Source organism: Dermacentor silvarum, chromosome 1, assembly GCF_013339745.2.
Source record: "Dermacentor silvarum isolate Dsil-2018 chromosome 1, BIME_Dsil_1.4, whole genome shotgun sequence".
Classification (NCBI taxonomy): domain Eukaryota; kingdom Metazoa; phylum Arthropoda; class Arachnida; order Ixodida; family Ixodidae; genus Dermacentor; species Dermacentor silvarum.
The window spans coordinates 337,108,668-337,397,025 of NC_051154.1; the positions used below are offsets into that span (position 1 = coordinate 337,108,668).

General features: G+C 46.1%; 4 protein-coding genes and 2 long non-coding RNA genes across 8 annotated transcripts in view; 2 read left to right on the forward strand and 4 right to left on the reverse strand.

Moving 5' to 3' along the window:
• LOC125942310 (uncharacterized) overlaps positions 1 to 1,341 on the forward strand; it is a 6,519-nt gene extending 5,178 nt beyond the window's left edge. The window contains exon 3 of the long non-coding RNA XR_007464990.1: positions 1,083 to 1,341. This is a non-coding gene — a long non-coding RNA (uncharacterized LOC125942310). The remainder of the gene's footprint in view (positions 1 to 1,082) is intronic.
• Positions 1,342 to 24,231: 22,890 nt separating this feature from the next.
• LOC119437365 (uncharacterized) lies at positions 24,232 to 27,961 on the reverse strand. 2 transcript variants are annotated; one of them, XM_049660470.1, is made up of 10 exons: positions 27,523 to 27,961; positions 27,306 to 27,434; positions 27,166 to 27,249; positions 26,749 to 27,076; positions 26,370 to 26,456; positions 25,366 to 25,452; positions 25,041 to 25,127; positions 24,767 to 24,816; positions 24,487 to 24,688; positions 24,232 to 24,408 (listed from the first exon to the last, which is right to left on the reverse strand). In XM_049660470.1, the coding sequence occupies exons 1-10, from the start codon at positions 27,634 to 27,636 to the stop codon at positions 24,284 to 24,286; spliced, it is 1,293 nt and encodes a 430-aa protein (XP_049516427.1). In that variant the 5' UTR covers positions 27,637 to 27,961; the 3' UTR covers positions 24,232 to 24,283. The 2 variants fall into 2 exon arrangements, with proteins under 2 accessions (XP_049516427.1, XP_049516428.1); XM_049660471.1 differs by lacking the exon at positions 25,366 to 25,452.
• Positions 27,962 to 30,003: 2,042 nt separating this feature from the next.
• Positions 30,004 to 32,307, forward strand: LOC119437363 (uncharacterized). The gene is made up of 3 exons (XM_049660472.1): positions 30,004 to 30,802; positions 30,879 to 30,983; positions 31,682 to 32,307. Exons 1-3 carry the CDS (start codon positions 30,083 to 30,085, stop codon positions 31,688 to 31,690), a joined length of 834 nt encoding a protein of 277 aa, XP_049516429.1. The 5' UTR covers positions 30,004 to 30,082; the 3' UTR covers positions 31,691 to 32,307.
• Positions 32,308 to 63,192: 30,885 nt separating this feature from the next.
• Positions 63,193 to 90,344, reverse strand: LOC125942309 (uncharacterized). Its single transcript, XR_007464989.1, has 3 exons — positions 90,199 to 90,344; positions 68,345 to 68,935; positions 63,193 to 63,345 (listed from the first exon to the last, which is right to left on the reverse strand). It is a non-coding gene; the product is annotated as an uncharacterized LOC125942309 (long non-coding RNA).
• A 766-nt stretch (positions 90,345 to 91,110) lies between these two features.
• On the reverse strand, positions 91,111 to 163,922 carry LOC125942305 (uncharacterized). Of its 2 annotated transcripts, XM_049660468.1 has the most exons (10): positions 163,776 to 163,922; positions 158,418 to 158,455; positions 158,321 to 158,355; positions 154,458 to 154,540; positions 148,905 to 149,006; positions 146,454 to 146,524; positions 99,558 to 99,657; positions 95,619 to 95,658; positions 95,486 to 95,560; positions 91,111 to 92,790 (listed from the first exon to the last, which is right to left on the reverse strand). In XM_049660468.1, the coding sequence occupies exons 1-10, from the start codon at positions 163,821 to 163,823 to the stop codon at positions 91,928 to 91,930; spliced, it is 1,455 nt and encodes a 484-aa protein (XP_049516425.1). In that variant the 5' UTR covers positions 163,824 to 163,922; the 3' UTR covers positions 91,111 to 91,927. The 2 variants fall into 2 exon arrangements, with proteins under 2 accessions (XP_049516425.1, XP_049516426.1); XM_049660469.1 differs by lacking the exon at positions 148,905 to 149,006.
• An 87,618-nt stretch (positions 163,923 to 251,540) lies between these two features.
• Positions 251,541 to 263,688, reverse strand: LOC125943301 (uncharacterized). The gene is made up of 6 exons (XM_049662289.1): positions 263,473 to 263,688; positions 263,175 to 263,242; positions 260,427 to 260,501; positions 257,854 to 257,991; positions 255,506 to 255,571; positions 251,541 to 251,603 (listed from the first exon to the last, which is right to left on the reverse strand). Exons 1-6 carry the CDS (start codon positions 263,672 to 263,674, stop codon positions 251,541 to 251,543), a joined length of 612 nt encoding a protein of 203 aa, XP_049518246.1. The 5' UTR covers positions 263,675 to 263,688.
• Between the last annotated feature and the right edge of the window lie 24,670 nt (positions 263,689 to 288,358).

Genomic DNA, 288,358 nt, shown 5'->3' on the forward strand with positions numbered 1-288,358 from the left:
TACCATACATTCATAAGCTGTCTCACAATATCGTGAAAACTGCAAGATCGTTCCAAAGTTAAAGTTGTCTTCTTTGCACCTCAGAAGCTTATAAAGTTGTGTAATCAAAGAAAATGTTTCAGCGCAGCTGACAAGTGTAACAAAAAGCAATTTGTTCGTCACCTATGTTAGCAACATGAATTACTGTACCCCTCTTTCTTGTGGTAAACAGTACATAGGCCAAATAGGACGCTGTATCAATGACCAGCTGAGAGAACACTCTACAATGTCAAGAAAAACGTGCATGACAGTTGGCTTGCATGTTGTTGCAGTTCATGTGCCTGTGAACCATTGTTTGCTCGGTGTACTCTTGTCAGCAGTAGCGGTGATCAACTAACACGTGAAATTATTGAAGCTGAAAAGATTGCACGACTTGGCTCTGTGTGTGTCAGCATCTGTACACTTATCAGACAGAGTTGACCTTCCTAAGGGTGTGAATTGCGCGTGTGCAATGTGATGAGTGACGGCTATAAACATGGGTCGCTGAAAATAAAGCTTTTTGTTGGAAGTCAGCACACGTCTATTGTCTCGTCTTTTCTGTCGTCAATATCTGTGCTGCAATTCACCAATATGTTGTACCAACAAGTCAAATTTATCACTCACTCATTGGAACTTTCATCACGAATGAAATGTGGTTTTGGTACCGTGGTAGAGCATTCACATCTGTTAATTTTTGTTTTCTTCAAAGACTGAACTGGATGTAACAAGCAGCCGTGGCATTGCAAAGAAGCTTTATGTTAAAGGAATATATTGATACTAACGTCTTAACTGCTTAGCGCAATAAAGGAAGTTGTGGGTATTGTTTATTGTGCTTTCCTTGCTCTTGTGTCCAAACTTATAGCTATAATGGTTAGGTTTTACTGAAATTTGCTTTTTGATGTTTTGCATTATTCTCCTGTGTAAAGTCACTATTGTTTGTTTCACAGTTATGCGAAGCTTAAGTTGTTTGTAAGCATTTTTATAGCCTGTTTTCACAGTAAACATGGCTTACTTCAGTGTTTCAGATGGCACTTTATAGTTTGATGTAATTGATGTCTCTGCAGGTTACCGCATTATTGACTTGGAAACCAGTGAGGTCTGGATGCAAGTGAAGCTACCGAGGGAGGCATGTGTGCATCACTTGTGCTGCTGGCCATCCTCTGCAAAAGTGATGGCTGGCTGTCAGTGCTTGGATGACTTTCTGTTACTCTACGCCTTGGGCTGTGTTGACTACTTCACACTTGCTGCCATGTCTGCAAGCTTAGGCAAAAAGACCGGCTGGATGCTTGGCAGGAGATAGTATCCAACCGCAGTGTTACTGTGTTGTGTCGTACATTACAAAGTGAAGGAGGACAGTATTTGTGCTTTTATTAAGAAGTATAAATTGTGTTCTGCCATTGAAATAAGGGAACTTGACAAAAAGCAAAAAATTTCGAAGTCTGACCTACATGTGAAAGCAAAATATATTGTGTTGTAGTTGTAGCTGTTAGTAGAGTCTTAATATGCGATAGAAGACCTTGTTGTTTAATAGAAAATATATTTAAGTGTGTTATCAGTTTTTAAGTTACTGTTATACAAGTGTGATTTGTTTGCCAGGATGATGTAAGCAGACAGTAAATAAATGCATGGTTTGACATTATAACCAGGTTTGTCTATGGCATTCACTATTATTTAAGGTGGACCAATGCATATTCATGGGTGCATATTCAACCACCACATATTCCTCCTGCACAAACAATTCCTACATACTAGCGTTTGTTCTTAGCAGCTGATGTTGGCTATTATGCAATTTCTTGAAAGCACATGCAGCTACCAACAAATGATTTTTAGAGCAGTAAGTCGGAAGCAAAGACTGATTTTTTTCTGTGGTCTAAGCTTAAATGATATGTTTAAGGAAATGAACATTTGTGGAATATATTTACTTTCCTGCTGTGAGAACCTCTGCACATTGGACGTGCATGCTGCTTCTCTTGCTGTTATAGCCAAAATGAAAAATTGTTCTTATGAACCACTTCGCAGCTTTGCATTGTGCACTTTTACTTGCAGTTAGCATTTATATGCTGTGCTATGGACAACAGCAAGACAAGTCAGGCAAACCACCATGTGAAACACTGGCGCGTTGGTACTATATATAGTGCAAGACAGATGAGCTGCCCGTACAGCAGCGCTGTCAGCATTAGACGGCTGACAGCACGCAAACCCTTAAATTTATATTTGTTCGACAGATAATGCATTCTAGTAGTTTTCATGTCGTATATGCATGAAAATGTAAACAAGAACTAGTGAAAACAGCATTATTTTACGTATATAGTGTATCTTACCACAAGGTAAGGTACACAGATATCTTGGTAAGCTACACAAGATATATACGTAATAAACGCTGTTTTTCACTAATTCTTGTTTCACATTTTCATGCATATGCGACATGAAAACTACTAGAGTAAATTATCTGTCAAGCAAATATAAATTTAAGGGTTGGCGGTGCTGTCAGCCGTGTCATGCTGACAGCACTGCTGTTATGCATGTCTACAAATATTCTGCAATGTCAGTTGAGTGTTGCTTGAACGTCACATGCGTACGTTGCCTGAAAGCTCAAGTGACAAAAGGCAACATCCACATTATGTTGCCAGGAAGTTCTGTTAACGTTATGTTAACGTCGTGAATGTGCTGCTCAACGCTGCCACAACGTTACGACCCAACGTTGTCTGGCGATCAAAAAAGAGGACATTAGCAGCATGTAAGCAATGTTATACGCCGACATTTGTGCACATTCAGAGAACGTTACGGCAACATTTTGCGTTACTTGGGCGACGACTTCATTTTCAGATAAAGTGCCCAAATGAATACTTTCTCAACGATGGTGAAACCATCGCATCAGACAGCGAACTGATGTCTTTAATAGGAGAGAGAAAGGCACAAACTTACAAGTCAAAGCAAACCACCTGGCTTAGAAGACAACACAAAAAGTTATGCAAAAGAACGAGAATGGGGTCCATAACAGCGCAAGCAGAGTGAGGCCATTTGGGTAAGAAAAGATGCGTGGTTGTGCTATTTGTAAAACTCCCCAGTCCATGCTGTGCATTTTCCTTATTAATTTTTATTCGTCGTATGCTGCATTTTCCTCTCAATAACACAATCCACGTTGTTCCTATACTTGCTATCGATCCTTTCTCACTTTTGAGATATCGCTGTCTTATTTATTTATTTGTTAATATGTTTATTTATTTGCGTACATGATACTTTTTACTCTATAATCCTTTATTCTGCCTCCGGAAAATAAACGAAACCAGTGGCATAAAGAATGCTTTGACATGTAATGAAACTATGGCGTTATGGAATCACATTATACTTATGCTAATAATTCTAGTCATAAGAAATTGTTATATATCATTTAAAGATTATATATGTTATGTCTTCTCAATAACTGACCTTTTGTCAGGAAATGATTTCTTGATTGTATCTTTTGTATTAAATCTTTTACAAGGCGTTACATCGCTTTTTCATAGACATGTACTTATGCGACTTAATATGCACAAGACACATGTATCTCCCAAACGTGTTTAACTGAATCCGCTTGTCGCATGGCTCAACCAAGAGACGCCCATCTCTTGGCGGTGGTGCAAGGGGACTCAGGCTATAAGACTGAAGTGTCTCCTACTCTGAGGTCTTGCAAATGCTCATATAAGCTCGTCACTTCAGTGAACAATCTTTCGAGGTCACACAAAGTTCCCAGTGTAACTGTTATTAAATGTTATATATATATATATATATATATATATATATATATATGCATACATGGGTGGGGTTCGGAAATCTGGTCAGGCCCCAGCCCCCCCCCCCCCGGAAAAATGAAAACTTTCCGCCTATGTTTAGCACTGCGGGTTTTAAGGGCTGACGCACCGGAAAACGCATTTTCGCGTGTCTGCTTTTGAGAAAGGTTGTCACTTGTACGAGGCAGATCACATTCATGGCATCAGGTAGTATATAAAGCAGAAAACGGGTGCAAATTGCGATGCAAATGCACCACGCGAACGGAGCTCACCGCGGCAAGCTAAGACGTGGAACTCCAGCAGTTATATTCCAGATGTTAATTTACTGCGCGCGTTAACCTTCTCGCATATTAATTCATGTAAATAGGCGAAGAACACAAAAATTACGGACAGAAAAAAAAGAAGACATATGTCTTCCTTATTCTGTTTCCTGAGCTGCTTCGCCGATCGCACGTGTGTCATTAAGTTCCCGTTCTCTGTTCGTTGTAGTTCTTTTATCTTTGCAATGCTTCCCCATTCTTAATTGCTTTTAAACTAGCCCAATCTTCAGTCACCGCCCATTTATATAGGTTAGGGTGACGGGAGCCGTCGGTGGCGGCGAGTGTAAACATGCCACTGCGTTGGCATTCGCAGTCGATACACAGCACAGTCATGTGCCGGATGCAATCAGAGTTGGGAATCGCTAGGAAGGAAAATGTACATTAAATGGAAGACTGTTGCACTGATAAGACGGCAAAATGACTAGAAATCTATGTGTTCGCCTTCAGTGCCCAAGCTCCGGAGCCGTTACACTGCGGAGGCGAAGACAGGCAAGCGGGACACGAAGCTCTTGCGTATGAACGGCTCTTTTATTAACGTTAGAACTAGACCATAGCAAATCAGCGTTGGAAATGCACAGTGCCCAGTGATTGATGCCATGGCAGCGCGCGGCTACCGCCGTTTTTTTTTTCTTTTCGCGCCACATGTGAGTGCCATGGGACAAAATGCAGTCATAATGCGTTACGAAGGTTCTCGCGTTCACTCTACACCACAATGCATCAGTTTGGCGTCCCCAGTGCTTACAGTCAGTGCAAAAAGCATTGGCGACCATGCGATTCGAGTATCGCGTTTCAAGTGCTGAGCACTGTACGCGCTGTTGCCTACAGACCGCACATATACAGACTTTACGCCTGAAAAACGTGATGCCGCAATGAACAACGATTGAATTGAATGTCCTAACCAGCTTCAGTCATGTTTCAGTAACTGTTGGTGCACCCAAAAATGCCACATTCGATCAGACTTGGTTTCATGGCAGCACCTGCTGCACGCGGCCCGGCTGCCACATGCCATTACATTTGCGGCGCCGCCGCATCAAGGCGCCACCGGTCCAAATTCATCCCGCGCCCGTTGCCTATACGTTTTACACAAGAAAATGCATTCTTTGTAGTCATATTATTTTGTATTTCACATTGTTGTGAACTTGCGAGAATGCCCGGTGCATGATAATGGCTGCCGCACCCTGAAGAATTTCGATATTCCTTTTTCGCATAAAGTATGCATTCGGCAAAGAAGGCAAGTTCACTTTCGTGCTACCGAGTGACATGCACACAAAATATAATATATTCAATGGCATCTAAAGTATGAATTTTTGGACCCGCGTTGATCTCGCGTGGAATCACCCAGATATGGAGTCCACACTGGCATGGTTAAATATGAATTACTGTAAAACAGGAATATAGCTCGATCACTGACTTTGAGATGAAGAGAACTGAAAAAGAAGATTCTTCAATGCAGTTAACTACAGAACAGGCTTCATTCTATCAATAAACTCATTCATCCACAGAAACAAATAGTGCACATTAACTGTTAGCATTTTCGTCCAGGGACGGCCGCTAGTCCCATAAGACATCACGTAGCACATCACCGCTGATTCCAAGGCATTGCCTATGCAGGACTAGGCATCGGGCAATGAGTAACACGCACTGTATACCAAAGATCCAAACTAGTCACCTCTGCAGCAGACTACAGGCATCCTAGCATGACTGCCGGCCATTAATTCATTTCGATGGTCTATCTCCTGTCCACAGCAGCTTCTGGTCTTGCGTGCCATGTTCAGAGCCTGCCGTGGCCAACAAGATCTCCGTTTCGCAAAGCTGTATTACCCTGCAGGTGGTCCCCGCATGCCGTATGATGTATGTGCGAGTGAAAGCGTGCGTTCGCGGTGCATACGAAAGGAGTAAAAACTCATGGTTCCTTTGTGGTTATGGTGCTCGGCTGCTAAGCACGAGATCACGGCATTGAATCCCGGCCACAGCGGCCGCATTTCAACGGGGGTGAAACGCAGGAAACACCCATATACTTAGATTTGCGTACACGTTAATAAACCCCAGGTGGGCCAAATTATTCCGGAGTCCCCTACTACGGCGAGCCTCATTATGAGATGGTGGGTTCGGCACGTAAAAACCCGGTGGGCACAGCAGCACTGCTGAAGCAATGTCACCTAAACACCAGCTTCTACTGCTCGAATAGATGCAGCTGATCTGCACATCTTGGCAGGCAAGCGCGTCATATACATTGGATACATGCGTGACTAGTCCAGCTGCTGATGGTGCTGTTATCAGCCTCGGACGGATCGTGGACGGTACTCTCGAGTGCAGCCATCAAAGAACCATCGAGCTACCCGTCGCGGAGGGTATAAAGTACGGGCCGTCGCCAGTGGTCCTCAGTGGGCACGGCCGCACTGCCGAAGCAATGTCACCAAATCCCCGGCTTCTATTGCTCAAACAGGTGCCGCTGATCTGCATATCTTGACACGGAAGCGCGTTGCATACATCGGATACATGCGTGACTAGTCCAGCTGCTCATGGTGCTGTTATCGGCCATGGGTGGATCAAGGACAGCCCTATCGAGTGCAGCCATCGAGGAACCATCGAGCTACCCTTGGTGGAAGGTATAAACTACGGGCTGTGGCCAGCGGTCATCAGTGGGCACGGCAGCACTGCCGAAGCAATGTCACCTAAACCCCAGCTTTTATTGCTCGAACAGGTGCTGCTGATCTGCGTATCTTGGCAAGCAACCAGAAGAAAGACTGGTCAACTTAGAGGAGAGGAGTAGACGAAATAATCTCTTGGTTTTTGGGATTAAAGAAAAACAGGGAGAAACCACAGAAGACTTGGAAAAAGCTGTACTGGACAAAATATTTCTGCAGAAACTTGGCGTTGAATTGAAAACTGTTGAACGCATCCATCGAATAGGCAGAAAATAGAGTAGCTAGCCATGACCCGTAATTATGAAACTCCACGATTCACAAGAGAAATCAAATATTTTCAAAAATTGCAGAAAACTCAAAAGTACCCCCCGTATCGGTGGGCGACGACTTCTGCAAAAAGACTTTAGCCAAGCGGAATTTGCTATGGCAGTCTGGAAAAGAAGAAAGGGAGGTGCGACAACGCATGCATCGTAGCTACGATAAGCTATAGTCGGGTACAACTTTAGAAGACAGGAGGAGGCCCCGCCCAGTTGACCGAAGCGCAGCAGCCAATTCCTCCGCGACTCAAGAAATAGTCCCGCTCAAAAAATTGTGACTGCTTCTAAAACGCGTATTTGTCAGTATAAATAAGATTTTTGTATCTTGACGAGTGGTTTGGTAAAACTATCATGATGGAAATGCTACCGCACATGCCGGATCGCGAGAGAAAAATAACTCCGTGCCTTCTACAACGCTGTGCGTCGTCTGCTACGGAGCAAGATCGACGGCACCGGGCGTAGTAGTCGCTGGCTTAATAGCATAAGATTCATATATACTTTTTGTGTGTTTGCACAAGCTTATTTTCTTAATGTGTTGGGCTTATTTTTAATTAATATTTTTTTCTTTTTTTTGCGGTTACGAACCTGCGATCTCGTGAGTTCACGCATGATCGCGCGCGGCATTCCGCCAGTTTTCAGCCATGGAGCCCAGCGAGGTGACATCGGAATCCGATCCTTTGTTGCCGAACGAGCCTTGTGTCGCCTCGATGACCACACCACCAAGGAGCCTCGGCAAGAACAAGAGCGGCCACATCCTGAACAGCGATTCACGCAACATGATCTTCCACTGCTACACGTTTTGGCGTAACAGGCAGCCTGAACGCAGCGTGGAGGACACGAGCAAGTTTGTCGCCGACATGCTCGGTGTCAGCGAAAGGACTGTGTTCAGGGTGAGGGAGGAAGTTAAAGCTTCGCATTTTTCGGGTGGCAAACTGACGACGCCTTCGCGAAAGCGCCCACGTAATGCGGAGAAGAGAAGATGCAGCGCGAAGTTTGACAGCTTCACATTGTGCGCGCTGAGGTCATGTGTGCACGATTTCTTTCGCCGCAACGAGATACCGACGGTCGAGAAGATAACTACCGAGTTTCCCCATCACTAAGGCGGTGTACTGTGCGTCGCCTGCTTGCCGAGATGGGCTTCAAGCACGAAAAGAGAAGCCGCAACTCGCTGCTTATCGACCGGGATGACATCACCAATTGGCGGAATCGCTACCTTCGTGACGTGGAGCGCTACCGGGCGGAAGGCCGAAAGATCTTCTACCTGGACGAGACATGGGTGACGGCGGGACATACTCGGTCGATCGTGTGGACAGACACCGTGGTGCAGAAGCGCGGACTCCTGTTCGCTCGAGCAAATGGCCTGACGACGGGTCTAAAACAACCTTCTGGGAAAGGTCAGCGCCTGATCGTGACGCACATCGGCAGCGAGGATGGTTTCGTCGACGGCTGCTTGGATGTATTCAGAGGCCAAAAGACAGGCGACTACCACGAAGAAATGGATGGTAATCGGTTTGAGGGCTGGTTCAATGACGTTCTGCAGAAGTTGCCAGCTGGTAGCGTCATTGTTTTAGACAATGCACCTTACCATAGCCAGCGAGATGAGAAATTGCTGACGACGGCCTGGAAGAAGGAAAAGATACAGGAGTGGCTCACAAGCAAGAACATCACCTATGGTGAAAGGATGATAAAGAAGCAGCTGCTTGAGCTGGTGGCATCTGTAAAGTCACGCTTTCTGAGCTACATCGTAGACAACACAGCTATAAGGGCCGGTTGCATTGTACTCAGGCTCCCGCCGTATCACTGTGAGTTTAATCCCATTGAGCTTGTGTGGGCCAAGGTCAAAAATAGCATCGCTGCGGACAACAGAGACTTCAAGCTGTCCACGGTTGACGTCATCTTGAGGGAGAAAATCAAGCAGGTAACGGCGGAAGACTGGAGGAAGAGCGTTCAGCATCTGATGGACTTGGAGGCAATGTTCAGACTTTACACGTCTGGGAGTGAGCACATTCAACCCATCATCATCCAGCTGGTTGAAGATGACACTGAAAAAAAGCGACTCCGACTGCGAGCTGTCTGGCATTGAGCCACTCGACGAAGCATAAAGGCTTCTTAATAACAAAAGAACAGCCCTTATTAGGGCTACCAAAATTTTGCTGGTGGGTTCGCAACAACCTACCATCTATTCCGTGACCTCTCAAATAAATAAAGCAGTTCCATTTATGGCATATTCCTTATAATAGAAGCTCAATTCTGATAAGCAACGTCCTGCACACATTGTGCTCGATTTAAGAAGTGGCATAGAAACACATTTAAATGCTGGCATATCTGAATTGAAACACTTTGTTAACCCTGATTATCGTTGGCGGCCTCAAAATGCTCATTCGGGCAGCCACCGTCGAGTTTGACGCGCCCCATAGTGAAATAGCAGTAGTCAGAGCACGCTTTATGGTTCTGTTAGCAGTCTGCACTGCAAATCACAGTCATGTCATGGCGAGTGGTATTGAAATAGCAGCAGACAGCACGAAACTGACAGCCACTGTCAGCAGCTTGAATACCAAAGCACATTCATGTGGTTGCATTGTTTGTTTTGTTATCTGGCTCACACAAGTAATGCGAATAAGAGAACAAATATAAGACATCATTAGCTAAGTGAGGCCCAAAATGCTCATTCAGGCAGCCACCGTCGAGTTTGACGCGCCCCATAGTGAAATAGCAGCAGTCGGAGCACGCTTTATGGTTCTGTTAGCAGTCTGCACTGGAAATCAGTCATGTTATAGTGAGTGGTGGTGAAATAGCAGCAGACAACACGAAACTGACAGCCACTGTCAGCAGCTTGAATGCCAAAGCACATTCATGTGGTTGCAATGTTTATTTTGTTATCTGGCTCACACAAGTAATGCGAATAAGAGAACAAATATAAGACATCATTAGCTAAGTGAGGCCCAAAATGCTCATTCAGGCAGCCACCCTCGAGTTTGACGCGCCCCATAGTGAAATAGCAGTAGTCGGAGCACGCTTTATGGTTCTGTTAGCAGTCTGCACTGGAAATCAGTCTTGTTATAGTGAGTGGTGGTGAAATAGCAGCATACAACACGAAACTGACAGCCACTGTCAGCAGCTTGAATGCCACATTCATGTGGTTGCACTGTTTATTTTGTTATCTGGCTCACACAAGTAATGCGAATAAGAGAACAAATATAAGACATCATTAGCTAAGTGAGGCCCAAAATGCTCATTCAGGCAGCCACCCTAGAGTTTGACGCGCCCCATAGTGAAATAGCAGAAGTCAGAGCACGCTTTATGGTTCCGTTAGCAGTCTGCACTAGAAGTCAGTCATGTCATAGTGAGTGGTGGTGAAATAGCAGCAGACAAAAGGAAACTGACAGCCACTGTCAGCAGCTTGAATGCCAAAGCACATTCATGTGGTTGCAATGTTTATTTTGTTATCTGGCTCACACAAGTAATGTGAATAAGAGAACAAATATAAGACATCATTAGCTTAGTGAGGCCCAAAATGCTCATTCAGGCAGCCACCGTCGAGTTTGACGCGCCCCATAGTGAAATAGCAAGAGTCGGAGCACGCTTTATGGCTCTGTTAGCAGTCTGCACTGAAAATTGAAGTGTTGTCATAGCCAATTTTCAATTTATTAATCTGACTCGAGCAAGTAATGCGAATGCAAGCACAATTATTGTTGTTAATTTTGCTAGCATTTTTTTGTCATATTCACGTACCGGAAAAATGCTCAGTAAAGTTTAACGTGTTTTATTGAGTCACTTTGTTCATTACAAGCCGTCGGCAAAGTGACGGACAGATTTAGACAGTGGTATTGGGGAAGTAATAAATGGTGAAAGTTGCAAAAGCTCTCACAGCACTGCTTTGCTGGACTCCATCCACTAGAAAACTGCATTTGTAATGATGAAAGCGTCAAGACAGGAAATGATACCCCACTGCACAATGCTATATATGTGTACCACCACATGTGACGGGCAGCAAAACCATCTGTTATTAAGACTGAATGCAACAACATAGCAAGGTGCTGTTTCACAATATGGCACCTTTTCATGTGCACTTCTGGCAAGCTACCGTATGCACTGATGCATAAACACATTAACAAGGGTAAGAGACGAAGTAACTGTGCAAGCCACGTGATGCTTTTAACATTTTGTATCTGGCAATGTTTCTGTTGTCACAGCTGATAGAACTTTGTTTGGTGCAAGTTGGTTAATCACGTTGCGGCAACAGCACAAGAAGCAAGGTCAGAATAGTAGGAGAAAACAAAGCAAGGTGACAGACTGAGGAGGCAAGGTAGACAAGAGAGAATGGCTTTAATGACATCGAAGAGGCCAGCCCTGCTATTCACAGGACTTGGTGCTTTGAATGAGACGAGTTAATGGAATTGTAAAGAAAGTCGTGGCTGCAGCATGCTTACAAGAACAAAAGCAAAGATAAAAGGATAGAAATAGGAATAAATACATACACGCACGGAAGAACTCGCATATTCACACACATGAACACAAACGCGAGCACGAAAACTAAGATCTAAAATACAAAAAAGGGCAAAATAACAAATATACATAAACGCACAAGAAAACACGCACACACATTTAACGCAGACACGAGTAGAACTATTAGGAGTCAGTTCACAAGCAGCTGTGCCTACTTTGTCGTACTTTTTTTAAATGTACATATTGGCTCTGTTGCCTTCACTGTTATAGGAATTTTTTAGTAGAGACATATCACGACAAAGTGCAAAGCTCTGTTGTGGGAAAGCAAGTCGAGCGCTGGCAGCACAGCTTATGCACGATTGTGTCACAGCAGGCTTTCTACAGCTGGCGCGTGCAGTGAGTGAAGAGTTCTAAGCCACACAGCGACGCGAATTCATGCCAAGCTCCCTTGCAACGGCACCAGTGTATCAGTCATAATTTTATATTAGGATTCAGGCTGACATTAAGGAAACAAACACTGCTTCCAAACGCCTGACCGTTAACAATCCAATGACATTCGCTCAAGCAGCGCGTGTTAGTCACTGAATGTTAGCATTGGTGGAAAGCAATCAATCGACGGTGCTACACAACACTCGAACGACGCTGCTAGACGCTCGGCTATCTTATCACGCTGCTGCCAACGATCGGTCGTTTGCACGCTGAGCTGGCAGCAACGAATCTTTGCGTTGGAGGTTGCTTTCACAAATCTTTTCTGTTGAGAAACTCGCAGGTTGGTTTCATCTGCGCACGCTTTTCTCATTTATCCTGATAATGGTTTTGCTCCATCACTTCACCACGTCCGACGAGAAACGCAAGGGCACAGTACACAAACACACCCGCCGCTCACAGTAGGCATCAGACTTTGGCGAACTCTCGTCGTCGTAACTTCACTTAGGAGCAAAAGAAAACACCACGGAACAAACACTGTACGATGTTTTTTTGCAGCGGTATGTCGCCGCGGGATCCTGTTTCCACACGAAGCGCAGCGCAGCGTCACCGATGTTCGCTGCAATCTTTCTTCGCCGGCTCACGGCTCAGAACAAACGCACGCGGCACAAATTGTGCATCGTAAGCTCACAATAATATTTCCGGCATGACAGACCACCACAAACAATTCGAATTCACTCTGACGAAGGGAGACGCACAGAGCCGACGCGACGCGGCCCAGTTCGAGGCGAGGGCGGCCATGTTAGGCATGTTCTCCGTCGGCGGGGACACCGGCCGTCCGGCTCATGACGTCACCTGAAGTGCGCGCCTGTTGGTGCCGGCTCGTATGCATCCGCCTTTGAGGGGCAAATGCTGCTGTCTTCTAAAGTTGTATCCGACTATAGTCATCAACAGACATTTATTTCTGGAACTACAATAAAAACAGCTGAGTTAAGCTCAAGCACGACAGGAAAAGATCACGCCCCGCAATGAAAGATGACTGAAGCCATTCGCGACCGGATTGACCTTCGCCTACTAAATATAAATGCCCGAAGTATTGTAAATAAAATAGGCAACATGGAATATATCTTGGCCAGCTATGACCTGCACATAACTACTGTAACAGAAACATGGCTGTGACCAGAAATACAGGACAGTGAAACTGCACCACCCGGCTACAAAGTATTTAGGAGAGACCGCGATTCGCGAGGAGGAGTGGCGATAATACTCACACAAAATCTGGAAGCTATCGTAAAAGTAGGAATTGCAAATCACGAAACTGTTTGATGAGAAATTAAACTAGCAAGAACGTCTTTTATTGTGGGTACTGTCTAACGACCTCCCAATCCTCCAGGAGGTTGGTAGCTTGCTACCTGAAGCTTGCTACCTTGCTAGCTTGCTAATTGGAGCTTGCTACCTGATACCTAGCAGACTTGCAGCATTACCCTGAAAGCATTTCAACATGTAGTTGCAAACTAATAATTGCAGGTGATTTTATTCTGCCAGGAATTAAGTGGGACATGATACAAAACAAATATAAAAAATTGAATAGACGCCGAAATACCTCTAGACATTGCGTTCAATCATGACTTGGCACAGATAGTCCATCATTGTGCGACGCCAACCTCTGAGCCTTCATTGGCAAAAATGGAGTTCTACACACTTCTTTTGACAGCACGCTTCCTTTGTTCTTTCGAAAGGCCAAGGTGCTGAGTGCGTGCACACATATTTCTTGACTGTGTGTGCTACCGTAATACGCAGCGACAAGAAGGAGACACAAAAATGTGCGCACAACGTTTAGTGAACATTATCGGCTCAGTGCCCGCAGTAACGATGAACTGCCCTTGACAGTAGCACGCTTCCCGACGATGCGGCCAGCGCGCGCCACCGTAGCAGTCGACGCGGTTCAAGGTAACGCGCCTCGACCGTCTGCGCCTGCGCGAGCTGCTTCCGGCACCCGACTCCAGCGCTCACCGCATCACGATGCAATGCGCTCTGAGATTTCCCCTAAGTGTGAAACAGACTGTACAGGAGGATGAAACTTGAATCTGGCCTCTAACTTATGGGAAAAAATATTGGTCAAAAAAAGAAAAAAGTAAACAAAAACTTCTTTTTATTGGCATTCTTGCCAATTTTCTGGACCACTCAGCTGTTTTCGAGCGCGCCACCAGTGTTCAAGTCGCCATTTCATGGCCTCAAGGGTTCTCCAGTCGGGCTGCTCAGTATGTTTGCGAAAGCCCAACACCAGTGCCAACACATCATTTTCTTCTGGCTAGAGCATAGTATTCAAGTGAAGGTATCTGCACTCCCGGACAATGTGGAATACAGCAGTGTAGCAGCAGTGGCAGGTTCTGCTCATATCCACTGTGAATTTGGCTTGCAAATGGCGAATTCGTAGCATACCACCATGTGCTTCGCACAGGAGACCACTTCCCTTAGAAGTGTCGTAAAGGCACTCCTTCTCGATACCCTGTTTGAAAGAGCAGTACACTGGGCCTCTCTGATTATTCATCTCCGACAGACCCAGACTGCCCAAGGTTGTGCATTCAGACAATGAGCTTTGTATATGCAGCCTCTAGGGCAGTCCTGGACACTCCAGGACAACAAATCCAAGAGGTCCAATGACATTGTTGGCTTTGCCTGCACATTGATTTTCTATCTGTCTTGTTCGACAGTCCTGATCTGCTCCCTCCCTTTGTGTCTTTGGTCATCTTCTGAGGGGCGGGTTCGTGAGCCGGACCTTGTCAACACCGTACTGTTTGGTGCAGTGCTTTGTTCAAGTCACCCACTCTTTGTCCACTCGCGATCAGTATACTTGTAGACATGCCAAGCCCGTCTGTCGGTCGTTAGACATTCCGCTTGTTCTCTGTTCATATGACATTTTTGCCATGGCCTCACACACTTCAAAGGAGGACCAACTCCCTCTACTGCGTCATTGGGTGTACCTCTGCGTATGCTCAGAGCAGTGTGGCCAGCTTCCCTTTGCCAGCTTTCCAGGGCCTGCCATGCGGGTAAGACAGGCGTAGCACCGCATATCCGAATGTGAGGCCAGATACAGCTGCTCCTTTCCATAAACCCCTACTGAGTTCCAAACGGTTGAAGGTGTAACATTCGCAGTGCTGATCGCACTCTACATTGGGGCCTGCAGATAAGATTGCCCTGCCTTGCTGCAATATCTTTTCTTTTATTTTTGCCACCCCCTGATTGGCTGCGTAGCGCACAAAAAGCGCGTCGCTGAAAGAATAAAGGTGATTGTCTTCCTGGCACTATGTGGGTCGTCTCTTCCTTGGGCCGGTCGTCCTGCCGACCTCAGCGTCAAGCTGCCGAATATGTAACAGCTGGTGGCAGTGGTGACGGCGGTTGGAGCGCATGTCGGCAGTGGCCTTGGCGTCCAGTTTGGTGAGAGCACGGTTTCATTGGGAGCATTAGTGACATTTACTTGGTATTCGAGGCATTTTTGACTGTGCTAAATATAAGTAGTACGCGTAAGAGTGACTCTTGTTATCAGCAATCATGAACCTCGCATCGTTAACGAAACCCAACCTAGTGTAGCTAGCTGAAGAGTTAGGTATTCCAGTGCAGAAGTCGATGCGCAAGCCTGAAATTATTGAAGCAATATCCAAATGCGGAGCGAATGACGACAAAGTCGAGGAATGTTGGAAGGCAGTTTCCGAACAGCTAAAAGAACGAGAGGTGGAACTGAAGTTAAAAGAGATGCAGCTGCACAGCCTTGAACGAACTGACAGTTTCGACATGCGCAGATACATGCAACCTTTTAAGGCTGGTAGTGACATCACTTTGTACTTCGTCAACTTTGAGCAGGACGTGTACTAGATTAGCACTTGCGGAAGAGACCTGGTCACAACGCCTATTGACTTTACTTCCTAACGAAGCAGCGGACGTAATTGCGAGAATGCCAGATGAAGATGCGCGTGACTACAATAAAGTAAAGCTTCAGCTGAGGCGAAGGTACAGCTTGTCTGCAGATGCCTTAAGGATGAAGTTTCGTAACACGAGCCGTAGTCAAGGGGAGTATGTCATTTTTGGAATTCGCGTATAAATCGATGAGCTTTTCGGAAGAATGGCTTAAAAGTGCCAACGCATACAAGAACAAGCAATGTCTGATTGAAGTGTTTGCACTAGAGCAATTCTATGCATCTATTCCAGAGCAAATGCGCCTGTGGATTCAGGACAAGTCAAACGTGGAGACGTTGCAAACGGAAGCTAGTTTGGCTGACGAGTACTGTTCCCGCAGAATGAAAAGTTCGGAAGAACTACAAAAGAAACCGTCGGGAGCATTCAAGAAATTTCAGAAAGGAGTGAAAGAAACTAACTAAGGGAAACCCGACAACGTTCATGCCCAAGTGCACGCGGTCAACTCGAGCAAACCAAGAAGTTCCAAGTTTGAAGAAAAATGACCGTTAGTCTGTCACAAATGCCAACAACCAGGCCATATCACAGTACGGTGCTGAGAAGCAAGTGTGTCCGTCAATTTGCTAACTGAAGAGAGCGATTTACTCTTGCCTTCCACCTATGACATGACGGTGAACGGCATCAGTTGCAAAGTTCTACGTGACACAGGAGCAACATTTGATATCGTCCACCCATCATTTGTCAAGGCCGAAAATTTTACCGGATCGTGTGTATGGGTGCGTCAGGCACTAGAGCCCGACACAAAGTGCTTGCCAGTAGCCAAAGTTGAAATAATGGGCGACTTCAGCAAATTTCAAACTGAAGCTGCTGTTTCAGACAAGCTGCCTCGAAAAATCCCTTACATTTTTCTAACAGATCAATGAGGGACTTGCAAAACGCAGGAATGGAACTTCATGCTAACCCTGTAATGGTTGTCACGAGGTCCCACACAAGAGCGCCAACTACTAACGCTACTCGTGCCGCCAAAATTCCAGAGCAAAGTGATCCATCACAAGCTGCCACAACGAGCGAAACCGCACCAGTCGTACAAGCCGTTGATAACAGCTCGCCGGTCGCTTCCGCGTCTGGAGACAAAACGATAAGCCCAGCCAGTGAAAATTTTCAACTTCGAAGGTAGACAAAAGCGTTGTCAAAACGGATCAAGCGAACGACAAGTCACTGCAAACGTGCTGGGAAAGATCAAGACGGAAACGAAAGGGACCAGTATCGTTCACTGTCAAAGACGGCCTTTTGTACCGAACATTCAAAAACAAGAAAGGCCGCTCTTTTGAACAGCTTGCAGTTTCCGAAAGAAATCGTGCTGCACTTCTCGATTTGGTTCATAGCAATAGCTGCGCTGGCCATTTAGGGATGAACAAAACTAAGAGCAATCTATTGAAAGACTACTGCTGGCCGATGTGCTTCAAGGACTCTGGGTTGTATGTACGTTCCTGCAACGTTTGCCAAAGGAGCGGACGGCCAAACGAAGAACTCAAGGCACCTTTGGTCTGAGTGCCTTTGATCGTCAACCCTTTGCGCAGATCGGTAGTCGACATTGTTGTTCCATTACCAGTAACAGCAACAGGCAACAAATACCTGCTAACAATCGTTTGCCCTGCCATGAAGTTCCCGGAAGCAGTGGTGTTACCGGAATTAAGCTCCACAGCAGTTGTAAATGCACTACTCGGTGTATTTGCCAGAATCGGATTTCCCAGTGAAATACAATGCGACCAAGGTTCTCTGTTTACAAGTGCGCTTACCACGACATTCTTGCATAAATGTGGCATATCCATTCACCACAGCTCTACCACCCGCAAAGCAAGTCTGCCGAAAAACTTCATTCAGTAATGAAGCGGACTCTGAGCGCATTCTGCTTCGAGAAGGGCACCGATTGGGATGCGGCTGTTCCCGCAATGCTCTTTGCTCTGCACTTCGTCACTCACGAAGCAACTGAATTCACCCCGGTGGAACTCATTTACGGTCGAGCGCTTCGCTCCCCGCTCACCTTGCTAAAAGAAAAGTGGGAAGACAAATTTGTAGACAAATCCACTGTCGAGTACGTGCTGACCTTGTTGAAACACCTACGTGAATCGCAAGAATTGGTTCAGATCAACATGGCGGAAGCACAGCAACGCGCAAGGGTGTACTACGACAGATCTGCACGCACTCGAACCTTCAAAGAAGGCGACAAAGTGCTGATTTTGAAGTCGTCGAAAGCAAATAAACTGGAAGTAGCATGGGATGGGTGGGTCACGGTTAAGCAAAAGCTTTCCGACACCAATTACTTGGTAACGATGCCCGGTAAACGCAACGACGTGACAATCTACCACTGCAATTTGATGAAGCCATTTATCGAACGCACGGAGACATTGAGTATCGTCGTAAACGAACCGGAGGAAATAAATATTCCAGTCCCTCAGTTGCCGACCCCTTGCTCTTCCCCATCAACAGAAGAAATACTCGAATCTGGCGTTAAACAAGCTTCTTTAACAATCAAGCAAAGAAAGGAGTTAAAAGTGCTTGTACGCAACTTCAGCGATTTGTTCAGTCCCTATCCTGGTAGGACAAACCTTGTGGAATACGACATTGAGTTGACATATGACCAAACCTTCCGTACAAGGATGCACAGATTTTCACCCCGTCATGAGAAACTGTTGAACGATTCCGTTCAGAACATGTTGTCACTGGGTCTAATTGTGCCTGGGGAAAGTGAATACGTGTCACCGATGTTTTTCGTAGAAAGTCCTGGCAAGGAACCCCGACCCTGCATTGACTATCGTAAACTGAATGCGATAACAAAAACAAAGACGTTTCTCATTCCTAATGTTGAGTCCTTGATCGAGGAAGTTTCCGCTGCACAGTATATTTGTACGTTAGATATGGTACGCGGCTTCTGGCAAATGCCACTCACGGAAAATGCTAGTAAGCTCGCCACTTTCATGACTCCGACAGGCACATATCGCCCTCTGGTGCTCACTTTTGGCCTCAAGAACGCACCGTTTGTATTTTCAAACCTAATGAATCAAGTGCTCACAGGCACCGTGTCTTTCGTTGTGCCGTATCTCGAGGACATCACTGTTTTCTCGAGCAATTGGCAACAGCATTTGGAACATCTGCAGCAGGTATTCCTTCGAATTCGTGAAGCAGGCTTGACTCTTAAACTGAGCAAATGTTGTCTTGCAAGCACTGAAGTCCACTACTTGGGGCATGTTGTTGGCCAAGGGAAGCGACGTCCCTCCGAACTAAAAGTCGAGGCAATCACTAGCTTTCCGTTGCCAAAAACAAAGATTAACTTGCGTTCCTTTTTGGGTTTAGCTGACTACTACAGAAGCTACATTCCAAACTTCGCACATATCGCTAGTCCTCTTACAGACGCTCTGCGCAAGACCGAGCCTACTATTATGTGTTGGAATACAGCGCATACGGACGCATTTGATGCGATTAAAAAGATTCTTGTCAGCAAACTGGTTCTCGTCGCGCCAGATTACTCTCTCCCTTTCTTAGTTCAGTGTGATGCCAGTGACCGCGGAATGGGCGTTGTTTTAAGTCAGGTGAACGAAAAAGGGGAGGAGCACCCTGTTGTCTATGCGAGTTGAAAGCTAATGTCACGCGAGCGAGCCTACAGCCCTACAGAAAAAGAATGCGCTTGCTTGGTGTGGGCTCTCGAAAAGCTCTCGTGTTATCTGAAAGGCTCTTCCTTTATATTTGAAACTGATCACTCCCCCTTAGTGTGGTTGAATCAAATGTCACACAAAAATGGTGGCTTGATGAGGTGGAGTCTACCACTTCAACAGTTTGATTTCCTAGTGCGGCACAAGAAAGGAAAACGTCATGCAAATGCTGAGTGCCTTAGCCGCATTCCCTAGTGTTGTTGTTATTTTTGCTTGTGCGCCCGCAAGTCGACGCAAGCCTTTTCATTCTCGTATTCGGTTTTCATGTGTTCTGCTCCCAGTGAATTCAACTGCAGGCTTTCCTAAGCTTGGGCACGAGGTTGCTTCTAACGTTGTTACTGCGTTTCTTGCGCTCGTTCACTAAGACTTCAGATCCTGTCATGCCAGCTGACGGGATGCACCCTGCACCAGACGTCTGCGGCCGGCTCCCTGTCCCTACATGCTCGGCAGCCTTTCGACACTCGGCGAGCAGTGCTAGTTATGAGCGTCGCCTCCTCCTTGGCGTCCCAGCCCCTCTCCACGGGCTTGTTGTTCGAGCCTGAACACGTACAGTGCCTTGTTCATCCTTTCTGCGATGTGTACCTCAACTTGCCTGCCTGTGCCACCATGCACCTCGGCGTCTTCACCCATTCCAAGCGCAAGGTCAATGTGATCATGCAAAACGCGTCAGTGCTGTGCTTGGACAATTCTGTTTCCAACGTTGGCTACCTGTTTGCCCCTGCGTCATCCTCTTGAATGCCTTCCGAAATAGGTAGCTTTGGCTGAGCTGTAACATACGGGGTGCTGGTTGCACTCTACGTCGGGGCCTGCAGATAAGATTGCCCCGCTTGCCGCGATATTGTTTCTTTTATTTTTGCCACTCCCTTATTGGCTGCGTAGCACACAAAAAGCGCTTCGCTGAAAGAATAAAGGTGATTTTCTTCCTGGCACTGCATGGGTCATCCAGGGTTCGTACAGGTTTCCAAGGCAAAAATTCAAGGATATTCCAGGACTTTCCAGGACCTGTCACAGGTTTTTCAAGGACTCAAAGCGGCATCTAAAGTAGGGTTTCTTTACTCTAACATTTCCAAAAATGACTAGTTTTATTGCACTTACAATAAATAAATGTATATCACAATTATAATATAAAGTCTAGCCTTGATAACTTCTCAAGATCACAGCACAAAATGAACGCTTACAATAACGGCTGAGATTTTTCCAATATAGAAAATATTCAAAATATTCAGCATAGGCCTATTGCACTACAATAAAAAGAAATAAATGTATATCCCAATGATGTTAATAATGCCAAGCCTTGATCTTCTTGCGAGTTCACAACAATACCAAAAAAAGTTCACAAAACACAATGAATGCTCACAACAGCAACTCTGACTTCTCCAGAATTAACAGGGCAAGTTTAGCGAACATTTCCAAACCATTCAGTGTAGTCTTGCTACACATCCATTATATGATTATATTATAACAAATAGATGCATATTGCAATTGTGTAAAGCATGTCTTGTCTTGATCAGTTCTCAAGTCCGCAATATTAAAAGTTAACACAACGAATACTCACAACAGCTGCTCAGGCTTCTGCAGTATTAGTTGGGTTGGTTCATCAAACATTTCCAAAACATTCAGCATAGCGTATTTTCCTGTATATAAGACGCGTTTTTTTCCTGAAGTTTTCGTCGGTGTGTCTTATAGAACGGTGCGACCTATGTACGTTTTTTTTTCCCGGAAAAACTGCCTTCAAAATTGGATCTAATGTTATGGCCACGCGAAGCGCGCTGGTTGACTTCATTGCTACGGGTTCTGTGCGCGCTATCGAGGTGCTGGGTTGTCGTGATCAAGTTTCCGAGTGCCATGCGAGAAGGATGGAGCCGCAAGGCAAGCAGCGGTAGGCCTACCGCGAGTCGATCGACCCCGAAGTCATCGCATCTGCAGGTCGCTGTCAAGATACGGCGCGCACCACTGTGCAAACTACACAGTTGCTATAGGGTACAGGCAGCCGCCACCCCCCCCCCTCCCTCCCTCCCTCCCGGGCTGCCTTTCTGCTTTCCTCCCTTGTACGCGATTCAGCTCACTGTCACACGCTTTCACTCGCACATACAGCGTAAGGCGCGCAGGGACGATGTTATCGTCTTTGGACTTTATATGGAACATCGCGACAAGCACAACGGCAGAAATGCGCCTGGAGTAGAAATATATGGCACCCATAATGATACGCTTAATTGCGCGTGACGCTTGTTCACGGAGCGAAACATCACTGTAACTTTTTTAAAGCGCTTACAGAAAGAACAGGTGCGTCTTATACACCGGTGTGACTGATATAACGTTCTTTCTTTTTTTTGTTGAAAAACTGACGTTTTGAGGGGGGTGCGTCTTATACAAAGGTGCGGCTTATAGACCGGAAAATACGGTAATGTTATTGCACTTATATTATCATAAATAATATTATAACAAAACCTCCATCCAAAGGTACTGAGCATCAATGGTAAAGTTGCTCCACTATAGCACTCTTTAGCTTCACCTCACGCGCAAGAGTGAAAGTGGGACAAGGCAGACCAATGGGCGAGTATTGAAACGAACAATAGGGTGATGAAAGCAGCGTAAACACTGCCAGCCCCAAGCCAGCACCGAAGCGCGGCACGGGCCTCTCGCTCCGTTCGCGGTTTGACGCGGTGAAGCCTCTTATTTTTTCCGTGCAGTTCTGCAAAACGGAACCATGTGTGCTTGCGCTGGCGTATTGTTTCTGAAATAGGAAGTTTGTCAGATCAACGCCGATTTACCACAGAAAGGAGGTTGCAATGTCGATATCAGAGTGCAGTGCTCACGAAATTCAAGGATTTTCAAGGAAGGGAAAAAATTCCAGCACTTTCAAGGGCCTTGAAAATGCACTTTTCAATTTCAAGGGTTTTCAAGGATTTCAAGGACCTGTACGCACCCTATCATATGTTCCTTGAGCCGGTCGTCCTGCTGCCCTCAGTGTCGGGCCGCCGAATATATAAAGGACCATAGGGCCTTGAAGTAAAAACAAAGTAGCGATGAGTGTTCACATTTATTTGTAGTTTTTACTCATCTCTCTGCATGTGATTTGGGGCCACTGTAACAGTTATTCCTAGGTACTGGTACTCACTGGCCCAAACTATCAAGTTGCCTTGCTTGTAGAGCTCCAAGATCTGGAGACCTGCGGGACCAAAGGGAATTGCCGCAGATTTCTTGACATTGAAGGACAGACCAAACTCTGTGCCTTCTTCACTGCATAAGACAACGAGTTCTTGCAGCTCATCGGGACTCTTTGCCATGAGGACAATGTCATCGGCGGAGAACAGTCATCCTTGTGTTTGTGATGCCTTCCTCCATATAGCTCCTAAGTAGGGGGGGGGATGCCATCCAGCTGTCGAGCATCCTGCCAAACATTTTATAGCACCGTCTAATTCTCCTTTAGTGACATGCTTTTTTTTCCTTGTCCCACAGTCACCATACGACAAGAGAAATTGTTCCACATCGCTATATAAGAAGAGGGAACACTTACCCACAACTTTTTTTAGAGAACTCTGCCCATATTTTGATTTTTATCATATTCATGAATCTGGTTAAAAATTTGAATCAATGCTTGAGATGCATATACCTAGCAGTCTGACCAGGCAAGTAGCGTGGGGCTGGTCTAGCATTGACTGCCTATGGGGGCCCGGTTGCTGCTCAAGCAGCCAAGCCAGCAGGTCAACCGGTGAAGGCCTGCACAGCTGCTCCAGTGCCAAGCGATGTGTCACACAGACTTCTTCTGCAAAAGGATGGGGATCTGTTATACATTAAAAAAAAAGAAAAAAAAAGACAGGCGACCAACTAGCACTGGTACTCTTTTCAATGACTTCCCGCAATCATCTTACACAAAAGCTTCACGCTATGTGCTACGCATTCCACCAAGTACGTTATGATGAACTTGGGCCGTGAACGGTAAAGTGGCTTAATGAAAATCAAGCAAGCAAGCACAGAAGCCTGCGAGTGTAAGGTGACATACATGGGTATTGGTGCATTATCACAGGCAGCCATGAAGCTGCATGTTTTATTATCAATTTTCCCTCGGGCACCACGAACAGCATCAGCCTGGCAGCTTGAGACAGAGCAAAATGAAAGAAAATGATGGACTACAGTGTGAAATGTACAGACTTCTACTGCAGTGACAAAGACAATCAAGCATTTTATCATCATTCTTGTAAACTACTCCCAATCATAGTCTCGGAGCATTTCCCAAGTGGAAAGCATTTCCAGTCCCGGCCGGATTATTAGACAGGAAATCGATTCCAGCCGGAACATATCCAGCTGGAAATGGGAGCCGTTCTGGCTGGAAATGGCAATCGTTCCAGCAGGAAATGGAAGCCAATCCAGCCGGAAATGGAAGCCGTTCCGGCTGGAAATGGAACCATCCGGCCGGAAATGGGGGCCGTTCTGGCTGGAAATGGGAACCGTTCCAGCTGGAAATGGAAGCCAATCCAGCCGGAAACGGAAGCCGTTCCGACTGGAAATGGAACCATCCGGCCGGAAATGGATGCCAATCCACCCGGAAATGGAAACCGTTCCAGCCAGAAATAGAAGCAATTCAGGTGTGATGTCGGGAGCATTTCAAACTAGAAACATGCTGTTCCCAGTCAAAAATGTGTACTTCCTCATGCAATAACGAGGCAAGGTTTCAGAAGAGACTTTATTGCCAGTAAAGGCTACACTCCTCGGAGACTACTCCTTGCCGAGCTTAAGCTTCTTTTTCACATCTTGAATCTTTTCACTTAAGACCCTCAGCACTCCATGGGCAGCCACTGCAATGTCCTGGTTGTTTGTTCTGCCCCAGTAGGCCAGGCATTCTTTAGAAGAAAAATACGAGATTAGAAAAAAATATGCCATGTGCATTAAGAAATGGAACAATTAAACAACAAGCCCACCTTGCACAACTTGAACTTTGGCAGGTGTGAGCTGCTTTGTTGTCTCACTAGGCACTGATCGGCCACTCACTGTTCTTAGGGCCAATGCCTCGAGACCCCAAATTGCTTGGGCTGTATCACATACGACAATCGTGGCCTTCTTGTTTCTTAAAATCTTTGCCGCCTGGTCTGCAGTGATTTTCACCCCCTTGCAGAGATGGAACTAAACAAAGCAATGCAAAATATTTGATGTAAATGTTTGCAAGCAAGCTCTACCCATAAACATTACAATCCTACTTACACGGCCATCGGGAGTGGGGGAAAATTCTGCCAGGTCATGTGCTTCATCATCTATACAGAAAAAGGCAATTAGACCAAATACCCTATGAACTGAGTGCAATTGGGCACTACATGGAGTGAAAGCGTGGCATTACCACAGCCTCTGGTCCAGCAGACACACTTTGTGCAGAATGAATCTCCGCCAGTACTGCAGATATATATGCTTCCTATACCGTGAAGCATAGTGACTTATGAATTATTATCTGGTGATCACTCAACCACATTAAAGTTCATACCTTGTGAAGAAGCACAATTGCTTCCTATTCCAGCTGAATGCAAGCTGGAGGACATTCCAATTTCCACATCATGATTTGGAGCCATGCCTGCGTTAGAGTATATAAAGTAAAATTTATGATATTACTGAACTTTGGACAGATGCTGAACATTTATACAGCTAACAATTTAATGCAAAAGACATCACAAGCAAATATTCCTAAACCAATGTACACACAACATATAGCCACTATGAACTTGAGTAAGTTCACAGATTCATGTGCAGTGGAAACTGCACTGTTGGTTCCCAACAACTGCATTCTGCATTATAAAATGCGACATTCCTACCTTGAACATGCTGGGGCCCACTGCTTGCTGTGCGTCTGGCCATTTCCACTGGCTGCTCCACCAAAAGCCCAGCTACGCCTTTGTCCACTTAAAGCAAAATGCAAGGCATCACTGTACCTCAAACAGCTGGCTAAGATTTACAGTTACCAGTTTAACACACAAGTAGTGACAATCAAATCATCTCTAGCCAAAATATGCTATTAGATCATAAGCCAATGTGAGCCAGGGGGGCTATTCTACAAGTGTTCACAAAGTGGACTGCCCATTTCAGCACTTGCTGACTGGCTAGAGCTCGAGTGACGGTGCTGACGAATGGTGGCTGTCCTCTGACTCCGACTTCTATCCAATCAGTGCACGCTGAAATGGACAGTCCTCCAACACTTGCAGAACAGTCGCATAAGTTCACAGTTGCATAGTACTGCAATAAAAACTTGACATATATAGTTCCTGGCAATTACCTGAAAAGGGTACCGTAAGAATGACATATGATTAAATTAAAATGGTCAATGATACAGTCTTTAAGCAAAAACTTCAGACAGTAACACAGCTTTGAGAAAAATAAAGAACTGCAAAACATTGTGTAGATGCTAATATACAGGGTGCCCTGCTAACTTAAGCCAAGCTGTTCAACGAGAAAAAGAGAAAAAAAATTAAGGAAACTTGGTGCAAGATACACTTGTAAGACCTACAGCGTTCGGTCACCAGAGGTCTGATGACCGAACGCCATAGGACTTAGAATTGTAATTTGCACCTTGTTTCCTTACCCCCACCCACCCCCTTTGAACAGCTTGGCTAGAGTTACCTGCGACACCCTGTATATTACTCATAGCACTTTCTAGAAGTAAAAAAAAAACTGCAAGACATCGTGCAGATGCTATTATATATTACTCGCAGCCATTTCTAGAAGCTAGCCGTCATATGCTAACTAAAAGACTGGCAAAGCAGCCCCATGATATGCTAAAGGGTTCTATCATACATCATGATATAAAATGCGACATTCCTACCTTGAACATGCTGGGGCCCACTGCTTGTTGTGCGGCTGGCCATGTCCACCGGCTGCTCCACCAAAAGCCCAGCTATGCCTTTGTCCACTTAAAGCAAAATGCAAGGCATCACTGTACCTCAAGCAGCTGGCTAAGATTTACAGTTACCAGTTTAACACACAAGTAGTAAATATGTGAAAATATGTGAATATATGTACCAGCTGATACATGAGCCTAGAAGATCTTGTTACACTGTCAACTTAAGCTCAAAACAAAATGCGATTGCATATACCTTTACAACTGATGCCTTGTTTCTAACAGCATCATTGGTCTGTATCAATTTCCACATATTTCCACATCATGATGTGGAAATGGTTTGTTTCAAACATGAAGTGCTCACCTCTGGTCTCCAATATTTCCTCCAGCAAATGCTTAACTGCAGGGTAAAGATAAATGCAAATATTAATGCACAAATCCCTACGAACTAAAAATGAACAGCATGCAGAAAGGAAAAGTAGCAAGAACAAATGTATCTTACATGAACCTAACTGTGCTTTCACCGTCTCTTGTAAAAACGACAGTTGGTTTTTTAGTGACGTATTATGTTCACACTGAAGGCGATACTGCGCCTTCCAAAACCTAGCCTCTTTCCTGGCGGCCCGAACCTCGTTTTCGGGAACCAACCCATCATCCGATTCTGATGTGCATGGCGTGTCAGACCTCTTTCTCTTAAGTGGGAAAAAAAAAGATAAGCACACCAGATGCACATATGTGATAGCATGAGGAGGGTAACAAAAGTATATTACGAAATTATTACCTTCTTAGCAAGCTGGGATGCCACGGGTGAGGAAACCTGGCGTCTCTGTGGCTCACGGCTGCCCTCACCAGCTGATACATGAGCCTAGAAGATTTTGTTACACTGTCAACTTAAGCTCAAAACAAAATGTGATTGCATACCTTTACAATTGATGATTTGTTTCTAACAGCATCATTGATCTGTAGGGCATGTGCTGTATATTTACTCAGTACATCTTCAAACTGCTGCTTTTTTGATGCGGCCCTATTCAGACGCTTCTTCTTTGACTCCTGCAAGAAGTGACATGCATGTGCATACATATAGCACTATTTGGCGACGTTAGACACTACAAGAGTTGTCCATAAAAGGCATAACTACCTGTCTCAAAACCTTTCTTTTCTGTGTCATCTCATCATCATCTGTGCCATTTTCAATATCAGAAAGGCTTATAGGGGGGATGATAGGCCGTTTTAGGAGCATTTTTCGTTGCATATCTTCTTTAGTTTCTGTAACAGAACACAAAATATGGCATATATCAGGACACCTTAGAATAAAACTTTAACAAAATTGTTTGTCAATATGGCTATATTTTTTCCTTGATGCTGATGCTTTAAAGTAAAACTACCTCGGCATGCTCTGCAGTGGCACTGCGGCATATTTCTCGAAAACAGACATATTCAGCTTATTCATACTAAAGGTCACGCTGACATTCGTTGGTGCCGCAGATGACGGACCGACTGCCTGAATAATCGTCACTGCAGCCTCGTAAATTAGTGATACCGCATTTTTTTTCTTTCTCTTTTGTGCCAATCGAACATAATACGTGTGTCACATGGCACACTTTTGATCCCGATTGAATTTCTCAGTCGTAATTGGCTACCTTATTGTGCAAGCGCCGGGACGTAGACAATTTTGGTCAAAAATTACGATCCGGCTTGGGATCAATTGCGTCGATCTAGCTTTTCTGTATGCGCTACAACTGCGCATAACAAGCAAGCATGCCTGTCGGCATAAGGGGAAGCTTTAGCTCGAGCCCAACTTCGACGTCGCCCATTGAAATGCATGTAAAAACATGGAAATGCTTTTATGGGATAACCACTGGTCCGATTTGAATGAAATTTGTTGCATTTGAGTTATAAAGTTGAATTCTGGTGACTGTTAGAAGTAGAATTTCGATTTAGGGCATTGAATGTCTTAAAAAATTGTTCAAACTTGTAAGATTGAAATAGACGCACGAAGTTTACAAAATGCACAACTCGATCAGCATCAAAACAGATGTTGCATATCTGTAAACTGCATCTATTATTAGAGCATCTAAAGCGGACAAACTTCATATATATAGTTACAGCTAGCTTACGTGAATTGGTTACAATGTTTACATGGATGTTGAAAGTCATTACTCAAAGCAATGAAAGGTTTCAGAGGGGAGTGGAGTATATATTTCTTCTGTCCGCCTTAGATGCTTATTACATTCACTTTCTAGCTAGAATTGCGATATATTTTTCATTGCCGCGTTATAGAGTTGTAAATTAGAGTAACGTTTTTCAAAATTTTGTGTTAAGAATTTTTGTAAAAATTTGACGGCCTAAATAGAAAAATCCATTAAAAAATCCGCTTTCAGCAAGCACTACATTTTAACCTTTTCTTTAAAATGCATCAAACCTCATGAAATTAGGTGCACTAGCTGGTTGCTGAGAAAAACTATTTCTGGTGTCCCATGGTAAATCGATAGAGCCCCGGAGCTAAATATTTCTCTTTTCATTCCGCGCAACTAAAAACAAAAGCAAAAATATGGACCGCTATGGCAAATTCATACAAAGGTCAGCACGTGTGGGTACTCAGCAGCAAGTCTTAATATCTGAATTGTGTATGTCCCGTCGTTGATGTCATTGTCGGGATCGTGCCACTTGGCTCGGTACGCAGTCTTATTGCTGAAATCGTTCTCGTCCACCGGATCAAACTCCTCGATGTCATGAACGGGAATGACATATCGGCGCTTGTCCATGTCATCATCGATAAATCGTACAAGCGCAAACATATTGCGCCTACACACAAAAAGCCGAGACTACTACGCGCCGTACTTCAAGCCAAACGCCACGCTACGAAAAAGCACGTGGTGTATACACAACATGGAAGACGGTAAAGCAAAAAAAAAAAGTACAGTCCGCACTGGTCAGCACAACAGCACAAATTGCCGTAAATTTTCTTGCATGCAGATACGTGGCTTAAATATCTTTTAAAATTTTACTACGCATTTTTTAGAATTAAAAAAAAGGAGGGCGATTGTTACAAGGCAAGAAAAAAGCAGCCCGAATGCGGAGCTGCCATCATCATCATCATCTCCTCTAGCCAGCGGCGAAGTAAGACGAGGCATACGAGTTCGCTTGTGTTGTGGTGGAGTTGGAGTTTGCGTTCGTCCCGCTAGATATTGAAGTCGGTGTTCTTGGTAGTCGATCAAATATACTCCTCTGACAACGGCACCTACTCACACGTCTGCATGGCGCCGCATAAAAGGCGGAAAGCCTACCTGGATCCTGGGTCCACTGCCACCATACCGCGGGCCACAAAGTGGCATCTTACAAGATCTGCCGACGGTAGTTCACAAGCAACGCGTCTTCGGACAGCAAATGAAAGCAATCAGAGGCCTGCCAGCGCGCATTCACCGCAACTGCTGTGCAGCAACGCTGACAATGAAAGTTTACGGAAGCATTGCGAAAGAAGTTACGACAACTTGGAGGTCACGGATGATAGTGATCATTATTTCAGCGACTCGAGTGAAGGTAGTGAACGCGTGACATCCCCGTGTGGAACATCGTTGTTCGTCCAGGAAGACGAGGGTTCAAGCGGCAATTATGACCTGCCACGTGATTCTTTTAATGTCGAGGATCTCACACTTCCGTTCATTGAAGGCGGGCGGCTGACTCGCGGTGATGCATATATGATGCTTCTAGATATTGCCGTTAAATTTGGCCTATCATGGACAGCAATTGAGGAAATTCAAAAGTTGGTCAACAACCTCATTGAAAAAAAAGCGTTTCCTGAAAGCAGATACCTTTTCAAAAAGGTTTGTGGTGTAGACATGGACGATGTCGTATTTCATTTTTACTGTTCACACTGCAGGTTGCACCTTGCAGACACGAAAGGTACCCTGGACGAGAGGAAACATCTCCAAATTGTGTGTGATATTTGTCATACGCAATACACGGGTAGTGGCCTTGTGCGTGATGGCAGCTTTTTTATCAGTCTCCCCATTAAGAAGCAACTTACCTCCATCCTATCAAGCAAGACAGTTGGCTCTGCTGTAATGAGCTCACTCACTCGGAAGCACCACAATGAGAGCGCGATGAGCGACATCACCGATGGTATACATTACAAGGAGATGCGTCAAAGAATTGATGGGACTGATTTAACTTTGACCATAAATTCAGACGGAAGCCCCGTCTTCAACTCGTCCAATTACAGCATATGGCCAGTGCAGCTTGCTTTGAATGAGCTGCCGCCGCGATTGCGCTGGAACAACATCATGACACCAGTACTTTGGTATGGCAAAGAGCACCCGGACATGACTCTTGTACTCCAAGCCTTCGTGAGGCAGCTCCAGGAGCTGAACAAAACTGGACTGACATGGACGTTTGCCAACGCCATAGTAAAATCAAAGGTAAACGCCTATTCATTAGATAGCTGAGCGACATATGTGTCAATGCATTTACTGCTACTTCACTTTTATCTTGCAGGTGTTCTGCATCTGTTGTTGTGCGGATACCCCAGCCAGGGCTGCAATGCAGCACAGGGTTCAGTTCAACGGCTACTATGGATGCAGCTGGTGCTACCACCCAGGGGTAAATGTTGATGGTAAGTGTCTTCTAATATAGCAGCAGCGTCTATCAATAAATGCAATGGAAGGAGAAATAATTTTACTTTTATATTTAGTGTTTTATGATGTGCATGAAGCTATTAATTGACACATGTGCCTGCAAATTACACATACACCCACCATATTTATGAAACCCGTGTAGGTTTCCTTTGCAAGTTTTTCGCTACAAACTAGGTGGATGACAATTTTTCCGTTTCATGAACCTTCCTCCACCTCATGGGCTTCTGCTGAAATAATGCTTGGCCTACTAGCTGTGTATACATTTCCCTAAAAAACTCATTAGCCACAGAACATACTGTAGTAAAACTTATAGAAAAGAGCTAATTCTAGGGCTACAGTCACTCTGAGGGCATGTTTGGCATGTAACTGTCGTAATTAACCCTTCACCAGCTATTTGTATTTCTTCAGTGTCAGCAGCAGCAGTAAGCACTTACACGTTGTGTACAATGGATAAAGCGTGTTACAACTATGTTACATAATAACATTGGAACTAGGCTGCATAATATTGCCACACTATGTGGCAATATGAACATCTCTGTTCTTGGCACACACAGCAGCCTCCTGAGCACTTTTCTTTAGGCAAGCCCCTGCTGGCCTAATTTAGCTGTTTAGCTGCACATTTGGAGGGGCCATTTGAATACCTTGTGTTTTTCATTCTTCTAGGTACTGTGAAATACTGTGTCACCACGCCCTTTCCAGACCGAACAGATGAAGAGGCACTTAAAGACATGACAGACGCCTGCAACACTGGAGCCACTGTACATGGGGTTAAGGGGCCATCACCATTAATTAATTTGCCAGGTTTTAGCCCTATTTGGTCCTGGTGCCCAGACTATATGCACAGTGTCTTGCTGGGTGTTGCGCGACAGATAACAGACCTGTGGTTTACAGCAACAGGCACTGACTATTACTGTGGCGAGGCATCGAAAATGGCAATCGTAGATAAGAGAATTCTGTCTTTAAAGTTGCCTGAGTGCATTAACCGGCGGCCAAGAGCACTGCTGGCTCGGAAGTATTGGAAAGCTTCTGAATGGCAGTGTTGGCTCCTGTATCACAGCATGCCGTGCCTAGCAGATGTGCTTGAAGGCAGATATCTACACCATTGGAGCCTCTTGGTTGCAGGAGTCTTTCTCCTACTGAGAAACTCCGTTACAAAAGCAGATGTTGACCAGAGCACTCGTCTGCTCACAGAATTTGTTGTGAATGTGCAATTTCTTTATGGTAAAAGTGCCATGACTTACAATGTTCATCAACTTCTGCACAAACCAAAGTCTGTACTTCTGTTTGGTCCTCTGTGGACACATTCATGCTTTGTTTTTGAGAACAACATCGGCAAGTTGTTAAGGCTCGTCACATCATCAAATGGTGTGGCCATTCAGATTGCCACACGGCTACTCTTGCACAGTAGCCTAATTTGTTTGAAGGCACTTGCAAGCAGCCATGCACTGTCACTCATAGCTCAGAAAGTTTCCGAAGCAGGTGAAGAAAGCATTGTTCCCTTGGGCAAACCAGAAATTATTGATCAATCTTTTCATTCGAAATACCTGCAGGGTAGTGAGACTGCAGTAGAGTACAAAAGACTGAAGGTCCGAGGGGCTGTAATTGCCTCAGAAAAATATACGAGACACACCAAAATTGATTGTACTGCAGTAGCACTTCCAGATGGCACCTACATGAAAACAAAAAGAATAATTTTGTGTAGAGGGCTAGATGGAGAGGAGGAATTTTTCCTCTTGTCACATGTGTATGTTACCAGCAGCACAGTTAAAAGTGCACATATTAAGAGGGCAAGGCGACAAGAGCAGGAGATGCTGCGGAAGATTGATGTACGTGCTCGTCCTTGCATATATTTCTCGTTGGATGGGCAGGAATTTTTTTGTGACCTTGTAAACAGTTATGAGTGGTCATGAAATGCAGGGACATAGATCTTCGTCTGGAATGCTATGACAGAGCATTAAAGAGCTAATGTTTTTGACATGCTAAACAATTGCGAGGTTGATATCTGACTATCTCCGAAATGTCATGCTGAGAAAGATATTTTCTGTGGTTTGCCATGAGTCTGTATGCATTGTTTTTTCAATAGAGCTTATCAGATTGACATCTTACTGCATGGTGTATCATGTGTGATGCACATGCATAGAACAACTTTTAGTGAAAATCCTACAGATTCATCATAAATTTGCATCCTCTCTCTAGCAGTGAAATACTGAGCAACTTTAACACTGGAAATTATTTTTGACAATGTATGGGGCACCAAGCTGATCATGCGTGCAATGTGCAAGAAGTTAATGAAGAGGTCGCTTCCACAATTTATAATGTTTAAATGAGTCCACAAAAAGTATGAAGGTGTTTATTAGCCAACAGATGTTTTGGTCGAAAAGTAATTCAGATGGTTCTGTGAGGCATTAATTGCTGTATCATATGTGATGCAGCATGAAGTTATTGCTTTGTCAAAGAGTGTAGAGATCTTTTTCACAAAATTGCAAATTTGGCGGCAAAATATAATGTTTGTACAAGCTATAGGCTTTCTTAGCACCATTATTGAAGCAGAATACATAGAAAATACAATAACTGCAGTGTTTACGATGACCTGCAGAAGAATTTAAAAGCGGGCGAGTTGAAACCTATCCATTTCTTGGACATAACGACACACGATAAAGGGAACAGGACAACTTTTAAAGACAGAATTGAGAACAAATTCTCTCGCATTTTGTTTTTTATGTGCGCTGCCCAATGGTGTTTACAATGAACATAGTGTGGAGCTTTACACATTCCTAGAGCTCATAATAGCAACATAGCAGAAGATTTTTTTTGCATCAAATTCCCAAAGAGCAACTTAAACCAAGATCTGTCAATGATCCGGCATATAGGTATTGAAGCCTTCAATAAATGATATCAAATTTGAATTGCAGTTTTCTGCAATTAGAATGTTTTTTCATGGTCACAAAATGTGCCTGTAGCTGCACAGTGTATCATATATGTGAGAATTCTGGCTCAAAAGTCTACACTGTAAACAATCCTTTTGAAAGGCGACGTTTGGCTTAGACATCTTGCCTTAACAAAGGTTATTTAAACTTTTTACAAGCGAATTTAAATTCATGCATTAAAGAGTGAGAAAGAGCAAGAAATTCAGAGTCGTGGCAAATTATTACTATTGTTATAAAAATTATTCACTATTTTTCATACAATATTTAAATAAAGGTGTGCATTTAGGGATGCCACCAAAAAGAGTCCACGACCATGTTTGTTTGATGCCTTCACATTGCATCACATTGCCTTGCATTTGGTTAAATTGCCACTTTAGTTTTTTGGTGTATTGTTGCCAGATATGTTTGTATGCATCTTGCAGTTGCCTTTCTGCCTTCTGCAGTACCGTACCTTTTGTATCCCACTTTGCTAAAGTTGCCAACTGTTTTTGCCAGAACTGTAATAAATGTCTCTTCTGTGCAGTCATACTGTACTACAATTCACTGTGTTGCTCTGTGCAAACTGCATATATGTTCTACACATTCACATTCATTGAGCAGGAGTTGTATTTTCAGTGGTCATGCTTTATGCATTTACGTTTTTACACACGGGATAAAAATTATTCTACTGATTTGTGCTTCTATATTTTCAGCATCCCATGCTAAAACCAGCATTCAATGTGACAGGACGTTTCCTAGCTGCTGTATCAGTTCTTGTAAATGGAAACAATTTCTCTAAATTGGCTTCCATATACGTATGTTCCCCATTTAGTTCGGAAGGCTTCCAGTCATACCTGGCATCTTCAGCTTAGAATGTCTGGTCACATAGCTGGAGTATATTCTGTTTGTAGCTGTAAAATGATTTCCGGTCTGTCATGGGGAGACGCAGTAGAAAGTGCTATTACCAGCCAGAAACACAATAGGAAAATCTAGTTTCCAGCAGGAGTAAAGTCAATTTCCAGCTGGAAAATGATTTCCAGCTGTCCATGGAAAGGTTCCGGCTGGGAATGATATATCCAGCTGGAAAGTTGGCTGGAAAACTTGGTTCCCAGCCAGATCTGGTTTTGCTTCCGGCTGGAAAGACCGGTTTCCAGCTGGAAAACACGGTTTCCAGCTGGAAATGCAATTCCCTGCTGGAAATGCGGCTGGAAAACTCTCTTTCCAGCCGGAAATTCCCTCTCGATTTTCATGTGGGTTGACAACAGCAAACACCACCATCATTATCATCATCCTATATATATATGTCCACTGTAGGGCAAAGGCCTCTCCCTGTGATCTCCAATTACCCCCGTCTTGCGCTAGCTGATTCCAACTTGGGCCTGCAAATTTCATAACTTCATTACCCCACCTAGTTTTCTGCCATCCTCGACTGCACTTCCCTTCTCTAGGTATCCATTCTGTAACTCTAATGGTCTACCGGTTATCCATCCTACGCATTACTACATGGCCTGCCCAAGCTCCATTTTTTTTCTGCTTAATGTCAACTAGAATATTGACTATCCCTGTTTGTTTCCTGATTAACACTTCTCTCTTCCTGTCTCTTAACGTTAGGCCTAACGGCAAACACCAACCAGTCATCACGCAGTACTTCAGGGGCGTAGCCCGGGGGGGGGGGGGGGCTAGTACAGCAGCCTACTGCTCTAACCATTAGGCCACACGCACATGCCCCAGCAGGCAGCTTTTTACTCATAGAGCCAATACTAAAAACAATGAATACTAATGGCTATCGAAATTTGAGGCGCTATATCAGATCTTGCTCGATTCCTTGGGCGTGACACATGCGCAACGTCGCAAATTTACAAGAACATGGCGGCCATGAACAACAGGTTGTCACCCGTCGTCTTGCTTTCGTGTGATATTAAAGCTAAGCTTTCTTTGCAGTGTCCAACGAGTTTTGCTGCTAGATTGGTCAGACTGTGTGAAGATCGGTCTGCTCATAGCGTCGTCCTACTTCGGGCAACACTATCAGCCACGGGGTCTGAGTGGATGTGAAAACTTAGAAGACTTCGCTTCATACCGACAATGCAAAGATATCGTCGACACGACATGGGACCGTATTTTGGTCCCCGATTCTCAAATTCAACCAAATAAAAATGTTCTTTTGTTATCAAAATGTTTTTTTCTTTTTCGATTACCCAATAATTCAGCACATTTTACGGCCCCTTCCATGTAAAAAAATGCATCAGCAGGTGCACATAAAAGGGCAAAGTTCAATAAAACAAATTTACCGATTTTACCAGTACCTATTTTACCGGCTTTGTTATGTAAAGGTTTAACTGTATTTATAACACAGGCAATGGCACAAAAGAAACGACATAAAAATGCATACAATGTACACCACAAGCACTTGTGCTTTTAGTGTACCTTATCTCCATTTTGAAGAAGGTACTTATGATGACGTATATGTGTCTTCATGACCTCATTGATTTTGCACCATTGCATCTATTAAATTAATGCGTTTCTGTGTTTATGTCAATAAGTGTTTTTACTCACTTATAGGCTCAAGCTACCATGGACAAAGGAAAGTGTATGCTGCCTGAGGCCATAATCCAAGCCAGTAACATGAAGATGCACCTGTGTGTTACCATAGGCTCAGCTTTCATGCATCAATTATGCGAACCAGTTTCAAGAAGATAACCCCCAAACTTTACTGCCAAGGTGAGATGAAGGGTAGTGAAAGTCTGCAACACCCCTCATTTCCATTCCTTTCTGGTACCAGAAGTATGCAGGAGACCTAGCCATAAACTGCTTCTGCAGTAACAAATCATGCGCTGCGCACAGGGACGTAACCAAGGAAGGAGAAAAAAAATGGGAATGGCATGCGCCACTGATGCTCCGCATGTTCAGCTACCATCACCCAGTGCATAAACCTCGTGCTGTGCTTGACATAATTTCTGGTGCACTGGTAAGAGAGTGCATGTCAGCCGAAGGAACTACGAGCTGATTACTCTCCGTGTGCAAGCCATGTCTCACCTCTGTACCACCGGTGTGGAGGCAAAAGTGGGTCAAGCAGCTCAACAAGCGTCTGCTCATCTCCCACAAATTCCTGCAGGGGACCAAGTTCACACAGCACCTTGTGGGCCTGTGACTTCAATGTGTTGTTGAGAGCATGCGCTGGACTGCGGAGTAGGATGTAGCTGACAGACCTCTGGAATGGCCCTGCAATGCACATATACACAGTCAGTAGAGGCCTCAAACTGAAGCCATCAATCAGCCTACAACTTGCACTTACAAAAATTTCCCAATAAGCTTTTTTTCTGGACTTGGCATCATACCCTAACCCAAGCAAAAAATGAGCTCGGCAGGAAATCGGGTGGCCACCCATGGCCAGGTAAAAAGACGAAGGCCCGATCTCGGCCTTCTGGGTCGGGCCGGGTTCGGTTGTTGCATGTGACTAATCTGTTTGCCGGCAGTCAGCATCGGGCCGACGTCATGGCCGCCGGTTACTTCATTGTGACCGGGCTTGGCCGCCATATGGGCCAACGACTTCCACACCATGGTCACAACGCGGCTTGTCCACGGCCAGCATTCTTTTGCCAGCATGTATATGTAGGCTTTTTTTTTTTACTCATGCACTGAGGGCTATTTTTTTCTTATGCCGATTTTTTAAGGTCCCTGGCGCAGATACCAAATATTCTGCTTCTTCAAAAGAGTTACCTTAACTGCAAACATTACATTCTAAGTTACAAGTGTAGCAGCATTTAACTGAAAGTCGCACTAATTATATCTTTAATTAATCGCTTTAGGGCACACGTCGTAATGGCAGAATTAGAGGCCGTCAGCGCAGAAGACTTATTCAGTCGGAACCTGTTTTGTAACTATCGCACCAATTTTGAGATATACGAAGTCAAAGTCAGCAAAATGAGCTGGTGTCCCGAATACTACCCTCGAGCATTACATATATTTGCAGAGCAGCAAGAAAGTACAGATGACCACCAAGGGATTCTCGGCCCATACTTTGATGTATATATTGAAACAGGTACTAGTTACAAAATTGGTTACCTGAATAGGCCCTGAATGTTGACATGCTCATTTCCACCACAGCTGCATGTGCACTAAAGTTAATAATTGAAAAGATAATTGGCCCGACTTTGTCAATTAGCATCTTATGCACTACTACTCTTTTAGAAAGTAATGTCCACTTGTTAAATGCAACCCAGATGAAGAAATGTATTGCTGGTATCTGCAACAAGAATTTAAAAGAAATGTATATAGTTTGAATATATATATATATATATATATATAAGAAAGGGCACCCTGTATAATTCACTATTTAATTCATGCACACGTTTGTGCCCTTAAGCACGCTATATATATAGAAGGCGAGTGCTTTGTAGACAAATTATCACTACAGCTGATTTTTGTTGACTTTTATTGAACTATTTAGATACAAACACAACAGAAACTGGAATACTTTGTTGCGAAATGCTGTAATAGTTGGTTAGTGGTTGTGACAAACATAAAATGTGAATTAGTCAATGACAGTCTTGCATGGGTACTTGAAAATGTCCTTCCTGGCGCGTAAGCCCGTTTACCAGAGAACTCTGCAGCCAGGTCACTTGACTAATTCTGCTATGGTCACACTCTGGTATCTGAAATACAGACATGTACTACGTAAGTTTCAGAAATGGAACATGTATAACTATTGTTTGGGTGCTAAATATCGGACCAAATGCTTCGTGGCCTCTAAATATCTCTTTAAGCATTTACTTAATTATGAATAGGTCCTGACAAATCCATTTTTCATGACAAAACCTAAATACGCATCGCACATGCAAACGCAGTCTCACATTATTTAGCCTCAAAACAAGCGTCGCAAAAATCTGACGCTAGCTGAGCAAAGTTCACCTTTCTTCAAATTACCTTGTCACCACGACTGCAAAGTACATACATCGTGCGCTTGGCATATACAGGGTGTCCCAACTATCGTGCACCAAGATTTTAAAATATGCAAATGCCACGTAGCTGGGTAGAACCAAGGTAATGTTTGCCATCGCTTGAAGATACTCAGATTATTTTTTGCATTCTGCCTAATTCCATAATTAGTCTTAATTAATTATTAAACTTATGAAATATTATAAAAGTGTCAATGAGAAAATTGTAGAGTAACATGACAAACTACCGATACAGCTTTCTGTTGCTCAATGCGTGTTACATAAAAGCGTTTTTCCAAGCGTGAAAGAAGTCCGCGAATACACGAAAAATTGCCGTGCGACTCGCCGCTCAAGGTACTTTGCGTGTATTCGGGGGCTTCTTTCACACTCAGAAAAATGCTTTTATGTAGCACACATTGAGCAACAGAAACCTGTATCGGGAGTTTTTCATGTTTCTCTACAATTTTCTCATTGACACTTTTATAATATTTCATAAGTTTAATAATTAATTCAGACTAATTATGGAATTAGGCAGAATGCAAAAAATAATCTGAGTATCTTCAAGCGACGGCAAACAAGATTACCTTGGTTCTGTCAAACTATGTGGCATTCGCATATTTTCAAATCTTGGTGCCTGATAGTTGGGACCCCCGGTATAGTACGCTACGGGCACTACATGCACACATCAGTGCTTCATGCATGCCACGACGCACCCACAGTCTCTTAATGCGCTTGCAAGACAAGCTTCGGCATGCGAACTCTTGCACATTGAGTGCAGCTCCAGAAACCACAAGACAAAATTTTGGCTGCGCTATTATAATGTCGCTTTCAACAAGTCGAAAAGCGCAGACGAACTCTCGAAACAAAGAAACGTAGCCTTACGCGCTCTCCTTTCAAATTAATGCTACAAAAGATCTCCTCTAATAGCATAAATAATACGTGCAACTTACGAGTAAGTGTGGACAACCATAGGAGGGAAAAATCCGTAGGCTGGAAATGTCCATTTTTCGCGAACAAGAAGCGCAGCGCCATAGAAACCGTGCGAAGCTGCGCCGACCAAGCAGCCACTGAACGTCTCTTCACGCCAAAAGCTCCCCCGAACAGATACCATCTACACGCCTGCCTCATGCCGGTTCCTTCCCCGCATGCTTCCCCGTGAATACTGCAGGTATGAAGCGACTGCCACAAACGGTTGAGGACACTGTGGTTGAGGTGACCTCCTCCTCTCTATTCTTTCACTCCCCAATCTTCTCGCCCAGGCGGATGTCGGCACCGACTAGGTGGTGACTTCTATTCGGGTGCCGACTAGGCAGCGGGTGGCGGCATCCTATATGATCGGCCAGCAGCGTCAGGCCAGTGCGAAGCCGACATCTCTGGCCAGCGAAAAATTTCGTGCTCGGCATTATGCAGCCCTACGCATGCGGGCCAGCATCCGTGGCCAAGCCAGCGCCGACGGGGCGGCAACATAAGTCGTCCTTTTTACGGTCCAAGCTCTTCAAGCCGACATGATAGGCTCCCAACGATCTGCCGAGCGCTGCCCGATGGTCGGCCCTCGGCCAATTTTGCTTGGGATATACAAGATAAGATGCCAAGTTTAGAAAAAACATTTTTTTGGAGAACAGTAAGAATACATATGATTAGTCAATGTTATGGAGCACCTTTTTTTAAAGGCAAATGGAAGCTTTAGATAATGTGCAAACATTTTTGATAATTTCTATTCTAAAAAAGATTGCGCAGATCCCATGCACTGTGGGAATCCATGTAAGCGAAGCTTTCTATGCCGTTTTCTTTGACGATAATTAACGGTGATGTTGACGGCGAATGTATTAATTTCTTCAGCCTTTATTCCAATACAAGAATGGTGAGTTGATGTTAAACATTACCTTGCATGCACCACTGGTCTGCATAGTACACAGGACGCAAAGGGAAACGTGTTTGCTTGAGGCGTTGTTGTGCGCGATTGTTTATAATCTCTCAGAGGGTTGAGCATTCTCATTGCCTCACATGGCACAAAGCATCACGGCAGAAGTGTTACACTTTTAATTTCATTATGGGGCTGTATGTGCCAGAACCACGATCAGATTATGAGGTAGTGGCCGATTCCAGATTCATACTGACACCCTGGCATTCTTTAATGTGCACCTAAATCTAAGTGCACTAGCGTTCTTGTAGTTTGCTCCCGTCAAAATGAGGCTGCCACAGTCGCGATTGAACCCGCGACCTTGAGAAATGCCACAGCCGTCAAGCTACCGTGGCGGGCCACCACTGCGAGCGCCAAGCTACCGTAGTGTAGCCTAGACCCACGGCTTAATGTCGCCTACCAGTGGAGGGGGGGGGGGCCCTCTTAGGGTGGCAACCAGTATAATGCACGTGCATGCACGCACACTCATATATATATATATATATATATATGTGTGTGTGTGAGGAGTTGAATCACAGGATCCACCAGTGCAACAGGCTCAAAGAATAGAAGCACCCAGAAAAAACAATTTAATGCCCTTTCAGCCGGGAACCGGCCAAAACAACCGAGGCCGGTCCCAGGCTGAAACGTCAGTAACAACCTTGTATATTTTCCTATGTGCTTTTATCCTTTGACATATATATATATATATATATATGGCGGTCGTGCCTTCTTCTGAGTGATTACTCTAATGAAGGCAGGACCACCTGCTAAGACGTTATTAAACAAATAAGTTAAAAGAGCAAACAAAGACAGGACGACAAGAAACACACACAAGTGCTTACTTCCAACTGAGTTTAATGCGGAAAACCAATGATTTTTTATACATGTTACTAGAAAGCCGTTTTACAAGATAAGGGAGAAAACCACCACGTGTGGAAACAAAACCACCAAACGTGCGACGTTAGCACTTAACTAATCAAATCATTGTGAACGCGTATCGCACCAGCTGTCACATTCCAAGACAGTCAGTTACATTTCTGATAAAGACAGAAGGTTAACTGACACATGTGCCCCCCTCTCGTTTCATTTGTGCCGCTTCGACTATGACTCAAGCGAGAACATCATTCTACTTATAAATTACCGAAGTGTGTTCAAAAACTGGGGTACAGCCACAACCATTACAAAGTATTGCCAAAAAACCGTCTTTTTTGTTCCATACATTGTTGACATGTTCCCGAAGGCAGTCCTTCAGGCACTTGCCAGTTTGACTGAGGTAGCAGGCACCTGCAAAGTTTGACTGACAAAGGGATCCTGTAAACCACCTCGCTCTCACAAGCCTCATAGCAGTTATGGTGCTTGATCCTGCACCCTTCTTTCTGTTTTTTGATGGGACTGCTCCTTCTCGCTAGTACAGCCAACTTGTGCAGAGCAGAAAACATCACACAAACACCTGCATGCTGTCCAATCTTTTTAGGTTTGTGAGGCACTTCGTGTATTAACACTGTTCTAAGTTATTAAAGTTATATTTCGTGTGTGCAGCACTAGGGCCTTCCTACTTGACTAAATGTGATTCTACATGACAGTCGGTTTCGTCACAACTCTTGAAACTACAGATGCTGTGTTTGGGATGCTCACATTTTCTTTACTTTATTGGCGCTGTCAAAGTCAACTTCAAGCAGTTCTAGTGAAGCCAACTTTATCTAAAATTAAACAAATTTTTAAATGTGTTGAGCAAATAAATATATTCTGAGTGTGCATCAGGCATTTATTTAATGTGCCGATTCAATAAAGCACTTAAAGAAATGGGCATTTTGGAAATGTTTCTTTCAAAAATAACCCAGGAAGTAAAGGATTAAAGATATTTTAGCTAAAAGCAAACAAGTACAGCTGCAAGACAAAAAACATTAGTTACCTTGCTTCATTGACAACCTGAGGCACTACAACAATATATTTCATGACTTCTACACCTACTTACCTACAAAAGTGGACAAAATGCACGTGTCTTTGGTATGAAAAAATGCATGTGCCCTTCCACGTGATTGCACGCATGTGTTTTCTGATGCGTCTGCCACTGCTAAGCATTTTACACACTCCATTTCATTATGTTTGTATGATAAGATGTTTGTTGTGAAACCGTTTGCCACGCGTCGTTACATATATTCTTCTAGTTTTCTGTCTCTTAATGTTCGTCCACTTAGCGCTAAGAACAGTTTGCATTTTCTTTTTTTTAATGGTTTCACATTGTTAGCACTAAATGATACGTTTTCGCAAATGACACGCTATTCTTAATTTCTTCAATTCAGTGCTATATCATTCTGCTCAAGCTTCGCACCTTCTACTCAATGTATTGTTCCTCATGTCAGTAACCACTCCTGCTTAAGGTTTCTTATCATAGGTTGGCAGTACTCTTGAAATAAATAATAAATAAATAACACAGCACTCATACTGTACAACCAAGTGAACGAAAAATAACTCGTAAATTAAAGAAACCAAGGCGACCTTCACTAATTCACGAGCAGGTAGCTTCACGTTCAGGTGGCTCAAAAAATAGTACAGTGTAATCAGTGGAACAAAGGTGGTGACCGTCATGTGCAGTGCGCCGGGGAAATGCATGCAGCAGTACAACAATAGCTGTTTTCCTGCTTTTGCTCATGCCACATCAACTGAATAATTGCGATTAAATCATAAATTACCGAATTGGAGAGTTAGAATTGGATGGCATAAAGCACTTCTGGTAATAAAATCACCTCCACCGTCTGTCGAATGGATGCCGCAGTGCTACAGTTGACCTGCCAATGGGGGGGAGGGGGGGGGGCGAACCCCTCCTTAAAAATTGTAAGGGGGGCCAGGCCCCCCAGAGCACCCCCCCCCCCGCCCCAACATTAAGCACTGCCTAGACCCTATGGTGCTTTATTGCAGCTGTGCGTCTGCATGCTCACAGTGACAGTTGTGCACTTGACAAATTTGCATGGTGCTTATTTTTCAGAAATAGCTGAAACGTACTGTACCATATCCTCAGTTTGCCCACAACCGCTCTGGTGTCTATAGACCGTTTTTCCATGGGCGCTGCCATTGCATAGGTAGTGGTGCCATCTATGGAGAGTTGGTATGCTGGCTTGGGCAAACGCCCGTGTTGTATGCTATGAGATACGCTCGGTAGCAGTTTCTGATGGGTTTTTTCGCACTCGTGTGGTCTATTTAGCATGACATGGCATCGTCTAGTGGGGAGCGGTCCTGTGAGGCATAGTAAAGGGATTTAGGTCTGAATTAATTAAGCGGCTGGAGTTTCTGCTGGCGTTAGAGCGACGGAGCACCCAGCACAATGTGTGCGTGTTTGAGCTTACAATCAGCCTCGGAGATCAGCTAGGTATTTCTGAAAATTCATTTCACGAATGTTGCCTTACAGCAGCATTCTCAGCCCTGTAATTCTAAGCTCTGGTTTAGCAGCAATGAGTTGTTACGAAACATAAGACAATCCTAACAGCATGGGTACCGTTCTGCTGCATGGTGAATAAGTTGTGTTGACAAGCATTCAAGTTGTTAGCTGTAGTTACATTGGGTGACTGCTTTGTTTGCTTGGCAAGGTTTCCACTCACAAATAAAATAAATAACCGCATATACAGTGTGAATCACAGTTTTCGAATGGTCGAACGGCCAGCTGCATACTGCGCGAGCGTCCGAGGCAGTACTAAATGCTGTGTTATAGATCTGTTTGTTCTATAGAGAGCATGATCCAAGTGGTCCGAGCATGCGGCACGACCATGCGAAGTTTATTGGGCGTTATCCCGTGTTTTGTTAAATTTTTCGTAAAAGGAGGTCACAAGAACTTTTTTTTTCTTTTTTTTTTCAGTGTCCTAAGTCCAGTCCTCTACAGTGCACTCACCCATCTTACGGAAATTGTGTCCTTAGAAATGGCTGTTGGAATATTTTTATGTGATCCCCTTTGTATATTGTGCTTTACACTGCAACAGCCAATGCCGATCGAAGCACAAAGCTTGTGTGTATCATGTTGGTTTACCAACCGCAGTGCTCGCTGTGCTGAGCAAAGCCTTCGCCCTCATACAAGAAGCTAACGTAGACATAGTGTTTTGAAGTCTACTAGACTTAAAATGCGTGAGAACGATGCCGGTGGCTGATGCAAAATGCTTTATAACTGTTGTGTTATCATCGCCGCTGCAGCGATAGCGGCGGCGCAACTATCGCGACTGCTTGTTATATTAACCCAGTCATGTGGCCACCGGGCTGCATTCCACTACGAGCCGTCATGGAATAAACCACGTTTGGTTTTGCTTATGCCTTCCTTCGTCTGCGGTTTCCCCCCCCCCCCCCGAACAAACACGACATTGGCGACGAGGATGGGATCCTGACCAATTCTGCGGCAAGCTGACATGGAAATGGAAGGTCCGGCAGTGGCGGGTGCAGTGACGCAAATCGTGGGTCGACTGGGACACATCGAGCCCTTTGACGAGTTTGCAAGCGACTGGCCGTCGTACGAGGAACGCTTGTCATTGTTTCTTCAGGTCAACCGTATCCCCTAGGATGACAAGGTACACGTTTTTTTTAGTCTCATAGGCCCAAAGACGTACAGTCTTCTTAAGTCGTTGACCACGCCGGAATTGCCGTCAGCTAAAGGTTTCGAGTTTTTAAAGAAACTACTTGGTGACCATTTGTCACCGAAGCCGTCGGTAATTAGCGAACGTGCAAAATTCCACAGAAGAGTGCAACTTGAGACTGACTCAATCTCAGAATATGTTGCGCAGTTGTGGAAATTGGCACAGACATGCGAATTTGAATCCACCCTCGATCAGTCACTGCGGGACCGTTTTGTCTGCAGTCTGTGCCGAGAAGATATACAGCGCGTGTTATTCACGGAGGATAACAATCTAACCTTCCAGAAAGCCGTAGAATGAGTGCTAGCCATGGAACTGGCGAAAAAGAGCGTGGCAGAAGTGCACGCTTCGGAATCAAGCATATTAGATGTTGACAAAGTCGGAGCGGCTGAGGAAACTGATATGACGCAAGGAAATTGCTATCGCTGTGGGTCTGTGAAGCATGCAAGCAGTCTGTGCCCGCACATTATGGCCATTTGTTTCAAATGTAATAAGAAAGGGCACGTTGAAAAAGTGTGCCAAGCTAACAAGCGGAGAACGACGAAGGGAGCGCATCGAAATGCGATGAAGGTGTTGAGTCCTGTTTAAGCTTCTGTTAGTGTGAAGGGAATTGTTTCGCCAGGGTTTGGAGCCGATTAAAATTTCAATGCACATACAAGATGTACCCTTGGAAATGGAGCTGGATACTGGGGCTACTGTGTCCGTAATGTCTTTGGATCAGTTTCGTCAAATGTTTCCCTCAATTAAGGTCATGCCAACGACGCTGACGCTGCGGACGTTCGATGGAGCCATCTTCCAGCCTATCGGAGTTTCTCACGTTGCCGTGCAGTACGGAGAACAGAGGGCCCAGCTGTCTTTTTACATCACGAGAGAAAAGGGTCCCCCTCTTCTAGGTCAACAATGGTTGCAAGCCATTCGACTCGACTGGAGCCGTATGTTCAAGCTCAACTATATTCCCAGGTGGGACGATTCCGCATGTTGCAGACTGTGCGCTCTTCTAGACAGGTACCAGAGTTTGTTTCAAGACGAACTGGGTACAATTACAGAAGAAAGAGCGGAATTGTCCCTGAAAGATGGTAGCGTGCCAAAATTTATGAAGGCAAGAAGTGTGCCCTTTGCCTTGCAACCGGCAGTCGAGGCTGAGCTTAAGAAGTTGAAAGACATGGGAGTCATTTCACCAGTCGCGACAAGTGACTACGCCACGCCGGTTGTGCCAGTAGTAAAGAAGGACGGTGGCATAAGACTATGCGGCGATTATAAGACCACCCTAAACCCTTGTCTTGAAACTGACCAGTATCCACTTCCGAGAATCGACGAGTTGTTCACAGCGCTTGCAGGGGGCCAAGAATTTTCTAAGATTGACCTAAATCGAGCCTATCAGCAGGTAGTAATGTTGGAGTCGTCAAGAAAGTACTTGACACTAAATACCCATAAAGGACTTTTTTCCGTAAACAGGCTGCCATTTGGCGCTTCTTCCGCACCTTCCATTTTCCAAAAAATTATGGACACAATGTTGAAAGACCTGAAAGATGTCAGCTGCTATTTGGATGATGTTCTACCGCCAAGATGTCAGACAAGCATTTTGCGAACCTCGAAGCGGTTCTAAAGCGGTTGAAGAAGTGCGGAGTTCGAGTAAAGAAAGAAAAGTGTTCGTTTTTTCAAACGGAATTACAGTATCTGGGTCATGTTATCAGTGCAGCAGGTGTCAGCACAACGCCAGACAAGATAAAAGCACTGATGAAAGCGGCCACACCCACTGGCAAGCAGCAACTACAATCGTTTCTGGGCATCGTAACTTACTACGGGAAGTTTGTTCCTCTGGCGAGTCCACTTTACAAACTGCTGCGTTGCGACCAGCCATGGCTCTGGGATGAATCGTGTCAAAGGGCGTTCGAGGAAATCAAGAATGCGTTGGCATCATCCTCGATCCTGGCGCACTACGACCCAGATAGACCTTTGCAAGTGGCATGTGACACTTCCCACTACGGTGTGGGCGCAGTACTGACTCATGTAACTGAGGATGGAAGCTCTCGGCCTGTGTTTTATACGTCGCGGACATTAACTGACGCCGAAAAAAAGTACAGTCAGCTAAAAAAAAAGTGTTGGCCATTATCTTTGCCGTCAAAAAGTTTCATTTCTACATCTATGGAAGATGTTTCACGTTGATTGTGGATCACAAGCCATTACAAACAATTCTGGGGCAAAAAGGCATTCCACCAATTGCAGCAGCATGCTTACAGCAATCGGCGGTCACGTTGTCCGCTTACAAGTACTCGCTCGTGTACAAAAAGTCCAGTGACAACGCAGAAGTCGATTTTTTTTCGAGGTTCCCGCTCTAGGGTCCTGAAGACGGCACGTCCGAGGGCAAGGAATCGTTTTATGCCTTGCGTCTGGACTCTATGCCTTTGTCCGGGTGCGCTCAGGGTGCGCTCGCTACAGCACGTCATCCGGTGCTCAGTAAGGTGGTCCCACTTACAAGCATAGGCTGGCCATTGTACTTGCGAGATGCGAGCTTAAAACCATTTTTCGACAGACGTTTGTAGATCAGCGTGCATCAAGGGTGCCTCATATATGGTCTGAGGGTTGTTATTAAGTCCTCTTTTAGGGAATTCATGCTCGACGAACTGCGCCTAGGTCATCCCGGCATTGTCCGGAGCAAGGAGCTGGCTCGCAGCTATGTGTGGTGGCCGTCAATTGATGCAGACTTAGAGACAAAGGTACGAAGTTGCCAAGCCTGCCAGGAACAATGGAATGATCCATTTAAGGCACCTCTGCATCCCTGGGCATGGCCGACCGCACCATGGAGGCGAATTCACTTGGACTTCGCGAGACCTTTCTGAGGAACTATGTTTTTAGTGGTTGTAGATGCACACTCGAAGTGGCTGGAAGTGTTCGTTATGCAAAGCACAATGTCTGAGCACACTGTTGCCTGCTTGCGTGAACTTTTCTGCAGATTCGGAGAGCCGGAGACGGTGGTGTCCGACAATGGACCACAAGTGCTGTCTGAAGAGTTCAAACCGTTTATGCAGGACGTCGGGGCCAGACATGTCGTGAGTGCCCCTTATCACCCAAGCACAAAGGGTCTGGCGGAGCGTTTCGCGCAAACGTTAAATCTGCTCTACGCAAGTCACCTCCCGTTGAGTCTGACGAAGAAACACTTCACAACTTATTGGCGTACCGAAATACGCCTCACCCTACGACTGGAGAAGCTCCAGCTAACCTGTTGATGGGTAGAAGATTGCGCACCAGGCTGGATGCAATGAAGCCTACAGTGGAGGGGAAGGTGATGCACAGTCAGTTCACCCAAATGCAGCAGTGGAGGAGCAACAGAGACTGTTTTTGTGTTAATGACAGTGTTCTAGTTTGCAATTACAGAGGCTCAACAAAGTGGGTTCGTGGAACCGTTCTGAAGAGGACTGGACCAGTCTCTTACAAAGTCATGGTAACCACACCCCGAGGCAAGTTCATCTGGTGTCGACATCTCGACCAGCTGCTGGCTGGCGCAGGCCCTACGATGACACCAAGGGCATCCGACTCAGACTTCACGGAGGGGTTCCTGACCTTCCCTCAAAGCCAGACTGGTGACCAGCCAACGTTAGAAGAGTCGGTGCCCGTGGAGTCTGTCCCTCCAGCGCCCGCTCCTCCATCAGAGAAATAAACCGCCGTGGTTGCTCAGTGGCTATGGTGTTGGGCTGCTGAGCACGAGATCACGGGATCGAATCCTGGCCACGGCGGCCGCATTTCGATGGGGGCAAAATGCGAAAACACCCGTGTACTTAGATTTAGGTGCACGTTAAAGAACCTCAGGTGGTCCAAATTTCCGGAGTCACCCACTACGGTGTGCCACATAATCAGATTGTGGTTTTGGCATGTAACACCCCATAATTTAATTTTTTTCCATCAGAGACATCAGCTCCGCAAAGGCGCTACCCGTCAAGACAACGCCGTCCACCTGAGCGATACGAAGCCCGTTCTTTAACTATTGTATAAGGATACAAGTGCGCACTCTGAAATAAAAGGGAGGAGGGTTGTGTTATCATCACCGCTAGAGCGATAGCGGTGGCGCGACTATCGCGACCGCTTGTTATATTAACCCAGTCATGTGGCCACCGGGCTGCATTCCACTACGAGCCATCATGAAATAAACCACGTTTGGTTTTGCTTACGCCTTATTCCTTAGTCTGCGGTTTCCCTCCGACGAAAACACGACAATAACAATTGCCGCTTAGATGTTTCGGGGTTGAGTTGGCCATACACGAGCACACTTAATGTTTTAGTTCCCACGTCAAGCAATCAGACAGTGAGAATATTTTCCATTTCAAGCTGGCAATTCATAGATGCGGGTTTTCTTCGTAGAGTGGAAACCGATGCATCCAAATAGTTCACAACACATACACGCACAATGGCTGATGATGCGCATTGCATGTTTGCACCGCCTAAAAGAAATTTATGGATACTCTAGCTACTGCTGCACCTAACGGCTACACAGTGGTTGTTCGATGACCTCATAAGAACTGACATCCCGTAAATTGCACTCAGAACTAGCTAAAACAACTCCAAATCATTCTGCGCCGCGCGACTGGCAACACATTTAAGCAGCGCCGCACCGGCTCGCACAAGCCAGAGAGGAGGAAAGGCTCGCCGCTCGCCCTTTCCTCCTCGCCCGATGGAAAGGTCTATAGTAGTAGCGTTTCCTTGCCTTCTCACATATTTTCCTTCTCCCCCTGTATGGGAACTGCAAGAGTGGCAAGACTGTTATTCACTTTCTTCGCGACTGCATCGGTTCAACCCTTTCTCTGACTCCTCTTACCCTTACTCTGTACCATTCTAGCTACTTCCCCCCTGGACTTGCACATTAGTATAAGTCGCAGTTTCGCCCGCAAGGCGAAGCTTGATGCGATAGCAAATTAGTAGAGAGCTATACGAAGCAAGGATAGAACAGTAAAAGTTTGTTCATTTGACACTGGTGGGATCGCGAAAAATTGTCGAATTATCCGATTGTCAAAATATCGAATTAACAACAAAATGTGAAATTTTGCCCAGCATGACGTACCTTTATTTGCCAAAGAAGTTTGTAATCTTTGTCTGTTTTTTCGGGCAAAGTTGAGCGGGGCACAATAGCTCTAATAGCTGTCATGTTCTTTTCACGCCATATTTTTCCATCCCGTCGTGGCGTTAAACACCGATCTTGAGCACTTTCAGTATTTACACTTTCATGGCTAAGTCCTTTACCTGGTACTTTGGCCGCTTTGCTGGTGTCGCCATCGCAGCAGCAGGCGATGCGAGGTGCGCAAGCACTGCGCGCTACGCACTCAAAAGCTGCACAGTAAACACGCCTGGCGAAGAACGCAAGGAACACGCAAAAACGATGATACACGCCAAAACGAGACTTGCTGAAAATAGGGATATCTGCAACAGGACTGCACAAAGGCGACAAAAGCAACAAAGCACATAGGCTTCGACCGCTGCAGCCGCCAACAACTTCGCTTTCCAGATGGATGGTTGGATGGTTAGTGGCTTAACCCTTTGTACGGGCGGCAGTTTGAGCCACCTAGCGTATACATCTACCTGTTTCGGATGATGACGATGACCATGCGGTTGGCCTATGCGGCATTTTTTTTTCGGCTGTACAGTAGCGTTGCTCTTGGCAGTGTTTTTATTTTTTTGCTTGTTTGCTCTCTACGCATCAACTGAGCGAGTTCACAGGCTGCGATGCTAGGTTGAATTAACCGATGCATGCTAACATTTGCCAAGTTAACCAGAGTTTCGCTCCATAGACTCCTGTATATAATTGTAGGCACCATGAGTGCAGGTTGAATTCACCGATTTTCCAAATTAACGGGGGTCGAATTAACGAGCTTTCACTGTAGTTTAATGGGCCATACAAAGTTGTAAACATTCACTTACTAACCAACTAGACAAGCCTGGTCTCACGTGTGCACAGGTAAACATGAACACATCTCCCTCGATGACCGCGGAAACTCGCTATGAAAACACTGCAGTGAGAAAGGGTGCCAGCAGCAGCAGGCAAATTGACCTTTGTGCTGTCTCTCGTCTCGCTTCAACACGAAATAAACATCGAAAGAACAGCACATACGAAGCTACCAGCACTCGGCACATGCACTTCGTGTCCATTGCAGACGACTTTGAAGATGAAGGCTGCGCAGGCACGCACTTCGCCCACATTGCAGATTGCTTTCAAGATACGGCACCCGGGCAGCCGTGCTGTGAGCAGCAGCCAACTAGACTTACTGTATATGCTCCCTACGGAAGCAGAGTTGCATATAGGTCCACCATCTTGCCCGCCGACGCATTTGTGTTAAGCAGAAATGCCACTCCTCTTGAATACAGGATACGGCGTGGCTCAGCTGCTGAGTGTGCTTGCTCCTTCATTCCACGAAGGCCAGGTGGCGCAGCGAGCGGCTGCGCACAGAGGCTCGCAACAACGGTAGCACGGCGGGCAGCAGTGCAGGCCATAGAAACTCTATGGTGCCAGCGCAGCCGTGAAGTTTGCTTACCCTCAAAAGGATGCTTTTCGCGTATGTGACCAGGTTTGTCGAATAGGGACATGAGCGGTGCGTTCAATAAGATGCGCAACTCTGCTCCCTAAGGGGAGCATATACAGCAAACCTACAGCCGACGGAGCAGAATTCCCCCCCCCCTCCCCTCCCTCAACCTCACTTCGCTCCCATGCCTCGTGCGCAAAGGAAGACCGTGCGCTTCGAGCCTGCCTTCCTCCCTCGCGTGCGCTATGATGAGCCGCGACTCTCCGCTTACCCTTGTATGCTTTCACTCGCACACACAGCGTACAGCGTGCGGCGACGATTTTATCACCGTTTTACTCACGGCGACGGCAGAAATGCGCTTGAAGTGCCCATACAATCGCTATCGCAATAAAAGTAAGTGCTGCAGTTTCTGCAATGCTTTTGAGGGGGGTCATTATAAATTACAGCTGCCAAGAGGCTAATGTGGCGACACCCAGGGAGCGCCAGATGGTATTGTGCACATGCAACATGATGGAAAAGTTCGAACGAGTTTCTAGCATCAGCTTTCCTCTCTGCCACGCTCCTTCCATGCATATGCACACGCTGAACCACCCCCCCCCCAACGCAGTGTGCAAGACAGCAGTGACCGCAGCAGCAGCAGCAGCAGTAGAAAAGTCAAAGAATGCTTCGCTTTAAAATTGTTAACAGATATAGGCCTCACGCCAGCACTCAAAACTTAAATTTAGCTCCCCATAACAAAAGAATTTTTGGCAGTCACATAGAAGAGACATTGATCTGTGCATTGAATGAAAACTAATGAGACCTAAAGAATCCTGGGAGTGAAATGGTGGAATGAACAAAAAGACATTGTGGTGAAAGACGACGACGATGGCAGCTACATATGCGACACGACGCGGCTAATAAGAGAGCACGAGGATTGGTGGCAGAGGAAAAAGGAAGAAGACACGAGCGAACGGGCAGCTGCGGCCGCGAGGGCCGATCGAACGAGGGCTGAGGAAGCTTCGTGGAAGCAGTCCCGAGAGGGCTACCCGGGCGTATCGCTGGGCAGCCTCGTGACGGGTCGCAAGCCACCGAATCGAGGTCCTGCCCGTGTCCCGTGCCTGGCCGGTTCCCGAGATCTGGCAGTTCCTGTGCTCTCGGGAGTCTGGTGCGTTCCCAGTTCTGGCGTCAGAATCTTGAGCCACTAACCAAGCGGCTGTCGCCGCGTCACTGCCACTGCCTACCCAAGCCGCCTCCGATGCATTCGGCGTGTCAAGGAAGGATACGACCACACGTGAGCGACCACTGGGGGGCCGTATACCGCGACGCCCGGACTTTGCGCGTTAGTGGGCGAGTGACTGAAACTTTGTATTCTGCCACGTAGGGCTTCATACGCTAGCAGATATGTGTTAGAGAATCTTGCGTCTGTGTAAAATAATAGTGTGAATTATATGTCTGTCTGTGCAACCCGTCCCAATATCGCCTTCGTCTTTCCTCACCGCACCGCACGTCAACAAACGTCATGGTCCACGTTATTCCTTTTGTAGTGAAGAAGAGGAAGAAGTGCCCTTGCGTCTGTCGCTGTGCGCACCATCAGCGTTCGTGGACTGCCTCGATTGCGTGCGACGTCTAATAAATCGTCATATCACATTTGGTGGAAGGTGCTGCAATCCCCGACCTCACCCTGGAACTTCGCAGCCGAACGTTGCCGACTGCTTCAGCCGCTACCATGCTCGAGCCTACCGACAATCCGCCTGCCGCTTCCGCCGCGCCCATCATTTGCGGCGCCGTCCAGCGGCAGCGGGACCCCCCCGTCTTATCCACTATGCTTGTGTGTAACCCGCTTCAATCCCCTGTGACCTTACTGCGTGGAGAATCCCTTGGTCGTGTTCAGCCCCTTGACCCGCTTCACATTCTCGATACTTCCGACGACATGGCCTGTTATGAGCTCGACGCCCTCACTTCTCCATTGCTGTGCGCCTCATCATCATCATCATTGTCGTCGTCGTCATCAGATGTTCTTGAATCAGCCTTGGACGCCGATCTGCCACCTGCGTACCGCCAGCAAGTCCTCGCGCTTCTTCAGAATTTTCGCTCGTCGTTTGATTGCGACCAACCATCCCTGGGACGTACGGCGACCGTCACTCACAGCATCCACACTGGTTCCCATCCACCATTACGCCAGCGACCATACCGCGTGTCGGCAGCCGAGCGACAAATAATTACCGAGCAAGTCGACGATATGCTGCATCGTGGCGTCATTCGGCCTTCCCAGAGTCCTTGGGCGTCTCCTGTAGTATTAGTACGCAAGAAGGACGGCTCAATACGCTTCTGTGTGGATTACCGTCGGCTCAATAAGATAACTCGTAAAGATGTCTATCCGCTGCCTCGGATAGATGACGCCCTCGACTCCCTACAAGGCGCGGAGTACTTCTCATCTTTGGACCTTCGCTCCGGCTATTGGCAAGTGCCGATGGCTGAAGACGACTTCGAGAAGACCGCTTTCGTCACGCCCGACGGCTTGTATGAATTTACCGTAATGCCATTCGGGCTCTGCAACGCGCCCGCTACTTTCGAGCGTATGATGGACACTATCCTTCGTAACTACAAGTGGAAAACATGTCTATGCTATCTTGATGATATTGTCGTGTTTTCGCCCGATTTCCCGACGCACCTCGTTCGCTTGCGTGAGATCCTGACCTGTCTCACCTCTGCCGGCCTCCAATTTAACATCAAAAAGTGCCGTTTTGCTGCCCGCAAGTTAACAATATTGGGACACGTTGTTTCGAAGGATGGTGTACTTCCTGACCCAGCCAAGCTTCGCGCGGTCGCAGAGTTTCCGATGCCCACTACTCTTAAGGCACTCCGCAGCTTTATAGGGCTCTGCTCTTACTTTCGGCGTTTTGTGCGCAATTTTGCCACTATTATCGCACCACTGACCAATTTGCTTACGGCTAGCAGCGGCATCTCCGCGTGGTCAACTTCGTGTGATGACGCCTTCAAGCAACTACATCGTCTACTTACTTCACCGCCGATTCTTCGACACTACGATCCGACAGCGCCCACAGAGCTACACACGGACGCCAGTGGCATCGGACTTGGTGCAGTCCTAGCGCAACGGAAAGACGGCTACGACGAGTACGTCGTCGCATATGCGAGTCGCACTTTAAAGAAGGCAGAAGCCAACTACTCTGTCACAGAGAAAGAGTGCTTGGCCATTATTTGGGCTCTAGTCAAATTTCGTCCATACCTATATGGTCGCCCTTTTGACATTGTTACCGACCACCACGCCCTTTGCTGGCTGTCCTCGTTGAAAGATCCGTCAGGTCGCCTCGGCCGCTGGGCACTTCGCTTACAAGAATATAACATCCGCGTTGTCTACCGATCGGGCAGAAAGCACTCCGACGCTGATGCGCTTTCCCGATCACCGCTACCTTCCGATGTGGCTTCAGTGTCAACACCCTTCGCATACATGTCGATGATCAACGTCGCTGATATGCCGGCCGAGCAGCGTAAGGATCCCCTGCTTTCAACTATGCTGAATTTCCTCCACGATCCATCCGTCACACCCTCTTCTCGAACACTTCGTCGCCAAGCCGCTCACTTTGCTGTCCACGACAACGTCCTTTACCGCAGAAATTATTTGCCTGATGGTCGCAAATGGCTGCTTGTGATACCACGACACATGCGTAGTGACATATGCGCTTATTTCCATGCCGCTCCTCATAATGGTCACGCCGGCGTTTTGAAAACGTACACTCGGCTGAGGCAGCGTTTCTACTGGCAGGGCATGTATCACTTCGTGCGCCAGTACGTACGCGCTTGCACGGCGTGCCAAAGGCGTAAAATTCAACAGCGCCCTCCTGGCGAGTTACAGCCGCTCCCCTGCCCGGCCCGGCCATTTGATCGCGTCGGCATAGACCTATACGGGCCACTTCCCTACAGTTCCTCGGGTAACCGATGGATAATTGTAGGCGTCGACCACCTGACGCGCTACGCCGAGACTGCCGCACTTCCGGCGGCTTCTGCGCGTGACGTTGCCTTCTTCATCTTGCGGAACTTCGTTCTTCGACATGGAGCACCACGCGAACTGCTCAGTGACCGGGGGCGTGTGTTCCTGTCCGAAGTAATACAAGCCCTTCTCGCTGCATGCAGCATCGTTCACCGCAAGTCTACCGCCTACCACCCGCAAACGAACGGCTTGACAGAGAGGTTCAACCGCACACTCGGTGACATGTTGACTATGTACGTTGCCTCGGACCACAGTAACTGGGACACTGTTTTGCCGTTCGTCACGTATGCCTATAATACCGCCACACAAGCTACCACTGGCTTTTCGCCATTCTTTCTGTTATATGGTCGCGAGCTCTCGTGTACAATGGACACCGTGCTCCCATACCGACCCGACGCTTCTGAATGCACGCCAGTGTCTGAAGCCGCCAAATACGCAGAGGACTGTAGGCAGCTCGCCCGTACCCTTACGACCGCCGCCCAAGGTCGCCAAAAGCTGCGGCATGACAGTGACGTGCCTACACCACATTTTCCGCCTGGTTCCCTTGTTTGGTTGTGGATCCCACCTCACAGCCCTGGCCTTTCAACCAAACTTCTTCCACGCTATGATGGTCCCTACCGCGTCATCGACCGTACCTCGGCTGTCAACTACGTTGTCGAGCCTGTGACGCCATCACACGACCTCAGACATCGCGGACATGACACGGTTCATGTCAGCCGACTTAAGCCATACTATGACCCCCTGATCCTACCTACGCCGTAGGTCGCCAGGATGGCTCATCTTCTCTCCCGGGGGCCATTGTAGTGAAGAAGAGGAAGAAGTGCCCTTGCGTCTGTCGCTGTGCGCACCATCAGCGTTCGTGGACTGCCTCGATTGCGTGCGACGTCTAATAAATCGTCATATCACACTTTACATTATCTGGCGTCCGCGGACAGGACTAAACTCTCGTAATACCTTTGAGAGTCTCACTTTGTTCGCGTGCGGTGGTTGAGGATGGATGCCGAAAAACTGATAGGTCTCAGTACAGAGTTGGGACTCACAGGCAAGGCACTCCAGCAGTGGATGGATGAGGAGAGTAGCAGAGAAAGAGAACGCCGTTCACAAGAGCGTGAGGCTGCCAAAGAGGACCATGCACGAGAATTGGAGCGGCAAGCTGGAGAACGCCAGTTGTTCGAACTACGGCTGCACGTGCAAGAATCGCAACAGCCAAGTCAAGCAGTTACAGCCGACTCAAGTGATCGGGAAGCGAGTAATCAAGGCTTCCAAAGCCCCCACAAGTTGATTCCAGCGTTCAATGAAGCTCGGGATGAGCTTGACGCATACATTCAGAGGTTCGAGCGAGTGGCCAGAGACCAAGGGTGGCCCAGCAACAAGTGGACCTTATCTTTGAGTTTGTGTTTAACGGGGGAGGCACTCATTGTCGTCGGGCGCATGTCCGCTGAAGACGTGACGGATTTTGCTAAGCTTAAGGCAACATTGCTCCAGAGGTTTCGATTTCGAGAGGCCAAGCCCGACAATGGCGAAACAGGTCGCCAATTTGCAGGCAGGTTGCTTGGGTATTTTGATCACTGGCAAGAGTTCGCCAAAATTGAAAAGACGTATGACGCCTTGAGAAACAAGGTTGTCTCCGAACAATTCTTGCGACGATGTGATCAGAAGCTTGCCATTTTTCTGAAGGAGCGAGGTTGCAAAGGTCTGGACAGTTTAGCAGAAACAGCGGATCACTATCTCGAAGCGCAAGGCCTCACAAATCTGGCTAGAGGTCGAGAAGAAAAGGTGTATGTGAAGAGTGGGACGCAAGCTAATGAGCCATCAAGCGGTCAAGCGAAGCCCCATTGCTTCATATGCAACAAGCGAGGACACAAGCCGTCAGACTGCTGGTCTAGGACTAGTGGATCTAAAGCTGAGACCGGTTAGAAAGGGAAGAAGCCTGGCCATGGGTCGGAAGGCTTTACCAAAAACCCGAAGGACCGCAACGAGGCTTCGTGTTCTCTTTCTGAACGCGGCCAACCAACCGAAGAAGATGGGCGGCAAGAACAGAGCACACATGCTGTAAACACTGAAGACCGCAGTTCTGAAAAGATTGGTTCAGGTGTGCAAAGCACCGTTGGGCCGAAACTACGAACAGAAGGAATGCCGACAGCAAAAGGGCGTCTAGAAGGACAAACCATAACTGTTTTGAGAGATACCGGTTGTGACACTGTCGTAGTAAAACGCTCTCTTGTGCCAGCAAACAAGTTTACTGGGGAAACGCGCACTGTCTATTTATTAGATAGTTCCGCACAATGCCTTCCCGAAGCTGAAGTCCAAGTTAACTGTCCGTTCTTATAGAGGCACTGTGCGTGCCATATGCATGGAGCGTCCATTGTATGATGTTGTTCTGGGCAATGTTCACGGTGTTTGCATCTCTCTCGAGTTACCTGGAGGCACAGATGCGAAGATGGAGCCTACTGCACTGCATTGCCAAGAAAGTACTGAGGGTGGGCCGCACGACGAGAAAACTTACCCAGTTAAACATACTACTATGGTTGCTGTGTCACATTCCCTTTCAACAAGGCTGCCAGTAGCCCTTGTAAACCCACTAGACATCACTCTCGATGCTTTGGCAAAGTTACAGAAGGAAGATCGGAGTCTCAGTGGTTGCTTTGCGGATGTAGGCAAGACCAAAACCACGCGATCGGCCACTGTTACATTTATACTCCTGAATGATATTCTCTTCCGGCGTTATAAATCTGTGACAAAAAGAGAAATCGAACAACTTGTTCCGAGAGATCTTCGGGGTTCCATCCTGAAGATGGTGCATGAAAAGATCCTCTCTGGTCATCAAGGGACAAAGAGAACGGCCGACAGGGTCTCAGAAGAATTCTACTGGCCTGGCATCCAAGCAGATGTCACCCACTTGCGACAAATCATGGGACATTTGTCAGAGGACCGTCCCAAAACACCTGGTAGGACGTGTACCTCTTGGAAACATGCCGGTAACAAATACTCCTTTCCAGCGAGTCACTATTGATATTATCGGACCACTTTCCCCTACTTCCGCTAATGGTATCCGATTTGTTCTTACCATGGTGGACTTCGTAACACGTTACCCAGACGCAGTTGCTTTACCAAGCATTGCCACGGAAACAATTGCAGAGGCATTGCTTACGATGTTTTCCCGTGTTGGAATCCCACGGGAAATAGTTACCGACCGAGGTACCCAATTCACCTCACAACTTATGAAAGAGCTAAGCCGGCTGCTTTCCTTTCAACGATTACCCACTACTCCATACCATCCAATGGCAAATGGCTTAGTGGAGTGTTTTAACGGAACGTTGAAACAAATGATTCCGCGAATGTGTCAAGAAAGCCTAAAAAGTTGGGATCGATACTTGACCCCACTGCTTTTTGCTTACAGAGAAGTCCCACAGACAAGCTTGGGCTTCTCACCTTTTGATCTCCTTTATGCCCGTTACGTACGAGGACCCATGAACATCCTGAAGGAGCTTTGGTCAAGGAAACATTTGGACGAAGAGACCAAAATGACCTTCGGCTACGTAGTAGAGCTGCAGGAGCGACTCCAGCAGACGTGTCAACTAGCCCACGAGGAGCTTCGAAAAGCGAAAATTACACAAAAACAATATTATGATTGCAAGGCAAAGGCGCGACACATTGCCGTGGGAGACAAAGTATTATTGTTGCTACCATCTGAGAACAACAAATTGATCTTAACGTGGAAGGGTCCATTCACCGTCATTGAAAAGAGAAGCGACCTTGATTACGTCATAGATTTGGGCATGCGAAGACGTGCATTTCATAGAAACTTACTCAAAAAGTATGAGGAAAGATGTTCCTTACCATCGGCTGAACACCAAGCTGCTGTAGCAGTCAACACCCGAGAAGATGAAGGGAACGACCCGCCATTTATTCCACTGAACAGGAGAGAAACTTACCAAGACGTCAAAATTGCCACTGAATTACTTGATGAGCAAGCCGGTGAAGCAAAGGCAACATTGTCTATGTTCCATGACATATTCTCGGACGTAGCTGGAAAAACTCATCTTGTAGAATGCCAGTTAAAAACGACAACGGACACGCCGGTGCACGTCCGGCAATACCCGGTACCTTTTGCAATTGAAAAGGCTGTAGAAGATGAAGTCCAGGAAATGCTAAAGCAAGGAATCATAGAACCGTCAAACTCGGCATACCAATCCCCGGTGGTGGTCGTGAAGAAGACGGCAGCATGTGCTTGTGCATTGATTTTAGACAGCTAAATCGTGTGGTCATCTTGGATAACGAACCAATACCATGAGTAGACATGATGTTCGCCAAGCTGGGCAAGAGTCGGTACTTTCCCAAGTTCGAGTTTATGAAAGGATATTGGCAAGTCCCCATGCATCCCGAGTGCAAGCACATGACAGCCTTCCAATCTTCGTCGGGTCTCTATCAGTTCCGCTTTATGCCTTTTGGAATTAAGACAGCTCCAGATGTTTTCACAAGGCTTATGAGAAAAGTAGTGGACGGTATCCCCAACATCTACCACTACTTCGACGACGTCTTAATTGCCACCGAAACATGGGAACATGTTCACACCCTTCGGCGTTCCTTCCAGCAAGTTAAAAACGCCTGTCTAACTATCAAGCCTTCCAAAAGTGAAGTTGATTTCACCTCCATGAAATTTTTAGGGCATATTGTAGGCCACGGTGCCCTACGCCTGCAGATCGAGACCCTTGAGCAAATTGAAACCACTAAGAAGCCAACCACTAAAAAAGAAGCACGGTCATTTTGGGGCCTTACCGGATAATATCGCGACTTCGTGCCAAATTATTCCAAGGTATCAGCACCCCTCACAGAACTGACCCGCAAGCGTGCGCCCAATAAACTTCTCTGGGGGCAGCGTCACCAGGAAGCTTTCAACGAACTACGACGATTACTTTCTGAGCAGCCCATTCTAGGACCTCCAGATTTAGAACAGCCGTTTGTCCTACATACAGATGCATCATCGACAAGCCTCGGAGCTGTCCTCCTGCAACGCCACGGTGGCGTTCTGCACCCAGTTGTATACGCAAGTAGGAAACTGCTGCCCAGAGAAGCACACTACTCTACCATAGAACGGGAAGACCTCGCCCTTGTCTGGGCAATCCAAAAGTTTCATGTTTATCTCTATGGCAAGCACTTCTTTCTACAAACGGACCATGAACCACTTTCATACATTAACTCCGCCAAGCATGTGAACAACCGAGTATTGCGCTGGAGTTTACTGATTATGGAATATGACTTCACTGTCGAATACATCAAAGGCAGTGACAATATTGGAGCAGACTACCTAAGCAGAGTGTCTTAGTTATCCCAGTTTATATGCATGTACCTTCTGTTACTGTTTAAAAAAAGAAAAACACACACTTGTATATAAACTGTGCAACCTGTGAACTGTCTACTGTGTGCGCTATGTGTCAGTGCAACAAGTCCTCCTGCTGCAAGCCCACTCTGAATGGCAAAGTTGTTTAAAGTGAAATAACTTTCTTGTGTGAGGGTCCTGTCGCGGACGCCAGATAATGTAAAGGAATAACGTGGACCGTCACGCTTGTTGACGTGCGGTGTGGTGAGGAAAGACTCGAAGGTGATATTGGGACGGGTTGCACAGACAGACATATAATTCACACTAATATTTTACACAGACACAAGTAAGATTCTCTAACACAAATTATCTGCTAGCGTATGAAGCCCTATGCGGCAGAATACAGTTTCAGTAACTCGCCCACTAACGCGCAAAGTCCGGGGGTTGCGGTATACGGCCCCCCAGTGGTCGCTCACGTGTGGTTGTAACCTTCCTTGACATGCCGAATGCGTCGGAGGCGGCTTGGGTAGGCAGTGGCGGTGACGCGGTGACAGCCGCTTGGTTGGTGGCTCAAGATTCTTATGCCGGAACTGGGAATGCACCAGACTCCCAAGAGCACAGGAACTGCCAGATCTCAGGAACCGGTCAGGCACGGGACATGGGCAGGACCTCGGTTCGGTGGCTTGCGACCCGTCACAAGGCTGCCCAGCGATACACCCGGGTAGCCCTCTCGGGACTGCTTCCACGAAGCTTCCTCAGCCCTCGTTCGATCAGCCCTCGTGGCCGCAGCTGCCCGTTCGCTCGTATCTTCTTCCTTTTTCCTCTGCCACCAACCCTCGTGCTCTCTTATTTGCCGCGTCGTGTCGCATATGTAGCTGCCATGGTCGTCGTCTTTCACCACAGACATGCTCTTCTGATAGGTATACCTTGCTTTAAAATGAAACCATATGAAAAGTTTTCCTACAATTTTATTTTTGGTGGCTCACTGCAGACCTGTCTATGTAAAAATTAAATGTAGAAAGTTTCATTAAAAATCTTTTTTTAGAAAATGAGTTTGCTTGTTGGCATTTGAAATAAACTGTGAGGAAATGGGTTCTGAGAAAATCAACAAAACAGATTTGAAACCCCTGCAGTGATCATAAACAACAATTAGGAGAGACAAAATTCACCAAATTTGTAGCTGGTCTCCTCCTGATTCTTGTTTATAAGTTTGCCCATGGGCCATCTTATGTTTCTTTTTCTAGCCTTTCACATGAATACTGTAACAGGAGGCATTGAGCAGCCGGTGAATTGTGTGACAAGTTTATATTGTGTAAATGCCAGGTTCTATTCTAACTGGTTTCATCACATTAAGTGTGCCTCTCTTGATATTGATGAAACGACAGAGTGTGTCAGATATAGCGAACTTGAGAGTTAGAAGGCTCACATAGGTGTCCTTGGTTGGCCTTTGCCAATTAATACTATTGAAGTTCATACTATCATACCATACTATAGATGACGTTTAGAAATTTGCAGGCGCAATTTGGAATCAGCTAACGCAAGACAGGAGTAATTGGAGACCGCAGGCAGAGGCCTTCGTTCTGCAGCGGACATAAATATAGGCTGATGATGATGACTATTGAAGCATTCATTCAGGGTAAGACATTTAATAGAATATCAAAATCTATCATTGTTCCCTTCCAGTGCAGAGCTTTATTCCAGAAAACTGCAGCCACCGTCCGCATCAATTAACAACTTTCAATACACTAAAGCACTCCTGTCACTAGGTCCTTTGGGCCCTGTGACTTTGGGCCCTGTGACCTAGCGGCCTAGGTAGAGGAGAGCAGCATACACGAGTCCATCGCGTTTCACGTTGCACACAAAGGAGGCCACCACTCCTGGTCGCACCTCAGGTTACATTGTGAGCCATGACAACTTGGACATTGCTGTGTGCGCTGCCTTTGAGGCGCGCAGTTTGCCAGATGCTATTCTGCTCAAGGCTGTGTGCTCAGCACTGGAAAGAAATGCGGTGTATGCACTTTCCTCTTCTGCCGAAGCTTCGTCCTCTTCTCAGCTGGATGAGAAGAGCTCACGCAGCTGGCACTTGCCGAGCCAGGGCTTCTTGCTCGTGGGTGCGTGATCCTGCCCTTCAACCAGACGCTTCTGGCTGTCTCGTGGCTATCCCATGGAGCATGCATAGCAACACATGATCTAGTTATGCAGCCAAGAGAGCTTGAAAGACAGGCAACTTAAAATATAACTATTGAAATTAACTATTCCTATGTGCAAACAAGATTATGAACAACTGGATAGATAATTTACATAAGGCAACGCTAAATGAGTCTGAATATAAATTATTTTTTTACCCGGACAATGTGATAAGTGTTTTAAGTGGACAATGTGACAAGATCAATTGCACTGACTGTTCAGCTACTTACACTGAAGAAACGAAAAGCCTACACGAATGAATCAAACACAAGAACTATGTCAGGACCTTCTCTCGAGTAGGCAGTGCCATCACAAATATTCAGATGGTGCCAACCACAAGATTGCGTTCTATGAAACTCATATCCTACAGAAAGAGACAAATCCCCTCAAAAAAGGCCATTTCTAGAGTCATGGCATGTACCGAACATGACACACAGTGTAAACCACTGGAAGGGCAACCTCCCCACTGCATGTGTCAATGGCATGCGCATTGCTATGAATAGGAGAAGACACCACAACAGAACACAACAGCCTCCTGTCGCCAGCGCCGACACCACCACAACCTGGTCCACATGCCTCCCTTTGGCCCCCTTCGTCTTCCCCATCAGTCAAGGATGCAAGGAAACATTACCATCCCCAACAAAACTTTGTATCCACCTACCTCTTCCTATTATGAAGGACTTTTAAAAGGTGCACCCTGCCACCATCCATCGTTCACCCTGCGAGGAAGGTGCTGAGTCGGCTCAGAAAGATCTGGTTTAATAAATCAACTTTTTGACTGGAGTTGCTCCTAAATTCTTAAGTGTCCTAGCCAAATGCGTAATTCTGTCGAATGTATAGCTTCAAAATTATGTACACGTACATACAAACATTGGTATGCTTTAAGGTGGTGGTCCCACTCCGGCGGCATGCGCTCAGCATTTAATCATTGTTTGTGGCCACACTGTGCTTCCTGCGCTCATTGGATAAATGTAAACTTTATTGCGTTAGAAAGCTTACTTTCTGCACTTTCCAATGACACCTAGTATTACTGCCTAGCCTGAAGCATTACTTGACAGCACTCAAAACAGTGGGAGCAAGAAACGGCGTTTTTGCTGTACTAGCCTCTATTGTACTGCGCTTCCGGCTAAACTGTTCAACATAACAAAATGAAATTTGCTGTGTCCTTAAATGAAATTTTATCCAATGTTTCTATGAAGAGAAATTGCGTGTAAAGCAATTAGAAATTTATATAGGCGCCGATAAACATGGGCAAAACTACAAAAGTTTATGAATGAATCTTTTTTTCTTTTAAACTCAGGACAACAATATTTAGCGGTTTTCTAGGCTACAGTGTACTTATCATCTATGCGAAGTTGTTTTGTGTCCTGATGAACAGTTCGTGAGTTATTATTACTTCAAATTGGCAATTTATGACTATACTTGGTCACGCATTACCGACGACGGGACAAAACTATTCTAGCTGAAACTGAAATTTTCAATAATCAAGCAGCAAGCCCTTATCTCGGATTCTATGAAGAGAAAAGTGGCGTATATTAATTAGGAAATCTACAGGGGAGTAGTGAATTTAGTTAATTTATCTGCTTGCCAGGTCCATGGAAACCAACATTCTTTTTCATGTACACGCTAATTCACAAAAATTTTTGCACATTACTATAACCATACAGTTGTGCCAAGGAGAATTGCAAATTTCCCTTGCCTCCTCTATTTTGAAGGCTCATACGACGATATCTGGAAACTTGCTTTCTCCACGTCACGAGGTGCGATGTGTGTGGCAGGGTACTGTGTTTGACTATATTGTACGCGACGCCGGTTGAACGACAGGATTAGCAGCAAACAATGAGCGAGCCTTGCAGACTGCAGTGAAAAATGCTGATGGGTGCATGACCTACTGCATTCCAAGCCGCGCGCTACTAGTTAAATCTCACGTGTTCCGACATCCAGTGAAGTTTTGAAACAGATGATTTCCAGTAGGTGTTTTTCTCGTTGAAAGATATATCGTATTTATCCACATAATCATTGCACTCGCATAGTGGTCCCACCCCCACTTTCTTTTTCGAGTTATCATCGTACCCTTGAAAATCACTGCAGTGACTGCAGTTTGCTTGTGGCGGTGCATGGCAGCCGATCGAGCAGTTTTCTGCCATTTCTTTTTGCGAAGCTTTTCCACCATTGCAGGCAAAACAGTGTGCACAACAGAACAGAATACAGTGACACATGCGCTCGAAGGTCTCCGAATTCACCAGTAAAAAGTTGAGAGAGAGAGAGATAAAGGAAAGCATGGACAGCGCGAAAAAGGCAGACAACACGTGCACAATTTACACTATATAGATCGACGACTATTAGAAAAAGTACTTTTAGCAAATAATCTGTTCATGCAGTCCCTGCTTGTGCAGATCATGTGATCGTATTCTGTAGGCTAATGTGAGGACTTGGTATTGGATGCCTGTGTCACGAAAACGGCTGTCGGCGAAACACGGACAACTCCTGGGGGCCATGCGCAAGGCTGTGCGCAAGTGCTTGCGATGGCCATCGTAATCATAACACTGGCGCGATGAGCGCTAGCAGTGGTGAGCGCGTGTGAATTTCATAAAGCAAACGTTCTGTGCAACTGCTTCATAGTTGGGACAGGATCATGGAACTACTCTGTCCTACGGCCCAGGTGCCCCGTCCACGTTCCGATGGCATTCTGGTCTTCGGACTAAGTGCTGTCTCGTGTTTAACGCGAATTACTGACAAAAGTTGGTGCACGTAACAAGGTTTTCAGACGCCTGGCAAAGCGAACGCCTGAAAAAACAAGGTTTTCCGAAGTATACCACATGATATTTTTTTTTATTGAAAAGAACAATAAATATGCACCTCGGTGAGCAACGAGAAAAATGACTGAACGTAACTGGAGCTTCAAATTTCAAAACAATTGCCTGTGGTTGGAAACATTCGTTCTCACTAGAATGGGTCCTGAAGTGACAGGCAGTTTTGTACATGAGGGTAGCGCAACCGCAGACACGGCCGGATTAAAGAACACGAGTGCTGTCAGTACCGTCATGAACTGTTGCAACCAGCTTGTATTTCGGTTACTGGAGATTGACATATAGAATGACATGACATATATACAATGAATACAATGAACAAAAGGTTCGAGGCGTATAAAAAAAACGTGTATGTTTTAGTGATCCTTCCATGGTACTCTCTGATTGTGAGGTGCAATTTCTGGTTGCAAGAATGTGACAGCAGTGTTTTGGATGGCCACTGAGCATGATGAGGTGTTTTTTGTTCATTGCATATATGTCGTCTTTCACCCAATAAAATTCAGTCGTGAGTATGCGCACATCCTGTCCATTTATATTTCTGTTGCCCCTGTTTTTATAGCACAGTATCCCCCTTTCACAAGATGAACATCCACCAACTAGCCCAACTTGCCGCTCTACTGTATCGCAGAAGGTGAAGATTTGAACTCTTCCACGACAGGCGGAGCTATCATCAGTCGGCGTTCCTGCAAGTGGTCTCCATCTGATGTACTAAGCTCAAATGAACACTGCATAGCTTTGGAAATTGCTCCATCTGATATACTAAGCTCAAATCAACGCTGCATAGCTTCGGAAATTGCAGGAACCGGCACTCTGGCACCAAAACATGGCCGATGCCCTAGGAACATGGCCGATGCCTTAGGAACATTTGTTTGCCAGCCCATTCCATTCCCCTATTCATGTTCATGCAGTTTGCAAATGGTGCGAAAAAAAGACACCTGTTTTGGGATACATGAGGCTAATAGTGCTTTAGTTGGCTACACTCCAAAGCCTTTGCATTGCGCATGTATGTAAAAAGCACCCTTTTTGACGCTCTGCAAGGCACGCAATAGGGGCTCTGTGTATTGTTAGCGAGCTTGCTGGGGGGCTTCTGATCAGGAAATGGGAATCAGGTCAAGCTGCACATTCGGTCGAAACAAAACTGGTGTCAGCCGTGCCCACAACTCTAATTTCTATGCACGTGGACAGGGGTAGCTTACAAAAGCACTGCTATTTCTTTGAACAGTAGGGCCTCGACACCCGGCTGTTCCACATGACCTAACAGTGCCGGTGTGCGGGGCCGGTGACAAACTTTCTCGAGGAAATCACTCCACAAGCGGTCTTCTTTTTTTCTTTTTACTTAGTCGCTCTGTTGTAAATATTTCGCTGTTACTCTATACTAACCTTTACCCCTACACTTTTACCGCCACCTCTCCTCCACTGCTGACCGCTGTTCAGGCGTCAGCAGACTGCGCTAGACGGTTACTGCGGTCCGTAGCAATTTCCTTGCCTTTTCTTTATTTATCTTTATAGGAACAAAGCAACAATGACCATTTCAAGCCTAGAACCTTCGTTTAGTTGGCCTGTACTTTGAAAATGCTAAAATAATACACACTAGGCAGAGGCAGCAAACTAGTTGACCATCAACCTGCCTGCTACTATGCTGGCAGGTTAATCCAATGGCCTGCCTGCAGGCCCTTGATCAACCTGATCAATGGCCTGCAGACCAGTGAGCAATGGTCTGCAGGCCATCTGCCAGGACGGCTTTCAAAGTAGCGGCCCGCATTCACATGACAGCCACGTCAAAAGCGGCAGTGACGAACCACTAATAGCCACCATCATCAGCACTGACCATTTTACAAGGTTCGACCGAGCCACTGTTGAAAGTATCAGTGGGGAGAAAGCCACCACATGCAGCAACTAAAGATCAATGGTGCGAGGCACAACTTCTCATGAAAAAAAGGCAAAGGGGGACTTTTCCTCAACTCAGCGGATCACCTGTTGCAGCGTCGTAAGAGGGCCAGACCAGGGCATGCTGCGACAGCAAAGAGCAGATTTTTTTTCGCTTTTTTTCAAACGTAACTGAGCGGCTTCGCCTGGTGGAAGAATCTGAACTACACGCAAGATGGCAACAGTGATACCTTCACCTTAAATCACAAAAGTAAGACATTCTAATGGCCCACCTGTTCCTGCTCATGGCCTGCCTGCTTCAGCTTTGGTGTCATCAATTGCTGGTCCTCGCCATGCAGTGCACACTTTCTGTCAGTTGCTGATGGAGGTGACTGTCTCTTCCTGGCCAACCACTGCTTCCTCTTTGGCAGCCCTTCTACCACAAATACCAGCTCTTGTTGTTCCTGCTGTCTTCTTTGAGATAAACACTGGATTGGTCCAAGCTTCCCTCGTCATGCACTGGCGGTTCTTCCTTGAGAGATAACTGTTGCTCCAGCACAGGGCGAAGTGACAAGCCCACGTCCACAGCCACCTTCTGCATTGCCTCCAAGGGTGGTTCTCCTTCCAGTGCCAACTTCTCATGTCGAACATTGCTCTTATCTGTCAAGGCCTTCATATGTGGTCCGGCTGATTGCTTTCCACTCAGCCGTGTAACAACACTAGCTTCTCCAGTGTTGCATCTCTCCTGCTCCCTACCAGCTTGCCTCTCCTCAATTGTTGCACACACAATTGCTGTTCAAGGCCACTGGATCTTTGCAGGGGCTTATTATTTGTTGTGCCAACAACATGCGAGCTCTTGGAATGATTGGCGAGCCAATTTAAGCCTGAAAGATGAAAGACCACAAAATTACCATACGTATTACCTTACCTAGCATGGTGTAAGAGTGCTATGTTGACAAAGAAAGTAGAAACATTCCAATTGTCTTTCAGATTTCCCAAAAAGCAGTGGCACACAACATCACAAGTGTCCCTAAGAACAGTTTGCAACAGGTTCTTCTCGCACACTCAGCGTAGCAGTTGTTTTCTTCCAGCAGCCACACCACAAGCCCACACAGAGGAACAAGCTACCCATGACACCACATTTTGTCAGCCAGGCCAAGTAGTGCCAAGTTCCTTAAGTGTTTCGGTAATGTGATGGCGCCTGGAAAAATATGTACCTTAAACACAGAGAATACAATACACTTTCACATTCGAAATGTTCATGCTACTGCTGAATAATATAACCTAAAGGCCTACACAGCATAGTGACAGTGCACTTTGTGCAGTTCATGCGATACAAATCGGTGGTCAATTCCCAGTAACACATTCTGCTAATAGCTAATGTAGAAATGAGCAAAGATGAAAACATGACAGTCTTCATGAAGATGTTTTTATGCAATCACCAGCGTGCATGAACCATGCGGGGGAACACACCAAATGTCACATTTACAACACTGTTACTAAATCCCAATCAGTGTGCTTCAATTCTGATAGCTGTTCGATTGATCAAGCCATGTTAAAGATTCAGCTGTCAATGTGTGCTAGCCGAAACTTACATCCATGTTGCGAAGTGCATTGGCATGCGCATAAAATGTTGCCAAGTGTGGGCACTATCAAAATGATGGACAAACAAATGGTACAGTGAGGCATTCTGCATACTTATTTCATGTGGCTATTTCTAATAGAGGCTTCATAAAATAAAATGGCAATGCCTTGTTCATTCATGAGATATAAATTTAAAGAAAGTGTTAAAGGAGGAGGAGGAATGAACGTTTATTGCTAGACACAGCGAGAAAGTGTTCTTTCTTTGCCCTAGGTGGGCGGCTCTCTGGGTCCAGAAAGCCATTGGCTAATGCCGCAGCCCGGGCTCGGTCCACCACACTTCGTTGATCCTCCAGGCTCTGTGCCGTTAACATTGCCTCCTACGTTTCTTCGGTGGCTTGTATGGTTTCTGAGCCATCGTCTTGACTTTTTCTCGCGATGTGGGCACACCAACACCATGTGTTGTAGGGTGTCTGGTACATCACAATATCGGCATAGGTATGAGAATTTAGTGGGATGCATCCAGGGCATGATAATTCCATGGACATATGTATTTATTTGTAGTCTGCGGAGGGTGGTGGCTTCTTGCTTGCTTAATTTTGGATGTGGTAAAGGATATTCTCTTCTTTCGAGTCGGTAATGTTGCTGTATTATGGCGTAGTTGATGGGAATTTCGTCCACCCTCGTCGATTTCCGGATCCCGTGCGGCAGGAAATCCCGGCTGGTATGCTCTCGGGAGACAGCATGTGCTGCTTCATTTCCTGCCAGGTGTTCGTGGCCTGGGGTCTATACGATGCAGGCTTCGGGTAGTTCTTGGCATCTTGATAGCTCTTTTAGAATTTTCACATCTGCGGCAGAGATTCAGCCTTTTTGTAAGTTTCTACATGCCGTTTGCGAGTCACTCAAAATGATTGCGGTGTTAAAAGGAAAAACATTTGTGTCAACCTGAAAAATCCTTACAATGAACTTAAACATAATGAATAACAATAAAACTAAATTCAAGGGAGGCTGTTTGACTACACAGAGATGATTATGTGTAGCCGTGATTCTGTAGTATTAAAGGCCAACTGTAAAGGAATTTCTGTAACTGTAATAACTGTAAATAAATCTTCTCAATTGGGGGAGGTTGGTGGAATTTGCCCGTCGCTTGCACCCTGGAACTTCGCCCATCATGACCGACAACACAGACGCACCGGCGCCTGCGCCCTAGTCCATCATATGCACCGAGGTTCTGCGGCAACATGATCCGAAGGTCATTAGCGGTACAGATGACACCATTGTGGAAGACTGGTTTACGTCGTATGAACGGGTGAGCGCGCATAACAAGTGGGACGACGCCGTGAAGTTCACCAACGTCATATTTTATCTTACTGGCATTGCCAAACTCTGTTTCCGTAACCACGAAGTCGACATCCCGACATGGTCAACTTTCAAGACATCTTTCACTCAAGTGTTTGGTTGACGCGTTGAACAGGGCTTGCGAGCCCGTGCACAGCAGAAGTCGTGGACCTTTGTAAACGTGTCAACACCGCCATGCCCAAAGCTGAAAAACTTCAGCACATCCTCAAAGGCATCGATGACGGCGCATTCCAGATGCTTTTGACCAGGAATCCGCGCACCATTTCTGAAGTGGTCACGCAATGTCAGAGCTTGGTAATTTCAGAGCTTGGTTATGTTAGAGTGCTTGGTAAACTAATTGCCTAACTTTTTAAATATTGGTTTCACCAAGGAAGTGCCAATATGAAAGTTGTAGATCATATTTAAAAATGGCCGACTGGAGTGTTCGCAACTAACATTGATGGGGCTTCTTGTAATTGCCGTTAAAAAAAGCCCACGAAATACAAGAACAACCACGTGATAGCACCACTATTTCAGCGCTCCCAGACGATTGATCAAGAAATGAAATACGTGTATCTGTACAGCAGTTCCGGGACGGGCTTGGCGCTTTAGGTGGTCACAAGGTACACGCCAACTCTCGCTAGTAAGATATGATCGCGAACGAAAAGAAGAACATGACAAATGCATTTTCCTTCCCGATTAAACAGTTCTGCAGTCAACATTTAATCAAGCCCGAGCTTCTTTTCTTTTTATTTTCTTGCCTTGCTTGTTCGGCCTTCACCCACAAGTTGAGTGAATGATATGTTTATGCCAGGTCATGTCGAAGTGCGACACACCATCATCACCACCAATCGCTCTGTGCGCCCGATCACGACAGGGCACGCGAATGAGTCTCGAAAAAAGCATGCAAACAATGTCCTTTACTGATCGGTTGTCTGGGGGCGCTGAAATAGTGGTGCGATCACGTGCTTGTTCTTGTATTTCATGGGCTTCCTTTAAAGGCAATTACAAGAAGCTTCATCAATGATACTTAGTTGCAAACACTTCAGTCGGCAATTTTTAAATGTTATCTACAACTTTCCAATTGGCACTTTCTTGATGAAGCCAATATTTCAAAAGTTAGGCAATTAGTTTATACTAATTAATTGACTTTGCACAACGAAAAAAATATATATACCGTAGACTAGGGCACGCGATCCTCAATACTACTGAGTTGGTTTGAGCCACTCCGTCGTTTTTAAAACATTCGCTACTTGTAACTGGAGCACCCTGTATACCACCGAAGCAATCTTGGCAAAGCTGCAGGGCTGGTTTATGTTTTTTATTAGCAGCCTCTAAACAGTAGCAAAGCCGACAACACGTGCACCTGGTGGTTAGTGGCTATGACGCAAGTCCCAGCACAACCCCTTCAAAATTTTTGCAGCCTGCCACAGGCAGTTGCTGGCGCAGCCTAATCTCGAAGGTCATGCTGAGGAGTCACGCGTTCTAGGTCATGCATAATTTCGGGTGAGCAGTAATGGCAGCATTTTCTTTTTTCAGCTTCGGTATCAAAAACAACACGCAAAGGCACCTCTATATCTAGACTATCTGAAACTAGGCTTTTTATGTGGTCCAAAATTTCCTTGCAGTTGAAAGTGCACTCAGGATGCAGAAAACAGCAGCCACAGTGTTTCCCAGATAACCACAGTGTTGAACAACCGTGGCACTGTATAAGACGCCAGCTCCATATTGGCACATGCCGTCACATACGAGCCATCTGCTGTGGCACGTACACGCTTGGGGGTTCGAAGAAGAGAATGTTTTTCTTTTGGTCTGGTTCCGGTAAAGACGTGTCCCAACATGAAGAAAAGTGTGGAATTGGAATATTTTCTCCTATTCTTGATTGCTTGTTCTCTTTTTGCCTCCCAGACTTTGTACCTATCTTTCTAGCGGAATTTTTAGCTGTCGTTCTAGCCCTCCGTAAACTCAACACATCAACACGTTCCACAGTGGTCCTGACGGATTCTTTATCTCTGTGCTCCTTCCTCACAGCTTCCGATAATTCCCCGGTTTTGCGAGCTTTCAGATCGTTAGTGCCCTCTCACTTAGCTTTGATTAGATTGGTGTGGGTACCAGGGCATAAGGGCCTATTTCTAAATGAAATGGCAGATTTGTTGGCAAAACCGTCCCTGAATGGCCCGGTAATTCAAATCCTACCGGTTTCAGCTTTCATCATAGGGGCTAGATTTCGCAGAAAAATGGCACTGCGTGAATTTCACGCCCCTTCTTTAACAAATTTCTCAGATTTTCAGCATTTGTCGCATTATTGGAATAGCAAACTCTGTCAAACGCGATCACTTGAAGTCGCAATCACTAGACTACGCTGCAGAATTCCATTTTTATATTTTTACCTACACAGAGCTGGTCTGGTTCCCTCACCTAACTGTCCCTCCCTATTGTGGACAACATGAAACATTAGATCATTTTCTCATTGTCTGTCAAAGATATTCTGAATTGCGAAAAAGAACCTTAGAAACACCGTTCCGCCTTCTTGGATTAGAATTAAATGTTGACAATTTACTATCATTGGGGGCCTTTACCCTTGGGCACAGCGACAGGAAGGTTGTCAATGCCATCCAGGATTACATTGCAGGGTCAGAAAGATTTAAATGACAAAATCAGGGCTTAGGGTTCCGAAATATTTTTACAAATTTGATGACTAGCTGTTTATTTCTTATTTTTATTCTTCATTTATTCCTTTATTCTATTCATCTTGTGATATATTCTAATTATTCATTCTCATATGCGTATATATTCCCAAATGTATGTTTGCATTATTTCATAAATTTCCTTTCTCATTGTTAATTCGAACTACCCGGTTCTTGGCCAATCCTCCAGAGTGGGTATGTGCCACTAACTCCAAGGCTCTACATTTACATCTACGTGGACTTCTGGCTCTGTCTGTTGTTTTGCCCACGACATTATTGGTGGAGGTGCTGGGTAAATGCACCTCCGCTCCCAAGTTTCCGCCGTCACTCCTAGCACCTTACAGACAGCCACAGCTCTCACAGCAAAAAGCAGCCGCTGCCTGCAAAGACTACCACCTGAATTTGTTCCCTTGTCATCGAGAGAGGAAATCACAATGTCAACGGCCACTACAAACCAGGCGAGCCAAACCCACAATGCCCAGTATTCTCGCCCGCATGTTTTTCATGCGCCACAGACACCCAGACCGTTCCATGGAGACACTTTTGAAGATGTTCACAACTGGCTGGACCACTTCGATCAGGTTGCCAGCATCAACGAGTGGGATGATGTTCACAAGCTGCGGAGAGTTTACTTCGCGCTAGAAGACTCTGCGAAGTCGTGGTATGAGAACCATAAGGGTTCTTTTGCGACATGGCAAGAGTATAGCGGACAGCTCCGCGATGTATACTGCAATGCCGAAAAAAAGGATAGAGCTGAACAAGCCATCTCTTCTAGGAACCAATGGCCGAACGAGAGAGAGAGAGAGAGAGATAAAACTTTATTTTGTCCATGATGGGGTCTGGGGGCGGCGGGGGTTGGGAGATTAACCCCCAGGCCTCCCCTTCCTCAGACGGCGGCCAGCCCTTGTTTTCTGGCGGCGTCTTCGGCCATCTGGACGGCCCAGAGCTGCTCTTCTGGGTCCAAGCTGAGCAGAAAAGTCTCCCACTGCTCGGCCGTAGTTATGATGTGTGTAGTGTTAGTGCGGTGAGTGTTGGTGGGTGTAGCTTTCGGGCATGCCCAGATAATGTGATCGAGGTCAGCGCGGGCCTCGCAGTCTCAATGTTTGTCGAGGACATGCTTCGTCTTTTCAGACGCGCAGACCCTGTAATGCCCGAGGAAAAGAAGGAGCGACATTTAATGCATGGAGTCAAGGAGCAGCTTTTCGCTGGACTCGTACACGATCCACCAGCAACTGTGGCCCAGTTCGTGAGTGAGGCAACCACGATGGAGCGTACTCTCCAACAGTGGTCGTCACAGTACGAACGCCACGACATCACGGCTACTGCGTGCTCTCTTGGGTCTGACAGCGAGAAGCAGGCCATCGCAGACTTCATACGAAGCGTTGTGCGTGACAAACTGCGGCAACTCCAAGCAGTGGCCCCAGTGGGTCCCCAACCACCTATTACAGCACTTGCAGACATCATCCGGAGTGAAATCAGACAGGCGGTGCAACCACTCGCACCACGAAGACCTGAGGTCCCTGTGCTAAAATATGTGGCGGCATTGAGGGCTCCTGCACCACCATCTACAGATCCCGTCATGCGTACAGTGGACCAGGCTACACCAGTAGCGCACCCAGGATCTCTGCCAGGGGGGGGGGGGTTGACAGTTTGCCAATACCATCTAACCAGCACTAATTTCACTTTCGTGATGGGAAATTGTCAAACAATGCACTTTTTGCGAGTGTGCAGACAATTGCGCGTCTTACATCTTAGTTGCACTACTCAAATGTGCAAGGAAAGAAAAGGGGTTAAACAAAAGGGGGGGGGGGTTACAACCCCCGAAACCCCCCCCCCCTCCCGTTGGTGCGCCACTGGGCTACACATCTGTTCCCGGACACCTCTTTGCATCCGCTACCCGGCTCAAGGTACCCGAGCGCACCTACGTATTGACGACCTGATCACGCAAGACAGAGCGCTACTAAGTGTATGGCGCTCGTCGGACGTCCACTATGCTACCACTGTGGCAAAGCGGGTCACGTGTACCGCGACTGCCAGTACCGCCAGCTAGATCTCCGCGGCTTCCATCCCAGCGCGCAGTGCCCACGTTACGGTGAGCGTCCCCGCGAAATCGAAGTGTATCTGACGGGCCAGCGAATTCCATCGACTGTTCAGCGCCGCCAATCGCGATCACCATCCCCTCGCCGGACCATTTCACCTAGCTTGCCCTTGTCGTCTTACGCTCCCCTAAGGAACCGCTCACCAAGTCGCCACAGAGGAAACTAGGAACTGCGACTTCTGGGGGTGATGTCGCTTTCCAACGAACATTCCAAGAACCTCCCTCGACGCAAGGACCCGATGATGATCGTTCCAGTTTTGCTTTATTTTCCGACAGTACTAAAATTATTTCTGCCGACATCGCCGTAGTTGTTGATAATCATGCTGTCACTGCCCTCGTCGACACCGGTGCCGATTATTCAGTTATGAGCGGCGCACTGGCATCTAAATTGAGGAAAGTCACCAAGCCATGGCAAGGACCCCAGTTACGCAGGGCAGGTGGCCATCTGGTGATGCCAAGTGGTATGTGCACAGCACGTATTCGAATCCGTGTGTCGACGTTCACGGGGTCTTTCCTCGTATTACCTGTGTGCTCTCGCCCAATAATCCTTGGAATGGACTTTCTTTGTGAATACGGCGCAATCATTGACTTACGTGAGTTGCTGGTGTAATTCGAGGACCCTTTTTCTTCTGAAGCTGACATCACCCAATTACCGAAGACCGCGCTACGTGTGTCCGATGAATCCGTGACTCTGCCCCCTCGCAGCAGCCTCTGTGTCGGTGTGAATGTGAGCAGGACATTCCCCACGCTTTAATTGCAGAGGCAAATTTGTCTTTCCTCCTTGCACAACAAATATGCGTTGCCAGAGGAGTTATTCAGCCTCGAAACAGACAGGCTCACCTGCTGGTCACGAACTTCAGTGAGGAATATCGACATCTTACAAGACGCACCGCGATTGCATACTTTGCGGAAATTGCCGACGTCAACGGGCCGCCAGTATTAGCTGCTCTTTCACCGTGTGACCATTCTGCCAAGGCGTTAGTGAGCACCCTCGATGTGAACCAGAGCCTATCATCAGAACAACAAGAAAGGATTCTGGACGTACTTGATTCTTTTCGAGATTGTTTCGCTACAACGATGAAGGTTAACCAGACGAAGGTTGACCACAAGAACTGGGACGATATCCTTCCTTACGTCACTTTTGCGTACAATACCGCAATTCAAGAAAGTACAGGCTTCACACCTTTTCGCTTAGTGCACGGTCGAGAAGTCACCACGATGCTCGACGCCATGCTCCTTCCCGACAACTTGGGAATGTTTAACACGGCCGCGGCCATGTTCGCCCAGCGCGCCGAGGAGGCCCGTCAACTCGCATGATGCCGTATTCAGTGTCGCCAAACCGCAGATGCACGCCGCTACAACCTTCGCCACCGAGAGGTTGCCTACAATCCTGGCGATGAAGTGTGGGTGTGGACCCCCATCCGACAGCTCGGCCGGTCAGAGAAGTTGCTGCATCGCTACTTTGGTCCCTACAAGATTGTAAGGCGACTCAATGACGTTACCTACGAGTTCCTTCCAGAAGGCACCCCAACAAATCCCCGTCGGCTTCCTCAAACTGAAGTGGTTCATGTTTCAAGACTAAAACCATATTTTTCGTGCCGTGACTCGACCGTCGAGTGACTATACTACATAGACGACTTAGCGTCGTTCTTTTTGTTTTTTTTTGTTCATTTCCGTTGTGTCCTGTGTTTTTTTTTACTTTTGTTCCTTCTTTCAAGCAGCATATTGTTATTTCGCGTTACGACACATTTCTTTCATTTATATCGTAACCCTCATTTTTTATATATTTTTTACCCTCATTACAGCATCGAGACAATGCTTCTTTAGGAGAGGGGGTAATGGCACATGTTGTCACATATGAGCTATCTGCTGTGGCAAGTACACGCTTGGGGGTTCTAAGAAGAAGAAAACATTTTTCTTTTGGTCTGGTTCCGGTAAAGACGTGGACTTCTGGCTGTCTGTGTTGTTTCGCCCGCGACAATATTAATTCTTGCTTCTGTATGAGGTAAAGAATTACAACTTTCTGGCACCATAAGAGATCTACTCAGTGTCCGAAATTTTGCTGTGCAAGTGTTTATAACACCAGCTTTCTTGTAGAAAAGCTATCACAGGTTAATCTTTGTTAGGGTTAGCAGTGACGATGTGACCATACACCGAGGTGCTAGTTTTGGCACATTTTAACACTAAAAGCAGAAACAATGAGGAGGCAAGGAAAAAGGCAAGTGACAACACAAGTAGTATTAGTGCTACCATGAAACGAGACCAGTTTGCCAAGTTACCTCTCCTCTCCAGTGTAGCTATGACGCAGTTTGGCACAATTTTACTTATCATTACCAGGACTACAGAGCAGATATTGTTTCGCACATTCTGGTGCAGGAACGCAATCTGTGCAAGATGGCCCCATTCTCGTCTTAGTCCTGGCTGGAAGAGTCACTCTATATAAACCTGTATCCCCTGTTTCCCCAATAGAAGCAGATAGCCACCAATGAAGGCCCTCCCCTTACTTCCCAGCAATGCAACTTGCGGGGATGCTGACATGCTTCATAGCCACTTGCACAGGCATTCGCTTAATCTTTGCCTCCTGCTCCTCTTCCCTACCCATCCGGCCAGCTTGGTTAAATATGCAGTTTATACAGAAACTCTGTTGCTGGAAATTGAGCCTTGCGCTTCTTGTTGAGCACAAAAAATTATGGGGTTTTAAGTGCCAAAACCACGATCTGATTATGAAGCACGCCGCAGTGGAGAACTCCAGAATAATACGGACTATCTGGGGTTCTTTAACGTGCAGTTAAATGTAAGTACACGGGTATTTTTGCATTTCGCCTCCATTGAAATGCGGCTGCCATGGCCGGGATTTGATCCCACGACCTCGTGCTTAGCAGCCCAACACCATAGCCACTAAGCAACTACGGCGGGTTCTTGTTGAGCGCAGCAAAGTTATGGCACTGTATGTGGCACACGAAAGAAGAATGGGAACCGAGTGGCTCGATTTTATTAGTCATAACCACATAAAGCCAACAGACAACAAAGCCAAGGAAAGCATCGGGGAAATTAAGTGTAGTTGAAATTGGAATGTAGAAAATAATGAAGAAAAGGGAAATGAAAGTGGACAAAAAGATAACTTGTCGCCGGCGGGAGCCAAACCCACAACCTCCGCATTACGCGTGCGTTGCACTACCAATTGTGCTACAGCGACGGCCATCAATTCGTCCACTAACTTGGGTATTTATGTTTACTAGATCTAGCCCTAGGAATGTTAGCCAGCGCCACTCAGAACCATGGTGGGCGGATGTGGAACATCCTTTTTAGCCCGATGGCGTCACAGTACACGTGATCTTGGGAGAGCAGGCACGTGGCTAATAAACCCTCGCATGCTACTTAATGACATCAAGGCTGCCAGATTCGAGACCCTCGTAATGAAATACGAAAGAATAATGGGTACCGAGGAACTCGATTTTATTAGTCATAACCACATAAAGCCAACAGACAACGAAGCCAAGGACAGCATCGGGGAAATTAAGTGTAGTTGAAATTGGAATGTAGAAAATAATGAAGTAAAGGGAAATGAAAGTGGACGAAAAGATAACTTGTCGCCGGGGGAGCCGAACCCGCAACCTCCGCAATACGCATGCGTTGCACTACCAATTGTGCAATGCAGTAGTGCAACGCACGCGTAATGCGGAGGTTGCGGGTTCGGCTCCCGCTGGCGACAAGTTATCTTTTCCTCCACTTTCCTTTCCCTTTTCTTCATTATTTTCTACATTCCAATTTCAACTACACTTAATTTCCCCGATGCTTTCCTTGGCTTCGTTGTCTGTTGGCTTTATGTGTGTATGTGGCACAGCAACAGACAGCATTCCTACTGTGACAATGTGCAAGGGCTGCCCATTCTGCATTTGAAGCAAAGGGCCTTGGCATCCCGTGTTGCCTGGAATCAGGTGTCGCCAGAGGGTGAGCACAAATAAACCCATTTTTCAATAAAGAGGCTCTGTAACACGTTTTGAACACGGTAAGAAAATGCTTGCAATCTGTAGAAAACCCTGCCATGAACATGTGAGCCAAATATTACTCTGCTGCCTGCAGCAGGGAGCCCACAATCTTGCATACAAGATCACTCACTCTTCCCTGCGACTTTCAAGGCCTTACTCTATAATTTTCTGCCTATGATATCGCATAACCATGCGACAGCCCATAGACATCAGACATTGGGCGATTTTTCATGATTGCGAGTTACACCCAGAGTATCGAACGGAAACTTTTTTTGTTTCAGTTTTCGTTTCGCCAAAAACAGTTCCGTTCTGTTTAACTCCATATGAAAAATATTGGTTCAAATTGGTTCAAAGCAGTTCAAATTCATCTGCATAGCTGAATAATATATACAGGAAAACAGCACAAATTTATTGTGTACGAAAACTCAACATTGCTTAACTGCAGTGAAAGATTACGCCTGTTGTTTGTTCTTCAGGCTGCCCATAGTTACAAAAGAATAATGCCGATCCAACATCAAAAGTATGGACAGCTGGGCAGGTTGGTACGGCCTATATATTTGGTGTTCCCTTTCAATAAATTCAGTTGCAAGTCTGCACCTGTCCTTCTCAAATTTTTTACGTTGTCCCGTATTTATCTGCGCAGTCTTCAAGAAGATACATCAATGCTGGAATCAATGTAAAGCAAAGCTTTGAGGGAGAGAGAGAGAGATGAGAATATTTTGAGGAAACAGTGTCCTCCTACCTGCTACTCTGCTCACGGGGAAAAAGAACAAAAAATAGGGATCTGAGGAGTAATGATGAGGACAGACAGTAGGATGCAATTATACACACTTTAATGTTTGAAGGGCCCATTTAGAGCTTTGGATCTATGCCTGCATTAACTAGATATTCTAAGAGAGCCTTGATGGCTGCTTCATTGATATGTCGGGTCAATGGCCCAGTAACACTTTTTCACTGAGCGGCCTGTTGTTAACTGGCACTAACAAAGAGCCACAAGTAAAAAGAAAAATTATGGTGTTTTACGTGCCAAAACCACAATCTGTTTATAAGGCACGCTGTAGTGCAGACTCTGGAATAATTTTGACCACCTGTGGTTCTTTAGCGTGCACCTAAATCTAAGTACACAGGTGCTTTCACATTTCACCCTCATCGAAATGCGGCCGCCGTGGCTGGGATTCGATCCCGCAACCATAGCCACTAAGCAACCAGAGCGGGTAAAAAAAACAGACCCATAAGCATATGTGCTCCATTGTCTCAGGTACTTTGCATGCATTCCAGTGTGGAGAGTCTGCACATTGGATGTGATGCAAATATTGCCATGTTAACACAACACCCAGTCTGCCCCCTGATGCAATATGCTGAAAACCATGCAAACAGTCATACTACTTTTCAAATTATGGGAATACGATGTGTATTTACACATGAGGTAGCATGTTTGAGTCACAAGTGCAGACAAATGCTTGGATCGATAGCTCCAGAAAAGGTGGCCAACCTGAACCGAAAGCCGTCAATTTTTCTTTTCAGTTTTTCTCCGAACTGAAAAAAATTGACGTTCCGATTCAGTTTTGCTTCAATACCCTGGTTACTCCCAAGTAAAAACTGCCACACACATGCACACCACTCTAATCTTTAAGGTGGCAGTCCCACTCCAGCGGCACGCGCTCCGCATTTTAGACATTGTTTGTGGACGCACTGTGCTTTCTGTGCGCATTGGATAGATGTGAACCATACCGTATTAGAAAGCTTACGTTCTGCGCTTTCGAATGACCCGTAGCAGTACCACCTAGCGTGAAGCGTTACACGACGGCAATCAAAACAGTAGGTGCAAAAAATTGGGTTTTTGCTGTACTAGCCTTAGTTTTACCGTGTTTACGGTAAAACTATTCAACATAAAATGCAGTTTGTTGTGCCTTTAGATGATATGTCATACAATGTTTCTATGAAGAGATATTGCTTGTAAAGCAAATAAAAATTTATATAGACTCCAATAAAAATGGGCAAAACAATAAATGTTAAAGAATGAATATGTTTTTTCCTTTCCAATGCAGAACAACAATTTTTAGTCATATTCTAGGCTACAGTGTACTTATGCGTGTGAAGTTGTTTTAGGTTCTGACGATTAGTTCATTAGTTACTATTACTTCAAATTGGCAATTTATGGCTACACTTGGTCCCACATTCCCGAAGAAGAGAAAACTATTCGAGCTGAAACTCTGAAGTTTTCAATAATCAAGCAGCAAGCCCTTCTCTAAAATTCTATGAAGGGAAAATTGTCTTATGTCCATTAGGAAACCTACAGAGGAGCAGTGACTTAATTTTAGCTCATTTTCCAGCTGGCCAGGTCCATGCAAACTGACATTCTTTTTCATGTACATGCTAATTCACAATGAGTGTTGCACATTAGTAAAGCCATACAGTGTCCTGTAATTACTAGCACTCACAAGTTTTACTAAGCAGTGCTTGAAATAAAGGATTTCCAATAAATATTACATCTCACAGGTGTTCTTTGGCGGTGGTGCCATGTGCGTAAAAAAATTATGTCAAGCTGTTTCATGTCAGTTCCAGCATTTGTCAAATGTGGTGCCACTGAACATTACAAAGTGGGCAAAACATAATGAATTCTTTCTCCAGATTTGAGTGTTTGGCTCAGTCCAGTCGCTGCATCTACCCGACATTCATTCAAGCACACGTGTCTGCAACCAGGCTTTCAACGTACTCCTACAGGAGCCCACTCAATTGTGGCTGCTGGAAGAAAAAACTATGAGAAAAAGGAAAGAAAGAAAGCACCGTGCACGGTACATCATGAGTGCATGCCATTTAGACAGCCGGTTAGACTATGGTGCCATTGTGCCCAGGAGAACTGCAGATAAAGTAAGATTGTCAAAATTTCCTGGGTGCCCACTTTTGTTCACACGTGACTGTGGAAGCATTCTTGAAGGGCATAAAGAACTTGCCCTGGCCTCCTCCTAGTTCCCAAGCTCGTACACCAACATCTGCTTGGCAGAGTATTGTGTTGCCACCCCTCACCCCAGTGTACTATGCTGTCTATATCATAGGGGTGTGTGAATAGTAACTTTTGACACCGCAATGAATACGAATGAATGTCAAAAGACAAATCGAATCAAATAATGACGGCGAAAAAGGCATAACCAGCATTATTCAGCCATCTGGGCAGCTGCGGCGGAATCCACCACCTCTACCAGCAGCAAAAAAGCAAGAAAAAAATCGTTCTTGTCAGGACTAACCATAATGATGTCTCGGTGGAGCTTTAGCACTGAATGCATTTTTTCATTCCCGTCGTCCTCTGTGTGTTGTTTAAAGGCCGTTTCACATGGCGCGATTTTCACACAGCAACACAGCGAATTCCATTGCTCAGCGACCGCCGCAACGTCGCGGGCTCTCCGTGACAGGATTCTAACATGTTGGTCATTCCGCCGCTGAGTCGTAGCGATCAGCGCGGTGTGGGCAGAGCAATGTGACGTAACGGCAAGCGCTGTCGAAATAGGTGCTTTCCTGTTTTACCGCATGTTGGAAGCTCAGCGGAGCAAAGTATCAACATTTTTAAAGGCTGAAAAATTGTGTACTATTCTATTTAAAAAATATATATATGAAATTGTAATATTTGACTAGTTTCCATGTTGTTTTTATTCAACGATGCAGGCATTGATACTTTGTGAGCCGGGAGCAACCTTGGGCGTCGCTGCGATGGAAATCACACTGTCGAAAGACAGATGTGAAAGCTGCCAGCGAAAATCGCTCTGCAACATACGTGACAGAACGATTTTTATCGCCCCAATAGTGCCACGTGAAACGGCCTTTATGTGTTTAATTATTATTTTACATGGCTACTACATGGACAGCTGAAAGTAATGCGCACAGTATACCAATACATTGGGGAATCTTGTGCAGCCCTGAAGCATTCCAAAAGTTTCATAAGCACGCGTGTAATGTTCTTGTGAAAGTACAAACATGCATCGAGTTCTGCACTATAACTGCGCACTTGGCTTCTGCACATCACGTAGCGCAGCTCTGTCAATAGCAGTCACCCTGTAAGGAAGAAATGTCAAGAAAGTGTAGCACAAGAACAGTCACTTCCATGTGCGTTCTTGGAGAGCCTCTTGCCAAAAGCTGAGCTAACATTCGGAGGTCACCATTCAATACCTGGATTTGTAGCCCTTACATAAGTTTCACGGAGTAAGTGCCCTTACACTTTTTTATTATTCAATTCTCCTCAAGGGACGCAATTCGCGTTGGTCTTACAAATTATTCTCTTCAGTGCATTGCAAAGAGGCTTTGCTTTACTACAACTGAAAAAAAAATGCCTCCCATTGTGTTTCGCTGAAGGTCAGTATTGCCTTCGTGCATGTGTGTCTGCCCTTCAAGTATGCATGTTGCGTTGCATGACATAATCTGCCTCCCCCTCTCGCTCCTCTCGACTGCTTGCAGCCACTCTGGTGTCAGGACTGCAAACATTTTTTTTAAAGACGATAGTCTTTCTTGGGGAACTTAAACGCTGAAAATTTGGTCTGTCTGTCACCCGATTCAGCCACCCGGCCAAAGTTGGACCACTTGCTTACCGCCCACACTACTTAAACTGGTACGGCTGTTCATACTTGTGAACGTTATCGATCACAAAGTAAATATTACGCATATCTGAGGCGCAACATCACTAGGTAAGTATTAGGAGGTATGCTCCTTTATTAGAAAATACATAGATACGTAACTCTAAAGACCCTAGTTTCTTAAGCTGCGCTGAAAATGCCATGCTATGCGCGCCGACGAACGACGTTCCCTGACTGCGCGCCGACGAGCGCCCTCTGCCATGGAGGAAGGAAACCCTCTGCACAAGCTCATGTTTCCCGATGTATTGCCAGATGGAATCCATGTCTCACGCAGCGCCTCCTCAATTTTATCAATGCCAGCCAGATGCGGCCGATTCAACATAAAGGAAGCGCTGTCTGAGGCAGGGCAAAACATAAATGGCCGCTTGATGAAATAATGCGGTAAAATGAAATCTGTTCAAACAAACCTCCTTTGCATTTATCATGCCAGGACGGAAATGGTACTAGAACAGCATCACGGGCGGCCGTGGATCAGACCAGCACTCATGTAGTACGGCCGGCAGAAGACTATTGTCTTTCGACGACATTTGCAGCGAAGCACGCAGATACGGGGCAATTTTTTATTTAATTTTTTCTTTTGTAAAGACCTTAAAGAACAGTTTGAACTTCAATTAGCATATACTGGCCAAAGTCATGGTAAAGTTTTCGTCGGTGTGTGTGTGTGTAAAAACTTTTTATTTACAAAAGTCCTGAGGCTCGACTATTTCAAGTCGAGGCGGGCCGCTCCCACGATGGCACCGTTAGGCCCAGCCCTTCAGCGACATCGTGAGCCCTCTGGACAGCCCGTAGCTGATCTTGAAAAGATGAACTCTCTAGCATCTTCTTCCAATGGAGCCATTCTTCTTCAGGGTTGGTGAGAGTCGCAGGGCATCCCACGAGCATGTGTCTGATCCCAATGATGCCATTACACGCATGACAATCTTTCTTGGCGAGCAGAAAATGCAAATAAAATAAAATAATCTACACCGTAGCAAAATGTCTTTCTAGCGCACTGCACTACTACCTTGAAAGGTATGGGCTTGGGGAGGGTGGAGGAGAGAGAGCACTTCACAGGGGCTGGCGCTTTTCAGATAGTCTCAACTTGTGGCACAACTGAGTTTCCATAAAACAGCGAGAATGGCACGCAATAAAACAAGGGTGCTGCCAGACGGGAGTGCAGAATTGACCCGTTCCCGTCTCCCTTGTGGCCATGATGGCAAGTCAGTAGAGAGAAGAGGAGGGGGGGGGGGCAGGAGGTGACAGTAGAGACAGGATCAGGCAGCCACTGTGTCCTATGCTCTAGGTGCCATGCTTACGTTTTGATGTCAGTCTTCTCTTCAGACCTGGTGCTGCCTCGGGTTTTCCGTGAATTACTGACAAAGGTTACTGTAAATAACAAGATTTACAGACGTCTGGCAAAGCGAATGCCTGAAAAACAAGGCTTTCTGAAATGTTCCAAATGAAATGGGAAAGTCCAATAAATAAGCACCTGAGCGAAGATTGAGAAAATTACTGAACTGGAGCCTGATATTTTGAAACAATTGCCTGTGGTTGGAAACTTTTATTTGTTTCCACTTGTTCATCATCCATGCAAGTGGAAATGAATACTTAGTCGCCGTGTTGTAAATAGTTGTTTTTTACTCTCAAATAACTTCTCCCCTACTCTTTTACCCCTACTCTTTTACCCCTCCCCCCTCTGTGCCGCTAACCGCTGTTCAGGTGTCAGCGGACCGCGCTAGACAGTTACTGCGGTCAGTAGCAATTTCCTTCCTTTTCCAGTATTTATCTATCTATTTATTTATATAGGCACATTGCTATATTTACCATTTCAAGCCTAAAGCCTTCGTTTAGTGGGCCCGTACTTTGCAGCATGCTAAAAAAATAAAGAAAAAGTACACTCTAGGAAGAAGAAACAAAACTAGTTGACAATGTCACTGAAGGTTGCGTCCATTTCAGTTCAATCTGTCTTCATTATTACAGGTGTTGTGTTCCGCCGGGGCAGTGAGCACTGAAGTCTGCAGACCATCTACTGAGATGATTTTCGAAGCAGTGGCCCACACTCGCATGACAGCCAGGTCAAAAGCGGCAATGACGAACCACTTACGACGTGTATAGCCACCATCAGCGGCACTGATCATTTTACATAGAGAAAGGCTCGACCGAGCCATTTTTGAAAGTATCAGTGCTGATAAGGCCACCACCCACAGCAACAAAACCACAATGGTGCCAGGCACCACTGTCAAAAGAAGAGGGGAGGGGGCACTTTTTTCTCGACTACAGCAGATCACCTGATGCAACGTCACAACAGGGACAGACCGGAGCATGCTGCAATGGCAAAAGCAGATTTCTTCCCTTTTCCAAACATGAATGAGTGGCGTTGTCTGGTGGGAGAATCTGAACTACACGGAAGATGCTGGCCATGATACGTTCACCTTAAGCAAACGAGGAAGTGGTGTTTGTCCCAGCCACCTTGTTACTGTGCATTTGTCGCTCTCTGGCACCTGTGTCAGGTTTGCCAACTTTGGTGGATTACCGTGTCTTTTGAAAAGAATATAGAAAGCAGTAATAAGCCGGGAATTGCTATCGGCACCACCACATCAGAGAGGAAACATTGTATTGAGAAGGAATGGGGAAAGTAAACACTGCACTCACTATATCTTTATATTAGGTCCCTTTTAAGTATTTCTGCAGGAATATATGGAATGAAAAGCATTACAATAATTCCGGTGTGTTCTCAGTTTAAACTTGTTGGGCAATGTCTTGTGATTCAAGGCCATTAGCAGGCCACTTAGGTGTTCCAGTATTTGTGCAGTGATGGCACTTGCAACCTTGCCACCTGCAACCTCAGACCCATGGTGGTTGGTACTCTTTTAAGTACTGCAGAGCCACTGCATTCACCATGGAAGTCATGCAGGGGAAGCAATATTTAAGGAGCACTCTTCCCACCCATGCTGCTGGGTGCACCTCGCATGGCTTGTTCTGTGGCAACTGCACAAAGGTGCAATGAAGGAACAGTTGTGCTAGCACATATGCACATAGTTAGTAGACATCTAACAATATTTTGTAAGTGCAACCCATAACTTCTGTGCACCTCAATTTTTGACACTACAAAGGTTGCAACATAAGTGTACATGCTATTGTTCCACCATGTCTGTGAATCCATCATTGGTATTTAGATTAAAGTGTGGCCGATGATGTGGAATGGAAACGCAACTGCATTCTGGACGGTTACCACAATATAGTTATTCTGTGTAGATTACTCTCTTCATTGTCTGTGCAGTAGAAGTCAAGCCTTCAAAGGACCAGAGCTCCGCAGGAACCAACTTTGTCACATGTAACCTGTCACACAAACATGTGCTGGGAATGCTAATCAAACAAGCTTGAGATAGGGTGGTGCCTCTGATCTTCCCCCCATTATGTTGCAACCCCGATGCAAGAGAGACCGATGCAAATGGAGACTCATTTCATCTGAATAATTTTGGTTTAGCAGGACTGCAGTTTTTGCGCAGATGATCAAGTTCCTGAACCAACATGCGGAGGAGGTCACTTATGCATATTAGTTAAGCCATTGAATGAGCATGCCTCATCTTAGGCAGCCTATGAATTCATTGTCTTGATTTAGATACAGCAGTTTATTACTTGACAAATTTCATTTTGTTAAGATTCGTTCAAAATAATGTGCGGTGCTGTAGTATTGCCCTTAGCTCTTTCAACGAGCACTATACATTATTACATGCATCTGAGAAGTACTGTTCTTTTTTTCATTATTTTCATAGTCATGTGCACCAGATGTAATCATACTTTGCTTTGTTTCTCATTTACAAGCCTCACTTGGCCCGGCATCTAGTCATAATGGCATTACATATTGCCACCTGTAGGTAGTGGGTCAAGGGCAAGAGTGGGTCGAGCCCAAGAGAACGAAGAAGACCACGCGCCCCTTCCCTACTTGAGCCAGCCCCAACGGTTGCGTCTTCCAAGAGCCAGCTGCTCTACGGTTATTAAACCTTCAGGACTACTTCTCGAGGCTCGTGACAAACTAGTGGAGGTGCAGGGTAAGCGTCCTCACGGATGTTGCAGACCCCTCCAAAGATCCGCGCTACGAATCCAGTGCCTGTCGACACTCCCGTGCATCGGGCCAGCCGCAGGATCAGGGGACTGTCCCCAGAAGTCGTCGACGCTACAGTTCCCACCACATCAACCGGTATGACCAGCGCTTCCCTGCAAACCGCCCCAAGCACGATGTCGAACCGGTACACACTTGATGATCGCCCACACGACTGCGAGGCACTCTTTCTCCGTAGTCGAATAATTCGCCTCGGCACGGGAAAGGGAGCGGCTGGCATACGCTATAACTCTTTCCACTCCATCTTGGAGCTGGACGAGCACTGCGCCAAGGCCAATGCTACTGGCATCGGTATGCACCTCAGTATCAGCATCATCGTCAAAAATGTGCAAGAACGGGTGCTGACTGCAGGCGCTCTCGTAATTCAGCAAAAGCTGCCTGTTGCTCATTATGCCACACAAATGGCGTACAAACCCAGGAAGCGCCGGACGGCCTTCTTATCGGCAGCAGCTAGAAATGTGGCCACAACGGCAAGCTTGTCTGGATCGGGTCGGACCCCTTTGGCGCTTACTACATGCCCGAGGAACTTGAGCTCCTCATAACCAAAGTGGCACTTTTCGAGCTTAAGTGTGAGGTCTGCCAATCGGATGGCTTCTAGCATACTCCGTAGGCGGTGAAGACGCTGCTCGAACGTTTCAGAGAAGATGACCACATCACCCAGGTACACAAGACAGATGTATCAAATAATGTACACAACCCTTTTGTTGCTTAATAGACTTCACGAAGTTTTCATTTTGCTGTTCTAGAAAATGGGAATATATTCGATAATCGATTCAAAATTCAAAGATCATTTTTCTCGTATATTTGTATTCGATTCGATTAGAAAATTTTGCTATTTGACCACCCCCATTAATTTCTACTGTTTTGCCCATATTCAGCATGGATGACCATAAAAGAAAATGCAGGAAAGACGAGGTGCAGGGATGAACCCGCAAAGCACCGCACCACCTGCCGCAAACTCTTGCAACGCCACTGCCTAATATGGCCGTCTTTGTGTATGCCTGCTGGTGCTGTATTCATTGATATTCATGTAAATACATCTATAGAAGTATCCCAGCTGTCAGGGAGCCCATATTTCTTCCTCCTTCAGACGAAACTTATACATGTGCCTTGTGGACAAGTCGATAGCACTGTGCAGCAAGTCGCTATAGGGCAAGATAAAGTTTACTGCGCTGAATGGGCTCGTAAACAGTTTACAATATTAATTTCTCCATACCGGATCTGAACTGGAGTGCATCAAACCGGAACAGGTATTTTTGTCAGTTCGACAACTTGCTTCATGCAATAATTTGCATTTTAAATATGAGTGGAAGCATCACAAAAAGAAAAAAGAAATAGCCATTTTTGATACCAAAAACTGAAAAAAAGAAGCCAGAAGTGATGTATGACCAAGAACAGGTGGCTCCTCGGCATAACCTTCGAGTTTGGCCGGTGCCCACGGCCACCCACAGCACGCGGAAAAATCTTGGAGGCAACATGCTGGGACTTGCGTCATATCCGCTAACCACAGGGTGCACATGTCATCTACTTAGGTGCTGTTTAGAGACTACCGATAAGAAAATTATGCAATTACCAGCCCTTTGGCTTTGCTAAGATTGCTTCGGTGACATATACAACTCATTATAACCTAATTTAGCAAAAGTAAAATTTCACTGCAGTAGACCTTTAAAATGCTTTCTTGTGGCAGCACCCAAGACCTTGTCTAAGAAAGGACATAGAGGAAAACATACCCAATAATGCTGGCTCTGATGTTAATGTAGGTAGCTTTGGCTCTGGTTCCAACAATGGTGGTGGCAGCACTATTTCTGACTGCTGCATCAGCCTTGCAGGAACTGATGGAGCTGCCGGTTGCACCAGCTCCAACGAAGGTGTCATCACCACTAGTTTTGACAGGGGTGCTGGCGGCGCTAAGTCCAACGAAGATGATGCAGGGGCCAGTACAGGTGAAGGTTCTGGTATCACTGGCCTCAACAAGCATGCTGGTGCTGCCAATTCTGACACAGCAACTACTGCTGTTGTTTCTCGTTCCACTGAAGAAGCAGGTAGTGCTGGTTCTGACAGGGCAATCACTGATGTTGGCTATGGTTTCAATGAAGAGCCAGGTGATGTCAGTTTTGACATGGCAGTTTACAGACTACGAGGTCTGTTAGAAGAGTATCCGACCTTTGGCCGAAGAAAAAAAACTGGCATAACTGGACAGTTGGAAACCTAATCACGCTCAAAGTAGTCTCCTTGGGACTCCACACACTTCTCCCAGCGGTGCTGCCATTGTTGGAAGCATTCCGAGAACGCCTCTTTGGGAATGGAGTTTAGCTTAGCTGTCGTTGCAGCCATAATGTCCTCTCTTGACTAAAATTGTGCTCTTTTCAATGGTCTATTGATTTTGGGAAACAGCCAGAAGTTGCTGGGGGCCATATCAGGAGAGTAAGGAGCCTGTTGAACTACAGGAGTCTGGTTTTTCGCCAAAACAGTCTGAATCAAGTGCGAGGAATGTACAGGAGCATTGTCGTGATGGATGCGCCAATTTCCTGTTGACCACAACTCCAGTCTCTTGCGCCGCACAGCATCACGTAGGCAATAGAGGACATCCCTGTAGTACTCTTTGGTATGCTTGTTTCATATCCATCAGGTGTTTGCAAAAAAAATAAGGTCGGATACTTTTCTAACAGACCTCATATGTACAGTCGAGTGCAAAATTTTAGAGACCATGGGAGCGGCGACTAAACTGCATCGCTTCGCCTTCTGATGGCTGCGTGCCTAAGTTCGAGAGCGCATACTATGCGTGCGTGTCCTTTTTATCTGCCAGCCTGCTCATTCGGTCGCTTCAACCGCGCGCGCACCGGAACGTGGGAGAGAACGCAAGGTGCCACTTCTGCAGTCGCCGTGGAATCGCAGAGCGCATGAGACATTGCTGCTTCGTGACCTCATCACACAATTCGATTTCAGAAAAAGTGACACAAAGCATGTATTCCGGGCCTCGGAATGTCTAGAAGTAATGCGCAGAGGGTGGCGCGCTCCCAGTACAACTGGAGTGTTTTCGTTACGATATGACGATATCATCACTCGGGCGATTCCACGGCGACTGCAGAAGTGGCACCTTGAGCTCTCGCCCGCATTCCGGTACATGCGTGGTTTAAGCGTCCGAAGGAGCAGACTGGCAGGTATAAAAGGATGCGCGTGTGCAGTACGCCCTCTCGAACTTGGGCACACAGCCGTAAGAAGGCGTAGCGACACAGTTTAGTTGCCGCTCCCGTGGTCTCTAAAATTTTGCACTCGACTAGACCAGAGAGCAGTGGGAGACTGCGCTGGTCAGCTCTGCACCAGAAGACTAACTTAAGGAAATCCAGCAGGCCGAAGATGCTGCCAGAGCCCAAGGTCTCGAGGCCGTCATCTAGGTAGAGAGGCTTAGGTCTCACAAACTTGTGTATTTCTCCTCCTCGACTGTACATGTCAGACGAACTATTTAGTGTAATATCTCATCCAAGCCGGCAGCCGGTGCTCTCGGCTCGGCCGAGAGCGCCTTGGGCCTCTCGAGGAACTTGCAGGTGGTGCCGACAGTGACTCCAGTTCCAACGAAGAAGCAGGTGGCGCCAACAATGACTTTGGTTCCAATGAAGAAGCAGGTGATGCTGGTTCTGACAGGACAATCAATGATGTTGGCTCTGATTCCACTGAAACAGGTGGTGCTGACTCCGAATGTTGTGTGAGCCTCACAGGATCTGACATAGGTGCCAATGGTGTTGATGTTGACAGGGTTGCTTGTGGAATCATATCTGATGAACATGTTGGTAGCAATGGCTCCAAGGGAGGTCCTTGCTGCAATTGTTCTAGGTGGGGCAGTAGTGAAACTGAGCCCAACGATTTCATTTGAGCAGTGTTGTGGAGGACTGTCGGCAGCACAGGCTCTGACAGAAGTGCTGCCGGCACAAGTTCTGACTGAGTATTTACATACAAAGGCTCGGCTGGAACAAGCTGTGATGGGCATTCTAATAGCATTTGCTCAGATGATGGTGCTAGTAGCATGTGGTCTGATGGAACTGCTGATGGGCGAAGCTCGGGTGAAGGTGTTGGAGGTTCTGGCTCTGATGAAGCTGATAGTAGCGTGGAGTATGATGACACAAAGGGCACTGGATCTGGCACAAGCATACAATGTGATGGTGGTGATGGAGGCAATGGGGATATTGGATTTGGAATTTGCATTTCTCTTGCTCTTGCAATCAGGTCTTCTGTAGTCAGGTCTTCTGTAGTCAATTCTTGGGTTGAAGTTTCATAATCTCGAAGAAGTGCTTCCAACTGACGTGCATCACGCTGCAAGTCTTCATCTGAAAATAAATAAAGATAAATGCCCTCTAAAAAGCTATAACAGCTGATGGTTGACATCAAAAAAAAAAGAAGTCAGAAAGGAAGGTGCAGAACAGCTATCCACAAATTACTTACAGATAACTTGAGAAAACATAGGAATGAGCAGAAAAGTGAAACAAATTCCGAAGTCTGCCATAGCAGCTGATGATGACGTAGCAAAACAGCAAAAAAACTACTACTTCCTCAATTTACTCCAATTGCACATGCAGAAAAACTTCAAGTTGTCTTGAAGATTGAACAGATCAGAAAGACTGCACTAAACATTAAATAACTTATCAGACTTGTTGGGTTAGGCACATGAAACTTATTTTTTGTATTAGATTTCGGTAACAATGATTTCAGAGATTATGGAAGGTGGCTTATAGGGCGAAATCAACAGCCAGCCGAAAAACATTCTGGGGTTTTACGTGCCAAAACCAGTTCTGATTAGGAGGCACGCCGTCGTGGAAGGCTCCGTATTACTTTGACCACCTGAGGTTATTTATTGTGCACTACAATGCAAGTACATGGGCATTTTTGCATTTCGATGGAGGCGAAACTCGGCCACCGTAGCTGGGATGTGATCCCGTGACCTCGTGCTCAGCAGCACAAGCCTTAGCCACTGAGCCACCGTGGCAGGCTCAACACAACCAGCTGCTCTCTGGCCATAACATATGCAGATAAATTTACTCTTCCTTTTTGCAGCACAAAGATTCCCCACACATTGTATACAAATTTTATTAGGGACATGCAGACATGAAAGCCTACATATGCCTGATAACGGGTATCTCGCAGAGAAATAGGAAGACAATCCCGATGCCCATGCTACTCCACTTGAGTGACCATAATGTCACACCAGCAGGCAAGAAAATGTATGTTCCTTGGTTCTGCACAACAGCTGGCCCTCCAGATGCGTAACTGCTTGCTCAGGTTCCACAGCACTGTGTTTTTATTTTCCCACAATTCACCATACCTTTTTCGGATTTTACTTACACCTGAAAATAATCTTTTTTAATAACTTTTCACTTTGTGCATACTCATCTTTTCTTCGTCACTATTTGTGTGTGCCTGAATATGTGGCTTGTTAATATTCTTAATGCTGAAACATGCTGCATAACTGCAGATCCTGCTCTTCAACACTGCAGTTGTATCCAATAAACAAAATGACAATCCACTGAATGGCAAACTGAACTCTAAGCTATGTTGCCAGACTCAAATAGAACAATGCCTGCTATCACTCATTGCTGCATCGAACCACTGTATCGGCATTTTCTCGAGATAGTGTGTAGCAGCACCAGCAATGCGCAGAACTGTTGTCAACGCCATCGGCGTTTTGCCCGCGTTTGCATCGAATGCGTGCGGCATACTTGACTGTTGCTGGTGCCTCTGGTGGCAACTCGGAGGTTTTCGACCAGATCAGCGTCAGCAGTTCTGCGCGTTGCTGGTGCTGTTACAAGTGTAAATGTCTGTGATGCTGACCAATCTTTAGAACCATGGCATTGGTACAGTGGCATCATTGAGACTTATGCTCCTTTCTACCAGTGGCATTGCTTTGTTAGAGCCCATCCACCCATAATACATCTGACCAAAATAATGTTTTCGATTTATTTCGGTGAGCAAAGTAAATATATAATCTCGAACACATCAACAGTCTGGATGCAGATCTACATTATAGTTACAAAGTATGTTAAGAATGTACAAGTGTACATATTCCTATAATTTTTCACAAATATCTGTTTGACCAATTGCAAAAATTAAAATTTGACTTTTTACAATGCTTGAACTAACTTGTGAATTCTAGCAAAGCTTGTTGTGGGGCAAGTTGGTGCTTACATGCCATAGTATAAAAGGCGCGAATATAATAAGAACGTGAACAAAAACAGATGCAGGCAGCAAATGTAGTATTTGTTCATGTCTGTTTTTGTTTGTGTTCTTATTAGTCGGCCTTGCTATGTTATCGTAGCTTATGAATGTACTCGCAAATATGTCCAATATACCTCAGGATGCACCAACCACTTTGTAACCGGCACAGTACACTCAACACATATTGTAATATTTGCCTTTAGCCTTAACATGACTTTAATCAAGCAATTCTTGAATTGCATTACAATTTGAATTGACGAGAGCACACAGCAATTAAAGACTTTGGTGCTTGCTGTGAACCTCACATTAAAAATATGCACACAAGAACAATTTTTCACTATTGCTTGAAGAACTTAACAAATTATTTTTTAAAACCAGCCCTTACTCCAGATAACTGGATAGAACAGCGTGCTTTGTGCATGTTTATTACAAGGAAGTCACTTGTATGGCTGATGTCACAAGCCAAACCAGCCTAAGTGCATCACAGGCATTGGCTGCATGCCATAACTTTGTTGCCTTGAGCACAATTGGTTGCTTCACACAATTGTAGCTAGTCCATGCCATTCAAAGCAGTAAAATAAATTGGGCCAGGTTGTAAATGACTGTGCCTTCACAATGACAAGAACCTGTTCTTTTGCATGCACTGCATGCAAAAGAAGAGGTTCATTTTAACTACAGCAATGGGGGGCAGCAGCTGTGTTGGCTCTTTGTGTGCCCTATTCTTTTGTGTACCACATGTCCACAAAAGTTTTGTTGTGGGGTCAGTTGGCTCAGCTTGCACTGCTTGAAACAAGGCCCATGTGCCAATCCTACCTGAGCTTTCCTCAGCGTGCACGAGGGTGGCGAGGTGCTCCACTTGCAGCTGCAACTCCTTGCTGGTCCAAGACTCTGCAAATATCAAGCAAGCTGGAGCTGTCACAGCATGGGCAACAGAGGTGTCGCTTACCTGGATGTCTCAGCAGTTTATGAAAGCCTCGAAGCCAGCCCTGCAGTGGAGGAAACTGGTGAGCACCTCTGGCAGGACAAACACACAGTGGCATAGACTGTCTCTTGCGCAGCATAAGCAATTCCTACAGGACTTGCACAAGGTGTTGCATGTACATGACTGGTGCACCTCACCGAGGCATACCAGTAACAACATAGCTGCTTCCCCACCATGGTCTTAGTCCCACGTACCAACTTCTTTCTCCCCAATGTTTCACAGAGGTCAGTTAAGATCGACTACATAGCATTCTAAAGGACTCAACCTCGCAAGTTTCAAGAAGATTTTGCAGCATCGGAGTGGCCAATATCCGAAAATATGCTGAAATGTGTCACATCACACTGATGCACCTGTGCAAAGGTTTTGACATAAAAGTCAAGAAAGGGCCTGTCATTTTCTCCAGTAATAACCAACCATGTTCTGCCAAATGAATGAAAATAAAAATGCCTTACTAGTCTATGCTGGTTTACTGGGGTTCTTCAGTTGTCCCTTTAACACTTATTTCAGTTGTTCTGATGGTTGTTGCTTGCTGCTGCTGTTCTGCCCAAACAACAGTCTAGTTTACTGCTGTCCCAATGCCGTGTACTGCCACACTCCCCTGGTCTTGAGCAAGGACACTGAATTCTGGGTCACTGAGGCCATTTGTTCACATATTCAGGAGCAGCCTAGCAAGCGTAGACTCATAAAACGGATGCTATGTGAACCTCCTCCCGCTGCAAACACAGCAGATCCGCAGCATTTTGAAACTGTCCCACTATATTTGTCAGCTGCAACACAACAAAGACAGCAATCTGGATAAATACAACCTAAATAAATAAACATGCAAAACAAGGCAAATAGGCCTCATGAGGATGGAGGCTTGAATTGATTAACTCTAGGTGGACAAGAAAAGCCTCAGTTTAGAGCCAACATTTCAACAAGGGGACGAGTCTTCTTGCCAAATGTTGGCTTTCGTCTAAGGCTTCCCTTGTTAATCTGCAATCCAGACATTTGTTTTAACTATGGAGTAAAATTAGCTCAGCAAATGTCAAATTTAATTAAAAAATCAAATTATTGAAACAAATATAAAGAAAAATAGGCCGCAAGCTTAAAAGCTTACAAATTTTATCCACGAAGAACAGCTACTGCACGTTTTCTTCAATAGCTTCCTCTCATCTAGTGATGAGGATACTGCAAGCTCTCAATAAATTCGGTACTTATGCAGTTGGAGTGGTGGCTTAGCATTTCATGGTCATCTTGCATATTCCAAGTATATCTCTCATTTCTTATTAGATCTTCACAGCAACTTGGTCGTGCTGGTTACTGCGCTTACTCACACCAATCCAAATGAAATTGGGACAGTGCATGATGTGACATGATGTCACCACAGTTCCATGCTTCAATCAAGTCAACCAAGTCAACTGTACTATTAATTATCAAAGTGAGCTGGAGGGAGGCCCCGTGGCCAATGCATGCCTTGGCTGGTAAGTGTGACATGACTTTAATTTACATATTCCTAAATGCTCCGAGTCACTTAAGTTACTAAAGCAAGTTGAGTAATGATAACAATCACAAACTGTGTGCATGCCAGCAGTTCACAGAGAACGGAGCTCAGAGTGTCAAATTACACTACCATATTTACTTTTTTTTTAATGAATGCACTTTTTTGCCGAAAATCAAGTGCAAAGTTGGGGGTGCATTCATTTTGCGGGGTAAAATTTTGAGAGAGTTTTCTTTCCGTGGCCATCTCTAAAAAAGTCGCAGGTGAACAAACGATTGCGATTGCAAATGCATAGACAGCGATACGAAGTAAGGATAGCAGTTTTATCGGCCGTATAAACTCATAAACATTCTCTAACTAAATCTACAAGCATGGTGTCACACGCGAACAGGCAGACATGAACACATCACACTCGATGACCACCAACACTCGCTGTCAAAACGCTGGCGTGAGGAAGCGCGGCAGCAACAGCAAGTGAAGTGACCTTCATGCTGTGTATCGCTTCCAATGCAAACTGAGCGGCGAGAAGGGAGCACGCATAAGGCGGCGTTGCACCTAGACTCAGCCCCCAATGCAGATCGCTTTCAAGGTAGGGCGTGGGCGGCCGTGCAATGCACAGTTGCTGCGGCTCCCCGCTTTCCTTCCTTGAACATGGGAGATCGAGCCGTGATCGTCGGTGCCGACAGCAAAAATGTGCCTGGAGGGTCCATATAATTGCTATCGCAATAAAAGTAGGAGACACACGGTACGATTCAGCATCCAATACAGCATCCAACACAATCGTACCCGCCGGATGTCATATCAGACGCCGAATCATACCGTGTCTCTCCTACTTCACGGCAGCAAGTTCAGGGTGTGATTATTATGGGAGGAAAAGAAAAAACACACATTTTGATTAGAAAAGTGGGGGGTGCGTTCATTATGTGAGTAAATACGGTATACAGTAGGATTTCATTATTTCGATTCAAGTTAATTATATTTTTCAGTTAATTTGATCCCGGCCAGCACCCAGGCATTTCTATGGCCCCAACCTTTGTTATTTTGATCCTAAAAGTGGCCTTTGCTGAAGAATTCAAGCTTGACCAGTCTTGACCAGTCAGCACACATGTGTTTGACCACTATGGCAACCCCAACAGCGATTCCTTTAATGGCAGCATCTATTTTCAGTGTGCCCGAGGAAGATTTTTAAGCAATAACCGTAGCTCACATTCTGATTACGGTATTTACCCAATTCTAACGTGCCTCTTTTTATTTTTGAAGAAAATTGAGCAGAAAATTGCCCACACAGTGCAATTGGACACGAAATCAAAGTCGCCTTCGCGGCGTCTGTATGCTTTACCGCATAGCATAAATATAGTGCGGCAAAGCAGAAAATAAAAACCATGCGGCGAAGCTGACTTTAGGAAGCTGGCTGTGATTGTGCAACATATATTAGACTCATGCCAAATTCCTTGCTAAAAAATTGGGTGCACATTAGATTTCTACTTTGTTTAGGAGTTTTAATGTCGTTTGTATATTAATCTTCTACTTTGGACACAAATAAAGTGGGTGCAGATTTGATTCAGGGCCATGTTAGAATTAGGCAAAATGAATCAGCAGTGTGTTCTGGCGTTTTTTTCTGTGTCTTGTTTAATTCGATCCGCAGGATAATAAGATCAATTCCATCGGTCCCATCAGGGTCGAATTGATGGAAGTCGACTGTACTCCATTTCATACTTAGCAGGCAACACTGCAGAAGCTACACAAGCATACTGCGGTCACTTAAATCTCACACAGCAGATTTTTGTAGTGCAGTTGTTTTCTAATTGAAATGCGTCCTACAGAACTAATTCATATACCTATAACAAGCTTATGTCACACCATGTATTATTTGTGCATCTTTGTACTTCCTAAATGTGGTGTACTATGCTTTGTCTTGAATGCAAGTGGTGTTCTGTAGCTGCTGGTCACAGATAATGCAATATTAACGGTAATGTAATAATTCCATCCTATTTTGTGACATAAAAGTATGAGACTGCAATGTTACACTGAATTACATAATGTACACCTATATCTCTCATTCATATCCAAAATCTGAGCAATGAGAGAAATCTCTCCAGCCTTCACAGCATTGCCCGCTAAGTATGAAATGGGGTAAAGCTGTGGTGAAAGCACAAGACCTGTCATCATCACAACCATAATCCAATTTAGTACATGCATAATAAACCCAGCTCAAAATTCTGCAGCTTCTCCTTGATCTCCCTAAGCAGCATGTAACAATAGCCGTAGGCAGCAAACAAGCACAACCTATCAATGCCCAAAGTCATAACCAAAATGACATTGCACTTTTTCTTTCTACAGTGAAAATATATCTGGGTCTTCCCTTTCTTTGCACTGACACTATAAACAGACTGCATGGCAGCCAGGTCGGTTGTGGAACATACCATCGCTTTCTTGTGCTGGGAGCGTGCCTGCTTCGCTTGCTGGGTGCACGCCTGAAGCTTCTTTTCCAGCCTGGATACTGCAGTGAAAGCATCATGTGGCCTTTAATGGAATGTTTTAGCGCCACACCAGGGGGCACGATACGGGATGTACATGGGATCATGCACAGCTACTTTCCACTTTATTAAACCACCAAAACCTGCACCGACCTTAATTTAAATGCGAAATATGATGATGTATGGTGTTTTATGGTGCAAGGGCCAGGTATGGCCAAAGAGCACCATGACAAATGGTAATGTTATCGATGAGTTGTGAATGGTGTGGACAATGAATTTCTCATGGCAGATGTGACATGGCTGTAAAAGGGCCTAAAAAACAGTCGCTGTAAATGTCATAAAACATATAGGCACTAAAATAATGACATTAACTGATTAGTAATGTGGGCTATGGCAATTGGATTTCGTTGAAAATGCATGATGTAACAAATATAAGTGACACTAAAACTTTAAGAGAGCCCTTGAATGCAAGGGCTATTAATCATGTGCTAAAAATTACCTGGCCAAATGGTTTTAAGGGTGTCTGTTTCACTTAAGAACTCTAAAATACTGTTTTCAAGCTAAAAAGCAGTTCACTGCTAAGAAAATAAGCTGGGTGAAGAAATATGCGGGTGAAGGGTAAATGCGAAATAATCTTAAGACAAATGCCAGTGGCACCAAATGAGCCAGACATCTAGCTCTCTCAAGGCATTACAGTAGATAGGGAAAATGAAGTGGTCACAACTGGGAACAAGTGACCCAGAATGTGGTGCTCGCAGTTTTGACCGAAGTGGAAAGAGTGTGAAATAGAGAGGAGGTGCAGAGAGAGAGAGAAATAGAGACACTGTAGAGCATGTCAGTGCTACTACATGCGAGCAGACTACATAGTTCTGGGAGAGCACTGGCTACATCTCAGAGCAGAAGGGAGAGCACTAGCTATATGAGCCACAAACGTCCGCTTAAATCCCTCCTGTCCTCCCTAGATCCCTAGGCCAGGGAAACCGGCGGGCACACCTTCCTCCAACCAGAGCCTCAAAAGTCTCCGAAGGTTCGTTCTTGAGGGCGAGGGTAACACATAATCACACCGGCGCCTTTATTCCCAGAACCCACTTGTAAAAGTAGCCTCGGGCGCACACGGCTCACTTTCATAGAGAACAGAGGGGACGCTTGTAGACGGGAGGTGTCACGTTTGACCCAATCTGGCGTGTCTTGGTTCCTAGGATGGCCCAGCAATTAGCTACTTCTTCTGTCGAACAGCTATGGCAGCTAGCAGCGGCCATAACTGTTGTATTCACCGTCGTGCCCTGCCCAACTACGCTATAGGCACTGCAGAACCGCGAAGTGAACCGCACAAGCCCGTAGCTCAAACAACACTGGTTTTTATTAGTCCGTGATGACCATATATACAGGTGCATGCCTCAACTGCTGAATACCACATTCTCCCCCATCAAAAAGACTTCACAAATTAACAACTGGAAACACTATAAGCACTCAATGTTTTTGATAGTCCTTAAACCACGATGGTGGTCTTCTTTGCCTTGGCGAACGCGTCAGTTCCGGAGTGTCCCTGTCATCTGGTGTTCAAACAGATGGCTGTTGAGGTGGGTCATGGTTTTGCTGCTGTGGCTCGCCAAACGGTGCTACTACTTCAGGCAAACAGCTTCTTGCAACTGTAGGTGGTGTGACTGGTCGAGGACAGGGTACCAGCCGATCCCAATTCCAAGCGCGGCCATCATTAAGTTTGTAGGTGTCTTGGCCACATTAGTCAACAATGGCGAATGGGCTTGAGTAGCTCAAAGCGCCCTTAGGCACATGACCTGGCAACCTGACTCCAACCAATGGAGCCATTGTTAACAGCGAATGCTTCGCAGCTCATCACCGATCATGGTAGGACATACTTGCTTGTTGCTTTTGTGCTACACTTCTGCAGATGGCTTTCATTGTTGCGTGTGGGTCTTGGAAAAAGTGTTTACTTGACCCTCCTACAAGATCAAGTTTTGTTGTTGGATGACGGACGTGAAGGACAGAAGGCTTCACTCCTGTGGGGGCATGCGGCGTGAAACGATAGACTCCGAGGTAGTCGGTGATAGCTTCCTTCAAAGGCCGACGTTCTCGTGTGCAGACTTGAACGTACTCTTTGAGTACCCGATTAAACCTTTCTATTTGACCGTTGACTTGCGGATGGTGGACTCCTGAGTACGCATGGGTGATGCCACGTTCCTTAAGAAAACGGTCACTCACAGGCTGTATATTGAGGACCGTGGTCACTCACAATCTCGTCAGGATATTCTTCCCTGCTGAAGGTGCTTCGCAGAAAGGAGATGACTGTTGCGGTACTCACTTTTGCCGAGAGACAAACCTCTGGCCACTTGCTGAAATTTTCATAGGTCATAATGGCAAAACGGCAATCTGCAGGCACATAGAAAAAAGGGCCCACGATATCTATTCCTAGCTTCTGCCATGGTGCCGATGGGAATGCAACAGGCTGCAGAGGTGGTGTCACCGGTTTTGCAGACTTGTGAACTGATTGGCATACTCTGCAAGATGCAATCAATTTTTCTACATGCTTGCACATAGCAGGCCGCCAGTGTTGTTCACGTAGTCGCTGCTTTGTCCTTGTTATCCCCGGATGGGACTCGTGGGCTGCTTCAAGAAGCCATGCTATGAGGGACAAAGGTACGACGAATTTGTCTCCACAAAGCAGGAGGTCTCCAACGATCGAGAGCTCAGTCCACACTCGGTAGAACGGAACTGCCTCGGGAGGCAACATCTTCACTGCAGGCCATCCCAAAGTCGCCCACTTTATGACCTGTTGAAGCAGAGGGTCCTGCATTGTTTGAAAGATAAACTCCACATGAGTAACGCAAGTTGAGACAATGCAAATGCCCCACTCTCTCTTCCTGCTCCACATGACCTCAGAGGCGCATCCTTGAAAGAGCATCAGCAACAGTATCCTTGTCGTCCTTCTGGAATTCAATAATAAAGTTGTATGCTAGAAGCCTGGCCTACCACCTTGCAATCCAGAACAGACGTCGACCTACTCCTTTTGTACTCAGGAGTGTGACCAGAGCCTGGTGGTCGGCGTGCAATGTGAATGGGCGACCCCGAAGGTATACTCTCCAATGTTCACATGCCCACAAACAGCAAGGGCCTCCAGTTCCCCATCAGAATACTTCTGTTCCTGTGGGGCAAGCCTGCGAGAAGCCAAAGCAATCGTTACAAGCTCATCATTTCTTGTCAGCTGCAACACCGCTCCCAAACCAATGGACGAGACATCTGTAGTGACAATAATGCCACTCGCAGGATCAAATTGCTGTAAACATCTTATGGCCAAGGAACTTTTCAGCTGGTCGAAACAAACTTGTCTCATGTCATTCCAAGTGAATGGGGTATTCTTACATAGCAATTCACGAAGAGGCTCGACAAGCACTGCATAATCAGGCCCAAAGTTGGTGTAATAGCCCACCATGGCCAAGAATGAGCGCAAAGTGCCAATATCTGTGGATGCTGGTGCAGTCTTGATGGCATCGATGTTGCTTTGTTAAGGGCGTATCCCCTTGTGACTGATCCTGTGACCAAGAAAGTCTATTTCTTGTACATTGAACGTGCACTTGTCATTCAGCTTCAATCTAGACTTTGCAATCAAGTGCCAGACTTGTTTCACATTCTTGAAGTGTTCCTCACGTGTGCTTCCATACACAATGACATCATTGTTGTAGCACAAAGTGTTTTTGCAGTTCTGCAAAATAGTGACCATAATTTTCTGAAAGGCAGATCGTGCCGATGCAAGGCCAAAGCAGACGCGTTTGAATCTGTATAATCCACTATCGATGATGAAGGTAGTCAATCCTCTGCTTTCAGGACTCAGCAGGACTTGGTGGTAGGCAGTTGCTAAGTCAATCTTGGAAAAATACCTTGCACCTTGAAGTTTGTGCAATGGTTCTTCCGTGGGCGGCAGTGGAAATTTGTCAACAACTTTGTTTGGTTCACGCAGATCGACACAAATTCTTGCCATTTTTTTTTGTAACTACTACAATTGGCGATACCCATTCAGACGCATCAACTTTTTCCATGACATTATCATGCTCAAGGCACTGCAGCTCTTCACTTACCGGATCTCACACCAAAAATGGCATGCGCCGTAACTTAGCAGCGACAGGCGTGATTCCTTCTCTTATCTTGACCTTATCAACAAAATTTGTTGCGAGACCTAACTTTCCATCAAACAAGTGCAAAAACTGACAAAACAGTTCCATATCAAGGCCTTGTGGTGCTTGCCACAAGGCCTTAAGTGCAATGCGTAATGTGAGTGCATTGCAATGACATACCGTTAAAGTGCAGCCGCAGTGCTTCGATGGCTTCGATGCCGAGGATGTCAATGGCATCGTTGACAACGTAGAAAAGTATCTCGGCATGTCGGCCCTGGAAGACGACTGGCACTGTCAAATATCCCCTATGTGCTTATCGTGCACCTAGAACGATTTTTCGTAAAGTGGCGCTGATGCCGGCTGCATGGAAAGGCATTTCAACCTTGAATACGTGATGGTGGACAGAATCAATACAGCAGACCTGTATCTACGAGGAAACGTATGGGTACATCTTGCACGAGGACTTGGATGTGTATTCCTCCTTTGCTCGGTCGCGTGGGAAGCAAGACGTTGAGGTCGCCGGATGTACAGCAGGTATCGACATCTCGGACCGTGAGGGCCCGCTCGTTTGGTATGCCGCTCTTACAGACACGCTGAAAATGTCCTCGTTTGAAGCATTTGCTGCGTATTTTATTCTACACCTTGCGTTTCTTGTAATCTGCAAGATGCTGTGAAGACCCGGAACGAAAACAAGACTTGTGCTGCTGCGGTAGCGGTAATCGGGATTCTGTACGGCATAGAATCATGCAAATGTAGCGACAGCGGCTACACACCGTATTGCATTTTTCCACCTTTTGAATGCTCGCAGCTGATGACTGCAGCTCAAGCGAGTATTTCGTAGGTTCTTCAATACTGTTCGCAATAGCCAGCACACGTTCAAGAGTAAGCGAAGAGCCTTCTAGAAGTAGGCATTCCCGAAGAACATGGTTTCTCGTTTTCGCTACAAGTTAGTCATGAATGAAATCGTCAACTTGCTCGCCGAAGTAGCAACTCAATGCCAACTTGCGCAACGCTGTAACGAATGCTGCTGCAGTCTCCCCAGGCAGTTGGATGCACTGTCCGAACCCATGCCGCTCCACGACGACGTTCGTTTTAGAAGTGAAGTAAGCATCTCGTTTTAGAAGTGAAGTAAGCATCCACCGTAGCCACTGCTGCATCATACTCGTCACTCATGCCGCCTTTATCCTTTTCTGCATGCGGCGTCGACGGTGTCTTCTCCGGCCATGCGTAGTGCAAGAGTTGGCCTTCAGTACCCAAACAGTGCAGTAGCAATTCTTTACGACGTGCAGGTGGGTGGGTGTCGCTCCCCGATGCAAGGAGATAATTCTTGAAAAGGTGGTGCCACTGCATACAAGGAATGGCAGGCTTCCCGGGCGTCGGCAGAAACTCTGGCGGTTGATGTAGGCTCATTGCTTCCACTTTTGGTCCCATCCCACCTTCATCACCAACTGTTGTATCTGCAAGTCTGCCCTGCCCGACTACCCCTTGGGTGCCGGAGAACCGCGAAGTGAACCGCACCAGTCCGTACCTTGAACAACACTGTTTTTATTAGTTCGTGATGACCATATATACAGTTGCATGTGTCAGCTGACGTGATAAGGTGCGTGCCTAGCGCCATCTAGGTTATATAAACAAAACTACTTAATACCACAATAACGAAACGGCATAGAACGCACTTTCCCAAGAGTTTCTCGGTTCCAGCGTCAAGGTCGGCGACACGAAGTGGCATCCAGCAAGCATGTATTCGTTGAAAGATGTCTCGCCATGGTGTCACCGCTGGTCTTTCCCGTGGGACGCATTTTCAATTCGAGGCGATTCTCGCAGGAAAGCAGGAGAGGGTTGAAGGTCGCTGACCCTGCCATTCATAACAGCTCCTCCACAGCCCGGAAAATCTCGACTGTCCAGCGCTGACAACCGCTGGTCAGGATGAGAATGGCTGGTGACCAAGAAGATGGTTTTGCACTCTGCAACAACTGCACAACTCGGAATGCTTCCAACCATCTCACAACAACCGGCACATTAGAGTCGATCCCAGCAACCACACAGCGTGCAAACGCCCGGAATCAGCTGCCAACTCACCAGGCTTCAAACCAAAATGTCAATATGATTGCAAATTACGACCCCAAAATTTTGTGCCACCAAAGCAAGCGCTCCTGTTCCTTTGAGTTTGACAAAACCCAACTGTCGCACTGTGCAAGAGCAAAGGTATACGTAGAGCTAAACCAAAAGCTCTAAAACCAATGCTTCAACATACCTTTTGCAGCCTAACTTCACGAACAGCCTCTTCATACTTTATCACAGTGGACTAGTTATCGCAGGTACTCGTGCCACTGAACAGTCACGTCAACTCTATGGATACGTAATTAAAACTGCACTAGCTGTGTGATCACAACTCAACGTATACTTACGTCTCATGCATGTTTTCTTCCTTTTTGACTTTGCAGGACATGCCAAGAACAACGAAACTAAACTTGCGTAACTTTTTCTGGCGGAAACCGAAAATACGTCAAGGTTGTCGCCCCCAGCACTGTTGGCGGCCAATGCCATCGTCAAGCCACCAAGCCAAGCGACATGAAAAGTCAAAATAGCCGCTCGGGCCGGCGCGGGGTGGCAGTTCGCAACGTATGATGTGGGAACGGTCCCACAGTTGCGACGCAACAGCGGGGTTACCAATGCATTGGGTTCTATGGGAGCTGTGCCGGGACCGGCCGAAAACGAACAGCCGGGAACGTAACAGCGGGGTTCTACTGTAACACTATACGACGCTACAACGCCGTCGTGATGCTCGCTCTTCGTTTTCGATGCCTCGCGCTTGTGCGAAACGACACGCGTCCACGCATCCGGTACCTGGTGTGACATTCCAAGGATGAGTGCTTCGACGAAAACGGAAAACGGGTGCGCGTTACAATTGAGGGCGCGTTAGAATCGAGTAAATATGGTAAGCGTTTCTTTTTCGAATTTTCGTGCCGAACCTGCATATAACGAAATCCTCTTTATAACGAAGTTTTTCGGGAATTTGTCAATTTCGCTATATCCAAGTTTAACTGTAAATCATATCTTTCTTTGCCTCAACTGGCGGACAGCTCAACCAACTCTGGAACAATGCAGCAGTCTTTACTCGAGCTACGCAACTCGCAATCCTACGAACTGCCCACTACGGCGTTGGCCAGCTCAGGCTGTGCATCGACACATAGCTCGTCGGTCTCGATCGCTGTCTCACCACAGTTGGAATGATTCGTACTTAAATCATCCCTCTTTTGGCTACCGAGACTTGCGGACAGCTTCACCGATCCGTGAACCATGCAGCTATTTTCCTTAGAGCTACGCAGTTCGCACTCCTGCGAACTGCCCTCAACTGCATCGTTCAGCTGGCATGGCACTTCGACATGCAGCCCTGACTCGACATGGGTGCTCGTGTCTGTCGGGTCAGCAGTACTCTGTACTTGGTTAACGACCTCGCTAACAATTCCTGCGACGCCCACACTCGGTGACTCTGCCAATTCATTCCCAGCTGGCCTAGCTGCCTCTACGGTGCTCTGTTGGCACAGCACCTTGTCGCTTTCACTTGCGGCATACATGACTGATCTATGCAATCGATCACTGTTGGTCACATGTGAAATGATCACGCAACAAGCCCGTGTCTTCGCTGCGGAAGCAGGGATTCCAAGGAGTCACTTCAAAGCTAGCAGGGCCTGGGCATCTAAATTTATGAAGAGGGCTGGCTTCTCCTTGCGTTGACGCACCAGCGTGTGCCAAAAGTTGCTGGCTGCATACGAGGAGAAAGTCGTTGCCTTCCATAGGCACTTCCTGAAACTTCGCGACTCCCGACGATATTTGCTCGCCCGGATTGGCAATGCCAACCAAACTCCCGTATAATTTGACATGACCAGCAATACAACAGTGAGCGTGAAAGGAGCACGCGATGTGAATCTGCTCACAACAGGCAATGAAAAGCTGTGTTTTACTGTCATGCTAGGTGGACGGCACCCAGCTTCCCCCGTACATCCGTGTTCAAAAGGAAGATAATGCCTAAAGAAACACTTCCTAAAGGCATTGTGGTACGTGCGAATGCAAAGGGCTTTATGACAGATAAAATGGTAGTGGAGTGGTACCATCTGGTGTGGCTCCTGAGGCCGGGGGCATCCCTCAATAGAGAGATCCCCAACCTGCTAATGTTGGACTCATTCCGGGGCCACCTCACCACCAAGGTGAAAGCGGTGCTTCAGAAGGAGCGTACCGACATGCTCGTAATCTCCGGTGGCTTGATGGGGCAGCTTCAGCCTCTTGATTTGGGGGTCAACGAGCCTTTTAAGGATCTCCTGCACCATGAATACGAGTGGATATCCACAGAAAACCGTGAACTTAACCCAAGTGGGCATGTGAGGGCCTCCCGGGCTACTGTGTGCAGGTGGGTCCTCTGCGTGGGCAGCTGTACCGCGCGATGTCTTCGTGCGGTCGTTCGCGAAGTGTGAACTCACACTTGATGACGACGTGCTGTGGGACCGCAGCAGCTATGATGGCAGCAGTACCAGTAAGGTTGACTCCAGTTACAATGAGTAGTCTTAGCAACCCCATCAATAAATTTCCCTTGTGTAAAATGCACTCGCATGGTTTTTCTTCCACACCCCCCCTTTTTTTGAGACACGCAATTTTGGGGGGGTTGACCTACATTCGAGTCGACTTACAATCGCGTAAATACAGTATATAAGTTTGTTTTTTCTGGAAGAACTGCCGCTTTGAGGGGGGTGCGTCTTATACAAAGGTGCGAGTTATAGACCGGAAAATACTGTAAACTTGGGGAAACAGAGAAGTTTGGCATTCGCACTTCACTCGACAACCTGACAAAGCCAAATGAAGCCTAACGCATTCACGGTCATAACGACTGGATTGCTAAAATGCGTGACCCAGCCTGAGACGAGCCAATCCGGCAAATCCAATATGGCAGGGCTCTTCAGTTGCTCGAGTTGGTGTTGGTGCCGGTGGCCGCTACCACGATTTAAGGTGCATGTTGGTGACTAACTACTTCCATGCCGCTTAAATTACTCGCGCGGTTATATAACAGGGCGTAAAAGAAAAAAATGCGTGCTGTGGCGGCTACTTTTGGGGAGATTTTAGGCCGCTTCTGTACAATCGGGAGATATGAGAACGATTCGGGAGGCTCCCAGACAATTCGGGATAGTTGGCAGGTATAGAGTAGGTACGTGGTCAACTAACAGAAAAACCAGCGAAAGAAACCCATACACAAGGTACAAGGAGTACACAGGACATACGCCAATCTAACTGAACTTTATTGCCGACATAACCCCAAAAGTTCTCATCAAGTGCAGGCGCCGGTATAGAGGAACACTACAATTACCACGTCACACACATGTCAGATCTCGAACTTCTCACCGCAATCATGGTTCTAGGTACAATCTTTTTTAGTTAGGGTGAGTGACGGTACACTGGCGCACATGTCATCGTGCTTCTAAATCTGAAAGCTTCCAAGAATTTCTCTGGCAGTTCACATTTTGCCCCTGCCAAGAATTGTTACCATGCTAAATACTGCAACACAATCACATCAACTGTGATGATAGGTTAAATGACCCGATAGTACGTGTTCAATGAAGATGCGCTCGGCGTTTATATGAATGTGCAGAAAGCAGGCAACGGCCAAACAAAGCGAGCGCGAGCACCAACAACAAACGTCTTATTCTTCGTCTTCTGCGGGCCCCCGTATTTCTCACTACAATAACTCCCCGGTGAAAAAGGAGCCATCCTGGCGACCTATGGAACAGGTAGCACTGGTGGGTCATAGTGCGGCTTCAGTCGGTCGGTATGAACAGTTTCGCGTCCGCGATGCCGTTGGTCCGTAGATGGGTGAATAGGCTCAATAACGTAGTTGACCGGGAATGTCGGTCAGAGAACCCGGTAAGAGCCGGCGTACTTTGAGCTGAACTTTGTGGGAAGGCCAGGAGTAGAGGAGGGAACGTGAAGTCATACCAGCATTCCAGGTGAATATGATGGAAAACACAGGCCTTCATCTCGACTATGTTTCTGGGTGGCCTGATCTTGCGCGGTAAGTGAGCGGGTAATCTCAAGACATTCTTTGGCTTAAGTGGCGGCTTCGGATAGAGGAGTAGATTCTGAAGTGTCGGGGCGATACAAAAGAATCGTGTCCCTAAACGAGGAAGGTTCTCGACCATAAAGAAGAAAGAAGGGAGAGAATCCCGTGGTAGGCTGAGTGGCACTATCGTAAGCATACATAACAAAGGGAAGGATGCTGTCCCAGTTAGTGTGGTTAGTGGAAACGTACATGACGAGCATGTCGCCAAGAGTACGATTAAAGCATTCAGTCATACCATTGGTTTGCGGATGATATGTGCTTGTAGTTCTATGGACAATGTTGCATTCCTGGAGGAGGGCTTCTACAGCTTCGGAGAGGAATGAACGACCACGGTCACTCAGTAGCTCGCGAGGCGCACCGTGTCGAAGAACAAGGTTGCGAAGCATGAACAAGCCAATTTCACTTTCTGTGGCCACCGGAAGCGCTGATTTCGGCGTAGCGCGTGAGGTGGTCCGCGGTGACGATAACCCAGCGGTTGCCATCTGGGGTGCACGGTAGAGGGCCGTACAAATCAATGCCGATACGATACGGTCGAAAGGCCAGTAGGGACAAGGCAATGGTTGGAGCCGCCCTGTAATCTTGATAGGTGGGCTCTTGCGGCGTTGGCACTTGGACTGCCGAACGAAGCAATACATTCCGCGCCAGTAGTATCGAAGCCGGAGGCGTGCATACGTCTTTAGTATACCGGCATGGGCGCATTGCGGATCCGCATGAAAACAGGCACAGATGTTGGAACGTAAATGGCAAGGAATCACTAGCAACCATTTACAGCCATCAGAGAGGTAGTTGTGGCGGTACAGAAGCCCATCGCAGATGGCAAAGTGACAAGCAGCGCGCCGAAGCGAGCGGTCGGTGGTGTGTGGTGACGGTTGAGATAAATACTCCAGAAGAGAGGCTATCCAAGGATCCCGGCGTTGCTCAGCTGGCATGTCAGTGTATGTAAGAGACAAAGAATCGTAGCTGGGGACAGACGGAGCACCATACTCATCGGGCAGGGGCGAGCGCAAAAGAGGGTAGGCATCCGAATGCTTACAGCCGGACCGGTAGACAACACGGATGTCATAGTCCTGTAGACGAAGCGCCCAATGAGCTAGGCGACCAGAGGGGTCCTTTAACAACGACAACCAGTACAGGGTGCGGTGATAAGTCACAACATCAAATGGATGGCCATATACGTAAGGTCGAAATTTGGTGATTGCCCAAACGATTGCAAGGCATTCATTTTCGGTGACTGAATAGTTTGTTTCCGCTTTGGTGAGAGTGCGGCTGGCGTAAGAGACGACGTACTCTTAGAAGCCAGACTTGCACTGGGCAAGAATAGCGCCGAGGCCTACTCCACTAGCGTCCGTGTGGATTTCTGTGGGAATGTCCGGGTCAAAGTGGCGTAAAATAGGTGGTGATTTCAAAAGATGGCGTAATGTGGCGAACGCGTCTTCGCAAGCTGTAGACCATGTCGAGATGCCTTGGCTGTCGGCAAGCAGCTGCGTTAAGCGGGCGATTATAGACGCAAAATTATGCACGAATCGGCGACAGTACAAAGGCCGATAAACTACGGAGTTCTTTCAGCGTAGACGGCCTGGGGAACTCGGTGACGGCGCGAAGCTTTGCAGGGTTGGGAAAGACACCGTCCTTGATGACAACATGGCCTAAGATGGTAAGTTGGCGGGCGGCAAAGTGGCACTTCTTCAAATTAGGCTGCAATCCCGCATCTGAAAGGCAAGTCAAGACGCTTGCGAGGCGGTTCAAATAGGAGGCAAAGTCCTTCGAAAAGACTACGGCGTCGTCCAGGTAGCACAGACACGTGCCATTTGAGGCCTCTAAGAATGTTGTCCATGAGACGTTCGAAGGTGGCAGGCGCATCATAAAGGCCGAATGGCATCACGTGAAGCTCATATAAACCATTTGGGGTTACAAACGCAGTCTTGGGACGGTCAGGTTCATTCATAGGGACCTGCCAGTACCCTGTTCGAAGGTCCAAAGAGGTGAAGAACTCTGCTCCTTGCAAGCAATCGAGGGCGTCGTCGATTCTGGGCAGTGGATAAACATCTTTTCGTGTGGTCTTGTTAAGGTGCCTATAATCAATGCAAACTCTAATGCTACCATCCTTTTTCTTCACCAGCAGAACTGGGGAGGCCCAAGGACTGTATTACGCCACAATGAAGCATGTCGTTGACTTGTTCATCAATGACACGGTGCTCAGCATGAGAAACACGGTATGGATGCTGGCGCAGGGGTGCATGGGTGCCAGTGTCAATGCGGCGAACGATGGCGGATGTGCGGCCCAAGGAAGACTGCTTATGATCAAACGACGTCCGAAAGTGGGCGAGCAGCTCCAAGAGTTGGGTATGCTGTGCAGGCGGGAGTGTGGAATCAATTGATGGAAGGAATGCCTCTAAGGAAGACGAATCGGCGGAGGTAGCAGGAGTAATGCTGTCGACGAGAAGACCTATCGTGTCTTGTCAGGCAGTTGAGTAGAGTATGCAGAATCAATATCCTCAAGCCGACCTATACATTCACCACGGAATAACGTGGCTGTAGAAGACAACCGATTCATGACATAAATGGCACTGCAAGAGTTTTCGACCATGAGAACTGCAAAAGGGAGGAGGAAGTTTTTGCGAGAGGTGAAGGCTTCAGAGGGCGCAAACACGGCAGTGGAATTGGAAGCAGAGCCGCAAGAAAGTGGCACAAAAACAGAAGACAAAGAAGAGATGTCAGTGTCCGCGGCGACGACCACACGAGAAGAAGGTGGCTTGTCAGATGTGGCATCACACATTGGCGACAACTCAAGTTCGGCACGTGCACAGTCAACAACGGCATGGTTAGTAGCGAGAAAGTCCCAACCAAAAATAACGTTGCGAGAACATGGCGAAAAAATGACAAATTCGACTACGTACAAAATGTCCTGTATGACAAGACGAGCTGTGCATGCCACTGAAGATTGAATGTGGTGCGCGGTTGCGGTATGCAGAGAGACATCGGAAAGCGGTATCGTTATCTTTTTTAACTTGTGGCACAGTTCTCCACTAAGAACAGACATAGCAGCACCAGTATCGACGAGTGCTTGCACAGAAACACCTTCGATATTCACGGTTATTTGGTTCACAGGTATAAATCGAGGCCTTGAAGTTGTCGACATGAGTGCAGTTCTTGCCTCCGGAACTGCGAGGGCTAGTTTTCCGCTTGGACTGGTGGGGGGCGACGAATCATTGGGGAAAGTGAACGGCAACATGGTGAGGGCGACCGACGTGTGTCGTAGCCACGGCGATTTGGTGAGCAGGTGTCTATCATTGAGTGGGAGGACATCGAGCGCGGTGGGTCAGAACGAAAGTAGTCCAGATTATCTTCGCTCGCACTAGGACGGAAGTTATGACGACGGCAGAAGCGTGCAACATGGCCAGGCAGACAACAGAAGTAGCAAATAGGCCTGTTGTCCGTGGTGCGCCAAGGATAAGTGGACGGCGGCGCGGGACGGAGAAAACGTGGCGAGTTTGGGTGGACAGGCGCACATGCAGCGTAGAAAGCACTTGCTGGTCGACCAGGATCCGGGCTGAGTGGCATTACTGGTGACTGTCTGCATGCGACTTCAGCATAGGTCAGAGGAGCGGAAACACGCAGATGCTGGAAGGTGGTTGGTAGCGTCTCAGAAATTTGCTCCACTATGGACTGTCGTAGCATCGGAGCAAGCCCCTGCGCTGAGGCCGGGACACAGGGAACAAGGGACAATTGCTGTGCCACTTCCTCTCAGATGAACTGCTAGATCTGCTACCATAACATTGTGGTGTCAGTAGAAACGGCGCCTACAGTGAATGCTGACTTGTTGGCTGGGTCAGAGCTCGGGAGTCGTAGAAATGTGCTGTTTCAGCAACTCGTCATAGCTCTGACAGTGCTGGACCACGTCTGTGACAGTTTGGGGATTTTTGGCAATCAGCATTTGGAAAGCGTCGTCCTCAATCCCCTTCATGATGTGTCCGATTTTATTAGCTTCGGACATAGCAGGGTTGATGCGACGGCAGAGGTCCACAATATCCTCAATGTAGGACGTGAAGTTCTCGCCAGATTTCTGGGCGTGACCGTGTAAGTATTGTTCCGCGCAGAGCTTGCGAACAGCGGGATGGCCCAAGACTTCTGTGAAGCTCGTTATAAAGGATGCCCAATTGGCACTATCAACTTCGTGGTTGTGGAACCACAGCTGTGCTACGCCCGCCAGGTAAAAGTTGACGTTGCTGAGCTTGTCACCGTCATCCCACTTATTGTGGGCGCTTACCTGCTCATACGAAGTGAGCCGGTCCTCGACGTCGTGCTCGTCGGTGTCATTGAAAATGACAGGGTCTCGCTGTCGGGGTACGCCGGAGCAGGCGACCACCGGTGGTGCAGGAGCACCTTGCTGGGGCACGTCGTCAGGCATTGACGAGGCTGGGGGTAGAGTCCGGGCACGGAGTTCCAGGATGAAAAGGGAACCAGCACGCACCACCGATTGATAGTACACGTTTAATGGAGATGCACTCGGCGTTTATATGAATAGCAGGCAACAGCCAAACGGAGCGAGTGCGAGCACCAACAACAAACGTCTTATTCTTTGTCTTCTACTGGCGCCCGTATTTCTCACTACAGACCATACTCTCCTAATGCCGTAGGTCGACATACTCACTCACAAATACACTGACTCATACTCGTTCGCCACTTGTATCACAGGCACAAGATAGTGTTAGTGATGAAGGATGCGAGTGGACGTGAGCATTAACGGTAGTTAGTTCCAATGTGTTTAAGTGGACGAGAGCATGAACACGAGAGAATGCTGGTCAACATGGGTATGAATGAGAGTCAGTGACGGTGAGCTTGAGTGGACGTGAGTATTTATGCAAGTGCATGCCAGTGAGCTGGAGTGGATGAAAGTTGAGCGTGAGGGTGAATGGAAGAGACCATGAACATAAGTGAGTACCGACAACAAGTGCGAGTGCATATCAGAATGAGTGAGGATGTAGTCTACAAAACTACTGAAGAGCGAGTGTTCGCTTATTCTGACAAAGTATGCCTGATGCTACGTTGCTTTTGTGTTCTCTCAGCACTTGTGTATGTGCTTCTTCCACTGGTTTTCATCTTAGTTTTTCAAGCTGGCAGTTCAAACATAAACATTTACATCAACTCTTTCTGTAGAGCATCCATTGGGCATCGTTATACCGATACTGATGGTTTGAAACGGTGCTTTTGAGACCTTCCATGCCATTCACGGATACTGCACTATCGGACATGACGGAGGAGAACTATATTTTAGTTTTTTTAAGCAGTTAGCTTTTTTTCCCACGAGGCAGTGATTTATGAATGTGCTCCGAAGTTTTGCAATAGTCAAAGAAAAAAGCAGAAATGGCCGCCCGCTAGCCATGGTTTCAAATGTCACTTTCGAGACCTTCTGCGCCGCTCACCTAACCTAACCTAACCTAACCTAATGGGGCCGTGGTACTGCGCACGCGCAGACCGGACACACTGTGCCACCGGACGTGAAGGACAACTATTTTTAGTTTTCTAAGCAGTTTGCTTTTTTCCTGCCAGGCGGTAATGTTTGAACGTGCTCCGAAGTTTCGCAATCATCAAAGTACAGAAAGCAAAAATGGCCACCTCCGAGAGTGGTGCGCACGCTTCGAAAGATCGCAGATCTCATGATTCCGCTGCATCTGCAGCTGATTTCATCGATGGATCAAGCAGCAGTGAGTCCGCAGATGCTGCTTTTTCGTGAGACTGACTCTGAGAGCGACGACAACGCAAGCCAGCCCGGAACATCGGCAGCTGCAGCCCGGCACGCCCAGCTTGCAGTTCAATTTTTGTAGCTAAATACCTGTTCAATAAAACATTTTGATTTTTTTGAAGATAGTGCCTATTAGACAGCAATAGAGTTTGTATATCTCAATTTTTGTTACATTTTTTTTCTTAGTATATACAAGCTTGTCTTTACAAACTTTGCTCAATTTTATCCAACAATCTTGATTTTGGCAATTTATATCCTTTTCATGACATATATATCGTTAATAAAACTTCTATGTGTAAAGTGTATTCATTCTGCTTTTTGTTTATGTATTGCATAAAATGTTGAGTGTAGTAGTTTCTTCAGAAAAAAAAAACTGGTGGAACCTACAAAAAACCTCTTTTTCCCATGGTAGGGAATGCATTTAATAAGCTATTAGTGTGTGTTGTACTGACAACTTCATTTGCAGTTTATTTGTCTTGCTGCATAAGTATTAAAGTAGTGCCTTTGTGCGCATTCAAGAGCATGTTCCCTATGTGTCAAGCTGAGGTTCCTTGCATGCACACAGCAACAAATGCAAGCGTCTCATAATCAATGCAAAGCCACTTGAAGGTAACATCACCACCATGAGGAGCAAGCATTCTGTAATCAATAAAAACAGATATTTACTCAGGAAAACATATTTCTGTTGCCATGTTATTGTAGCAACAAAGGTGTGAGGCAGAGATGAGAACTGTACTTGACGTCATGTGTCGCCAATTACACATACACTAAATCTGTTTTATCGTGCATGATCATCTATTTATCAGCCACCATCAAGCAGTGGTCAAAGCATTATTACTACAGTGCACTCCACTTATAACGATATCAAGAATGAAAAATGGTATCGTTGTAACCGATCATCGCTATATCTGGACGGCCATAAAAAAAACAAAAAAACGGCCGAATATATTATTGTAGTCCCGAAACCAAACCAAATTTGCCACTTGCGATAAGATATCAATGTTGTAGAAAGTAGGCTGTGAAGAATAAAATGTTTATTTATACCTCTAAATAGTGCCTCAATCATTCGGCGCGCTGAAATAGAAATCTGCACTTGCTTTCGCAGAAGTTTTGGATTCACAACGCCGTGTGCGTCGCGTCGCGTCTAGCTGCTGCACGAACACTGGCATCTATAATTTAGCACGCATTAAATCAATGAGCGACTCGATCGACGAAATTGCCCGTTGGTTGAACATCGGGGTCGGTGTCAAAGACGCGAAGCAGCTGGCGCCATCTTCTGCACGCTTCGCCAACTTGCGATGCTCTGCATGGCTTTCGCAATTGGCGCGCGGGTGGGATGGGCCACGCAGTACTGGCGGCAGATACGAACTTGCATAGGCACACTTTTCACCCTGTATCGGTTAAGAGCAATGCAGGAACGCAAATTTCAGAATTAGTCTGCATGAAAAACGCCGCCCAGAAGCAACATTTTGAAAGTTATATCCAATATGCAGTGAATATCTGATTGTTATAGTATATGGTTTTCTTTCTCATAGCCCTAATGCATAAGTTGATACTGTCAAGTCGTCTCATCGTTATAACTGATATATCATTATATGTGGTATCGTTATAAGTCGACTGCACGATATTATTATTATTATTTGTCATGAGCCAAAAAGAAAGGGAGAAGAAAAAGCAGAAGAGCACAAGAAAGCACGAGGAGTCTGTGGAAGAAATTAAGAAAGAAGAAGTAAGAAAATAATAAAGTGTCTGTACAAAAAGAAATGAATATATAAAAGGAGAAGCGCAAAAATTCCCGCAGAGCTACGTGGCCAACGATGCGAAAGGACACGTAGCAGAAGAGACCAGCACAGCTACACTCTGGGACGACAGGCAGAAGGAGCTGGAGGCCGGACAGGACGGGTGGATCGCGGAGAATGCGGCAACCCAGTGGAAGCTGTTTTTCAGCTGCCGCGGCAACGACTTGCGAGCTGAGTGGACGTCCCACCGGAAGCCGCAGCTACAGGCTGAGGGCGCCACTTCCCGGATTCCCTGTGGCTACGATCCACAGGCTAACGGAGTTGACCGGGCGATGCAGGCACCTCGGTCACCCCACCGTCCTGACCCCCTGACCAGGCCAAACGTGGGCCGAACGTAGGAGACAGCGACGGCGAGTCTACGACACATCGGCGGGCCTAACGATGTGTCGTCGCTGCTCGTCGGAAGCAACGACGACGATGTGATGCAGCCACGTTGGTGAACTCAATGTAAATATTTTGGACTTATCAATTCAAGATATCTGAGGACTTTGGGGAATGTGTAGAATTAGGTCGTATTGTTCATTGTGTGTTTTGTATTGTTTTCTGCGCCTTTTGCTTTTGCAATTATAAATGTTTGTCTTAAACGTGCGACTGGTCCCTGTCTGTCTTTAGTATGCCGAAATTCGTAACAATATTACATAATATTATATTCGGTTTAAAAACACATACACAATGAAATCAACAGTTATGGAGGCTACACTGCACAATGTAGTGTTCTATTATGATGCATTAGAAGTGCTCCTTCATTGGATGAGTCATCTCGTTGAAGGCAAAAAAGAAAAAAAGGCATGCGCCACAGTTTTTGAGATCATCAGATGTGCAGTGGTTAAATACAGCATCACAACAGCACTGTTATTTCGACTCTTCAGTATTCCAGCAATAAAGTAACAACAATGCATATAGGTACACCAGAGTAAAGCTTTCTCATACATTTTAGCATTCTGTTCCATTGGTGCTTAGACAAATCACCCCACGACAAGCTCCATCAAAATCCCAAAGTGCCTGTTACATTTTAAGGCCGTGCTATCACTGCCCAAGGATAATCCGACTTGACATCAGTGTTTATCCACAGTGACCGCGCAATTTTCATGCAGGACAAATGAGCACTAGAGAAGTTCACTATTTTGACAGCTCTGGCCAGAAGCAAATGACTGCAGGCACAGCAGCACAAGGTGGGGGCCCACTTGCCTCTTTTTTCCTGGGTCTTGGGCCTGCATTGTGGAGAGGATCAACAGTAAACAGCTGCTTTCAATGTTTTGAGGTTAATTGGCACATTGGTTATTACGGTTAATATGAACATTGAGCATTTGTTAATACGAACAAAGCATAACACTGATGCATCAAAACATTGTCAGTATGCAGGCAAAATGATTCTTGAAAACCCCTAATCACTACCTGGTATCACCAATCCCTACCACATCCAAGTGATGGCCACTGGGTGCAACAAGATCTCAGTGGTGGGTGCTTGAGCATGGTGCATACGTGTTAAACTCGCCAAGGTGACATGCCAAAGTGCTGTTTTTGCTCATCCCATGCGGCTGGTTTGACGTGTTCATAACCATTACAAAATCAAAGATATCTGGCCTATCATGGAAGATGGCTCTCTCATTTTTACCTAGCAGCCATAGAGTCTAGACTTTCTTGTGCTACCTCAACTTAAATGATAGCATCACACTGCAATATTCATCGTATTTTCTTGGAAAATTTGAGCAACTACCAGCACTCAGGAGGTCCCAATTTAGTCTACAGTTTTGGGACCTCCTTCTGTATTTAACCTGTAGTGACATGCGATGATAATAAAATTTGATTCTTATTCCGATTAGGGAACACGAGCAAACAGTGAACATGGCTGATAACGAGGGGGGAGGGATGTGTCCAAAATACACTTTCATCTTCAAAAGAGAGAGCATGTGAAATTATTGCAAACCATTCTTTTTTTCACGTCAGCGGTGCAACTGCTGGAATACCGTATTGACTCGAATCTAACACACACTTTTTTTCCGATAAAACAGGTTGAAAAATTGCGTGCGCGTTGGAATTGAGTACGACTCTAAATCTGCACTACCATATAGCCGTTGGCATTTCAAAATGGCCGCCTCGCACGCGCTTCGAGCGTAGCTACACTCTAGCCTAGCTGCCGTAGCTTCCTCCATGTGCTGCAGTACGTGTGTTAACACATTAGTCTACCGTCTGTCTTCCCGTTTTCTGTGTCTGCTCTATCAGCACGAAGTGCCGAGTTCATCATGATGCCGAATTTAAAAGGAATGTGGTCATGTGTGCGGAGACGAACAGAAATCGGGCCACATCATGGAATTTTGGAAAATTGCGAACCTTGCATGTGGCACTGGCGCAAAGCAATGCGGAAGGGTTTCAGTCGACTGAAACAGGATGTATTCTGCGACGATCCACTTCGGCGATACGATTGCCTTGGCCCTATCTTCAAAGCGATCTGCGACGGGGAGAGTTTGTCACGCGCTGTGTTTTCGCCGCTTATAGGTCGCGTTGAAGCGAGAGGTGTGCTAGCCTGAAGGTCAATTTGCTCGCTGCGCTTCATCACTCCAGCGTTTTGACAGCTAGTTCCCACGGTCAACAAGCGAGATGTGTGCATGTTTGCATGTGCGCGCATTTATTTAGTATGTGAATATTTGCAAGTTTATACGGCCGATGAAACTACTATCCTTACTTTGTATAGTGCTTTACTAATTTGCTATCGCAATCGATGCTTTGCCTTTTTTTTATTTATCACAACTTCAGTGCATCGGTAGTAAATCTTTGTTTCTCCAAATGAGAGAAAGTTGTATTTCTGTATAAAAGCATGAGGTGCACGGTACTGTAAAAGATTTTTTTTTGGTCACGGAAAATATGTGCGCGTTACAATCGAGGGTGCATTAGAATCGAGTAAATACGGTAGCTTTTGGATCTATTTTGGAGCAAAAAAAATCTTGGTTTTAGAACAGAATATTCTGCGCATGGAGCAGGTTAACTGAGTAAAAAAAAGCATATTTTAAGATCTGCAAACTTAAAATTTGGAGCAGCTTAATTGGAGCAGAAAATCTCCCATTTGTAGATAAACACAATTTTTACACTAGTCCGCCCTTTTTACATTAACCCCGGCAGTGTTTTAAAAAACTGCCTTACAGTTGTCACAGAACAGATATCAGACACTAAAGAAGGCTCATGAAGACTACAAGAAGAAACTGTTCCGCTTCCTAGTGCTTAGCAGATTCAGAGAAAGCCTGATAATTGCAACTCTTACAATTCAATCTAATGGATAATTCCAACTGAATTTTGGGTCTCATCCCACCAGTAGAGAATTAAATTGAGAAAAAGTTTGGCAGTTTCGCCCAAATGGCAAGGCACTGACAGCAATGGCAAGGTTTAGCATTGTAACTGAACTATTCAGACTATACGTGGGTGCAACATGTTGGCACCATGTAGCACAACTGCTGCTGGCATAATGAAGAACAATGCCAGTGGTGCTAAAGGCATAGCACTTTAATGGTGCACACGATAAGAGCGACGGGAAACCGTCGGCACAGGTGAAATATTAGATAAATGTTAGCTTGATGTTTACTGTTCAAACCAGAGCCTACACAAAGCTGTTCAGCAGGAACGCTAGCGTGCCTTTAGAGCTCATGTAGACACCAGCAACGAAAGGCAGGGTGCTGTCCTGACCGCACCACCAAGCCAATTGAGCATTGACAAGGCATACACTTTGTTTCATCATTTTTGCAGCCAAGCGCACTCCACAGCTCTAAAGATGCTCTATGGCTCTGCAACCTTCAGCATGCGAGCTGCACATGCACCGTTAAAAGAGGGACAGCATGACAGCCTCTGTATAATTGCGATCACAATAAAACTCTTGGTATTCAACACACAGAAGTATGAGATGGTTATCGCAAGCAAAACTACCGATTCGACTTACCGCTTATTATGGAACTATGATGCCAGAGCACAAATTGAAATTTTGCCAAGTGCTGCAGAATGCTCTGATGCACTCTTCATACCTGCTTATGCGCTAGCACATTACTAAAAGCACAGACACGAAATGATAACATCAGCGTACCACTTGTGCATCAACCGTCTGTTAGCATTTCATGTTTGTGCATTTAGTAACATGCTGGTGCAAAAGCAAGTATGAAGAGCACCAACTAGCCCCTTTCACAGCACTCTTGAAGTATGATGCACACGACTGTTTTTTCCCCACCCGTACCATGCTCCGACTACTCCGGCGCAGCTACAGTGTATGCAGGGGAGATTTCTGTGGCCCCATTTAGGCGGTACCACCAAGCAAAGCCAAGCATGGCAATGGACCTGAAGCTTTGTTTGCATTTGGTTACATGGTTGCTTTGCATACTGCAGTTATTCATTTATTCTTTTTGCCTAAAAACGCTTTTTAAACAAACACCTTTACAACCATTAGTATGAATTTTGTGAATTTACTAGCAAGCTGGATATGGAGCCATGGATGCAGCTGATGCAGAGCACTTCAACATTGACACCATGAATAACTGAGTGTGCTTGCTGCTGTAGCGAAGAAGCCTCTCATTCACATTGCCGACATGTACATTACTAACAGCCCTAGGTCAGCAGTGTGGGAGAAAACTCACTCACACTCACTCACCAAAATTTTTCTAGGCCCAGCACTCACTCGCGTTCACACTCACCTGCTCTCACTCACTGGGACTCACTCGCACTCACATTCACACACACTGGCCCTCACTCGCACTCACCTCCACTCACACTCAGTGGCACTCACTCGCACTCGCATCCACTCACACTCACTGGTACACACTCGCACTCACCTCCACTCACACTCACTCACTCGCACGTGCACTCACACCTTTGAAATAAATGCGAGTGAGTGTGAGTGCACTCATGAGTAAGTGTGCCGATCTATAGAGTTCACAATTCGTGTATATTCAAAACGAAGCTACCAATTTAGCACCTGTTACATCGGGAGTGCGCCAAGGCTGTGCTTTGGGCCAATTTAGTTAAGATTTGCCTTCCCAATTACATAGAAACATCCGTTTATTCACTGACTATTGTATTTCTTACCGCGAAATTAACCGCAGTGTGATCACCATATAAAAAAATTAGCGTAGCTTGCACTGGAGGCGCAATGCTAAAGAGACAGGGGAGCCTAGCTAATCCTGGCTTTTGGGCTAGGCTAAGCACTAAAGTCATCCCCAGCATTTCCCGGAATTTATTGATTATTGGTCGATTATCGACCAGGTATTGATTGGCTATCGCAAGGTATTAGCCACGTATTTGGGCTATGCTAAGCACTACTAAATCATCCCCAGCATTTTCCAGAATTTATTGATTATTGATCGAGTAGCTATTGATTAGCTATCGATGACTGACAGAGCTTAAGTAGTCCCAACCATGCTTAGCTGACTTTGCCAGGCTGAGCTTGGCTAGTTCACAGGGGTATGCGCCATTGCGCTTGGACCCTTTCTGCACTACCGCCAGGATCGGCCCACATTTTTTGTCCGCAACGGACGGACGAACGGCCGGCTTAAACAGCTCCGATGTTAAAATTCAGCCTTTTCTTGGTGTCAGGAGTGGCAGATGGCCCTAAATTCCTAAATATCTGTAACGCTAACAGTAAGTAAAAAGAAACAGATATCTGATTTTACTTACATTATGAATGAATCACTTCTCACTTGTGTATTTACAGCGTAAATATTTAGGCATCATTTTAACACACGCTGTTCGATTGGAAAGCCATGTTAACAAAAAACCTCAAGTGGAAATTAATGTACATGCTGAGCACTAAAGCGATTCTTCTTTCTGAGAAGATGCCTTCGTCCAGCGCCCCCAGATGCAAATCTGCTAGCCTATAAAATGCTTGTTCGACCAGTGCTTCAGTACGCCAATATTGTTTGGTTTCCGTACACAAAAGAACTCATTGCAAGAATGGAGGGGGTGCAGAGGAAGGCAATAAGGTTCTTTTTTAATAAATACAAGTTCACGGATTCATTGGCTGAATTGTTAAAGAGAGCTGGTTTATTAACACTGCAAAGTAGGCCAAAACTAGCACGACTAAAGTTTTTGTTTCAATTTATTCATGGTGTCATGTAGCACCCTCCTATACGAGTGTGTGTGTGTCTGCATGTGTGCGTGAATATATGTGCATACAAAGTAGTGCAACACTTTTGGGATGGGTCGGGAGTTGGACCCCCTCCCACAGCCAGCCTCCGCTCTTGCTACCCCAATGATCGCTGGCAAAGTACTTGGTCGAGTTCCAGCCGCGTGCACGTCAGCCTGAGTCATCAAGATGGCTAATTGCTTTTGTTCTCACTGGGCCATAGTAATGACGAAGTGAGCAATCGTGGTGCTGCTGCAGCTGGGAGACTTAAATGACAGACGATTACCCGAATCCCACTTTGCCGACATTCAACGCTGGTCACTTCACTGTTTTTAAAAAATACCATTGCAGCACCAACCACTATCTGCCTATCTCTGTCATTGACAATAGACGTGTGCATGCTTGCCGCTCATGCTCACTAAGCTCCCCTTCGGTTGGTGTCAGCCAAGAGAGCTGGAAATAGAGGACGAGATTGACTGTCCGTATGCTTAGTCACCCACTTAATGCTGAAACACATGCACACAAAAGGGAGAACAAAGCGGTATCTATCATTGCATCTTCGCTTTTTCTCATGTATGTGAGCGTGCGTGTCTGTTACTCTGTGCTAACTTAGGTAGTCCCTCTTCCGCTCTGCCTATTTATCGGAGCCTGTACGTGTACGTTTAGGAGGGAGGGAGAAAAAAATGAGGACCCATTCCACAGTCTGAAGGCGGACGACCAGCGAAGCTGTAGCAAATCACACAGATTAGGCATCTTCACTCAATGGAAGTCATGGCAAAATTTGCCTGTCATGACTTTGATAAGTCTGCCATGAGCATTCCCGCCCATCCACATTCTCAGGCGTAAAAAAAAAAGTTTCAGTCACGCTCAAAAGGCGAAGCCTCGATTGCGATAACAATGGAAGTTTTATAGGTCGTATAAATTTCTATGCATTTCTTACTAACTAAATTAATGATCACGGTGCAACGCGTCCAAAGGTAAACATGGACACATCTCACTCGATGACCGCGGAAACTTGCTGTCAGAATGCTGGAGTGAGGAGGCGCGGCAAAGCCGCGAGCGAATTGACCTTTGTACCGCCTCCCACTTCCAACGCGAAATAAGCGTCCAAAACACACCGCATACGAAGTTACTGGCTCTAGTCGAGCTTTGTTCACGTCATAAATCGCTTTGAAGATAAGGCCCGCACGGGCGCGCTCTTTTTCCACGTCGCAGATCGCTTTCAAGATATGTACACGGCGCCGACGCGGCCACCGCCGGAGTAAGACAACACCCCTGTGCATCACACGCGACTGAAGAAGCGCGCCTTCTTCCCACGCGCGCGAGAGATTGAGCAGCAAGCGTCGGTTGACCTTTGCCAGCTTTCACTCACACATAAAGCGTACCACCGGCATGGGGCGACGATGATACCGTCTTTCGACTTTATATGGAACCTCACAGCAACGTCCACGACCACGGAAGTAGTGCGCTTGGAGTGTCCATATAATTGCTATTGCAATATAATGTAACCGCTCACTTCACTATACATTGTCTCAATCGTGCCTGAACCTTGGATTATTACGACCTTATTGAGTGGTTTCTATCTTGGTGTGCACAATCTGCTAGCGCGATAAGTCATCAGCACGAGTGAGCTTGTACACACAAAGTGCTTGCATTTTTCCGCAAGCAAGATAAACCGATATCACTGCTGCTAATCGTTCAAGCATTCACCACGTTCACACTCACTTCTATTCTCAAGCACTCACTCATGTTCACACTCACCTGCACTCACATCCCTCAGGTTCGCACTCACCTGCACTCAAACTCACTCACGTCCACACTCACATCCACTCACTCACAGCACTCATCACGTTCACATTCACAGCACTCACTCACGTTCACACTCACTGGAACTCACCTGCGCTCACTGGAACTCACCAGCACTCACCTCCACTCACACTCACAGGCACTCACTCACACTGGCACTCACTTCCACTCACTCACACTGGCACTCACTTCCACTCACACTCACTGGCACTTACTCCCACTCGCACTCACCTACACTCACACTCACTGGCACTCGCACTCACCTGCACTCACACTCACTGGCACTCACTCGCCTTGCACTCACCTGCACTCACACTCACTGGCACTCACCTCCACTCACTCACCTGCACTCATCACGTTCACATTCACAGAACTCACTCACGTTCACACTCACTGGAACTCACCAGCACTCACCTCCACTCACACTCACAGGCACTCACTCACACTGGCACTCACACTGGCACTCACTTCCACTCACACTCACTGGCACTTACTCCCACTCGCACTCACCTACACTCACACTCACTGGCACTCGCACTCACCTGCACTCACACTCACTGGCACTCACTCGCCATGCACTCACCTGCACTCACACTCACTGGCACTCACCTCCACTCACTCACCTGCACTCACACTCACTGGCACTCATCTCCACTCACACTCACTGGCACTCACGCCTTTGAAATGAGTGCGAGTGAGTGTGAGTGAGTGCGCCGACCTATGCTAACAGCAGTCAGCACGGACATATAGTATGTGGTACGTTATCAAACCAATCAGGCTTCCAGTGCAAGTTCTTTTGTGCGTATCAGTCTTGATCTGCAAAAACATGCACATGCACTTCACTCCTTTCCATTTACATTTCCACACTAAACATTTCTTTTTCATGGCTTAATGACAATGGAGATGTCTCAGGCATTGTGTGGCAAAAAGATTTGTGTGGCAAAGCCTCTACTGGCACATTTCAAGCACTTTTAACGCTTTTGTGATGCAATAACTCGCAGGTTGCAGTATACCTTTGTAGCAAAAGGGCTCCTGTTAACTACCTTGTGGTCCCCTTGGGGATAGTACCTATAATGCCAGGTGAGAAAAAATTTGTAATCGACAAAAGCCGCATACCATACTTGACCCACGGGTGCCTTAAATGACTTTAATCAAATGTCCTTAGACTCAAATATGACTTTGCAGGGGTGGGACTGCCCAAAGTCATTTCAGAGCAATTTATGGAGCAAGTAAAATTGTGTTTTGGAGCAGTTTGGAGCAGACAAATTTTCATTTTGGAGCAGCTTGGAGCAGACTAAATTTCATTTTGGAGCAATTTGGAGGAAATAAAACATCATTCTGAAGCAGTTTGGAGCAGGCCAATCTTAATTTTGGTGGAATAACAGATTGTGGAAGATGGCAGCACTTTCCTGAAAACCCCAAAACATTGGTGACACTACGATCGAACTATATAGTCCCATGCCGATGCTCATGAGGATAGTGGAAAGTGTTCTCAAATTATGCAGTCCAGTCAATGCAGCAATATAATTTCTGGATCACCATACGTCACCGCAAACCCAGAGACCCACAATCAACCCTGGGCTGGTATAACGTAAAGCTATTTCAATTTGATTTTATTGCGATAGCAAATGTAAGGACACTCCAGGCGCATTTCTGCTGTTGCCGCCGCCGTGATGTTCCGTATAAACTCCAGGGTCGATAACATTGTCGTGCACTGTATGCTGTATGTGCGAGTGAAAGCGTGCGAGGGTGAGCCGACGATGGCAGCTCAATCCCATGCGCACAAGGGAGGCGAGTGGGCAGAAAGCAATCCGTCTTTCGTGGCACATATGCCAACCAGGGGAGGGTGTTTTGCACCGGCAGCTGCTGCGTATGCCCATCTTTAAAGCGATCTGCAATCGCGAATGCTGATAGCTCTGTGTGCACTGTTTTCGCCACTTAGTTCGCGTTAAAGCAAAAGGCGGCACGAAGTTCAATTCGCTCGTTGCTCCTGCCGCACTTCCTCACACCAGCGAGTTTCTACAATCATCGAGTGAGATGTGTTCATGTTTGCTCGTGCGTGCGTGACACCATGCTTGTTAATTTACTTAAAAAGCAAATGTTTTGAAGTTTATACGGCCAATAAAACTACTATCCTTATTTCGCACAGCTGTCTACTAAGTTGCTATCGCAATTGATGCTTCGCCTTTCGGACGAAACTGCGACATTTTATTCCAAATCCGCCATTAGCCCTTCATGATAGATCTAAATGGCTTAGACCTCACCCATATGGGCATAAACACAGACTAGAATAGTTTTAGGCTACAGTAAAACCTCGATAATTCAGATTTCACGGGACCGAAAAAAATGTCCGAATTAACAGAATGTCGAATTATCGAGGGTATCCAGAAAACAATAAGCAAATGCTTACTACGTCAACACGGTTTTATTTAGTGAATGAATGAGCAACTCCTGTTGCTATTTTGCACAAAAGCAGAGCGGAAGCTGAAATTATCATCTCGTGACTCATTGGCTCTCGCAGTGGCGGTCGAGGCCTCGCGACTTTCTTTGCAGCATGGCCGCGGCGCGCACCTTCATTTGCGACACGCTTTGTACTATCGCACACGCATCACAATTATGTTTTTGCCAGTGAGCTGGCTAAAACATAATCGCGATGTAGCCGGTGCTCTTCAACCTTGACAAATTCGCACCGAGTCAAAACGAAACAACTGTTTGCCACCACCACTGCGGAGAAAACCGTGGTCGCTATCGACGGGATCATGAACGGCGACTTAGAGGTACTGAATGCACGCGCCCGATGCATGCACCGAGTCTGAACGAAACTACTCTTCGATGCAACAACTGCGGACGAAACTGCTGTCACTATCTATGCTATCATCAATGGCGACTACGCAGTTACTTAGGCACAACACCGACGCGCGTACCGAGTAAAAACGAAACTACTGTTCGCCGCAACCGCTGCAGAGAAAACCGCGGCAGCTATTGACGCGATCATGTATGACGACTGCGCAATAATGAATGCCCGCGGCCAACGCGGTGTTATGCGTGGCAGTAAACACAAGAACAGAGGCTTTAAAGACACAAATAGGCACGAAGTTGCTGCCATTGTTAGCAATGCACGAACTTGCCATGGTTGCTGTCATTCGCGTACGATTTCAGCTGATGACTATGGCGATACAGACTCCGCCGCTTCGTTTCGGTTGGACGCTAGCACTGTTCTTGGTCTTTTGCGTCGCACATTTGCGGCGCTTCTAGCTCACCGAGCTCCCAAAGTTGTCCGAATTAACCGATGTGTGGCCAAATAAGTCCTAATTAACGAGAGTTTGATTACATTGAATAATGCATACGCCGGGCGGGACCAACGGGCAGGGCAGGACCAGAGGACAAGTCCGAATTCACTCATTTTCTGAATTAACGAGGGTCGAATTAACGAGGTTTCACTGTATACCGGTCTTGGTGACAGAAACGTCCGCCCGCTGCGGTGCGTGCCTCCCTAATATCTAGTTTGCTCGCAGCGACCTCAGCATATATACTTTTTGTTGTTTTGCACCACAGGGTTTTGCCATGCCGCTCGGCCCACTCAACCGTATTCTAATGGCGAATTCCATTGGGAGAACAGGAGCACTCAAAAGCACGCTGAAAGTGCTCGTTCCAGAGGCGACGTGTTTCAGTGGTCGAACAGGAGTGGGAGCGCCGTCATCCAATGGTAGAACAAGAGCAGTTTCGCGGCGCCGAGAGCAGCTGGGAGCAGTCCGGACTGCTCTCGCTTGAAAAGCGGAGTACGGAGGAAATCACGTGGCTTAAGCCGTCATATCCTCCTCATTTCTTTTTATTTTGCTTCAGCCGGCGCGCGCGGCGGCAATGGCGGTAGCCTAGCGTGGTTTGTGTTTTGACACCGCTGATTTTGACGTCGGCGATACGAGCGAGCTTTGCAGCGATTTAGCGACAGATCCTGGCATTTCTAGTCCGCCTTGCTTCTCGTCGGATGCGCGGGGGACAGCGGCAGCAAAGCGTCTTCGCCTTGCTGAAGTGCTTGAGACGCTCGACGGTGACAGCAGCGAAAGCTGCTAGAGCTCAACTTGAGATGATCTTCGCAGGCGGAAACGTTGAGGAGTGCGTCGGCGCTGCACAAAAGTATGTAGTACGTGGCCGTAAACGGTGACAGCGTTAAGCCCGACAGATTACAAGATGATCAGGCGTGTTTTGCCGCTCTCCTGCAGAGAATGGTGGGACGTCGATTGCTTTAGTCACATGGTACATTTCTCCTCACAAGTCCCCCTCCCACCTGCTCTCCGAATGCACGCCGTATTCCAGTGGCGGGTCGAGTGTGCCTGCTCTCACTGCGCTGTCACCCGACTCCGCACTGCGCGGCGCCCTGCTCCTCTTCTCCCAATGGAATTCGCCATAATACAGCCACCCTGGCCGTTCCGACAGCAGCGACAGCAGCGACAACAGCCAGGAGTAGTCGCGCGCACAACGGCCGATGTTGTCCCTTGACACGAGCACTGCATCGCTAAGCAACCCACTTTTCCGTGCGAGACAACATTCTATATTGCCGCAACTATATGCCGGACGGTCGGAAATGGCTCCTTGCTATACCTCGTTCGTGTTGTATTTATGGCAAGGGCCGTAAAGTCTTGAGCGTGAAAACTAGGAGAAACTGAGCAGGTGGCGCCGCCACGCGGGGTACGGAATGTGAATGGCTGCATTTTGTTTTCTCTTTTCAGAATACAAATCCGCTTGCTGTTCCTGGCCACTACTGGAGCACGCCGTTCTGGCACAGCGTGGCAGAATTTCGGTGACTTTTCCATGTTTGGTGCAGGCGTCCCACCCCTGCTTGAGCAATGCCAAGATGTTCCTGACAAGCAACGTACAGCCTATTCGAAGATTTCACATTTACATTTGCAGCACCTAAGCATAACAAATGCACATTAGTAAAATAAACACCAACTCTAAGTAGTCACGTGCATTTATCCAATTTGTGATCGTTCCAGTCAGGTGCCATTTTGCGACTTATGCCATGCAGAACTCGGGCAACTGATTCTCAGGCTAACGAACGCATGTTAAGTGATTTATTTCAAAAAATTATTTATTCCTGAGGCTCTCAATGGTACTTAGCACTGCGTGGTAGCGCTTGAAGCACTCTCCTGGGTGGAGGCCAGGATTTGCACTACAGGGTCCTCATTGTCATATTCTTCTAAAATGCTCTCATTCTAGCATGTTTGCTGACCATCTGAAGGTAGGATATATTCATCCATGACACTAAAATCATCTTCTGATTCACTAAAATTACTTGAATTTCGTCCATAATACTGTTAAGTGGAAGCGCAGTGGGGAAACTATTTACAAGGTGTATTTACAAGGCGTAGCAAGCACTGGCCAACATGGAAGCCAGCCGACATCAAGCAAGGCACGTCGTAATCCTCAGATCAGCCAGACTCTGCCTGTGGGTACGTCCTACCACTACACTGAAGTGTCAACATCATCTTCATATAGCAGCACGTAGCCTGACCCCCGGCGGCAGAAGCGCCAGCCCGGCGCCCCTAGGACCCACAGCAGATGAAGGGTGGTAATGCTCGAGTCTCGAAACGTGGACGACGTTGCTGGCCAATGGAACAGAAGATGTAGTCGGATTGGCGGACACAATCTCATACGTGACGTCAGTCACTTGTCGAAGGACCCAGTATGGGCCTGTGTAGTGAGGAAGGAGCTTTCCAGAAAGGCCCACACATCGAGAGGGGGTCCAAAGCCGGAGCAAAATGTTTGTCACGGTGTTGCTGGTCGTAAAGGTGCTTCTGATTGTCTTGGGAAGCAGCAAGCCCACTACGGGCTATCTGCCGCGCATAATCAGCCCGGGCAATGGCGCCGCATGCATATTCGCTAGTCGAAGTTGGGGCAGGAAGAAATGTGTTTAACAGTAAAGTTGGCTCACGCCTAAACAAAAGGTAAAATGGAGAGTATCCTGCAATGTTGTGGCAGGACGAATTATATGCGAGCGTCACGTATGGCAGTGCATGGTCCCAATCACGGTGGTCAGCTGACAGGTACTTGGAAAGCATATCTGTTAAGGTTCGATTCAAGCGCTCGGTGAGCCCGTTTGTCTGGGGATGGCATGACGTGGTGATCCTGTGCAGGAGCACAGGATATCGTCGATCACTTTGGACAGGAAGGTACGGCCTCGGTCAGTCAGCAATTGATGTGGGACACCGTGTACTAAAATTATATCACGGAGGAGAAAGTCCACCACGTTGGTAGCACAGCTGGTCGCCAGCGCTCGTGTCGTTGCGTAGTGTCATTGCATAGCACCTCCACGAACTAAATGTTACGTGGAAGTGCAATGGGGAAACTATTTACAAGGTCTATTAACAAGGGGTAGCAAGCACTGGCCAACATGGTAGCCAGCCAACATCAAAACAAGGCACGTCGTCGTCCTCCTCAGATCAGCCCAGGCCGCCTATGGGTACGTCCCACTACATCAAAGTGTCAACATCACCTTCTTATAACAGCATGTAGCAATAAGCATGCACACAAAATGCTGCCATCCTGTTTCCCGTCTCAAATCACACGAAAATCCGTTCAAGCATGGAGGGAGGAAAATAATTAAGTGCTGCCATCATCTGGAGACATTGCGAAGTGCACTTTATAGTTTAAAAATTCATGAAAGCAGGTGCGACCAACCCATATAACCGGCGAACACGAGCAATCGCTCATGTCGGGTGCTTCCCGGCATCTGATCGGAACGGATATTTTCACATGTTGGTAGGGGCCAGACACACAACCTTCAAGGGTTAAATGAGCTGAATGAATATTAACAGTTGCAGTATTAACAGTATAACAGTATGGAAAGTATTTCAAAGGAACCAAAGCGGCTCCTGTTACCAGTGAGTGAGCCAGCAAAGCTCATTTGGCGTGCCGGCCCCACTAGCAGGAATGGTTGCGCACCTACTCTTATATGCACGTTGGGATCTCATGAGATAGATAGAAAATTTATAAATCCGCTACAAAACATCCACACAGGTTTGCGGGTGCACTAATACGGTCACACATTAACAAACATGAATGCAACTGAGCAGCGCAGGCCACAATGGCATGAGACTCTATGACTATGCTGACTCCCAATATCCTGAACATTGAGTTAACAAAATGCAGGCTACTTGCTACCACTTTCCTCTAAAACTGGCATAAAGCACCTCAGGCACAATTCGAGGCATTTTTTATGGTCTTGGCGCAGCATGTCACAAATGCAGTGTAAGGGGGACGAGAAAGAAGATGACTGTTTTGAGAAATCAAGGAGGAAGAGAGAATAAACAGTAATGGCGACCGTATAACTACCTATGCTTAGTGTCATTACAAAGTTGGCGCAGTCTACATCACGATCCTGTGTTAATCGCCTGATGGACCACTCCAATTTCCCAAGGACAACGTGTATCAACGTAATGGCCACCGATATGAACGGTGTCAAGCTGGTGAGCGGTGCACACTGGGTCTATGGTGCAAAGTCATCCTGTTAGTATGAACTTTGACTGTTTTCCCTGAAACGTGCCTATATGTTTTCGGTGAACTAGCGGCGATGAGTACTCTCAAGATAAATAGCAGCGACCACAAACATGAAGTGGCCATCGTGCATATCAATAGGGAATATCGCGACGCGTAAGCACAGGGAAATGGGTTCACGAAGGCAGCAGGAGTTTTTTTATGAAAGACACAAAGATGTTTCCAAAACAAAAGATATTTTGCAAGATTTGATTCATTTGCAAGAAAAAAATAGCCAACGGAAACAGCAGCTGTTGGAATTCACATTAAGACGGCCCTCCAATGGTCTCTGAGGGCACCAACCAAATTTATAAAACCGGATATCTTCCGACGGGTCATTGCCAGAGTGTGCTCAGGCCTGGCTTGATTTCTATGAATATGCCTGTGACCGTAATTGTTGGCAGGATGATGTTGACAAGGTTATGAACACGTGGTTGTACCTCGGAGGCGTTGCGAGGACTTGGTATGAGATCCGAGTGACAGAACAAGACATTCTTGGGCGGACTGGAGAAAAAAACTTTTTGAACACATTTTGTGTAAATAGGCTCGAAAGTTGGGACAGGGCAATAGCTTGCAAGTATGTTTCCGGCCCTGGTCATGACTATTTTTTTAAAAGTGGAGGCTATCACATGCAGCAGATGCTGCACTGTCAGACTCATCGCTCATGCCCGTCATCATACTAGGACTTCCTAAGCAGAAACAGCATCAAGTTCAACTTGAGGCACCATGAACATTAGAAGACCTATTGCCTATTATGAAACAATTATTTGTTCAGGAGTGGCAACATGCCACAACAGACGGTAATGCCAAGGAAATATCTCTAGTACCAGGGTTCCGAGGCGACAGTTGTTAGAAGGCAGGCGGCAAACCTGGTTCGTTTGTGGAAGACTTTTCTAAACAGAAGAAAAAGAAAATACTTAAAAAGATGCCTGATGCCCTTTCACCATGATGACCGGAAACAATTTACCTCACTGATCGTGTTATATTTGTTCCCGCACAAGTAAATGGAAAGGATGTGAAAGTACTCGTGAACAGCTGAGCGTCAATCACTGTGGTTAACAAGAACGAGATCTCATCCTGTCATCGTATACGGGTACAATGGAAAGAAACAAGTGCACAATGAATGGGCAGATGTGCTCATTACATGTCAAGGCAAGAGCACCTCCATAAAAGCCCTATTTATTAGCGGTGTGAAGTACCAAATGCTTTTGTCCCGTCCGGTAATGCAAGAGCTCCGTTTAAACCTCTACCTCTACTAACGCAAGACGATCGCTGGTTGTGTCCTTTCACAGTCCTGGAGGAAAACCCTCGCAAGCCCACTGCAGCAGAAGACGTCACTCGGATGTACCCAGAGCTACTTTGCGTCGGAGGCTACAAAAGAGCAATGTCAAAGTTTCAAATCACATTCGAGCTATGAGATACGACAGTAGTGAAGCAGAAGGCCTACAGCATATCGAGAGACAAGAAGATTTGGCAGAAAGAAGAGCTGCAGAAATTGCTTGACGCTGGTGTGATATACCCCTCTACATCTTCTTTTGCTTCTCCGATCACGATTGCACCTAAAGAGGATGGAACATGTCGTCTGTGCACCGACTACAGGCCGATGAACAAACAGATCAACCTCTTCCCGTTTCCTATGCCACACATAGACGAAATAATTACCGAGACCAGAGGCTGCAAAGTCTTTCGTTGTCGTGACCTTTGCAAAGGCTTCTGGCAAGTGCCTCTGCGAGAAGAGACGAAGAAGTTCTCAGCATTCATCTTACCGTTTGATGTTTATGAATAAATAGACTTCCATTTGGCTGGAAAAATTCTCCCACCTGGTTTCAGAAGATGATGAACGGTGTTTTGAAGCCACACTCGGGACTCTTCTGCAACGTTTACATTGACAATATCTTGGTGTACTCACGGTCAGAAGAGGAACACTCCGAACACCTGGTGAAAGTTTTGCAAGCACTAAGTGACGCGGATCTCTTTAAGCCAAAGGTAGTTTTCTTTGGAAGAATGTTCGACGGAGCTACCACGGAGCTACCAAGAGTACTAAAGAGCAGTCTGTCCAAAGGATCATGAAGCTTACAAAGCCTCACGAGATTCGCCCCCTCAGGGTCTTCCTGGGACTCGCAGGTCACTTCAGGAGCTTCATTAAAGATTTCACCACGATAACCAAGTGCTTGACGGAGCTCACAAAGAAAGATGTACTTTTTGTCTGGACCAAAGAATGCAAAAAGACTTACCAAGAGATGGTAAAACGTATATCCTTGGACCCTGTTCTTACCCTGCTGGACTATAATTAATCTTTTGAGATGAACACAGATGCACCAAATTACGGTACAGGGGCGGTTCTGTACCAAAGAGATTCTAGATGTTGTCCCACTCAGCAGCTGCGGGTTATAGGATACTACTCTAATACATTCAACCCTACTCAGCTGAATTATTCGACAACTGAGAAAGAGGCACTAGCTGTTTTAATGGCTCTGCGTTACTTCCGTTCTTACATCGATGGAAGGAAGTTCAAGTTGTACACTGATCACCAAGCACTAACCCCTCTTTTAACTCTGTCAGAGCCCAGAGGGAAGTTGGCTCATTGGATCAATGAACTCCAGCAATACGACTTCGAGGTGTTTCACGTGCCGGTAGTCATCTTACAGATGCAGATTCCCTGTCTAGATTGGCAGTTGAGGTCCCATCTGGAATGGTCAACTTGACAAAATTATGGGAAGGGTATGAGCACCTGCACTGGATGGAATGTTCATTGCACCAAAGACGCTGATACCATAAGTACCTTACTTATATCATGACAGCCCTGAATCTGGTGGCCATGACTGCTTCTGGCAAATGTATAATAAACTCGCATGAAAAAATATGAAAAAGGACATCAAAGACTAGGTCAAGACGTGCCACTTGTGTCAAGTTAACAAGGCCAAGTACCGGCCGCGACCCGACGAACTAGTCTTTTCTTATCATTCCGAGAAACCATTTGAAGTTGTGCATGTAGACTTTGTGTCTTGCGAACTCCAGGACTCTTCTTCTTCAGTTCAGCAATCTTTTCTGGTTGCAACAGATCAGTGCACCAGAACGGTAGCAGCGCGACCTGGAGGAGAAGACGCTAACAGTGATATGGCTCTTCTTGATCGAGCAGTGTTTTCACAGCTGAAAGCTGTGGTATCTGACAATGGACCCGTATTCCTAAGCAAACTCAAGCAGTGGGCAGAGAGCCGTGGTGTTATGCTATGATGTTGTGCTCCATATCACCTGCATGCAAATAGAATGGCCAAGAGAGTGATTCAAAGACCTTAAGCAGTTCATCTCCATGTGCCCAACATTTAAAGGAGGGTGGAAATGCTGTCTAGAAGCGGCTGTGGCTCACCACAACAGGACGCATACTATTAGTCTTGGTTGTAGACCTCAATTTGCTGCTTATGACAACGTATGGACACTGCCAGCTGACAAAGAACTTGGAATTGAACTTGGAATTGAAGACAGAATGCGCCTGTCTGAGTGCCGTAAGAGCAACGAGGAGCAAACCAGATATCAAAAAGCAATCAAGTTGCAATTTGACAAGCGGCACCAAGGACACCGGGTCGATATTGCATTGAACGATCTTGTGCTAGTAAGGAAGGGTCTACGCGGCAGCGATACAGGAACACTTGGCCCTTTCAAAGTCATGCAAACATCAGTACAAGGTGTGCTTAAGACTATCGGGTACCTCAATAACGGACAGCTAGAATTTTCTGCCGTAAGCAATGTTCTCCGCTATCACCCTAGGAGGGGTGAACAAGCAAAACGGGGGGAGTGTAAGGGGGACGAGAAAGAAGATGACGCAAGATGACTGTTTTGAAAAATCGAGGAGGAAGAAGAGAGAATAAACAGTAATGGCGACCGTATGACTACCTATGCTTGGGGTCATTACCTGTAGCACTTTGGAGCAATTGGCAAAGTTGTATCGCGCTTGTCCTGCTGACTGCAGTTGAACCAGTGGTATTGCCCCACTTAAGCAGTGACGCGGTTTTCGCATCACGAAGAATGGCCAAAAAATTGAATTTTTGGAAATTACATTCAGTGTCTATAACTCTTTTTCTATCTGATTTCAAAATATCACTAAAAACTATGTGGAAGTGCTCTAAAAATTTGTTTTATATCAGCCAAGGTGTCGAAAAGTTTCATGGAAATCTCGAAAGAACAGCGCTTTCCAAGCCACAATATCTCCGGAACGGCACAACGAAGCGCTGCCAGCTCATCTGAAAGCACATATCTCCATTATCAAATGTGCCGCTTTAGCTATCTCCTCCATACAGAAACAAGCGCACAAAAAACAAATGATTGAAGGTTGTTCCGGAGTCTCCAATTGGCCGCACCCACCTCGCAACTTCAGCACGGTTCGCCACTGATCCGGCGCTCGCTCTGTAGCGTCGTCTGCTCAGCTTTGGACCTCGCGAGCTCTGGACAGTCTCCATAATCTCGATGTGTTAAAATGGGGGCAGCGCGGACATTGCAATAGCATGGCTGATCCCTCCATTTCTGGACGTCTCAGACTCACAGCTAAGCATTCTGAGCATCAGCGACGCGAACTTCGTGACCAAGCTTCATGCGCGCAATCCCTCAGACACACGGCTGAGCCTGTTTCACATGATGCGACTTTCATCGCACCGGAAGTGCGATTTCGGTCACATGCGAAGTAAATCGCAGTCGTAGGTGTCGACACCCCCCTCTGCGGCTGCAACCAACTGGTTGGTCAAATGTCGCACCGTCGCATCTTTTTTTGTCAAAATTGCGCAGAGACCCACGAGAGTTATTTCGCAGTTCATTTTGGGAAATGGCATTGGTCGTTTATCGATACTATTTTATCTATAAACATTGGTTCAACAAGCCTTGAACAGTGCAACTAATTGAGTGGAGCCGTGGATTGCACAAGCGGTACATACCATCAGATAAAAACTCGTAGGTCAGATTCGGTTATGTGATTTCCATACATTTGTTGACACGCTGATAGCAACGCTTTTTTTTGATGTTGGCTTCGGTTGCTGATAGTACATACCTTTGTCTGCTTTCCCATTATTCACATGCACTGCAAGTTGTAAATAGAATGAGGCATAACTCACAAGAAGAAATCGCCTTCAGAAGTCGCAATTTTCAGTTTGTTGCGTACAAGCTACTTACGATATATGAAAACGCCACAGTTGTAGCGCACTATGCTTTTACAGATGGAGCAATTTAAGAAATATGCAGCTACAATCAAATGCTGTGTCGAGGGGATATGACATGACAGCATAGTATCCGAAGTTTCAATGTCCCACTCTACATGTGACCACTTAGTTGCAGTCTGTTGGTTTCAGCTTTCACGCGCATTTTTTCCCAGTGAATTGTATGTCATCTCGAAGTTTTGTTAGTTCCGCTGCAAAACGAACGTGCAAACTACATATCAAAACGAATTCTCTACAATCACATATATATCTTGATTCACGTGGTGAGTTGGGCGTGTTAGTACATTATTAAACAGGAGTCCCTGTGTTTATTGCACTGCAGTTCTGTAATAATCACATATATAATGGTTTGACTATGAATAGAAGCATTGCCATTATGTTTTCAAAGCGTTAATGCACGATAAGCTTCATGTAAAGTTTTATCTCTTTTTTTCTGATGTCTCATTTTTTTTCCTGCCCAGAAACCAAAAAACCTTTAATGTGTTACAGACTTTGTATCCTTACTGCATCAGTATTATTCCTCACTTTAAAAGGTAATTGCATATTGAACTTACTTCAGTACATTAAATTTCTTTTGTTTAGGCTAGTCCTAACATACTGCAGTATTCTAAGAAACTACTTCACAGTAAACATCCCTGCCTTTCCCATCCCTACCTCTTGTAAAACGCATGCAACAACGTGAAAAGCAAGCAAACACCTTGGTTTAATAAATGGCAGATAACACATTAAACAAATGCAAATCAAAATCGTGCAGTGAAGTCAGCTGGTTGCATCCCTTCCTGCAAATGATATCATCTTCTCAACTGCGGATGGTTCCTGCACGCCCACAGCTAATAAAGTGTGCAGACGTATCAAGAAGCATAGGCCGCACCCAACAAGATGCAGGCAAAGTTGCTAATGAGTTTGTATTAATACCATTTTTTAATAATAACATCTTTTACTGTATAAACTCATAACCATATTTCGTCCTTATTGCCTCTATAAAATAAGCATCATGCAACTTGCAAGATATACAAAGACAGCATGACATTTGTGTATCTAAATCATCTTTTTGTTAGATTGTGAAATATAGCTGCTTACTGTTTTATTTCAAAGTGTAATTTAATGGCATGTGTTTGCAGACTCAGCCAAAATTCTCCTCAGCCTAGCTTCCTTGAACTCCTATACACCACAATTCTACTCAGCCAAGATTGCTCTGACTCATAGTCAGCAAAATTCTACTCAGTCGAGCTTGCTCAGACTTATATTCACCAAAATTCTACCCAGCTGAGCTTGCTTTGACTCATACTCATGAAAATTCTGCTCAGCCATGCTTGCTCAGACTCATTCACCAAAACTCTACTCAGCCTAGCTGAGTATAAGAGTATAGTGAAAGGGTGAGGAGGAAAGCAAAGTGCCCACAGCGACCAGGCACGCGAGAAGAGCGGAAACAAAGCACTAGTGTGGGCTTCGAACTCACTACGCATGCGTTACTTCGCCTGCGCCGTTGTCGCCAGAGAATGTGCTCCGCACGAGCCACGCATTCCTATGTTCACTTTCATTCACTGTGTTGCTTTTCAACAGCAAGAAAAGGTATCATTGTCTCTGTTATGAGCAATGGGTTAAAGCAGGCAATTCATGCAGGCATCAAATTTTGCTAATACAATCCCTTAGGGGAATACCAGATTATATTGGACCTGCGCCTGTCCTTCTTCCATGCTGTGTCTGTGGCCATTTCTTTGTGCAGGTAAACAATGTTCGATTATACTGTACCTTGACGCTTTCCTTGGACTTTATTTTGGTCGAATAATCTAGTTTTAAATGGCTCCTATTAGCATGTTCTAACATTAGTCTAATATAGGTTAAGCACATGACTAGCTTAATAGACAGGGATGCTTGCTTTATTTCCAGTAAAGAAACCATAACATCTGCTCCAGTTGCATATGCTTTTTTGCAATTTCGGTATTTCAGCATCAGATAATGTGCTGAAGCATGTAGGAGCACACGCATGTCAACAAGATTGGCCAATATTTACGATGGCTTCCTACTTTACACCCCCCCCCTTGCCACTACGAATACAAAATTCCAGCGTTCCATTTTGTTATTAAACAAACAAACGTACTCCTAACAACGTATTTAATGTCTGCTTAATGTTTGCAGTGGTGATACACTGCCACACTATGCACTGCAGTATACTGATTTAAAATTCTTGAGACAGATTCACAGTATGCTAACAGCGTGAGACACAGGACGAGAAAGTAGATGATGCCCGTGTCTGTTAGAATGCTATGATGTTACGTACGCAAGTGACTGCAGCTCCCCAAAACTGTGGTGTTGGCTTTTAAAACTTCCATACAAAATTACAGCACATGCACCGCGATGAACGAACCACACTAGCGTTAAGATAGAAGTTCACAACACAAATTCTATTGCACATTTAGTAATGACACACCGATAATTTGCAGCTTCTTTCAGAAGCAGACGTGAGCTTTCTGGTTGGTGCTTGCTGCTAAGTTGGAAACAAAATTATTACGAGCAGTATACACACATCATTTCTTCAGAAGCTGACATTAAGCACAGGCAGCGCGAGGGCCTCTCTGCACTGGCATGATGACTTCGCTGCAGCTGAATTCCTAATACTGCATATGCGATGAGGATACCTATATGGGCTCGTTGATAGGTCCTCTTGTAATTTGTTACAACGCAGGTAGGACGACACAGACACAGAAGGCACACGAGACAACACTGAACCACCAGCTGCGAAGACCTGTTTACGTCCACCATGTCTCCTCGCAGTGAACTTAGGAACCGCTGCTGGGCACTCCAAAACAACTTTAAATCGTTTTTAAATTACAAAACATACGTGCGTATCACTTGCTTTTATAAAAGACTAAACAATATTATAATGCATAGGTTTTTTCCTTACATTTGTAAGATTATGCAGCGTATACCACAAAATCTGGCAGCAAGCAAGCCTGGGTGTCACACCAGCCGCATTGTTGAAATCTTCATCGTGAAATGAGCCCTCTAAAAATCGCAATGCGACTACACCAATCCTTTTCGCTCCAGTCGCAACGTGTGAAACAGCCTTAAAGGCTCAATCACATTGACGACTTCACGTAGTTGCGCAACCATTTGAGACTGGCGACAAAAAGCGACTGAAGGCGACCGATGATCACACCGGCAAGCCCGGCTGAGCGCAACCTGCAAGTCGCAATCCCGGAGATTATCATTCTCAGCAAGAACTCTAGGAATCTATGCATTTTGCACACACTTCACTGCCACTATTTTTGCTGGTGGGTACGAGTGTGCCTCCATTCGTAAGCAGTGGCCAGCCACACAAGCCACATCTTGCCTGAACTTCGCACGCATGACAAGGAATATTATCGACAGTAAGTTCTAATTTCTAGTTCGTGTTGCGTAGGAATCAGTGCATAATTTTAAAGCGAAGCTTTTAGCCTCTAGTTGGTCGGGATTTTTTCTGGCATGCTCACCCAAAGAATGACAGCTGGAAAAAGGGGTTTGTGTTTCTTGTGCTGTCCTTTGTTGCTGTTTAGCTTACAGCGAATGCCAAAGCGTACATTTGACACTTTGCTGGAACTACTGCATCCCAGCATCACAAGGCAAGACACCAATTACAGGCTTGTAGTCTGCCACAGTGGCGTGGACTTTGCATTTGGTGCGACACAGGAGAACGCCGGATGAAAACACAGAACATCACCTTCGGCGTGGCGCTGACTGGTTTAGCAGTTTTGCGAGCACGCTCGCACGACTGAAAAATCGAGCAGCAAGCAACTGGCTTAACATAGTCACTTTCGAGAAAAGCGACTATTTCCGACTATTTGTCAGTAGTCACTTTGCGACCAACTTGGTCGCGCGACCGCTGTCAGTCACCGGTATGAATGAGGCTGAAGCCTTTCAGCATCGGTATTTCGGAATGCACGACCAAGCACATCACGCACGCAATCCTCGCACATGCGGGCAGGCATTTCGCGCATAGGCGTCTCCAACTCGGCGACCAAGCACCCCTGCTTAAGCATTTCGTGCATCGGAGCCTCGATCCGTCTGCGCAACTAAGCACATCGAGCGTCAACTCCTTGAACCCGCAGCTAGGCATTTCGTGCATCAGCACCTCGGACTACCCACCGCGGTGGTTTGGCTGTTGTGGTGTCGCACTACTAAGCACGAAGTCGTGGGATCAAATCCCGGCCACAGCGTTCACATTTCAATGGGAGCGAAATGCAAAAACGCCCATTTACTGTGCATTAATACCACAATAAAGATCCCCTGGTTGTCAAAATTAATCCAGAATCTCACACTACCTCGTGTCTCATAATCAAGTCGTGGTTTTGGCACAAAGAACTCCAGAATTCAAGCACCTGGACTGCGCGACTAAGCACATCGAGCGTCGACTCCTCGAGCCCGTGGCTAGCCATTTCACACATCGGCACTTTGCTCGTCGACTCCTCGGACCCCCAGCTAGATATTTCGCTCATCAGCACCTTGGACTGCGCTAAGCACATCAAGCGTCGATTCCTTGGACTCACGGCTAGGCATTTCCTGCATAAGCGCCTCAAACTGCATGACAAGCACATCGAGCGTCGACTCCTCAAGCCCGTGGCTAGGAATTTTGCTCATCGGCACCTCAGACTGCGCAACTATAGCACATCGAGCATCGACTCCTCGAGCCCGCGGCTAGGCATTTCACACATCGGCACCTCGGACTGTGCGACTAAGCACATCGCGCGCCGACTCTTTTGGAGCACTGCTCTTGGGTGCCCGTTCCTGCGTTGAGCGTCGGCATGCTTCGGCGTAACCGAGCGAACAAGCACAACGAAGGGTCAAAGAGCGAATGCAGAGCACAGTGGAGAATGAAAGACAGTGACAGCGAAGAGAGCGCGAGGAGGAAAGCGGCCGAGGGGAGTAAGGCAAAAAGGTGAGCAGGAAAGCGGAGTGCCTGCTGCAACCAGGCATGCAGTGAGGGCATCCAAACGAAGCGCTGGCGTGGGCTTCGGATCCACTGCCAATGCACTACTTTGCCTGCACCGCTAGAGAATGCGCGCTGCACCAGCCACGCGTTCCCATGTTTACGCTTTCTTTCTGGACACTGAGCAATGCAACCGATGGAATTGCTTCGTCTGCCGCTGCTGCTAAATGAGCTGCCCGAGCAGAGGCTCAGCGCGGCCGCCGAGAGAACCCTGTCGTTCAAAATCACATTCTTTGCCACATTATATCGCGAATTCAAGACACCTAAATAACTGTGCTCAAAATTCGCATAAGAAGTATCATAATCGGTGAATTTTTATCATATTGTCACAATACCTATCATAACCCCCCTTCATATAAAGCCCCTCCATTTACGTTTTCGCCGACCAGGTTAAGTACCGCCAACCTCCCCTCCTCCTCCGCGCTCCTCTCTTGCTCATCCGCTTAGTTTCTGGCGTCAAGCGTAACTTACATAGCCCCAGCTTTCAGTTTTAATGGAAGCGACGTCACTGCTACGTAGAGGTACGAGCGTGCAACAAGCAAAAATTCAGGAACCGGAAATCCAGGAAGCAGAAAAAACGGAAACGGAAACCCCGGAAGCATAAATTGCGGAAGCAGAACTGGTTTGAGTGACAAATCAGGGAACAGCGGTGCACATCAAAGGTTGGTGCTTTATCTTCATATAAAAAAGCTCATGATGAGCTCTGTCAACTAGGCCCCTTGGGCTGGCACAGACACCTGGCTGCGAAGTGTGGCATCATATAAGAGTACAAGCTGCAAAGTACCTAGCAGCTGCATTGCTCTCCGATTCTAAGCTCCACACATTGTCAAGCGAAGACGACTCGGCAGGCTGCTGAGAGCCTTCATTCAGTAACATGGTCGATTCTACCAAAAGAAAGAATGCTTCACCGATTGCACTGGAAAGTGCTATCAATGAGGCAGACTGCAGGTACAATACTAGAACTATATTCATATCCACACAGTTCTGCATCTCACTTTGTGCGAAACCCAGGCACCATGCTCTTTCTAGAGCTGCAGTAAAGAATGCCATACAAAAAAGAAAGGGGCCAATGAAGGCACACCAGAGGCCACATATCCAAGAAACCCCACATCACAAAACACACCAAAAACTACAAATATGGTGCCTTTTAGAGAACTGAAGAGAAGGTGTAACTTTGAGAGCCGCTTTCTAAAAACAACGGTATTTTTTTTTGCCTATTCCCTCAGCTTTTGCAGTCGATTTTTTTGTTACCATTTGGCCTCTTTGGCCTTAGCTTTTTTTTGTCATTGTCGTTTGGGCTAAAGTGCAGGTCGTGACTTTCGCGCTTTTTATATACTTTTATAAATTTATGATCTGGCTATTCCTTCACCCCAAAAGTGTGTTTGATGTGAAGGTAACATAAAAAAGCCAGCAGATCCCACGCCCTGTGAGAATCAATGTTATGCGAAGAAGTGTGCAGGGGAGCCTGCCAAGTTAACGAAATGACCAAGAGAGCACCAAGACGTAGGTGGTTCTTTCATGACCTCCATGGCACACATGTCATGATATTCATGTCATGACTTATCATTTATGTTCGTCATACACTCTTGTCATACTATGCCAATTTTGGTACGTAACAAGTTAACGAAACGACCATGAGAGCACCAAGACCTAGGCAGCTGTTTCATGACTTACATGACACACGTCATGATATTCATGTCATGACCTATCATTTATGTTTGTCATACACTGTTGTCATACTATGCCAATTTTGGCACCCACCAAGTTACCAAAGCCACCATGAGAGCACAAGACGTATGTACGTAGGTAGATACTCTCAATGTGGCAAATGTTTGCCAAGAAATGCTTCGCATTTAAAATGACAATAAAAAAAACTAACGTAGCTTGCACTGGAGGCGCAATGCTAAAAGAGGCAGCAGAGCTGATGGGCCCTTAGCTAGCCCTGGCTTTTGGGCTAGGCTAGGTACTATTAAGTCATCCCCAGCATTTCCCAGAATTTATTGATTATTGATCAATTATTGATTAGCTATTGATTGGCTATCTATTGGCTATTGCAAGGTATTGGCCACGTATTTGGGCTAGGCTAAGCACTACCAAGTCATCCCCAGCATTTCCCGGAATTTATTGATTATTGATCGATTATCGATTAGCTATTGATTGTCATCCCTAGCATTTTTCAAAATTTATTGATTATTGATCAATCATCGATTAGCTATTGATTGCCTATCAATGACTGACTAAGCTTATGTAGTCCCAACCATGCTTACCGCTACCTAGACTTAGCCAGACTCAGCTTTGCTAGATCACAGGGGTATGTGCCATTACGCTTCGACCCTTTCTGGACTGCCACCAGTATGAGCCTACATTTTTGGATTCAGCAGACACATTACGCCTGGCTTAAACAGCTCCGTTGTTAAAATTTGTGTTACAAAAAAATGCAAGAATGTCACAACCTTCCAAAGGGGAAAGATTCTGCTGAATAAAATATTCTCGAGGTATCACTTTGAAAATTTTATGGAAGCATCAAGGAGACATTGCAAATATCTGTGCCAGTTTTCATCAAAATCCATGAAAAAATGAAGAAGTTGATTTCGAAAGCAACGTCCCCCCTTAAATCCCTCATATAAACACTAAATGTATCAACGTTAAGAAGATTATAAAGCTGAGTCGGATAAATGCCATGTTACTGTGAGTGGAGGTTTTGCAAGTCACAAGGGAACAACTTACAGCAATGTTGCCTTGACGTTCCCACACTAGTTTCTTGTAATGTTTCCCATCTACTTGGGCTTAATTATTTACCTGATTAATCTAACACCATTCACTCAGGTATAAATAGTTGTTTGTTAGTAAGCAAGGATTATACAGCATTCTAAATCGAACCAAGGAATGAACCTAGTGAGTTTTGAAAACATTTTCTGTGCAAGATACCCCAAACGCTAAAAAAAGCATGAAATCTGTGATGTCATACTGCCAAATAAATGTAAATGAAGACTTCACCTATCTACACTAGTTGAGTGGTTCTCTCTTTTATTGTCCTAATGCCCCAGGAGGAATGGGATAACCCTTTTCAAAGCAACACTGTGGAATGGCACAAGATTTGCAGTCGTTGCTAGACTGCAAAAACTTGGGACTGTGAAACAGAACACGTCACGCAGTATATGTCACTGAAGATGAAACATTAGTGATTCCCTTTCTATTCAAACATGTGTTGTAAATTCACAAGCTGTCCTTGGGCAACTGGTGAGCTCACTTGAATTCATTTAGTGGCATTTAAGAGAAGCTCTTAAATTCTAGTGATTTATGGTATCAGAATTTACATTTAGGCTATAAAAATGTTTATGAATAAAAATTTACAGAAAATGCTAAATTTAAAATAAATGGAGGTTGCAAACTTCATAGCAGGACTATGAGCCAAGGCTGGCTGCAACACAACTTCCTGGAGCAGGAAACCCTGCAAGCATCCTCACCTTGTCTGAGCCTTGCCTTTGGCCTCCTCCTGCAGCTGTTCGACAAGTGCCTTGTACTGCCCCAGGGTGGCCTGCATTTACATACACTGCATTTTCCCCTGTCTCAACAGTTGACTTTGGTGTTGAGCAATGAATTCAGCAATACATTGTGTGGAGCCACAAGCCATGGTAGACCTCGATTGTACGCACTAAAACTCGGGAGCACGAATTTGGGCTAACTCGCAAATATGCGCGCTTTACTATTCTAGGAAAAATTGGGATACATGGTAAAACATCACTTCTACAAACCTCACAGAAACCAAGCAAAAAGAATGTTTAACTGAAACTTCACATATTTGAAGCATATGAAAAAGAGCCTTTTATCAAGAACCAAAACATGCATAAAATGGTCAAGTGAAACCTGAAGCATTTATTAACCATTTGACTACAATTTCAGAGCCCTTTCATATGTTTCACATCCTTTCAAATGGATACTCTGCGGATGTTACCATGACAACAAAATACAAATGCACCTACTGGCTCAATAAAATCTGCATTTCAATACCAAAAAAATATTCTGCAGATTCTGCAAAATTCTGACGGAATCTATGTGAAGTAAAGTGGTGTGTATTAAATCCTATACAACTAACGGTGATGCATACAAATGTGTCACTTTCACCCTATGCAACATGAGAACTCATGCAATGTTTATGTTTATCTGCCACAAAGGTCACACGTTTAACCTCATGCAGTTTTTATGTTTATGCACTACAGTTAAACCTCAATATAACAGACCCCAATTTAAAGAAATTCTCGATTTAACAAAGTATTCAACTCTTTATAGTTTCTTGTCCATAGAACACTATGTATTTTAAAGTTTGAACCTTAATTTGACAAAGCAGTCAAAGGTTTCATGAAAAATCGTCTGGCTAGGAAAGGTCAAAGTAGAAAGAAGCGTACACTTGCCAATTAAAACAGCACATATATCGACATTTCTGCCCCTGTACAGGTGCCTTGATCACAAAACGAATGCACAGCAACAGCAATTATATACGGACTTGGCGTTACGTATTTGAACCGATATTAGGAAAAGGGCCCTTCATTCCATTTATAGCATGCACAATAGACTGTATGTGCAATGATTTTAACAGGAGCCATGAAGCCAAGGCTGATGCCCAAAGTTCCGGTAAAATCTTGTTTAAGCATGCACATTCACATGAGGGAAGCCAACAAGGTGGTTATGATGATATGTCAAATTATTTTATCTCAATTTTATAAAAGTAGTATCTCTTAATGCAGTTTCAATGCAAGCTTAACTGTACATGCAAAAGGCAACCTCTAATTGATTATAAGTAGCACAGTCACATACTGATTACTCAGTACTCTGAAATTTGCACACTTCTTTTGTTTACAACTTTATATAACTGCAACCATTTCGTTGATTCATTGCAATATTCATCGTGAGACACAGTGGTGTGCAAAACAAATAGGTGGGGGCTTCCACAGCAGTCTGGGAATACTTTGGGAATGCCTGACATAAAGGATATACCTCTATGCACTGCATCGATACCGCAGTGGTAGAGCTGTACATGTTGCATGGTTGTGGCCAACGTGTGCGTTTAGAGAAAGGTGGCGCGGTCCATACACAGTTCCATTCCCGAAATATTTTTTTTATAAATACCCTTTAGACCCACATCGAGGGTATTTTAATTATAAAAAAGCACTGATTGTAATACGATACATAGCACAAAATGTAGCACTGAATATAACAAAGCACCCTATTTTTTTATTACTTCATTACATTGAGGTTTAACTGTAATAAGTCTGGACCCTCAAGAACCATGTGTGGTCAGGGACTGAATCTATGGGAGAGATATCCCGCTCAGCAACTCCCAGGAAAAAGATGCAATCATTCTGAAAGCACCCGACATACGCTAACATTTGTCAGCAAACAGCAAAGTGCCGCTTCTCTCTTGCCACTCTGGTTACGCTCAGATGGATTGCACACTAACCATAGGGTAAGTGATCATCTCTAAAGGAACTTCATTGTTCGGCAAGCTGGTGTTTAGGCTTACTATGCATGCTGTCCTTTGCGCAAAGTAAAAGCATGAACCACAGGGCCAGGAAGAAGGAAAGACACAGAGAAGTGCCAACTACCAACTGTTCAGTAGCAGACCAGGATACAAAATGAAGACTCCCACGCACATGCAGTACAGAGAATGCATGACGCAAAACAGCATGATAGATATGGCACTAACACAAGCTGACCCTTTCTTTCTGATATGAACATGTTCCAATAGTTCCCTTGCAGTTTGGTCTCTGCTCTTGCCTACAATTTTAACTTGATCAAGTGATAATCAAGACCACTAGCGAATGGATGCCACACTATAGCAAGGCATGCATGGTTCATCGTACAGTGACATCCCCAGCAACATGCACACATAAATATGCATGCACAAATGTCAAGTGCACCTGGCAACTTTGCAGCGATGTCTGTGCCTCCTGCTGTGCATGGTAGGCCTCATCTCGCTGCTTGTTCAAGCGTGCCAGCTCCGCACATTGGCTGCTGGAGAGCTGCACAATCGGTATCATGTTTACACCAGGGCCCATGATCAGCTCAAGCTGCAAACCGATTAGGCTGACTATCGCACAGTTTTTCCAAACCTTCATTTAGGCCACACAGAGGCCATTGAGTAAGATAAACAGGAGTGCTAGCCAACTCTGCTCGCCTCGAACGGACAGATCCTGAAACACTAGTTGCCGTTTTACAGCGTGTTCACCAGACAGTGCTACGCATGAAGAAAAAATGTGGAAGGGGGAAGAAGAGAGAGACAGAAGTTTAATGATGCAAAATGCAGAGAGGTCGGCCTGAGGTAAATTCCTCTAGCCAGCTACTCGGCGTTGGGGAAGGGGAAGAGGGAAAGAAAGAGAGATGAAAGAGCTGCATGATGGGTGACGATGACGAGAGAAGGAGGATGTAAAACATATGGCAAGCACTTTGGCATGCTCAAAGCCTACAGTCCAGGCCCGTACTTTTTAAAAAGTGCTCCAACCAACTGGAGGAGCAGATGCGCGGCCAGGCCCAAGCTCAGGTCCACCATACTCCAGTCTCTCTGACATTGCCACAGCAATGGCACACAGCTGTGATCCCCCACCTGTTAGCACATCTAATTTGTTGTCTGCTCGGTGTACTCCCCGAAGCCTGTACCCCGCATAGCTCTCGCTCCTTGAGGTTTGCGGAGATGTTATTGGGCGAGACATATCTTTCTTTCATTTTGTTTTATTTATAAGACCTTACAGGCCCAATGCAGGGCATTTAGAAGGGTGATTACATGGATTTGTACAAGGCACAGGAGCAAAATACACACCGAAAATAAACTAAATATGTAAATTAGGAAAGAAAGAAAACTAAAAAGGGGAACTATGACATAACGAATTAAGAAAACGGTCTTGAGCTATGTCAGAAGACAGTGAAGGTAAGCTTTTAATGCATGGGTGCCTCTTATTATTGTTCTTACCAGAGCGTCATTCAAGTAGAACCTGAGCTGGGTTCGCACTGCCGCCGCCACTCTAGCGCATGTGAACATGGAAGGAAGCTGTTGAGCAATTCCCATGTGCTGAGGCACATGGGAATTGCGAGGAGAATAGGCAGCCGGGCACGGAAGGGAGAAGAAAGCATGTAGGTACGTGACTATATGGGAGCAGAGGGAGAGAAAAAAAAATGAACTAGACACCTAGCATCTACGTTTCACAGTTTGTCCCAAGCGGATGAATTGCGTAGCAGTGGAGTCACTGCTCCTGTCTATCTCTCTCCGTGGACAAGACACAAGTCCACGACACAACCTCCCAAACTACCTTCCTGATGCATAAAAAAATGTGCAAATAAAGAAAATATCCAGAGGGGTGATCTCTATGCAGCTAATAAATTTGCAGCAATGGTACACGGAAATGGTAGAAACAGGGAACTGTTCTGTCACAATTACAGTTAGACAGGTCTGGCAGTCCGTTTCATGCCATGAAATAAGTAATAGACCTGAGTGCACGACTGCTCTTTCTTCCCATCTAGCCCACACTTGCATGGCACAGCGTCCTTTGCTGGCTGGTCTTGTTAATGCCTATCAGTAACAAATAAACACTAAACATGTAAAATCTAATGTTGGCTCTAGAGACTTGCCATCTGCCCCCCCCCCCCTCATCAAATGTATGCACTATACAATCGCGAACGCTTGCTAATTCAGAAGTGTCTAGCTGTGTGAAAATACAATGAAGAATAGTGGTAACCAGAAATCATTGATATGCAGTGACTGATGGCTAGGAACACAAGTACACACGTGCTCGTCAACATGAAGCCAGGTGGCACCGATATGCAGCAATGAGACAGCAGTGCACAGTGTTGTTTATGGGCACAAACAAGTGACAAACACTTTGCACTAGATTAACTTGATGTGGGGTGTGCGATATATTCTTGTTTCGTCCAGACATACATAGTAGGCGGTGTCCAAAACCTGATGTCTGTGATGTGTTTCTGGCTCCCACAATGCTTCTGCCGCCACATGCAGCCAGCAAAAGCATGACGTTCGAGATTTGTATTTGCTATTGAAATGGGACCGTCTCTGGGGCATGGATTCGGACACCATCTATTGTCCTCCGGAGCACCACACGTTTATGCTGAACGAAGCGTTTCTAGAGCAACCATGTGAAACTTCATTGTGTACACCATATTTGCTAATGGTTGCTACACAACCAAACAAATGTTCCTTTAACAAGAGATGCACCTCAGAGATACATTTTGATTAATAACAAGGCTAACTGGATACAATTTATGTACAATGTGAAGTTTATTCTATCTTCAAAATATTATTTTAGTTTCGAAATATCTTATCTGGTTATATTTTGTGCTTCCTGGGAGCAGGAAATGAAGGGTCTCATGCAAGGTTCAGGCTTCCTACCAGGCCTAGGACAGTGTTATAAAAATATCCAGTACTGCACTACAAATGCAAATAAGATAAAAATTCTTTTTTATTTTACGTTTGAAATGCCAGATTATTTACAGAAAATTTATTTATCTTGACTATATTAATCGAGAACACATGAGGATTGCTTCCATGAAATGCAAATGACCAAAACTGCTGCAAAACACAAGCCGAGATACGACTTGCGTTTTATACCCCTGTCAAGCGGGCAAGTGCACTTACGGAGAGTGTCACTCGGTTTAAGTGCACTTTGCCAAATCTAAACGGCGCAAGCGGAGTGTCACTCGCAGAAGAGTGCACTCCGGTCGGAGTGCGTTCACGAAACGCACTTTGCTGGCCGAGTGCATAGCCTCGCCGCCAGCGGTTTGAATGGTACAGAATGTATTGCATAAAAAAAGGACACAGAAGTTCGTTTTACTTGTTGAACAGCTAAACACAAAATAATTTGTATTTAGCGAGAAGCGAAACAGCACAATAATGAACAAAATTATCGTATACGCAACCAACGGCCCGAGCGTGATGTGGCACTGCGGCGTCGCCATTTTCATTCAGTTTGTGTTTATGTTTTGGCCGAACACGTGCAACAGGCTACACGTGCTGACCACGGCGTCCTGGCCGGCATTGACTTTGCAACACCTCATAGTAAAAGAAATGACGTTTTTGTTGAGAAAAAATAGATTAAGTTTGTTTTTATTTATAATACCACGTTTTAAAACAATCACTTTTTAGAAGTTTTTTTCTTTTTTATCTACATCTTCAAAAAAAGCGCTCGTTCTGTCGCCATGTTTCTTTACGGCGAGTGCACTCCGTTTTCCCGTTTAGCACCGCGTAGCCTAAAGTGTCACTCAAGGTCCCGAAGTGCACTCCCCGTAAGTGCACTTAACTTGCCCGCTTGACAGGGGTATTATACATTCTTGTGCATACCCATACAAACTGGCCGAGATGCATTGAGTACAAGAATTTTTGTGGACAAGTAACTGCATAAGGATGAAAAAAGAAAAACAAAGTTTTAAGTTTCTAAACATGCTCACCAATATTAAATATAATAGATTTGGATGAAATTAGGTCAGAATGCAGACCAGTCTTTCGGGAAGATATGTTAAACTTCAAAATTCTCCTGGTGCATAGGTGGTACCCTCGGAACCCTAGCCAGCTTCCTCCTCTAGCCTGCCTTTCCTTGCTACCCTGCAATGACAAGATGTAGCTCCAAATGTCTTTGTTCCACAGATTCTTTTTGTTCTTCTCTAGTCTTATCTGGCTGCTCAAAGCGATGAACCCCAGAGTTGGAAAGACATCGAACTCCTGTAGAACATCCTCAAACCCTTCGTGGCCTTTGTTGAACCACAGTGTGGCTAGTGGCCATGTCGACAACAATGCACAATGCAGATCTTGTTTTAGGGCACAGCAATCAAATCTTGCTGTTGAGAGACTCGGCAGCATTTTGGAATTTGCCCAGAATAGAGCGAAACAACAACTTGTCACTTGTCAGCACCTCATATGGAAGCATAACATTTGCCTGAGAACTTGTGAGGAGTGAAGAATGATCTGGTACCAGCTCAGCCAGGGCTAGTGCTCACTTGTTAAAACAGGAAAGCTCACCATCTGGGCAAAACATTTGGTTGTGAACCTTAGCAGAAACACATGAATAGAAAAATTAAGCCCCTCCAGGTACCATGCCTCAATCAGAATCGTTTTTCGCAGACCTCTTAGAGAAATGCCTTGTGATTTTTATACATGCAAATAGAATGCTTAGGCCTAATTTTGCAAAGTCTAAAAATATTTTTTTTTAAAATGCTTATTTTTAATTTTTTTTCTTGAGTGCCCCCTGTTAGGGGTACAACATGAGAAGTGGGTTGATCTAATGAGGAAAGATGTCTTTGACAGCGACCTTGAAGTGGCTTTCTTGCTATGGATGCACAAAGAGTGGCAATGGAGAGGCAAGATTGCAGGATGACTGGGGCATGAGCAATAGAATGTGTGGTACAGGCATTGTGGTAGCCTCACAATATTACGTCTTAGTTCTAAGCCGTGAAGATTACCACAAAATTTTAGCCGATACACAGTGCTGTAGTAGAAGTATTAAATCTGGCTACATGGCTTTAAATACATTCCAGTGACGTAGACAGGTTAGCTAGAGGAGGGTCACAAGCTGTGCATGTGCATTCCTGTTTGGGCCATACTGTAGTTAAATATGATAGCACTTTTTCAGAGTGTGTAGGGAGTTTCAAAGAGCAACATAAGTTATCCAGAACGTGGTTAGTCTGGTCACTTATTTTTGTTATATGTACAGTGCACGTAACTCTTGTGGGGAGTGAATGAAAGGCGGCCACCAGGGTGCTCTGCAGCCAGCCAGTGACGTCTAAAGGTAGTTGCTGGTTCCGAGATAAGATGCGTCTGGGCACGTTTGCCCACACATACAGACAGGAAGCAAGCAGCAGTGGCAAGACGAAGGCGCTGCATAATCGTACGCTCCCGCGGGTGGTGAAAGAGCAAGCGTTGTCTGTATGTGTGGCCAAATGTGCCCAGACGCATCTTCTCGTGGGGCCAGCAACTACCGTTAGACATCGCTGGCTGGCTCCAGAGCATCCCGGCGGCCGCCCACTATACACAAGGGTGATGCGCACTGTAGTGATTAGAGACTGAAAATTTATGCCCAAAAAATGGTTTTAGGCGCCTATAACAGGCACCCAAGCTGTCATTTAGGGCACATATAGGCGCCAAATACTGTCGAGAACTGGCATTTTTTATCTATTCCAGAAGATGTCAGCCTAAGCAAATCAATGAATTTCAAGATACAATTACATCCAAAAGAATATTTCACATGAGACACTACTCAATTATTTTACCTACATCTCCTTTTAAACATCACCATAACATGTGCAATCTGCATAGTTTTGAAGCCAGCAAATTCCCGGAGAGAATGGCAGTATATATTCTATGCCTCTAGGATGGGGCCACCCAGAGAGTCAATACATGTAGAATACTGCATGCTTCGGGCCTAATCTACTGACCTGCTGCCGTGAACTCAGCTCAGCCAGCGTGGCACACATACCTTCTTGTACCCCGCACAATCAGCACGCAATGTCTGTGACGATTCCTGCATCTCACGAAGCTCATCCCTCAGCTTATTGTTCTCTGCAAGTGGAATCATACACAAAACAGACAGAGGTCTTTCAAGGCACTTCAGTAGGAGGAAAATCCTACACCACCACAGCACACAAAAGTTATGCATACACGACGCACTCAGCCATTGCGCCTAAAACAGGTATGAAACCAAAGGTGCAAAAATTGCCAAGGCAGTTTGGAGAAAAATGAGTTTCAGCTTCATAATAACTGCGCTGAGTGAAACGAAAATGCTTAAACATCACCCGGCGTGAAGCGGGGCAGGAGGTGCACATTGAGGCACCCTAATGCTCACTACGGTGCCTGAATGCTCTCCTCCTCAGCCCCACCTGATGCATGGTGAAGACATCCTTTGAAGGGACACTTGCCGCCTCGACTTGTATGGCTCAGCAGTCCCTGCCAATACCGTGCCCTGTCCAAACTGTGACAATGTACTCGAAAGGAGCTGCAGTTGCACGGCCAGTCTTTTTCCAGCAACATGCATGGCTGTGGCACAAACTATTCCAGAAATGGTTGGAAGCTGTACCATCTTTCAACAGATCCCAAAAATTACAGTGGATTGTGAAAATTAATCATGTCAAGAAGCAGCCCACGAAGTCGTCATCCATATGCAGTGTGTAAATTTGACCAACCTTCTTTTTCTTTCAAAAACTTTACTATGCGACATAGAGTTTCACACTATATTGCCTAGAGGGAATGCTGCACTGTTGTATGCATGGAAATGACAGGATATGGTGGCTTCACATTGTCATCGTTCTTGGAGAGCCAGGAAACCTTGAAGACGTGCCTGGCTACCACCATTCCATCTGTCACAATGGTTCCTTTCCTAATAAAACAGCTAGTAAAAAAACTGGTTCATTCTATTATTTATTACACATAAACATGTTTTATTCAATCATGAGGGCTTGTGATTGGATGTACAATTATACAAAACGTAAAATATATTGGCGAGCCGCTAAAGTTAGAGGCCTTCATCCTGCAGAGGACATACATATAGGCTGATGATGATGATGAAAGTTAGAGGACAAACAAAGCCCACACTTGCTTTACGACAGCGTGTCGTCTGTTCTTGCTTTTCCTCACTTGAGTATGCACTGCAGGTGAGTAAACATAGTTGAAAGATGTAATATGGTTGAATTAAAACATTCTATGAAGATTTTATTTTAAGAATGCATTATCTGTGCAGCCACATCCAGGTTTTAGATGAAGCTGCACACAATACCAAATACCAGCCAACACAAGCCTTGCACACCCACATACCGTCATTCCCATGATGGCACAGTGCTCAGTAGGGAACGCCCATAGACGGTGGCACCAAATTTCCCTGTAGGTAATACTGTGAGAAACTCTACGCTGTGTGATATACTCTTTGCAGATATGTATATAGTAAGATTGTATCAATGTTGCCAGCTCAAAAAGCTTCATTTGAAGTAATCTGCTTGCGATTGTTAAGCATGCAATGCCAAGTCAAGGTGTATCTCGAAATGGTACCATTTTTGAGTCATGCTAGTCCCATAGGCTGCTTGTACATAAATTGTATACTCGCCATAATAGATTTGTGTTGTTTACTGGAGCCCACAAAATTCTTTAAAACTATGCTGTCACCAGCTGTGGTGCTTATTATATTTATGTGGATATGGCTAGCTAGACACGCAGCTTTGTGGTTTAGAACCAATCTGCAAGCTCACTTTTAAGCAAGCAGTTTTGAGCGACACTGAGCTAATCGATAGAAAATTTTAAACCCAATGCTGTGCGTGGTGTCAACACACATAGAAGCAAGACATGTGTAAAAGTGAGCCTCACGAACAACTAAAGTGGACAGCTTTCCTGCTGTATTATATGTATAGCTTTTCTTTAACATATTTTGTGATTGCGCAATTCTTTTATTCCTATACATCGTATTTAAAGCTGGAATGCCACATTTTGTAAACAGTGCATAGTCACAAGAGTGCTACAAAAGGTTTGTTTATTTACCCATTGAATACATGAGGACTGAGAAAAAAAACTGCATACGCAGCTTGACAAGTCTATCGGCCCCTATTACATAGGCAGCAGTGGGCAACATATTCAAATAATAATATAAAATCATAGCAAAAAACACAAAACCTTGCTTTGTGACATTCTGCATCACAAACACAACAAAAAAAAGAAAGCAATTTATATTGTCACCCTTCCATAGGTAAGCTAGATTAACACATACGTTTACAGCTAAAAAATTCTGAAATGGTCCCTACAGAAGTAGCTCTAACGACTGCAATCCTTCAATGACCCTGATTCCGGCCACAACGGCCGCATTTCAATGGGAGTGAAATGGGAAAACGCTCATATACTTAGATTTAGGAGGCACTATAAAGAACCCCAGATGGCCAAATTAATTCAAAGTACCCCACTACACTTACAATCGAATTGTGCTTTTCCCACAAAAAAAAAACATGAATTCAATTGAAACATAAGAACACTGCCAAAATCCGTAATGTTACCTGACATTAGCAACACATCTATAACTCACTTCCATTTACCCCCATCTTTCTTAAAAAGCTTTAAGAATATTAATTTGCATGGCGCATAGAAAACTGCAAGATACTTTGAGTGTGAACACAGTTTGGCACTTCACATGTCACATTTACTTGTAAATTGAGATCATTGAACTTGTTATGTAGAAAAAAAAACATTTTTCATCACCGAAATGTATGATCGATAGATGTATGCTGTTGCTGCCACCATGTACCCAAGGTGGCAGCAAAAATTTAAGCAGCTTTTTACTACGTAAGAAAGCTTCTACGAAGCGACTAACTGACCGCACCACTGCCAAGGTTTGTGATTAAGTGCGGCAACATGACTCAGTGTACAAAAGGTAGATCAAATTGTGAACATAAAAACTGTCAGAGAGCGTGGTCACGCATATTAATGGTGCTCTCTTTCATGCAAAAGCTTTTGGTGACGAAAATCTTCCTGTATGCCAGCACACCAGTTGTGCACTTCGTAGGGAGCAGGAGATATAATGGTAGACACTGTAGCAGACACAGTTGTCCCCAGCAAGCATGCAGGCCCCTAAAGCTCACAGCAATCTCTGAGGCTTCACCAAGATGCTAACACAGGTTCATCAATGTGCACCTCAAGTGATGGCTGATGCCAGTCCTTTCCCTTCAGCCTGCATGTTCTTTTGTTTGCCATTCACATCATGTCAACCCACATGGCATGTCCCTCTTCACACACCAATCCAGCAGCACAGTCCATACAGTGATGATACCAAATGAAAATGGTGTTGCCACCCTTTCCCTGTCTATCAGCACTAGCAAGCAGCACAGCAGTGTTGGCCAAGTCAGCGTAAACTGCATTGCTAGCTTACCTTCTTTTTGCACTAAAAGCAAAATAAATGTTAACCAACTCTTCTTCAGTTCTATCTGTCCCCAGCTTCGATGAGATATTTGTGATCCAAAAAACTGGAGCCTTGGCACCTACATTCTACAAGTAGCAAGGTTACATCATTGCTGCATTCTTTTCCTAACATGACAATTTCTGGCAAAGATGTCTACTACAGCTGCTTTCTTAAGTAAATCTCGATTTGAACAAATAGCTTAACACTGTAAGCCCCAGAGATGCAGGGCTCCAGATTCATTTTGACCAGCTGGAGTTCCCTAATGTTCACCAACATCTCAACACACAGGCCATCATACCCAAAATCAAGCTTGATGCTCAGCAGCAAAATTTACAGGTGCTGAACAGTGCACACAAAGTATCAGGGATTTTGCATTTTCGTTAGAAGCATCCATCCCAAACAATTGTACATACCCTGTTCAAGCTGCTGGAACTTGCTAATCTGGAGGCTGCAAGAATAGCAGACGGCATCAGCACTCTGCGGTTCCCCAAAGGTGGCCCTTATACATACCTTCTTTCAGCAATCTTTCTCTTAAGTGTAATGTGTTTCTGTTGTAGGAAGAGAACAGAGCAAACACAAAGCAACAGTTCAGCACTTAATGAGACAAGTCAAGGCACGTAATTTCTGCAGCTGACTTCTGAAGTTGGGTGCTACCCATGGAATAATTTGACGCTTGGCAATTCCTGCAATACCCGAGAAACACCCATCCATTCCAGCAGTGCTTTATAATAAAATTACAGCTCAAAAGTGACAAAGCAGCATTAGTGAAATTGCAGTGACTAATTACATCACAGGGCAGCAGAGCCAAGCCTCAAGATGCCACATCGTGCACTAATTCCAGATCGTGCAGCAGGCCTGGCTACACTAAAATGTAATCAATGGTTTTATGCAGGCACTATTCATGCGACCTGAGCACAGCACTGCCATGCAAGAGCAGTGCTAATGAGTGCTGCTAAATACACCTTTTAACGTAACAGCCCTGTTCATCAGCCTTATAACACCCCCAAGCTTCTACAAGAAAAGGCTTCATAAAAATTTTTTGTTCACTGTTTCAACTATATACAACGCAAATGTAGTTTTTAAGGAAGCTTTAGCTCAGGGCCAACTCTGATGTCACCTATTCAAATACATGTAAAATGCAGGAATGCTTTTATAAGACTACCCCTGTACCAATTTCAATTAATGTTTGTGTATTTGAGAGATAAAGTTAAATTCTAGTGAAATTTTGATTTATTACTTATAATTATTCTACAGAAATTGGTGAAGCTCAGCAAGTTTAAAGAAATAGAAGCACAAAGTTTAGAAATCCCTAACTCTGCACCAAAACAGATATTGGCGTTCTCTAAACTATATCCAGTAGACTAACTAAAGCGAACAAACTTGATGTATCAATCTACAGCTTACATGAATTCGCTACAATGTTTACAAGAGTTTAGGAAAAGTTCCACTAATTACGGTATATTTCATTGCAGCGTATAACACATCAATTTTTTCCACTTCAGATATATTGATATCTGCAGTTTACAGAATTGTGACATCGTTTCCAAATGCTGAGTTACACAATTGTAATCCTGATTGTTCCTTTTTTTTTCCAGTGTTCAACAATTTTTTTAAAACCATATTCAGTATAAATAAAAATTTGCTTGCTACAGCCACTAGATTTTAACTTTTCTTTTAAATGCAACAAACCTCAATCAAATTTACTGCAGTAGTTGCCGAGAAAAACCATTTCTCCATTCCCAAGTAATTAGATAGGAGCTCCTGAGCTAAAGCTTCCCACTTCACGCTTAAACAATGAGAGTTGTTTGAAAGAATGACTTTTCCGTAATATGGATGGAAGTGTGAGGTCATAGTCCCCTGAACACAAAATACTGTTGAAATGCACGCTGCAAAGGAATTCAAGGGGCACTTAGTTATCCCTACGTGGATGAATGCGCAAGCGTTATGACCACCGTGCGATGCCTATGCTCTTAAAGTCGTTGAGTAACTACGTGACCGAAACGTTTTCATGCATTGTATAATTGTGACGACCAACGGTGTTCATCACAAGGTGTGCACAACGAAAGGCCATGGGTTCAACCCCCACCAAAGGTCGAGGGTTCGGGTGCCTTAATTAACTCTCCCTTAACACCAAAGGTTGAGAGTTCGACACACACCAAAGGTCAAGTGCCTTAATTAACTTTGCCTTAACACCAAAGGTTGTGGGTTCAACTCCCACTAATGGCCATGGGTTCAATTGCCGTAATGAATTATATTTAAATTAAACATGCCTTAATTACCTTGGCTTAATTCACTCTGCCTTAATTGACATCATCAACTGCCTTAATTGGCTTACTTGGGCTCACTTGACTTTTTGGACCATCGAGGGCACATGAACACAGACCACCGGATTTTCGACCCCATGAGCCATATAACGCTTTCACATTAATGAAAAGAATTGGTTCCAGCACATTTTTTTTTAGTACACCAATATGAAAGCTGGTTTTTGTCCCATATACTGCCACACATGTCACATTCAACACTTCTCATTCAACAACCCAGATAAGTTTTTTCTCTGGACAAAAAACATATGCCTATTGCAGACTTTTACATTGGCTCCCGCATTTCAGATGTAGCTCAAGTTTCTAGGGTGCATCTAACATAAGGAACTGGTAAAACCTACAGTAGTGGTGCTGCAACCATGAAATCACTATTCACGGTGTCCAACACGTGCCAAAGAAGTAAAAGAAAAATTGTTCATAGAGATGGACAGGCCAGTTAGTGTTCATTGATAGCCACTTTAGGCAAGGAAGGAACAGACAGGACACACTGCTTGTTTGTCCTGTCCCTGTTAGCCATGAGCAAGTGGGGTATACCTTTGTCAGTACAAACTGCTAAGGCAACTTGACCTTCACAGTTACTGTGTTAAGGGAACACTAACAGCAATTTTTTGTTTTTGACTTTTATGCTTTAATGAGTTGATCCGTGTTGAATAAACACTGAATTAAACTGCAAATGCTCCAACGTAATGAATAATAAATGATAGTATTGTGAATCGCAATTTGAATTGTTAACTGCACAATTCCCTATTTTCCAGGTGATCAAACTTGCCAAGAATCAGAAGAAAAAGAAAAACATCAACTTCGAGCAAGAACAAGGCACGGTCAGCACAAGGACCTCTTGTCAGAATACAAACAAAGGACACTGTATACACATTGGACGGCCGGTATGCTTAGTTAGGTTCACCGTCAGTGGAGCAATTTTCTAAACACTCAAAACCGATCCAACGTTGTTCCTCAAAGCCCAGTAGACGCAGAAAGACGCTTCACGAACGCTCAATGACACGATGTGCAGCAGACTTTCCTACCAAAATTCCAGCAACAATTAACGTACCAATGTCGGCAAAGTTCTGACTGGTGTTGTATAAGTCTGTTGCCAGTCTTAGGGGTCAACGTTGCCAGACTGCCTGCCAAATTTGACGGGGGAAAACACCGCCAAATATAGCGTCCGCATTCACGCCGTTTCCGAGGCGCACAGAGTTGCCAACTCCAGGTAGTACCGTAATTTTGCTCCATAACTCGCGCGCTTTGTGCGGGCCGAGTTCTCCGACGGCACGAAGTTGAAACCGAGACGCGTCGCATAACACTCGGACCGTTTTCTCGCGCGATGGGTGCGCGTAGAAGCTTTCGCTGAGCGAAACCAAGACGCGTCGCATAACACTCGGACCGTTTTCTCGCGCGATGGGTGCTACGTGTACGCGAAGAAGCTTTCGCTGAGCGAAACCGAGACGCGTCGCATAACACTCGGACGGTTTTCTCGCGCGATTGGTGCTACGTGTACGCGTAGAAGCTTTCGCTGAGCGAAACCGAGACGCGTCACATAACACTCGGACCATTTTCTCGCGCGATGGGTGCTACGTGTACGCGTAGAAGCTTTCGCTGAGCGAAACCGAGACGCGTCGCATAACACTCGGACCGTTTTCTCGCGCGATGGGTGCTACGTGTACGCGTAGAAGCTTTCGCTGAGCGAAACCGAGACGCGTCGCATAACGCTCGGACCGTTTTCTCGCGCGATGGGTTCTACGTGTACGCGTAGAAGCTTTCGCTGAGCGAAACCGAGACGCGTCGCATAACACTCGGACCGCTTTCTTGCGCTGCAGACGATGGCTGCAATGGGACAAGAGTTTGCTGTGCCTTTCTCTGCGTAGAGAATCTCCCGGGTTTTCGCAGGCCGCACTACAGGCTTTTCTGAAACGCGTCGCAAAACCTCGGGGGCTTTTTTCTCTCGATACGAGCGCGGTTCTGGGCGCAATTGCGTCCCGCAGAAATTTTTCTTTCGGTGCTTTCAGTCGTCACAGCTGCATAAATTTCTTAAATATGCAGTGAATGCGCTTGGGTGCTGCACTGAATACTGCAGTGCAACCGAGGTATTTCTCGACTGGAGAGGGTCACGGCAGGAGCAGCGTGAAATTTACGAACTCTGCCGATGCATCATTGGAGTGCATCATCATTAGTGCCGATGCATCATTTCGCTCACCGAAAGCTTCTACGCGCACACGTAGCACCCATCGCGCGAGAAACCGGTCCGAGTGTTATGCGATGCGTCTCGGTTTCGCTCAGCGAAAGCTTCTACGCGTACACGTAGCACCCATCGCGCGAGAAAACGATCCGAGTGTTATGCGACGCGTCTCGGTTTCGCTCAGCGAAAGCTTCTACGCGTACACGTAGCACCCATCGCGCGAGAAAAAGGTCCGAGTGTTATGCGACGCGTCTCGGTTTCGCTCAGCGAAAGCTTCTACGCGTACACGTAGCACCCATCACGCGAGAAAACGGTCCGAGTGTTATGCGACGCGTCTCGGTTTCGTCTCGGTTTCGCTCAGCGAAAGCTTCTACGCGTACACGTAGCACCCATCGCGCGAGGAAAACGGTCCGAGTGTTTATGCGACGCGTCTCGGTTTCGCTCAGCGAAAGCTTCTACGCGTACACGTAGCACCCATCGCACGAGAAAACGGTCCGAGTGTTATGCGACGCGTCTCGGTTTCGCTCAGCGAAAGCTTCTACGCGTACACGTAGCACCCATCGCACGAGAAAGCGGTCCGAGTGTTATGCGACGCGTCTCGGTTTCGCTCAGCGAAAGCTTCTACGCGTACACGTAGCACCCATCGCGCGAGAAAACGGTCCGAGCGTTATGCGACGCGTCTCGGTTTCGCTCAGCGAAAGCTTCTACGCGTACACGTAGCACCCATCGCGCGAGAAAACGGTCCGAGTGTTATGCGACGCGCCTCGGTTCAACTTCGTGCCGTCGGAGAACTCGGCCCGCACAAAGCGCGCGGGTTATGGAGCAAAATTACGGTACTACCTGGAGTTGGCAACTCTGTGCGCCTCGGAAACGGCGTGAATGCGGACGCTATATTTGGCGGTATTTTCCCCCGTCAAATTTGGCAGGCAGTCTGGCAACGTTGACCCCTAAGACTGGCAACAGACTTATACAACACCAGTCAGAACTTTGCCCCAATGTCGTCGTCCATTTCTTTATTATTATTATTTTGTGCTGAGGATTACTTCAACATTGCACCTAGTGTACAGCTACCTGAACAGAATATCGAAAGCTAGAACAGAGGGTGAAACCAACAGACGCGGCGTCTAATGACTCCGGAGTCACCTCTAGTTTATGGCATCTGCTTCCGGCCGCGACAGCATTCGGCGGCATCCTTACCCATTTTACAAGGCTTCCTCACATTAACTGCAGCTAGTAGAAGTGTTGACATAGTCCGTATTGTCGGCTTAAATTTAAGTTAACCTCCTTGTATGTTAGCTGGGCGCTCCCTGCGATATGTCCTGTGTATGCGTAGTCTGAACGTAGCTGCGACACAGAACGGCTGCGACTCACCTGATACCATTGTTTACAACAATCGCAACTGCCGTGCGACTTGTCCATTGCGTGTGATACTAATAGTCAATTTCACTTTGATATTTTCCCTACGGCCCACACGGTTACAATGGCGAAGCGTTTGGAACGAGCTTCCAAAAGTGAAGCCAAACTAGAGTGACCTAGAATTCGAGAGTGCCCGGAACGAGCTTCCAAAAGTGAAGCCAAACGACCGTAACGCCGCTTGTGGCGCTGCGATCGGTGGCCGGCTGTGGCTCAGAGGTAGAATGTCTGCTTCCCACGCAAAAAACCGCGGTTCGAATCTCGGAAGGAGATGATGTGTTTTCGTTTTTTTTACTACTTCATGCGTTGATTTTTTTATTCTTTATACTACGGCTTAACACTTGCTTCCGTTGCTATGCAATGCAACAAAAAGTCAAGCAGAGGCTGAAGGAATAATAACAAAATAACAATGTTTTGCAGTCGAGGAATAAGGATTATAAACAGGGATAAGGTGCCTCAGAAAGGCTGGCCAGCCTTTCTGAGGCACCTTATCCCTGTTTATAATCCTTATTCCTCGTGTGCTACTCCATTAGTCAGCCATCTTTTTTAATGTTTTGCAGTGAATGATATAGTTTGCAGCGCCACCTCACGGGAATCAACAAAACTATTCCAACCAAAGCATGGCCTTCGAGAACAGCATGCATACAAAATCCCGCCGACGCCTGCTTGACAGGCTCCGCTGTGCGCTCAAGGCTCATTCACACTAGGCCGACACCGCACCGATTTGGGTCGCACTGTTGGCGACAGCAGTCTACGATGTATACGAAAAATGAAGTAGTAAAAAAAACGAAAACACATCGTCTCCTGCCGAGATTCGAACCCCGGTTTTTGCGTGGGAAGCAGACATTCTACCTCTGAGCCACGGCCGGCCACGGCGTGCTGTGTCAATGCCTCCTTTACTAGATGCCTGCCGCGTGGTCCGGTAAACCCGGTTCCGTGCCCTCTCCCATTTCTCTTCTCCGCGAAAAGGCAACGAGCGCCGCTTGTGGCGCACGTCTGCAACTTAGATCACGTGCTGCGGCCTCTGAGATTACTGTAGCATCTGTTACCGTCTCGGAGTCGGCAGGCGCTATCGAAGCGCCGGCGGAAGTCTTCGACCGCCGCTGCCGCCGCCGCCGGAAGTTTAAAAGGCAACGAGCGCCGCCTCACGGAATTTATGCTGAACTAAGGGAACCGCCGCCCCAATGAGAAAGCGAGCAACGCGACGGGCATCTAGTAAAGGAGGCATTGGCTGTTTGCTACCGATCGCAGCGCCACAAGCGGCGTTACGGTCGTTTGGCTTCACTTTCAATGCATTGAAAATGCAGCCGTTCCGGGCACTCTCCATGTTCTAGTACACTCTAATGGCGAATTCAATTGGGAGAACAGGAGCAGGGCGCCGCGCAGTGCGGAGTCGGGTGACAGCGCAGTGAGAGCAGGGACACTCGACCCGCCACTGTAATACGGCGTGCATTCGGAGAGCAGGAGGGAGGAGAAATGTACCATGTGACTAGAGTGTACCAAAATATGGACGAGTGGGACGAGCGGCTGGGGCGGCGCATGCTTTACAGTGAGGCGCCCGACGTGGAAAAATACTGTGGCGGCGCTGCGATCGAACTGGATAGGGCCGCATCAAAGTCGCGCCGTTGGAAACTGCTGGCGATACAGCTCGGCAGGGTCATTCGTACTACTTCGCGCGCTGGTACTTGCGTTCATATCGCTCAAATGGTGTTCATAATTGCATATGACATGTATTTATGCCTTAAGAATAGATTCCTTTCTTTCTCTTTTTTTTATTTTATTTGTTAATGCCGCTCGGTAATTGCGCGTGGATTGCGGCCGCAGTGTCGGCTTTCATTCTACTATGGTATTGTACGGTTCCCTTTGGAGAACAAATATTTTTCGCGTTCTTCAAGCAGCATGTATCTTTCGTGTGTATTGTTCTGCGTATAGTTTTCCATCAGTAGGTCTTGCGAAACGCAAACGGAGAAACATATGTAACCTTCCTGCTTGCCGCTTCAAACTAGTAAAGCATATCTGCCCCATCCGGTACCTTGTACTCAGATTTCTTTCTTCTTTTGGGTTTTTTTACGTGCCAAAACCAGTTCTGATTATAATGTACGCCGTAGTGGAGGGCTCCGGATTAATATTGACCACCTGAGGTTCATTAACGTCCACTACAACGCAAGCACACGGGCTTCTTGCATTTCGCCTCCACCGAAATGCGGCCGCCGCGGCCGGGATTCGATTCCGCGACCTCGTCCTCAGCAGCGCAACGCCTTAGCTAACTGAGCCCCCGCGGCTGGTACTCAGATTTACGGGAAGCATTGTTATTGAAAAAAAAAACTGCAGCGCAACATTCTATTCAAGTTTCTGCCTTACTCGCGTAACAGAATGCGGAGTAATTGGTACGGGGTCCTTAATCGCGGTCGGTGACATTCTGGAAATTCATTTCAAGTGGATACGTTTTGCAACCTCACCGGCTACAATTCGTAAATTGCAATATGTGTCGTAACGTAATTAACTAAGAAGCTCATTAATCAATTTTGTTAATAAGTTGAATAGGTGTTTCGATTTTTCGTGCTACTAATGTCCGCCTCTTCGAATAACCCAGCTCATCAGTCAGAATTGTGCTAACTGCCACAGGATATTTAAAAATTCCCTAAACCTTAATTTCGAACACCCGGTATAGTGGATACGGCGTTGCGCTGCTAAACTGGAGCTCGCGGGTTCAATCCGTCGCGGAATTCGATGGGAACAAATGGAAACACTCGTGTACTTCAATTTAGGTGCACGTTAAAAAGCCCCAGGTGGGGAAATCTAAACCGGGTGCCTCATACTCATATCGTGGTTTTGCCACATAAAACCCACAAATTTGTTTGAACTAAAAAATAAAAAGACAGGTGGCTGCGTTCTTCGTCTTTTTTCTAGGAGTGTAAACAAAATAAATTATTCTCGAGCCTGATTTCCGAGAAAAACATGTTACGCTTATCCTATATTTCATACATAAATCTAATGCCATTCCCAAATGTCTGTCCGCTCAACTAAGCAGCTTGTATATTATAAACGGCTGCTTTCAGTTATTCAACGCACTATCATAACGACAATAAGGAAGCAATTAGAGAAACGGCATACCTCACATACACATACAGATATGTGTAGATCTGCTGCGTTCGTTCAAGAAGATAAGTGTGGTACCACATGGGGCACCCAGTTTTAATGGGTTGCAAAGATGGTGAGACTGTCAAAAAAAATTTTCCTTGTCTGAATCAAGTTAGCAGATTTATAGGCTACCCCAAAACGGGGCATTTATATTGAATGACAGCTTATTACACTTATTAGCAGGGCTTATTAGCAGCTTATTAGCCGGACTTATTAACACCCCTGCGTTAATTCTCTCAGGAACTGCGCCTCTGCGCAACAGCCACAACTCTCCGGCCGCACAATCATTCGGAATAACAGTCCGCACTTGCATCGGTAACTCACCTTTGAGACTGCAATAGTGCTGTTATGCGTTACATTCGTACGGAAACGACTGTTCGGCGTCGTACAGCATATCAATAACACTTGCATATATATATATATATATATATATATATATATATATATATATATATATATATAGTTGGGCATAAGGAAATCACGCTGGCCCCGGTAGTAAATTGAAGAAAAGAGAAGACGACGTACGTTGTATTAGCACAGTATATTTTGCAACGTTTCGGCTGGTGGACCAGCCTTCGTCAAAGCAACAAGTACATGCGATCGCGTTTCCTTATATACACGCTATACATAAGATTGTGTTGTGCACAATAATGATAATGACAATGCAACGTAAAATTCGCGATAACAGCGGCGAAGCTGATCATACGGTAAGTGATTTGGCATTCTCTTAGTACTCGCCACAGCATAGTCAAATCGCACGTAACGAAAAAAGTAGAGATACAATTCGCAATTACACTATATGCAGACATGTTCCGGCCGTAACTAATCATGTAATCTCAGCAGGGGTGGCATACAGCCCACGTGGCACACAGCACAGGGATCATTGCAATGCAAGCCACTCGATATCAATAACAAACATGGAAATGTGGCTCACACGTGGCATACAGTAAAGGAACGAATCGTTAGTTTACTAACCAACAACCTGTGGGGGTACTAAAGAGCCATGCGACAGTACAATGCAGGTGATACGCACTGCTCAGTAACCGCCATAGTTGAGCAGGCTGAATGATGATGATGAAATGATGATGATAAGGAGAAAAAAATGTAGTTTTTAAAGAAAGCTACGTTTAATGGCAGACATCGGGAGTCACGGCTAAAGTCAAGGATGCTTAGTAGGAACACTAGTTAGTGTGCCTGTACTTTCTTTAATGCCAGATGACACGGTGTTAAATTTATAGATCAGGTAAGACTCGCGGACTTCGCGATCGTGATGGGAATGAAAGCCTGATTCAAGTATAGTAACCCTGAGGTTTTCGAAAGAATGCCCTGGTAGGCGAACATGTTTTGATAATGGTAGGTTAGGAAGGTCCTTTAATAGGTCCTTTAATTGCGACACCTCCAATGTAATATATATTCTTGAGTGCACTGTTTGCAGAAAACAGTATATTGGCCAAACAGAAACCTCGTTCCGAATACGCTTTAATAACCACAGATCGCATGCTAACACGCTTCCTAACCTACCATTATCAAAACATGTTCGCCTACCAGGGCATTCTTTCGAAAACCTCAGGGTTACTATACTTGAATCAGGCTTTCATTCCCATCATGATCGCGAAGTCCGCGAGTCTTACCTGATCTATAAATTTAACACCGTGTCATCTGGCATTAACGAAAGTACAGGCACACTAACTAGTGTTCCTACTAAGCATCCTTGACTTTAGCCGTGACTCCCGATGTCTGCCATTAAACGTAGCTTTCTTTAAAAACTACATTTTTTTCTCCTTATCATCATCATTTCATCATCATCATTCAGCCTGCTCAACTATGGCGGTTACTGAGCAGTGCGTATCACCTGCATTGTACTGTCGCATGGCTCTTTAGTACCCCCACAGGTTGTTGGTTAGTAAACTAACGATTCGTTCCTTTACTGTATGCCACGTGTGAGCCACATTTCCATGTTTGTTATTGATATCGAGTGGCTTGCATTGCAATGATCCCTGTGCTGTGTGCCACGTGGGCTGTATGCCACCCCTGCTGAGATTACATGATTAGTTACGGCCGGAACATGTCTGCATATAGTGTAATTGCGAATTGTATCTCTATTTTTTTCGTTACGTGCGATTTGACTATGCTGTGGCGAGTACTAAGAGAATGCCAAATCACTTACCGTATGATCAGCTTCGCCGCTGTTATCGCGAATTTTACGTTGCATTGTCATTATCATTATTGTGCACAACACAATCTTATGTATAGCGTGTATATAAGGAAACGCGATCGCATGTACTTGTTGCTTTGACGAAGGCTGGTCCACCAGCCGAAACGTTGCAAAATATACTGTGCTAATACAACGTACGTCGTCTTCTCTTTTCTTCAATATATATATATATATATATATATATATATATATATATATGTATTGCAACGTGATTTATTCACGTGTAGACGTCAATGAATGCGAGATATATATGTATATGTAACACGCGGCGCCTCAGCGGGAGAGCGCCGTTCGGCCCACTCGACCATTATCTAGTACACTCTACATGTGACTAAAGCAATCGACGTCCCAACATTCTCGGCAGGAGAGCGGCAAAACACGCGTGATCGTCTTGTAATCTGTCGGGCGTAACGCTGTCACGGTTTGCGGCCACGTACTTCATACTTTTGTGCAGCGCCGACGCATCCCACAACGTTTCCGCCTGCGAAGATCATCTGAAAATGCAACTTGAATCTGAAGTTGAGCCCCAGCAGCTTTCGCTGCTGTCACCGTCGAGCGTCTCAAGCACTTCAGCAAGGCGAAGACGCTTTGCTGCCGCTGTCCCCCGCGCATCCAACGAGAAGCAAGGCGGACTAGGAATGCCAGGATCTGTCGCTAAATCGCTGCGAAGCTCGCTCGTATCACCGACGTCAAAAACAGCGGTGCCAAAACACCGAACTACGCTTGGTTTCCGCCATTGCCGCCGCGCGCGCCGGCTGAAGCTAGAGTGTACTAGACAATGGTCTAGTGGGCCGAACGGCGCTCTGCCGCTGAGGCGCCGCGTATGGAAAAATAGTGCGAGGGCGCTGCGAGCGAACTGGATTGGGGCGAAGACGCGCTCCGCGGCATATTCAACGTACTTTCGCTGCGGGTGCCGAGGCCGATTGTGCATAGTACGCTCTTAAAATAGCGCTTTGTTTCAACCGTAAATTTATGTTTACACCATTTTGCCAAACATATATATTTGAGGCATCGATTATACAACGCGACGTCTTCAATTTTGCTGTCGTTGTCAAGCGCATCGTCTGCTAGCGAGCGCGCGTTCGCTACGCGGACGCTGGCGGACGCCCAGTTTTTCTCGCAGAACCTCTGTGCAGTACATTTTTTTAATGGTTTAGTTGCTTCGGTGCGCCCATTACTCTTTACGGCCGGTGCCAAATGTAGTTTTAGCCAGGTGAAATGCTGTTTTTACCACTGTCTTCTAAAAGTAAATGGTATCTCCGCACCATGAAGGCTACGTAAGAAAATTTTATTATTGGTATCGTGTCATTTTACACGCGCGTCTTCTTGGTGGATATTGATCAGGGACAATGATCGAAGAAAACAATATCAGAGCGAAACAAACCAGGTTTATTAACTGCGTGGCGCCAAGAATGACCAATGTATTTCTAGGTAATTAAATCAAAGGGTACATAGACATGTATATTTACGATATATATATATATATATATATATATATATATATGTAAGGGAAAAAATTACAAATATTATCAAATATTATAAATGCAATAATTTAAAAAGTGAGAACTCCCGACCGGAATAAGCGCACGTGTTTGCAGTAACAACCACACTTATTAGTGAATACTGGAAATAAAATTCTCATTCGCAGCAGTAATATTCATAGGTGGCAAAACCATCTTTATATATATATATATATATATAACTGAACGGCTGCGTTCACTTAGCCAGTGCACTATCATAACGACCATAATGAAGCAAAGGAACGGCATGTTTCACATACACGCAGAGATATGTGCAGATCTGTTGCGTTCGTTGAAGAAGTACGTATCACATGGGGCACCCAGTTTTACTGAGTTGCAAACATGGTGAGACTTTCAAAACAAGTTTTCCTTGTCAGAATCAAGTTAGCAGATTTACAGGCTGCCCCAAAACGGGGCGTTTATATCGAATGAGAGCTAGGAACTTGTTAAGCAGTACTTATTAACACCCGTCCGTTAATTCTCTCAGGAACTGCGCCTCTGCGCAACCGCCACGACCCTCCGGCAGCAATATCATTCGGAATAATTAACAGTCCTCACTTGCATGCAGTCACTCACCTTTGAGATTTCAATAGTGTTGTTATGCGTTACATTCGAACGGAAATTACTATTCGGCGTCGTACAGTATATCAATGACACTTGCACACACACACGCACGCACGCACGCACATACACACGCATATATATATATATATATATATATATATATATATATATATATACATGGTGTTTCAGTGAACACTTTCAAAATTTCTTAAAGGTTGCCTGTGGCAGATAGCACAATTCTACTTCGTGAGCTGGTCTACTCGGGGAGGCGGACATTACTTGCACAAGAAATTGAAATGCATAATCGAATAATTAACAGAAATTCACTAATTAAGTTTTAACTAATTAACTGATGGACCATATTGTAATTTACAAATTGTACCCGGGGAGTTCGCAAGGCGGATCCAGTTGGAACGAATTGTCGGGATGACACCAGTTTCGAGATATTAATTCCCGAACTTTGCGAAGAAATGCATTGGCGTTCCAGTTAGGTTCTTAACAAAACGTCGCTTCTTGCATTGAAGCACAAAATTAACTCGAACGCAATGCATTTCTCCGCAAAGTTCGGGAATTAATATCTCGAAACTGCTGTCATCCTGAGAATTAATTCTGAGTGGATCCGTCTTGCGAACTCCACGGCTACAATATGTAAACTGCAATATGGGCCATCAGTTAATTAGTTAAAAACTTAATTAGCACATTTTTGTTAATTAGTCGATTAGGCATTTCATTTTATTTGCTAGTAATGTCCGCCTCTTCGAGTAGATCAGCTCATGAGTTAGAATTGTGCTATCTTCCACAGGTAACCTTAAATAAATTTTGAAAGTGTTCGCTGAAACACGTTGTATATATATAACTGAACGCAGTCGTTTATAATATACAAGCTGCAGAGTTGAGCGGTCATACATTTGGGAACGGCATTACATTTATGCATGAAATATAGGATAAGCGTAAAATGCCTTTCTCGGAAATCAGACCCGAGAATAATTTTTGTTTACACCCCCCGAAATAAGCCGAAGAACGCAGTCACCTGCTTTTTTCTTTTTGTTTTTTAATATAAGCAAATTCTTCGGTTTTACGTGGCAAAACCACGATATGATTATGAGGCACCCGGTTTAGTTCTTGCCACCTGGGGTTCTTTAACGTGCACCTAAATAGAAGTACACGAGTCTTTTTTCCATTTCGTTTCCATCGAATTCCGTGACCTGGATTGAACCCGCGAGCTCAAGTTTAGCAGCGCAACGCCGTATCCACGATATACGCATAATATAGGCTACCGCGCAGGCTTTTTTTTCTTTTTTTTTCTTTTTTGAAGTATCGACTGGAAAAAAATTCCATGTACGGCTTACGGCCAAAGGTTAGCATATAGAATGGCTAACTAAAACTGTTTTCGGCGCTCGAGGTCCGACTGCAATAATTAACCCCGTACCAATTACTCCGAATTCTGTTTACTCCGCTTTCTTTATTTCCTTCTCTTTCTTTTCTTTTTTTGAAGTATTGACAGGGGAAACAATTTCCACGTACGGCTTATATGGACAAAGATGAGCATATAGAATGACTAACAAAAACTGTTTTCGGCTCTCGAGGTCCTACCTCAATAAATGACCCCGTACCTATTACTCCGCACTCTGTTACGCGAGGAAGGCAAAAATTTGAATGGAATGTTGCGCTGCAGTTTACTCTTTTTTTAATCTATAACAATGCTGCCCGTAAATCTGAGTACAAAGCGCCGCATGGGGCAGATACATGCTGTTTACTTGTTTGAAGCGGCAAGCAGGAAGGTTACATGTGTTTCTCCATCTGCGTTTCACGAGACTTACTGACGGAAAACTATATGCGCAACAATACACACGAGAGATAAATGCTGCTTGAAGAACGAGCAAAATATTTTTTCTCCAAAGGGAACCGTACAATAACAGGGTAGAATGAAAGCCGGCACTGCGGCCGCAATGCACGCGCAATCACCGAGTGGCATTCGAAAATAATAAAAAATAAATAAATAAGAGAAAGAAAAGGAATTTATTCTTAAGGCATATCTACATGTCATATGCAATTATGAACCCCATTTGATTTGTCTGAACGCAAATACCAGCGCGCGAAGTTGTACGAAGTACCCTTCCGAGCAGTATCGCCAGCAGTTTCCAACGGCGCGACCTTGATGCGGCCCAATCCAGTTCGACCGCAGCGCCGCCACAGTATTATTCCACGTCGGGCGCCTCACTGCAAAGCATGGGCCGCCCCAGCGGCTCGTCCCACTCGACCATATTCTATTACACTCTAGCTGAAGCAAAATAAAAAGAAATGAGGAGGATATGACGGTTTAAGCCACGTGACTTCCTCTGTACTCCGCTTTTCAGGCGAGAGCAGTGCGGACTGCTCCCAGCTGCTCTCGGCGCACCGAAACTGCTCTTGTTCTACCACTTGATGACGGCGCTCCCACTCCTATTCGGCCACTGAAACACGTCGCCTCTTGAACGAGCACTTTCAGCGTGCTTTTGAGTGCTCCTGTTCTCCCAATGGAATTCGCCATAACTATAGTGTACTAGAAAACTCTAGCCAAACGATCGTAACGCCGCTTTGGGCGCTGCGATCGGTAGCGCACACCCCGCCCGCCGTGGCTCAGAGGTAGAATGTCTGCCTCTTACGCAAAAAAAAACGGAGTTCGAATCTCTGCGAGACACAATGTTTCCGCTCCCCCCTCCCCCGTTTTTTTTACTACCTCATGCGTTGATTTTGTTATTCTTTATACTGCTGCTGACCAAAATCGGTGCCGTATCGGCCTAGTGTGAATGAGTCTTGAGCGCACAGCGGAGCCTGTCAAGCAGGCGTCGGCGGGGTTCCGTGTGCGTGCAGTTCTCGGAGGCCATGCTTTGTTTGGAATAGTTTTCTTGATTCCCGTGAGATGGCACTGCAAAAGTTCTCGTTCTCGCAGGCTAGGTGACTATTTGTCGCCACCCCGTTTCAAAGGGGATGCCAATAAATCATCATCATCATCAATTCACTGCAAAACATTGTTATTTTGTTCTTCAGCTTCTGCTTGACTTTTCGTTGCATTGCATAGCAACGGAAGCAAGTGTTCAGCAGCAGTATAAATAATTAAAAAAATCAGCGCATGAAGTTTTCTCTCCGGCGATGAACCCCTGGCAGCCTATCCCCGGGCACCAACAGCCATAGCCGTTGGACAAATAAAGTTTATTCCTATCCTAACGCAAGAAGTAGTAAAAAACTGAAGGGAAAAACATTGTCTCTTGCCGTGATTCGAACCCCGGTTCTTTGTGTGGGAAGCAAACATTCTACCTCTGAGCCACGGCGGGGGTGTGTGCTACCGATCGCAGCGCCCCAAGCGCCGTTACAGTCGTTTGGCTTCACATTTAATTAGAGTGTACTAAAATACGGTCTAGTGGGACGAGCGGCTGGGGCGGCGCATGCTTTACAGTGAGGCGCCCGACGTGGAAAAATACTGTGGCGGCGCTGCGATCGAACTGGATTGGGCCGCATCAAAGTCGCGCCGTTGGAAACTGCTGGCGATACAGCTCGGCAGGGTCATTCGTACTACTTCGCGCGCTGGTACTTGCGTTCATATCGCTCAAATGGTGTTCATAATTGCATATGACATGTATTTATGCCTTAAGAATAGATTCCTTTCTTTCTCTTTTTTTATTTTATTTGTTAATGCCGCTCGGTAATTGCGCGTGGATTGCGGCCGCAGTGTCGGCTTTCATTCTACTATGGTATTGTACGGTTCCCTTTGGAGAACAAATATTTTTCGCGTTCTTCAAGCAGCTTGTATCTTTCGTGTGTATTGTTCTGCATATAGTTTTCCATCAGTAGGTCTTGCGAAAAGCAGACGAAGAAACATATGTAACCTTTTTGCTTGCCGCTTCAAACAAGTAAAGCATATCTGCCCCATCCAGCGCCTGTACTGAGATTTACAGGAAGCATTGTTATAGATAGAAAAAGAGTAAACTGCTGCGCTACATCCCATTCAGTTTCCGCCTTCCTCGCGTAACAGAATGCGGAGTAATTGGTACGGGGTCATTTATTGCAGTCGGAGCGCGATCGAGCGCCGAAAATGGTTTTAGTTAGTCTTTCTATATGCTAATATTTGGCCGTAAGCCGTACGCGGAATTTTTTTTCCAGTCGATACTTCAAAAAAGAAAAAAAAGAAGAGAAAGAAAGCCTGCGCGGTAGCCTAATTAGTGGCTATATAGTGGATACGGCGTTGCGCTGCTAAACAGGAGTTGGCGGGTTAAATCCAGGTTGCGGAATTCGATTGGAACGAAATGGAAAAGGACTCGTACACGTCTATTTAGGTGCACATTAAAGAACCCAGCTAGTGAAAACTAAACCGGGTGCCACTATAATGATACCGTAGTTTTGCGACGTAAAACCAAAGAATTTGTTTAAATTTAAAAAAAGAGAGAAAAAAGTAGGTGGCTGCGTTCTTCGGCTTTTTTCTAGGGGTAAAATAAATCAGTCTCCAGTCCGATTTTCGAGAAAAACATGTTACGCGCTTATCCTATATTTCATACATAAATGTAATGCCGTTCCCAAATGTATGACCGCTCAACTCAGCAGCTTGTACATTATAAACGGCTCCTTTTAGTTATTCGGTGCACTATCATAACGATCATAATGAAACAATTAAAGGAACGGCATGCCTCACATACATCTAGAGATGTGCAGATCTGTTGCGTTCGTTGAAGAAGATAAGTGTGGTACCACATGGGGCACCCAGTTTTAATGGGTTGCAAACGTGATGACACCCATTTTAAATGGGTTGCAAACATGATGAGACTGTCAAAAAAAAGTTTTCCTTGTCTGAATCAGTTACAGGCGGCCCCAAAACGGGGCGTTTATATCGAATGACAGCTAGGAACTTGTTAAGCAGGACACCCATGCGTTAATTATCTCAGGAACTGCGCCTCTGCGCAACAACCACGACTCTCCGGCAGCACAATCATCCGGAATAACAGTCCTCACTTCCATCGGTCCCTCACCTTTGAGACTTCAACAGTGCTGTTATCAAATCCCGGCCACGGCGGCCGCATTTCGATGGGGGCGAAATGAGAAAACACCCGTGCACTTCGATTTAGGTGCACGTTAAAGAACCACAGGTGGTCCAAATTTCCGGAGTCCCCCACTACGGCGTGCCTCATAATCACATCGTGGTTTTGGAACGTAAAGCTCCATAATTAAAATTTTTTTTCAGTGGTGTTATGCGTTACATTCGAACGGAAACGACTATTCGGCGCCGTACATTATATCAACAACACTTGCTTATATATATAAGATGTTTTTGCCGGCTATGAATATTATTTCTGCGAATGAGAGTTTTATGTGCAGTATTCCCTAATAAGTGTGTTACTGCAAACACGTGCGCTTATTCCGGTCGGGAGTTCTCGCTTTTTCAATTTGTGTGTTTAGACTATTTGTTATTTTTTTCCTTACATATATATCGTGAACATATATGTCTATGTAAGCTTTGATTTAATTATCTAGAAATACACCGGACATTCTTCGCGCCACACAGTTAATAAACCTAGTTTATTTCACTCTAATGCTGTTTTCTTCAATGATTGTCCCTGATCAACATCCACCAACAAGAAGCGCGCGTTAAATGAAACGATATCAATTTAATAAAATTTTCTTACGTCGCTTAATGCATGTTGCAGAGATACCAGTTACATTTAGAAGACAGTGGTAAAAACAGCAGTTCACCTGGATAAAACTACATTTGGTACCGGCCGTCAAGAGTCATGGGTGCACCAAAACAACTAAACACAAAAAAATGTGCTGCACAGACGTTCTGCGAGCAAAACTGGGCGTCCGCCAGCGTCCGCGTAGCGAACGCGCACTCGCTAGCAGACGACGCGCTTGACAACGACAGCAAAATTAAAGACGTCACGTTGTATAATCCATGCCTCAAATATATATGTTTGGCAAAATGGTGTAAACATAAATTTGCAGTTGAAATAAAGCACTATTTTAAGAGTTACTATGCGCAATCGGCCTCGGCGCCCGCAGCGAAAGTACGTTGAATATGCCGCGGAGCGCGTCTCCGCCCCAATCCAGTTCGCTCGCAGCGCCCTCGCACAATTTTTCCACACGCGGCGCCTCAGCGGGAGAGCGCCATTCGGCCCACTCGACCATTGTCTTGTACACTCTACTTTCGTGTGCGCCGTGTCAACACCTGGAACTGCCGTGACAAAATGCCTGGAACTGCGCTCTTTTTCCCATAGAGAGGTCCCTGCCGCGTGTTGTGACCAGGCGCCGTGCGAGGGCGCTCGCCTACCTACTGCCTGGTCACGTGACGCCATTCGTGTAGCCAATGGCGTAGCCCGGGAGCAGCCGGCCTGCGCGCTGTCCGCCGGCGGAGAGCGCGAGCTCCCGCCGGCTCTCCCCCGGCTACAGTGTACTAGAAGGGGGCAGTGGGCTTACTCTCCGGCGGAGGCTATGCGATGCGGCGGCTCCACGAATGTCGCAAATATGAGCTTCTCCGATAGCCCGAGCGGCGGCGCTGGCGTCAGTTTCAATGGAGCGTGGGTGCGACGGCGCAGCTGCCCAGTGCCCGCCCAGTGCCCGATCATATTCGTTGGAGTTGCTGAGCTGCGCTTTTTTTTTGTGGACGTCGTCGCGTGGGTTTTTTCTTTTTTTTCATTCAGTTTTTTTTCGCACATAGCCTGCAAGAGATTAGTATGCCTTGCAGTAACTGAGCCATGCCGCGGCATCGACAAAATCACTGTTACGCGCCTGGGTGCCAAACAGGCTATGTTTATGTGAAGGATGGGCCGAAGTTGTCCTTTTTTGGCGTCCCGAAGGATAAAAATAGGCGGAAAGAGTGGGTAAAAAAACCTCCACAGAGCTGACAAGCCCCGGGCCGACACGAGCGCAGTATGCAAGCTCCATTTCGAGCCACGTTTTGTGCTCATGTCCACCGCAGTTCCTGATCACTGTGAATTCTTTCTTTTTATGGTCTAGTTAGGTCAGTGAGCGAAGGAAACTGCGAGGAAGGTACACTGGCCTCCTTACTGAAAGTTGACTATCTCGAAGCATGATGTGACCGAAATGAGTGCAGTCAAACTGCTGCTGGCGCTACTGCCACAGAGGCCACACAAAACGTGGTACCCCAGCATTGCACGGGCTTGCGGGTTTCAAACGACCACAACCAGCACGTGGCCAGAAGCGACTCGAGGCTCGCTTACCACATTGCGGGCTATATTGCGCGAGAGTGTATTGTCAATTCCAGCACAAAATGCCATGAATGCATAAAGCTGCTTACTATGACGCCACCAGGCGAAAGTTTTCTCAATTTGCCCGGCTAACAAACTTCTGTGACCTAGGAGGCCTCCTCTATCCCTCCAATCAGCTGTACGGCTTCGTGAAAAAGCTAGAGGATCTTTTCACAGAATGCTTGTCAGAATGAGCCACACTCTGACAGCGTAATGGACATGGTGGTAGTTAAGAGTAAGCTTCCCATCGAAGTTGGCTGCAATGTGCACGCTCTTAGCCTCACAGCTAAAATAATTAGTTTTTACATTGTCACACGTCTGCATTTTTATGTGAAAGGAATTAACTGTGACAAGGCAGGAAAGCGGCAGAGGGCCAAGCAGCTGAAGTTGAGCCGTTGCACATGAGTTGAAGTGCATGAAACAATGGCTTGCTGTACTTGCAAATAAAAGCTTTGTGTCAGCAACAGCCCTGTTATCTTCATTTTGCTTACCCTTATATAGTTGTACATAAGGATCGGCCTGAACAAAAAGTGAACTAGTTTTTACTTTTTGTTCAGGCCTCCCTCCATTTCTTTGTGGAAAAGTCAACCTAATTTGATTTAATAAATCTGTGCCGGCGTAATGATGTTTAACAATAAACGCAGAAGGCTACTGTGAAGCATGTAACAACTAAAGTGGAACAATAACATATTTAAGCCATACATACAAATTCATTTTGGCTAAGCAAAGGCACAAATCTGGTTAGCATGCCTGATTTTTTTTTAGGCCAGCTGGGTAGTATGCGCGCACTGTTTTCTGTCTGACAAAATTTTACATTAGGTCGACACTGCATGAAACCGTATATTTGGTCACCGTCCCTTTCATTCAAAATTTTCTTTCAATTTTTTTTACGATTGCCCGACGATTCGGAAAATTCGAAGGCCCCTTCCACATAAGCAAAATTCGTCAGCGACGACCTCTTTGCCCAAAAGGTTCAAGAGTTAGGATAGGCAGCAAATTGCCCAAGAGTTGCCGTCTTCCTTTTCCACAAGGTACTATTATGGCAAATATCATATGGCCTAAACAAATATAGTGCTTGCTAAAGATATGTAAAGACTCTCAAGTATGCCAAAATTAAAAACATTTAAGAGTTTGAACTGCTTCGAACTGAAACCGACAGAAACGCAAGGAAAATCAAAGCTTCTGCAAGCAAAGCTTCCATTGAAGTTGCCAGTGGCGCCACCTCTTGGATGCGACGCTTAGTGCGTCAGAGCCCACTGCCCCCTTCTAGTACACTGTACCCCGGCGTAGGTTTTCACGTCGCCGACGCCGCGCTGAAAGCTACCTGCAGCTCTGGAGCAAAATTTTGTACTAAAACAAACTGACCAGTGACAACCCACTAAGGTGACTCGCACGAAGTAGTTATCCAGGCACGTAAGCACAGCAGTTTCTTTTTTCTGTGGGATAGGAGGCGTTGGCCGTGTCGGTTTCGACCGGCGGCGGCGTGGTGGTCGTTTGTGGTCGGCGGCGGCGGCGTCATCGGCGGCGGCGCACTGCCATTTTTCGTTGGCGCCGGCGGCGTGGGAACCGAAACCACAAATTTAAAGAGCTGTTTCGCTACATCCTTCACTGCTAAACTGATTGAAATTCTGGGCTTTTCATAATAAGAGCGGAGAGGACCGAATACAGAGGCGTTGAAAGTGAGAGAAACACAAAACGTTTAGATAATCTTTTGCTTTTTAGCCGACACATTTGGAAAACCATTGAGCGCATATCTGAAGGCGCGTAAAGTGTGTTTGTACATTTCGTCCCCCATGAATATGCCGAACCTTGCTTATATTTTGCGTCGTAGTCGCAATTGTTTTCTTTTTTGCTATGCCTCGGTTTATATCAGATATTGTTCCATTGAGCAAATAGTCAGTGAATTCGTCTAGATTTGCTAAGCCAGCACCGACGCACGTGACACTCTCTAGATATGTTACTCTTGCTTCCACTTGTCCTGAATGATTTATGTAAATATAAATAAACAATAGAACATAACTCTTCTATGACCTTCTATTGCTGGGTTCAGCTCTTAAGCAGTCAACCAATCACCAAATGCCATAACACACATTCCCGACTGGACAGTAAGGGAAATCGCTTGTTCTGAATATTAGTGGCCCTTTGCTTAAGTAACTTTTTCTATAACGGCCTTCTTCCCGGAAGAAAACTGAATCAAAATACTTTTTTCTTTGTTTTTGCTTCAGGTGAATATTTTTTCAGCTGAGATATGTTATGATGCGGTTCAAAACAAGTTTGCTCAATTTGATAACTCATCATCCCCAGGTTGATTGAACCAAGTGCGGATTAGCAGAAATGCAGGCATTGCTCGCATGCACAATTTCTTCAGGGAAAAAAAAGTTATTTTAACCTGCACGTCTAAACTGTTTTATAGTTCAGTGCAGCTATCGATGTCGTTGCATTCGAGTTTTCATATGAATGTTCCAAAGAAAGAGCACCATGCAGTAGACATGTAGAAATATTTTTATTTAGGAAACGAACAAACTGTGAACAAAACAATGATTGGATCGAACAATTTCGTTCAGACGGAAGATTTGCAAAGGCTGTAGTTATCATGAATACACAAGAGTACCCACGACTGTCAAGCCGTCATTCCGGCGTTCTGAGGCCGGTGTTCCCTCTCGTCGCTCTTTATTGCGCTTTTGAAAGAGGAGTTTCGGAATCCCCTCATTGCGCTGACTGTTGAAGACACGCATGCGCAGACGCGCGGAGAGCAGGGTTGTTTTGTTTGTTTTATATTGCTTCATTGCTCCCCTATGACTCTATGCCTGAGACAGGGAAAATAATTAAACAAGACAACACAAATCTCAAACGAAGCTGGATTTACTTTTTTTTAAATCTTTATTCCTACGTAAATGGCGCGCCGAGAAAAAACGTCGTCGTCGTCGGCGGCGGCGCGCCGATCAGTTAGCGTCGGCGGCGGCGGCGCCACGAGAGCAGTCGGCGGCGGCGCGCCGACGTCTCGGCGCACACCTCTACTTTCAGTGCATTGAAAGTGCAGCCGTTCCGGGCACTCTCCATGTTCTATTACACTCTAGCTGCGCCGCCATCGGGTAGACGGACCTAGAATATTGGAGAGTGTGCAAAGTAGAGTGTACTAGAATACGGTCGAATGGGACGAGCGGCTGGGGCGGCGCTTGCTTTTCAGTGAGGCGCCCGATGTGGAAACATACTGTGGCGGCGATGCGATTGAAGTGGATTGGGCCCACGGTGTAAGAACATTAAGGTATCAGGACTTGTTGCTGGGATAGTTGGTTCATCTCATTCCGTAGTGTTTAGACGCAACCAAGGATGAAAAAAAAAAAAAACGATCAGGACAGGAAAGAGCGTCAAGGAGAAGATGGCCTTGTGTGCACGTACATTTGCGCACATAACTCAAAGTTTGCATCGTTACCCAATCATATAGTGCAGAAACTGGCATTCAGTGCTGCGTAAAGCCACAGACGTATCGCTGACACAGATGTCACGTTTTATAGCGATGAAATAAGCCTCCATTAGCTCCCGTGCCAGGGAATCTTTGCTTTTGCCAAGAATGCGGATATTGAAAAAGACTGCCTCACATGTTGCAGGAATTACAGTGCGTAGGTAAATGTGCACTAATCTTATTCTTGACAGACAGGTCGTATTCCCTTACTCTATCATTGATGCAACGGCCTGCCTGGCCGATATAAACCCTGCCGCAATCAAGTGGAATTTCGTACACCACACCGACTGCGCAAGTCACATACGGCCTTGTATGGCTTTTACCACAGCGGGTCAACTTCTGCAGGTCTGCGATGCGAGGGCACAGGCCAGCAAGCTTCCGTGGAGCCGAAATAACAATAGGTACTTTGTACCTACTCGCCACTTTTTTTAGATTGTGGTCCACTTTATGCATGTACGGATCAACCTGAGGCGTTTTTTCCACTAGCGGCTTGGCTTTCCGCTTACCCTTCAATTTTTGAAGGAGGGTTTCTGCAACTGCGACCATGATAGAACAAGGGTATCCGGCTGACGCTCTTTGCTGTCCTGATCGTTTTTTTTCCCGTCCTTGGTTGCGTCTAAACACTACGGAAGAACATTAAGGTGTTGAAACTGCGCGCGCGCGAGCGTCCAGAATATGTTCGGCAGCTCGCGGGCGCACCGAATAGCTCTGCTGCGAGCCGATAAATGGCGCCGCGGTCAGCAGTCCCTTGAGTGGAGCCGAACGTAGCCACTGTACCGAACGAGTGAAGCCGAACAGGACGGTCATGGCCGAGTTAGCCGAGTGGATCTCAACGCAGGAGGGGCAGCATACCAAAGAATAAGTTCAATTTTTGTTTATTTTTATGTGGTTGATAGAAGTGTTAGGCTAACCGAGCTATCTCTCTCATATATATATTGTTTTTCATGCTTTCTTTTAGTTGCTTGGTTATTTTGGTTTGATGTTAGCAGGTAACGAATAGTTGTATTTTTTGGAAGCGTGTTGTGGCGCACGTGTTGGATTGCATGGTGAAAGCAGTGTAAAGCGGCAGTTTTACACCGTGTTAGGGAAGCTAGCGGAGGTAGCCAGATAGCGAGATTGCCGTATGGCTTACCGTGGGGCTTTGTTCAGGTATTTTGGCGGACTTTCTCGTTAGGTGGTCGGGCGGACGATGGTGCGGCAGGCTAGGAAAGACACGTGTGATGGCGAGCTGGTGCAGTGCGAGGAGTGCAAACGTTGGTGTTATTGGGACGAGACGCACTTCGCAAGTTTAGCCGACGCTGAGGAGGCTAGCTTCGCGTGCAGGTCGTATGAAGGATTTAAGGGGGCTGTGCGGCGGATGGAAGGGGCATGGACAGCTAATGTGGAGGAGCTCGAAGGGGAGCTGAAGGTGGAGCGAGAGCGGCGGATTGAGCTCGAAACTCGGATCGGCGAGTTGCTTGACAGGGAGGGGGCCGAGGCCATCATGGTAAAGCGAATAGCTGGCGAGCTACAAGAAGAACGGGAAAAGTGGGCCGTGCTGGAAGAGCGGGTTTGCGCTAATGGCACAGGCGGCGCGTAATCCCGGGTCAGAGCTGCGTCAGGCGGGCGGTGGGGACAGCGCGGAGACTCAGGCAGAGGCATGCTATGAGAGCAGGGAGGGACGCCTAGGGGCCGTAGAACAGCGGGCGAGAGCCGGCGGCAACACGGCGGTTCCACAACGCTACAGCGAGGTAGCGCGGTAGGCTTCGGGTGGGACGGGACGAGCGGCAGGGAGCCCGTCGCCGCGTGTCAGTGGCGCGCGGCGGGTGGAGAACCAGCTAGCGCGAACTGGAGGACGGCAATCGCAGGCGGGAGGCGACCGTGTAGAGCGAAGGGTTCTGGTGGTGGGCGACTCCAACGTAGCGAGGGTTGAGGAGGGCGTCCTTACAAAAGTGAAAGCAGACGGGCGGGTGAGGGTGGAGGCCCAGTCAGGGAAGTGCATGGTTGACGCAATGGCAAAAGCTCAGAAGGTGATATGGGACAACATGGAGCACGAAAATCAGGTCGTTATCCATGCTGGTCTCAACGATGTGCTGAAGGGAAGGAGCCAGAACCTAAAGAGACAGCTTTTTTAATTATGGGGTAAAACACCATAATTTAAACCACGATCTGATTATGAAGCACGCCGTAGGGGGGGACTCCGGAAATTTGAACTACCTGGGGTTCTTTAACGTGCACCTAAATCTAAGTACACGGGTGTTTTTGCATTTCGCCCCCATCGAAATGCGGCCGCCGCGGCCGGGATTCGATCCCGCGACCTCGTTCTCAGCAGCCCAACACCATAGCCACTGAGCAACCACGGCGGGTAAAGAGACAGTTAGAGGTTGGGTTGCGTAAACTCAGAGAAGCCTCTGCGAATGTGCATGTGACCATGTGCACAATCCCAGAGGTCCAGGGCCAGGCTAGCGGGATGGAACGGAGTATGGTTGAGGCCAACCGGGTCATTAAGGGTCTGAGCCGACCACTTGGGTACAGCGTAATGGACGTAAACCGGGACGTGTACGAGTCTGGCTCCCACCCTTTTGCACAGGATGGCATTCACTACAGTGGTGCCACAGGCAAGAGGGTAGGTAGTAGGATAGTGCGCCAAGCTACGGCTTTTTTTTGGGGGGGGGGACCCAGAGCCCTAAGGCCACCAGTGTAGACGAAGACGGACCCGGAGAGGCCCCAAGATTCAAGAAACGTAGAGTCGGTAGGAGAAGAAATAGACGTAAGCACCAGGGGCAAGGTTATTCTGACATAGGGTACATTAACATGCAAAGTGGCAGGAATAGGCTGAATTGGGAGGAGATAGACGAGCAACTAAGGCAGGAAAAGCTGATGGTATACGAGTTTGTGGAGGCACATCCTAGGGACATAGAGCAACCACCCTGTAATCCTGACTATGCAAGGGAATATTGCAATAGAACAGAGGGCAGAAGAAAAGGGGGTGGAATTGGGGTATTCATTCATAAAAGTATGAATTGGCAAAGGGTCAAGCAGGAATGCAAGGAGCATTTATGGCTAAAAGGGAAAGTTGCAGGAGAGCAGACACTCCTTGGCTTTGTATACCTGTGGTCAGGAGCAAATGCCAAAGAGGAAAACAAAAAAAAATGCTGGAATGCATATCAAGTGACATTAATGAGCTAGGAGGAGGGTGCGAAATTATTATAGTAGGAGATATGAACGCACACATAGAAGACATGGACGGGTACACAGACTCAACAGGACAAATGATGCTGGATATGTGTGAAATGCATGACTTAGTTGTATGCAACAGTACTGAGAAGTGTGAAGGGCCCACAGCATGAGAGGTAGGGAGCCTGCAATCGACGATAGATTATGCACTAATGTCGCATAGGATGCATGATAGGCTAAAGGTAATGAACATAGAGGAATATGGCTCCAGAAGTCGAGGTAGTGATCACAAACGTATTAAGGTGAGTTTTAGAAGAGAAATGAAAGTAGGTAGGCGGCAAGATGAACAACCAGGTGGGATATTTTACTCGGAAAAGCAGCTTGAAATAGCAACCCAACAAATTGAGGAAGTAATTTCAGAGGATACAAAAACAGAATGGACATATGCAAATTTAACAGGGCTATTTGAGCTAGAGCTTTCTAAGGTACGAGTCAGGCCCAACGGGAACAGAAGACGTAAGCCCAAGAGCTGGTGGGATGAGGAGGTCAAGAAGGTCACAGAGAAACGTCAGGAATCATCCAGGGAACACATATGTTCAAAGCAGAGGGGTGAACCAGAAGCTGATGTAGACAGAAAATGGAATAACTTCTTAAACTGTAAAAGGGAAGCATCCCATTTGATCAATGAGAAGATTAGAAGGAAGGGGACCCAATTGTTGTCAGAAGTAAACAAAAAGGATAGAAAAGCAGCGAAGAAATTTTGGAAACAGCTCAACTTCTTGAGTAATAAGACTAGCCTAGAGCAGAGGTTTACAGTTACAGCTCAAGGTGTTCGGTTAGAAGGATATGAGGCAATGGAACATATAAGAACAATGATGAAAGAAAAATTTAAAGAACGAAACGTAGCATGTGCTCAATCAGGTGAGTATAGGCACCGGGCGCGGGATGAATTTGGACCGGTGGCGTCATGCGGCTGCGCCGCGAATGTATGGCATGTGGCGGCCGGGCCGCGCGCAGCAGGCGCTGCCTTGAAACCAAGTCTGATCAAACATGTTGCGTTTTTGGGTGCACCAACAGTTACTGAAGCATGACTGAAATTGGTTAGGCCATTCTATTCAATCGTTGTTCATTGCGGCATCGCGTTTTTCAGGCGGAAAGTCTGTATATGTGCGGTGTGTAGGCAATTGCGCGTACAGTGCTCAGCAATTGAAACGCCATACTCGAATCGCATGGTCGCCAGCGCTTTTTGCACTGACTGTAAGCGCTGGGGACGCCAAACTGATGCATTGTGGTGTAGAGTGAAAGCCAGAACCTTAGTAACGCATTATGACTGCATTTGGTCCCACGGCGCTCACCTGTGGCGCTAAAGAAAAACGGCGGCAGCCGCGCGCTGCCAGCGCTTCAATCGCTGGGCACTGTATATTTCCGACGCTGATCTGCTATGGTTTAGTTGTTCTAACGTTAATAAAAGAGCCGTTCATACGCAAGAGCTTCGTGTCCCACTTGCCTGTCTTCGCCTCCGCAGTGTAACGGCTCCGGAGCTTGGGCACCGAAGGCGAACACTCAGATTTGTAGTTATTTTGCCGTCTTATCGGTGTATCAGTCTTTCTTTTAATGTACATTTTCCTTCGTAGCAATTCCAAACTCTGGTTGCGTCCGGCACACGACGGCGAACGCCAACGCAGTGGCGTGTTCACACTCGCCGCCACCGACGGCTCCCGTCGCGCTAAGCTATATAAAATGGGCCGTGACTGAAGATTGGGCTAGTTTATAAGCAATTAAGAATGGGGAAGCTTTGCAAAGATAAAAGAACTACAACGGACAGAGAAGGACTTACACATGTCCGATCGGCGAAGCAGCTCAAGAAACAGAATAAGGAAGACGTATGTCTCCTTTTTTTTTCTCTCCATAATTTTTGTGTTCTTCGCCTATTTACATGATTAAATACGCGAGAATGTTAACGCGCACAGCAAAATAACATCTGGAATATAACTGCTGGAGTTCCACGTGTTATCTTGCCGCGGTGAGCTCCGTTCGCGTGGTGCATTTGCATCGCAATTTGCGCTCGTTTTCTGCTTTATATACTACTTGATGCCACGAATGTGATCTGCCTCGTACAAGTGACGACCTTTCTCAAAAGCAGACACACGAAAATGCGTTTTCCGGTGCGTCAGCCCTTAAAACCCGCAGTGCCAAATCACTGGAAGCACCGAGCGCCTTCGTCCCGTCGTCTGCTTCACATGCCAGTGCTCTGACAGGTGCCGTTCACGGCGCTGTTCGCCAGCATATTCCCGGCGCGCCGCTGGCGCCTTACCAACGGCCGCCCGGTGCCTATAGACTAGTTAGTGCAGTGTCTCCACGTGAACAAAGTGAGTGGGAAAGGGCAGAGAAGAAGGTTTTTAGTAGCACGTCAACAGATCCTGATGGCATCCCAATTATGTTAATAAAGACATTGGACCCAAAATCTAAGAAAACATTAAGAGAGGAAGTGAGCAAAATGATAATGGACGGTAATGCCCCCGACAGGTGGAGACTGAGCAGGATGAGCATGATATATAAGGGAAAGGGGGACAAAGCCGGTATAAACAACTACCGTCCCATAACAGTGACGTCAGTGGTTTACAGGGTGGTGACGCAGATTATAAAGGACAGACTGCAGGCATGGGTGGAGAGCGAGGAGGTGCTGGGGGAACTACAAAATGGGTTCCGGAAACAAAGAAGGTTAGAAGATTGAATGAGAAGATTCTCATTGACGCAGTGTATTGAAATAGCAGAAAAGGAACACAGGCCCCTATGGCTCGCATTTCTGGATATCAAGGGAGCCTATGACAGTGTAATCCAAAAGGATTTGTGGGACATACTGGGAACTCTAGATGTGGAAGGTGGAGTAAGTAATCTTTATAAAGATATATCTATAAATGTAACAAGGTGCTTATAAAATGGGAAAACAAGGTATCTGGGCCTATAGAGATACAGCTGGGGCTTAGGCAGAGGTGCCCTCTGTCACCTCTGTTGTTCATGCTGCATTTAGAAGGATTAGAGAAAAGATGAGAGTGGAGTGGACTTGGCTTTAACCTTTCCTTTTTCAAGCAAGGAGAATGGATTAAACAGTCATTACCAGAACTGATGTATGCGGATGACATTGTACTTATGGCTGACAGCAAGGAAGACTTGCAGAGATTAATGGACATCTGTGGTAAAGAGGGAGATAGCTTAGGTTTGAAGTTTAGTAAAGAAAAATCGGCAGTCATGATTTTTAATGATAATCAGGGCAGCGAGCATAGAATACAGCAGGTTACGCTGGAGGTGGTGGATAAGTACAAATATCTTGGAGTGTCGATAAACAATGGGGCTGAGTACCTAACCTAACATGAAAAATATGTAACGGCTAAAGGTAGCAGAAATGCAGCTGTGATGAAAAATAGGGCACTGTGGAATTACAATAGGTACGAAGTGGTGAGAGGGATTTGGAAAGGGGTGATGGTCCCTAGTTTGACTTTCGGCAATGCGGTCCTGTGCATGAGATCAGAGGTTCGAGCAAGGTTGGAAGTTAAGCAGCGAGGGGTAGGTAGGCTTGCTCTGGGAGCACACGGAAATACACCAAATCAGGGAGTACAGGGTGACATGGGATGGACGTCATTTGAGAGAAGGGAAGCCAGCAGCAAGATAGAAATGGCAGAAAAGACGTGGGCAAGGAGAGTTTTCAATTATTTGTACATGAGGAATGTTGACACAAAATGGAGGAAGCTGACAAGAAAATTGTCAATCAAATATTTGGATTGTAGGAGGTGTGCAAACCAGGAAACAGCGGTTAAGAAACAGGTTAAAGAAACAGAGAGGGGTCTGTGGAAAACAGGGATGCAGACGAAATCCGCACTGGGAACATACAGAACTTTCAAGCAAGAAATTGCCGAAGAAAATATCTATGATAATTCTAGGGGAAGTTCTTTGTTGTTTGAAGCCAGGACGGGAGTATTGCGGACTAAGATGTACCGAGTCAAGTACCAAGGTATAGACACGTTGTGCAGTGCGTGTGGAGAAGAGGAAACGGCTGAACACCTCATACTTTTCTGTAAAGGGCTTAACCCTACAGTGCAAAGCAACGGGGCTGTTTTTTTCAAAGCATTTTGGTTTAGGGACCGTGAAGGCAAAATGGACTTTAAGCGGGTAGAATCAACGAAACGGAGGTTTTCTGATTGGTGGCTAAAATCAAGGCGGGGGTGAAATTTCACCCACCACAAAGTACAAAATATGTTAATAGTCATGGCTAGGTGGCGTATGCCACCGCCCGATTTAAAGGGTTCAGCCTCATCCATCTATCCATCCATCCAACCAGCTTATAGTGGCGCCGACGGTTTGACATTGCTCTACCTCCCCTAAATTTTCGTTCATAGTGGAGTGAGTGAAACTGAAGGAAATTCTTTAGTTCAGATAAAAGCGATAAGTGCACCCGGCTTAATGCTTCGCTAACATGAAGGTTCCTTGTGCAGGGCGTGAATGACGTGAACACCGGTCGATCGGGCAGCACTCAAAGCCCACTCAAGTTGCGCTCGCGCGCACAATTTGTTTCGTCCGGTCTAGACGTTCATCCAAGCATAAAAAATAAAAGCGTCAGCCCACGTGCTACCACTCGATCAGAAGAAAATAGTGACGGCACCGGAAAATGTATTTCATGCTTATCGCTTCTTCAATTCACACTCAAAAAACCGTTGAATCATTGTTGCGCGAATTCACTGTGGCCGCGATATAAATTAAGAAATGAAGTGGCGGAAGATCGCGATATGCAACGCACTAGAGCAAAGTGGCTGTTCATTGCTAGAACTCATGATGAGAATGCACATCAGCTATGTAAAAACTCTTTCAAATGGGAATTTATTAGCCGGGAGGAAGGAAAGTGTCTTATCTTGGATTACAGCATCACTAATACAGTTTACTGGTGAAAACCTGAGCAAATGCATTGTTTATTCCAATTCCACTTAACATAGACCGTGTATATCATTCATTTGGCTTTCGTCCCTTGATGACTGAGTGATTCTTTCAGGATCTAAAAAAAGAGGTAGCTTTCTTTTTTCTTAAATTGCCTATGAGAATGTGCCAATGTAAGCGTGTTTGACAATGCACGCTAAAGCCTGTCCACAAATACACTTACACCCACCACACAATTATCTCGTAGAGATTATTTTTTTTAAAAACACAATAAGAAAAAGTTGAGCATGAAGCAGCTGGATAATTTAATAGGGGATAACGATCCCAGAAGTTTACGCTCTCATGCACTCTCACAATGTAAAAATGTTGAATGAAAGCATGCAAGTGTGAAATATACATCGCACGCGCATTGTAAAAACAAATCAGTAGCCAGAATGGAAGAAATTTGAAAATCAGGTATACATCGGCAAAAAAACAGCAGTATATTATACAGGGTAAAAAAATTTTAAAATGTACAAATGTCACGTAGCTGGACAGAACCAACGTAATTTTCTTTGCCGTCCTTTCGAGTACTCAGATTATTGTTTACATTCTGCCTAATTACATTATTAGTCTTAATTAATTATTCAACTTCTCAAATATTATAAGTATATTAACAGTGTCAACGAGAAAATTGTCGAGCAACATGAAAGACTCCCGATACAGCTTTCTATTGCTCAATACGCGCTACGTAGAAGTGTTTTTCCGAGCGTGAAAAACGCCCACGAACACACGCAAAGTACCTCGAGCTGCCAGTCGCGCGGCAATTTTGCGTGTATTCGCGGGTTTCTTTCACGCACGGAAAACAATTTTATGTATCACGTATTGAGCAACGGAAAGCTGTATCGGGAGTCTTTCATGTTGCTCTACAATTTTCTCACTGACATTTTTAATATACTTATAATATTTGAGAAGTTGAATAATTAATGTAGACTAATAATGTAATCAGGAAGAATGTAAAAAATAATCTGAGTATCTCCAAGCGACGGCAGGCATTACCTTGGTTCTGTCCAGCTACGTGACACTTGCACATTTTAAAATCTTGGTGCATGATAGTTAAGACACCCAGTATATATCATATACATGCTGCAAATTTGCACAAACTGCTTTAGCACACAGCAGTTTTTGTGGCACACAGGAGGTTCTCCCTTCCGCAGCGGCTTCCGAGGTTTATTTGACCGTGTGAGGTTCTTTGGACAGTTCGGAAATAAGGTGGGAACTGCATTTGCCGACAGAACAGGGATCTTTGGCGCGTCAAGTGGCACCCTTCACCGATTTCCGCGTAATATGCCATAGATATCACATCCTCTGAAAAATGCTTGGCGCAGACATGGTCGGTAGGCATTAGAGTTCGGTCGGCCCTCAGATTTGCACGGCGCCACTGCTCTAGACGAGCGCCGTCGGACGGCGCTTTGAATAAATACACACGCTCCGCCCCAGTCCGGTATCCAGAATTGCACTTCGGAACGAAGCACATTCTAACCATTTCAAACGCCCCTCAGAAGGCCACTGCAACTTTTGTCGAGGGCCCGTGACGACAATACCCAAGCACAAGCTCATGAAACGCACGCGAACAAAAAGCGTGCCTTCAAAACAGCGCGGCCGCACATGCAAGCAGGAAGACGCAGCAGTGGCAGCACGCGCCTTGCCACCGAGGTTGGTGATGATGATGATGATGATTTATTGCCATCCCCTTTGAAACGGGGCGGCGACAAATAGTCACCTAGCCTGCTTGATTAATCAGGTATACTATACATGTTCTTTATCTAGCATTTTTGTATACCTCTCATTATTTTTCTTTTTCAAAAATTTACCTTGTACTGCTGCCTATGATTTTAAGAGATCAGGTCGTATCCATCTTTTCCCTGCTTTTTTCCACCAGTACTCTAATCGTCTCTTGCTGATCTCTACGGCTGATCTGTTTATGTTTCCTTCCACTTTAAACCCAAGCGCTTCTGGGAGATGCACGTTACCTACGGTTCTCGCTGGGTGGATCCGGTCGCATTCCATCAGGATGTGTTGAGTGGTCTCTGGATCTTTACTGCAGCATGCACATGTCTCATCTAGTTCCGAATATTTGTTCCGATATGTTTTTGTACTTAGGCAACCGGCTTGAGCCTCAAATAGCAAGGCACTGCCCTTTGTGTTATTGTACAAATTTTCCCTTCTAATTTCTTTCTTCTCATTCTTGTAAATCTCCATTGTCCTTTTTGTTTCCATTCTTTGCATCCAATTCACTGTCTCTGTTTCTCTCACTTTCTTTCTGATGACCCCTGGTTGTCTATTTACAGTTTCGATCATCCTGTACTTGGTTGCCAACTTCCTTGACCTCTTCCTCCATTCTGTGTCCACGCTTTTCATGTAGAGATACTTGTGCACTTTAGCCGCCCATTTATTTTCATCCATGTTCCTGAGCCTTTCTTCAAAACTAGTTTTGCTCTGTGGTTCTCTGATTTCAAAAGAGGCCCAACCCATGTCACCCTGTACTGCCTCATTTGTCGTATTACCGTGTGCTCCCAAAGCCAACCGGCCTACTGATCTTTGGTTAACTTCCAAACCCGCCAATATATCCGATTTTAAGCCTATAATGGCATTTGCGAATGTTAGCGCTGGCACCATTACTCCTTTCCAGATTCCACGCACCACCTCATACTTATTGTGGCCATATAGTGCTCTGTCTTTCATTATTTCTGCATTCCGCTTCCCCTTTATTTTCAGATTATCTTGGTGGTTGCTTGAGTAATTCTTTAGTTCGTTTATGTGCACGCCGAGGTACTTATATTGCTTCACTATGGGTATTACTTGCTGTTCAATTGACTCCACGAAGTTACTCGTGTGTTCACTAAAAATCATAATCCCTGATTTCTCTGTGCTAAACTTACGGCCTAGATTTGTCGCTGCGTTCCCACAGATATTCGGAAGTATCTGTAAATCTTTTTTAATGTCCGCTAGTAGCACAATGTCGTCTGCGTACATCAGTCCAGGGACCTTCTGTTGCACCAATTGTCCATTACGCATGTAGGATAAATCAAAACCTAATTCGCTGTTTTCCAGTCGTCTTTCTATGTTCTTGACGTAAAGCGTGAACAACAATGGTGACAGCAATGGTCCTTGCTTCAATCCTTGGTGAGTTCCCACCATTTCATTTCCTTTTCGGCCTTCCCATACCACTTGTACTTGGTTGTCTCGATATATCTCCCTCAGCAGCTCCACGAAATCGTCATCTATGCCTTCGTATTGAAGAATATCCCACAATTCCCTGTCTACGTTGTCATAAGCTTCTTTAATATCTAGAAATGCTATCCATAAAGGTCTTTTCTGCGCTACTGAAATCTCTATGCACTGAGTTAGTACAAACATATTGTCTTCTAAGCGTCTGCCTGGCCTGAACCCATTCTGTAGTTCCCCCAATACATCGTTTTCCTCCACCCACTTCGACAGTTTCATGGCTTGCATGGCCATTCTATATATCACCGACGTTACTGTAACTGGCCTGTACGAGCTCGTCTTATCCTTATCTCCTTTGCCTTTGTAGATGAGATTCATCTTGCTTTCACGCCATGCAACGGGAATATTCTTTGTTCTAATCACTTGCTCCATGGCATTAGTCAGCAGTGCCTTGCTTTTTGGACCGAGGTTTTTGATTAGCTGTATTGGGATTTCATCGGGTCCTGCTGTCGTGTTGTTAGGGACATTTTCTGCTGCCTTTTTACAATAAAAGCTTTCTATGCTAAATTTTGACCTCTCAGGCCTCTCTGTTGTTGCTGGATCTGTTGTCTGAACTACGCTTTTTCTCGTGCCGAAGTTATGCCTGATAACAGCTGTGATGTACCGCAGCGCATCATCGCCTTCATAGATGTTACCGTCTTCATCCCTTATAGCCGTTTGCGAGTTTCTAGTTGGATCTCCGAGTGCTTTTATATGGTTCCAGAATCTTTTTGGGGCGCCTTTGTCTCTTTTGTGAATGTTATGCACCCAACGTTCACTTGCGCATTTAATTTTCTCTTCCACGAGCTCACTCGCAACCCTTTTCTTTTCTCGGTATGTATTCCATCTAAGGAGCACCTCTTCTTGTAATCCCAACTTTTTGGCTTCTCGATGAACCCTAGATGCCTCTTTACGCTCTTCTATAGCTTGTTTAATTTCCTTGTTCCACCACTTACGTGGTTTCCTCTTTCCAATCCAACAATTGTTTTGCCATGTCCGCCTTATTTCATGCTGCATAACCTCCACCAGTTCCTTATATTCCCAGACTGCTGTAGGAAAATCCTCAATTTTCTTCTCTATGTTGTTTGCGATCTCTGTTATTTGCTCGTCATTCATTTTTAAAAACTCTGAGGCTATTGGTTCATGTTCTGCGCTGGTATCTCGCCCAAACTTTAATGCTAAACGTCTATGATCGCTTCCCAGGCTATTTTTTCCATTTTCGTCTATTATCATTTGCTATAGTTGTTCGTAGACCATTTCTGAGACTAAGGCGTAGTCGATGCATGACTACCTGTTTCCGCATTGCCACGTTACCTGTCCATGACACTTATATTCTCCCTGTTAACTACTATAAGGTTCTGTTCATCACACAGATCCAGCACTAGAGAGCCGTTGTAATCAGTATATCCGTATAAATCGTCCATGTGCGCGTTCATATCTCGCAATAGTGTCACCTGGCCCGATTTACCGAACTCATTAATATCGCTGCTAATGCAATCAACCAATTCCTTATTTTTTTCTCTGCTATCACTACCTGTCCATAATTAAGCTACTCCCAGCCACGTCTTTTTACCTTGCCATGTACCACTAATCCATAAATGCTCTTTACATGTCTTGTTTACCCTTCGCCACTTCAAACCTCGCCTAATTAGTACGCCTACGCCTCCGCCTTTCCTTGACCCGGTAATTCTGTTGCACCCTTCCCATACAAAGTTGTCAATAACAGGCGGCTGCTCCAAATCTCGTAGATGCGTTTCGGTCAAGGCGTACACGCTAATCGCTTCATCATTCAGTTGCGTTTGAATTTCCAGCCATTTTTCCTGCTTGCGACCACCCTGCATGTTAATGTAGCAAATTTTACCTTCTCTGTTCTTATCCTTTCTGCGTCTTTTCCTGACTCCTGGTCGCCTAATTCTGCCCTTTACTGGTGTTTCGCTACGTTCAATACTTAATCCTGCTTCCTGATTGCCTGGGGCCCGCCTAAAAAAGCTACAGCTCGTGCCGCGAATCGACGTCCGACCGGTGTTGCTACACTTTCACTAAAATGTATCCCGTCACGCACAAAAGCGCCTTCGCGGCCTGCTCGGTGCACTTCTCGGTTGATGTCAATGACCGTAAAATTCATTGCTTTAGCTAGAGTCCAAATGTCCCTGTTTACTGCCAGAACTGCCCGTTCAATTTCATAACCCTGCCTTTCAACCTCTGGCACCGTGCACACCGCGATTTGTACTTCCTTTGAAACATTCCGCAGGTCGATGACCCCTTTGGCTATTTGCTTTGCGATCCCTGCTCCTCGTCCGTGCAGTACGTCAATCACTCCGCCCATTATCACCACTAGGTGTCTCTCCTGCATTGTGTCCCACATGCGTTCCTTGGCCTTCGCTATCACCTCTCTAATCGGCTTTCCCGGAAGCGCGCTAACCTGGACTCGTTCGCCTGCACCTACCCTCTCTGTTATCGCCGGTTCTACATCTACACACAAAGGGAAGCCGAACTGGCACCGTATTCCGCAGCGCCCTCTACGACGGCGCCGACCGAGCTGTAACCGGGCCGAACATAATCTGGCCGCGAGCGGGCGGCGCTTTCGCGCGCGTTGTGGGGAGAGTGTCAGCACCTCTCTTTATTATTGTTACACCGTGATTGGGCCGCATCAAGGTCGCGCCGTTGAAAACTGCTGGCGTTACTGCTCCGCAGGGTAATTCGTACTACTTCGCGCGCTGGTATTTGCGTTCAGACCGCTCAAATTGTGTTCATAATTGCATATGACATGTATTTATGCCTTAAGAATAAATTCATTTCTCTCCTTTATTTTATTTTATTTTTTAATGCCGCTCGGTGATTACGCGTGTATTGCGGCCGCAGTGTCGGCTTTCATTCTACTATGTTATTGTACGGTTCCCTTTCGAGAACAATTATTTTTCTCGTTCTTCAAGCAGCATGTATCTATCGTGTGTATTGTTGCGCATATAGTTTTCCATCAGTATTTCTTGCTAAACTCAGACGAAAAAAATTTATGGAACCTTCCTGCTTGCCGCTTCAAACAACTAAAGCTTAACTGCCCCATCCGGCGCCTTTTACTCAGATTTACGGGAAGTATTGTTACAGATAAGAAAGAGTAAACTGCAGCGCAACATTCCAATCAAGTTTCTGCCTTCCTCGCGTAACAGAATGCGAATTGGTACGGGGTCATTTATTGCGGTAGGACCTCGAGCGCCGAAAACGGTTTTAGTTTGTCATTCTATGTGCTAATCTTTGGCCGTAACCCGTACGTGGAAATTTTTTCCAGTCGATACTTCAAAAAAGAAAAAAAAAGAAAGAAAGCCTACGCGGTAGCCCAATTAGTGGATATATATAGTGGATATGGCGTTGCCCGCGGGTTCAATCCAGGTCGCAGAATTCGATGGGAACGAAACCGAAAAAGACTCGTGTACTTCTATTTAGGTGCACGTTAAGAACCCCAGGTGGTGAAAACTAAACCGGGTGCCTCATAATCATGTCGTGGTTTTGCGACGTAAAACCGAAAAACTTGTTTAAATAAAAAAAAGCAGATGGCTGCGTTGTTCGGCTTTTTTCGAGGGGTGTAAACAAAATAAATTATTCTCGAGTCTGATGCTAGCTAAGAGGTACCTGCCGCTCAGAACTGTGGCCGATGAAGTGGCATACCCAGTACACAAAGGGAAGCCGAACTCCGCGCTGGACGAGCCTTTCCAAGTCAGTGAAATCCGCCGCGCCCTACACGACCTCAATGGTAGGTCGGCACCCGGCCCAGATCACATTAACAACAAGGCTCTCAGAAACGTAGGGGACGAATCGATCGAGTTTCTCACATATGAGTTAAATCTCATTTGGGAGGAGCGCATTGCACCGGAACAATGGAAGGTGGCGAAGGTTACACTCATCCCAAAGCCCGGTAAACCGCCGAACTTGGACAACCTACGCCCCATCTCACTGACGTCTTGTGTAGGGAAGGTGGCCGAACACGGCATCCATAACAGAATTGCCGAGTATATCGAGAGCAACTGACCTTTTCTCTCACAACATGATAGGTTTCAGGCCAGGCCAGGACGCCATGAAGCTTATCAAGATCCAAATCCTGGAACGCTGCACTCGGGACTCGAGAGCCATCCTTGGTTTGGACCTGGAGAAGGCCTTTGATAACATCCGTCACGAGTTCGTTCTCGACGCCATCTCCAAACTCGACTTGGGCTCGTCCTTCCATGCCTTCGTCAGGTCTTTCTTGAGCAAACGATGCGCTGTCCTCAAGGCTGGAGATTTGGAATCGCAGAAAATGGAGTTGCGCGGAAGAGGCACCCCCCAGGGGTGAGTCATCTCACCGCTCCTCTTTAATATCGCAATGGTCGACCTCTCGAGATACCTAGGCAAGATCCAGGGCATCGGTCACACGATCTACGCGGATGACATCACTGTCTGGTGCGCCGGAGGCAGTGACGGACAAGTCGAAGCCGCTCTCCAGGAAGCTGTCGACATTACAGAGCGCTTTCTAACGGACACGGGACTCCGGTGCTCCCCAAAGAAATCGGAACTCCTTCTCTATAGTCCAACTAGAAAGGGTCGCAAGCAAGAGAACTGGAAACCCCCCACCGATATCGACATTAATCTCTACATAGAGTGCGGAGATCCGATTCCCAAAGTGGCGTCCATTAGAATCTTGGGAATGACAATCGAAGGGGCGGGCACAAATAGCATCACCATTCACAAACTAGCAAAGAAGACGGATAGCGTCATCGGTCAAATCAAGCGGGTAGCTAACAGAAGGAGAGGCCTGAGTGAAGAGAATCTGATAAGACTAGTCCCCGCCTTCTTGTTATGCCATTTCACGTACGTAGCGGCCATGCACGTCTGGAAGAGGGCCGAGCGAGACAAGCTAAATGCCATGGTAACAATGGGGATCAAGAGCGCGCTCGGACTACCAAACTACACAGGCACCGACCGACTTCTTCGGTTGGGTATTCATAATATACTGGAAGAAATTGCAGAAGCACAAGAAAGGGCACAGATTCTCAGACTCTCCGGCACCACGGCGGGCAGACGACTCCTAACGGAGATGGGCGTCCGTCCCCCAGGCTAAGGTCGAAGACTCCTACCAGGGCCTTCCGAAAGAGCAGAAAGACCACATCAGCATATCCCCCGCCCCGCGCAATATGCATCCCCAGTGCAACGTGGAAAGAAGGAAGGCCAGGGCCGTGGCGCTCCTACGCCGGGCGACAGAACTCCCTGGCGGCAGCTGCTTCGTTGACGCGGCAAAATAGCAACAGCAAAAATTTCACAATAGTGTCCATCAACCACAGTGGTTCGACCGTTAACGCAGCTTCGGTACGAAGCACGTCGTCATGTGCGGCCGAGAAAGTGGCCATTGCCTTGGCCCTCCTGGACGAGAAACATGCCAACATCTTCAACGACTCCAGGACAGCCATCCGCGCCTTCAGCGTTGGCGCCGTGTGTAAGGAAGCTTGTCGCATCCTCGACGGCAAAAGCATCGCCACCCACACTCTCACATGGTTCGCCGCTGACATGGGATCCATCATGGGAGGCCCCACAAACCTCAACGAGCTGGCCCACTCCAAGGCGCGAGGTCTCGCTTTCCGCGACCATGGAGAACTCCCCGGCCGGCCTGCAGTGGTGGAGAACAAAGATCAACCGCCAACATATAACGAAATTACGCAGCACTTTTATCTCGGCAGGAGAGACTTTCCCCTTCCTCACAAGAAGTTAAATAGAGCGCAGGCATTGACACATCAGATTATTGCAAACAGTCTCGTATCCCAGCCCGGCTTTATTACACAAGCTTTATCTCGACACTTATGCCAGTAGTTCTTGCAGGCACTTCAATGACTTCGCTAGCCTAGACCATATGCTCTGGCGTTGCCGCTCGTTGCGAGGCACGGAACAAATCAATGAGGACAAGCGGCTCTCCGCTATCAAGAGCCCCGATGCCGGGGCGCAGCTATGGGCTGTCCAGAGGGCCCAAGATGCGGTGGTTGGGCATGGCCTGACTGTCCCAACGTGGGAGCGGCCCGCTGCGCGCTGAGTCGCGTACCTCAGGACTTTCATTAAAGTTTCACATCCATCCATCCATCGAATCTGATTTCCGAGAACAGCATGTTAAGCTTATCTTATATTTCATACATAAATGTAATGCCGTTCCCAAATGTATGACCGCTCAACTCAGCAGCTTGTATATTATAAACGGCTGCTCTCAGTTATCCGGTGCACTATCATAATGACCATAATGAAACAATTAAAGGAACGGCATGCATGTCTCACATACACGTAGAGATATGTGCAGATCTGTTGCGTTCGTTGAAGAAGATAAGTCTGCGTAGCCCCGCTCTAGACAAGCAAATCGTGGCTATCCGCGATATCCGCGACCGGGCTGGTAGGCTAGACCTCCCGGTCTCGACATAGGACTAGCCGGGTGCGCGACGAGTTCGCGTCCTCGCCGGACCTACAATAAAGTAATTTCACTTACTCACCACATGGGGCACCCAGTTTTAATGGGTTGCAAACATGGTGGGACTCTCAAACAAATTTTCCTTGTCTGAATCAAGTTGGCAGACTTACAGGCTGCCCTCAAACGGGGCGTTTATATTGAATGACAGCTAGGAACTTGTTAAGCAAGACTTATTAACAGCCGTGGGTTAATTCTCCCAGGAACTGTGCCCCTGCGCAACAGTCACGACTCTCCGGCAGCACAATCATTCGGCATAATAAGTCCACTTGCATAGGTCCCTCACCATTGAGACTTCAATGGTGCTGTTATGCGTTACATTCGAACGGAAACGACTATTCGGCGTCGTATACTATATCAATAACATCCCCCCATATATATATATATATATATATATATATATTGGTTTTGCCTGCTATGCATACTATTTCTGCGAATGAGAGTTTTCCGTGCAGTAATTACTAATAAGTGTGTTTGTTACTGCAAACACGCACGCTTATTCCGGTCGGGAGTTCTCACTTCTTCAATTAGTGCATTTGGAATATTTGTTATTTGTTCCCTTACATATATATCGTGCCTATATATGTCTATGTACCCTTTGATTGAATCACCTAGAAATAAATTGGTCATTCTTCGCGCCACGCAGTTAATTTCTTCGATCACTGTCCCTGATAAATACCCACCAACAAGTGCTCGTAAAATGACACGATTTCAATAATAAAATTTCCTTTCGTAGCTTCATGTTATAGATATAGCAGTCACATTTAGAACACAGTTGTAAAAACAACGGTTCACCTGGCTAAAACTACATTTCGTACCGGCCGTCAAAAGTCATGCGCGCACCAAAGCAACTAGAACTAGGGAGCCTACATACAAGCGCTGTTCTAAAACAGCGTTTGCATGTAGGCTCCCTCACTAAAATCTAAAACAAAATGTACTGCACAGACGTTCTGCGAGAAAAACTGGGCGTCCGCCAGCGTCCGCATAGCGAACGCGCGCTCGCTAGCAGACGACGCGCTTGACAACGACAGCAAAATTGAAGACGCCGCGTTTTGTAATCCATGCCTCAAATATACATGCTTGGCAAAATGGTGTAAACATAAATTTGCAGTTGAAATAAAGCACTATTTTAAGAGCGTACTACGCGCAATCAGCCTCAACGCCCGCAGCGAAAGTACGTTAAATATGCCGCGGAGCGCGTCTCCGCCCCAATCCAGTTCGCTCGCAGCGCCCTCGCACTATTTTTCCAAACGCGGAGCCTGAGCGGGAGAGCGCCGTTCAGCCCACTCGACCATTGTCTATACTCGTGTAACACTTTACAAGACAGGAGGAGGCCCCGCCCAGTTGACCGAAGCGCAGCAGTCAATTCCTCCGCGACTAAAGAAATAGTCCCCCTCAAAAAATTGTGACTGCTTCTAAAACGCGTATTTGTCGGTATAAATAAGATTTGCGTATCTTGACGAGTGGTTTGGTAAAACTATCATGATGGAAATGCTACTGCACATGCCGGATCGCGAGAGAAAAATAACTCCGTGCCTTCTACAACGCTGTGCGTCGTCTGCTACGGAGCAAGATTGACGGCACCGGGCGTAGCAGTCGCTGGCTTAATAACATAAGATTCATATATACTTTTTGTGTGTTTGCACAAGCTTATTTTTTAATGTGTTGGGCTTATTTGTAATTATATTTTTTATCTTTTTTTTTGCGGCTGCGAACCTGCGATCTCGTGAGTTCGCGCACGATCGCGCGCGGCATTCCGTGCCAGTTTTCCGCCATGGAGCCCGGCGAGGTGACATCGGAACGCGATCCTTTGTTGCCGAACGAGCCTTGTGTCGCCTCGATGACCACACCACCAAGGAGCCTCGGCAAGAACAAGAGCAGCCACATCCTGAACAGCGATTCACGCAACATGATCTTCCACTGCTACACGTTTTGGCGTAACAGGCAGCCTGAACGCAGCGTGGAGGACACCAGCAAGTTTGTCGCCGACATGCTTGGTGTCAGCGAAAGGACTGTGTTCAAGGTGAGGGAGGAAGTTAAAGCTTCGCATTTTTCGGGTGGCAAACTGACGACGCCCTCACGAGAGCGCCCAAGCAATGCGGAGAAAAGGAGACGCAGCGCGAAGTTTGACAGCTTCACGTTGTGCGCGCTGAGATCATGTGTGCACGATTTCTTTCGCCGCAACGAGATATCGACGGTCGAGAAGATAACTACCGAGTTCTCGGAGCGTATGGAACTACCATCGCTAAGGCGGTGTACTGTGCGTCGCCTGCTTGCCGAGATCGGCTTCAAGCATGAAAAGAGAAGCCGCAACTCGCTGCTTATCGACCGGGATGACATCACCGATTGGCGGAATCGCTACCTCCGTGACCTGGAGCGCTACAGGCGGAAGGCAGAAAGATCTTCTACCTGGACGAGACATGGGTGACGGCGGGACACACTCGGTCGATCGTGTGGACAGACACCGTGGTGCAGAAGCGCGGACGCCTGTTCGCTCGAGTAAATGGCCTGACGACGGGTCTAAAACAATTTTCCGGGAAAGGTCAGCGCCTGATCGTGACGCACATCGGCAGCGAGGATGGTTTCGTCGACGGCTGCTTGGATGTATTCAGAGGCCAAAAGACAGGCGACTACCACGAAGAAATGGATGGCGATCGCTTTGGGCTGGTTCAATGACGTTCTGCAGAAGTTTCCAGCTGGTAGCGTCATTGTTTTAGACAATGCACCTTACCATAGCCGGCGAGAAGAGAAATTGCCGACGATGGCCTGGAAGAAGGAAAAGATACAGGAGTGGCTCACAAGCAAGAACATCACCTATGGTGAAAGGATGACAAAGAAGCAGCTGCTTGAGCTGGTGGCATCTGTAAAGTCACACTTTCTAAGCTACATCGTAGACAACACAGCTGTAAGGGCCGGTTGCATTGTACTCAGGCCCCCGCCGTACCACTGCCAATTTAATCCCATTGAGCTTGTGTGGGCCAAGGTCAAAAATGGCATCGCTGCAGACAACAGAGACTTCAAGTGGTCCACGGTCGACGTCATCTTGAGGGAGAAAATCAAGCAGGTAACGGTGGAAGACTGGAGGAAGAGCATTCAGCATGTGATGGACTTCGAGGCAAAGTTCAGACTTGTCACGTCTGGGAGTGAGCACATTCAACCCATCATCATCCAGCTGGGGGAAGATGACACTGAAGAAAGCGACTCCGACTGCGAGCTGTCTGGCATTGAGCCACTCGACGAAGCATAAAGGCTTCTTATTAAGAAAAGAAGAGCCCTTATTAGGGCTACCAAACTTTTGCCGGTGGGTTCGCAACAGCCAACCATCCATTCCGTGACCTCTCAAATAAATAAGCAGTTCCATTTATGGCATATTCCTTATAATGGAAGCTCAATTCTCATAAGCAACGTCCTGTACACATTGTGCTCGATTTAAGAAGTGGCATAGAAACACATTTAAATGCTGGCATATCTGAATTGAAACACTATTGTTAACCCTGATTATCGTTGGCGGGCTCAAACTGCTCATTTGGGCAGCCACCGTCGAGTTTGACGCGCCCCATAGTGAAATAGCAGCAGTCAGAGCACGCTTTATGGTTCTGTTAGCAGTCTGCACTTGAAATCAGTCATGTCATAGCGAGTGGTGGTGAAATAGCAGCACACAACACGAAACTGACAGCCACAGTCAGCAGCTTGAATGCCAAAGCACATTCATGTGGTTGCATTGTTTATTTTGTTATCTGGCTCACACAAGTAATGCAATTAAGAAAACAAATATAAGACATCATTAGCTTAGTGAGGCCCAAAATGCTCATCCAGGCAGCCACCGTCGAGTTTGACGCGCCCCATAGTGAAATTAGTCGGAGCACGCTTTATGGCTCCGTTAGCCGTCTGCACTGAAAATTGAAGTGTTGTCATAGCCAATTTTCAATTTATTAATCTGACTCGAGCAAGTAATGCGAATGCAAGCACAATTATAAACGTGAATAACTTTGCTAGCATTTTTTTGTCATATTTACGTACCGGAAAAATGCTCAGTAAAGTTGAACGTGTTTTAGTGAGTCACTTTGTTCATTACAAGCCGTAGGCAAACTGACGGACAGATTGAGACAGTGATATTGGGGAAGTAATAAATGGTGAAAGTTGCAAAAGCTCTCACAGCACTGCCTTGCTGGACTCCATTAACTAGAAAACTGCATTTGTAATGATGAAAGCGTCTAGACAGGAAATGATACCCCACTGCACAATGTTATATATGTGTACCAACACATCTGACGGGCAGCAAAACCATCTGTTTATTAAGACTGAATGCAACAACATAGCAAGGTGCTGTTTCACAATATGGCACCTTTTCATGTGCACTTCTGGCAAGCTACCGTATGCACTGATGCATAAACACATTAACAGGGGAAAGAGACGAAGTAACTGTGCAAGCCACGTGATGCTTTTAACATTTTGTATCTGTCAATGTTTCTGTTGTCACAGCTGATAGAACTTTCTTTGGTGCAAGTTGGTTAATCACGTTGCAGCAAAAGCACAAGAAGCAAGGTCAGAATAGTAGGAGAAAACAAAGCAAGGTGGCAGACTGAGGAGGCAAGGTAGACAAGAGAGAATGGCTTTCATGACATCGAAGAGGCCAGCCCTGCTATTCACTGGACTTGGTGCTTTGAATGAGACGAGTTAATGGAATTGTAAAGAAAGTCGTGACTGCAGCATGCTTACAAGAACAAATGCAAAAATAAAAGGATAGAAATAGGAATAAAGACATACACGCACGGAAGAAGTCACATATTCACACACATGAACACAAACGCGAGCGCGAAAACTAAGGTATAAAATACAAAAAAGGGCAAAATAACAAATATACACAAACACACAAGAAAACACGCACACAAATTTAACGCAGACGCGAGTAGAACTATTAGGAGTCAGTTCACAAGCAGCTGTGCCTACTTTGTCGTACTTTATTTAATGTACAAATTGGCTCTGTCGCCTTCACTGTCATAGGAATTTTTTAGTAGCGACATATCACCACAAAGCGCAAAGCTGTGTTGTGGGAAAGCAAGTCGAGCGCTGACAGCACGGCTTATGCATGATTGTGTCACAACAGGCTTTCTACAGCTGGCGCGTGCAGTGAGCGAGGAGTTCTAAGCCACACAGCGACGCGAATTCATGCCAAGCTCCCTTGCAACGGCACCAGTGTATCAGTCATAATTTTATATTAGCATTCATGCTCACATTAAGGAAACAAACACTGCTTCTAAACGCCCGACCATTAACAATCCAATGACATTCGCTCAAGCAGCGCGTATTAGTCACTGATTGTTAGCATGGGTGGAAAGCTATCAATCGACGGTGCTAGACGCTCGGCTATCTTATCACACTGCTGCCAACGATCGGTCGTTTGCACGCTGAGCTGGCAGCAACGAATCTTTGCGTTGGGGGTTGCTTTCACAAATCTTTTCTGTTGAGAAACTCGCAGGTTGGTTTCATCCGCGCACGCTTTTCTCATTTATCCTGATAATGGTTTTGCTCCATCACTTCACCACGTCCGACGAGAAACGCAGGGGCGCAGTACACAAACACACCCACCGCTCACAGTAGGTACCAGACTTTGGCGAACTCTCCTCGCCGTAACTTCACTTAGGAGCAAAACAAAACACCGCGGAACAAACACGTACGATGTTTCTTTGCAGCGGTATGCCGCGGCGGGATCCTGTTTCCACACGAAGCGCAGCGCAGCGCCACCGATGTTAGCTGCAATCTTTCTTCGCCGGCTGACGGCTCAGAACAAACGCACGCGGCACAAATTGTGCATCGTAAGCTCACAATAATATTTCCGGCATGACAGACCACCACAAACAATTCGAATTCACTCTGACGAAGAGAGACGCACAGAGCTGACGCGACTCGGCCCAGTTCAACGCCTCCCAGTTCGAAGCGAGGGCGGCCATGTTAGGCATGTTTTCCGTCGGCGGGGACACCGGCCGTCGAACAAGAAGCGCGTGTAAAATGACATGATATCAATAAAAAAATTTCTTATGTAGCCTTCATGGTATGGAGATACCAGTTACTTTTAGAGGACAGTGGTAAAAACAGCAGTTCACCTGGCTAAAACTACATTTGGTACCGGCCGTCAAGAGTCATGGGCGCACCGAAGCAACTAAACCATTAAAAAATATGCTGCACAGAGGTTCTGAGAGAAAAACTGGGAGTCCGCCAGCGTCCGCGTAGCGAACGCGCGCTCGCTAGCAGACGACGCGCTTGACAACGACAGCAAAATTGAAGACGTCGCGTTGCATAATCCATGCCTCAAATATATATGTTTGGCAAAATGGTTTAAACATAAATTTGCAGTTGAAATAAAGTGCTATTTTAAGAGCGTACTATGCGCAATCGGCCTCGGCGCCCGCAGCGAAAGTACGTTGAATATGCCGCGGAGCGCGTCTCCGCCCCAATCCAGTTCGCTCGCAGCGCCCTCGCACTATTTTTCCACACGCGGCGCCTCAGCGGCAGAGCGCCGTTCGGCCCACTCGACCATCTAGTACACTCTAGCATTGACCAAAAACGAAACTACGATACTATCACGACCGGATGTATCGCCATGCCATTTTTTTGTGCTGTTGTTGTGCATTTGTAATCTCCGACGTCAGAACGTGTAGTGCGGGAAATTCGAAGGGGCGTCAGCACCTATCCTTCAGTTTCTCGCTATTTTCTCGCCTATTAAACATCTGTTTGCATTAAGAATGGTATGGCTGTGATCGCGAAAGGATAATCTACCATTTAAGCTCAACTTCCGGTTTCTCTTTAGTGTCCTTTTAAAGAAAGTACGATAAAGTAGGCACAGCTGCTTGTGAACTGACTCCTAATAGTTCTACTCGCGTCTACGTTAAATGTGTGTGCGTGTTTTCTTGTGTGTTTGTGTATATTTGATATTTTGCCCTTTTTTGTATTTTATATCTTAGTTTTTGCGCTCGCGTTTGTGTTCATGTGTGTGAATATGTGAGGTCTTCCGTGCGTGTATGTATTTATTCCTATTTCTATCCTTTTATTTTTGCATTTGTTCTTGTAAGCACGCTGCAGTCACGACTTTCTTTACAATTTCATTAACTCGTCTCATTCAAAGCACCAAGTCCTGTGAATAGCAGGGCCGGCTGGCCTGTTCGATGTCATTAAAGCCATTCTCTCTCGTCTACCTTGCCTCCTCAGTCTGCCACCTTGCTTTGTTTTCTCCTACTATTCTGACCTTGCTTCTTGTGCTTTTGCTGCAACGTGATTAATCAACTTGCACCAAAGAAAGTTCTATCAGCTGTGACAACAGAAACATTGACAGATACAAAATGTTAAAAGCATCACGTGGCTTGCACAGTTACTTCGTCTCTTTCCCCTGTTAATATGTTTATGCATCAGTGCATATGGTAGCTTGCCGGAAGTGCACATGAAAAGGTGCCATATTGTGAAACGGCACCTTGCTATGTTGTTGCATTCAGTCTTAATAAACAGATCGTTTTGCTGCCCGTCACATGTGTTGGTACACATATATAACATTGTGCAGTGGGGTATCATTTCCTGTCTAGACGCTTTCATCATTACAAATGCAGTTTTCTAGTTAATGGAGTCCAGCAAGGCAGTGCTGTGAGAGCTTTTGCAACTTTCACCATTTATTACTTCCCCAATACCACTGTCTGAATCTGTCCGTCAGTTTGCCTACGGCTTGTAATGAACAAAGTGACTCACTAAAACACGTTCAACTTTACTGAGCATTTTTCCGGTACGTAAATATGACAAAAAATGCTAGCAAAGTTAATCACGTTAATAATTGTGCTTGCATTCGCATTACTTGCTCGAGTCAGATTAATACATTGAAAGTTGGCGATGACAACGCTTCAATTTTCAGTGCAGACGGCTTATGGAGCCATAAAGCGTGCTCCGACTAATTTCACTATGGGGTGCGTCAAACTCGACGGTGGCTGCCTGAATGAGCATTTTGGGCCTCACTAAGCTAATGATGTCTTATATTTGTTCTCTTAATTGCATTACTTGTGTGAGCCAGATAACAAATAAACAATGCAACCACATGAATGTGCTTTGGCATTCAAGCTGCTGACTCTGGCTGTCAGTTTCGTGTTGTCTGCTGCTATTTCACGAAAACTCGCTATGACATGACTGTGATTTCCAGTGCAGACTGCTAAAGGTGGATTCACTCGGCCGGACGGAGGAGGAATTTTCGCAACGGATGGCGTATCACGTGACGCGCACGTCATCAAAACGTGCCGCCCTCGCCTAGTCCGGGCTCCTCCGCTCGCTGTCCGGATTGAAAATGCTCGCCGGTATTTCCATCCGTCCGTTTGGCGGTCGTCTGACCTCAATTTAGCGTAGTCAGCGTCAAATCTGATAACATCGGACGCATTGGCGTGGCTACGATGGCGTGTTCTCGGCTTGGAGCCACGTGTGATTTCGTTGTGCAGCAGTGACCGCGTGTCTTTTGTTGTGATGCAGCGGGAAAGGCAAGTCGTGGTTGCGCACGCACTTCTTTTTACTCAAACCGCGCAGCCTGCGTGACTTCAACATGAGTGAGGAGCACAAAAAAAAAAACGCTAAGTGACGAGGCAACCGTCACTCTTTTGGCTCTTGTAAGGTTCGAAAACCACCACCTTCGAAAACCGATTTTTTGAAAAAAAATGAATTTTTTAAAATTAATATTTTTAGATTCCCTGACTATTGAAGAATATTTAGCAAAAAGAATTATTTTGATAGCTCAAGCGGTTCAAAATTTCTGGCGATTTTTCCAACCCCTCCTAGATGCGTCTGAAACCGAAACTGAAGGTTTCTGATACCACGGAGTCTGTTACCTCATCATAAATGTCTCTCAGAATGCATATTACGTCATTTTAGTATGCTTTAGTTCATTTTAAAGTGCAAGTCATTTTCTGAGTTCATTAAAAAATTCCACTAGAGGGCTACGGGGCGATACAGCACACTCTGTTTACTTTGCGCGCGTTCGCGTGGCGTTTGCGTCTGTGTCGCGTGTGCTTTTTCGTGCGCTTTTTTAACATCGTGGATTTAGCGCTATCCACTCAAGAAGAAAGTCTGTGTACTGTATGAAATATGAAAAACACGGCCACTACACGACGATGGCATGCCTGACCAGTGTCTGCTGCTGTGTGAGGAAGGCCGCGTGCAACTCAGGTGGAGACGCAAAGCAGGCAAGAAAAAAAAAATCCATGCATCAGCTCGCTCAAAAGGAGACAGTGCCGCTTCCAAGGAGGGCCCAAGCTATGAGTCTGGTGGATTTTAGGCATTTCTGATGTTTTTTATTACATAAACATTCATTTGAAATCTTTAAACCCTTTTTTCTCAAAACATGTTTTTTTTGCTTTGTGCAGTTGCGCGAACAGTGATAAATCTCCGTGTAATAAATATTTTCGCGTAAAATTTTGTGTGCTGTTTTGTTATACATAGGGCTGTGCACTCAAGCAGAATTAATGAAAACGAGCAGTAACTTTTTATACTATGGCCAATTGCGTAAAAAAAAACCAACCGGATATCATCTTTATTAGTTTTTTTATGATAACGCGCCTCAGCTTTGAGATACAGTGATGATGGTGCTTAGATGCACAGACTGTTGTCCTCACTACATACCTGCTAAGTCGCATTTGAATCGCATCGACCATATTTCACTTATGATGGTTGGCGCAACATGCATATTTCGGCACATTTTGATTTTTATAAAAAAAGAATTTTAATTTTCTGCAATTTTCTGATTTTAAACATTCAAAATAGCTAAGCTTTACACACCAAAAGTGCAGTTGTAACTTTCAGACCGTTACTGTGAAAATTTTTCTCGAAGGTGGTGCACTCATAGCACTATGGCATATAGGGCACGCCGAGTATGCAAACGCGCAGCTGCTAATAAACGTTGGAGTCGAGAGTAAGCACGCGGATTCCGCAAAAGGCGGTCCGGCTGTGCGAATGCGACCTAACTCGGCAGCGCCGGATTCAAGTGCTGACGTCACTGTTTGTCCGCGGAGCAGGCGGGATTTTGCCCTCGCGTGTGTATCCACCTTAACAGAACCATAAAGCGTGCTCTGACTGCGGCTATTTCACTATGGGGCGCGTCAAACTCGACGGTGGCTGCCTGAATGAGGATTTTGGGCCTCACTAAGCTAAAGATGTTTTATATTTGTTCTCTTAATCGCATTACTTGTGTGAGCCAGATAACAAAACAAACAATGCAACAACATGAATGTGCTTTGGCATTCAAGCTGGTGACAGTGGCTGTTAGTTTCGTGTTGTCTGCTGCTATTTCACCACCACTCGCTATGGCATGACTGTGATTTCCAGTGCAGACTGCTAACAGAACCATAAAGCGTGCTCTGACTGTTGCTATTTCACTATGGGGCGCGTTAAACTCGGCGGTGGCTGCTTGAATGAGCATTTTGAGCCCGCCAACGATAATCAGGGTTAACAATAGTGTTTCAATTCAGATATGCCAGCATTTAAATGTGTTTCTATGCCACTTCTTAAATCGAGCACAATGTGTGCAGGACGTTGCTTATCAGAATTGAGCTGCTATTATAAGGAATATGCCATAAATGGAACTGCTTATTTATTTGAGAGGTCGTGGAATGGAAGGTTGGCTGTTGCGAACCCACCGGCAAAATTTTGGTAGCCCTAATAAGGGCTGTTCTTTTGTTAATAAGAAGCCTTTATGCTTCTTCGAGTGGCTCAATGCCAGACAGCTCGCAGTCGGAGTCGCTTTCTTCAGTGTCATCTTCACCCAGCTGGATGATGGTGGGTTGAATGTGCTCACTCCCAGACGTGTCAAGTCTGAACTTTGCCTCCAAGTCCATCACATGCTGAATGCTCTTCCTCCAGTCTTCCGCCGTTACCTGCTTGATTTTCTCGCTCAAAATGACGTCGACCGTGGACAGCATGAAGTCTCTGTTGTCCGCAGCGATGTCATGTTTGACCTTGGCCCACACAAGCTCAATGGGATTAAATTCGCAGTGGTACGGTACGGCAGGAGCCTGAGTACAATGCAACCGGCCCTTACAGCTGTGTTGTCTATGATGTAGCTAAGAAAGCGTGACTTTACAGATGCCACCAGCTCAAGCAGCTGCTTCTTTAACACCCTTTCACCGTAGGTGATGTTCTTGCTTGTGAGCCACTCCTGTATCTTTTCCTTCTTCCAGGCCGTCGTCGGCAATTTCTCTTCTCGCCGGCTATTGTAAGGTGCATTGTCTAAAACCATGACGCTACCAGCTGGCAACTTCTGCAGGACGTCATTGAACCAGCCCTCAAAGCGATTGCCGTCCATTTCTTCCTGGTAGTCGCCTGTCTTTTGGCCTCTGAATATATCCAAGCAGCCGTCGACGAAACCATCCTCGCTGCCGATGTGCGTCACGATCAGGCGCTGACCTTTCCCAGAAGGTTGTTTTAGACCCGTCGTCAGGCCATTTGCTCGAGCGAACAGGCGTCCGCGCTTCTGCACCACGGTGTGTGTCCACACGATCGACCGAGTGTGTCCCGCCGTCACCAATGTCTCGTCCAGGTCGAAGATATTTCGGCCTTCCGCCCAGTAGCGCTCCACGTCACGGAGGAAGCGATTCCGCCAGTCGATGATGTCATCCCGGTCGATAAGCAGCGAGTTGCGGCTTCTCTTTTCGTGCTTGAAGCCGATATCGGCAAGTAGGCGACGCACAGTACACCGCCTTAGTGATGGGAGTTCCATACGCTCCGAGAACTCGGTAGTTATCTTCTCGACCGTCGGTATCTCGTTGCGGCGAAAGAAATCGTGCACACATGACCTCAGCGCGCACAACGTGAAGCTGTAAACTTCGCTCTGCGTCTCCTCTTCTCCGCATTGCGTGGGCGCTTTTGCGAGGGCGTCGTCAGTTTGCCACGCGAAAAATGAGAAGCTTTAACTTCCTCCCTCACCCTGAACACAGTCCTTTCGCTCACAGTCCTTTCGATGTCGGCGACAAACTTGCTGGTGTCCTCCACGCTGCGTTCAGGCTGCCTGTTACGCCAAAACGTGTAGCAGTGGAAGATCATGTTGCGTGAATCGCTGTTCAGGATGTGGCCGCTCTTGTTCTTGCTGCGGCTCCTTGGTGGTGTGGTCATCGAGGTGACACAAGGCTCGTTCGGCAACAAAGGATCGCGTTCCGATGTCACCTCGCTGGGCTCCATGGCGGAAAACTGGCACGGAATGCCGCGCGTGATCGTGCGCGAACTCACGAGATCGCAGGTTCGAACTCATGAGATCGCAGATAAAAAATATAATTACAAATAAGACCAACACATAAAACAATAAGGCTGTGTAAACACACAAAAAGTGTATATGAATCTTATGCTATTAAGCCAGCGACTGCTACGCCCGGTGCCGTCGATCTTGCTCCGTAGCAGACGACGCACAGCGTTGTAGAAGGCACGGAGTTATTTTTCTCTCGCGATCCGGCATGTGCAGTAGCATTTCCGTCATGATAGTTTTGCCAAACCACTCGTCAAGATACCCAAATCTTATTTATACCGAGAAATACGTGTTTTAGAAGTAGTCACAATTTTTTGAGCGGGACTATTTCTTTAGTCGCGGAGGAATTGACTGCTGCGCTTCGGTCAACTGGGCGGGGCCTCCGCCTGTCTTCTAAAGTTGTACCCGACTATAGTGACTACACACTAGCGGCAAAACTAAAACCCCTTGATGTTAGAAAGTAGCGACACGCTTTGATCTACGCCGCAACACCCTCGCCGGCGCTGTCAACCTCCTCTTTTTCTACTCTCTTTTGCGGCGGCAGCGCATCCGCCACGCGAATGACTGCGGCGCGCGATACTACCCCGTCAGGTGATCCTGACGTCACTCAAACGGCGCGAAACTTGCTTTCGCGCGCCTTCAGTTTCTCCCGCCCGCCATGCGCTGTCCAAGTGGTGGTCGCCCTGCCGCTCTGAAGGTGCGTTTCCTTGTTTTCCCGTCTTTCCTAAGACTCTGAGCTTCGTTCTCCGTGGAAATGCCTTGCTGCTGCGCTTTTCAATGCAGCAGCAGGGCAGAGAAAGGGCTAGCATTATCTTCTATTTCCCGAGGAGAACGGAATGTCGTTGGCCGGTTTCGTGGCTCCATAACATCGGGAGAAAAGATTTCGCGCCTTCCGAGCACGTCGTTCTTTGCGAGGTGAATCTTACAGCTTTCCTTACATTTGTAGGTGAAGTTGCCTGGAGATTTTAATGCTCTTTGCACAGCCGGACTCTTTGTTCAGCCAATACAGACACCTATATCTGTCCATATAGTATTTTTTTCAAGTGAGTCGCCTAACTTTTTTGTTGACTCTGCGTTCAGTGACAAAGCTATTTTGTGTTATCGCGCGTGCGTTTGTTTTCAAATGTATGTAATTTATAAGTTAATTTCTGTAACTCCTATTCTGTAATGGTGTGTGCGTGCGTGCGCGTATGTGTGTGTGTGTGTCTGTGTGTATGCATGTGTGTGTGTATGTGTGTACGCGTGTGCATGTATGGGTATGTATGTCTCTGTGTGTGTGCGCGCCAAGGAGAAATACTTTGTAGTTAACGTGGTACTTTCTTTTTAACTACCCATTGTTCCGGTCCGCAACCTTCGGTGCCGCCTAGATCATTCTGTAGTTCAGTGCCGTCAGATACGAAATACTGGTAGCGATTTTCATCATGCGAAAAAGCGTGAATAAGTATAACTTTGTTGAATTAAACCAAACAATTATCGTTCTTCCTGCATATATATAGGCATATAAACTTGAGTTGGTTAAGCGAAAGTATAAAAATAAGTCAATTAACAACCACTCAATGTTTTCTTGGCAGCCGCCGTGAAGTAAAAAGCCATACGCACGGAGGCGAAGTTACGTATCTGGCATGTATTATTCTCGCATGTTCATAACGTACAAGGCACGTGCTTCTGATAATCTCCCTCAATTCTGATAAACTTGACATATTGAAGTCTGTAAGTTAATCATAAAGTGCCACAGTCTTAGAAGTTTCCCTGTGAGCAATCAGCCTTTTTTTATAGACTTAGGGTACTCCCACAGGTGATGGAATGCAATTTCTCGTCGTTTCATAGTGACGGAACACAGGCGCCTGTGTAATGTTTTATGTTGGCTGTTTCGCAAACACAGCACGTATTTTGCACAGTGGCATTCGTACAAAGGCTTTTGGCCCACTGATTTTGGCGAATTTACTTTAAGTAAACTATCACATTTCTTCTTGGTTACCTTCTCTGAGCCTTTTAAGACCCAGGATTATGAACCCAATTCTCGTTTATACTCTACGCTGCTTATATTATACGTGCCCAATACACCTCCGCGTTAAGGTCAACCAAAGTGGCGACGTAGAGGCAAACAGCTCAGCCTCTGCTTGGCACTAATTTTTCGGAGCGCTTGTATTTATTGAAGCGTCATCAAAAAAAATATCATGACGTTCTATCGGAAGCGTACTTTCGTCATGACAGTTTCACAATGGTTAAATTCCCATACAACGCTTCAAAAGGCCGAATAAACAAGCGCGCGCATTGATGCTAATGCGGCTGCAGCGAGCCAAAGGACGGCTCAGCGTACTGTGCGCACCGCGCCCGCCCGGGGAGGGGGGAAATCCGAGGAGAATTGAGGAGGGATCGCTCCTGAAGCTCTATTCTACACACGCATGGCGGCCGCCATTATCCTCCATGTTGACTCTCTCATTGACTGTCGAAAGGTCACGTGTTTTGAAATTTGTGCCGGGAAAGGCAGTTCTGCAAAATGCTTTTGCAAAATGCGATTTTGCGTTTTCATCAGAATGACGAAACGTGACGTGGAGCTGCAAATTGTATCGACTAATAGTTTTTTGTGGTCCTTGGCACGTATATTGCGACTTTAGCGCTTTAAAAAGAAAGTGGACGGTAGCGTGCGAAAACCCGTGCAATGCATCTGCAATTTCGCGAATATGTGATGGCGTTCCAAGATAGCCGGCATGTCAGCTTGTTGATTGGCTGAAGGAATATCCCGTGAAGAGCGTCACAGAAGGAGCCGTTTCGTAAACGTCAATTTGACGTTGCGCTGGGCCGCCATTGCAGAGATTTTCCGCCATAATTTGTGGTGCGACGAGCCGCGATAATTATGGTAATAAGCGGTCATATGCAACGGTGGTCGAGAGGCATGCGTATCGACGCATTTTCCCTGTCATTTGGTGCCATGGAAATCTTTTGTTCACAACGCGTGCTCATAGCATTTGCATCGCTCTCGGGTGGTGTTGGCATTTGTGTTTTGAACCATCATTTTTATTAAAAACACGTTTATTTGAAATAATATTGGCTGAAACTCACAAACTTTCTGCAACTTTCTGCACTTTACACTACTGTGCTTGTATTGTAATCAGTATTAATGATGTTTCGCGTCATCAAAGGCTATGACAACGGCGACTTTTTAATTTATAAAAAGAAATGAACGCAAGGCGGCGCCTTTAAGTTTCCTCTCACGCTGCGAGTAAGCAGCGAAGTGAACAAGAGATGGCAGTGCCAGCGCTTGCGTCACGCAAGCGGATGCCTGTGGCGCGCGCAACGCTATCGATGATATTCGGCCGCTTCTCAGCCAGACGAGTCGGGCTGAGTTAGAGCACTGCACGGGCTCGGGCTTACCCGAAAGCCCGGGCCCGGCCCGGCCCGTGGGCCGGGCCGGGCCGGGTAGAGGAGTTTTTTCACGGGCTCGGGCCGGGCTCGGGCACGGCGTGTGCTTTTTGACCCGGGCCCGGGCCGGGCTCGGGTTTTTTGACGCGGGCCCGGGCCGGGCTCGGGCTTTCTGCGAGTTATTCTCGGGCTTCTCAACTCTGAAAAACATGTATTTTTCGGTCTCGGGCCGGGTTCGGGCCGGTTTCCAGTCGGGCTCGGGCCGGGCTCGGGCTTAAGGTAAAGGGGTGGCGGGCCGGGCCGGGCGGGTAACGTAGATTATTTCCGGGCCCGGGCCGGGCCCGGGTCTCGCCATAAAAGTTTTGATCGGGCTCGGGCGGGCCGCCCAATGTAAAAACGGGCCCGGGCCGGGCCCGGGCCGCAAAAATCGGCCCGTACAGTGCTCTAGGCTGAGTCATTCGCGTTTCACGAGATAGCGATAACGCGGCCTAGAGCGTGCGCTCATCATCACGGTAGGTCGCTTATGTTGTCTCAAGGTAGAAAGCAAGAGCGTGGGCGCCGATATACGATGACTCATTCCGTGAGGACAAGCATCCTAGCTAATGAAGCAGACGACAGCTTTTGCGCATGCAGACGACGGAAGCGAGAAACGATTTTGATGAAATAATCGTACGCTTTCAGCTAGCTGCTTTATTTTTGCTGGGGAGGAAAACTGTTTTGCTTTATCAAGAACGCTAGGTGCAATGCCTACATTACAGTTTCTAAGGCGAAATATTCGTGCACTATACACGTCAGTTACGTGCCGTCTAAAACGGTCAAATTTGCGTCACGTTACGAAAGCCAATTGGGGCTATCGGCGCCATTTTGTAAGCGTCACGTCTGCGTCACGCCTCGAAGAAAATGGCCGAATGTCCAGAATAGCGGCTCTGGTAGGGTCGCCATTCTAGCCAATTTAGCTCTTGACTGATTATTTTGCGGTTTGCCGCGTTACAGTGTACTAGAAATTCTAGTTCACTATAGCCGTGTGCTGCGGTCCCGCGGATGAAGAAGACCAATGAGAGCGACCCGCTTCCGTGACGTGCGCGCGGGAAACTGGTGTCATGCGGACCCGCCCGATCAGACGTTTCGTACTCGTGTCCGGTGTAAGACGGAAACTCGTTTCGCACTATTGACCCTTTTCGCGGAGCAGTTTGCTCTAGAGCAACGAGATAGCGCTTTCGGCGGCGCGCCATGCGCTGCCTCAGCGAATGCGCACGAATACGAAACCACTACTGCTTCTGCCCTGCTACTACGCGATCAGCTGTGGGAAATGCAAGTGGGTGTTCGCTAATGCACTGTGCCCAATTCATGCTGCAAAATGTGTAACGACAAAGGGAAGACGTGTGCGGTAGTTAGCTGCAAAAATAGTGATTCGCATATTAAGGAGTGGAATCAACCTGTGTCGCCGCTGCTACATAAGGAATGCCTGTGTTGTCGGCCCTTCGCGATGCACGGCTTTCCTTGAGGAAAAAGGAGAATTCATCCGACAGCGCTGTAAAGCTAACCTCCAAAGAAAGGACTTCAACTCCACAACATCAGCACTTAACAGTGAGTCCCGCTCGTTACAAAAGGAAGTAACGTCACTTACTGGCATGGTAAGTTTCTCGCACGTTATTTACACGCATCTACCCCTACTCGCACGCAAACTTGCACGTACCCTATCGCCAACGTATCAATAATATGTGAATGTGCGCACACTTGAATCAATGTGCTGAAGCGTGAGTGACAGCGACTACACCAAGACACGAATGTTGGAAGCTGAACATTTGGTGACGGTCCACAGAGTAAGCGACGGACTAGCGATTATACGTCTTTGGTACAAGCTACCGCAAATTACAGAACATTTACATTCCAAGCTTTGTGCGCCGCAAGAACAAATCTATCGCAGTAGGGCACATAGGCGAGCGCGATTAGGCTGAAAATAAATAATCAGATAGTAGCCTCACCTAGGAACTTCGTATTACTGAGTCGGAAACATGACAAGCCGCTGCTTCAAAATGTTTGCCAAATAAAGAACGAGAACAGTGATCCTGATTTAATTCATAAGTGGGAAGTTTGGACAGCTTGCAATACATTTCTAGCCTCGCTTTTAGTACAAGCACTTTATACGCTGCTCGCGCTGTTTGGACAAGGCGTAATGAGCTATGAAAGCACTTACATGTCCTCTAAAGCTGTGGCCAAAGCTTCGTGTCGTCCACAAAGTCACCGACTACGATATGCGTCGAAACGGAGGTTTGCTGGGCCGCACCGGCGTCACGCGCTTGCATTGTAAACACCGAGGCAACGGCGGCAGCAGAGGCAAGCAATGAATGCGTCACCACGTGATCAAACATGGCAGCGCCCATGGGAGCGGCGGGAAAAGGGTCAATAGACGAGGCAACCTAAAGTTTGCCTGCGCGGCACCAGCGCCGCCCACTCCCCTGGCGGAAGGATGGAAGTGTCGAAGGTCGCCGGCGGGCCAGCGCGCGCCCGTGTTCTCTACGGCGTGAGCGATCGCGTGCGTTGTTTTCGTGACGGCGAGCGCGACCTCATCAACCAGGAAAGGTGGCACGCAATACTGCTGTGTTGTTGATTGCCACAAGAGCCTCGAAAAGTCGAAAGCCGCCCGTGAAGTTCTACAGAATTCCGGGGAGGTGGTACGAGGAGGACAGACGACAAGCGTGGATAACTGCAGTGCGCCGAGTCAACTAAGTCACCTACTTTCGTATTCGCGTGCAATATCACAGCCGCTCGATAAAAGCGCAATAGTAATATGCCTGTATTTAGCGCATGGCCGTTTGCTTAGACGTGTCGCGTAGTTGAATCGTACAGTGACATCCGCCGTGTTAGCTTAGCGGTAAATGCATACGTGTACCGCCGCTAAGCTCGACGATGCGAGCTCGATTCCCGGCCACGACGGCCGCATTTCGATGAGGGCGAAATGCAAGAATACAGTTCTTACCATGTACTTTGATTTTTGTGCACGTTAAAGAAGCCCCCGTGGTCAAATTTATTCCTGAGACCCTCCATTACAGCGTGCCTCATAATGATATTGTGCTTCTGGCACGTAAAACCTACGAATTTAATTCATTGTACTGTTCGTTCACTCGCGATCGGCAAAGACTGGCTCAAGATAATTATATCCTTTTTCCAAGCGCTGCAACTCAAATTCCTAGTTGTACAGGCAACAAAAGGGGCCGGGCCGCACGTTACTTGTCTTTTGTGTGGCGGCAATCCGTATTTAATGCAAGCTGCGGTCATCACATGCGTCGGTAAGCGGCAGATCGCAAAGCAGCTGCCCAAGGCGCGCGCGTTATGTTTGTTGCTTGGCCATGCTTTCTGGGTTCACAATATCCAAGCATGTTTTAATGTAATTGCCACCTCGCACATTCTTCCTGCTTCACTCTTCCCGCGAAGAATCTTCGTTTCGTGTAGTAGCCGGCCATCGGTGTGAGCTTACTTTTAGCTGTGGCGGGGCATTCGCCCGACGAGAAACTAGATTTGCTTTGGTGAGGCATGTATCGCTAATTCTTGCGCTCGTGCTGCTGGTCCCAAGGTAATCGCTGGTTACCGTGACCTGGGTTCATTTGGCGGAGCAGTTTGTACGAGTGATTTCTCATGACCAGTGAAAAGACACCTTGCTCAATAATGACTCTAACATCTAACATGAGTTGCCATCACTCTAACATCTGCATTGAATAAGGCATGATATACATTAAATATTTATACAGCATGATATAAGGCATTATGCACATATGTAGTACTTACATCACCAATTAATTTTATTGGCTTACTGGTGCCTAATGCATGTGTTCTTTCTGCTCCGACAGTGCTGATACCACGTACTCCCTGGGAGCCAAAATGAGAGCAGCCGTGTGTACGCGCCCAGCGACCAACGAAACCAACCGCAATCGTCACCGTCTCTGCACATCTCTGCAAGCATGCATGACCGCTTTGTGACTGCATCATAGAGAAATATAAGTGACTAAATTGCTCAACTCGGTGTGTACCTCTAACTCGATGTCGTACACAATATTGTTGGACACCTCCGACGCGCACATGGCTTTCACTGTCACATCACCGACCACAATTTGTTCAACACCACGCACGTGTGGAAGCAGACGCTCCCCTTTCTTGAGGTTGCCACCACGAAAAAAAGCTGTTGGCGTCGGCAACCGTCTTGAAACCGCACTGCAGTCTTTGCATCGCTGTTCAGCAAGCAGGCGATCTTCCGCCGTCGAAAACGGAGCGCCGTGAGCACGAGCAGCGAAGGAAAGCGCGGGCGAAACAATGTAAACAAAGCGGAGACTGCACCACGGCGCGACCGTTACGGTGGCTAGTTTATTATCTCCTCTACTAACAAGGTATGATATGCATTAGCTTAACGCTGGTTATGTCAAATATGCGACCGGTAATTGCGAAGAAAAACGCCCGCTTCGAAACCCGCGGCACCAACCGCCGTGCCTCCGCGCCCGGGGAGCGATCTTGCTGTCGACTGCAGCGCCGCCGCTGTTGTCATGATTTCTTGCAACACTCCGCCGCCGCCGTTGCTCTCACCTCCTCCTTCTAGCCACCATGCGACCGCGCTGTTTGAAATTTCCACATTGGGGGCGCTACCAGGAGGCGTAGCAGCGCCTTCAGGCGACCGTTTTCTTGTCTATCGTCTGCACGCGTACGGTGGCTAGCACGCGTCAGCTCCCGGACAGAGCTGACGGATAGTTCGAAAAGAGGGGAGGAGTGCATGTTGTCAAGTGACTGCCGCACCGGTGCGCCGCCGGTTAGTGTGGCAGCTCTGCCGCAGCACGGCCGGGCTCGACTGGCGCGCGCGCTCGCTTCTTAAGCCCCAACCACAGGCATGCGTCGGCACGCTTCCGCGCGCGCCGACAAGCGAACGCGCCGCTTCGCGTCGGCTGGAGGAAAAGGGCGCGCAACCACAGGATACTAGCTCTGACGCGTGCCGGCGCTCGCTTCTCGGCTGCGGTGCACTGTTGCTTGACCATTTTGTCTTCAACCGTCCAAGTGCGGCCTAAAACAGCCTTCTGTAAACTGAGCTTGAAACAATAAGTCAGTGATCTGTATGCTATTTTAGATATAAAAAAACACGTTTGATGAATGAATGTACGCCGGCCGCAACGGTTTCCTTGAACATAACTGCTCAAGCTATCGACATCAGCGATTGCGTTCGCGTTGTCGTCTGCAAGATCATTTTGCAAACACCTGCACGAGCATGGCATGTCACATCAATAGCTCTCGTACGATCTCTTTTTTTTTTGTAGTTGCACAGCCAACTATGTAAGAATTACCTAAGAACTACGTAGGAACTACGCAAAGTATCAGTGAAAAATCTGTATTATAAATATAATTGTGCTTGTTGGTGCATGAATGAAACGCGTAAGTGGGTTCTGAGAAAATTAGCAAATAAATAAATAAATAATTGAAACACTTGTGGCGCTCACAAAGAGACATTTCGAACAGCCAAAATTTACCAGTTTCGTAGCTTGTCTCCTGATTCTTGTTTGTCTAATCTTTCCCATGGAACCTTTAATTTTTCTAGGTTGTTTTGAAGCATCAACACCGCATCGGGAGGCCTTGCAGCACTTATTCGTACTCTTGAAGCACTTATTCAAATGTATGGGCAGCTCATTTGCATAATATGAAAAAAATATATGTAAACAGGTTATTTTTAAAATTTATACACTTCAAGTCCCCACAAAAAAAAACGGAAAGAAATACCAGTTTGTTTATTGTTTTCAGCCTACAATGATGTTTCGAATGAGAGACATTCAATTTGTTATGTGAGGCATGTAACAATTGCTGTGCCATATATTGCACAATACTGGACATGGCAGCCAACCATTATTAAACCCCAGAAGAAATTAATGGCACAATGCATATGATCAAGTAAACAGGGTTTTATTACACTTAATGGATGCTTTAAAAAACTGTCACACTATAATAATATTGCACAAAAGCTACTGAACTAAACTAATATACTAATACATATTTAAAGATCAATTTCATATTACAGTAACAATAACCAATCAATCAAATGTTTATTATAGGGCCCTGAAACAGCTAGAGGGCCTCTGACTGGTGCACTTAAAAAGCAATATGCGAGACAAAATGTACAGAGAACACAAATGTGGAAGACAAAACAATGCGAGATAGAGAAACATATAAGGGAAAAGAAAACAAGGAAGCGTAAACTGCAGTTAATCATACAACATGATTATCTACATATATACAATACATAGGAAATGAACTCTGAAATATGTCAATGCAGGCACAATTCTTATTATGTTTTTTGGAGTCGAGCCATATATAGGACAGTCTTTAATGGAACAAGTCCAGGCAGAGAATGAGGAATGTTACCTGGTATACTGTTGCAGCACGACAAATTGCGCAGCTTTGGGAAAGTATAATGCCACGGACCACCTTATACAGGAACGAAAAGGCATGATTTAATAAGTCTTGGATGAGTGACTAACAACTTCATTAATCGAAGGGGTGAGGTGTAAGGGAGTCTAGAGGTGTGAGTTGAGGTACATTTGAGAGTGCTGGACTATGGTTGCCAGAATGGCAAAAGTGGTGTTGGAAGACAGATATCAATTTATTCTGGATGCATGCAGTGATGTCAGAATTAGATTTGCATGTTGTACCTAAATCTACAGAGACATACTCTAGTAGTGGAAGGCACACAGCAGCATACGATTTCAGAAACAGAACAGGTGAGTGGTCATCATGCAATATACGACACACAATTCCAAGAGAGTGAAGGGCACTTTGTGCATATTTAATGTGTGAACAGAAGCTTAGTGTTTTGTCGAAGTACACACCAAGATCTTTGATTTCATCGACACTGGACAGTGGAGCATCCCGAAGGGCGTATGAAAATTGTACATGGTATGTTTTGCGCGTGTAACTTAATGCCATAGTTTTGGAAGCATTTAAGAGTACATACCATTATTGTTTCTGCACCAGCTTGAGAGTGAGAAAATGTCTTTTTGGAGGTCAATTCAGTCGTGAACACTGTTGACAGTCTTAAATATCCTTAAGTCGTCTGCATACAAAGCCATGCTGTCCATGTTCTTAGCACTAACAGAAAGCAGGGAATGCAATACTGATTCAAACACTTTTGACTCAATGCAGCAGATAGATATAGGCTGGTAGTTAGTAACTGCACTCGCAGCACCCGATTTGTGCACGGGCAATATCCATGTTACCTACCCAAGTGCTAAAAAATATGCTAGACTTTAGGGAACTATGGAAGATGCTTGCGACAACAGGGACACTTCTATACGTCTTAAGCAATGTGGGAGGAATACCATCAACACCACAAGAAAGGGAAGGTTTGAGGCACTTCATACACTTGAAAACAAGGTCTTCATTGACTGATAGCATAAACACTGTGCCAGGCTGAGAAGGAAGGTTACTTGAAGCATCCTTTACACAATAGACACAACAGAAATGTTCTGCAAAGGCATCACCAGTGTTCCAAGACATCATCAACACCATCAATGTGTGGCTTCAACACCATCAATGTGGTTGTAGGGATCATTATAACTATAATAATAATAATAATAATAATAATAATAATAATAATAATAATAATAATAATAATAATAATAATAATGATAATAATAATAATAATAATAATAATAATAATAATAACCTTAGCAGTACCATGGCACTCTAGACAGCTCGCAAGGCTTTTTTAAAAAGTAAGGCTCATGCCTGCACGCTAGAGCGTGATAGTCAGCCATCTAGAGCAGGAATTTGCTCGAGATGACGCGCTCGCTCACACACACACACACACACACACACACACACACACACACACACACACACACACACACACACACACACACACACACACACACACACACACACACACACACACACACACACACACACACACACACACACACACACACACACGCTTGCTCACTTGCAGAACACATCACACGCACATACAAGCCAATAACTGGGAAGTCGACGGTGCACAATGCACAGGAGTGCCGTTTCACTACGGTCGCAAGGAATGGGAGTCCTAATGGAGAGAAAGCTCTGTATAAGAATGGAGTTGCGGCGTTGGACTGTACAGGTGTGATGGGGCTCAGGCTGTCCTGATGGCTTGTTCAGACGGACAGAACAAGAAATATAAGTGTTTCCAGAGAGCCACACAGCGCCCTGCAGAATAGACGGACAAGTGCAATTTTGCGCTGGTATTGCAGGGTGCGCCACTTAAGGGCTTAAAGGGCTTTGAGGTGATCCTTGTAGGCTGGCATGAGCTTGCGACGATCGAAAAGATGGGAGTAGAGGGTGTGCATTGCCCGGCGCTGAACAAGCTCAAGTTTGTCAGCGAGATGAGTTTGGTAAGGGGACTAAACTGATGAGCAGTACTCAAGCTGTGGTGGTACGAGAGAAGTGTAGAGTGCTCTGAAAACCTCAGGTCCCCAGGGAAGGGAGAGACAAGTCACAAATCCCAGAATGCGACGAGCCTAGTGACTTGTGCGGAAAAGTCGAGAGAAGGGCTGAATATTACACCCAGGGTGGGAAGGGTCCGAACGGTCTTCATGGGGGTGCCACTGAGGAAGTAGGTTGGGTGCACAGAGGTTGTGGTGTGGCTGATATGCATGGCAGCACTTATTTCAGTGCTAACACAAAGTTTGTTATTGTAGGCCCAGTCGTCCACCTTTACAAAATGTATTTATTTCAAGCGCATATGCTGCAATGCGTATTGGCATAATGTTGCAGTGCAAGTGTTAACTAGTGAATTAAACACATTCTGCGAAGATGCATTAGGAACTTGGTTTTGAGTTAATCTTTTTCCCGACTACAGTTTATAGTATCACAGCGAAGAGATTTGGGCAGCTTAAGCATACAGACTGCGAAATGCACTGATGACACCTTTACCCCTTCCCTGCAATGCATGCACTCACACCACCTGCTCTTTCCATAAACAAAACAAAGATATATCAAAAGCCAATTGCAGTTTCACTGACTCAGTACGTGCTGCTTGTCAATCAGGCATCGAAGCAATCCTGGTATACGCAGCAGCATGCATAAGGTCCTCCTTATGACGCAGGTCCTCCTAGGCATTGCACACGGTGCACATAGTGCAAACAGATTTTTTTTTCCAAGTGCTCAATTACAAGAACACATGACAGTGTTGTATCACGTTTCCTACAGTGTGTCAGCGTTCTTGAGCGCTGCACGAGCGATTTATCGCCAACTAGCCCATAAGACACCTGCACTTGAAAGAAGTGAGTGAAGGAGTACTGTGAACTTGTACTGAACTAGATTTCACACGCCGAATCGAAGAGTGCACTTTCAACTAAACGAATGGCATGGCTGAAGATGTACGCGTATTTCCCATTGCTCGGCTACTAGTGTCTTTCGCTTTCGCAAGTTATCTTTGCCGCTGGAAACAGCGCCGAGCTCGCCCGTTAAACCAGAGTCCCGAGACCACATAATTCACACACGAAACACGCCGCGGTTCACCACCTGAAGTTCCACACGGTTCATTTACACCACACCACACACAGCACGAAGTCAGGAGAGCCATATTTCAAATCACAGCAGCGCAAAACGTAACTGAAATTTCATTTCCTTCGGCAGAGTTTCTCAGCTGGGCTCGTTCACCGCCGGTCGAACTCGACGGACGCGCTAGGCCTACGCGTAATGTAAACAACATCGGCGGTAGACGAGTGCTGATTATCCAGACTTCGCACTTCGAAAGCAAGTTTCCATTCGTTTCGAGCACAAGAAAATATACACACAACAAGCACAGGCGTTGCCGCAATCGTCTGCAATCGTGATTAGGTTGGATGTTTTAGCAGACGATCGCACTGAGATCGGCGGAATCCAGCGGGCCGGCAGGTTGGGTTCGGCGGCGTCGTTCGAACGCGATACAAGTTCTCGTCGCACTTCCACCACCCACGGTCGTGGGTCGTGTCGGCCTAGTATTACAACACTGTCTTTCAGAAACACTGTCGCGCGCGTCGTGCGTCCGAAGCACTCGGACGATCGTTGGTGTCGGCGCCTTCGCATCGGCGGCCATCATCAGGCGTAGCAGCCAGAGGCTTCGCGGACTCTGATTGGTGGACGCCGGCGACGGTTTGCAGGCTCTGATTGGTGGACGCCGGCGTCGCGTCGGCTCGCGCCGCTGGTTTTCTGGCATCGGCAGCTGGCAAAATCTCCGCGCGCCGGCACGCGTCTCCCCGTTCGCGACTGACGCTTTTGACGCATTTGACGCATTTGCGCGTGCCGGCGCGTGGCGAAGCGTGCCTGTGGTTGGGCCTTTACGGCCTTCGCATCGGGGCTAGTTCATGCCTATCGCCGCTGCTTGGAGGGGGGCGCTGCGACCCCACCCTGCTCAGCGGTTCCCAGCCGATCTGTGCAGCGCGCGCAACGCTGGAAGATTGGGTCGGGCGCGCTTCTTACCTCACCGTGCATTCAAGAACAAGTCGCCTAATCTTAGAGGACGCGTAAATGGTTCATCTAGGCTTCTTATAAATGGATACAGTGTAACCGTATTAATACATATCGAGCTTCTTTAAGTTCACTGGGGATGCATGCGCCGGGAGAACAGCTCTCCGCCATCAAATGCATTTTGAGGAATGAAAAATATTTATTGCTCGTATGCACTTACAATGATTGCCATACTTTCAGGCGAAAACTCTTACGGACACAGTAGCTCACCAAATGTGTCTTATTCACAATTACAATCTAAAGTGTTTCCTTGGCGGCTTGTGTACAGAGGCCGAAGGCTTGTCGTTTTCGTCAGTCAGTTGGTTTGACTGATTTACAAGGAGTATTCTCAGAAACTTCTCGGAAATTAGATTTGCGGATCATATCGCATGACTGTCGTGAACAGCTTCAGGGCAGCTCAAGATGGGAGCGCGTTGTATACTAGGGCTGGACTGGTCTTTCGAGTACTTCTAGTACACTCCTGCGTGGTAGCTGTTCGGAGGCTTTCTCGAAAAAGAAAACGCTCTTATATATTTATTTTTATTTTATAAATACTGCAATCACCATGCAGTGATTTTAGCAGGGTGGTACAAGCATAACGAATACATTGGTATGTACAGAAAATGCACAGGTTAATAAAAAACTGTTATATGAATAAATACAAAACGTACAGGTTGGGCACACGCAACGTTACACTAAAGAAGTAAAACACTGTCACTGGAAACATGCCACAAACAAAATAATGCCACTGTAAACATGATAAGAAAAACTTTAATGTTGGCGCAGAGACGACGTAATTTTTTAGCTGGTCCCAGTGCACTATTGTGCGCGGAAAAAAAGAATGCTTAAAAGAGTTGCTGCGTGAGGAAAAAGGAGTTATAGTGAAATTATGTATTTGCCGAATAGCGTATCCGGAGGAGAAGGCTACGATCTTTGCTATGTCCATCTTATCATTCCCCTTTATTAGTTGACGCTATCTTGTCCAAAAGCGCTAGAAACTCGGGCTAGAAACTCGATCATTGCTTGGGAACTGGTGAAAAGAAACACCGGGTGCTTTCCCGGAACGGGACTTGCAATACGGAAAACAGCAATGCACCATCACACAGCAGTTATATACCGATGTGCATTGAACGGCGCCAAGTCTTGGCTGTGGCAGCGCGTACTAAAGGCTGTACGACCGTCTTCAGGAGCACCCCCAATTACTGCATACTCAACAACACTGACAGATCACCGAATAAAATGCGCGGGAAAACGATCGTGCGAGCGCGAAGGCAAGCGCATGTACGCGGAGCAGGGGAAGAAGGGTCAGGGTCGCAGCGCCCCTACCGCCGACGGGCGGCGAAACGTGCTGAGAAACTCTCCCATTGTTTCCCCGACGGGTGAGAAGGCCGTAAGAAGCGAGCGCGCGCGCCAGTCGAGCCCGGCCGTGGCCGCAGCTGCGTCGTGCCGCCGGCGTCCCGCCGCGCGCGCTTTGCCGCGGGTGTGCAGGGTCGACCACAGCTAAGGTGAACACCTCATTAGTATTCAAGGCGGTAAAAATACAGCATTAATTCTACTTCACGTTCGTTATACGATGTGTAGTCATGACGTCCTCCTCTTATCATTATCATCCATCAGCCCTTTTCCTCCCCGTCCCTTCTCCCCAGTGTAGAGTAGCAGGCCAGAGCAAGTTACAGCTCAGGCCGACCTCTCTGCTTTTCTGTAAATAAATTTCTCTCTTGCATGGTGACGATAAACATAATAATGATTTTTCGAATCGTGTACTGAACATCCGCTTCTATGATGTCTTGAATACAAATGAGGTGTTCACCTTAGATGTGGTCGACCGGTACGTGCCATTACAGCTCGGTCGGCGCAGTCGTAGAGGGCGCTCCGGAATGTGGTCCCAGCTTCGGCGGCAAGGCGCGTGCTGCCGCTGCTTCGTCCTCTTGCTTGCATGTGCGGCCGCACTGTTTAGAAGGCACGCTTTTTGTTCGCGTGCGTTTCATATGAGCTTGTGCTTGGGTATTGTCGCCGAATTGTCGACAAAGGCGGCAGCGGCCTTCTCAGGGGCGTTTGAAATGACTAGAAAGTGCTTCGTTCCGAACTGCAATTCTGGATACCGTACTGGGGCAGAGCGTGTGTTTTTATTCAAAGTGCCATCCGACAGCGGTTGTCTATACTCGGCGACACCTTTTCCTGACAGCACTGTGGAAGCTACAGAGCCGAACCGCCTGCATGCGCGCGCGCCAGGAAATAGTACCTGTTTTATTTTCTGATTCTAAGATTTACGTGGCCTGAATAAATAAAACTTTCTTAATTATAAATATAGAACAAGTGTGGGCAGCTGTTCATAAAAAAAAGTTAGCGTGCGCCTTAACTTTTTTCTTTTTTATTTCTTGGACGGCACCACGTTTTCCGCACCGCCTGCTGGTGGCTCTCGCAGTAAACATGGCGTCCCTGGTGCCGGCGGTACCGTGTGTGGCCGCAAACTCTCCTTTTCGTTCTCCGAGGAGGCTATACTCTAAATGTGACAAGAAGTCGGTCTCCAAACAAACCAAGCAGGTTATCTGCAATATCTATGCTGGAATAAGGCGCCGTCAGCCCGAGCTGGTTGACGAATACGTTTTGCTAAACACACTAGCCCTGTGAGCTAGCGAAAACCGAAACTGGAACTGAAATCGGCTGCAAGCTGCCGGACTACTTGCGTAGTAACACAAATGTGCGGATGCCCCGCCTCCGTAGCCTTCGCTCCAATGTCAAAAAAAAAGCTGTCGCCGAGTATAGAGCAGTGGCGCCGTGCAAATCTGAGGGCAGACGGAACTCTAATGCCTACCAACCATGTCTGCGCCAAACATTTTCCAGAGGATACGATATCGACGGCATATTACGCAGAGCTCGATAAAAGGATTACCACCTTATTTCCGAACTCTCCAAAGAACCTCACACGGTCAAATAAACCTCGAAAGCCGCTGCTGAAGAGAGAACCTCTTTTGTGTCACAGCAGTTAGTGCAAATTTTGCTGCATGTACAAGATATATACTGGTGGTTTAACTAGCATGCACCAAGATTTAAAAATATGCAAATGTCACGTAGCTGGACAGAACCAAGGTAATGTTTCTGCCATCGCTTGGAGATACTGAGATTGTTTTATTGCATTCCGCCTAATTACATAATTATTTTCATAATTGATTAATAAACTTTTCTAATGCTGTAATTGGATAAAAAGTGTGAACGAGAGACTTGTACAGCAGCATGGAAAACGCCCGATATAGCTTTCTGGTGCTCAATACGTGATACATAAAAGTGTTTTCCGAGCATGAAAGAAACCCGCGAATACACGCAAAATTGCCGCACGACTGGCCGCTCGAGGCACCTTGCGTGTATTCGTGGGCTTCTTTCACGCTCCGAAAAACAGTTCTACGTAGCGCGTATTGAGCAATAGAAAGCTGTATCGGTAATCTCTCATGTTGCTCGACAATTTTATCAGTGACACTTTTTTAATTATAATATTTGAGAAGTTGAATAATTATTTAGCCTAATTATGTAATTAGGCGGAATGTAAAAAAATAATCTGAGTATCTCCAAGGGACGGAAACAGCATTACTATGGTTCTGTCCAGCTACGTGACATTTGCATATTTTTAAATCTTTGTGCAGCCTGTATAATATTGCTGTTTTCTGTGCAGATGTGTGCCTGATTTTCATATTTGTTCCATCCTGGCTACTGAATTTTTTTTACAATGCGCGTGCGGTGTATTTACACGTTTACATGTTTTTATTCAACATTTTTTCATTGTGGGTAGTGTATGAAAGCGTAAGCTTCTGGGATGGTTATCCCCTATTAAAATTATCGAGCTGCTGCATGCACAATTTTTTTTAGTATTGTCTTTGCAAAAAAAGGTCTATGGGATTATTGTGTGGTGGGCGTAAGTGTATTTGTGGACAGGCTTTAGCATGCATTGTCAAACACGCTTACATTGGCACATTCTCATAGGCAATTTAAGAAAAAAGAAAGTCACCTCTTTTTGTAAGTCCTGCAAGAGTCACTCAGTCCTCAAGGGACGAAAGCCAAATGAATGATATACACGGTCTTTGTTAAGTGGAATTAGAATAAAAAATGCATTTGCTTAGGTTTTCACCAGTAAACTGCATTAGTGATGCTGTAATCCAAGATAAGACACCTTCCTTCCTCCCGCCTAATAAATTCGCATTTGAAAGAGTTTTTACATAGCTGATGTGCATTGTCATCATAAGTTCTAGCAATGAGCAGCCACTTTGCTCTAGTGCATTGCATATCGCGATCTTGCGCTACTTCATTTCTTAATTTATATCGCGGCCACACTGAATTCACGCAACAATGATTCAACGGTTTTCTGAGTGTGAATGGAAGAAGCGATAAGCATGAAATACATTTTCCGGTGCCGTCACTATTTTCTTCTGATCGAGTGGTAGCACGTGGGCTAACGCTTTCATTTTTTATGATTGGATGAACGGCTAGACCGGACGAAACAAATTGTGCGCGCGAGTGTAACTTGAATGGGCTTTAAGTGCTGCCCGATAGATCCGTGTTCACGTCATTCACGCCCGGCACAAGGAACCTTCATGTTAGTGAAGCATTAAGCCTGGTACACTTATCCCTTTAATCTTAAATACTGAATTTCCTTCACGCTTTGAGTTTTACGGGCTCCACTATGAACTAAAATTTTGGGGACGCAAAGCAATGTCAAACCGCTGGCGCCGCTAAGCTGGGACCACTGACCGCGGCGCCATCTATCGGCTCGCAGCTGAGCTACTCGGTGCGCTCGCGCGCTGCCGAACATATTCCGGACGCTCGCGCGCCCGCAGTGTCAACACCTAAATGCGTAGGTCGGCGCACTCACTCATGAGTGCACTCACTCACTCACACTCACTCGCACTCATTTCAAAGGCGTGAGTGCGAGTGAGTGCCAGTGAGTGTGAGTGGAAGTGAGTGTAAGTGGAAGTTAGTGCGAGTGAGAGTGAGTGCCAGTGAGTGTGAGGGCAGGTGAGTGCGAGTGTGTGTGAGTGCCAGTAAGTGTGAGTGCAGGTGAGTGCGAGTGAGTGCCTGTGAGTGTGAGGGGAGGTGAGTGCGTGTTCGAGTGAGTGCCAGTGAGTGTGAGTTCAGGTGAGTGCGAGTGCGAGTGAGGGCCAGGGAGTGTGAGTGGAGGTGAGTGCGAGTGAGTGCCAGTGAGTGTGAGTGGAAGTGAGTGCGAGTGCGAGTGAGTGCCAGTGACTGAGTGGAAGTGAGTGCGAGTGCGCGGGAGTGCCAGTAAGTGTGAGTGGAAGTGAGTGCGAGTGAGAGTGAGTGCCAGTGAGTGTGAGTGCGAGTAAGTGCCGGTGAGTGGAGGTGAGTGTGAGTGAGTGCCAGTGATGTGAGTGCAGGTGAGTGTCAGTGAGTGGAGGTGATAGGAGGTGAGTTCCAGTGAGTGTGAGTGAGCGCCAGTGAGCGTGGGTGGAGGTGAGTGCCAGTGAGTGTGAGTGGAGGTGAGAGCCAATGAGTGTGAGTGGAAGTGAGTGTGAACGTGGTGAGTGCTTGAACGACAAGCAGAGGTGATATCGGTTCACCTTAATTGCGGAAAATTGGAGGCACGTTGTGTGTACAAGTACACTAGCCACTGTAGTACAAGCTCACTCGCGGTGATGACTTATCGCGCTAGCAGATTGTGCACGCCAAGAGAGAAATCACTCACTAAGGTCGTAATAATCCAATGTTCAGGCATGAGTGAGACAATGCATAATGAAATTATATTGTGATAGCAATTATATGGACACTCCAGGCGAACTTCTGCCGTGGTCGTGGACGTCGTTGTGAGGTTCCGTATAAAGTCCAAACACAGTAAAATCGTCGCCGCGTGCTGGTGGTACGCTGCGTGTGCGAGTGCAAGCTTGCGAGGGTCTGCCGACACTGGCTGATCAATCTCGCGTGCGCGAGGGAAAAAGCGGGACGGAAACGCGCTGCGTCTGTCGCGCGTCAGGCACGGGGGGGGGGAAGAGGAGGGGGAGAGGGTCGTCTTATTCGAAAGCGATCTGCGACGTGGAAAAAGTGCGCGCCCGCGCGGGCCTCCTCTTCAAAGCGATTTGCGACGTGAACAATGTTCAACTAGAGCCGGTAACTTCGTATGTGCTGTGTTTTGGACGTTTAGTTCGCTTTGAATCGAGAGGCGGCACGAAGGTCAATTCGCTCGCGGCTATAGCTACGCCTCCTTACTCCAGCGTTCTGACAGCGAGTTTCCGCGGTCATCAAGCGAGATGCGTTCATGTTTACCTGTGCGCGCGTGACACCGTGCTTGTCTATTTAGTTAGTAGGTGAATGTTTACAAGTTCATACAGCCCATTAAACTACTATCCTTGCTTTGTATAGCTCTCTACTAATTTGCTATCGCAATCGAAGCTTCGCCTTTCGAGCGAAACTTCGACATTTTCTTTAATACGCCAGGAAATATGTATTGGCTGGAGCGCTGATAGGAGACATATCCAAATCCTGACCGGCAAATTTTGCCATGACTTCCGCTAACTGAAGACGCTTAATACCGTGTGATTTGCTATACCTTCGCTGGCCATCCGCCTTCAGAGGGTGGAAGGGCTCCTCATTTTCTTCCTGCTTCCCTCTTAAGCGTACACGTACAGGCTCCTCATATAAACAGGCAGAGCGGAAGAGGGACTAGCCAAGTTAGCACCAAGTAACAGACGCGCACGCTCGTATACATGGAGAAAAAGCGAAGATGCAATGATAGATACCGCTTTGTCCTACCTTTTGTGATTGTTTTGGCGTTAAGTGGTTCACTAAGTTTACGGACAGTCAATCTCTCCCTCTATTTCCCGCTCGCTTGGCTCAATCTGACTGAATGGGAGTTTAGCGAGCATGGGCGGCAAGCATGCACATGTCTAATGTCAATGACAGAGAGATGGACAGAGAGAGGTTGGGGCTGACGTCATTGTTTATGTCACCATGAATAAATTGAAACGAAAACTTTAGTCGTGCTAGTTGTGCTCTACTTCGCAGTGTTAACAAACCAGCTCTCTTTTAAAATTCAGTCAATGAATCCGTTAACTTGTATTTATTAAAACAGAACCTTATTGCCTTCCTCTGCACCCCTTCCACTCTTGCCTTGAATTCTTTTGTGTACGGAAACCAAACAATATTGGAGTGCTCCAGCACTGTGCGAACAAGCATTTTGTAGGCCAGAAAATTTTATCTGGGGGCGCAAGACGAAGGTGTCTTCTCAGAAAGAAGAGTAGCTTTAGTGCTCAGCATGTACATTGATTTACACTTGAGGTTATTTTGTTAAAATGGCTTTCCCATCGGACAGCGTATGTTAAAGTGACACCTAAATATTTATGCTGGAATGCACAACTGAGAGGTCTGTCATTAATAATGTAAGTAAACTCAGATATCTGTTTCTTTCTTACTGTTAGCGTTACAGAATTTTGGGCATTTAGAGTCATCTGCCACTCCTGACACCAAGAAAAGGCAGAATTTTATATATGGTGATTATCACTGTGATTAATTTCGCGGTACGAAATACAATAGTCAGCGAATAGACGGATGTTACCATGTAATCGGGAAGGCAAATCTTTTATGTATATTAAAAATAAAACTCGGTCCAAAACACTGCCTTGGCGAACTCCCGATGCAACAGGTGCTAAAGTGGAAGCTTCGTTATGCATATACACGAATTGTGAGCGGTATAGATCGGCACAGTGACTCATGAGTGCACTCACTCACACTCGCACTCATTTCAAAGGGGTGAGTGCGAGTGAGTGGCAGTGAGTGTGAGTGCAGGTGAGTGCGAGTGTGAGTTAGTGCCAGTGATTGTGAGTGCAGGTGAGTGCGACGGTGAGTAAGTGCCAGTGAGTGTGAGTGGAGGTGACTGCGAGTGCGGGTGAGTGTGAGTGGAAGTGAGTGCCAGTGCGAGTGAGTGCCAGTGAGTGTGAGTGAAGGTGAGTGCGGGTGAGTGCCAGTGAGTGTGAGTGGAGGTGAGTGCGAGTGAGTACCAGTGAGAGTGAGTGCAGGTGAGTGCGAGTAAGTGCTAGTGAGTGTGAGTGGAGGTGAGTGCGAGTGCGGGTGAGTGCCAGTGAGTGTGAGTGGAGGTGAGTGCGAGTGAGTGGAGGTGAGTGCGAGTGCGGGTGAGTGTCAGTGAGTGTGAGTGGAGGTGAGTGCGAGCCCAAGTAACACAGAACGTTGTGTAAACGTTGCCTGATTGTAACAATGTCAGGCAACGTTAAACAGCCAACCTCAATGTTGAGTGTTCGTTGCCAGCTGTACGTTCAAGTGGTGTCACAAATTAATGTCACAGCAACATCCCAACACTCACGTAGTGTCAACGTTGCTTGTAAACATCAATTTAACGTGTAAATGCTATCAATGTAGCAACGTTGCAAAACAGCGCCTTCCCAGAACGTGGTCGGATGTCACCAATATTGACATTAATGTGATGCCAGGCTGCTGTAGCATTTCGCATGCGTACGCTCATGCAATTATAAGATATTTTCATTTTCAACTGAACATTCATCTTTATCATACAGTGAAGTATGGAGCGGTATAGTGGTTATGCAGTAATTAATATTTTCTAAGGAACACCATGTTAAATTATGTTTATTGTGCTTCTCCACAGATAAGAACTGCTACAAGTTATATTAATAAATGGCAGAAGCATTCACATGACGAAAATGCTAATTGTTGCAACTGTTTACCTATAGTAGACAAAGTTACGCATAAAAGTATTCCCTTCTTTCGCACCAAATGCACAAGACCTTGCGACTGCTTGCACGCCACATGCCACAGCAGTAGCCATCATGAATAGGCACAATTCCCATGATACCAGTTGCATAAAAATAAAGAACACATCTACACTGCACACTGGATACACACAGATCATATCTTGTCTATATGAAAAACAGTGCATTTTTTCAGTTCACGTATAGTTTACATCATGGAAACGGCACTAGAGCAAATGACTATAGGCCACCAATACGGCTGCAAACACATTTTACACCACCGCATAATTCTGCCACAAAGCCATATAGGACACATGCACGCTGCAGAGACATGTATTTTTTTAGGAGAAATCTTCGCGAGCGTCCCGATAAACACTGAAGGCACGGACGACAGGTGCGCAACCCGCTCACATTCAACACACCGACACGAAAGGAAATGCGGACGATACGGGTGTAACCTGCGCCACACGAGGTATCAACCCTCGTGGATTTAATCCTTTCCGACTGAAACAGTCACAAGGCGCACGAAAACATCGCACACTGCACACGTTTATCTCCGATATCGTGTCAACAATTCCTTAGGCTACAATTCATGTTTACGACGTCAGAAAGTTATTTAAAACGAAGTGATGGCGTAGAAAAAGTAGGCAGCATCGCGAAACCTCATGGATTAGCTTCGAGACAGCTTCGAGACAGCCCAAACCGTTCAAATCACGCCACAGCGCCGGCTTGATAAGAATAACGTAAGCTGATCTCGAAGGCCATGCTTTTGCTCGCTACAGACGGCGGAAGCAATTCAAAGGTAAAATTACGTGATAGAACTTCTTTCTGCCCTAAACTATAGCGTAAAATATAGATTGTTCTATGGGTATTTTGTCTCGCAACACCTATACGTAGTTGGGTGCAATCCGGCTCAAAATTTTAGCATGTGAGTGTACCAGTTATTATTTTTGGCATCACAGAGGCCACAACAGTCTCACAAGTATGCAGGCGGCGCTGTTGTTTTGCCTCCGTGTTCTGTGATGGCGGCCGTACGTGCGTGGTGCTGCGAGGTGTTTTCTAGATTGTGTGTTTTTGTGTTTGCTGTAATAACGTGGGTCGCAGTTAGCGTGCACAGAAGTACCTGAAGATACCGTGTGTACGGTGGCTAGACCCATCTAGCCACCGTGCCATGTGTCATGCTGCAAACTCGCCGTATGCGTGGCGCGCCAGGCAAATGTGGACCAACGATTTTATGCCCTGGAGTGCGGCGCCTTTGTTCTCGTTGTGAAAAGTTGGGTGGACGTCGCAAAGAAATAATGTGTGTTAGCGCACCTCAGCTCGTCCACTAGGCAGCGGCATGTATGCGGGGAGTAACATCGTCGACGCAGCACCGGCAACTTGGAGAGCGCTTTGCGAACGCGTCGTACCATTCAAAAGGTAAGTAATCGTCCTGGCTAACTACACGCGTATTGTGCGAGCTTCTCGTGTGTGCATAGCGTGCGCGAACGTAGGAAATAGAACTCCCGCGACAACAGTGAAACCTGTGCTGATGCTTGCTGAACGCTGGTTGTCAGCACTTAGTTACGCAAGTTTATTGCTTCGATGCGAAATTGAAAATCGTGATAAGCGTTTTCTTCCGATGAGAAATATAACGTTCGGAAATAATCGTGTTCATCATGTGCACGCTGTGCGTGATCTCCCGCTTTTCTGCTGAAGTTGCATAATAACGACTCAGTTGCCTCTTCACCGATTCTTATTGCAATGACGTTTCCTAGCCTATAAATGCTTCGACCTTGTAAATTATCTCTGCTTACGAAGTTTTCGGTTTAGGACAGTTTTAGAGAAAAAAATGTAAGCAATCAAAGCTTGCTACTAGTGCAACTTACTTTTAAAGACGTTTTGACATACCTTATAGGTAACTAAACGTGACATGGGGAAGTTGCTTAAACTGAGTCATGAAAAAAATGAATTGTTTTGTAAACAATTCATTTCTTTGCTACGTGCTGCTGCTGTGTGTCAATAATTATTCTTTGATGAAAGGGTCTCCATTATCAAGACATTCATCAGTGACTTTTACTTTGTGCTCTGTTGCCACCCTGCACTAATGCAAACATTGTTCTCGTGACTATTTTTAGACTGCTCCATGCATGTGTAGACAATTTGACAGCTTTATAAAGCTACGTGCCACTGCTATAAGTTAACACGGAACTTATTTTATAGTGGCGAGGCTGTGACCCACAACAGTGCCCACATAACAGAGGAGCCACCAGACCCCTTGGCTATGCCTGCGGTAGTGCAACATGTAATCTGGATGGTCGGGTCAGGTATGTATGTAGTGTACGTGTTCCAAGAAGTAGCATCTCAGTATCATTCGTGTCTAAGTTAATCGACATTACACGACACAGCTTACTAAATAGGTCAAATATTTATGCAACTTGCTGTTTGTTTGTGTTCATAGCTGTTATGCGCACCTTATCGTGTTCTATATAAAAACTAGACCTAACATGTCCTGATGTTAAGTATTTTTTCTTGCATCAATCGCTTGGCTGCAAGTTACTTTTTAATTTTGCTTAGTGCACACTCTATTCATCACTTTTTATTTTTGTTGTCTTGTTTTGAAACTGTTTCCTATGCTGTAGGTTTTATTTCCGAGTTGTTGAATTATCCGAAAGATTGAAATAACAGTGGCAGAATAAAGCAGGTATTTTTGTTTACCCGAGGTGGTCTCTAATGTTTTCCTGCTTGCTCTTGAAACACCACTCAACCGACATGCATCAACGAGCACCAACATGTCTAACACTGCCTCAGTGTTAAACTGTAAGGAAACATTAAGTTCTGGAAGTTTTGAAAAATAAAAGTAAAGGCAGAGTAAAACAGCTTCACACCAAGGGAAGCAGTAGAGCTGTTTTTTGAATTTCTTGTTTTTCAAACCTTAGTAGCCGCTGCTCGCATGAGGGGACACTGCAGAGGCTGAATTCACCAAAATGACGTGCTTATGCATTCGAATAAGTGTTTTGTTCCATAGCAATATGTGGTTTCTTGTTTGGACATTGTAGTGCGTTTGAAAGTAAAAGTCAAATTAACTGAGGTCAAGTTACTAAGTGTTGACTGTATATATGTGTCTTTTTGTTGTATTGTTGTGAAGGTAGCCGACATAAAACTGCCTTTTGCTGTTCTTTTTTTCCGCTAAGGCGTGCTCCAGCTATGCTCTGATAAATACAGGCTTGCCAAGTGGCATCTTTTCAAGAAAAGCTTACGCCATAACATCTTGTACTGCTATAGTGAGGAACCACAGAACTATATCAGAAGTCCACAAAGCCTAGGACTCGCCGAACTAAGATGCAAGTGCTACAGCACCAGTTACCTGCTCGACATGCCACTCAGGCACTCGAATGATAACAAAACATATATTGTGGAAGTTCCGCAGGCTGCAAAAACATTGTGTAGACATATCTGAAGCTGCACATTAGGACTTTAAAGAAAAGGACAATACCCAATAACAACAGTCCACATGAGACTACAGTCGACACTACAGTCTACTTCGACACTATAGCCCATGCGACACTTCATTCCTTGTCTGTCATACTCACTTCGTCCCGTCCTAGCGCTGTTTGTTCCCCGTCCTAATGATGTACCAACCAGCCCAGACCAGTACACTCCGTCTGGGACTTCATACACGAGGCATGGATGGACCATTTTTGTGATTTCTCCCTTTCTCCTTTATTTACCCCATTTCCCTATATAGTCTTTCAAGCCAGTAGTTTCACTGCACGTACAAATTTATCTGTGAATTGCACTGCATCTGTAGGCAACGACAGAAGAGTCAAGACGACAGGCATGCGGCAACTTTTAACAAAAAAATTTATTTTTGCCGACCCATGTTTATAGCCGTCAGTCACACCACATTGCACATGCACAATTCGCACCCTTAGGAATAAAGTTAACCCTTTTTGTCTGAGAAGTGTACAGATGGTGTGCTTATACAGAGCCAAGTCGCGAAATCTTTTCAACCTCAATTATTTCACGTAGTTCATCACCGCTTCTGGTGGAAACAGTACACTGAGCTAACGACGGTGCCGTCACACGAACTGCGATGGCATTCATGCCTACCGTCACGCACGTTTTTCATGACGTATGACTGTTCTCTCAGCCGGTCATTGATACAGCGTCCCATTTGACCTGTGTACTGTTTACCACAAGAAGAGGAATACAATAACACGGGTGACGAACGAAATTTGGTGTTTTTGTTACATATCTGTGGCGTGCTGCGACATTGCCTTTGATTACACAACTTTAGAATCATATGCAATTTTCTTGATGCCTGTGAGAGCTTATGAATGTAGGGTATGACGGCCAGTTTTGGTGTCTTGTCAGATGCAGTGACCACATGACCTCTCCTCTGAAAAGCGCATTGCTACGCGTGGTTGCCATGCGGTCACTGCATCTGACAGACATAAAGTGGCTGTCATACCATACATTCATAAGCTGCCGTATCATGAAAACTGCAGATCGTAACAAAGTTAAAGTTGTCTTCTCGGCACCTCAGAAGTTTATAAAGTTTTGTAATCAAAGAAAATGTCGCAGTGTAGCACACAAGTGTAACATAAAACAAAAATTTGTTTGTCACCTATGTTAGCAACATGATTTAGTGTACCCCTCTTTCTTGTGGTAAACAGTACATAGGTCAAACAGGACGCTGCATCAAAGACCGGCTGTGAGGACAGTCATACAATGTCAAGAAAAACGAGTGTGACAGTTGGCTTGCATGTTGCAGTTCCTGTGCCTGTGAACCATTTGCTCGGTGTACTGTTGTCAGCAGAAGCAGTGAACCACTAACACGTTAAATTATTGAGGCTAAAAAGATTGCGCGACTTGGCTCTATGTGTGTCACCATCTGCACACTTATCAGACACAGAGTTGACCTTCCTAAGGGCGTGAATTACGCTTGTGCAATGTGATGAGTGGCGGCTATAAACATGGGTCGCCGAAAATAAAGGTTTTTGTTGAAAATTAGCACACGTCTAGTGTCTCGTCTTTTCTGTCATCAATATCTGTGCTGCAATTCACCAATATGTTGTACCAACAAGTCAAATTTATCACTCACTCATTGGAACTTTCTTTTATCACGAATGAAATGTGGTTTTGGTACCATGGTAGAGCATTCACTTCATTTGTTAATTATCGTTCTCTTCCAAGACTTAACTGCATTTATCAAGCAGCCATGGCATTGCAAGGAAGCTTTATGTTGAAGGAATATATTGATACCGTCTTAACGGCTTAGCGCAATAAAGGAAGTTGTGGGTATTGTTTATTGTGCTTTTATTGCTCTTGTGTCCAAACTTATGGCTATAATAGTTAGGTTTTACTGAAATTTGCTTTTCATGTTTTGAATTATTCTCCTGCGTAAGGTCACTATTGTTTGTTTCACAGTTATGTGAAGCTTAAGTTGTTTGTAAGCATTTCTGTAGCCTGTTTTCACAGTAAACATGGCTTACTTCAGTTTTTCAGTGGCACTTCATAGTTTGATGTAATTCATGTCTCTGCAGGTTACTGCATTATTGGCTTGGAAACCAGTGAGGTCATGAATGCAAGTGAAGCTACCGAGGGAAGCATGTGTGCATCGCTTGTGCTGCTAGCCATCCTCTGCAAAAGTGAAGGCTGGCTGTCAGTGCTTGGATGACTTTGTTACTCTGTGATGACTACTTCACATTTGCTGCCATGTCTGCAAGCTTATGCAAAAAGACCGGCTGGATGCTTGGTAGGACAGTATCCAACCGCAGTGGTACTGTGATGCGTTTTTGTACATTACAAAGTGAAGGACAGTATTTGTGCTGGTATTAAGAAGTATAAATTGTGTTCTGCCATTGAAATTAGTGAACTCGACAAAAAAGCAAAAAAAAAATTCGAAGTCTGACCTAAATGGGAAGGCAATATATATTGTGTTGTAGTTGTAGCTGTTAGTAGAGTGTCTTAATATGCGATACAAGACCTTGATGTTTAATGAAAAATTTATTTAAGTGTGTTATCAGGGCTGTTCACATTGTTTTTCTAAGTTACTGTTATCTAAGTGTCATTATTTGTTTGCCACTATGATGTAAGCAGACGTAAATAAATGCATGATTTGACATAACCAGGTTTGTCTATGACATATTCAATATTATTTAAGGTGGACCAATGCATATTCATGGGTGCATATTCAAAAACCACATATTCCTCCTACACAAACAATTCCTACATACTAGCGTTCTTAGCAGCTGATGTTGGCTATTATGCAATTTCTTGAAAGCACATGCAGCTACCAACAAATGATTTTTAGAGCAGTAAGTCGGAAGCAAAGAAACTGATTTTTTCTGTGGCCTAAGCTTAAATGATATGTTTCCGGAAAATAAACTTTTGTGGAAGATTTTTACTTTCCTGCTGTGAGAACCTTCATACGAGAACCTCTGCACACTGGACGTGCATGCTACTCTCTTGCTGTTACAGCCAAAATGAAAGTGTTCTTGTGAACCACTTTGTAGCTTTGCATTATGCACTTTTACTTGCAGTCAGCATCTATATGCTGTGCTGTGAACAACAGCAGGACAAGTCAGGCAAACCACCATGTGAAACACTTTAAAGATTCTGGGTTAGGGCGAGTTGGTACTATAAATAGTGCAAGACATATCAGCTGCTCGTACAGCAGTGCTGTCAGCATGACACGGCTGACAGCACTGCTAACCCTTAAATTTATATTTGCTTCAGATTATGCATTCTAGTAGTTTTCATGTTGCATATGCATGAAAATGTGAAACAATAATTGGTGAAAAACAGCATTCTTTTACGTATATATCTTGTGTATCTTACCAAGATGTCTGTGTATTCTACCTTGTGGTGGTAAGATACACAAGATATATACGTAAAATAATGCCGTTTTTCACCAACTCTTGTTTACATTTTCATACATATGCAACATGAAAACTACTAGAATGGATAATCTGTCAAACAAATATAAATTTAAGGGCTTGCGGTGCTGTCAGCCGTGCCATGTTGACAGCACTGCTGTTATATATGTCTAAATATTCTGCAATGGTCATTTGAGTGTTGCTTGAACGTCACATACGTACGTTGCCTGAAAGCTCAAGTGACATCCAGGCTACGTTGTCAGGAAGTTCCGTTAATGTTATGTCAACGTCGTGAATGTGCTGCTCAACGCTGCCACAACGTTACAAACCAACGTTGTCTGTGGGATGTTATTGGGCGCAGGATCACTCCAGAAAGAGATAGAAGCAGCACGCAGAAGCACAAACACACATCAGACTTGTATTGGACACGTAATACATTGAAACGGCGCACACGTAACAGTTTCCCAAAAAGCGCGCTAGAAGACATGCAGATATATAGGCTAGTTAAATGCAGTCTGCCTACAGTTCATGCCGAAACAGGTGTCGCCATGTCAGAGACGTCGAGGAGCCAGTGTCGAACAGCAGTGTCGGACAACAGGGTTGGATCGCCTCGTGGAACTCAGGCGGCCCTGCGCCACAGTCGATGTACCGGAGCCTCCGCGTGCCCGGTTACCCGATGGCGGGGTTTGCGCCCCGGAGCACACTGCAGCAGCCCACCGGATCACGTCCACAGCTGGAGAGGAATAAGGATTATAGACAGGGATAAGGTGCCTCAGAAAGGCTGGCCAACGTTTCGATAGGAGGACCTATCTTCGTCAAAGGGTGGCGAGGTAGCCCTGTGGCCGCTCACCCGAAACGCTCGATCAGCCAGGTTCAGGACCGCCAGCCCTCCCGGACCAGTTGCACAGCGGAAGAACTGGACGAGGTAGCCCTGTGACTGCTCACCCGAATGCTCGATCAACCAGGTTCAGGACCGCCAGCCCTCCTGGACCAGTTGCCCAGCGCAAGAACTGGACGAGGTGGCCCCTCAGCTGGTGACAGCTTTGATTGGGGTGCAGACGTAGCGGCGCGGGTGGCGATAGCTCCTATGGGCCGGACGCCCAGCGAGGAAGCTCCGCCATCGAACGCCGAACCTCGCGCACTGCTCACGCCACGGGCCATGCTCTCTCGAGCCAACCTTTTTGTTGGCGCCACCGTCGACGCTCACCTATCGGTGTCGATGATGATGATGACGACCTTAAAGTACATACCCACTCATGGGTATTGGCCAAGAGTCGGTGTCCTCTTCGCCACCGCACGGCACACTGTCTTCATATGTTTGTTTGCCACTCCCGCGTGCAATATATTATCACAGTCTGGCGATCAAAAAAGCGCACATTAGCACCATGTAGGCAACGTTATGCACCGACATTTGTGTACATTTAGAGAACGTTATGGCAACATTTTGCGTTACTTGGGAGTGAGTGCCAGTGAATGTGAGTGCTAGTGCGAGTGAGTGCCAGTGAGTGTGAGTGAAGGTGAGTGCGAGTGCGGGTGAGTGCCAGTGAGTGTGAGTGGAGGTGAGTACGAGTGCGAGTGAGTACCAGTGAGTGTGAGTGCAGGTGAGTGCGAGTGAGGGCCAGTGAGTCTGAGTGGAGGTGAGTGCGAGTGCAGGTGAGTGCCATGGAGTGTGAGTGGAGGTGAGTGCAAGTGCGAGTGAGTGTCAGTGAATGTGAGTGGAAGTGAGTGCGAGTGTGAATGAGTGCCAGTGAGTGTGAGTGCAGGTGATAGAGCACTGCACAGGCTCGGGCTTACCCGAAAGCCCGGGCCCGGCCCGGCCCGTGGGCCGGGCCGGGTAGAGGAGTTTTTTCACGGGCTCGGGCCGGGCTCGGGCACGGCGTGTGCTTTTTGACCCGGGCCCGGGCCGGGCTCGGGTTTTTGACGCGGGCCCGGGCCGGGCTCGGGCTTTCTGCGAGTTATTCTCGGGCTTCTCAACTCTGAAAAACATGTATTTTCGGTCTCGGGCGGGGTTCGGGCCGGTTTCGAGTCGGGCCGGGCTCGGGCTTAAGGTAAAGGGGTGGCGGGCCGGGCCGGGCGGGTAACGTAGGTTATTTCCGGGCCCGGGCAGCGCCCGGGTCTCGCCATAAAATTTTTGATCGGGCTCGGGCGGGCCGCCCAATGTGAAAACGGGCCCGGGCCGGGCCCGGGCCGCAAAAATCAGCCCGTGCAGTGCTCTAGCAGGTGAGTGCGAGTGTGAGTTAGTGCCAGTGATTGTGAGTGCAGTTGAGTGCGAGTGAGTGCCAGTGAGCGTCAGTGGAGGTGAGTGCGAGTGCGGGTGAGTGCCAGTGAGTGTGAGTGGAGGTGAGTGCTGTGAGAGAGAGTGGAGGTGAGTGTGAACGTGAGTGTGGGGCCTGGAAAAATTATGGTGAGTGAGTGTGAGTGAGTATTCTCCCACACTGCCGACCTATGCCTAAATGTTCTTACACTGTGCTCAGAAGACAGGAGTGTTCTCTCTTGCTGCGCCTCCGGATCGGTTGCGCCTGGACGGTTTCCCGGAAGTACAGCAAAGGCCTGGCGCCATCCTCGGCCTGCTGAGCGTGCGGAGAGGAGGAAACAATCGACCATCTACTTTGTTTCTGCCCCGCCTTCACCAAAGAAAGGGCTTCTCTCTACACGTCATTCGGACGCCTAGGACTCCCTACGGACTCAGCATCGCAGCTGCTCTTTCCCGGTCGGCACCACGGCTCCGCCTTCAGGCTCCTTCTCACATTCCAGGAGGACACGGGGCTGTCGTGCAAATTGTGAATGCGCCGCCTGGCTACCCCTGACAGTCAAGTGTTGTGTAATCGATCGACCTTCTCTCTCTCTTTTCTTTCTTCTTTACATCCCCCACCCCTTCCCCAAGGCGCTGAGTCGTGCTCCCTAAAGGAATGCAGAAAATAGCGCCTCTTCCTCTTCACAACCACAATCTCTCTCTCTCTACTTTTCTGCCACCAAACCTCCAACCACCTCGATCTTACTAATCTTACTAATAAGATTTGTAAGAGGCGGTTGGAGGTTTGGTGGCAGAAAAGTAGAGCGACCACATAAAACAGAGACGTACAGAAACAGAGTGCCGAGTAATGGTTCAAAAACGTTGATGCTTGGAATTCTTTGCATTTGTGTGTTTCTCAAAAATAAAGGTAGGACATTAGGCAAAATAATAAGAGCTTGGTGGCGCAACCCACCCCCCCCCCCTTTCAAAGGGGACGCTCCATCGCTCCTGGTGTTCTGACCCTCGCCACGGGGACTTGGGCTTGTTCGGGCAATTTAGCAAGATGTGGTCAAAGTCGGCTCTGGTGCTAGGACACAAGTGGCAGTGATGTTGCGAATTGGTGATGGTCCGAGAGTCCACGAAGGGTTCCATGTATGGTGCCGTGCCAGGTGCCAAGAGGAAGAGATATCCAGGGAGATTAGAAAACTGTTTTATATACACTGTACATGGTATTTTACAAGAAGGGCTCCAGAATATTGGAGCCGTCTACGTGCTAACATCTTTGCATGTGGTAGCGTTTACATCTCCGAGCGTTCTCCATGGTCGAGCATGCTCTACATCGTCAAGCCTGCTCTACATGGTCAAACCTCCAGCGTCTCTCAGCACTCAAGTCCCCTGTTTTACCCCTTCCGTTTCCCTCTTTCACTCGACGAGGGAATACACTTTAGTTCCTTTAGCCAATGACAGTCTTTGATCAGGTGGCCATATCCCGCACGTGATGTGTCGTCGTTTCCCGCCGGGCTCCGCCTCCAATCTTGCTAGGTCGCCCCCGAACACAGGCAGCGGTTGACACCTTGGGAACCGAACGTTGATGTCGTTCCCCCGGGATTGCCAGACACGGGCCCCTTTCAAGATTCGCCTCTCCATAGCGGTCAGTTCGCGGAACCAGGTAGGGCGGTGGCTGTCTCGAAAGGCAGCAGTCAGTCGGCGTAGCGTCGTCGTGGTTCGGGCGGCGCTGGTAATTCACGGGACCGCACCAAGGGGCGACGCTGCCGTTTAGCCACGCATGAGGTAGCCCGGAGACCAACTGCTAATCCCTCAGTCCCAGGTGACAATTCTCGGCCGCGAGAAAGGGCGCCAGGTTGGCGCGTCTGAGTCGGCGCCGGCCTCCTTTGTCCCGAGGGACCGCCAGACACAACAGCACCCCCGCCGCCAGATGATGCATCGGGAGGTCGAGTTGTTCCATGCAGCTCGGCCGGTTTGATGCCTGCTTCGCTCAAAGCCATGGGGCCGCTGCTTCCAGGAATGATGATCTTCCCGCCAAAGGCCTCTTCATAGGTGGGCTTAGACTGGGCTGCAGAAATGACAAGCTCCAAGCTCCAACGAGCGACCTTTGTCAGCCACACACAATGCTGCAAGCGCCACTGCAAGCCACTCTCATCGCCAGACTTTACCGATTCCAAAAATCTGACTCCCCCTATCTAAAGAAAACCCTGAAACACAAGGTGCGCGCTGATCCGGACAAGTACCAAAAAACTTCCAATGATGTGTCTTCGCAAATAGACACCGACTGGGTTTATGTAATGAAGCTAAGTTATTATGAATTAGAGCTTCCACAGATCAGGAAGGCGAAGGGAGAGCTGGCCTTCAGTTATTCATAGTCCGTAACACTTAGTACAAGAGAGCTACATAATAATTACATAATGCCAGTATACCAAATAAACAAATGGGCAAACCATCTACGACTTATTACAAACTCGTGCAAAAGCTCCGGTCATCGACTTGCGCAACCTGCGCGTGACCTTCTAAACTATTTGCAACCCTGACACTGTTTGCAATTCAATTCTTTATCTGTCGCCGCGTACACACTCCCATTTAAATAGTGGGTCTAACCTGAGCGGGAAAGGTTAACAACATAACAAAACTGTGGCATTCTTTACCCCTGTCAAACCTTCAAAACTCAACGAATCTCCCGCAGACAGAATACAAAAGAAGAAAAAAATCCTACCCGTCTTCCTGTTTTCTCTATTCTCGGGCCCCAAACGCACCCCTTTCTTTCAGACGCACTCGAGGGGGTCGCTCATTCCGGGGATTTCGCAAGGCGCCGTCGCGAAGAAGGCAAAAGCCACTAATTCGCCTGACACATCCTGTAGCTGTGACTTTAGGACAACCGCTTCCAAGTACGGGGAGGGGGATGCATTGACCGACCCGCGCGCACACTGTCCCATTATCCGCTAGGCAGTCGCCTTTCATTTCCCCCGCGAGTGATCGGCCACGGTGGTAGCATACCGGACGCTTCCTTTTGTCCCTCTGCCTACTATGCGTTGTACGAGATGCGGTTAGGCGACGTTCACCACGCCTGAATCTTCGCGAAACTCTCCTTTTCGCGACGTGCGTCACGCCGGTTCCTGACCGCAGCAAACGCCTAAGCTTGGGGTTTACCCTCCTTCGCTTTTTCACGCTCTCTGCCTGGACTCTGACCCTAGCGAATTTGCCCCTGTCACTTTGGCGCTTCGCATGTTTGATTCCAAGCTCCTCGACCGCGTCCGCCGTTCTCGTTTTGCGCCTACGCCTTTTCTGTTTGGCATGCTTCGTAGAGTCTGCAGTTTCGGCACACGCGCTTAAAATTTCCTTGCCCCTTTGGGTTTCACAGTGCGACTGCCGTTCTAATAGAGCAGAACCAGATTTGACCTTTGAGCAAGTTAGCTCGTCATTAAGTCTATCTTCAGGTGGCCTAGCTCTATCACTGCCGTCGATAGCATGCAAAACTTCTCGCTGGCCTTCGAAGTCGGCCCTTGCTTCCGAAACAGCTTCGCTAAACGGCAAAACAAGTGCTTCTTCGCGCTTGTCACTGTTTCCGTCAACTACTGGCACCACAGCCCTCTCAGCGCTGTCTGAACTAGCTTTGTTGTTCTCATCCTGGCCCTCGCAGTCGGCCACGAATTCTAGGGCGGGAGAACCACCGCTCTCCTCGGTGACCGCATTCACCTCGCTTCCGGCTACTAACCCGTCTAATTCATCACTGCCCACAGCTGCCTCTGGAATCGTTTCATGGTCCTGTGACCGCTGCTCAATAGGGAATGCGCCTATCAGTCTGTGAGTCTCCTCACGTGCTTTCGCCCTGAAAGCTCCCTTGCTGGTGGTGGATTTTCCCGGTTCCCTCAGCATTTGCTCCGACCTATTCGAGAAGCAATGCGTGACCTTGTCTGGCAGGCTGGCCGAAATTGCCGCCGCCGTACACACTTGGCCTAAAGGGCCTTCCGTTACTGGTGCGGGAAAACCGCCGCTCTCTTCGCTTTGTGTGTGTGCCACTTGCATCACACCTTTTCCAGAGCTTTCTACCCTAGTCCTCTCAGTGCTACTGTTTTCTTCAACAGGCTCGCCTTTTTCATTGTCTTTTGGGCCTTCGAAGTCGGCCTGCCATGCTACACCAAAGCGCCTGAACAAAGCCCTCTTAGCCCTGTCGTAGTCGCGCGCTTTCTCCTCGGACAAGCAATGCATGAAACACGCGCCGACGCTAAACGGGATAAGTGCTCCTAATCGCTCGGCCCACGAGTCCTGGCTGACACCCTCTTTCTCACACACTCGTTCAAAACCGGCGAGGAAATTAACAATACCCTCGTCTGTCTCGAAAGTGTGGAGCTGGCGTCGCGCTGTCCGCCATCTGAGCATCTGATTTACCCGTTCGAGCTCTTTCATCCTAAGAGCGTGCCGTTGCGCTGCCTCTTGCTCGCGCCTCTCGCGAATTTCGGCATCGTGCTTGCGCCTTTCTGCTTCTTCATGCTCGCGCCTCTCGCGCTTCTCTACAGATTCAAGCTCGCGCCTCCTGCACTCCTCTGCCTTTTGCTTTCTTTCCTCTATTGTCTCCGAAGCCTCATCAGCTTCCTCGACCGTCACCTCTTCTACCTTCACGACGTCGAGAACCGCTTCTTTCCTTTTTGCGGAGTCGACCGAAATGCCTAACTCCTCGCAAATTAGAAGGAGATCCTGCACTTTGAATTTCTCCATAGCGATCTCATTTGCCTTCAAAATTCACCCTTCCTAAAATTCGCTATTTAAAGAAGGTGAATTTCCCAAAATGGTGCCCGCCAGAAAACACAGTTACTCTCCTAACAACTACCTACTTGTACTAGAGAGTTCTGGCGACATGAAGCGCAAACTCAGGCACTAAGCCCGTCCTTATCGCTACCATCAGGAGATCGCAGAATTTCTCTCTTCGTTCCTTCCTTATGAATCAATTTTCCTGGCCTCTCCGGCCTTCTCCCAACTCACTTCCTGATGCTGTAAAAGCTCCAATTGTTGACTTTTGCCTACCGCAGGGCCAACCAAAATGCCCATCGGCTCACAACTTTTGAGGAGTTCCTGGATTTCAAACTTATCCGTATTTACAGTGCACCCTGTGTTTCTTCCCCACTAGTAATTCAGCCCACGAGACACTGTATTCTTGGTCTGTGAGACAAAATCACTAACAACACCAAACCACCATTGCCGACTTAGTCACCTGCGCTAATGATTCTGGCGAAAAGAGAAGCAAACACGTAGCACTCACCACACCGATGTAGCCAACGCAGGCCGATCCCATAAGCTGCCAGCCACTGTTGCTAATTGGTGATGGTCCGAGAGTCCACGAAGGGTTCCATGTATGGTGCCGTGCCAGGTGCCAAGAAGAAGAGATATCCAGGGAGATTAGAAAACTGTTTTATATACACTGTACATGGTATTTTACAAGAAGGGCTCCAGAATATTGGAGCCGTCTACGTGCTAACATCTTTGCATGTGGTAGCGTTTACATCTACGAGCGTTCTCCATGGTCGAGCATGCTCTACATCGTCAAGCCTGCTCTACATGGTCAAACCTCCAGCGTCTCTCAGCACTCAAGTCCCCTGTTTTACCCCTTCCGTTTCCCTCTTTCACTCGACGAGGGAATACACTTTAGTTCCTTTAGCCAATGACAGTCTTTGATCAGGTGGCCATATCCCGCACGTGATGTGTCGTCGTTTCCCGCCGGGCTCCGCCTCCAATCTTGCTAGGTCGCCCCCGAACACAGGCAGCGGTTGACACCTTGGGAACCGAACGTTGATGTCGTTTCCCCGGGATTGCCAGACACGGGCCCCTTTCAAGATTCGCCTCTCCATAGCGGTCAGTTCGCGGAACCAGGTAGGGCGGTGGCTGTCTCGAAAGGCAGCAGTCGGCGTAGCGTCGTCGTGGTTCGGGCGGCGCTGGTAATTCACGGGACCGCACCAAGGGGCGACGCTGCCGTTTAGCCACGCATGAGGTAGCCCGCAGACCAACTGCTAATCCCTCAGTCCCAGGTGACAATTCTCGGCCGCGAGAAAGGGCGCCAGGTTGGCGCGTCTGAGTCGGCGCCGGCCTCCTTTGTCCCGAGGGACCGCCAGACACAACAGTGAGGAGAGGTTTCACCGTGGGTAATAATGGACAGAAGGAAAGGGGTCGTAACTCTGGCCATTTGAAGTCTGCGCCACAAAGCCTGGTCACTTCTGGGAAGAGATTTATGTGGTGTGGGGTCGATTAGGCGGAAATTTCTGTCAAACAGGGTGAGGTCATGGTAGACGAGGGGTCGATCTCTTGCACTGCGAGACGAAGTCGGGTCGCTCTGAACCCGGTTGACGAGTGCTCGGGCCTGGGTATGTGCGGCCATGTTGCCTGGGTGTTTGCTGTGTGCAGGGACCGAAAGGAGGGTGATAAGGCGATTAGGAGGAGGATTGGATTCGAGTATTTTAACAGCCGGGGAGTGGATTTTGCGATTGGCATAATTACTGATTGCGGTTTTTGAATCTGAGAAAAGATACTTAGCGGAGGAGTGAACAATTGCTACGGCAATTGCTGCCTCTTCCGCTTCTAGGGATTCTGTCAAATTTGGAATCGACGCACAGACAATGGTGTTTTGGAATCCGTCTACAACGGCTAATGCGAAAGCTGGCTGGTCTGAATATTCAGCCGCGTCTACGTAGACTGCCTGTGAATGAGGAGGGTAGCTCTTCTGCAGAGCCTTGGCTCTAACTTCCCGTCTGGCTCGATTATGTTCCGGGTGGCTGTTTTTGGGAAGTGGCATAATGCAGAGGTTATTGCCAACAGCAGTGGGAGGAGAGCGCGTGGCCGTGGTATGACCGGGTAGGTTGATTCCGAGTCAGTGCAGAAGTATTTGACCAGTTTGTGTATCTGATAACCTTTGATATTGACCTAAGAGGTGCGCTTCTACGAGCTCTCCCAGGGCGTTGTGCACCCCCAGTTGAAGGAGTTTCTCTGTGGGCGTTGACTTAGGGAGATGAAGAGCAGTTTTATAGGCAGTGCGGATGAGTCTGTTGAGTTGCTCGGTCTCCGTGGGTGTGAGGTAGAGGTAAGGGGTGGAGTAGGTGATTCTGCAAAGGCAAAAGGCCTGAACGAGGCGACGTGTCCCTATTGAAAAAATATGTACGAGAATTGTGCGAAAAGTTCTCTACGCGATTATTGCTCCGTAGACTCAACGAGATCTCGTACATGACGTGTGTACGAGTGGATCTCGTCACTGAACGAGATTCTCTTTGGCTACATTGAGCGAGATCGTTCTCGCATGGGTACATTGAACGAGATAATTCTCGTCTAGCTATGCTCAACGAGACAGTTCTCGCATGGCTACCTTCAATGATGTCGTTCTCGTATGTGTATACACTTGTAGCGCCCACCGACGCTGCTAAGGTCAGCGCTCTCGGCCGGCGCCTTGGGGCCGGCTGCGACTGACGAGAAAAATAATGTTGGGCGGCGCGTGTCAGCGGCGCAAGCACGGCACGCGCTAGTCTGTTCTGAAAGCCTGCCGAGCTGGTACTCTTGTTCTGGCGCTCCGCTGCGACCCCTCGGTTCCCGACACACTAAACAAAAATGTTCTCGTTTACCTATGCAAAATTACACTATTTTTGTATAGCTACATTTACAACTGTTCTCTTTCGTGTCGAACGAGTTGTTTTGTTTCTGTAAAATTTTTGATGGAGTTGTACACAGTAACATCATCTGCCAACATTATATTGAGGCCCGCACTATGATATCAGGTGATATACGCCAGCTCTGAGACAAAGAGGATACTTTTTAGGGCATGCAACAAAAACACCTTTATTTTGCATCGCGAAGCATCGTCGCGAGATGCTTGTTATTAAGGTCTTTTAGCCTCCTGGCGTCCGTGTCCACAGCGCTTGGGTTTTTGGATACGAAGTGCTCGTATGCCTCTGCACAAAAATGTAAATGAAACAAAGCAGCCACATTATTTTCCATCAAGCCACTGGGACCGACATGCACAATAGATGGCTCCATAGCGTAACTGATTGGGCTAGTTGTTGCATGATATAGTGTGTAAAGCGCAAACATTCCACAGAGATACAATACAATACAAAAGAAACACAAAGGTTTATGGGTTTATTACTTAAGTAAATTGAGATTGTAAATTGAGATAAACCACAGCAGTTGAAAGCTAGTGCTCGTCCTCGAATTGTCTTGTTGAATGTTCTTGCTTTACAAACAATATAAATTGCTGCCGAATTGCAATACTACAGAAATACTCATAATATTTTTAAATACGCCTTTTGCATTAAATGAACAAGTATAACCAGCTCATGCAAGTGAATACACAGACTGCACAGCTTTTTGCTACCACATTACGGAATTTGCAGATGGAAAACACTGCATAGATGCAGTTACAGAATTCTGATAGCAAAAATGAATGCACCTTTAAAACCACTATAGAAACTAAACGGTAGTTTTTGTTAGCAACATCACATCACTAAGTCTATACACATACAGCTATGCACGTCCCTGATGTGTAGATGTCAACTGTGTTGGCCTATACAAGAGATCACATCACTACAATCCCATCTTACTGACAACCTGTTATATTCATGCAGAAAAAGCACTGTGCGATAGGCACTCCGTTTTACTTTAAAACACTTTGCAATCCTTATGAAAACATGAGCTAGCAGGACAGTGTCTACTTACTTCGCACTGCAGAAAGTTTTTGTGGCGTCAATGCTGGCTTGGCTTCCCCGCCCTCCTTCAATTTGCGCATGCAAATTTTTCCAGTGACGCTCCTGTTAAGAAGCTCCTTTGGTTGCCACAGGCATCGAACAATTTCTCTTGCAAATGTGCTGTCTGTCTTCGCTTGGCTCACCCAAGTCCATTTACTGGCACAAACAAACAGGCCATTTCCAATGTGAACCTTCGAAAGATAAAAATTGCCAAAGGTTAGCTACTCAAATACAAAAATAGCATGCACTCTCAGAAAAAGGCTCTTTTGCTGAAATAATGGCTAAAGAAAGGCAACAGTTACTAAGGAAAAGTAGGCTGCCAGACAGTGATGGCACTCCAGGAGAAAACCAAGATATATGCAAAAAGTTGAAAGTTTACAGCCTGCCTGTAGGAAAGTCCTAGTGAATAAAGCTTCCCTGATAATGGCCCAGGGACAACAATTATAGCTCAGAGGCTGTACCACATTTCATCTCAGTCAACGACAAGTACCTTTTGTAAGGGATATATTCGTTTTTGATGGAGAATTAATAAAAAAGTTTAGGAAAGCAGATGGGGAAGAGTAGAAACCACACAAAACCTTTATGCACCCTTTAGGTGCTGCTTTGTCCCAGGACTAGCAATCTTACCCTAAAGCTGAAAAAAGCTTTTGCGGTACCCCAGTGAGCTCAAATTACACATCCGCCGAGAGAAGGCATACAGTAAAAACTCATTCGAATTTTACAGGACTGGATAAAATTCCGAATTAACCGAATGTTGAATTAAGGATACCAAAATTTAAAAAAAATGCTCCCACAACACATTTTTATACTGAATTCATCCGCAAATCATGTTTCTATTTTGCACATAAGCAGTGCAGGAGCTGCAAATGTCGTCATTTCATGACCGATTATAGTGCTCGCAGCAGTGAAGGCCTTGAGAAAGTACTTTCTTTGCAGTGCGGCAGCAGCACACAACTTGGCCACGTCTTCACCTGAGACATGCTATTCACTACCAAGCGTCCATCCCAATTATTTTTTCGCCAGTGAGATGGCTTTTAACAGATTGCCCGTTCATCACAATGTAACTGGCTGATTGGATGCCAGCGTGCAGGCTGCAGTACAATCTTTACTATTTATCCTCGACAGCTTCCGCCGTTTTGCGACAATCCGTGAATGCACCAAGTCAAAACGAAACTAGTGCTTGCCACAACCGCTGTGAACAACCCCATGGTCTTGATCATGATAACAGAGGGCGACTAAGCAGCTCTGAAGGCACCGGCCAATATGCGGTGTCATGCACTGCAGTGAACGCAAGGATAAAGGCACAACTAGGCACAATGTAATTCGGTGTTCCCATACAGTTTCCACCGATGACAAGGCGATGACTTCCTGTGTCATTTCAGTTGGACACTAGCACCGCTTCTGCTGTTTTGCATTGCACAATAGTGGCACAACTTCCTCAGAGCGCTATGGGGGTCATTAGGCAACATCTAATGTCACATGCAGCACTGAACATATTGAAGAGAACTACTTATCATTTGGAGGAAAAAAAAAGAACATGTGCTGGACCACTTTTCATGCACACGAGTTCCTTGTGGTATAGTGATGGGGACACAGTGCCAGTGCATCTGTCTGCTAAGTGCGGAGTATGAACAGCTTCTATTACCTCACGTGTCAGCTGTTGTGCGGCTCTGCCCACGATACTGCACTGGTCAAACAAATTGCAACCGCACTTTTTTTTGCAATGGCACACCAGCCACTCACTGGCAAATTTCTTTACATTGTTGTTACGCTCCCGTAGCCAATTCTTCAGGCATCTTCCTGTTTGTCTTAGATACAATCTAAAGCATTACAGGGGTAAGCGGTAGATGATGCACTCAGCACAATCAACAAACTTATTTTCATGCTTTTTTTGTAGTGGTGTCTGGCAGCAGCATTTGGGTCAGTCATCCAGCATAGCCTTGCTAGCTTGTTAGGTACATAAAATACTACTTGTACATTCGACCATTGGGTAGTCCTTTTCAGGTTGTGTGATAGCTGTGGTCCTATATATACATAAGCTATCGCACAATTTGAAGACTGCCCAACAATCGAATGTACAATTAGTATTCTCCACACCTAACAAGCTAGCAAGGCTATGCTGGATGATTAACCCAAATGCTGCTGCCAGACACCACTGTGAAAAAAGAAAGCACGAAAATAAGTGTTGATTGTACTGAGTGCATCATCTACCGCTTACCCCTGTAATGCTTCAGATTGTATGTAGGACAAATAGGATGATGCCCGAAGAATTGGCTATGGGAGCATAACAACAACGTAAAGAAATTTGCCAGTGGGTGGCTGGTGTGCCATTGTAAAAAGTGTGGTTGCACCTTTGTTTGAACAGTGCAGTATTGTGGGCAGAGCCGGACAACAGCGGACACACGAGATAATAGATGCTGTTCATACTCAACACTTAGCAGACAGGTGTGTTAGCACTGCACCCCTGTCACTATCCCATAAAGAAATGACTTATTTAAAAGGTCATGTATGTGTGCCGTCATTTATACATGATGTCACAGCGTTATAGACATGCGTAGAGATTCTATAAAAAGACGTGCCGTTGTAAAATTGGAAGTTAGCATTATGTGCTGTCGTTTTTTATATGTTCCCGCTTTTTTAACGTTACTGATACTCCCAGTATGACAGACAAACTAGCCTGAAACAATGCCTTGGCATACCACTATGAAAGTGAACAGTATCTTCCTATGCACACCTTCTCAAGTTATAAACAGGGTATGCAATCCTTATCACACTACATAAGCACTTTCATAGACAATTAATGTCGAATTTTCCTGCTCCTGTAGCGACGCACCCCTGTTCACAGATAAATAAAACAATTATAGGAGTGGTCTGTTCTTAGAAATGTGAATTTCACTGGAATAATGACAATCACTTATACGGACAATGAATTAGCTTGAAATACTAGCACATTAGCATCTGTTTCCTTTCAGAACACTGCTCCAGTGGCTGTTTCAACAACTGCATAGATTGAGCGCCACAGTTAGTACAGTGTAAAGTACTCCACACATATTCATTGTAGATAAGATTGCCATAAACCAGTTTGATTCAGATAAGCGAACACAGCTTGCCTTTCCATCAACTGGCACGAACAATGGTGTTTCCACACCCAGTTCAGTAGGTACTGGGACAGGCTCCTGAAATAAAAGCAACACGCCTCTGTGGTTAACCAACCTAGCTTTCCTTGTTTGTCTGTTTTATAGAAAACAGTTTAGACCTGAGATTAGACAGAATACCCCTCAGAATACAATGCATACAATGAGCATGCATAATCAGTAAATGTGCTTATACTTTGTTTCCAAATTGCTTGTGCATCAAGCACACACCATGAAACTAGCAGCAATGTCAGTGGCAACAAGTAAACTACAAACCACATAATAAAGCTAGTAAAGTTGTTTTTTTACAAGTGCTTCTTCGTCAATGCTATGAACAACACAAGTTCACACAACAAACAAGTTCATTAGTGTGCCATTCAGGTAACAGTCAAACCGCGCGATAGCGAAAGCTTGAGACAATATTCTCGTCACAATGGAATAATTTGATAACCCAGGATGCCAATAGGATTAAATGCATTTCATAGCTGTCAACAATCAAACTTAACTAAACTGCAATCCGACTCTAATGAAACATGCCTGAACATTAGCCCCCCATATGATCTACCCAGGTAATGGATCATATCCATGTCATAAATCAGGTAATAGAGAAATCTGCGGAGTACAACCAACCTCTTCATATGGCTTTCATAGATTATTAAAAATCATTTTATTCAGTAGAGATACCAGCAGTCATCGAGGCATTGCGTAATCAAGAGTACAGGAGGCATACGTGAATATCTTGGCAAATATCTACAAGGATTGCACAGCAACTTTGGTTCTCCACAAGAAAAGCAGAAGGATACCTATCAAGAAAGGGGTCCACACAAGGAGACACAATCTCTCCAATGTTATTCACTGTATTCTTAGAAGTAATCAAGCTCTTAGATTGGGAAAGCTTAGGAGTGAGGATCAGTAGCGAATACCTCAGCAACCTCCGCTTTGCAGATGACATTGTCCTATTCAGCAATAACGGGGACGAATTACAGCAAATGATTGAGGATCTTAACCGAGAAAGTGTAAGAGTGGGGTTGAAGATGAGTATGCAGAAGACAAAAATAATGCTCAATAGCCTGGCAAGGGAACAAGAATTCAGGATCGCCAGTCAGCCTCTAGAGTCTGTAAAGGAGTACGTTTATCTAGGTCAATTACTCACAGGGGACCCTGATCACGAGAAAGAAATTCACAGAAGAATAAAATTGGGTTGGAGTGCATACGACATGCATTGCCAAATCCTGACTGGGAGCTTACCACTGTCGTTTGAAAAGAAAAGTGTACAATCATTGCTTTCTACCGGTGCTAACATATGGGGCAGAAACTTGGAGGTTAACAAAGAAGCTCGAGAACATGTTAAGGACAGCACAAAAAGCGATGAAACGAAAAATCTTAGGACTAACGTTAAGAGACAGGAAGAGAGCGGTGTGGATCAGAGAACAAATGGGGATAGCCGATATTCTAGTTGACATTAAGCGCAAGAAATGGAGATGGGCAGGCCATGTAATGCATGGGATGGATAACCGGCGGACCATTAGAGTTACAGAATGGATACCAAGAGAAGGGAAGTGCGGTCGAGGACGGCAGAAAGCTAGGTGGGGTGATGAAGTTAGTAAATTTGCAGGCGCAAGTTGGTATCATCTAGTGCAAGACAGGGATAAGTGGAGATCACAGGGAGAGGCCTTCGTCCTGCAGTGGACATGAATAGGCTGATGATGGTGATGAATACTAAAGAGTCGAAAAAGTGCTGAAACACATTTTCTGCCCACTTAAAGTCAGAAAATACCACCACAGCATGATTGTGCGATTACAGGGAACACATCATGGACACCATTTTGTTTGTTGACTGCTACGAGAATTGTGACAGTAAACTTTCGTTTTCATCGCATTTACTGTCTTTACGGTCTCATTTCACAATTCTTGAAAAGTGAATTTTTTCGTGCTGCCTATCAATTTGTCATTGCAGGGTTCAATTGCACTATTTTACCAGTAGAACACGGTAGTGTCTGCGTGCCGCCATTTTATTTGACGTGGTGAAGGCTACATGCAAAATAGATCCGCAGTGGCCTCTGCACTTTCAAACATAGGAGTGCACCTCTTTCGCAGGAGGCACACAGCTCTGTCCGCACAGCATGTCTCTCATACTTAGTTGGCATAAACTAGAACACAAAGTATTGGAAAATTCAAGCAGACCAAGTGCGAGTATATGCGTGGCAATATTAGTTCAGTATACACATTGCTTAACAAGAGGAAACGAAAACTTCGTTACAGTTTTTCTAGCAAGCATAGTGATTTAGCAGCTGTAAATTATCGGGATAAATCTACACACTCACATTTGTGGAAGGCACACCATCAGCTTCCTTGGTGCCTGGCACCTGTGCACGAGGCCCAAGGACACAGCTGGGCTGTGCCGAATGGCAATTGGCAGGCAGCATCGCATCCACTACAGGAATCTCGAGATCCCACTCGTCCTGAACACAAATAGCAATCTCATACATCATAGCAACGAGTGCCTTCAGGGTGTACAATGGAACCAGAGAGCAGAGAACAAATACAAATTGAGCAATAGTCAGTATGGCAACCCATGCAGAACAGCAAAAAGAAATGATGCAGATCCAACACACATTGGAATCAACGTGAAGCAAAGCCTTTGTGACATGCTTAATGAAGTGCTATAAAAGTAAGGGTTCATACAATAGTGTTTACTTTCACCCTATGGGACCAGTAATCTTAATTATGCAATGTTTATGTTTGTTCACCATAAGCTTATGTGCACAACTGTTCTCATGCAATTTTTATATTTATGCACTACATTGTTCACAAGCTACGCCATACTGCAAATGTCGAACAAGGCAGATGCAGATACAAAGTCCGAGATTTCCACTGTATTCAGCGATGTAACAATGACAAAAGCAACGTCATGTTTGTACGACACACATCTAGCTAAATTTAAGAATTCTAAACCCCTTGTGTCACAGTGGCACATAATGAATGCCTAATCCAACATTGAATACAATGTGTTGTTCCATAAAGGAACAAAAGAAGGAGGAAAAAAAGTGTACATAGTTTAAAATCGCGCTTGCACGCGATTTTAAAGCGACAAGCGACGGCGACAGGTTTTGCCGTCGCGGAGGGTAATCCGTCGCCATCGCTGGTCACGTCGCCGGTTTCTGGCCAGCCAAAAAATATCACTCGTCACGCGGAAGTCAGCACGACATCCGCTGGGGACAGCGATTGCGCAACAACATAGCAGCAGTCAGTCTGCCCGCTTCGATCTGAATTGGCTCTTGCAACTTGCTCTCTGCTGTGACAGCAAAAAAATAAATGGTACAATCAGTCATCGCTTCGTCTCATCGCTAACTGAGGACTAAGTATCAGCCCTCTTTTGTCATTATTATTGAGATTGGTTGTTTGTTTTGAAGCTGTTAGGCCTGAGACGCCACCGAGAGCCAAGAAAGTGTTTTAACTTTTACTCAACAAATGACGCCACGGCATTTTACGCTGGCGGCATATCACGGATTTGCACTGGGGACGTGATAGCATATTCAGCTAAATCTAGATAAAACGTTCACCTTTTGATAAAATTCAGATTTCTTTAAGCGCGCATGATAATACTTATTCGCACAACAATGTAAATCCGTCACCACTCTTTTCGCGATGTCGTGTTGATGCAGTTGCTCCACGCCGCAACACGACAGCGCGACAGGCTGTGCCTGTCGCGTCGCTTGAAATACCGCGTGCATGCGGTTGGGCCTTTAAGAGGTCGGTGCGATTTCAAAATACCTTCACACCATCATGTCCAGGTTTACAATAGCAACTTTCTTTTTATGCAGAACATGGCACGCTAACTGGCATTACCGAATCCGAGAGCGTTCAAGACTAATGTCAGCCCAAGTGCTGGAGCCTGCAATCTGTGCACATAAACCTTCATATACATATTCACAATCATATCCACAAAGGTGCCACAGCCAAACCCCGGCTTGGGGGAAGGTAGAAAAATGGAGGGAAAAAAGCTTAGCTTTTAAGAAACAGGTGCTCGCGATCCAAACAGATGAAGATCAATGTTCCCTAGATCATTTTATTCTGCTAAAAATTAACCAGACAGCACTTTTGCCTGCTCTCTTCAGTATACTCTCTAGAGATAGTGTTGAAAGCAACGATATCATTGATAGTCTCCAGCAGCTATGGCCTAGTTGTAGAGCGCCCGCCTCGGCTGCGGGTTCGATTCCCACCACCGCCAGGCACTTACTGCTTCAAATGGGCACAAGTGTACCCCGGCCTCGCGTTCGCCTTTCTGGAGGTGTGATACACATGGGAAAGGATCCTGCGCCCGAATTCCTGTCGAAACCCTCATGAGCACAAAAAAGTGATGTTTGGGCCGCTCCCATGGCGGCCGTTTCCCATGTGGTGCCTCAAATGCACCTATTGAGGTGGGGATGTTTTACCGGTAGGCACCCGGCGGGCAGCACTTGCCTCCCACAGTTGCGGCAGATGCTCTTCAACAAGACCATCTGTGGTTGGATAAGCAGGCATGCCCAGAGACAACTAGTAAATCTCTATTGAGCCCCCTTTTTTAGAGATGTGAACAACCCCCATGTGAGCCGAGCACCAAGCTAGGGGACCTCTACCCATTAGAAAAAAAAACAGTGGGTTTCCAGTGGCACCAGGATTTGAACTCGGTACCTCCCGAATACAAGGTGGATGCTCTACCGCTACGCAACCGCTGCAGTATAGTCAATACGTGTGTGTGTGTGTGCGTGCGTGTGTGCGGTATAGTACATAGGCATAGTTAAATGCCAATGAATATGTCTCCTTCCTGGCTGTTCAGCTTTCCAGATCTTAACTTATTTTTCACAGCCTCATGGAAAACATACAAGCTGGGTTTTAATGGAATATGTATACATACCTCATGCAGCATGGCAGGCTCTGGTTGCACAACACTGGCCACCTGCTGTGATGTCTTCTCTCTGCACACATTGTCCTGAAATCCAGAAACCAATAACCTTGCGATTGTTCATCACCACACATCATAATTATTTAAATGTGTAGGCCACAGACTCATTAGCATTAGCACATGAAATATAAAGCTTTGTGAATTATCTAAGAGCAATGGCAAAGTTCTTTTTGAACACTTTTCTAGATTGTTGAACAATACCTGAAATTAAACATAACCTAAGCTGCTACCTTTCTTGTCACTGACCCAGAACACAGATCTGGACTGAAAAGTAAGCAGCATGCTTGTGAGCTGGTATGTGAACATATGTCTGGACTAGGGAAAAAAGTTGGTTGGGAACGGAATGTAATAATGATCCAGCATAAGTACGAGAAACATCAAACACTGACTTTTCATTTCATGCATAACCTGAAGTGTGAACGTTTTTCAGACTAAATTCAAAGCAAGCTTACACCATATTTCAAGCTTTAAATCATGCAAAAATTTGTATAACACTACATGATGCTCTTAATCTGAAATGCATAAGGTTACCTTGCTGGCCAAAATATTGCCGCCCATCTTTTGCCTCATGTGCATATGCAGAGCACTACATGATATCACTACTACTGAGAACTAGTCAAAGTCCTAGAAACATGTAGTGATTATACTATTGCACTTTCCTGCACTAGAAGAAAACGCCAGCTGTTTGCATAGGTCAAAATGTTCAGGAGTATATTGACTCATACTTGCTCCACACTTATTTTACAAGCATAGTAGAGAGCTACTGATTGATAAAGGGTGCGAGGATCCAAGTATGAATGGGAGTGTCAACAAATTTGACGGGAAGTATGAACAGTAGTGAGTGCTAATAAACATGACTACGAATGAAATTTAGCGACACTAAGTTTCAGTGAATGCGAGTATGAAAATAGGTGGGGGTCTGCAAGTGTGAGTGAATGCAATGCGAGAGAGTGCCAGTGAGTCTTTGTGGATGTAAAGATTAGCATTACTGGGCACCAATAAGTGCCAATGGAAGCAACTATGAATGCTGTAAATGCAAATGTGAACAATTGTAAGTGCACAAGAGTGTGAACGAGTGCAAGCCTCCGAGAATATTGGTGAGCAAGTATGACCGAGTATCCTCTTATTATGCCTATGGCTGTTTGAAGCAAAGGAGATATAATAATCTACTGGTGTCATGTCCGAAGGCCAGGCAATGAAAAAGCGATATAAAGGGATCCAGATATTTTGAAAACCTGAAGTCCATCAATGTACACATAAATCTACACATGAGCAGTTTTGAATTCTGGTCCATTGGATTGTGGCTGACAACACTGACAATTTGTTTTTGTGACCTTGTGCTCTGTGGCAGACTGTCGCAGCCGCTGAACTACTGTGGTGGGCAAAACTGCCATAATTTTGAATGGGAAGTAACAGCTAGTGCTACACGCACATTTTTTAGCCTGTGTCGGGCATTTTTTGTCCCTTGCTGTTAGTGCTGTTATCACAACGAATCCCAATTAGCTTAATTTACCATCCCGTTAACTATACTGCTACTGCTTTAAAACATAAGTATTAATCAAAGATTGCACACTATTTCTTGCACTGCGAGAGAGATTTTTCTCTCGGGAAAGAATTAAAATGATATTGCAGTGAAAGCTCTACTCAAGCAATGTCGCTGAGGAATCAGCACTGTAGACCTATTAGCAAGATTCGATGCATTGCGCAACAATGCCACCTAGTGTTCACCAATGATACAGAAGCTAGATTTTACACGAGCAGTAATGTGCAAACAAGCAAAGAAAAGCTTATCTGCAGGAACTAGTGAATAGCCACACAGGCAGTACAACGTGCACTAACATGCACTAAATGCGCACAGCACACTAACAAAGCAGTACATAGGCAAACTAGAAATTCTATTACATAACACACACTCCTCATTCCCTTGGTTTGATTATTTTAAATTATAATTCAGCTTAAAATACAAGACACCAAAAACTCAATATCATAAAATTTACACTGTAGCATTTCATGCCAAGTTAGATTTGTATCAGAGTTGACTACACAAATAATCAGCACTGCATAACGCATAGCCATCTCTAACAAATAAAAATGACAATGCCAATGAATTTATCACCTCATATGGCTTCATTGGAGCTCCATGCACTGATCTCTTTGTCAGCAGTAGATTATTGCTGCAACCATATGCAGCATGACCCTAAAGGGTAATTAAAGAACAGTGCAGTCATTAAAAGTGCATTCCCATATTGTCCAATAGCCACTGGTAAAAGAGTAAGGCCATTTAAGCTTTGCAAGGTTTTGTTTTTGACATAACAAAGGTTTGCTGTAAATGAAAACCTTTAGTTGCTTTAGACAAATTGCTGCAGCTATTCCGACCACCATGTGCTTAGGGATGTGCATAGATAACTGTGCAGTTAAAGGTGAACAGGGGAAAGTTTTGCACAATGTGAGGTCAGTGCATGAGCAATACAGAACTATCATTTATTATTTGTTTATTAGGATACAGCTACACGTGTACTAAGATGAAGACAAAATATTATTCTGCTGCTGCATGCTTAGGCGACAAATAACATATCAAGTAGTATGGATGCAAATCAAGTCAGCTTCCAAAAAAATGTCATGATAGAATAACTGACAAAATGCAATTCAAAATCATGAAATTTTGCTCCCCATAGAATACCACCATGGCATATTACATACCTGTGAAGGCAGCCTTGCTCCATGAAGCTCTGCCTTCACTGCCTGCACAATGGAGGCCTCCATGGAATCTGCAAGGTGCAGATTCACATAAGCACAATCAGAATGGTTGCATCTACACCCCACATGAAGCACAATCAATTGTACTGACTAGCACTAATCTAAAAACTTGCATGCTGAGGCATCTTACTATACCATTTATGCACAAGGACTGATAGCAGACTTGTGTGTGGAAACAAGAACACTGAAAAAATAAATTCCTAAAGAAGGGGACAGTCATTTACAAATAAAACATTGCTACTCAGCCTCTCTTCAAGCAAATCTTGGAGTTTGACGTTATGCTGCCGCTCTTCAAGTCGTTGCTGCTCCGAAATTCGCAGCTTGTTTTGCAGTGCCAAAATCTTGCTTTCTGCTTTCTTCAGGTGTTTTCGCGGCACTAACTCCTCGTCGTCACTGCCCGAGTCGGAACCTTGTCCCATTTTTTTCCGAAATATGCGGCCCATCCTCAGTTTTTTTGCAGCTTTTTCTTTTGTTGTTGCATCCTAGTAATAATGTAAATGGCAAGAGGAAAATGAAGTTGCACGATATCTGTTTCAACAAACTTTGCAATTGTTAAAGCATTATTGTCATTATTATTACCTGAAGGGTTGGCTTCTGCCTGTGGCGATATGCCTGGCCAGTTTCCTCAAACACATCCATTGGCACAGGCTTATGCTGCTTGGTCATCCTAGCAATTAGGTCAGCTTTGTCGCCTGAAGGATAATGTAAGAAAAATACTCATTACAATAAAATGTGGCATTTCCAATGGTCATCAAAGTTACCGTTTAAAAAGCAAGAAAAAAATAACAAAAAAAACACAGGCAGAGACATTATGGAGGTGCTAAATATAACTGAGGAACTCCACAAGTCATATAGAAAAGGAATAAAAGTAACAACCGGAAGCAATAAGTGCCCAAAACAAGCGTACCCCAGCTTAGGCATTTTGTTGGTTCACATCCCACAACATGTTTCTTAACAAACGTTATGTATTGATGCAGCAAGTTTGCGTTCTTTTGAACACATGAAACACTGAAACACGTGTCAAATGACAAAGATGACAAATATGAGGTCTGTTGAGCTAAAATTTTCGGCAAAGTGGGCAATGCGACCCGATTTCAGGCGACGTAACGCATGGCGAGCATATGCAAGGTTAGATTTAATTTCTTTTGCAATTCTTTTCCCGTTTCCGTTATCGGACCGTGAGTTGTATGTGATATGACAAGAACGGGGCCGCGATTTTGTTAAAAAAAACGCCTTACGCGCAATTATTTGCCACCCTTATCCACTGTTCACAGTCATGAACACATTGATAACGCGGGCGGAGCGTCACTTTGACTACTGTAAAGCGAGAAGGAAGACCGTCGGCAAAGGCATCGCGACAAAATCGCCGCACTAATCTCACTGATCAGAAGGATTCATTACAATAACCGGACCCAATAAAAGAACGTGCACGCGGCGATGTGCACATGCTTCATTTAGCGACATGGAGGCTACATGAAATATAGCGCAGAGCACTTCGCTCGGCCTCCGCGTGAAACAAAGGGAAGTGTTGAAAGTGAATACAAAGATTGATTTATACTCACATCCCAACACCATGACGTTTCCGGAGTCGAAGCCTTCCTCGCCTTCGTAGCCCTTTCCACTCTGTCGCCAATAAACTTGCTTATTGCAGGCGAGGTCGTTCACATCATTTGGCTTACGGAGACGATCGCCTTACCTCCGTCCTCATACTCCGCCTTACCTCCGTCCTCCGATCGCCTTACCTCCGTCCTCATCGTACGTCGGGGCTGTCATGTCAATGCACATCTACACCACTACACAAATAAGTACACTATATACGCAGATTAAATCACTACAGAAATAAATAAATACGATATGTGCAAAAGAATGAAAGAAAGTAATCTCAAAAGTAGCACAAATACAAATATAAAGATAAAGCAAGTTAACTACGCTATACACTAACAGCGCTATACAAATAAATTAAGCTATACACTTATATAAATACTGAAGAGAAAAAACAATCACGACACTACACTTAAATTAAGATATATATAAAAAGCGAGATATAGAAAAAGAGAGAAAAATGTATATGTAAGAATACGAATAGACAAATATGGCGACGGAAGCAGCGACGATAGCAGGGCTAGGGTCGCGACGCTTTAAACAAAGACGTACGCGCGGCTTTATAGTCTTCTACAGCATGTAGGCACGCATAGACTGCTGACACCTTATGCAAATTTATGGGGGTGCTGAGTGTGCGTGCTCTGTGTTGCCACATTGTAGTGGTGATACAAAGTTTTTAAAACTTTTATAAGTGCTCTTTAAGACATGGCGGCCATGACTTTTATTTTGCAATCACTTCCGTCGGGTGCATACCAAAAAAACAGCCTTTGAGATATGCTTTTATTACTCAATTGTATCAATGTTCTGTGGATTCAAATTTTACCTATTTGCAAAAAATAAAGCACTCATTTACTATTGCGTTACCTCATCTAGATATTACCCTTTTTGAGGATGCACAATGCCGTTGAAACTAGAATAGAACTATAGGTGGTGTCTAAAACTTGACGTCTATGTCGTATTTCTTCTCAACCATTTCCGCCGCCTACAGCAAACAACAGCATGGCCTTCAAGATTCATGTTTGTAACATAGAGGGGCCGTCGCTGGGGCGTAGATTCGGACGCCACCTGTCCCGAATATTAAATCTCAAGCCTAATCCAAGGTCGATCCAACTGGTCGCGAAGCTTCGGGCGAAAAACGGTTCAGAACAAATTGTCACCGACATCAGCAAGGGTGGTTATGGGAGCAGCGATTGAGGCGCGACTATGTTTGGAGGGAACAAACATTGGGAAAGAAATAACCGTTTTTTAGGGGCGAAGCTCCTTAAAGCGGCACCCGTTCGTCCCTCGTCGTATTACTAGTGTGTAACCAGTCTGAGAAAAATGAGAAAAAAAATTCCGAAGTTGTGTCCGTAGCGCGGAATCGAACCAGGGACCCCTCGCTTCCGAGCGCGCGGCGTTAGCCCACTACGCCACGAAGCACACATAGACACAAGCACCACGATGGCAATAAATACCCAACATTAACGAAAGGCCGCGTTTCTAGCGCGTTTCTAACGCGTTTGTGCTAGCGCGTTACGGCCCGTGTAAGAAGCTGGTGTAAGACGCTGTGGCCTCTCCGCCTTACCTTCAACGCGTTTCGAACGCGCTGCCCAAGGCGGTGGCAAGTCAAGTTCAAGTCGAGGAGCGTTTATGAATACGGGGGGTATACTCTCTCAGCAGTCATGTGATGGCGTCGGCAAACGCGGTGCACGTTCCGGCATGTGTAAATGGCTGCGTAAGACGCTGTGGCCGCTCCCCCTTACTAGAGAGTACTGCACGTCTCTAACGCGTTTGTGCTAGCGTCCCCTCAAGCGGGAGATCCGATGATTCCCTCCGGAGCTTCGCCCACTCATCATCATTCACCCCGTGGATATGCTGTGTTTTTTTAATTAAAGCGATACACAGTTAGATTCATTAAACGAAAATAAAATTCCTAATCAATTTTATATACGCATGGCGAGAAAAGAGCAACTCTATTTTACTTGATCATTAGAAATAAATACCTTTTTTCAGCGCCCACCGATAGCGGCGGGCGTTGGCGCCGCTATCACTTGCAGTGCAATGCAGCTCTTGAAGTGGGCAGAAAGGCGCGCTCGTAAAGTTCACTTGTTACAATACGCCCCCCTCACATGTTGGGTTGCTTTGCTTGTCGACGTTTGTCTGACTTTGGTGACGTGGGTAGTTTCATTGTTTCTTAACCTGTTCAGTCATCATTAGTGAGTTGCGATAGCCAGATAATTGTTTACTTTTGTTGTTTTCGTGGGACAGCGCTGGCCGACGGGCTTGGCGTCCAGGGACACGAAAGAACGAGCACTCTACGCCCAAAGTGTTCGTTGGCCTCCAAAGAAAGTACGCTCTGTGCAGCGTTGCAATTTCGACACCCGTACGGCTCAACTTATCCTGCTTCGCTTTCCGCGCTGAAAGCTCGAAACGCCCATCAAGTCGAATGGCGGGGCATTTGAATATACAGCTCTAATGGCAGGCCTTCGAAAACAAATTTCGCGTCTTTGAGAACAAAATCACGTCAGTTCTGTTTTCAACGGATATGATGTCAAATTATTTTTTCTTCCGCCGGAAGTGTTCCCTCCTCACACAGATGGCGCTAAGCCCCATGAACCACAGATGAACCGCCATGTTTTGAACGTATGGGCTTCTATGGAAGCTTCGCTACCAGGTATATTTACCTTGCCTAATCCCTAAACCTTACGTGAAGTGCTTCACAGAACATAAAGACCTGTTCGTGTCTCACGTGTTTAGGTGTGATTAACAGAGTTATTCATATTGTTACGGTGAGATGCGTTTATTAATAAAAATGATGGATGCGAGAGGCCTAGGGACCGATGATGTCCGAGTCCGAACTCACGTCGTCTTCCTCCACTTTCAATCGTCCTCCCGTATCGTAGCAATTCCCTCCTTTGCAGACGATGCCCACCGGGCGAGTCAGTTGGAGTTCCGGTGGTGAAAACGTTTAAGACGGGCGACATGGACGACGTTGGTCTTGCTTGAGCGGCGGCCAGTAGACAAGAGTCGACAAATCACGTACGTGACATCACTGAGACGTGCCATAACGACAAAGGAGCTGGTGTAACGGGCCAAGAACTTTTGGTATAGGCCGCGCTTCCGAAGTGGCGTCCATAGCCACACCAAATCACCTTTCTCGTACGATACGTGCTGATGGCGCTCGTCATAACGGGTTTTAGAGCGTTCTTGGGAGGCAAAAGTACGAAGGCGGGCGATGCGCCGGGCCTCTTCTGCGCGGCAAAGTGTTTCGGCCAGAAAAGTTTTGGCGGTTTCGAAGAACGAAAGGATAGAATCGAGAGCTGTACGCGGTTGGCGGACGTATAGGAGATAAAATGGGCTGTATCCGGTGGTCTCGTGTTTTGCGGTATTGTAGGCGAAAGTTATGAAAGGCAACACAGTGTCCCAAGATTTGTGAGCGGAATCAACATACATCGCAAGCATGTTGATGAGAGTTCTGTTGGTCCGTTCAGTTAAACCGTTAGTCTGTGGGTGGTACGGGGTGGCGTGAGAAAATGAGACGTAGAAAGCCGGAGAAGCTCTTCAACCACATCGGCAACAAATAGCTGGCCACGATCACTGATAATAACACGAGGGGATCCATGGCGTAAAATGACGAATGAGAGCATGAAGTGTGAAACTTCAGCGGCCGTTGCTGCACGAATCGCCACACTTTCTGCATAGCGTGTCAGGTGATCGACGCACACTATAATCCACCGGTTGCCTGTCGTTGATCGCGGCAGAGGGCCGAGCAGGTCAACACCAACTACCTCAAACGGTGAAGCAGGGGGCGTGATGGGATGCAGAAGTCCGGGAGGGCCACTAGTTGGGCGCTTGCAGCGTTGACACAGTTCACAGCTCGCAACGTACGCTGCTACACTTTGGCGCATCTTTGGCCAGAAGAAACGTTCTTGTGTGCGCTGAAACGTCCTGGAAAATCCCATATGTCCAGATGTAGGGTCATCGTGCATTACTTGTAGCACATCACGTCGCAAGCTTGTCGGCACGACTAGAAGCAAACGGGCACCCTTGCCAGAATAATTTTGCTTGTAAAGAATGCCATCCTTTACAACGTAGCGGCGTTGACCATTCGCTTCGGAGATAAATAGAGGAGCCAGACTGGTGTCGCTGCGTTGCTCCGTGCGAAAGGTGGTAAGGTCAGGAAATAGAGGGTGAACAACTGCTAGGTATTCATCGAAATTGTCTGCGTCACACTCGGTCGTCGAAAGGGGAAGCCTTGATAAACAATCAGCTTCAGCGTGACGACGACCGCTCTTGTAACACACTTCAAAGTCATATGAACAAACGGCTTGCATAATTACGTGATGTGCTTCTTCCGCATTATACGTTATGAATAGGGCTTAAAGGCTCCCTTCAGGGAAGGGAGACAGGTGAAGGGAGACAGGTGTGATATGTGTGCCCAATAATCGCGATTAAACCGTTCTTTGAAAAATAAGAGAACTTGAATTGGGCCAGCAAAGGGCACTAGCTGGTAATGAAATACCTTCCAGCGCTTGTCGAATGGGTGCCGCAGTGCCATACAGTTGCCCTTGCCAAGGGAAGGCCGGGCGCCCTCCTTAAAAAATGTATGGAGTGCCGGGTCTCCTCCCCCCCCCAAACACACTCCCCTCGCCTGATTTTAAGCACTGGTTATGCAACAAATCTTCTATGCGTCTCTTTCCTCGTGTATGGCAGTCTGCATTTAGCTGCTTGTGCCTGGCACTTCGCCAGGGTGCATTTTTGTCACAGCAGTGATTCAACTCTCAATCATGACCGGAGTAAAAGCCTCCTAGGCCTGAGCTCTTAGCAGTTAAGAAAAACGGCCATTATAATTTGGTAAAAATAAAAAAGCGCTGTCGTTTCTGTTTTTTTACAAAATAAAGTACTTAAACCATTTCAATGCGGCTGATGCGAAGACCTAACAAGTGGGAACGCAAGCTAGGTAATGGGCACGCAAGGTTCATTAATTATGAGACCCATCCTATTTTTTATCGCCAGCTGTCTCTCTCTCTCTCTTTAGCGCAGCTTAATGTTCATGTGATCCATTATATACAAAGAGCGCGCGCGCGCATCGAGCGCTCTCACTGGGCTTCTTCGATTATCCGCCCTGACAGACCCGGACTGCCCGAAGCAGTACTTTCAACCAATGAGCGTTGCGTGCATGTGCAGCTTCTCGGACATGTCCGGGACTGTCAGAGACGAATAACCGAAGAGGCCCACTGTCCCGAACGTAGTCACGTGGTCCCGACAACGGGACCACGTTAGCTGTGCTAAATGATAAGACTTTTTGCTAATGAAGTGGTCTAAGCACTTTTGCTGTCGACTATAGAATTACCATGATGTGTTGGAACCATACGTGCGCATACTGAAGGCAAGATGCTTAATTGAAGTTGAACGTACGGTATTTCTTTCCTGCTCCCCCCTCCCCTCCCCCACGCACACATAGTCTCATTTCTTTAATATAATGTATATCACACGAACTTTGAGCTGCGCTAAAGAGAGATAAAGAGACAGGTGAAGATAAAAAGATAGAGTGGGTCTAAAGTTAATGACCCTTGCGTGCACCTTGGGGAAACTTGTTACGTCTTACCATCAGCCACATTGAAATGGTATTGGTACTTCATTTTGTAAAAAATAAAAACGACTGCGTTTTTTTTGACCAGTATATACTGGCTGTTTTTCTCAACTGCTAACAGCTCAGGCCTGGGCTATTACTACGGTCGTGAGTGCGAGTTGATGAATCAATTCTACAAAAATACACCCTGGCGAAGTACCAGGCACAAGCAACTAAATATGGACGAGCTACCATACAAGGAAAAAATATGTTTCGGAACGTATATTGCAGAAGAAGCAAGGTACGTAATTATAGAAGCCGTTTGTTCACATGAGTAATGCTGTTAATTACACGTAAACACGCGAGACAAAAACAGGTCTTTATGTTCCGCGAGGTAGTTCACGTGAAGTTTGAGATTTCATATTAATGACAGGTGGTGTCTGAATACACGCCCCCGCCCCAGCGACGGCCCCTCTATGTTACAAACACAAATCTTGAAGGCCATGCTGTTGTGTGCTGTAGGCGGCGGAAATGGTTGAGAAGAAATACGACATAGACGTCAAGTTTTAGACACCACCTATAGTTCTATTCTAGTTTCAACGGCATTATGCATCCTCAAAAAGGCTAATATCCAGATAAGGTAACGCGATAGTTAAATGAGTGCTTTATTTTTTGCAAATAGGTAATATTTGAATCCACAGAACATTGATACAATTGAGTAATAAAAGCAGATCTCAAAGGCTATGTTTTTTTGGTATGCACCCGACGGAAGTGATTGCAAAATATACGTCATGGCCACCATGTCTTAAACAGTACTTATAAAAGTTTTAAAAACTTTGTATCACCACTACAATGTGGCAACACAGAGCACGCACATTCAGCACCCCCATAAATTTGCATAAGGTGTCAGCAGTCTATGCGTGCCTACATGCTGTAGAAGACTATAAAGCCGCGCGTACGTCTTTGTTTAAAGCGTCGCTACCCTAGCCCTGCTATCGTCGCTGCTTCCGTCGCGTATTTGTCTATTCGTATTCTTATATATTTATTTTTCTCTCTTTTAATATATCTCGCTCTTTATATATATCTTAATATAAGTGTAGTGTCGTGATTGTTTTTTCTCTCAGTGTATAGCTTAATTTATTTGTATGGTGCCGTTAGTTAACTTGCTTCATCATTTGTTTCTGTGCACGCTTTCATTAGTTTTTTCTATGTGCCGTTACGGTGACACCGTAGTGCCGTGGTCTCTTGGCGCCTCCCAATGGAGCCTCCTGCTGGGAAGAAGAGGAAAAGGTATCTTCACGATGGCCAAGTCTTTGACGTTCCCTTATCGACACGCCGCTACAGATTGCGTCACATGTCACAGCCGACGGTGCCAGGGAATGCTTCGAACGCAGCCGAGCCTGATCTATCGTGCTCGTTTGACGCCTCTCCGCATCTTTCAGAAGATGAAGTCGGCGTCTCATCAGCTGGCCGTCAGACCGACAATACATGCCCGGCCACAGACGAAGACACCGACAGCGTGCCATCGGATCCAGTACCGCCGATAGACGTTGCTCAAGCGCTCGCAACGGCCCTTCGCGAGTATGGCACGGCCACTCTTCCTGGATCGACAACAACCAAAGCAGGCGCAATCGTAATGATCCTATCTTTTGTTGTTACGGATGGGCTGCCTTGGGACACCGTGGACATTTTGTTGCGTCTAATCGAGGTATTGTTTGGGTTTGAAGGTGACATGCTGCCTCGAAGCAAGTACCTACTGCGGAAATTGTGGAATCCAACCGTGCATACGGCCGTGACTCGCCATTATTACTGTAATATTTGCGGGAGTCACCTGGAGGAGCTACGATCAGATACAGTGCGCTGTGAAGCGTGCCAAGCAGACATGAAAGTCTCGCTATTGAATGATGCAGGCAGCTTTTTCAGCATCTTGATCATCAAACAGCAACTTGGTCAGACGATTGCCAAGTGCAAGGACGTTCTATTCAGTGAAATGGAAAAGTTGAGCAAGGACTACAAAGCGAATCGGTGAGTGACATCACCAGTGGTGCTCTTTACAAGAGTCTTAAGCAGAGTGGCAAGGTAAGCCACAAGGACTTCACGCTCACGTTCAACACTGACGGAAGCCCTGTTTACAAATCGTCGAAAGCATCAGTATGGCCCATCCAGTTCCCTATAAATGAACTTCCGCCAGTAGTGCGCCGCCAAACCCCAGTTTTGGCTGGATTGTGGCTCGGCCACAAACATCCGGACATGATGGTCTTTATGGAGAAATTTGTGGAGGCATTGCAGGCTGTTGGAATTGTTGGGTGGCAGTATGGAACGGAAACTGTGAGATCAAAAGTTCATGCCATCTGCTGTTCAGTTGATGTGCCAGCCCGTGCAGCAGTGACAAACAAGACGCAGTTTAATGGAAGATTTGGCTGCTGCTGGTGCCTGACCTGTGCAGAACGCATTGAAGGTATGGCTTTTTTAACTTTATTTCTTGATTATTAGCTCTCGCTGATTCAGATGTGCCCACTAGTTTGAGTGACCATATGCCATTTTGTCATGAGGATGTGTTGGAAAATGCCTTGCCACAATAATTAAGCTTATTAGACTCCAAAAATTGCAGATCAAAGTTGATTTCACATTGATTACTATAAGGTTTTACTTTGTGTGATGATACCTTCGAAGAATTTATTGCGACTTCGTTGAATTGGATGCTCTTCTTCAAGTAGTTTATGGAATGCATAAGTTTTGTCCACATGTTGACAGTGGGGTGCATGCTCTGCATTATGTTCTGTTTTATAGCATGCATAGAGCAGTTGTGTGAAAGTTCTCTGCTCCTGCATTCACCTATTTGGAAGTGCAGCTGCTGCGCAACTTCTTATAGTGGGGGGACACAGCACTGCATTATTGACTGGTGCTATGGGTGGCACAGTATGGGGGTAGTTGCGTTTAGTAGGGCTATTTCTTTACCTAGACTTCATGCAAGCTTGTTTAGATGAGTGTAGTGCCGGGCAGAGGCTATTGCATCGTGTGCTGCTCTTGGCTCGCTGGGACGTAGCTAATCGGAGCAGACTGCGCGCTTAGTGGCTGTGTATATGCCCTTGCCTGAAAGTAAATGCGAATGTATGAGTTTACGTTCGTCAACACATATAGACAAAGTGCACCTAAATGCATTGTGAATGCGCAGTGCCCGAACACAATTTCTCAATGCATATTGTACAGCGCGAAGTCTGAAACGGCCCGCACCATCCATGAGTAAGGTAATTTTTTCTTGAAAGATTAGCTCACCTGCCTCTGGGACACACGGTCACGCCAGCACTTCGTTACCGTCCTTGCAGCAAATATTCACTATCGTCGCTGTATCAGCGCCGACAGTCGCAGACATAATTGCGCCATGTATTTGCAACACCAGCCTGCATGTTTTCGTCTGCTGCCTACACTCACCGAAATCGCAGTACAGAAAGTGTACTTTTCATGCTACACTGTAAAAAAAATAGCTTCGTGTAGGTAGATGGAGCTACACTTTTCTACACCAATTAAATTAAAATAGCCCTAGTGTTTTGATTAAACTGATATAGTGGACTTACTTAATAGGTATTGATGGGCTAATTGGCGATTCATGATTTTGGTGAAGCAGCGCTCTTGCAAGAGGACTGCTCCTGGACACTTGGACATCCATCAGAGTCCTCATAATTCATGTTTATGTGAACAATTTTTTTCCAAGTGCGCTGCTTCACCAATCATGTTCAAGTGGGCTGTAGGCAGGTCAGTGGCATGTTTGAACTCAAGCCAGTTGCTGGGACTTGCCTAAAGTGACTTCGAGACTGCTAAAATTTTTTTGTTCCACCAGTTCTTGGTGCAGTGTAACATGATGAACAAGGAATATATTGAAGCAAGGTGTTAGACCGGGCTAGTTGGTAATCTAAGATGGTGTACACTGTGAAAGCAGACAAGGGACGGAAAGGCATGACAGAGACAAGCGCATGATGAACAAATTGCACAGGCTGACACTTTTGAAAACATTCTACAGTGATGCAGATTGTTGCTAGAACAACAAGAACATGTGCTTCACATTTTTTTGCACATATTTGTTGAAAGGACTTGATTGCTTCCAGCAGACAACACAGCTTTTTCACTGCTAGTTACTGTTTAACTTATAAGTTCCAAGAGATATATAAATGGCACATTGCCTTAAAGAACACCTCTACAGCCCTACAAAGTACCAGTAATAAGCACTTTCTGTGGGATTTCTTATAAATTTTTCTGCTTTTGCATGTATGTAACAAAAAGGTATGGGCGTTTCCTTCATTGCAGGTGCTCCTCGGTACATCCAGACTGACTTTGTACTGAGAACGGAAGAAGGTGTCCTGAGAGACATGAAGCTTGCCCTTGAGCTCAATATGCCAGTGAATGGCATCAAGGGGCCATCGCCATTGATAAACCTTGATTTCTTCAATCCAGTGCTGAGCCAGGCAGTTGACTACGTGCACTGTGTGCTGCTTGGAGTGGCACGGCAGCTTACTGAATTTTGGCTGGACAGTGCAAACGCCCAGGAGCCGTTCTACATTGGTATGCATTGTACTGTGTTCAGATAAGTAAATTTTGAAGGGAAGTAACAATTTCTCCTAACAGTGCATGTGACAGGAGTATGCCTGATAACATTCGTGATATAGCTGGTACTGATGTTATAAATATGCAGCAGTTTTTGTGACAAATATCACTACATTTCCTGTGCACGAGCCAGAATTACTGTATAAGAATATTTATGGGATGCAGTGCACTCGCCATGCTTCAAATAGCAAAAAAAGCGGCAGCCAATTACTCCTGTACAGTGGGGAGTGCCGAGCATTGTCAAAAATATACCACTAAAATTAGCAATTGGTCCAGTGTGGACACCTGCCTGGAAATAGCACTCAAAAGGAAATGTTTGAAGAGTATTGTAGGAATGCTCGTATGTAAGAAGTAGACTTAACCAAAACAGATGTGTGGCTGAGCTGGGTTGTACTAGTCAATAACCGAGCTGATTGTGAAGTTAGAGCCAAGATTTTTGTCAGTACTTTAATTTCATGTGATATTCTGTGACAACTTGCATGTTATAATGCCTATGGAGAGCATGTAGCTTTAAGAAACATGTCATTACAGTATTTCCAGCCTTTGCTTGTTTAACTGTAAAGGCAATGTGCTCTCTGTGCATTGAGAAAATTTGATAGTTAATTGATGATAGTTTGGGTTTAATACCACTGCAGCCGACATTGGCTATAATGCACCAAGCACTAAAATTGTTCTAGTAATGCCTAATGTCTAGATTGCTATGAATATTTGCCCCGACCACAGCTACCATACTATGCAAGATCTGTAGTTTTTTGTGTTTGTGGCCGCATGGCATTGCATGAAAACTAGTATAGTAATAAGCCATGGTTAGCATCTAATCTTGTTATTTGAAAAACTAGGCATGTGATTACACTATTGCCAACCTTTGCAGGTATTGCAATTGGGGAGGCAAACATCCTCTTCGTGGCATAGATGAAATTTGTGGTGTCATACTAAGGCTTATCTTTGTGCAGGCGCTCCTTCAACTCTAGCCAAGTTGGACAAACGTCTCCTGAGTATCTGCCCACCCCACTGTTTCACACGGCTACCAAGGTCCTTGGCAGACAGGTGCTTCTGCAAGGCGAGCGAGTGGAAGAACTGGCTGCTCTACTACTCTCTGCCAACAGTACTTGGAGTGCTGCCACCGCGGTTCTGGAGGCACGTGTCAATGCTGGCGGAAGCCATTTTCACTCTGCTCAAGAGTGAAATTTTACCAACTGATCTTCAGCGGGCAGGTAAATTGCTTATTCGAATTTAGATTATCTTGCGAAATTTAGATTATTCTTAAGAGTAGTTACACGATCAGCCTGTTATTACTGCATGCTTGCTTCCAATGTTCCCTTGTCATGGTCATTAGCTGGTCCGTCATAAAACCTGCAGCCCCTTGCGACAGTGATTGACATTATGTGCACTTGCTCTAAATGTGTGTGCAAGAGTAAATCTTTCTAGTCTCCCCGAAAAACTACTGCATGGCAATTTGATTGCAAGGCTGCTTCAGACCAAAGTTACGTGTGTCATTATTAGAAAGAGGAGAACAAAAATGAAAATGTCCAAGAACAATGTTGGGGGGCACATTTATTTTGTGAATGCTTATTAAGTATACGCAGCATATACATGTACACAAACTGAAGAGTAACAATGTGCATGCATTTGGTTAAAGCATAGGTGCAGATACAACCTTCTGTTGCCTATGCAACCTTCTGTGCACCATCAAAACGTCGCATAATATGTGACTTAGCCAATCAGTTCTGTGGAAGCTCGCGAGGTGGTCATTTATTTTAGTTAACCACGATACTTGCTGGCTGAAGTAATCGACAAGCCCACAGACACTGGTTATGGCAGCGGAGCTGATTTGTCAATGAATTCGACCTTGTTCTACAAAATAGCCCCCCCCCCCCGATTAGCTCAGATGGTAAAATGACAGTCCCTAAAAGTGCCTTTTCCTTGTTCAAGTCTGTAACACAAATGTTTTTTCTAGTGCAAAGCTTTCTTCCTGACAAACCTTTGTTGCTTATGCTACAGTATGGTGGATGACGGTATTTCTCTTTCATGACTTATACAGCACGCAGCTGCTGTGGCAGGTGGATTTTGTTTCTGATTGTTCGTTCACTCTGCATATTATGCTCCAAATTACCCTTCTCGATGCCCCCTTTGCCAGCAGTGCACCCAGTTGATAAGCGGTCCTGCAGCCTCGTTTGCCTGCATGATTTTTTTTGCAGCTGCATTTTGTCTGGTATTTTGGGTCACACGGATGTGGGAGCACTGTGCATATACATTAAGTTCTATGGGAGGGTAAACAGGAGTCAGAAAAGACTGTTATATCTAGTCCTGCACTAGAAATGGTTACAATTTATATGGTCTCAACTACATTTGTAATTGCTACATTGTTGCTTTGGGAACCATGCAACACCAACTGTCCCAATTTTGTGCACTGCTAGTTTCTTCTGGTAGCCATAGCTTCTGAAATTTATGAAGCCTTCACTTAGTCTGTCTCTGTCATTACAATTTTACTCTCATTGACAACTGTGGAAACATTGTTTTCTTTACTGTGTTTTGTTTTGCATTTCATTTTTGCTTGTGGGTGCTAAAACGTAATAGGATGCAGGAAGATAAAACACTCAATTTATGCACCATGGGTGCATGTTTTCTGGAATTGAGTATTGGACCGCATTCTTCATCTAACTAGTGTAGATACACCCCCAGACACTATAATAGATGCTCAAGCTCTTATGGAGTGTATTTGCTCTGTGTTCCCCATCACGCAAAGTTGTTGCACTGTTAATACATGGAGATGTCATTTGAACCTTATTAGAGACACAAGTTAAGCGAATAAAAGTATTGGAGATGTGATAATTTCCACGTGCATTGACAAGTTTACTCACGGCTTTCTTTCAACAATACTCCTATATGACTATTATTTTTTTTCTAGGTCACCTGCTTCAGTCGTTTGTGTCAAGAGCTGCAAGCCTCTATGGGACTCGCTTCATGACCTTCAATGTCCACCAGTTACGCCATCTGACGTCGAGCGTGGAGCATCTGGGTCCCCTTTGGGCCAACTCGGCATTTCCCTTTGAAACAGGGAATGGGAAGCTGACCAAGATGGTAAAGGCGGCAAAAGGAGCTCCAACACAAATACTGGAGAGAGTCGCTCTGGAAGGAGAGCTGGAACTTGCCCTGCATTTGCTTTTTCTGCCGCATGATGTCACGAAGTTCTGCGAAAGACAGCTTGGCAGAGTTCCTATTAAGAAAGCAACTAGAGTTGATAATGTATGCTTATTTGGAGCGCCGGTTACAGCAACATTGTCCACGCAGGAAATGCAATCTGTGCAGAATTTCTTGGACACATGTGCTGTAATTAAGGAATACTTAAGAATGAGCTTTGAAGAGACAGTTATACAGCCAGCAGTATAGAAAGGCAAAGAAAAGTGACTGTTCTGTAGTCGCAGGCCACGATGGCAATTTTTTTATGGTTTCCCATATATTGCATGTGCTTGATGGCGTTCCTGGCGTGGTTCTGTTGCTATGCCAGAAACTAGGAATTGATGAGAATGCTGATGGTTTTCCTCCTCATATCAAAGAGTGTCTTCTGTCACCTGTTGACACTTGTGTTGTTTTAAAGCCTGCTAATGTTGCAATGCCAGCTTTGTTTATAGACTTTGAGGCTGAAAGCAAGCAGTATGTGTGTGCGTTGCCCAACATTGTAGAACGGGATTGAACTGAACTGCAAAAACAAAAGTCTGCGTTACTGTATTTACGCAATCTAACTTGCACCTTTTTTCGGAGAAAATGGGTTGAAATATAACCTGCACATTACACTGATATGATACCAAAACTGCACATACGGCGACCAACGTTTCTGGCACTGTGCCAAGCTCGTTATCTGCACACAGTGCTAAGAACGCTCGCTGCCGCATACTTTGACAAGTCCAATGGAGAGTTGTGTAAAATCCTAATTAACTTCGGGGGTTTTATGTGTCAAAACCATGAACCGATTATGAGACATGCCATAGTGAGGGACTCCGAATTAATTTCAACCACTTGGGGACCACTTAGTGCCCCCAATGCACGGGACACGGGCGTTTTTGCATTCCGCCCCCATAGAAATGCGGCCACCGCGACTGGAATTCGATCTCGCGACATCGTGCTTAGCAGCACAACACCGTATCCACTAAGCCGTGGCACGGTGGGTGGGTAATATCTCTTAAAAGTGATGATTCTCTCTAAAAGTGATCGCTTGAGAGTGCCGCCCTTGTGTGCTTGGTATCTGGCCAATAGAGCCCAAGCTTCGACGATGCATGATGCGTCACATTCATTACGAAAGCTCATTTTAAAAAGTTTCACTTCTGTGAAGGTAAATTCTGCATGTCTTGTTTTTTTCTGTTCCTGAGCGTGGAGGGCATGCTATATTTTTCTATTATAATTCTGCCGAGTGTTACATTCAGGGCCAATTGTCTTTGTTACTTTAATCCCGTGAAAATTAGGTGTGTGTTAGAATTGTGCAAATACAGTGTCAGTATGGGTCTGCATTTTTGAAGTGTATTTTGGAACAAAAGCAGACCCTTTGTTTATTGCAGAATGAATTTAGGGTTTGTAATTGTGGCATGCTCTTTTCAATTGACGGAACGAACTTACTCTGACGAGAGCCATGGCGTAGCACCTATGTCTTCCAATGGCTTCGTTTAGCTGGCATCACTGGCTGGCCATGTTTGTTTATCTTCATCTTTTCTACATTCCAAGGGTGTACCAATAAGTTGTCTGTCAGTACGCTGATCTACACTGGGTAGTTGAGATGGTGACATGCATCTTTGCTTTCTAGGTCCGCTTGCATAAACAGTAGGACATTCTTGAGTTTGACATCTGACAAAAGTGCTGGTGATAGTGACTCACAGGCTTGTGGAGAAAAACTGTCTCGCGATTGTACCCTCAGAGTGCGGCTTGTCTTCTCTCGTGTGAAGCTGAGAACCGTGTCGTAAGGTAGAGCCTGCTGGAGGATATCGGTGAGCGTAGCTGAATATGTTAGACTTGGTACATTTACAGTGACGCGGCGTCAAACAATCGTTGTAGACGATGTATGTCGTTGGCCGTTATCACGTTCGAAAGATTTCGCAGTGTTGTCAGTGGTGCTGTATAATCTTTTTTCAATCTCCAAAGCTTTTCTTTCACAGTGCGATGTGTCTGCAAACCAGAGACTACTGCTATTGCTGTATCACCATCCAGAAAACTTTAGGTAGTCCGGTTTGATGGAACATGTCAAATCATTTTTGAGGGTAATGGCTTGGTCATATTTTTCCCAGAAGCCTGTCCACTCATTGATGCCCCCTTGAACATTGACGTATGTAGAGGTGGTAATCGAGGTCCCACGAATCTGGCTGTGGTCTCATTTCTAGTGGGCCTTCTGCGCTTGAAGTTTGGGATTGAATGCTTCGTGCTAATTCTATATGGGCGATTTGGCAACAAAGCTTGGCGAGCATGCTAGTTTCTCCATAGCTGTATTTTACTGCGACTGTCTACTCCACTTTGAGCAGTTTGGTCGGAATAAATTCCTCAGACGGGCCTTAATCTGCGAAAGCTTGTTGTTGCTAGCCATTTTTTTTTGATGACAGCGCTGGAATGTGACGAGCTTCTCCTCAAAGTCGCTGGGTAGTTTCTGGCACACGGAAGTACGTTGTCTGAGGCTGAAACCTTAACATTTCAAGAAACTTGTTACCCAGCCCCTGCTAGCATTGAGATTGGTTTGTGCGACACCTATCACGTTGGTGACCTCCCTCGTCTTCGCCTATATAATCTCGTCACGGGCATTCTCATCTCTCTCTGTGCCCAAATAAATTTGGCCACATATTCCACCTCATGGTGTCGACCCCTCTGTGGTCTAGTGAAACTCATACGGTTGTTTCGCAGTTGAAAACCTCGTCCATTGTTTCCGCCACCGTCTCACCTTCTTTTTGTCTACGCCGAACTCGTGTGGGGCTTGGAGGTTGGACATTTTCTCCGCATGTCAAATGACCTTTCACTTAAAGGTGCGGTGCCATTGCAGTAGCTGGCACGCGACTACAGCACAACACTTGCAGAAAATTGAGACAACGGCTTTGAACGATGGCTTCCAGAAAACGAAAAAGGTGCACACGTATGCTGCTGCAAGTCTGTGACTGTGAGGTGGCATTAGGTATGGGGCGGTTGTGGCCCAACCAGGTACTCGAATCTAAGCAGACCTCCTACTTTCATACTTAATTTTTTCGGAAAAAAGTATCGTCATAGATTCGAGTAAATACAGTAATAGAAACACTGCATACATGTATGTACACTTGTTTTTGCGATCCCATATTTGTACCACATTGTGCAAGAAACACAAACATGAGCCGACTAGCCCGATCTAAATATTGTGCTACCTGCATTCGGAGGCCTCAGTATTATTTGCACATGCAAATATTAAATTTTATTTTATTGTAAGTACAACCTAGTGTTTGCAGTATCAGTTAGAAGTTAGCCTTTTCATATCTATTTTCGTTATCCACATTGTGGAAATTTATTGCTGTCTATTTCTGACAATGAGCCGTCACTTGCCAATATATTCTATAGCCAATAATAAATCATCTTCCCTCGAAGAGGTGCACCGGTATAGTTCTGTTGCATATGGAAATCTGAAATCGGAGCGACTGCCTGCACTACAGTTTGAAGGTATTCAGACCATAGGGTACATGTTGTCCACTGTTAAACATGTACTGGAAATTCCTAGTAACACTAACACAGGTGTGTAAGCTATGCATCAGGAGATGGCTACTACTTATCTAATGTGCTTAATTGGACTAGTGGAGAGTTGTTGTTTTAGAATATATCGGCTAGCTCGGTAGTTAATTTCTACATATTGGGACCCATATCATGGCAGTAAATGACAATTTTTCAGGTATTATGACACTAACAAAATTATGCATGTACTGTCGTAGCAAAATTCTAGGGACCATGGCAATGGTGGCCAAACTGCATGACTGAGCCCTCGAGTGGTGGGGTACCTTTGTCGTAGACTTCTGTACTGTCCAAGTGCATCATTTTAAAGCAAAGCTTTCGTTGGCTTCTTTCGCAAGGGATGTCTGCTCAGTCAGTTTCTTGCTGAGCAAACTTGGCCGATACTGGGTGCAGTGTCATAATAAACTGGGCTGGTCCCAGAGATGGTGCAGACAAAACTAGGCCAATTCTGGGCACTGTAATGTGCTGTTGCTTGAGTCATAGTGGGAGTTTCCATGGTTGTGTGGGCATTTGGTTGGGAGAGCATGGGTAAGGTTGAACATGTAAAAAACCCCACATTTTGGGAATTTGTGCCACTTAATTGCACCTGTGTCATGGAACCGAAGCGCATTTGTAAAACCTGGCACTCACATATTCGCTATACTGAAACACGTACAAAACGCAGTTACCTGCACGTTACCACTTAGTCAAATGATTCCCATTTTCTGCGATAGAAGAATGTGAACAGATCCTTGTATGTACAGTGTAACCTTTAATATATACCTGGTGGTGGCGCATAGCTACGCACTAAATGGTAGAAGTGCTAAATTGCAACTACAAATTTGCATGTTACATATGTGCTGCTGCCAAGAAAGGAAGAAACGCAACACCACATTAAATGTTGGTTGAAATATGCACTTAGCTTTATTTTTTGGGAAGCGTTGAATAAGGACAGGAAATGCCGAACATGCATGGAACATGCACTAAACAGAACACAGAGCCGCTGGGGAGATGATGCAGAAAAGAAATAATGGAAAGCGCATGTGATTAATTGAAGAAAAGAAATGTGATGCGGATACAGGAATTGCCATTCTTTGATAGCAATGAGGGCGTAGAGCGCAGCGGTGCTGTTTGACCACCACTTCCATAGTTGATACAATTTTGCTTTCTCAGTGCATGTACACCGCTGCTTATTTGGGCTTAATTATTAACATTCAGTGTTCTGTGGTCTTCCCTAGTTTTTTTAAAGCCACTCGCTTTGGCCACAGCTTGCTATGAACAGCTTTTACATCCAGCATATACCTTTTTCTCAGTGAAGTGATTGAACGTAACCTTTCTATTTTAAAAAAATGAACGCATTGTATAATGGAGCTGGAATTGGCTTAGATTACATGGCATATATGTAACGCAAGTGCCTTGTCGTAAAAGAATTAATGTCTACTCCAGCTGCCCGCTCATCGTTCCAGACACTGTCAATATTGAACATTTTGTTACTTTTTGTCTGTGGGATAGTTCATGTTGCTTCAAAGAAAGTGTCATCCATAGAGAACCTGACTCGGTGCGTGTACTGTCCAAGACGGGACACATACAGAGGTGAAACAGATGAGTGACCTTCTGACTGAAAATCACAATTTTTCATGCTTTGTTTGTTTATTATTCTTAAGTACACAATGAGCTCTTATGGACTGGCTCACCTATTACATGCAATGCTGTGAACTTGCACTGCAATCATTTTTCATCGCCATAAGGGTTATGAAGCTTCTTTGTTGTGTCAAGCTGTTTCAGAACCATTTTGCTAGGCCGAAGTGACAATATGTGTTCTCATTTGCGACCATTTCTGTCCTTTCTACCTGCTACACACATGGATGTAAGGAATGGCTGCTAAAGTAATTCTTCACATTGTTTATAATTGCTGTACACCTGGTATATGCACCTGCATCATGAAACACTACTGTGACATTGTACAATACATCGGTTAAAACCATGAATACATGTAGTATTATCATGAAACTATGAATTCACCACACATTATATTGTTTGGGTCAGTGTGAATAAACTGCTTTGGTTGGTGACTTTGTTGTCGCTTCCCACACAGCTATCATGCCTTCAAATTCATTCTAGATCTCATTGCTTGTTCGAAGCCAATTCGTAAACTTTTTTTCAGCTCGTTGCTTGTACGAAGTCAATTTGTAAACTTTTTTTCAGCTCGTAGTTCTCGTGCAAGATCTCGTTGCTTGTACGATGCCAGTGCGTATACTTTGTATGCAGTTCACAGTTCTCGTGCAAGATCTCGTTGCTTGTACGATGCCAGTGCGTATACTTTGTACGCAGTGCATAGTTCTCGTTCAAGATCTCGTTGCTTGTACGAGCCCAGTGCGCACACATCGCATATCACATCGTACATTTTGTACGCAATCTCGTTGAATCTGGTAGCTTCTCGCACAAATCGCACATTTTTTTTGCGAGATGCGTACATCTCGCACATTTCTCGCGGATTTCTCGTTCATATTTTTCAATAGGGGTGTCTGCTTCTCGCATGCCGCGATGACGATTGGAGATGCGCTTAATTAGTGAAGCTGTATTGAGAATCGCAGTGCGGATTAATTTTATGGTTTCAGCGTTCGAGCCATTGTCTGAAATATTGAGACCCAAGATTTTGATTTTATTGCCCTGCGGATGGGAGTGTCATCTAGTGTGACTTGAATGTTAGAGATATCCTGTTTTTTTAGGTCCATCACTAGGAGTTCTGATTTAGCCGCCGAGCAGCTTAGACCGATGCAATTGGCGTGCTTAACAACAGTGTGAACGGCCAACTGTAGTTTTGATTGGATTTCGCCATGGTTGTCAGAATTGACCCAGATGGTGATGTAATCCGCGTTCAAGGAGTGATTGACAAAGGAATTGTGGCAAGTTCTCGCGCTAACGGGATAAGAGTAATGTTGAAAAGAAACTGGGACAGAACTGCTGCCTGGGGTGTTCCATTGCTTCCTAGCGTGAAAGAGTTGGTTTTGAATGTGCCTAATTGTAGGCAGACGGACCTGTTGCTGAGAAAGGCAGCAACATACCGGTGCGTGCGAGAGCCCACGTTAAGGTCACTCAGAGATTGTAAAATGGCGAAGTGAGCAACATTATCAAACGCCTTGGTCAGGTTCAATGCAAGGATGGCTCTGGTAATGTGTGGGAAAACAGGATTGAGCACGTCCTCCTTAAGCTGTAGCATGACATCTTGAGTTGAGAGTCCCGCTCGGAAGCCAAGCATGGTGGCGGAAAAGAGTTGTTCTTTCTCCATGTAGCGGTTAAGGCGACTTAGGATCACATGCTCCATCAGTTTTCCGGTGCATGAGGTAAGAGAGATTGGTCGCATATTCTTAAGGTCTAAAGGCTTGTTATTTTTGGTGATGAAAGTCACCTTAGCTGATTACCATTCCCGAGGCAGCGTGCCCTGCACCTATTGCTGATTCATGTAACTGGTGAGAGCGGCCAATGATTTGTTGTCTAAATTTCGGAGTGCGTTGTTAGTGATTCCATCTAGTCCTGGTGCGGATGTGGTGCGAAGTTTGCTTAGTGGGGCCCATACCTCCGCCTCTGTGATGGGGGCGACCAAGTCTGAATTGGGGGCTCCTGTATAGGTCGTTGTTGATTCCTGCTTTAGATCGGGGAAGTATGTGGCTTTAAGAGCAGCTTCAAGGTCTAGCCCTTGTTTCGCTACCTGAAATAGGAGTTTGGTCATTTGCTTATTATTTTCCGAGCGCGAGGAGCACGGGTCTCACATATGGCGAAGGAGGGACCACGAGTTCTTCCTACATAGAGTGCCGTCAAGTCGGTTGCATATCTGAGTCCATTGCTGCGACGAAAGCTTGGCCGCGTGTTCGGTGACGAGCTGTATTGTTTGCGCCATTTTCCGTTTTAATTTGCGAATATGATTTTGCCTGAGCCATCGTTTCTCTATATTCTGATAGGCCTCCCATAGGTGGAGTAGCCTACTGTCTACTGGATCGCGGATATGTTCTGCCGGGGCCACTTTTTCGCTAAGAGCTACGTCCCGTTGGAGCTTAGAAGCCCATTCTTTGTAGGAGGGAGGAAATAACTTTATTGAGTCCTGAGGAACCCCTGCCCACCCACTGTTGGTTTAGTGGTCGGCAGAGGTCGCGGGCCGCACACACGTTGGGACGGGAAGCCCGTGAGCCTCCGCCCTTTCGTGAGCCCTCTGGACAGCCCGGAGCTGGGTCTGGTGGTCGTCGCTTCGCAGGGCGTCCTCCCAGTCTTCTTCTTTACTGAACATGGTGCCGCTTAACGCGGAGCATTGCCAGAGCATGTGCGCTAGCGAGCAGTATGATTCGCCACAATCCGGACATTGAGGCTCTACCTCTGGTGAATTAAGGTTCAGTCTGCCTCTAGAGGGGAACGACCCGGTCTGAAGCCTTCTGAATATCGATGACTGTGGTCTATTGAGTTTAGCATGGGGGAGCGGGAAGGCCCTCCTCATCAGCTGATAGTGCGTTGTTATTTCGTTGAAGGTGAGCAGCGGGTCTAGGTGCTCCCCTCCCTCCCCGCCACTTCGCTCGCCACGATCGCCGCGGTGCGTGAGTCCTCGCGCGCGGTCGTGCACCTGCTCGTTGACGTTGGGAAAGTTGGGGTGCACGTCGGCCCCCATGTGGGCCGGAAACCATTTGACGATGTGATGACCCGCGGCTCCCTCGTTGCCGAGGACGGCCGCCGCTTCCCGCGATATGGAGCCCGAGGCGAATGCTCTGGCCGCCGATCGCGAATCTGTGTACATGTAAGGACGTTCTGGGTCCCTCATTGCCATGGCTATTGCCACCTGTTCGGCCACTTCGGACGTTACCCCCTTGACCGATGCCGCGTTAATGATCGTCCCATCCCAGCGTATCGAAACGGCCGCGTACCGGTCGCTGCGCCCATACTGGGCCGCGTCTACAAATGCCGCCAGTCCCGGGCAGTTGGCGGTCGATTTCAGTAGTGCTCGGGCCCTCGCCTGTGGGCGCCTCTCGTTGAATTGCGGGTGGACGTTTCTCGGAAGCGGTTCTACCTTGAAAGGGCCCCTGACCGCCGCGCTGAGCGCGACCTTGCGTGCGTTGGACTCTGCCTCTGCATTTATGCCTGCTTCTTCTAGGATGCGTCTGCCGGCCCTGGTGGTCGACAGCCGCACGACCTGTGCCTTGGTCTGTGCCTCGATGATTTCTGCTAGCTAGTTGTGGACCCCTAACCGATCGAGCCGCTTTGTGCTTGTAGTGATCGGAAGACCTAGCACCCTTTTGATGCTCTTGCGCATCAGTGTCTCCATCTTGGCCGCGTCTCTCTTGGTCCATTTTAGCGCCGAGGCTACGTAATTTACGTGACTCATGAGGAAGGGGTGGTAAAGTCTGATGAGATTGCTCTCGCTGAGCCCTCCCCTGCGGTTGGTCACCCTGAGGATCAGCCGGAGTATGTTCTCCGTTTTGGACGTGAGTTTCATGACCGTTTGCGTGTTTCCGCCTTTAGTCTCAATTAGCAGCCCAAGGATTCTTATAGTGTCCACTCTGGGGATCGGCTGGCCGTCGGTTGTATGTAATTTGATTGGGATTTGATCGATCGGCGTCAAATTCCTCATGCCCTGTTTCGAGGGCCTGTACAGCAACCGGACTCAGTCTGTCACCATTTTTTGTAATTCTGAATTTCTTTTGCCGGTTTTTGGAGTCGGATTTCGCGAAACTTGTCCCAGTCGACAAGAGGTTTGAGGTGGAACTTTGGGCGTAAACTGGCGCACGGTAACGTAATTGTTAGAATATAATGATCGCTGCCGAGGTTGACTCCTGTGTGCGTCCAGTTAGCTTGTCGAACGTTTTTAGAAAAAGTAAGGTCTGGGGTGGTTTTTCTGCTCACACTGTTGTGAATGCGTGTGGCTAACGTGCAATAAGTGACTAGGGTGCACCTATTGCGCTGAATGTATTAAAAGAGGCTGGTGCCCTTGCAAGTGTTTCTCCTGTATCCCCAGTCTACGTGCGGTGCATTAAAATCGCCCGTTACCACTATAGCAGCGGGACTTGCTATTTGGATGGCCCTATCAATTGCTTCGAATACGACAGTGAGGTCATCTCTAGGATGAGAATAGATATTTAAAATAAAATATGTGGCTTGTCCTGTACGACGCGGGAGGAGCTCGAGAAGAATGGAATCGGAGTAAAGGTCGGAGAGGTCGTGAGCTATAAAAAGAGATATTCCTCTGAATATATGTGGTGGGCCACGAGGAAGTAGGATGGGAGTGTACAGCCTGATAGCCGAGAAGTTTGCATGCTTTTAAAGGCTTCTGTATGGAGATGACATCAGGGGCGGGTGTAGACTGTTGTATGTAAAGTGAGAGATTGTCTCTCTTCTTTTTTAATCCGCGGCAGTTGCATTGCCATATGCAGAGTGAAGAGGGGAGGATACGGCAAGGGTGCAGGAGGGGGTTATGGTTGCGAAAGCGCTTGAGAGGGGGGGGGGTTGTGGCAGAGCTTCCAAGGGGGGGAGCCGAGCAACTAGCATATCGAGAATGTTCTCAATCGTATTAAAGCGTTCTGCGATTTGAGTGAAGCCTAGGTCAACCTTTTGTTTCAGTTCCCTGTGTTCTTTACGGATTTTTTGACTCGTGCATTTGGGGTCCTCATCCGAGGATTCGGGTGGTTGCGTTCTTTTC

What these genes read in the sequence shown, in the direction of transcription:
- LOC119437365 (XM_049660470.1), bottom strand. Translation starts at nt 27,636, where the DNA reads ATGCAACGAAAAATGCTCCTAAAACGGCCTATCATCCCCCCTATAAGC. An exon ending in CCCCCACTCCCGATGGCCGT is followed by an intron (nt 24,689 to 24,766) that starts GTAAGTAGGATT and finishes TGCTTTGTTTAG; the next exon opens with TTCCATCTCTGCAAGGGGGT. An exon ending in CAAAGTTCAAGTTGTGCAAG is followed by an intron (nt 24,409 to 24,486) that starts GTGGGCTTGTTG and finishes TTTCTTCTAAAG; the next exon opens with AATGCCTGGCCTACTGGGGC.
- LOC119437363 (XM_049660472.1), top strand. Translation starts at nt 30,083, where the DNA reads ATGATGCTTCTAGATATTGCCGTTAAATTTGGCCTATCATGGACAGCA. An exon ending in ACGCCATAGTAAAATCAAAG is followed by an intron (nt 30,803 to 30,878) that starts GTAAACGCCTAT and finishes TTTATCTTGCAG; the next exon opens with GTGTTCTGCATCTGTTGTTG.
- LOC125942305 (XM_049660468.1), bottom strand. Translation starts at nt 163,823, where the DNA reads ATGGACAAGTCGCACGGCAGTTGCGATTGTTGTAAACAATGGTATCAG. An exon ending in AGAAAGATTGCTGAAAGAAG is followed by an intron (nt 158,356 to 158,417) that starts GTATGTATAAGG and finishes CTATTCTTGCAG; the next exon opens with CCTCCAGATTAGCAAGTTCC. An exon ending in ATTGTGCGGGGTACAAGAAG is followed by an intron (nt 149,007 to 154,457) that starts GTATGTGTGCCA and finishes CCGATTGTGCAG; the next exon opens with CTCTCCAGCAGCCAATGTGC.
- LOC125943301 (XM_049662289.1), bottom strand. Translation starts at nt 263,674, where the DNA reads ATGGGCCGCATATTTCGGAAAAAAATGGGACAAGGTTCCGACTCGGGC. An exon ending in ATGGTGTGCCTTCCACAAAT is followed by an intron (nt 255,572 to 257,853) that starts GTGAGTGTGTAG and finishes CTTTTATTTCAG; the next exon opens with GAGCCTGTCCCAGTACCTAC. An exon ending in TCGTGCCAGTTGATGGAAAG is followed by an intron (nt 251,604 to 255,505) that starts GCAAGCTGTGTT and finishes ATTTTTGTGCAG; the next exon opens with AGGCATACGAGCACTTCGTA.